The sequence below is a fragment of the Mustelus asterias genome, chromosome 2 (assembly GCF_964213995.1).
Source record: "Mustelus asterias chromosome 2, sMusAst1.hap1.1, whole genome shotgun sequence".
NCBI classification, from domain to species: Eukaryota; Metazoa; Chordata; class Chondrichthyes; order Carcharhiniformes; family Triakidae; genus Mustelus; species Mustelus asterias.
The window spans coordinates 132,625,327-132,913,684 of NC_135802.1; the positions used below are offsets into that span (position 1 = coordinate 132,625,327).

Below are 288,358 nucleotides of genomic sequence, written 5' to 3' on the forward strand. Positions count from 1 at the left end.
CTTTTATATTTTGAAAAAAACTCTTCCTATCTTCTTTTATATTACTAGCTAGCTTACACTCATATTTCATCTTCTCCCCCCTTATTGTTTTTTTTAGTTGTCCTCTGCTCGCATTTAAAGGCTTCCCAATCCTCTGGCTTCCCACTAATCCTCGCCACTTTGTATGTTTTTTCTTTTGCTTTTATGCTGTCTTTGACTTCCCTCGTCAGCCATGGATGCCTCGTCCTTCCCTTAGCATGTTTCCTCCTCCTTGGGATGAATTTCTGTTGTGCCTCCTGAATAACCCTGAAAAATTCCTGCCATTGCTGTTCCACTGTCTTCCCTGCTAGGCTCCCTTTCCAATCAACTCTGGTCAGCTTCTCCATGTCTTTGTAGTTATCTTTATTTAAATGTAATACCATTACATCTGATTCCAGCTCCTCCCTCTCAAACTGCAGGGTAAATTCTATCGTATTATGGTCACTGCTCCCTAAGGGTTCCTTCACCTTAAGTTCCCTAATCAGGTCTACCTCATTACACATCACCAAATCCAGAATTGTCTGTTCCCTAGTAGGATCTGTCACAAGCTGCTCCAAAAAAACCATCTCTTAGACTTTCCACAAATTCCTTTTCTTGGGATCCACGACCTACCAGCTTTTCCCAGTCCACCTGCATATTGAAGTCCCCATGATTATTGTAATATTACCTCCTTTATCTGTCTTTTCTATCGCCTGATTTATTTTCTGCCCCACATCCTGACTACTGCTAGGGGGCCTGTACATAACTCCCATCAGGGTCTTTTTACCTTTGCGATTCCTCAACTCTACCCACAGAGATTCTATGCCTTCTGATCCTATACCGCTTCTTGCCATCGATTTAACTTCATTCCTTACTAACAATGCAACCCCACCCCCTCTGCCTGTTCTTTCGATAGGATACATATCCTTGGATATTTAGATCCCAGCCCTGATCACGTCTGTGATGCCCACATCATACTAGCCAATTTCAATGTGCGCAAGAAGCTCATTTACCTTGTTCCGTATACTGCGCGCATTTAGGTACAACAGCCTCCGTCCTGCATTGACCACTCCCTTCTCATACTTGTCACCTTTTTTGCTCTGCCTGAGGTTAGATTCCTGCCACCTTCTATACTCTGTGTTTTATTACGTGGTCTTGAAACTTTACTAACCTCTCCTGAGCCCTCGGCTCCTTGAACTAGTCAAAAGTCCTCATCATTAACCTGCACTTCTACCCTCTCCTTTAACTTTGATTTTCTAATTCTCCGTACAACTGACCCCCCCCCCCCTTTCAGAAAAATCACATGTGAAAGCTGAAGCAAAATCTTTAGCAGAGAAGTTTGAAAGTTACGATATTGCTGCTTTTACTGTTTGTAGAACCATTTATTTCAAATAATTAATGTTGTCAGCAAAATGATGAGACAACTTTATTGAATACTGCACAATTGTTAGCCTCAGTTAAAGTTTTATCATGGATGTTCAAAATGAATAGCTTGGTAGAAGCAAAGGCATTAACATTAACAAAAAACACAAGTCCCTCTGATGATGAGAAGCATACAAGACACAGGAAGTTATTTTTGATGAAACTAGAGACAACAAAATCACAGAAAAGGTAAAGAGATGATCATCATTGAGACAGTCAATGTTATTTGTGACACAACGATGGTGCGATTGCAGAGTGGAAGTGAATTTCTGAAGAAAACTGTTGATTTATGTTGTGTACTTTTCAACAGAAGTTTGGATGTGAATGCTAAAAGTCACTGCAGTAAGAAATTAAATTAATTCTACCAGGCAGACATAGGGGCGATTTTATGAGAAAAACTCTAAGTGCCTCGATAGTGAAAAAACAGGAGAGTTTCAGATACGTTTTTTGGGAGGGTCCAAATTGCATATCTTAGGCACTCAGAGTAGGAAAAAATAGACCAGACTGTTTCTAGCCACTAAAGGGCAAGGCTTAACTCGCCAGGAAGATTGCTGCAGTGGCAGAGGCAGACATTGCACATGTGCAATATCTATGTGGCTGCACATGTGGAATGGCATCCAGCAGAGAGCTGATAGTTCTGAGAAATCTGTCTGCTGCAGCCGGTATTGACAAAACACCCCCCCCCCCCCCCAAGCTACCTGGGGCCCGTGGCTGATTGTGAGTGCCCCCTGCCTAGAAATATTGCCCCCCCCACCGCCCAGACCGATTGCCACCCCGCCCCCACCAATCATGTGCCGAGTGGCAGCCTACCCTCCCTCCCTACCCAGTGGCCCCGCCTCCGTCAGGCCCTGCCCCTCTGGCCCTACCACTGGCACTGCCTAGTGGGCAGTGCCAGAGTGCCCAGTGCCACTCTGGCACTGCCCAAGGGGCACCCCCCTTACCCTCGACTTCCCAGGCAGGCCTCAATGGCCTCCAGTTCTTCTGGTGAGGCCATCACAAATGGTCCCTGTTCATGAGGACCAGGTGTTTACCTCACCAGACAGAACCCCTCTCGACAAGGCCACAAAGGCAAGTGAGCCCAGACAATTGTGGCCCGGCTCTCTAATTTCATTTAATCAGGTTTACCATGTATTTAAATAATTTAGTCAGCCTCTCGCCGGAAATGGGCGAGAGGCTAAATGCACCAGATATCCGGTGCTGGTAAGATCATGAGGGGCAAAAAACGGGCATGAACCTGATTTTTCGGCTCTCTCGCGATTTTACCAATCTCCCACCCATCGATTGGGGCGGGGGGGAGGAGAGTGGTAAAATCGCCCCATAGACACAAATATTTTTGAAGATGAAATAATTCATTAATTTCATTGATAAAGATGAGCTCTGTCCTTTGAGATTACTAGTTTGATTTGTACAGTATCGTACATGATGGTTTGCAGCAACCTTTCCAAATGTGGAAACCATTCTGAAAATATTTTTAACAATACCTGTCACAAATGCTTCCAGTATTGTTTTCTCTGTATTGAAGAGTGAAAAATTATTTGCGAAGTATGGTGGACTGGGAACATTTGGCATGTTCAGCAATATTGACGAGTGAAAATGCATATTTACAAGATTTTACCAATAATGGTGTCAATGATGATTTCGTGAAGAAAAAGTACAATAGAAAAGCTATCTAAATTGTCATACCAACAAAGAAAATCTTAAAAATCTTTTTCATATTCTCTTGTTTAAATTCTGTTTTTCAAAAGGTACAACTTGCTGGTCTGATATAATGGCTGCTGGTCACATGCAGATAGTTCTGACCACCATCCCCCATCGCTCTCAAGACTGACATTCAGAAAGTATTTTCTAGGACAAAAAACAGAATCCTACCAGGTATTGGACTTGGACTCATTGGACATTCCACTCATGTCGATTTACAGCGAAACTGAGAGTCTGAAATATATAGAATGACAGCATATGCGTCTTGTTGATTGGAGTATTTGCCCTGAATTGTACTGGCTCAATCTGTCCTCCACTGGCTGCAGTCATGTAATCAGCTAATTTTTCCAACTCATTGCTCATTGAGAATTCCATGTTTGCTCACCCCACAGACTGTAATATTGACCATCTTTACTGTCATTCTGACAAGAGGTAAACTTGGGACTTCAATTACAAATTACAGGCACGTTTTTACAAGTTAGAAAGCACTAAAACAGTTAAGAACATAGAACATAGAACAGTACAGCACAGAACAGGCCCTTCGGCCCACGATGTTGTGCCGAGCTTTATCTGAAACCAAGATCAAGCTATCCCACTCCCTATCATCCTGGTGTGCTCCATGTGCCTATCTGCTAGTTAAGCAGTGATTAATTTGTATATTTTTGTGACTTGCGTCTTTGCGTTCTATAAAGCGAGGGTGGTCAGGGTCAGGAGGGCTGCGACTTCATGGTAGGGCATGACGCCATTGGGGGAGGGGCGCTATGACATTGGGGCAGTGCGTCATGTCATTATGTTGGGGTGTTGACTTTGCGGCAGGGCGTCATGTCATTGGGGCTGGGGCATGATGTCACGGGGGAGGTCTGGAAATGAAGGTGAGCACGGAGACCCAGTAGTCCGCCATTGCCCAAAGCCAATGAAGTACTTATGAAAGCCAGTCAGTGTTGTACACAGCAACCACTTTGCACGCAGCAAGGTCCCACAACCAGTCAAGAAATTATGAATGGGTAACCTGTTTTGGTGCTGTTGATTGAGGGATCAATATTGGCCAGGACACCAGGTATAACATCTCCTACTCTGCTTCCAAATAGTGCTGTTGGATTCTTTTACATGAGAAGACCAAAGTTTAATGTTTCAATCGAAAAACAGCACCTCTGACAGCAGAGCCCTCTTAGCAATGCACTAGGGTGAAAAGAAAAGACCTGCATTTATAATCACACACAACAAATACAGAAAATGCTGGAAAAACTCAGCAGGTCTGACAGCATCTGTGGGGAGAGAAAATAGAGTTAATATTTTGAGTCCATATGATTCTTCTTCAAAGTGCTTCTCATAACCACTGGATGTCTCAAAGCAATTTACAGCAAATGAAGTACTTTTCGCAGTGAAGTCACTGCTATAATATAGGAAACATAGCAGCTAATATGTACACAGCACACTCTCAGAAACAGCAGTGTGATAACAACCAGATAATCTGTTTTTATTATGTTGATTAAGGGATAAATATAGGCCAGGATAACGAGGATAGCTCTAGAGTGGGACTTGAATCCAGAATTTTATGACTAAGAGCACGAGTGCTACCAACTGACACTCTGCCTAAAGCATGATGAGTAATAGATCTGAAAATATAAATGCTTACCAAAAATGCATTGAGGTCTGAGAAAAGCAGAGAACATTCAGCAATTGAATGATTGATGAATATTAATATAACAGTGACACACTCAATATTTTATACTTGTAACAGAATTTTAGCAACAGCAGTAACAACTTGAATTTACTTAGTGCCTTTCACATACAAAGTGCTTGAATGGAAATTAACACTAATGATATGCAACACTGAGTTGGGGAGAGAGTATAGGAGGGATGACTGAAGATGAGGCAAAAATATGACTTTGAGATGGTTTAATAAGGAAGGAGGGTATGGAAATGGAGTTTCAGAGCAAATAGCCTATGTAGATTTCTGAAGTTGAAATGTAAAGGCTTTGAAACCATGCAAGTGTTAAAGTGAAGAGAACTGAATTTCAAAATGTTTACATGCAAAGAGTTCAAATTTAAACTTTGAGAAGAGTTCGGCAAGTGTAGCTATTGCTTATATTCAACAGCTCATTTACCTGACACAAAGGGAAGAGTTTTACAACTAAATAGACGATGAATAATCCTGTCCAATATGTTCAAATTGTTCTTATTTTTGGCATTCATCTGTTGTAGTGTCGCCTATTATAACTCTTTCCACTCCTCCCCTCATTGGTAATCAGGATAATGAACTTGGTGAAAACCTCCTCTCAACCTTCTCTTAGCAGAATAGTCCCAGTTTATCAAATCCATCCTTGGAACCATTCTCATTACTTTTTTCTGAACCTTCTCTAAAACCTTCACATCCTTCCTACATTCAGTGGCCAAAATGGGACACAACAGCCTGAATTCTCCGACTTAGCCTGCAGCTGGGATTCTCCGCTCTTGCTGCAGTGAATGGAGATTTGGCTGAACCCCAGATTCTCTGTTCTTGCTGGCAGGGATGGTGGAATGTGCAAGACTGGAGAATCCCAGCCAATGTTGCAGTTGAGGTCAAACTAGTGTTATAAACCTTCATCATAACCACTTTGAGTTTGTATTCCAGGGTCTGGATTTTCACCAAGTTGGATCAACTCAGGAGCCCTTTACTGTGTGTCCTGATTGTGGGATTCCCAAACCCATTCCCAGGCTGTGATTTTTGGGAATGATTTGATTTGATTTATTATTGTCACATGTATTGGGATACAGTGAAAGTATTGTTTCTTGCATGCTATACAAACAAAACAGACATTTCATCGAGTACATAGTGGAGAAGAAAAGGAGAGGGTGCAGAATATAGTGTTGCAGTCACAGATAGGGTGTAGAGAAATATCAGTTTAACATATGGTAGGTCCATGAAAGGATGCAGGCTGCTTCTTGTCAGAAGCAATCACAATCACCTTCCTTTGTGCTGAGTATGACTCCAACCAGTGGAGAGGGTTAGAGTTAGGATTTTCTCCCTGATTCCCATTGACTCCAGTTTTGTTCCTTGATGTTACACTCAGTCAAATGCTGCCTTGATGTCAAGGGCAGTCACTTTCATCTCACCTCTTCAGTTTTAGCTCTTTTTTCACATGTGAATCAAGGCTTAATATGGTCAGGAGTTGAATGTGCCTGGCGGATCCCAGACCAAGCATCGGTGAGCAGGTTATTGTTTTGTAAACACCACTTGATAAAACTGTCAATGACATCTTCCATCACTTTGTAGATGATTGAGAGTAGACTGATGGGGCAGTACTTGTCCAGATTAGATTTGTCCTGCATTTTTGGACAGGAAATACCTGGGCAACTTTGCATATTGTCAGGTACATACCAGTGCTGTAACTGTTCTAAAACAGCTTGGCCAGGGGGTGCAGCTGGTTCTGGAGCACAAGTCTTACAGCTGGAATGTTGTCAGGGCTCATAGCTTTTCTGTATCCAGTGCCTTCAGTCAATTCTTGATATCCCATGCAAAGCAATATTTGAGCTGGTGGCTATGAGTAGGAGGTTGAATGACAGTATTTCTTCATCATCCGTGTTGTTCTCTTGCACTTTAACTCCAGAACCTGTGCTTGACCTGGTGACAGTTCTTTCGTTTTTTAAAGAAAAAATACATAAGGGTATGCTTGTGCTGAAGGAAAGGAGGATAGCAAGAGGTGCGTGGTGGCATCCTGTGTAGCTTTCATATTAGAAGGCATTGTAGGATGAGGGGTTAGTTTGATTTGAGAAGGACATTCTTTAGGAATATATCGTCATCTTCTATGATTTCAGAGCTCTCACGAAGGGTCATCTAGACTTGAAATATTGGCTCTATTCTCTCCCCACAGATGCTGTCAGACCTGCTGGGATTTTCTAGCATTTTCTGTTTTTTCTTTCAGATTCCAGCATCTGCTGTATTTTGCTTTTATCTTAGTGTTGAGTGGATGACTGGCAACTCAGCATTCTGGGGTATAGGATCTAGAGGCGAGACATAGATGGGTGTAAAAGGTTTGGTGTAGCACTATTAATTAAGGTGTCAATTACTAGAATAAGGAGAGAAGGGTCTTCAAACAAACCTTGTGGGTAGAACTCAGGAATGTTAAGGGGGCAGCCATATTACTGGGAGTGTATTATAGGCCCCCAAGGAGTCAGCGGGAAATAGAGGAACAAATATGTACACAATGCATAGAGGTGTTTAAGAGTAATAATCGGGTAATTATACTCGGGGATTTCAACTTTCCAACATAAATTGGGATAGTCATGGTGTTAACGGTTTAGAGGGGGTAGATTTCTTGAAATGTATCCAGGGGAGCTTTTTGTATCAATATTTGGAAGGCCCAAAGGATGACACAGTGCTGGATCTGGTTCTGGGGAGTGAAGCTGGACAAGTGTTCAATGTGGCAGTGGGGGAGCATTTTAATAATGGTGACTACAACACGGCACAATTCAAATTTATTATGGACAAGGAGAAAGATGGCTTTCAAAAGACAGCTTTGGATTGGGAGAAGGCAGATTTTATTAAAATAAAGCAGGATCTGGCGGGGGCGGGCGGCATTCAAAAAGGAGCTGGGAGAGTACAGGTCCAATATATATCCTTTAGGGGGAAATGCAGGATCAATAGGTTCATGGAATCTTGGATGTCTGCAACAATTCAGGACTGCATGAGGAAGGAGAGAAAGGCTTTTAGCAAGTGCAAAGGGAGCAATTCAGCTGCAGCCCTAGAGGAACATAGCAAGTGTAAGAGGGAACTTAAGAAAGCAATTAAAAAGCAAAACGGGGGCATGAAAAAGGACTTATACATTTTAAATAAATGTCCGAAATCGGACAATACATTCATTTACTGTGTATCAGCCATTCACAGGAAATTGACTGCCATTTGTGGCAGATTTCTCACTTAAGATGCACCTTTGGATTGTGGAGCTCACCAGATCAATGTGTTGCTTTTAGATGGAAACTTAATAGGGCAGTCGCCAATTATCTCTATCTCTTCCCATCCCATCAATAAACTGTGATGATAATGTGCTATGGCTATTAAAAAAATTATGTTGAAGGGAAATGTTTTTAAAATTCTGTTTTTTTCTACAGTCAGTATGTCTGGTGGGAATGTAACTCAGATGCTGGGAAAGCAGAATAATTACTCATTTCTGCAATGTAGTATTTACTAAGATAGAGTTAATGGACTTGTTTACAAAAAGAAAAGGTCCTCTAGGGTTTTTGATTCAAGGAACAGAAGGTGGGTTTTGGTATGCAGGATCACGCGATGATGTGGTTAATGGAAGGATTTGGTCTGTAGGAGAGAAAGCAGCTTTTGAGTTCTGACTGGGATTTGTTTAAATTCAGAGGTCTGGAAGCTGTTCTCTCCACAGAATCTCTCTGGATGCTTCAAGGCTGTGTACATATTCATGGATGCTAACTGTATTTAAAGTAGTTTTTAAATATGTGAGAAGAAAGTTGCTTATTTGGAACTGAAACAGTGATAAGTTAGAAATTAGAGTTATTACTTTTCATTTTAAAAATATTGTTCAACAGGTAATAGTTAAGCTGCTTCATTTTTTAGATTTATAGTTAATTTGTGTTATTGAATAAAGTTTGTTTTACTATAAAAGATCCCTAGTTTGTTAGTGGAATTACAAAGCATCCTATCCTCATGTTTATGCCAAAATAGAAAACATGTTGGAGTTTAGTATGGCTTCATAATGTACCTTGGGGTTTCAGCCAGGACACTAACAAAACCTCTCTGGTAGGAGGGATTATGTCACATCAATAACCACATTTGTCCGCATCAATTGAAGTTTGTGGTTAATGAGTTGATTATCATTTCTCACAGACAGCCATACTTTTTAAAGAAATATAAAACATCTCAATGGTTTTCGTTTTTCATACGTCACCTCATTTTGAAATTAATTCAATGCAAAATGTTTCTATGCACACAGGGGAAAAATAATGAGTTGGATTGTGAGATAATGACTATACTTGTCAAACTCTGAAGTTATAGCCTGCCTTTTCACAGCGGGAAATTCGAGACCCAGGCAGTCCACTGACCAGGCAATCTGCAGTACTGCTGCTCCAGTCGCAATCTAAACAGGATTTACTAAACATTTAAAAATACATCTCTCTCCCAATTCTTACCTTTTCTTTTAATAAAATGCAGGTAAGTTGAATTATATCAAGCAATACTAAGCTTTTCCTCCACATTAAAAGTCCTTATGCTGGCTATGTCATCGTCTGAGAAGTCCTTATTGTCAAATTCCTTCTACAAAATGTGCAATATAAACATTTGACATTTTTTAAACAGGATCACAGAAATCCAGCATTTTAAAAAAATAGGATTATAGAATATTCCGCATTTTTGAACAGGATCACCGAACATCTTTTTGCACAGGATCAGTTTATAGGGCAGCGAGAATTTACTCAGTGATCCATTTTAACATCCCACATCCCACCTGTGGGATTGCAACCCCCCCCACTTTGAAAAAGTCTAATTTACAAGATGCACTGCAACAACTTACCAAGGTTCATTTGACAGCAGCTTCCAAACTCATGACCACTACCACTTAGATGGACAGCAGATGTCTGGGAACACCATCGCCTGAAAGTTCCCCTCCAAGCCACTCACTATCTTGACTTCAAAATATATCACCATTTCTTCACTGTCACTGGTCAAGCTCCTGGAACTCCATTTCTAACAGCATTAAGGGTGTACCAATAGCACATGGAGTACAGTAGTTCAAGAAGGCAGTTTACTACAACCTTCTCAAGGGCAATTAGGAATGGGCAATAAACATTGGCCCAACCAGAGGCACCCACATCCTGTGAACAAATGAAACAAAATTTAGCATAATTTCATTTCTTTTGTACTTCATACATTTGTTTATAAAACTCAGAATTCGGTATGCTTTTTTAACAGCCTTCTCAACTTGTCCTGCCATCTTCATGGATTGGTGCATATAGACATCTCTTCCTGAAATCCTCTTAAAATGGTACCATTTTGTCTATAGTATCTCTCCTCATTCTTGCCAACAAAATGCAAAATCTTACAGTTCTCAATGTTTGAACGTCATTCGCCAATTTTAGCAATCTATTTATGTCCTACCGAAATCTGTAACTCTCCTCCTTATTGTTTTATACTATGGTGCAAAATCTTGCCAAAAAATGGCATTGTTTCCAGCCAGAAAAATGGTGTTTCTCTACAGAGAATTTGGGGTTTTCTCTCCAGATCTAACGACACTCTGCCAAAACAAATCAAGGAGGCATGTTTCACCCCATCATACAGAGGGGCAGGGCCTCAACATGCTGGCAAAACCCGGCTGCAATAATATCAGGGTGCCATGTTTAAAGGGCTCCTTGATTAGAAAAGCAATAAACTTCCCCCCCAGCCCACCATGGAGGTTCCATGGGCTCCCCCACTCCCTCCCAATTGGAACCAACATCCAACTCCAATTCCCCCACCGCAATCATTGGCCCATTTGCCCCCCCTCCCCCCCACTACCACCACACAGTTAGAGCTGGTAGCCATCTCCCCATTGCCGACATCCCCTGCTGCTCCCCCATCCGCTTTGACCCACCACCACATACAAATGAATCCCCCCCAATGAGGCTCCCACTTGGGCCCACCCCTGGGACTGACCCTGGTACAGGTTAGCACTGCTGGGGTGGCATGGACATGGTGCCAACCTGGCAGTGACCAGTGCCAAGGGGCAGTGCCAGGGGGCATTGCCAGGGCTCTGCCTAGTCATGTCCCTCTCCCCCAGGGACTATACCCACCTTTACACCCCGGAGGGGGGGAATCCCCATGGCCAGTTCATGTCTGGGTGAACCTGATGTAAATTGCACCGACATGACGTGGGGGTCAATATCTAGCGTTAATAATATGGAAATATAATTAAATGAATGATGACATTGCCAGTGAAGGGCTGGTGAGATCTGCGACTTCTGGATCTTGAGCCCCTGCTGGGATTCACACGGATGGCGGGAGTGTGCTCAAGATCTACATTTCTGCGTTTTGTGTAACTTCCAAAATCAACCCTTGGGGAACACCACGATATATTTTCCTACGATCTGAAAAACAACAGTTCACAACTGCTCCCTGCTTCTGCACCTTAGCCAATATGCATGCAGCCTCTTCTCCTTTAATCCCATAGGTTTCAATTTTGCTAGCAAGTATAGCAAACACTTTTTGAAAGTCCATTTAAACAACATCAACCTCATGACTGTCGTCACTCCTGCCTGTTATTTCATCAACTCAATCAAGTTAGTCAAATGCAATTTGCCTTTAAAATGTTCTTGCTAGCTTTCATTTAATAACTGATATTTTTCTTGGTGCCAATTCTTTCGGCTTCAGTTTTGCTAACAAGATATATAGATATATAGGTAGACACCAGGTTCAGCCAGCATAGTAGGTGACTGAGGAATTAATAAATTATCTGTTTTAGCATAGCAACTCATAATAACAATGCTATAACCTGAATTAAAACATTACTTTTTCCAATAAATAAAAGTGGTTTAGAGAGCATAGGCACTTTCAGGGTACATCCAATGCCAGATAATATTTAGAAACACAGAAACATTATATCACATAAACAGGTAAGCTCCATGTTGATGCTTACTCTTCATGGAAGCAAATAGTTCTAATCACATTTAAACATGTTGGAATCAACAACAAAAGAGCAGCTATCATCAAATGAGCGCAATAAAATATCGATAAACAAGACTTCAGCTTATTTTTGTATTTTAATTTAATAGTCAAATCAACATCAGTATGAATTTTACATTACACAGGGGATACAAGAAAGTTAGATCTTGCTTTTGCCAAGGTTACCTACTTGTAATCCATGACGAGTGTCATGTCGACTGTGAGCTCATACGTAGGCTAAGTCCAATATGTCCAAAGAGCTCATGATATGGGTGAATGTATACAGCAGGAATTCAGATTCAATAAGTAGAACAGATTAGAAGAGACATGTTCTGCTTGTAAATAGAGGTCCTTCTACCTTACTGCTGATGCTTTGTATCATTTGGATAAAAGAATCTCCAAGAAAGGAGATAGCTAGGGGAGAGCAGGAGTGGATGGAACAAGGCTATATGGTTCTCGATGCCTTTGTGCATTGACCTCTCAGCTTACCCATTTAAATCAGGGACAGTGAACAACTTGATACAAGACCCAAGTCAAGCACAGAGACTGGAAATAGAGCAGAAGACTTGCTCATGGCCCCCAAAGAAAGGGAAGTCTGTGTGCAGGAGAATTGTTCAGAATATTGAAAAATGTGGCTGAGATGTTTGTTTTTGCTAGTTTCACAATTGTATCACAATTGTTGGATATTTTGTGTTAATCATATTGTAATATTAGAGTTGAATTTCCATCAGCGAGAAGGTGAAACTTGTTGAAATATCACCTCTTTAATTTAAAAAAATGGAACACTTATTACAACATTAAAGTACTAGATGTTCCAGTTTCTTTTATCCAAATGATACAAAGCATCAGCAGTAAGGTAGAAGGACCTCTATTTACAAGCAGAACATGTCTCTTCTAATCTGTTCTACTTCTGAATTCCTGCTGTATACATTCACCCATCTTCTTTCATCACACCACCTCCTTCCCAAGTCCCTTCAACCTCTACATTCACCCATCCGACTCAACTGAATATTGACATAGATTTCAGAAAAAATGCCCATTCATTAAAATGCAACCAATAAAAAGATAGCAACGACCACAATTTTAATCAATCAAATCCTCAAAATAATTTTTCCCAAAACAGCCATATTGATTCCCCACCCTCCTATACAATCCTAAAAATAAATGCTTAGAATTTCTGCAGAGATTCTCCTGCAATTGGTTATGAGAAATGTATCACCAAACACCTCTCCACCCGATGGAAATTCAACTCTAATATTACAATATGATTAACACAACAATTGTGATACAATTGTGAAATTAGCAAAAACAAACATCTCAGCCACATTTTTCAATATTCTGAACAATTCTCCTGCACACAGACTTCCCTTTCTTTGGGGGCCATGAGCAAGTCTTCTGCTCTATTTCCAGTCTCTGTGCTTGACTTGGGTCTTGTATCAAGTTGTTCACTGTCCCTGATTTAAATGGGTAAGCTGAGAGGTCAATGCACAAAGGCATCGAGAACCATATAGCCTTGTTCCATCCACTCCTGCTCTCCTCTCGCTATCTCCTTTCTTGGCCCTACCCTCAGCTAATCCTGCTTCGCAGATGAGTGCCCCATTAGATCTCAAATCAGTCCCCTGTTGTTTTCTCCCCAAGTCCTCTTTCCTAAATTCCCTCTTATAACTGCTTGTTGTGTCAGGACTTGTTACCATGGTTCCACATTTAAAAGAGCATTGATAGGAGTGCCATCTACTCTGGAGTAGAAATATATCCGACCTCGCCATGCATGGTGCAGATCCCGGAAAACAGTGTGTGAGCCTAAAGATTGGCTTCGCGTCTGGAGCCAAACAGTTTGCAATTGTCCCTGTCCCTTTCTGATGGCACAAACCGTATTGCGCTCTTTTTGGGAACAAGGCTGATTTGTGTATTTAAAGTAGTATTTAAATATGCATAGCCTCTTTAACACCAGATTCTCCCAGCTCCCAACGCCATGGCGCGAGAATGGTAAGAAGCACTACTGTCTCCACTCGCAGAACACTCAGAGGCTAGTGAAGCCCCTGGGTGATCGTGGGCATGGCCGGGCAATGCCCATCAGGCAGTGCCCAGCAGCAGTACCCAATGGACACTCTGGCATTGCCAGTTGGGAATTTCTAGTGTGGCAGGGGCAATGCAAAGGGGGTGGGGCCCGAGTGGGGGAGGAGCCTGAGTAGGGGCTATGACAGGAAGCCCTAATTGGGACTATGATGAGGGGGCCTGAGTGAGGCTATGCTGGGGGGGGTTACATAAGGGAGATATGTTAGGAGGGGCTATGGAGGGGGTGCAATGTTGGGGCATCATGCAAGGGTGGACCATGAAGGGGACATGTCAGAGGTCATGATGGGGGGGCTTCATGTCGGCAGTCAGGCGGGGGACCCATCAGGAGAACCCTGATGTCGGCGACCCATGAAGGGTAGGGGGCACATTTTGTCAATGAGTGGTGGTCCTGATGACCATGGGGGAGGGAAGGGCTCTCCCAGTGCATTTTGAGATTGGGGTACCCTTGCAAAACAGTGACCAATGCCCAGTAGCTGGGTTCACTGGTGTATTTAGGCCCCATTCCTCCCAGAAGCAGCGCGCAACTCACCGTTCTCCAGAAAAATGACTGATTGTGGGACAATTGCAGTCTGGACCATACTGCTCCGATATTCCCGCAGTTATGACACTCAGCTTGTTTGGGAAAATTCTGTCCTCTGTTTCCAGAATCCAATCCCTCCCAATGCTAGGTGCAATCCTCTTTCTCAAAAAATGCAGATGGTCACAATGAAGCACGTTGGTGAAACATAAATAAACCTTTATAGCTGAGAATTGTACAGCAATACAAACTGGCACAAGGAAATATGCTTGTGAAATGTGTCATGAGAAAGGTGTAATAAATGATTAAATACTGAACTTGTCAGTGTGGATCACCATTTACAAAGAAATCTGAAACAGATTTGTCATATGAAGAGAGATTGAACAGTTAAGGCCTATACTCTCTGGAATTTAGAAGAATAAGGGGAGTTCAAATTGAGGTATACAAGATGATAAAAGGTATGGATAAAGTAGACATGGAGCAGATGCTTCCGCTGATGGGGCATTCTAGGACGAGAAGTCATTGTTTTAAATTTGCTACCCCTTATCCTAAGACTGAGTTGAGGAGAAACTACTTCTCCCAAAGGGTTGTGAATCTGTGGAATTTGCTACCCCAAAGTGTGGTGGATGCTGGGACAGTGAGTAAAGTTAAGCAGGGTTTAGACAGATTTTTAATTGGTAATGGGTTGAAGATTATGGGGAGAAGGCAGGAAAATGGGGATTAGGAGCATATCAGCCATGGTCAAATGACGGAGCAGACTCGATGGGGCAAATGGCCTAATTTTGCTCCAATATCTTATTCTATATGAATACAAATGGCAATGACACTTTATAAAATAGCAATGAGATTAATTGAAAGGTATGAACGTAATGCAAAGAATTCAGGAGGTGATCAAGATGGTTTGAAAGTTAGCTCACTGAGTTATGTACAAAGCTATTACTATTATGTATTTAAGTGATTGTACGATTGCTTTAAGAGCCGATCCATGATTTGATAGTGATGCCATTGGGGTTTTGCACAAAATCCTACTTTAGTTTCATTTCCTACTCTATAGGGGCAACAGCTTCTACAATAAAACTATTCTTGTTATTTTGAATCTATAGGCCTGATTTTGCCATCGGGCGCGAAAACTTGATAAAATCGGGCATGGGGCGAGTAGGGCGATCTGCACCTGCCTCCACGCCCGTTCCCCCTTTACTAAGGCCTGAAAATGGATGCGATCGGGACTGCGCCCGAAACGGGCGCAACAGCCATTTAAATGCATTTGCATCCATTTAAATTGACTTAATAGGCTGCACGTCCAATCTTATCGGCACTTTCCCCTTTACCATCACATTTGCCCATCCAAATTCAGTGCGAAACAGACATGTTCTACAAAAGTCCAATTCGGACACTCCAGCTAGTGAGGAGGTAAGTGCCGACGGCTCTCTGCTTGAGATCAGTGGGGGAAGGGGGGTCCGCTGCCACTCTGCCTATGATCAGTGAGGTGAAGGGTGGGGTCCGCTGCCATTCTGCCTATGATCAGTGAGGGGGAGGGGGGCTGCAATCAGTCTGAGTGGCAGGGGATAAGGGGGTCAGTAATACTGTGGGGAGGGGATGGGGCAATGTCTGTGGGGGCCAGGGGGAGGCATTATCCGGCCCGGGAGCGATGTGGCAGGGGAGCCGCATTTTATCTTTTTTTTTCTGTGCATGCTCAGTTAGAGGCGCCGATCGGGGCTGCAGGATTTCAGGCACATTAAGCCCCGCTGACAGGCTTGAGCAGTGCAATTCAGAATCGCTGATATTTTGCAGGCAGAGTGTGTATGGGGGCGCCCGAGAAGGGGTCTAAAAGTCGGATCTGAAACACGCCCAGTTTCAAGTCTGCCCAGCAATTAGAATCAAAATGGTAAAATAGGGCCCTATGTGTGCAAACCATTTCTTTTCCTTTTTGTTAAAATACAAAACCTCTTTAGGACTTTACAAAAGGAAAATTGGTGACGAATCAGGACTTTGTTTCATCGAGAACATCAAAAAAAGATCCTGGCTGGGATTTTCCATCCGCGCTCGCTCAAGACCAGAAATTCCTGCCCGAGTTCGACGGACCTTTGCATGGAGAGGAGAATTCTGCCTCTAAGTCAAAAGAAACATTATGAGTCCTCATACTTTGAATATTAGGAGGCTGGGGAAAATCAACAACTCATTTAAAGACTGAAGTACCAGTGAAGGAATACCAAGTAAGAAAAAAGGGAAGAAATATTGCATTTCCTAGGGAAAAAAAATTGGGTAGACCACTCTCAGCTACTCTATTTTAGACAGTTACATGGGTAAGATGGGTATAGAGGGATATGGGCCAAATGCGGGCAATTGGGATTGGCTATGGGGGTTTTAAAAAAAGGGCGGCATGGACAAGTTGGGCCGAAAGGCCTGTTTCCATGCTCTATGCAGGATACATGCATGCTGTGCAATGTGTAGCAGCAGAGCAGGATTCACAATGCAGTTGAATTAGACCCCATGGATCCTTTCACTGAAGAAAACTAATCTTGGAGTTCCTATGCAGAGCCGTTTCAGTACTTTTTACAAGCGAATAAAATTGTAAGAGTTGCTCTATCAGTTTTTCTCAGTGCAATAGGAAGTAAAACCTTCAATTTGCTCTGGAGCTTGATTCATCCAGCAAAGCCAGAAACCTAAACTTACAATGACTTGACAAAGATCCTTGAAGAGCAATACTCTCCAAGGCCACTGATCTTCACAGAACGGTCCAGGTTCCACCAGAGGAATCAAGTGGAAGGTGAAAGCATTGCCCAGTCTGTGGCAACCTTAAAAAGGCTGGCAAAACACAGAGTTTGATGAGTCATTAGAAGATACTCTTCAAGATCATCTAGTTTGTGGACTCCAAAATGAGGCTATCCAAAGAAGATTGCTTACCGAACATGCTTTACTTTAAAGATAGCATAGAAGTGGCAATGTCAATGGAACTGGCTTCTAAACAAGCTTCACAATTTGGTGCAGGAATGAAGATCCACAAGTTGGGAATTCCTCATAAGAAGTCACAGATGTGCCAAAATGGGCCAGTGAGTGAATGCTAAAGCCAGGATAGTCAATGCAAGAATTGTGCTAAAATGGGTCACACTGCAAAAACCTGTTGCGCTAAACCAACTTCCCATGGGAAGAACATTCAGAAGAAGAATTTGTGTAACTTCAAGAAGAAAAACAAGTTGCATACTATAAAAATAATTTACAACATGGAAGAAAAGAATTATGACTGTGAAGAAGGGAAAGTCCAAAGATGTGATGAAGAGCTCCAACTGAATGTCATATCCATACAGGGTGAATCACATAGATTCTGGGTGATTCCAAAGTTAAGTGGAAGTTGGATGGAAGTTGATACTGGTCCTGCTGTATTTTTAATTCTTCAGACTACATTCCAACAAAAGCAGAAGCATCTTCTTTTAAAACCAGCTGATGTGATTTTAAAGACATACACGAAAGAGCTGTTGTCATTAAAGGTCACATCATGGTCAAGATAAAGTTGAGTGGACAAACAGCGGAGTTGCCTCTCTATGTGGTCCGTGGTAATTTTCCAGCTCTACTTGGGAGATCATGGTTGAAGGTAAAAGCTTAACTGGAGTGCTGTCAACATACTGGTCAATGTCAAAACAGGCTTACTGCATCTTCTGGATAAATACAAGGAGTGTATTCAAAGAGGCAACTGGCTCAATGAAGGGAGTTCAAGTGAAACTCAACATAAAGCCTAACAGTCACCCAAAAAGTCTCAAAGCAATCTCAAGTGAGACCATTTAAAATATGATCCATCGATCTTTGGAATAAAGCTGGTGTAAATGTTATTCCAAAAGACAATCCTTCATAATGAAAAACAACTTGATGAGTAACAATGGTAAGCAATGGTTGCGATTCAGCGGCTACATTCATCTGTAAATATGCTTGTGAAAAATCAATTTTGCTGAATTTTTGCCCCCCACCTTATAACCCCGGAAACAAATCTCCAATTAAAGGAAATAGATATTGATCAGCTTACAACACTAGATTCATGGTTGCTTTAAAATCATCACAAATACGAACTAAACCATCTGGTTTCATAACAGGTATGCTGGGGGTAGCCTAGTCACTCGTTGTAATTGGCTCTAGCACAACAGTATTAACAAGTCATACAAATTCTTCTTGGATCTTGGGATGAATTGCATATGGCATTGATTTGATTTACCTCCAAAAACTTCAGAGATAGTAGAGCGTCAACAACAATCTCAAGTTGCTAGACGAGAGATGAAGGCTAAACAACACTTATTTCTATAAGGAGATCAAGTGTTAGTGAGAAAGGGGTACCAAAAACAGGTCCAATTTCTTGCATGGTTCAAACCAGAGGTTACCTAGTTTGGCGATGCCATATTGGCCAATCTTGAAACGATTTCTCAGAATCCTCTGCAGAAATAACAACTTCTTTAGTCCTTAGTGTTGTGAATACTACTACGGAAGACTTAGTTGTATCTGAATTGTCTGATTGTGTCTATGCTACTATACCATGTGAGAATGATGCAGAATTAGTTCCATCAAAAGTTCCAAATCATATTTCCAGGGTCAAAGACAACCAAATTCTAGAATGTCATATACAACTAAAAAGGAATAGACATCCTCCTGATTGATTTGCTTATTGACTGTGTATAATGATCTTAGATTAATGAAGTGACTCACTGAAGTTGATAAGGGATTTTATGCACAATTGTCATGAATGCGCTTATGAGGTGAACCTGACTACAAGCCAATAGCTTCTTTACATTCAGAGTTAACCTGGGGAATGGTCCAAAATCAAGTACAAGAGTCATCCAGACTTGAAATGTTACCTCTGTTCTCTCTCCACAGATGTTGATAGACTTGCTGAGATTTTCAAGCATTTTCTCTGTTTGTGTTGTTGTAGATGGTACATACTGCTATTACTGTGGTTTGGTGGTGGAGAGTGTGAATGTTTGTGGATGGGGTGCTAATCAAGTGGGCAGCTGTGTCCTGGATAGTGTCAAGCTTCTTGGGTGTTGTTGGAGTTGCACGCATCCAGGCAAATGGACAGTATTCCATCACACTCCTGACTTCTGCCTTGTAGATGGTGGACACCATGCACGGTGGTTAGCACTGCTGCCTCACAGCGCCAGGGACCCAGGTTCGATTCCTGGCTTGGGTCACTATCTGTGTGGAGTTTGCACGTTCTCAGTGTCTGCTCGAGTTTCCTCCAAGTGCTCCAGTTTCCTCCCACAGTCCGAAAAACGTGTTGGTTAGGTGCATTGGGCATGCTAAATTCTCCTTCAGTGTTTCTGAACAGGAATGTGGCAACTAGGGGATTTTCACAGTAACTTCATTGCAGTGAAGCCTACTTGTGACACTAATACTTAAACTTAAAAAGGCTCTGGAGAGTTAGAAGGTCAGTTACTCTCCAAAGGATTCTTACCCTCTTACTTGCCCTTGTACCCAAAGTATTTACATGGTTAATTCAGTTCAGTTTCTGGTCAATAATGAGCTCCAGGATATTTATAGTGATGGTAATTCTACTGAATGTCAAGAGTGATGGTTAGATTCTCTCTTGTGGGAAATGGTCATTGCCTGGTATTTGTGAGGCGTGAACATTACTTGACACTTGTCAGCTCAAATCTGAATATTGTCCCAGTCTTGCTGTATTTGGATATGGACTGCTTCAGCATCTGAGGAGTCACAAATGATGCTGAACATCCTCACTTCTGACCTTATGGTGGGAAGGAAGGAATTGATGTAGCAGCTGAAGATGCGACCCTGAGAAACTCCTGCAGTGATGTCCTGAGCTGAGGTGATTGATCTCCAACAACCACCTTCCTTTGTGCTATGTATAACTCCAACCAATGGAAAGTTTTCCCCGATTCTCTTTGACTCCAGTTTTGCTAGGGTACCTTGATGCCACACTTGGTTAAAAGCTGTCTTGATGTCAAGGGAAGTCACTTTCATTTCATCTCTGGAGTTTGGCTCTTCTGTCCATGTTTGAACTAAGGCTGGAATCAGGTCAGGAGCTGAGTGACTTTGGCAGAACCCAAACTGAGCGTAGGTGAACAGGTTCTTGCTAAGAAGTGGTGCTTGATAGCACTGTTGATGACCCCTTCCATCGGATTTCAAACAATGATGAGATAGAGTACAGGAATGAGATAGAGAATCTGGTGAACTGGTGTGGCGACAATAATTTCTCCCTCAATGTCAACAAAACGAAGGAGATCATCAACGACTTCAGGAAGCATAAAGGAGAACATGTTCCTGTCTACATCAATGGGGATGAAGTAGAAAAGGTCAAGAGCTTCAAGCTTTTAAGTGTCCAGATCACCAACAACCTGTCCTGGTCCCCCCATGCCGCCTCTACAGTTAAGAAAGCCCACCAATGCATCTACTTTCGCAGAAGACTAAGGAAATTTGGCATGTCAGCTACGACTCTTACCAACTTTTACAGATGCACCATAGAAAGCATTCTTTCTGGTTGTATCAAAGCTTGGTATGGCTTCTACTCTGCCCAAGACCGCAAGAAACTACAAAAGGTCATGAATGTAGCCCAATCTATCACGCAAGCCAGCCTCCCATTCATTGACTCTGTCTACATTTCCCGCTGCCTCGGCAAAGCAGCCAGCATAATTAAGGACCCCACCCACTCCAGACATTCTTCCACCTTCTTCCGTCAGGAAAAAGATACAAAAGTCTGAGGTCACGTACCAACCGACTCAAGAACAGTTTCTTCCTTGCTGCCGTCAGACTTTTGAATGGACCTACCTTGCTCCAAGCTGATCTTTCTCTACACCCTAGCTATGACTATAACACTACATTCTGTACTCTCTCGTTTCCTTCTCTATGAATGGTATGCTTTGTCTGTATAGTATGCAAGAAACAATACTTTTCATGCTATACATGTGACAAATTCAAATCAAATTCAAATAATTGAGAGTAGACCAGTAATTGGATGAGTTGGATTTGTCCTGCTTTTTGTGCACAGGACATAGTTGGGCAATTTTCCACATTGCTGGGGAGATGCCAATGATGCAGCTGTATTGGAAGTTGTCTTTAAGCCACAACTCTTCAGTACTATTGCCGGAATATTGTCAGGGTCCAAAACATTTGTAGTATCCAATGCCTTTGTGGAGTGAATCGAATGCAGGGCTCCCCCATCATAATGATGGTTGGGTGCGTCATGGGATGTGTTTGTGGGTGATGGTAATCAACAGGAGCTTACCTTCCCAAGCTTGATCCGATGTTATGAGAATTCAGGGGTTCTGGAGTCAATGATGAGGACTCCCAAGCCAACTCCCTGCCATTGGAACACATCCAGGGATGGTGATGGTGGTGTCTGGTACATTGGTTGTAAGGTGTAATTTAATGAGTATAACTGTGTTAGGTTGTTGCTTGGCTAGTCTGTTGGCTAATTCTCCCAATTTTGGCACAAGTCCCCAGATGTTAGTAAAGAGGACAGGGCTGAGTTTGCCAATGTTGCCTAGATCAATGCCAGATGGTCTGTCCAGTTCCATTCCTGAACCAATGTTCTGTAGCATCCTCCCTAACAGCTCTGTGGATGTACCTACACCTCAGGGACTACAGTGGTTCAAAAAGGCAGCTCACCACCACCTTCTCAAAGGTAACCAGGGATGGCAATAAAATGCTGGTCAAGCCAGCAACGTCCACATCCTGTAAAATGAATTTTAAAAATGTCTTAATGAAAAGTAAAAAGAAACAATTATCTTCTATTACGCTGCACAATTCTGTATTGATGGAAGAGTTTAAATTTGGGATTATGCAAATTAATTTCCAGCACAATTTCCTGTTTGCACCCAAAGTGTAAATTCGACCCCAGGATTCTTTAATTTAGAATCCTAGGTCTAACCATGGCATTAAAGTTATCCTATAGCAATGCTAATAGATATGGATATTAAATCTACAACATCAACTCTATATTACTTCTTGCCATGATTTCAGTAGCCTGTAAAGATAATGGGCAGCCTAAGTAGCTTACTAAGACTGATGGAACTTTGTTTGCTTAAAGCAGCTGTCAGGGAAAGACTAATCTTTCATCTTAAGTGTAGTTGAGATGCAATATCTAGTGATGAAGCAGTGATTGAGATGACTCATTTCTTGTTCTATGCTTGCTACACCATCAGGATGGAAATGTAATTATGAGGATCTAAATATATTTTCGAGGAGAACGCAGAGCTCCTGCTGTATCATGCCCCCACCCCCGCTGGGACAGAACCACTGATCTTCTCTATTTGCCTAAGCGATTCATCCAATTCAGTATTGTATCTATGTTGGTGTCTGTTCCCTAATGCAATGAATTTAAAATCCTTGTCATCGCCTTCAAATCCCTCCATGACCTTTCCCAAACCTTGTTTGCAAGCTCCTCCTCCAGTGTTGCATCCTTGTCTTCAACTCTGACTCATTTTTAAACATTCCCCTTCCACCATTGCTGGCATTGCCCTCCGTTCCCTTTCACCCTATTTTTGGAACTCTTTCTTTCAATCATTCTGTCCAGCATTTTTCTATCCTTTATACAAAAACTTCCAACCGTAAATTGTGACCGTGATTTTAGTCACCTCTCCATGTTTTTCCATCATGCCTCCCTGTCTACTTCACTTATTTTCTCTCCTCCTTCTCTGGTAAAATGTCTCTAAAGCGAAAGGGAGAAGGGGATGGATGGCTTGGATCATTGCGAGTAATTATTAATCAGTATGGGTGGGGTAATGAGCGAGTGGGACAGGATACATACAGCAAACATTTGGAGATCAACAATTTGACAGTCAACATGCACTTTATACCTGAGGTCAACTCTTCCAAGCTGTGGACTTCACAATCACTTATGTGGCAAGGCTAGGTCCATTGAATTTGACAGGTCTGTTTTAGTATTGGATTCTGCCTTAATTGGCACTCAGATTATCCACTTGCTGGCACTGGAGGCCTCAAAAATACATTAGATTAGACATGTAAGCATAATTATAATATTTAGTCAAAATCAGAGCATTGTTTTAGAAGTCATTAAGCAAAGTATTGGACATATAACTGAATTGGTAACATATTTCAAGACAAACATTACTTTTAAACTATGTTTAATACAGGATAGGCAGCGGCACAGTGGTTTGCACTGCTGCCTCAGTGCTAGGGACCCAGGTTCAATTCTTGGCTTGGATCACTGTCTATGTGGAGTTTGCACGTTCTCCCTGTGACTCCATGGGTTTCCTCTGGTGCTTAGGTTTCCTCCCCCAGTCCAAAGATGTGCAAGTTAGGTTGATTGGCTATGCTAAATTGCCCCTTAGTTCAGGGGGACTACAGGGTAAATATGTGGGGTTACAGGGATAGGCCCTGGGTGGGTTGTTGTCGGTGCAGACTCAATGGGCCAAATGGCCTCCTTCAGTACCGTGGGATGATTCGGTGTTGGATTTTTAACATGCGCAGCTCTATAGAGGGCCTAAGCGTACTGGATCTTATTTCGCTGTTGGGGAATTGGTTCAGCAACCTTTTGGGCTCCTGGAGCAAATCAAAATTTCATTTGGAGCCAAAATTGTCGCCATGGTACAGGGATGACTCACGGGAAGTTCACAGCTCGCTGAGCTCAATTCAGTGAGTAAACCGTTCTCTCATATCCATTACAACGCCTTCTGCGTTGGAAGGTTTGGACCGTACGGTTTTTTTTCCCAAGAAAATAAAGGTAAATGCGACGTGTTTGAAGTACACAACCCGCTGCTCCACAGTAGGCAGCAGCAGCTCGGTTCGCTCTGCCTTGTCCTTATTTGGGGAATGCGCGCGCGGCGGCGGTTGATGGAGGGTGAGGGGCCGGGTCGGGGGGGGGGGGGGGGGGGCGCCTCCCTGCGGCAGGGTGCGCGCGCGCGCGCTGGGTAGCAAATAGAGCGCGTGACTTTATTTGGAATGGAGAGGAGGTGTGCGGCGCGCGCAACCGGACTGTCAATCAGCCGGGCACGAGCCGGGAGCGCGAGCGGGGCTGCGGCGCACAGAAGCTGAGGGAAAGCAGAGTGGCACTTGGTTCCCCCCCTCCTCCTCCTCTTCACACACCCCCTCCCTTCCCGCCCCCCAAACCTCCTTTTATACATCTACAGCACCGCAGACAACACACAGCAGGTAATTATATTTTTTTATTCCCGCACCCATTGGAAACGTTTCGCATTAACTTTTTTTTGTTTTGTAAAGTGATCGGTAATACTGCCCAAAAAAATACATCTGAAGGGAGATTTAATGTGTGCGTTCTGATTGTGTGTCAAGAGCTTTGCTTGTTGATGCCGTGCTGGTTCCTTCCTTCCTATTCAGCCTTCTGCATTTATTAAGGTTTGTCTCGACCCGTTCCCAAAAGAAGGATAACCGGGAGGCGACTGTGGGCGTTGATACCGTAATTGTAAAATATTGAAGGATTTGTATTATGCAACGGATTAAAATAGCAGTTTCCTACAACATGGTATTTTCTGATGGAGCTGTCACATGCTTCCTACAATTTTTAATCAAATCTCGGCTCTCCTGTAATTATAACGCAATAAATAATACATGCACCATACTAAGACGATTCTAAGCAGGTAGCTTCTCTGTGTCTATAGGCCTTGTCTACAGTTAACTGATGCTTGGAACCTTGAGGAGAAAATGCAAAGTTGTTGCAAATCTGGCATCTTCTGTCAACGTTACTCATTTTTAATCCCTCATCTCCCCCCTCTCCAAGCTATTCAACTATGCAGAAACACAAGAACGCTTTTAAGATGATGAGATCGAATCGGAAGGAACGACCTTTTGAATCTCAATGCCTGAGTTGGGGGCTTGTAAGAGGCGGTCTCTGCTGCTCACAAGCTTTTAAGAGTCTCAGAGATGACTATCTCGATGTATTTCTTTATGACAGTTTACACTTAGGGGGAGTAGTCTCTTGGGAAGCTTAAGTGGGCCATTGCATGTTTCAAGAGAGTAATTAGCCTGAACGTGACAAGCTGGTCGGTTTTCATCTAACTTATTGCTGATGCAGCTTGTCTCAGTTGTGTTTTCTAATAATTTCCCCCATTATTTTTAATATTTGAAGTAATAGTGAATGTATTATTGTCTTTGTGAGAAATTGTAGCACATGCAATATCCTGAAAACTGGAATAAGCAACAAACAAGCCTTTCTATGGAATGAAAAGGCAGACATTTGCCAAATTCCTTCTGTTGTTGACAATCTTTATTAAATGTAGGAATTTTTAAAAGTTTACACCTTTTGAATTGGCCAGTAATATCTTAATTTGCTTAAAGATATTGTGCAGTTTGTTGGATGGTTTAGCAGTTGCATTAATGCTACCATTTCAGGGGCATGATACATAATATATCTGATCAATTCTTGTCAATGTGCATATTCTATGTAAACAAAATTGTCTTCCTAATTACCAGGGTTAATTTACAGGAAGGCCAAATGAAGTTCACCTTGCTAGTTTGTTACTGTGTTATATAGGTAGGTAGGTAAGCAAACCTTGAGATTCTGGACCAAGATGAAAATAGAGTCTGACAGTGAATGATTTGTTATGAGAAACTGAAATCTCTCTGTTGTTTGAGGAAACAGCAGACAAGAAAAGAAGTATTATTCAAGAATAAAAGTAAGTTGTATTGAAGAACTGATATAGGGAGAAAAATGCAATTGATTGCTATATTTGAAGATGTTAATTTGTCATTGAATCTTTAAGTTTTTTAATGCATTGAGTTATTACAATCTGGAATGCAATGCCTTATGATGGCGGTGAGAGGGAGTTGTGGAAACAGATTCATAATAACTTTCTAAAGGAAATTAGATGTATACTTGATGAGAATAATATGTAGAATCATGGGGGAAGAGCAAGTGAATGGATCTAATGGGGCGGCACGGTAGCACAGTAGTTAGCACTGCTGCTTCGCAGCTCCAGGGACTTGGGTTCGAATCCCGGCTCGAGTCGCTGTCTGTGTGGAATTTGCGCATTCTCCCTGTGTCTGCGTGGGTTTCCTCTGGGTGCTCCGGTTTCCTCCCACAGTTCAAAGATGTGCGGGCTAGGTTGATTGGCCATTCTAAATTGCTCCTTAGTGTCCCGGGATGCATAGGTTAGAGGGGTTAGTGGGTAAATATGTAGGGATATGTGGATAGGGCCTGGGTGGGATTGTGGTTGGTGCAGACTCGATGGGCCGAATGGCCTCTTTCTGCACTGTAGGATTCTATGATTCTAATTGGAAAGATCTTTCAAGAAACTTTACCCGGATAAATGTATGTGTATATTTTTCTCATGTCATCCCACCTTTTCTGTCGAGTGACATCCTGATGGTATACTGAGGTTGACTGGTTGCATTTCCTCCCTTGGAACTGTAGGCTGGCCTCTGCATTGTATCATGTAGAGTGAGGCACATTCACATTAGTCCTGAGTTTTAACTGGTGCAAAGATTTTTTTTAAAAATTCTTTTGCTTAAAATGTATGTTAAAGGTGATTATTTGGCTAACTTATGCTTTCTGGAATGCAACATAGAAATTTTCAGTGTAAAGGAGGTCATTTGCCTCATGGTATCTGTGACACTCTTTGAAAGAGCTATCCAATTAGTCACGTTCCTCTGCCCTTGTCCCATACTCTTTAAAATATTTATTTTTGAAATATGTATTTACTTCCTTTTGAAACACAGTATTATGGATTTTCTCCCCCATTGTTTCTGGCAAGATATTCAAAGTTCTGACAATCTTCTTAGTGAGGATTCTGATCTCCTATTTCATTATGTTGATGAAGATAAATCTTTGGCCTTAATTTATAGACTCACTAACCAATGGAAATAGATTGTCTTTTGAACTTCAGTGTTCTGATGAAGAGAGACACTAATCTCTAGAAAGCAAAATACCGCAGATGCTGCAGATCTGGAATAAAAACAGGATATGCTGGAAATATGCAGCAAGTCTAGAGAAACAGGATGAATGTTTCGACTTGATGACCTTTCTTTAGGACTATTCATCAGTCACCAAACTCTAGTCTCTCTCATAACTGTCTTCTGTACCCTTCCCATGACCGTGACATTCTTCCTAAAGTTGTAGGCATAGCAGGGTTCACTGCAATGAATTCACCATTTTGGGGGGAGTAAGTTGAGTGAGGGGTAGGAGGTAGAAAGGGGAAACAGTGTGGAGAGAGAACCCTATACTTGGCACATGCTGGCATTAGAAAATGGAATTCCCAATAGTTTTGCACTAAAGTTACTAAATACCTCAGGGAAGAACATTTGTTCCATTGTATTTCTTTCCTTGTGAAATTCTAGATGAACTGTGCTTTGTTAAGGACAATTTATTCACTTATATTTTCACTGGGTTCCACTGGCCTCCTGTGCGGTATACCTTAAACTTTAACTTAAGATCAGTTTCTCCACCAAATAGTTGTTAGGGAAGACTACATTTTAACCATGGTGAATCTCTTGCTGGCCTTTCCCATTCTTGGCTAAGCAATGTGTCCTCTTGACCTTTAAGCACTTTACTAAGATCAGGAAAGTACTTCCTGAGGTGAAATTCAATCAGGCTAGGTTCCTCAGTAAGTGCTGTAGTGCACAATATTGTGTCATCAGGTCATCTAGAGCAGGGCATCCAAGCTTTTTGTCTTTGTGGGCCACATAGATGTATGCCATGAAGCCTCAAGGGTCACATGTAAAGGTTTAATCAATATATCCACATTAATTTTAATCCATCTCTAGCTGATGTTATGCGGGTTCTCTGGTTTTGAATTTATCTGAAGCATAGTGCTAAGAATAGACTTTCAGGAAATAAGCACAAACAGGACCAAGTTGCCAGGAATTAAGGGCCACAAGTAATCAGTGTGATTCAGGTTCTCTTTTTCTTAAAGAAACTGATTAGAATGTGATTTGTTGCGATATGATGGAGAAATTGTTATGATCAGATCGCACATTTGGGGCTGCTCAAAGACGTGTTGTGGCATATATGCATGTACAAATCAGACTAACTTTGAACTTTCAAGGCATACACCTGAATTTTCCCTTCATAATTCTCATTGTTGGGGCGAAGGGTAGGTAGTATAAGCATTTCCAAACAGCCATGGTCACTAAAATGTATAAAAGAAGTTAGATTATGTATGCTTCATTTTAATGCATCATAGTTTCCTTCTCTCCTTTTTTTGGGTCACTTGGAGTGACGGATGTGGTTGTGAGCTTACTGCATTCTCGCTGTACCACTGTATGCATTTGGCTGCAGGCTGCTCATCCTCTTCACATCTAAATTAATGGCCCTGGTGGATTGTCAGGAGTGCTGATTTGCTTGATATTAACCTGTTTTAAGCAAATATGATTAGAATACAATATTTTACTCTCAGCAGCATCAAATTAAGGGCTCTGTTTTAATTTTGAACACATTAGTTTGTTCGCTTTCTTTTCGAGAAATGTGGCAATTGCACGAATATCTTTTATCTGTATGTTATATTTTAGATAATATTGCTATTCAGGAGAAATGTTAATAGTCAATTTATCCGACTGGCTGCATAATTAAGTGAATGTTTTCATTAAATTTTCCTTCTAAAATGGCAGCAATAACCCTAAATTTGATATTTTTGATTTTTGGATTTGTAATGAAAGGAATGCTATTTATTAATGGAAAATTGTAGTAAAGTATCTGAATTGTCTTCTACTTAGTTTGTGCAGTCCACTGCTAGGTTTGGGTCGGGTGAGAAGTTGTGGTTTGAAGTGCAGGTTAATGGAGCTGAGGGCTCAGGAGAGGTTAGTAAAGTTTCCAGACTGTGGAATAGAACAGAAAGTATAGAAGGCGGCTGGAATCTAACCCCAAGAAGAGCAAAAAAAGTGACAAGTATGAGAAGGGAGGTAGTCAATGCAGGGCTGAGGGTGTTGTACCTAAATGCGTGCAGTATACGGAACAAGGTAAATGAGCTTGTTGCACGCATTGAAATTGGCCGGTGCGATGTTGTGGGCATCACAGAGACATGGCTGCAAGGGGATCAGGGCTGGGATCTAAATATCCAAGGATATGTGTCCTATCGGGAGGACAGGCAGATGGGCAAAGGAGGCAGGGTTGCATTGTTAGTAAGGAATGAAGTTAAATCGATAGCAAGTGATATAGGATCAGAAGGCATAGAATCTCTGTGGGTAGAGTTGAGGAATCGCAAAGGTAAAAAGATCCTGATGAGAGTTATGTACGGGCCCCCTAGCAGTAGTCAGGATGTGGGGCAGATAATAAATCAGGAAATGGAAAAGGCATATAAAAAAGGCAATATTACAATAATCATGGGGGACTTCAATATGCAGGTGGACTGGGAAAATCAGGTAGGTAGTGGATCCCAAGAAAAGGAATTTATGAAATGTCTAAGAGATGGTTTTTTGGACCAGCTTGTGACAGAGCCTACTGGGGAACAGGCAATTCTGGATTTGGTGATGAGTAATGAGGCAGACTTGATTAGAGAACTTAAGGTGAAGGAACCATTAGGGAGCAGTGACCACAATATGATAGAATTTACTCTGCAGTTTGAGAGGGAGAAGCTGGAGTCAGATGTAACAGTATTACAATTAAAAGTAACTACAAAGACATGAGGGAGGAGCTGTCCAGAGTTGATTGGAAAGGGAGCCTAGCAGGGAAGATAGTGGAGTTTTTCAGAGTTATTTGGGAGGCACAACAGAAATTCATCCCAAGGAGAAGGAAACATGCTAAGGGGAGGACGAGGCATCCATGGCTGATGAGAGAAGTCAAGGACAGCATAAAAGCAAAAGAAAAAGCACACAAGTGGCAAGGATTAGTGGGAAGCCAGAGGATTGGGAAGCCTTTAAATGCGAGCAGAGGACAACTAAAAAAGCAATAAGGGGGGAGAAGATGAAATATGAGTGTAAGCTAGCTAGTAATATAAAAGAAGATAGGAAGAGATTTTTTTCAAAATATAAAAGGTAAGAGAGAGGTAAAAATAGCCATTGGACCACTGGAAAACGAGGCTGGCGAAGTAATAATAGGAAACAAAGAATGGCAGAGGAACTGAATAGTTACTTTGGAAGACACCAATGGGATGCCAGAGCTCCAGGAGAGTCAGGAGGCACAGGTGAGCGTAGTGGCCACCTTAAGGAGAAGGTCCTGGGGAAACTGAAAAGTCTGAAGGTGGATAAATCACCTGGACCAGATGGACTACACTCCAGGGTTCTAAAAGAGATAGCTGAGGAAATTGTGGAAGCATTGGTGGTGATCTTTCAGGAATCACTGGAGACAGGGAAGGGACCAGAGGACTGGACTGAATGTAACACCGCTGTTTAAGAAGGGAGGGAGGCAGCAGACAGGAAATTATAGGCCGGTTAACCTGACTTCGGTCATTGGCAAGATTTTAGAGTCCATGGTTAAAGATGAGATCGCAGGGTACTTGGAAGTGCATGATAAAGTAGGACTGAGTCAGCACGGCTTTGTCAAGGGGAGGTCATGTCTGACAAATCTGTTAGAGTTCTTTGAGGAGGTAACAAGGAAGTTAGATAAAGGAGAACCAGTGGATGTGATTTATTTAGATTTCCAGAAGGCCTTTGACAAGGTGCTGCATAGGAGACTGTTAAATAAGTTGAGTGCCCCTGGTGTTAAGGGTAAGATCCTGGCATGGATAGAGGATTGGTTGACTGGCAGAAGGCAGAGAGTGGGGATAACGGGGTCTTTTTCAGGATGGCAGCCGGTGACTAGTGGTGTGCCTCAGGGGTCAGTGCTGGGACCACATCTTTTCACAATATACGATTTGGAGGAAGGAACTGAAGGATCTGTTGCTAAGTTTGCAGGTAATACAAAAATATGTAGAGGGACAGGTAGTATTGAGGAAGCAGGGGGGCTGCAGAAGGACCTGGGCAGGTTAGGAGAGTGGGCAAAGAAGTGGCTGATGGAATATAATGTGGAAAGGTGTGAGGTTATGCACTTTGGAAGGAGGAATGGAGGCATAGACTATTTTCTAAATGGGAAAATGCTTAGAAAATCAGAAACACAAAGGGATTTGGGAGTCAGTGTTCAAGATTCTCTTGAGGTTAATGTGCAGGTTCAGTCAGCAGTTAGGAAGGCAAATGCAATGTTAGCATTCATGCCGAGAGGGCTAGAATACAAGAGCAGGGATGTACTTTTGAGGCTGTATAAGGCTTTGGTCAGACCGCATTTGGAGTGTTGTAAGCTGTTTTGGGCCCAAATCTAAGGAAGGATGTGCTGGCCTTGGAAAGGGTCCAGAGGAGGTTCACAAGAATGATCCCTGGAATGAAGAGCTTGTCGTATGAGGAACGATTGATGACTCTGGATCTGTACTCGTTGGAGCTTAGAAGGATGAGGGGGGATCTTATTGAAATTTACCGGATACTGCGAGGCCTAGATAGAGTGGATGTGGAAAGAATGTTTCCACTAGTTGGAAGAACCAGAGGGCACAACCTCAGGCTAAAGGGAGGATCCTTTAAAACAGAGATGAGGTGGAATTTCTTCAGCCAGAGAGTGGTGAATCTGTGGAAATGTTTGCCACAGAAGGCTGTGGAGGCCAGGTCATTGAGTGTCTTTAAGACAGAGATAGATAGGTTCTTGATTAATAAGGGGGTCAGGGGTTATGGGGAAAAGGCAGGAGAATGGGGATGAGAAAAATATCAGCCATGATTGAGTGGCTGAATGGCTTAATTCTGCTCCTATGTCTTATGGTCTAAGTTGTGGCGGGTCACATTCAGTATCTGGTGCAGTCACAGGCCAGTTGCCATAGGAATGGGATTGGTGAGGAAAGAGGTCAGTGGTTTGGCTCATATAGGCTACCATTTTGCAATTTTATCCCCCACTCTAGTGTGAGTGTAGAACTGGCAGAGCTGCTTAAAGATAGAATGTTACAAAGACACAAATAAAACAGCATTACAGCCATTGGAAATCTTTAGTGATGATGCACTGTTCCTCTTTGGGGAGTTACTGGGAAAAGATCTTGAATTCGTGTTTTCATGTAAAATGGATGATTTCAAGTCAGTCCTTTTTTAAAATCGCTCCTGTTTTTTATTTCCATTGAAGTCAATTTTTGATGCACTGCATTATTTCTGCTGTTAATACTTTCATGATGCAATTGCCTATTTCACTGCTCTGAATGTTTCACAAACATTGGGCAGGATTCTCTGATCTCATCTGTGTCCGCCATGCTGCAAGTGAGAATGAAAAATTTGGCATTCCAGTCAAAACTCCATTCACTTTCGGTGGCACTGGAGAATCCCAGCAGCGAATGAAGTTAGAGGTTTTCAATGTCTGTGCTTTGCTAAAGATGATGCCTTTTTAAAACCGTGAACAAATATCTTTCTTTGCAGACTAGCAAGGGTGTCTCACAAGAATTGTGCTCCAGAACTAGCCAAACCTCTCCGTTCCAGTGCAATTACAACACTGTCCTTACCCAACATTGCAAAAATTGCCCTGGTATGTCCTGCTTACAAAAAATCAGGACAAATTTAATCCAGCCATCTTTTTACTTTCAATCATTATCCAAGTGATGAAAGGTGTCATCAATCATGCTATTAAGCAGAACTTACTCACTAATAACTTACTCACCAATGTTTGGTTTGGGTTCCGTCAGGGCCACTCTGTTCCTGACCTCATTACAACCTTGGTCCAAACATGGACAAAAGAGCTGCATTCCAGAGGTATGACTGCCCATCACCAAGGCAGGATTTAACTGAATATGTCATCAAGGGATCCTGGTAAAATTGGGGTCAATGGTTATGGAAGGGGCGGGGGAACTGTCTATTAAATGTATTCATACTGAGCGGAAGGGAAGATTATTGTGATATTTGGAAATTATTCATTATTGTGATTTTTGGAAATTGGGCGGCACGGTAGCACAGTGGTTAGCACTGCTGCTTCACAGCTCCAGGGACCTGGGTTCGATTCCCGGCTTGGGTCATTGTCTGTGTGGAGTTTGCACATTCTCCTTGTGTCTGCGTGGGTTTCCACCGGGTGCTCCGGTTTCCTCCCACAGTCCAAAGATGTGCGGGTGAGGTTGATTGGCCACGCTAAATTGCCCCTTAGTGTCCTGAGATGCGTAGGTTAGAGGGATTAGTGGGTAAAATATGTAGGGATATGGAGGTAGGGCCTGGGTGGGATTGTGATCGGTGCAGACTCGATGGGCCGAATGGCCTCTTTCTGTACTGTAGGGATTCTATACTTAAGCATCTCAGCCCCAGGACATCGCAGCAAGAGCTCCATCGGGCAGTGGCCAAGGCCCAAACATCATCTTGAGTTGCTTTATCAATAATGACCTTTCCTCCATCGTGAGGTCAATAGGGAGAGATGTTCACTAATGATTTGACAGTGTTGTGTTTCATTTATAATTCTGTATATAATGCAACAGTCAATGCCCACATGCAACAGGGCTCGAACAACATTTAGGGGGTGATTCTCCAGCCCTGTGGCCCCCCCCCGTGACAACGAAGTCTGGTTGATGCCCAGTAGGCATGTGAACCTGATTAGTGTATTTAAATCAGAATTTAAAAATGCAAACAATGTCCTAAGTATGTTGGGGATTGAGAGTTATAAACAAAAAAGAAAAAGATGTGGTTTCACAAGTAGATTCAAAATAACAACAAATTTATTGCAGGACTGTTGAAAATTAAACTAAACTGGAGCCTGTGAAACACTGCAATGACATCATTATCAAATCATGTGACTGGCTCTTAAAGCAATCATGCAACCACTTAAATATATAACATCCTTCCCCCTTTGCTTATGACAACAAATTACTATGATGTTATACATCAGATCAGTAATAGTCCAGACATAGTATTATGCACGATTAATCATTATACACGGTCAATGGGAAAGTCGATCAGGAGGACGTCTGTTTCTCTTGGGTTGTATATGATATTCTGGAATTTGGCTGTCTTTGACCCTACAAGTATGATTTTGAATTTCAGTCGACACTTCTTCTCTTGGAATTAATTCTGCATCGTTCTCATGTGGTATAGTAGCTAAGACACAATCATCAGGAAACTCAGATTCAACTAAGTCTTTCCATAGTAGTATTCACCACACTTGGGACTAAAGAAGTTGGTGTTCTGGGGATGATTCGGAGAAATCATTTTGAGATGACAACAATTGGTCAGCATGGCGTCACCAAACTATTTCATCTCCAGTTTGAACCTGTTTGCTTGAAGTATGGCTGGTACCCATTTCTCACTTGTGGCATAATTATATTCTAATGCTTGATTTTCTTGTTGCCCTCACACGTTGTCCAGCAACTTGAGGCTGTTGACATCCTACTATCTCTGAAGTTTTTGGAGGTAATAACAAATCAAATGTAGTTCTCAACTTTCTCTTTAAGAGTAGTAATGTAGGTGAACTTTGAGTAGTCGCATGAAAGTGTTTCTATAAGATGGCGAAAAGCTTTTCACACAATATAGTAATGAACCTTCCTCTTTTGAAGCTTTTAAAGAAAGATTCATACAACCCTTGAAACAATCAGCTAGTTCATTGATTGGATGATACGATGTGAATTTTATACGCTGAATACCATTTACTTTGCGATAATCTTCAAATGCTTGGGAAGTAAACTGTGAACTATTATGAACAATTTGTTCCGGTTTACCAAATCTTGCAAAAATTTAATCAAGTTTTTCAATGGTTTGTTCAGATGTAGTAGATCTCATGATAACAGCTTCTGGCCACTGAATGTGCATCAATGATGACTAAGAACATGTAAGCCTCAAATGGAGCAGCAAAATCTACATGAAATTGTTGTCATGGAATTTAAGGTGTAAAGAAGACAGCTGTGGTGTATTTCTTGTTTGACACTGTTGCACATTTTCTTCAATCTGAGCATCCAGACCCGGCCACCAAAAATAACTACGTGTTATATCCTTCATGTGGACTATACCAGGATGCCCTTCATGTAGCTGTTCAAGAACTCTTCCACGCAGACTAGGAGGAACGATCACTCGGATTCACCACAATAAGCACCCACCTTGGATGGTCAACACAAGTTTTCTTGACACATATGGTTTCAAGTCAGGATGTGGATGGTAATTTCCAGCTATCATTCCTTGCAATACCATTCCCATCACCTTCCTGATCATGGGATCATCTCTGGTATGTCTTTTAACTTGAGAAGCTGTCACAGGTAAATGATGTACAAACAGAAAATAAAGAATATTAGCAAAACTAGTTAGTGGTATCTGCTCAATAGGTAATGATAAGCATGATAATGCATCAGGGGTGTACAGATAAGATCAATGACCATCTTTGCAATTGGCTAGCAGTTAACAATAGTATGCCTTTATATGGCCCAAAAATAGTAGTTAAGAGTCGACAATCTTTCAATAATATGAAATTATGACCATATAAATAATGATGAAACTTTTGTATGTCAAAAATTATACTCAATTCAAAGCATAGTTAGATTCAGCACTAGTCAGAGTGCGCAAAGCAAAAGCTGTTGGTTGTTCTTCTCCTAAGGCATAATATGTGAAACTACTGCTCCGATACTCCATAAAGTGAAGTGTTGCAAGCAAGCAGTAATGGTAACTTCAGATTAAAATGAACCAATACTTCTGACTTCTGCAAAGCATCTTTCACATCCTTGTATGCTTTCTCACATTATGTTGCCCTATCTAGTGACTGTTTCACGCATAGTAAATTATGCAATGGCTAAGTTGGAACAAATTTTCTATAATAACTTACTAATCCTGGAAAGGACCTCAGTTGTGTCACATTCGTTGGACATGGTGCTGCTAAAACAGTTTCCATTTTTTAGGTGCTTTTTGTGGGCCTTTACTATCAATAATGTGACCTAAATACTGGATTGACATCTGGAAAAAGTCACACTTTTCTTTATTGGTGCACAGTCCATGTGCTTGAAGACATTCCAATATTGCTTCTAAATTATTCAAGTGCTCTTGTTCACTGGACCCTGTAATTAGGATATCATCCAGGCAACATTGTACACCAGAGATCTTTGGAATAGGGTTGGTGCGGATGTTATTCCAAATGTAATCTTTTATAATGAGAAAGACTTTATATGAGTAACGATGGTAAGCCATGGTTCAGCGGCTACATTCATCTGTAAATATGTTTTTGAAAGATCAGTCTTGCTGAATTTCTGCCCCCTGATAATCCAGCAAACAAATTTTTCATTAAAGGAAGCGGATATTGATCATCTCACAACACTGGATTTTACGGTAGTTTTAAAATCACAACAAGTACAAACTGAGCCATCTGGTTTCATGACGGGTAGAATGGGGGTCGCCCAGTCACTTCTTGTAACAGGCTCGCACACGCCAGTGTTAATAAGCCATGCAAATTATTCTTTGATCTTGGGATAAATTGCATATAGTACTGCTTTTGCTTTCAGATTTTTTTGGTTGACTGTTAGGCTTTATACTGAGTTTCACTTAAGCTTCCTTTATTGAACTCAGTGTCTCTTCACATACACTCTTGTATTTATCCAGGAGGTGCTGAAGGTCTGTTTTGGCATCAATCAATCTGTTGACAGCACTCCAGTTAAGCTTTATCTTCTCCAACCACGATCTCCCAAATAGAGCTAAAAAATTATTACATGGAGGGCAACTCCTCTGTTTGTTTACTCAACTCTACGTTCACCAAGATGTAACCTTTTAACAAGATGTAACCTTTTAATGGCACAACCTCTTGCGTGTATGTCTTTTAAATCACATCAGCTTTTGTTGGTATGTAGTCTCAGGAATTAAGGATACTGCATTCTAATAGGTTGTCCCCTTGGCTTCTGGGTGATTCCAAAATTATGTGATTCACCCTTTAAAGATAAGACATTCTGTTGGAGCTCTCCATCATATTTCTGGACATTCTTTTCTTCACGGTCATAATTCTTTTCTTCCATGTTGTAAATTCTTTTTATAGAATGCAATTTTTTCTTCGTCTTGAAGGCACCCAGATTCTTCTGAATATTCATCTCAAGGGGAGCTGGTCTAGCCCAACAAGCTTTTGCAATGTGACCCATTTCGCCACAATTCGTGCACTGGCTATCCTTGCTCTAGCATTCACTCACTGGTTCATTTTGACACGTGTGACATGCTTGTTGCTGTTTTGACTTCTTATGGGCAGTTCCCAACTTGTGGATCTTCACTCCTGGACAAAATTGTGAAGGCTCTTTTAGCAGGCATTCCATCAAGACTGCGATTTCTATTGCTGCCTTTAAAGTCAAAGCATGTTCAATAAGCAATCTTCTTTGGATAGCCTCATTTTGGAGTCCATAAACTAGATGATCTCCAAGATCTTCTTATGGCTCTCCAAACTCACAATATTGTGCCAGCCTTTTTAAGGTTGTTACAAACTGAGCAATGTTTTTTGCCTTCCACTTGGTTCAGGTTCCACCGAAGGAACCGTTTCAAGATGATCAATGGCTTTGGGGAGTTATGCTCTTTAAGGATCTTTGTCAAGTCATCATAAGTTTTGGTTCCTGGCTTTGCTGGATGAACCAAGCTCCAGAGCAAATTGAAAATTTTGCTTCCTATTGTACTGAGGAAACACTGGCATGAGCAGCTTGCCTGCAGTTTGATTCGCTTGTGCAAAGCACTGAAACCCCTCTGCAAAGGAACTCCATGGTTCACTTTCTTAATTGAAAGGATTCATGGTACCTAATTGACCCACCATTCTCTTGCAGGCACTAGCAACTTGAGACTGCTCAGCATTTTGTTTTTACTGTCTTCCCAGTGCTTTCCTTTTTACCCTGGAGACTGTTGACATTTTGTATTTGTTTTTCAAACGACATCAGCCACACGGCAGAGCTTTTCTTTTTAAATATGCCAGATACTGCCTGGAATCACACCCTTCCCTGATCAGAAAAACAAACACACCTTTAAAACCACACGAGGGCTTTCATGCTTTTTCACTTGTGCAGTGAGTCTCCTTCTCTGCTGCTATACACTGCACTGGAGTAGGGGAGAGCTAGACATTTGGTGATGGAGGCTAGGTTGTCCCGCCGGTGTCAAGAGATAGGGGTGTTCCTGTAGGGTGGTGGTGGGGGGGGGGGGGTGGTGGTGGTTCAAGATGTCCGTGGGGAGGAGAATCTTCATAACTTTGAGATCTTTTGGTCCCGCACATCTCTTTGCTGGCGTTAATCTCCCCAAGCTTCAAAAAATGATTAGGTGTGAGTGAGTTGCAATCTGAATCGCGCCAGCCCACCCAGCTGCATTCTCACCACTTTTCCACTGGAGATGACAGGAGAATTTGCCCTAATTGGATTGACGTCTGTTGGAAATGGTAAATTGCCACATTAGGGCCGGGCAGTGACCCTATTTCCAGCAAGAGAATCTAACCACCTCCCCATGACATTTAACGGCATTTCTGTCACACAAACCCTGCCCCCTCACCTACCATCAACATGCTAGGCAATTGCTATTGATCAGAAATGTAACTGAACCAGCTACATAAATACTGTGGCCACAAGAGTAGGTCAAATGCTGGGAATTCTGTACTGAATGACTCATCTCCTGACTCCCAAAGACTGTCCACCATCTACAAGGCACAAGTTGGGAGTGTGATGGAATACTCTCCAGTTGCCTCAGAGTGTGCAGCTCCAACAGCACTCAAGAAGCTAAATAACATGCAGGAGAAAGCTTGATTGGCACCCCCAACGTAAGCCTTTCTCCCCAAGCAATGCTGTTAATGTTCTAAATTAAAGGTTGAATTCTGCATTAGTTTTCAGCTTGTTGTTTTCAGGACTGACGTCTGCCACTAGTACGAATGCTGTCTTTTCTAAGTAACTGCACCAGACACTCTACTACAGCAGAATTACGAGGAATACTGTGATATGATGGAACATTCGCTTGCTGTGTGTATTTTTTTTATTTTGAAATTGTCCCTCTGATTCTCATCAAAAAGCTACTCATTTCTAACTGCTGTGAGACCTGCAGGGATTTGCAGAGACAAGTGTTGAAACCCTACTGCTTCTTGTACAACTTTGTTCATTCTTCATCTGATGAAACAAATTTTGCAAATGTGTATGTGTATTCTTTTGTTTCCCAAGCCTGGAGTTGTGTATTTTAGCCTACTGCTGAGTCTAATCAAACAATTTATGGCTTGATATCTCAGGCAGAAAAAGAATCTGCAGCAAGTACTGCAGCGCTAGCTGCTTTCTACACCACCTCTCCTGGGCGTGCAGATTCCTGTATACCATTTAAAATACTTCCTGACATGGTTTATCCATTTTAATATGATGGCACTTTAGAAGAAATATCGTCTTTACAAAAGAGGTAGGGGATGATGTGGGAAGGGGGCTCTTGAGGGAGATGCCCAATTCTCTCTCTCTGACCTGAGGCCTGGATAGGGGTCATGATGAGCTCCTCCTCCCCATCCCCCACCCCAACTCTACCCACCAACCTCAAAATTGACCAAGGGTCTCAATTGTGGCACATGTAGCGCTGCCCTTGGTCTTGCCCATCCCACGTAAAATTGCAAACAGGTCTGGGGTGGGCAAATGAGGATGATGGGAAGATCACCCAGGGAATGTTCTGGGAGCTGCAAACTCGCCAGAGCCATAAAATTCTGCCCTGGAAACCAAAGCTGCTGCAAAAATCTAACTGGATTGCTGGTGTCCTTTCTGGAAGGAAAGTTAGTCTGGCTAGTGTGTGGCTCCAGTGGCTGGTTCTTAACTGCCCTCTGAAGTAGCCTAGAAATCTATTTCATTGTACACAACAACTAGGGATAGCCAATAAATGGTTGCCTTTCCAGCCATGCCCGCATCCTGAGAATGAGGGTTTCTGGTTCAATTACTAACCTGTGCTGGGTTTATTGATCCTGTCAGGTAAGCAAGATATTGAACAGAGTAAATAACAGCAGTTTTGGAGGACTGTTTCAAGGTGTGTCACAGTCCTAGAATGGGGAGGAATTGACTTCCAGAAATCAGTGAAATGCAAGTTTGTGTCTTTAAACAAGTGAGTAATTTGGTTAGGTGGTGTGATGGACATTGTCTGGACAAACCAACATGAGCTGAAAATACACAATCACGTTCCTAAGACATCATTCTCATTTCCCTTGATGCAGTCAGTAGAAACCCCTGATGTGTGGAACAACAACTTTTGTGTATTTTTATATATACAAATATTTTTGTTCACAGGATATTGGTTCAAATTCCATGAGCAGAGCTTGGTTGGGGAAAGCCTTGTCTGATGCAATGTGGAGTCTTACAGACCAGGAAACTTCTCAGTTTGCTCTATGTGGAGTGAACAATTCATTCTTTTATGAAATTTAGCAGTGAGGTACCATCATTGGCCTCCATGTTATGGGCCAGTGAGAGAAAATCAGTGGCTTTGTCTATAGTGTGCATGTTGAATGAAGAAACTGAGCTAGGCTTTGATACTTTGCGTGGTGACTAGATTGCTGATGCTCACTTTGGAGAGCGGATGGTCACTTGGTGAAATGCTGGCAGTACTCTTAAAACACAGACCCCAGTGTAAGTCATGGAATCAAACAACACAGAAGGAGACTATCCATCGAGCTCACTGTGTACATGTAACCTCTTGTAAAAGTTAAATAAATAAGCTAACTAAGAACTTTGTTAGTCCTTGTCTTTCAGAAGTTGAAGAAATTGGATTATGAGAATGATCGATTTTCTTTCAAAAAGAGATGGCCGTGGTTCTCTGATCTCGTTTACCCTGTCACCACTTCCAGCGAGAATGGAGAATTTGGCGCTCAACCAAAACTCCATTCACTGCAGCGGGACCAGAGAATCCCATGTGGGCAGGGTCGGAGAATTCTGGGCATGAACTACTTTATGAAATGAATGTAATTTTGAACTTTACATCTAACCTATGAAAGGTGGCTCTAAAATCAGCACTTTGGATCTTCGTAAACACAGAGATGTCATCATCCAATACTTGAAAACATATCCATTGCTGTCAGTGAATCTGCAGGTGGTAATTGTGTAACATTGGTTTCTCACGAGGAACAATCAGTTCTGTGATAGAGGAAAGGATGTTAGATCAAATTTAGAAACTTAGAAACCATCATAAGACCATGTGTACCCTGTAGAAGTTGTTTGGAGGTTAAAACTTGGTTCTGGGGGAAACTGGAAAACAATCTATTGGAGGATGTAGCTCATTTGCCCAATTGGTTTTACTCAAACTAGAGTTGGAAAATAGTGGAATTTTTCATTGCTGTCCGCATCAGAAAATTAATTCTCTTGGCTGATCCGGCAGATCAGGTTAATCATCTGTTCTGTCAACAGAACCGCTGTGCAGTGCTATTGGCATTCGCTGTAGAGTTCAGAGGTGTGTGAGTTTGGTCAGGTGGGTTAAGTAGAAGATTTACTTGTGCAGGCAGAAACCTTTCCACTTTTAAGACTTTTGAGATAATTGGCATGACACTTCCTTTGTCCCATCATTGAGAGTGTTTTCACCAACCAGATCCTAAACCTCTCTACCTCCTCCTTTCTTTAAGAACATCTTGAAACCTCTTTGGTTAAGATTTTGGGTGCCTGTCCTAATAGCTTCTAGTATGGTTCTGCCAATTTTTTGTTTGACAATGCTCTTGTGAAGTACCTTGGAATGTTTTACTTTTACTGTGCTAAAGCTGCGGCATGGACATAATTTGTTGGTGTCCTGTATGAAGTAGTTGTGGCCCCACAGCATGGGGCTGCTCAATGTCTGCTACTAAAAGTCACTCAAGCCCTTCCTAATAAAGGGGAAACAGGTGGGAGTCCAAGTAGATTAAGCTCTTCTTCTCAACTTGTGTCCTCTTCTGTCTTTGATTTAGGAGTGATGGCAGTATTGTCCATTCCACAGCACTTTGCTTGATTATTGGAGAAGGGAGTCACATTGACCAATTCATTTCCATTTTTGATTATTATTAAGACGGTGAACTTCAAGGGGACAATTGCCCGACAAGTTTCAGCACTTGCCTGGTTATCCTATGTGGTATTGTTGGAGTAGGTTTTATATATTTTTTATATATTTATATATTTTTTAATACTCTTTCCTAGGGTAGAAAAGTCAAGTTCTAGGGGATATAGCTTTAAGGTGCGTGGGGGAAAAGTTTAGAGGAGATGTGCGAGGCAAGCTTTTTACACAGAGGGTGGTGAATGTCTGGAATGCGCTGCCTGGGACATGGTGGGAGCAGGTACGATAGCGGCATTTAAGGGGCATCTGGACAAATACGTGAATAGGATGGGAATGAAAGGATATGGACTCCGTAAGTGCATACGGTTTTAGTTTAAGCAGGCATCATGATTGGTGCAGGCTTTGAGGGCCGAAGGGCCTGTTCCTGTGCTGTACTGTTCTTTGTTCTTTTGTTCTTTCTAGGTTGACTTCTCGGGGGTAATTTATGTCATGTCACATCATTCTTTCTGTACTTGCTGAAAGACTCGAGGTAGTCAGCCCAAAGGACCGATATGAATACAGAAGTGATCTGTACTTAATTATGTTAGACATTTATTGCCTGAGCCAGGAGACTGTGGGTTCAATTCCCACTCCAGGGAGCACAACATCTAGGGTGATGCTCCAGTGAAGTGCTAAGAGGGTAGCCCTCTTTTGGATTGGAGGTTAAACAGAAGGCCCCATCCAATGTATCCTTTATTTTGTTTTGGGTGTGGGCCCTTTAATTTCTTTTGTGTGGCTATGCCTATTGGATAACTTAAAGGGACCAACTTATGCACAGCCTGTGTGAGAACATTTGGGTTGCTGTGCAACCACAAAACTCTGAGGGAACTCTGAGGGTCTTATCTGCTAAATTGATGGGCGTAAGAGATTCCATTGCACTATTTTAAAGAAGAACAGGGGAGTTCTTTCCAGTTTTCTGGCCAATATTTATCCTTCAACCAACATAGTTATAACAGTATTTCATTTCTGTTTGTGGGGCCTTGCTGTATGGAAATTAGCTGCCAGGTTCTCCACACTTCAAAAGTGATTCATTAGCTGTAAAGTGCTTTGGGACATCCTTGATAAGTTATTGTTTTATTTCTATTGGGGCTTTGAGTATGATGTGTTTATTAGTATTTTTTAGCTGTGCAGTATTGAGATTTATTTATGTTACATAAATGTGGAGTAATAAATTATTGCTGCTGCATCTTTTCAATAATTGTAATATTGTGCAGGTTGTAATTTGCATTTCAGGCCTGAGATCCCTTAACTCCATCATTTTATGCCCTGTTTTATTGCTACATGTTATTGCTGCTTTTTAAGCATCATGTTTTGTCCAATTTGCACAATGTATTTCTGGAAGAATTGGTAGATGTATAATGAGTGTACAATAAAATGTATATGTTATACAGATTGTTTATTTCCTGTATTCCCTTGAATGACAGGACAAATTGTGTTGGTTTCTTTTTATTTTTAGAAACCTAAATCACACATTGCTTCAGCATATGACCTGTTATACCGATCCCTTGTGCGTTAGGGAACGAGCTGACAGAACGCAGTATAATTACAGCTCCGCTATGTTAAGCTATTGTTAGTTCTGCATGCCACCATCAATTTTTGAGCATTTTATTCAGTGGTGGGAATGTGGGTGGCACAGGCAAGCTCACCATCTATTACTCTGGAGAAATGGCAGTGTCTGCCTTCATGACGCTGCAGAGTTGTGCTGTTGGTGGTACATAGTGTTATTAGGAGCTCCAGGATTTTGACCCAGCGATGTACCAACCTTTCCTTGGGCATTGTGTTATTAGGAGTTCTAGGATTTTGGCCGAGGGATGATCAAGGAAAGGTGATGTAGATCCAGGTCAAGATGGTGCATAACTTTGATGGGAATTTGCATGTGTGTGTTCCCATGTACCTGCTGTCCTTGTCATATAGGTGGTAGAGATTATGGGTGTGGAAATCGCTGTCAAAAGAGCCTTGAATATTGTTGATACCACACATGCAACCACTGTGGTTTGGTGGTGGAAAAAGTGAAATTTCAAGCTGGTGGAAGGGGTGCCAATCAAGCAGGCCATTTTGTTTTGGATGGCATTAAGCTTCTTGACTGTTGTTGAATACACTCCAATCATGCTCCTGATTTATCCCTTGTAGTTGTTGGATAGGCTATGGAGAGTCAGGAGGTGAATTACTTGCAACAAAATTCCCAATCTCTGACCTGTTTTTCTGATCCTCAGGATGTTGTTATGCGATTCACCAATGGTAATGCCATTGAATATCAAGGGGAGAAGGTTAGATTCTCTCATATTGGATATGGTCATCACCAGTCATACAAATATTACTTGTCACTTATCAGCCCAAATCTGAATATTATTCAAGTCTTACTTCAACAAAAATTGCTTCAGTTTCTCAGGAGTTGCAAATGAAACTGAACAGTGTGCAATCATCAGTGAACAACATCCCACAATTTTAAGGACTTAAACCAGATCCCAATGAAACACTAATGGCAAAGTGGTACAGTATTCAGGTAGACCTTATTATTTGTTTTCTTGATTTATTATTTTCTTAAATACAAGCATTGCATTTAAGTGCAAGTATGTTGATCTGAAGGCCAGACTGAATTTACATTGTTACCAAAACAGTTCTAACCTATGTGGTAAAATATTAAGCAAAACCAACTCTTCAAAACAATTCCATAAGCTGAAATTCCTCAGTGTTCAAATTACATTGGACATTTATGTGTAATACCTTTTCACATTTGAGCCAATGCCGAATTGATGCATTAAAGGTAAAGTCGCCATAGTCTCAGAGTACCACACATTGCTCTTCCCCTTTTTGATTTAACCTGAGAATCACCACACCTCAGGTGAGAGGCAAAGTGGAGAAAGCGGACTTTCATGAATAACCTCAGTCAGTACGGGAATTGAACCTGTGCTGTTAGCTTCACGCCACATCACAAACCAGCTGTCCAGCCAACTGAGCTAAAACCAACTAACCCTTGAAGGATGTTCTCCATAACTCTTTTTAGAAGCTGGCTTACGAGACCCCAAAGGGCAAACAGGTATACTCGTAGAGTCACTTGTGTGTCGATTGTCACCTATTTCCAAGAGAACTCGTCCAGATCCAGCTGAAGATAGGTGTGGTTCATTACCAATTTGGAGAATGTTTTGTCGCTTGTTAACTTGGCGTACAAATTATTTGTGAATCATAAGAAATTATTCCCTGATACAGCTTTTGATGCAAACCTTTTGCTGTACTCAAGTTAGAGACAACAAGGAAACTCTATTTGTATTGGAAGAGCTGAATATTGAATCCACAGAGGAAGAGCTTATTCTCTTTGAAGAAGCTGTCAATCAGGCATAGAGTCTACGTAAACATTGCAGTTAGGACCAATGGAGTACCTGAGATGTATTCAAGCCTGAAGGGAAATGTAAATAAACACAGCTGACTGGAGGCTGTGTAGGAATCCATTAAGCTGTCAATAGAAGCTCCTTTCAAAACACTGCGTTTTGAAATTGACAGAGATCAAAGGTTTTCAGAGCAATAGAGTGTTTCAAAGGTTTCCCCTTGCTAGGAAGACTCAGACTTCAAATCATAGCTGTGTGAATTCATTGGGGCTGAGTGCACAGCTGTGGGGAATAGCCCCACCCCTCCCCCAGTGAAATTGACATCCCTCTGTTAGAGGATTTCAAAGGGGTCACCTCACACACCTGCAACTTCTGACAGAGAGAAAGGGAAATCCCTGCTGCAGAATGGAGTGCTGCAGTGATGTAAAAGTCTGCCAGTTGACCAGGGGGCATAGACTGACCAGGCCTCACGCGCACACACACACAGGGCCCAAGGTGCCAAGCTTGGTTGTCTGTGCCAGGGTGGCAGGGGGCAGTGCACTTTTGGCACTGCCAACTTGTGTGGCCTGAAGGTGGGCCTGAGGAGGATCATGCTCATGCCTGCATAGTGAGGAGATGGTGTGACCCATTATTTGAGGGGTGTGGGGGGAGGATGCCCTTTGCTGAGGGGTTGGTAATGTTCCCCTGGTCAGCTTGGTGCGCATGGGGTAGGGGGTCAGCATTTCATTTTTTTGGAGGGGGAGGGGGGCTTGTCTCCGACTGCAGAGATTGGGTGCCCGCGATCTCTGTACAGGCTGGCAGGTTTTGCGAGATGGCCTCATTTGCATCTTTGAGGTAGGTGAATCCCTTTAGCGGAAAACACTCCCATTTTCCTGCTGGCATGGGCATTTAGTCCCAATTTGGGTAAATTATGGTCTGAGTCTTAACAAGTTGCGCTCCTCTAGTGTAGTTATACCTGGACTACATATACTATGATGTGGAGATGCCGGCGTTGGACTAAGCAGGAGAAAAAACTGAGCAATTTCCACCTTGCTGTCTCAGACCTATTTTTTGCATTTCTTGATGGGATAAGATCACCAATTCAGAGATCCTGGAGCATGGCGATTTAATTAGCTGACACTCATTACTTAGACAATGATATTCACAATGGCTTGGTCAGGTTCATTGGCTGGATGATGGTCATATGCCCAAAGACCGTCTGCGTAGTTAATTAGCCACTTGGTTACAACCTGTTAGGTGTCCATGCCTTCGCTATAAGGACACCTTTATGCGATACAAAGTTGGCAGGCATTGACACAGGCAACTTGAAATCAGTTGCCAACAGCTGTGGGTTCTGGAGGGCTATTGGTAAGAAGATACAGAAAACTCGCCTGGCTGAGAAGGTCCAGAGAAACAGAAGCCATCAAATCCTGCACTTCTCAGCCCACTGTCGTCCTGTACTGCAAATGTGGCAGAAGACTGCTCTGCCAGAGTGTGTCTCCTGAGCCACACCAAGTGACACTGAACACTGTTGCCGAAGATGCAGACTATCATTTCTCGAGAAGGAAGGCTGCCAAAGACAACATTTATTTGTCTTAAACAGGATAGTATCCTATTTTGCTCTATCTATCGGAGCCTGCAAGCAAGCTGTTGTTACTTTATCTCATCTTCCATTTGGAGCAGTTTTTTTAGGGTTGCAGCTGCATTAGTGGAATATATGCTTTAAGTTAGGCAGCACTGTTGTACGTGGTTGAACTACTGTTCCCCTGTTGTTTGAATCCCATGTCATGGAAATTGCACATTTACTGACCATATTAAAAAAAAGTTTAATTGGAAAAACAACCTCTCACTTTATAAACATTTTGTGTGGCGCATTGGACTGTCTGATAATTGCATATTGTAGTGATGCTTCGATTCTGTTTCCCACAAAGTTGGATTTGGGGGTGGGGTGATGGCGGTGGTTGGGGTTGGAAGAAGATAGAATTCACCTGACAGATTCAAAAAGTTGTAGCTTATATGAGGAAATCCCTGCATATGTTTACTATTTTCCATCTTGCCTTGAAAGAGGAAAATATTTATGGTGGGATTTAGTGGGTGTTTTCTACCTGTAATTTTCCTGTGGGTGTTAAATGTCTTGCCTTTTTGGTTATTACTGTAGAGAGAGATGACACCACTGTATACAAATGACATGAATCAGCAGCTAAATGGGAATGAAGATGTGCCCCTTTTTGATTCCTGCAATGACTACCATATCTAGATTGGTTGCATGATATTTGTAAGCTGTGAAGCGTGAGATAGATATACTGTGTGTACATAAATATGTGAGGAACTTGTTACCATGGCTGTTTGAGGCAATTAGCATTGATGTAGTTCAGGGGAAGATAGATTTTTTAATATTTGTTCTTGTGATTATTTATTGCCTGTCTCTAACTGTTCTTGAGAAGGTGGCAGTGAGCCATCTTGTTGAACTGCTGCAGTCCGTGTGGAATAGGTACACCTGCAGTGCTATTAGGAAGAAAGTTCCAAGATTTTGGCCGAGTGACAGTGAAGGAATGGTGATGTAGTTTTAAGTCAGGATGGTGGAGCACTTCGAGGGCAACTTGCCAGTGGTGATATTCTGATGCATCTGTTGCCCTTGTCTTTATCGGTGTTATGAACTACAGGCCAGTGAGCCTCACATCTGTGGTGGGTAAATTGTTGGAAGGTATTTTGAGAGACAGGATCTACAGGCATTTAGAGACGCAAGGACTGATTAGGGACAGTCAGCATGGCTTTGTGAGTGGAAAATCATGTCTCTCAAATTTAATAGAGTTTTTTGAAGGGGTAACCAGAAGGTAGATGAGGGCAGTGCTGTTGATGTTATCTACATGGACTTTAGCAAGGCCTTTGACGAGGTACCGCATGGTAGGTTGTTGCATAAGGTTAAATCTCACGGGATCCAGGGTGAGGTATCTAAATGGATACAAAATTGGCTCCTTGACAGAAGCCAGAGGGTGGTTGTAGAGAGTTGTTTTTCAAACTGGAGGCCTGTGACCAGTGGTGTGCTTCAGGGATCAGTGCTGGGTCCACTGTTATTTGTCATTTATATTAATGATTTGGATGGGAATATAGGGGGCATGGTTAGTAAGTTTGCAGATGACACCAAGATTGGTGGCATAGTGGACAGTGAAGAAAGTTACCTCCAATTGCAATGGGATCTTGATCAATTGGGCCAGTGGGCTGATGAATGGCAGATGGAGTTTAATTTAGACAAGTGCGAGGTGATGCATTTTGGTAGATTGAACCAGGGCAGGACTTACTCAGTTAATGATAGGGCGTTGGGGAGAGCTACAGAACAAAGAGATCTAGGGGTACATGTTCATAGCTCCTTGAAAGTGGAGTCACAGGTGGACAGAGTGGTGAAGAAGGCATTCGGCATGCTTGGTTTCATCGGTCAGAACATTGAATACAGGAGTTGGAATGTCTTGTTGAAGTTGTACAAGACATTGGTAAGGCCACAATTGGAATACTGTGTGCAATTCTGATCACCCTATAATAGAAAGGATATTCTAAACTAGAAAGAGTGCAGAAAAGATTTACTAGGATGCTACTGGGACTTGATGGATTGAGTTATAAGGAGAGGCTGAATAGACTGGGACTTTTTTCTCTGGAGCGTAGGAGGATGAGGGGTGATCTTATAGAGGTCTATAAAATAATAAGGGGCACAGATCAGCTAGATAGTCAATATATTTTCCCAAAGATAGGGGAGTCTAAAACTAGAGGGCATAGGTTTAAGGTGAGAGGGGAGAGATACAAAAATGTCCAGAGGGGCAATTTTTTCACACACAGGGTGGTGAATGTCTGGAACAAACTGCCAGAGGTAGTAGTAGAGGCGGGTACAATTTTGTCTTTTAAAAAGCATTTAGACAGTTACATGGGTATGATGGGTATAGAGGGATATGGGCCAAATGCGGGCAATTGGGATTAGTTTAGGGGATTTTTTTTTTAAAAAGGGCGGCATGGACAAGTTGGACCAAAGGGCCTGTTTCCATGCTGTAAATCTCTATGACTCAGAGTGCAGGGGTTTGGAAGGTGCTGTTGAAGGAACCTTGGTTCCTGAGAGAGAAAAGAATAGAAGGACGTGCTGGCCAGAATGAATAAAATATGGTGAGAGGTGGAGCCTAAGCACTACAGAATGGCCTGTTTCTATAAATACCGAGCAATTCTATGTTTATGTGTGTATGTGTAATATATATTAACATTTGGGGGCAATATGTGATGCAATCAATAGTGTCGAATAAAGTGTGCTAGTTTAAGCTAACCTTTTTTTAATAAGGTGTTGAATTTAAATTTTTCAATGGTTTCCCAAACCAAATACAGTAGTACTAGCAGTACTATCTGACAATGATCAGTAACTTTTAAAATTCTTTCATGGTGTCATGGTGATCACGGGAGATCGTCAATAGATCTCCTTGTGGGCCTCGTAGAGTATGAGCTCCCCTATTAGGCGAGTGGAAATTTGGCCAATAGGGAAGCAGTCGGGAGGGGGGGTTGGGGTTTAAAACCAGCTGGCTCCACTCAGCCTGTAATCCAAAGAGTTTGGGACTGACCTGTATACTGTAGCCACTGAGTGGTACTTTAAGCACTTGTAAATAAGGGGTGATGGTGGCAAGACTGGCCTCAATAAGATTATTACATTGGCGACAAGGAGTAAAACGAGTTTTTTTTTCTTCCCTCCAGACCATGTTTACTGTTGAGATAAGTAATCCTCTGATAAGAAAAATGCCCCTTTTTGGTAAACTTGAAGCCTCTGTTCCTCGATTATATCAAATATTTATCCACCTCCACTTTAAACATGTGTAATGATCCAGCCTCCACCACCCTTTGGGGCAGAGAATTCCAGAGATTCACCACCCTATGCAAGAAGAAATTTCGACACACCTCTGTTTTAAATGAATGGCCCTTTGTCTTGTAGCTATGTCCCCCTGTTTGGGGCCAAAAGAGAAAATGCCGGAAAATCTCAGCAGGTCTGGCAGCACCTATAAGGAGAGAAAAGAGCTGACGTTTCAAGTCCAGATGACCCTTTGTCAAGGTGCATGTTTTATTTGTTTGCGATGCTGACTAAGTAACTACTTTCAATATTATCTGCTTGGAATTATAAATATCTAGAATATCTTGAAATACGACTTTGAGGAGTTTTCATGAATGAGACCCAAAGAAGTTAGCATTATAAATGTACTTTTGCATGTGGGCATGAGGCAATCAAATGCACAAATTCCCACTGAACTGCTGACCACCTCCTGGTCCCCATTTTAGTTGATATTGTTAACTGTTCTTTCTTCTTCAAATGCTGTGTTTCTCTCTAAACATACCATCATCACCCTTCTCCTCAAAGAAATAGCCCTTGTTCCTATTGTTCTCGATCTCACCGCACATCTCCAACCTCCCTTTTCTTTCCAAAATTCTTAAATCTAATGCTGCCTTCTGAATCCGTACCCATTTTTCCCAGAACTCTATTTTTTAATCTCTCCAATTAGATTTCTACTCTGTCACAGTATCGAAACAGCTCTTATCAAAGTTGCAAATGACAAACTATCCTTCCTTGGCCTTTTGACCTGCCTGTAGCCTTTGACACTGTTGACCACACCATCCTCCTTCAATGCCTCTCCAGCTCATTGGACTGCTTTCACCTGTTTCATTCTCATCTATTGAATTGTAGCCAGATTATCACTTGTAATGGCTTCTCTTCCTGCTCCTGCCCAGTTATCTTGGGTTGCCTCCAAGGATCTTGACCTTCTCCTGTTAAAGGTTGGTGCAAGAATATTAGGTGTTCTCGGTGAACCTTCAGACCCTCTCCACAATAAACTTTAAAAAATGAATATTGCGCATTAGAATTGCCATGGTCTGCGTTGCTCATTTCCTTGCGTAAATATTTCCTGGTCAGCATAAGAACTCCTCACATTGTGACACCCTCTCTACTGGCTCCACCAGAAACATCAGTCCCGCTCAGTGGCATGAAAAACCTTCTTGTCAAGCATCATTGTTAGCTCAATATTTGTTTAATGGTTTGAACAGTATACAGTACTAAAATATTTTTATTTTTGCTGCCACTTGTCTTTCATAGCTTTTCACCATAATCCTATGGAAGTTATTGTCACAATTTCTGATTCCTTGTCTGTGCACCCAAAGGCTTCCATTTACATCGATGGAACGGAGTTCATCTTTGGTGTGCATTTGAAAGATTGTTAGGCAACCTCCAAAGTTTGTTCTCAGGTTAAAATATGCTGCAAGGTAGCTTGATCACTTTACCCTCTTATTCCATGTGGCTGTTTACCTTCAAAATATTCGTAGAATTCATAGAATCCCTACAGCATGGAAAGAGGCCATTCAGCCCATCGAGTCTGCACCGACCACAATACCACCCAGGCCCTACCCCCACATTCCTACACATTTACCCACCAATCCCTCTAACCTACGCATCTCAGGACACTAAGGGCAATTTTAGCATGGCCAATCAAGCTAACCCGCACATCTTTGGACTGTGGGAGGAAACCGGAGCACCCGGAGGAAACCCACGCAGACACAAGGAGAATGTGCAAACTCCACACAGACACTGACCCAAGCCGGGAATCGAACCCAGGTCCCTGGAGCTGTGAAGCAGCAGTGCCCACTGTGCTACCATGCCGCCCTATATTCCAAAATATATTCCAAATTGTAACAAGTGCCATAGTATGTGTTAAATGTTTCAGGTTTATTCATGGCTCCGGATTAAAACTTAAAATGACATTCTACAACAAGCTTTCTTTTCCTAGAGCTTTATGTTTGGTGCTTTGGGTGGAGCAGGCTATCCAAAAGTTTGTTGGCTACATATTATATCAGCAAGTCCTGGCTGTTGAGGGAATGGGTGTAACTTGTATACTCAAACGGATATGAGAAACATGATACTTACTGGGAATGACTGTAGATACTTCTTTCTTTCCAAACAAACTATTGTGCTCTTATTTTTGATTGGATAGTTCTGTTGCTGCTTCTCATCTCAAGTGCGCACATTCTTACTGATCCTGCACTACAATAAATCTCTGCTTTTTACAACCATGCTTAAGATATTGCTCAAGACTTTTTATCCTTTTAACATCTCTCCCAAGACTTTTTGAATATTTAATGTCATTATACAGTTTTATTCCAGGAAGTTAATTTGATGATGGAATGAGTCCATTTGTCTTAAGAATGAATGACATTCCTAAATCATGGAGGGCAAGACTTAATCAAGAAGGATAATGCTACTTATCTTTATTCAAGCACACTGGGTAGGGAGAGCTAGGTGATTAATAACAAATATTATGTTGCCCATTGGTAGTCAGTGAATCAATAACTAAAGAAAGAAATGCTCAATTTATTCCACGACATCGGGTATTTCAAAACGACCTCAGTGAATTTATTCTGCCTCTTTCTTAGATGTTGAGAAGAGTGGAATGCACGTGCTTGAGAAGTATTTTAGTGATTACAGAGTTTAGGGATGCCTTTACCTGCTGAAAAATGTGACATTAAATTGTTAGGGCCAGTATCATTGGATCAAGATCCAGGAACCCGAAGAGTCTTAACCTCAGAATCCAACAGCAAAAATACTATTCTTGATTAGTTCTGCTAACTTGACCATGCCAGTGTCTTGTTCGTCCTTAAAGGTGAAGGTGACCATATTTATCATCTGGGGCATTTATAGTACGGTTTCAATGGGTACATAGCTGCATGTTCTGGACTTTCAGGTGAATGTAAAGGGTTCCATGACATTTTTCAAAGAACAGTAAGGAGTTTTCCTGATATGCTGGGCAATAATAAAGGACCCGGTTTTAATGCGGGTGCAAAAACCGAGATCTGGGTTAAGTGGTCTACTCCGAGCTGTTAGAGAGAAATTATTCCAATTGGAGAACCAGAGGACACAGATTTAATCTGATTGATAAAGGAATCCGAGACAACCTCAGCAAGAACTTATTTTTAAATCTATTGAGCGATTTCAATCTCTAATGCACTTACTGAGAGGATAGTGGAGGCAGATTCAGTTATGGCTTTCAAAAGGGAGTTGGATAAGGACTTGAAGGGAAAACATTTGCGGAGCTATGGGGAAAGGACAAGGGAGGATTGGGACAAGCTAAATTGCTTTTAAGGAGAGCAGGCGCAGACGTGACAAGCTGGACGGTCTCCTGTTCTAGGATCATAGAATGGTTACAATCCTTCCTTGACCAACATCACCAAAATAGATTACCTGGTTGGATATCTTGTTTTCAGTTAGTGGGACGTGTGTAAATTGGCAGCTTGATTTACTTGCATGCAATGAATTACTTTTTGAGATGCTTGTATGATTTACTGTGGGGCATTGAAAGGTATGACGGTATGTAACTACAAGCCCATGTTTTCTTTCTGGTCATGCTCATGAGTTGTCTTAAATGTTTTGAAACAAATCATTTTGAAGACTTTGTGATCTTTTTATAGGTTAAGGATAAGCAGAAACTGGGTAGAACTAGGAGATCCATCAGATAAAACCTTCTTCAAACAACATGACCTGTTATACGATACGCAATTTGGCAAAGGACCAGTTCTGTAAAAGAATCATACTGTATTTAACACAAAATGTTAACTCTGTTTCTAGCACTTTCCATTTTTATTTCAGATTTGCAACCTCCACAGTATTTTGCTTTTAATTTACTCCAAAAAGGACCAACAATGATCATCTAATGCAATTGCGGAATAGAATGTCAAGAAGTGGCTAGATTTTACTGGAGGAGCACCTTGTCATAAATTAAAACCCTTCTGATGGAAATAACTTTAAATAAGTTGGATACCATAACAGTGCCAAATGGGTTCTTGTCATTTTTAGGTATCCAAACGTTTGGGTGACAATAGTGTTGGTAATTTCATGGAAAAAAATTAGGAGCTGAAGAACCAATTTAGATGATTTGTCTGTCTTTTTGTTTGTCTGTTTGCCCTTTAGTAAATCAACAGAGGAATCATCAGTGCTTGGAGCCTTGTTAGCCCAGAACATATTTCTAACTTGGAATACCTCAACCACCATTGTGTATTTTTGAAACTGTCCAGTTTAATTTATCTAGGTGTGATGAAGAGAGAGCCCAAGTAGTTCCAAACAGCATTTAGAATGCCTTCTGATTTAACACATTAACACAAATTAAACTCCCTATTAACAGTCTCAAGACTAGTTATAGCTTTGGGAAGTTAGAACCTTTTCATAGACTCGCTGTAATGCAGAAGAGGCCATTCAGCCCATCGATTCGACACAGACTCTCGAAAGAGCCTCTTATCCAGGCTCACCCTGTACATTTACCATGGCTAATCCACCTAACCTACACATCTTTGCACACTTGCAGGCAATTTAGCATAGCCAATTCACTTAGTCTACACTGGCACGGTGGCACAGTGGTTAGCACTGCTACCTCACGGCAACTGGAACCCAGATTCAATTCTGGCCTCGGGTAAATGTGTGGAGTTTGCATGTTCTCCCCGCATCTGCGTGGGTTTCCGCCGGGTGCTCCGGTTTCCTCCCACAGTCCGAAAGATGTGTTAGTTAGGTGCATTGGCCATGCTAAATTCTCCCTCAGTGTACCCCAACAGGCACCAGAGTGTGGCTACTAGGGGCTTTTCACAGTGACTTCATTGCAGTGTTAATGTAAGCCTACTTGTGACACTAATAAATAAACTAAAAAAAACACTAAAACTAAACTTGACCTTCTGCAGGCCCAGTATCACTGGAGCGAGATCCAGGAATCCAAAAAGAGCCTTAACCTCAGTTGGCGGCGCGGTAGCACAGTGGTTAGCACTGCTGCTTCACAGCTCCAGGGACCTGGGTTCGATTCCCGGCTTGGGTCACTGTCTGTGTGGAGTTTGCACATTCTCCTCGTGTCTGCGTGGGTTTCCTCCGGGTGCTCCGGTTTCCTCCCACAGTCCAAAGATGTGCGGGTTAGGATGATTGACCATGCTAAAATTGCCCCTTAGTGTCCTGAGATGCGTAGGTCAGAGAGATTAGCGGGTAAAATATGTAGGGATATGGGGGTAGGGCCTGGGTGGGATTGTGGTTGGTGCAGACTTGATGGGCCAAATGGCCTCTTTCTACATTGTAGGGATTCTATGATTCTAATCCAACAGCAAAAAGACTATTCTTGATCAGTTCTGCTAACTTGACCATGCCAGTCTCTTGTTTGTCCTTAAAGGTGAAGGTGACTGTGTTTATCATCTGGGGCATTTATAGTAGAATTTCAATGGCTAAATTGGTGCTAAGGCTGATCTACACCTAGAACGTTCTGCTACAAATAGGATAGGATACTGTAGATGATTGAGTTTTGTTCAAATTGCTGGCTTGGGATATCTTCCTCTGATGGTGTTTGATTTCAAAGGAGGTTGCACCATTGATTTGTCCAGCGATCCTGGACAAATTTCTCCGAGGACTCAAAGCCGATATCGGAGCTCCTAAACAAAAGCCTCAGTGTGTCATTAGTAAGAACGTATAAATTAGGAGGAGGAATTGGACCCCTCAGCCCCTCAAGTCAGCTTCGCCATTCAGTGCAATCTATTTAATTGTTTAATTATTTACTGCCATTCATGGCTGGATGTGGTAAGACTGCAGAGCTTAGATCTAATCCATTGGTTATGGGACTGCTTAGCTCTGTCTATCTTATCCTGTTTCTGCTGTTTGGCATACTGTGTTGATGCTTCACCAGGTTGACTCCTCATTTTTAGACACCCCTGGTGCTACTTTTAGCATGCCCTCCTGCACTTTTCGTTGAACCAGTTTTGATTCCCTGGCTTGATCAGAAGGTAGAGTGGGGGAATATGCTGGGCCATGAGGTTACAGATTGTGGTTGAATACAATTCTGCTGCTGCTGATGGTCCATGGATGCTTAGTTTTAAGATGCTATATCTGTTTGAAATCTAATCTATTTAGCATTGTGGTAGTGCCACACAACGTGATAGACGATATCCTCGGTGTGAAGATTGGACTTTGTTTCCACAAGGACTGTGTGATGGTCACTAGTTAGCCTGATATCAATAGTAGGGAAATGCTAGAATCTATTAGGAATGTGGGAAAGGTATGTGGTGCCTAATCAAATTATGATTTTCCAAAGAGTTTTCTAGATAGATCAGGAGAAATCAGTGGATGTCGTGTATTTGGATTTTCAAAAAGTACACCACACAAGAGGTTATTGCATAAAATTAGGATTTTGGGAATGGATGTAACATGTTAGGATGGATTGAGGATTTGTTAACAGGACAGAAAACTGTAAGAATAAACATGCAGACTATACCACAAGATCCGTGCTTGACCCTCAGCTATTTACAATCTATGTCATTGACTTTGGTAGAACAAAGAAAAGTACAGCACAGGAACTGACCCTCCAAGCCTGTGCCTATCATGATGCCCTAACTAAACTAAAAAAAAACCTTCTGCTCTTATTTGGTCCATATCCCTCAGTGGTTAGCGCTGCTGCCTCACAGCGCCAGGGCCCAGGTTCAACTCCAGCCTTGGGTCACTGTCTGTGTGGAGTTTGCACATTCTTCCCGTGTCTGTGTGGGTTTCCTCCCACAGTCCAAAGTTGTGCGGGTTAGGTTGGTTGGCCATGCTAAATTAACCCTAGTGCCGGGGGATTAGCAGGGTAAATATGAAGGGTTACGGGAATAGGGCCTGGGTGGGATTGTGGTCGGTGCAGACTCGATGGGCCGAATGGCCTCTTTCTGCATTGTAGGGATTCTATTCTCTCCCTAATCATGCACCCATGCAGGTGCCTCTTAAGTGCTGCGAATGTGCCTACTTCCACCACCTCCTCTGGCAGCGTGTTCCAGGCACTCGCCACTCTCTACGTGAAAAACTTCCCCCGCATATCTCCCTTAAACTTTCCCCCTCTCATCTCGAACCTGTGCCCCCTAGTAATTGACGCTTTCACCCGGGAAAATAGCCTCTGACTATCCACTCTGTCTATGCCTCTCATAATTTTGTAGACCTCTATCAGGTCTCCCCCCAGTCTCCATCTTTCCAATGAAAACAACCCCGGTTTATTCAACCTCTCCTCATAGTCAACACCATCGATAACAGGCAATATCCTGGTGAACGTTCTTTGCACTCTCTCCAAAGCTTCCATGTCCTTCTGGTAGTCCCTTCTGATGAGGGAACCAAAGTTGTGATGATTCAAGTTAGATGGGAAAGTAAGCTGTAAGGAAAATGAAAATAGATATAAGCAGGTTGAATGCCCAATACATGGTAGATAGAATATAATATGGGGAATTGTGGAGATATCCACATTGGTAGGAAAAATAAAAATGTTGAGTGAGTGGAAAATGTTTGCATTTATAGAAACCTGACTGGCCTTGTACATGAATCACAAAGTTAACATGCAGGTACAACTAATAATTAGGAAGGAAAATGAATGTTGGCCTTTGTTACAAAGGGAGTGAAGTATATGAGTGAAGCAGTTTTACAACAATTATACAGGGCCTTGATGAGATCAGACCGGGAATACTGTTTGGTCTCCTTACCTCAGGCCGATATGCTTGCTTTAGACGGCATGCAACAAAAGTTCACCAGACTGATTGGCAAGGTGAGAGGTCAGAGAACATTCTCTTATGAAGATGGATTGAGTTGGCTTGGCTTAAATTCCCTAAAGAACGAGAGGTAATGTATTTGAAACAGGTAAAATTGCTAAGTGACTCGACAGAGATGATGCTGAGAGGATGTTGCCCTGACTGAAGAGATTAGGGCTGGGGGTCGTAATCTCAAAATAAAAAGATCTCAAAAAGTTATGAATGTTTGGAATTCTCTATCCTAAGAGTTGCAGATACTCGACCCTGAGTATATTCAAAGCAGATCTGTAGATTTAAGATTGAGTATTAAGGGACGTAAGGGGAGATGGTAGTTTGATGGTATTGTTGCTGGATTAGTAATCCAGGGATAATAGCAAAATGATCGTAATATCCTTACTCATGCTGGAAAGTTACTCTGGTTGTAAAAAAAAATGTCATATATCCTTAAGCTTTGTTTGCGGGCTGCATTTTTAAATTTTTTTAAAAATTAGCCAGTGCACCAAAATAGTGACAAATGAAGGTGAAATAGTTAACTGTTTCATCATTATAGTACTGATGTCCATAAATAGCAAAGTGTTTTGTTTGCTTTAGGAAGGTGTAACATGCATTGATTGTAACACAAACACTCAGATTATTACATAACTGGTCTAAGAGAACCTTGGTGTGTGTATAACACAGCTCAAAGATTCATCAAAAATTTCTTTACAGTGTGGAATCTTTCATTGCCATTAAAACAAAGGTAGAGAGAGTGAGCCCAAAAATGGGAGACCTTCATTGTTTACCCATTTGGGCAAAATATCGCTCAAGAGTTACGTCTTTTGAACCATGTTGTCTGCACTCATGCAAACGATGTCCTTTTGCTACTTACTCAGGCCTGTTTTTATCTCTTTGGAATGATTAGCTGTTCAAGATATCTGTTTGATTCTCTTTGGCTGATTTCTTTCAGTATATCTATGATGGCAGAGTTGCAAGATTTAGTGGAACGTTTGGAGAAGTCTGTTGAACGACTGGAGTTGGCTTCGTTGAAAATACCAGGAGCTCTGACCCCAGTTTCTGATGCAGTGAATGGAGACAATGGAGGTACTGGAATTTTTACACTTGTTCTTGTGAGTGTTGGTAACCAGAAAACACAGATTTAAGATGATCAGCAAAAGAAACAGAGGGGCGATGAGGTTTTTAAACAACTATGATTTTTCTGATCTGGAACACAGAAGTAATAATAACATTCAAAAATGAATTAGATAAATACATGAAAAGGAAACATTTGCAGGGAAAGAGTAGGACTTATTGGATAGTTTTTTTAAATGATCTAGAACAGACAAGATGGGCCAAATGGCTGCACCTATGCTGTATGATTCAAAGATGCATCTAAATATGGCACTAAATTTTAAATCAGACACAAAATATTTCTCACTATTCCTCTCGCTCTTTCTACCTCAACCCTCTTTGAATCATTTGGACTCTTTAGGTTAAAAGCTATTGCCAGTGATATTGTATAAACTTAGCACAAACTGTTGAAGTCATAGCTAACACAAGGGAAGATGGTTATGGTTGTTTTGAGGTCGACCATCTCAGTCTTGGGACATTGCTGCAGCAGTTCCTCAGTGTGGTTCCTAGACCCAACTCTCCATTCTGCCTCTCCATCAACGACCTTTCCTCCATCATAAGGTCATAAGTGGGGATGAATGCACAGGGTTCAAGATTATTTGTAACTCCTCAGATACTGAAGCAGTCCATGTCTATATGTAGCAAGACCTGGACAATATTCAAACTTGGGCTGACAAATGGCAAATAACACTCATGCCAAAAACCTACGAGGTAATAATCATCAACAAGAGAGAATCTGTAACGCTTCCCTTGATTCCACAGAGCCAGTCCACCATCTACAAAGATTGTGATGGAAAACTTTTCACTTACCTAAATGAGTGCAGTTTCAACAACACTCAAGAAGCTCGACACAATCTGGCATAAAGCAACTTTGATGTTCAGCATTCCATCCACCACAGCAAACATATATACATAGAATTACTTTGGTATTTATAGCACAGAAAAAGCCATTCTGTCCAGCGTTTAGGCTCCACACAAGTCATCTTTCACCAGCATATTTTCTCAAGAGCCAAGTTTCTTTTGACAACATCCTCCAAACTCCTGAACTGTACCACCTAGAAAGACAAATGCATGTTCCCCTCCAAGTCACACACCCACCTTACTTGGAACTATATCCTTCACTGTCGGTGTGTCAAAATCCTGGAACTCCCTTCCTAACGGCACAGTGGATGTACCCACGCTAGATGAACTGCAGTGGTTCAAGAAGGCAGCTCATTAGCAATTAGGGATGAGCAACAAATGTTGCCCTAGTTAGTGAGCTCCCACCCTATAAAAGAATAAAAAAACAAGCACTTGAAATGGATGACTTAGATCCCTAGTCTTTGTTGAATTGTTTGTGCTCATACAGTTTAATGGGCTCCATGAGGTGGTGATCTCTACAGCGGGCTATATGTAGATCTACAGGAAGATTTGTTGCTTCTCACTTGCATAAAAGTAATTGACTTTAGGTTCTGACTCCAAAAACCTTGAATCTTCAACAAACGAGATCCAGGCACTAATGCGGGTTACTCATAGATAAGTTATCGGCCCTCCTATAGTCCAAACGTTTGATGGGTGGCTACTACACTCTCAGCATTTGCGAATGGATACGTGCACAAGAAGTAAGCATAAATTAACCAATGTCAAGAGATAAACATAGCATGACAACACTTACACCATATGCATGCAAGCAGATTTAAAAATATTTCACCTTTTGTATATTTCAGTTTATTGTGTAGAAAAGAAAATGTCAGACTAATATACACAGCAAGAACTGAATAAGAAAAGCAGCTAGCAAGTTTAGTAAAAATAATAGTGGCCTATTTTGTTTCTTGCTGGAAAAAAACAGACAGTATGACCCTGGTTTGTGGGCCAGATCATCCCATTACTTTCTCTGTGGCAAATGATTCCATGCTCTACCCACTCCATTGGGTTGATTTTGTGGAGGAAGAACGGATCATTCATAACCTCCTCTGAAAAGCCAGCTGTCACCACGCTGACTGGAAGCACATCTGTGCCACGGCGATAATTTACTGGGGACAGTCTTAATTGGACTTTGGCCTCCATCCTGCCATTAGTTGGCTGGAAGCTCTGTAGTCTCAGCAGCACCAGAAGTAAGGAGTAGCCACCGCTGGGACTGCAAGCAGTCCGTGGAGATGAAGAAGTGACTTCTTGTAAGTCAGGGTCTGGCAGACCCCAATGAAGGTATGGGGACTGCAGTTGGAGTATGTAAAGGGAGTTTGCGTGCGTGCCTCTGCTTCCCCCAATTTCTCCTTCTAACTATAATCTCTAATCCTTGATTCTAATCCTGGTGAAGCCGCACTATATATTCTCTATGGCCTTAATGTTCTTCTTATAAAAACAAAAACTTGAGCATTGTCTTGTCCAAATTTATTTTGACCTGGTTCGCTTTTTTACTTTATGCACCATTATCATGAATTGTTATTGCCACATATCTTCCAGTCCTTATAGTGGCGTCTGCCCGTGACATTATTGTGAAGTGATTTTTGTGTGTTGCAAGACCACAATTGATTGGTTAAGATATCTGAAGCATTATTTTAGCACTCCCACTATCTCATTGAAAGTCCTGGATTCCCCCCTATGACTTGTAATCTGGTTGGAGTCAGAGGTAAGAGCTGGTTGTAAAATGTAACAGCAGGGATCCAGCAGTCTCTCTCCTTCAAAGTTGTGTGATGCAGTTGAATCAGATTGAATGCATCAGATATATCCAATGGGAAGCATTGGTATAGATTAACTTTTGTTGAGAATCATGTAAGATTTAGTAAAGACTACAATGAATTTTTTTTATTCGTTTGTGGGACATGGGCATTGCTCTCTGGCCGGCATTTATTGCCTATGGGCAGCATGGTCAAGCACTGTTGCCTCACAGCACCAGGGACCCGGGTTCAATTCCTGGCTTGGGTCACTGTCTGTGTGGAGTCTGCACGTTCTCCCCGAGTCTGCGTGGTTTTCCTCGAGGTGCTCTGGTTTCCTCCCACAGTCCGTAAGACATGCTGGTTAGGTGCATTGGCCATGCTAAATTCTCCTTCGGTGTACCCGAACAGGCGCACAGGGGATTTTCACAGTAAGCCTACTTGTGACAATAAATAAACTATCCTTGGAGGGTAGTTGCTGTGGCTCCAGAGTCACATGTAGGCCAGACGAGCTAGATTTCCTTCCCTAAAGGACAAGAGTGAACCAGATGGCGTTTTGCCAACAATCGACAATGGTTTCATGGTCATCAGTAGATTCTTAATTCCAGATATTTTTTCTTGAATTCAAAATCTGACACGTGCAATGGCGGGATCCAAACCCAGGTCCCCAGAACATTAACTGAGTTTCTGGATTAATAGCCTAGGCCATCACCTCCCCGTAGAAATGTGTGCATTTTGATGACCTGTGCTTTGAGGTAGCCAGCAATTTGGAAAGCTTATCTGCTTTTGATCGCTGTACTGTACAGATAGGATACCAGGTATGTTCTCAAATGGCATGTGAAAAAGTGCTTTTATGAACACTGGACTATATAAGATAGTAATGTTTTAACTAGTCTTTTTTAATTCAATGTGAAGTGTGGAGAGGGGAATGTGACCACTTACAAAATCTGCCTAGAGACAGGTGTCCGGGCCAAAACTTACTGGAAGAAAGATGCAACACCTATACACAAACCTGGCTGGGGTAAAACCATGATTAGGCAGGGGATGAGGTTTGCCCATTTTTCTTGGGGGTGTGCTGATGCCTGCAATCATGATATGCCTAAGCGAGAGTAGAATAAAGGATCAGGGTAGCCGATGCGGTTATCCCGAAGATTTACTTGATGCAATTTTTCAAAGCCATCTCGACTTTTTGACTATGATGACGCAGTAGATCAAGCTCGGGAGAGGGTGCAATGCCTCATCCTGTCAGCTTGGATCTTATTTGATTGAGTCCAAGATGGGATGCAAAGTCTTGTCTTGTCAGCTTGGATCTTGCTTGTTCCACATGTGGGGATCATGATTGGACTTAATTTGAATTGGCTTTTTTGATTAGAAATAAAGTTCCAAGAGGTACCAAAAAGGAGGCAACTGATCTTATTGTGCAGACTCTCAGAATCAGTCACACAGATTTAGGGAAGAAGAAATTTACAAGAGGTGTTTCTCTGCCAGGCAGAAGAAAAGGATAGTTTGTGAGTTAGCCACCAAGCTGAGTGCTGGTAAGGATTTCTGATTTGAAAAAACAAAAATTGTGGTGAGTTAAAGGCTAAGGGGTCATCTTAGGGTGCCTTTCTAGTGAAAGTTCATTTGAAGTCCAGAAAGTTGGATGAAGGGACCTTGTTTGAAAGAACACTGGTAGATTCATCTTGGTGGGACAGGGAGAAGAAATCCTGTTAAAGCCTATAGGAGCTTGGGACTTTAAACATAAGACTGAATTGCTGCTGAAACTGTGATGTAATATAGAAACGTGGCATAGGGTTTTAGGTTGTGTTCCGTTCATAGGGAATACCTTTTCTGTAGTTTAATGTATTAATTGTCTAATAGGTTGCCAACTCTGGACATATTCCGGGAGAAGTTGGCAGAAATTATATCATAGGAAGCCAGTGGAAGTGACGTTACAGCACAGACTAGTTGAGACGAATGACCTCTTTCACTACTGTGTATTTTATACAGTTCAATATAATGCTTGTGAAATAGAGAGGAAAGCAGCTGCAGGACTCTGCTCCATCAAGCTTTTCCGTCAAGCTGCTCACCTGGGGTCGATCAACTGTTTCTATCGACTGTGAACACTCATTCAATGTGACACTGAGCGAGAAAGAATAAACTTGTCTCCACTAAATTCCACTACTGAGTCTGAACAATACATTCCCCTGCCCATTGCTCCCAGAATGGAAATCTGTAGTGCACCTGGTCACCACCAGTTCAAACCGACACTAATTAATAACACTAATTAATCGCTATCAGCATCTGGCCAGCCTCAGCTGAACCTAACCTTGGCTGATCATTAGCGTCCAGCTTGAGTGAGCATCACTTTGACTGATTGGAGCATTGATCATGTCACCAGTAGGCTGTTCAGACATTTCTGTCAAGTGGTTTCTGCAGACACCGAGTTGGGCTTTTCCATGTGTGTGGGGAAAATCAGCTGTTAGCTGAATGCGGGAAGTGATTGACTGACAGCTAGTCCTTAAAGTAGGAGAAGGCAGGTGGTACCCAAGCACGGGCTGTCATTGGCAGATGGCTGGACCTGGCAGCTATTGCCAGGAGCAGACATGCTCCTGGAATGCCTTGTTTGCCTACCAGGAGATTGAGGCTGATTCTGGGGGACTCATGGCCATTTCAGGAATGTTGGCAACCTTATTGCCTGATAAGTAATGTACAGTCAATAGTTTGTTTGTTACAATGAAAGTTTTAACATTTGATATCTTGCTGTGTGCTCCTGCTTCGATCACTGCAAAATTCATATCTCTGTTTAAAAGTTATCACTCTGTACGGAGATCTTGAGTAGTGGAATCTTGTGATAGATGTTGTACCATGAATGTCAAGGCCAGTGCTGATCTACACTGCCATCAAGGGTGCAGTGTAGAAGATTGAATGTCCCTCATGGATCTTGGTGACCAGTCACAGCCTGCCTGCCTCTTCCTTCATTATTACAGAAAATGCACTTACTGAGGCAGTTAATTCTACTTGATATGCACTTTTTGTATCTTTTGTGTTCCAGGGCCCCCATTTCATCCTGCTGCATGTTAGATGTCCAATGCACAATGCTAATTGTAACTAAGTGTGACAAAAAATGCAATATTCAAATGTTTTAGTTTTTCTTTTGTATTCCTTTCCCATCTTGGCCATATCAACATTTTCTGTAAAACACAATGTAAGAAAAGGCTGTGCCTTAACCTCAAGCTGGGAAGAGGTCTCTTATCTTTCTGGACATGCACAGCCTCTTCCAATTTGGATGCTAACCACCATTATGGCCTCTGAAGGAGATTTGTGCTAAATTCTGGGCAAGATCTTTTACAGTGGATTGTCCAAACTCATTTCGTATATAATTCAGGAAAAGATCAGATCAAAACCAGAGAAGGTTTAACTTATTAGTCAAGTTGCCTAATTAACAGCATAGTATTCACATTTAGCTGTTTGATTATAAAATTGAGCATCTATTGAATTGAAACAGGTTTTTGCAATCATCCTGCCTGTTTTTGTTGAACATTGTAAAAAAAAATGTTTCCTCTATGTTGTCTAAGATGATCAACTTGTTGTGAAATGAGCTCAAAGAATTTGGCATTTTGGCTGCAAAGTATTCTAGAGTGAAGGATTACTGTTTTGAATAGTGTCTTGTAAGAATATGGATTGTCATGTTAATAGATGGAACATATCGCTAGAGATGAGTGTGTTTTGATTTATTATCAGTCGAACTGTCAGAGGAAGGAGGTGTATCATTTATTTTAGAATAAAGCAATGGGACATGTGGATTACATGTTAGCTGTTTATCAGTTGGTAAAATTTTTTTGAGTCAGAAGGCCAGTGTTTTAGGGGTTGCTACCAAGAACTGAGCACACGATCTAGGCTGACTTTTGACAGTGCAGTACTGAGGGAGTGCTGCATGTTTCAGAGTTGCAGCCTTTCAGATGAGAGATTTAATGGAGGCTCCATCTGTCCTTTGAGGTGGATGTAAAGGATCCCATGGAACTATTTGAAGAACAGGATCAATTTTCTCAACATGTTGGCAAGTGCTTATTCATCAACTGAAAGCGTTAAAATTGTTTTTTTATCATAATCACATTATTGTCTGTAAGACCTTGTATGTAAATTCCATGCTGTGTTTTCTGCATTACAACAGTGATACTTCATAAGCACTTTGTTTGGAAAGGCAGCCTTGGGGTCATGAAAGGCATGATATGTTTGCAAGTTTATTTTTCTTCTTTCCTTATTTTTTCTATGTTTCCCTTCTTTATGTTTTCCTCCTTTTTTTCTTTTAGTGATTATTGGACTGAATATAACATCATGGGACAAAAATGGCAGTTCATTTCAGGATATCTGAATTGGAATAGAACCAAGGTTCATAGTATGACTAGCAGCATAGATCAATAATGAAAAAGAAAGGAGGTTGGGGAAGGAAATAGAGAAGTGATTGAAATGATAAACTAAGCTCTACTTAACCTTGTGGATCTTGTAGTACTTAACCTTGTGGGGTCTTGTGGTATGCTTTTCATTAAATACCTTATTGGCTGTGAAACACTTTGGAATGTCCCATGGCTGTGAAAGGCACCTTGTGAATGCAAGTTTGTTTTCTCTCTCTCAATTTAAACCCACTCTCTTTTTTTAATCCTGCTATAAAGACCCAAATCTTGTGTTTAGAGTCAGAACCGTTGTTTCTGACTCTAAACAGACAAAGAAAATGCACACTTGCCTTCCTCTGAATTTTTAGGGCAGTCTTCCGATGGAGGATCCTGTGGAGTTCACTTAGAGCTCCGAAAGCTTGTGTGGCTTTTGCTACCAAATAAACCTGTTGGACTTTAACCTGGTGTTGTTAAACTTCTTACTGAGTTCAGTTAGCACAGGAATCCTCAGAGGTAGCAGCAGAGAGACACCACACAGTAATGTCCCCCTTTTTATGGTAGTGTCATATTCTGTAATTAATGTTTAAATGACCCAAAGCTTCTTTGAAAAGCCATGGGGAAAATAAGCGGCAAGAATGGGTCAGCTGAGTGGGGTGGGGGAGGGGGCAGGGTGAGTAAGGCAGAGAGCACGTAGCTAGCTGGGCAGTGGATCGAAGGGAAATTTGGGGGTCGAGGAGTGGGAGGCTCAAAGGTGCAATTGGGGAGGTCAGAGTGAGTAATTAGGGGTCAGTTCTATAGTCACCCAATTATTAGACTATATTTTAATCTGACTAATATGTTTTTGGTAACTATCCAGGTAAGTAAGTCTGAACAGTTGATAGTCTCTGATTCAACCAGATGGAGACTTTTTTTGGAGTGGAATTGCCCATTGGAGGCTCCTGGCTAATTCCCACAAGTACTTGTGGTGGGACTTCATAGGGATCCCATAGCACATCTTCCGGAGGCCCGTAACACTTCTTCTAGAGATCGGAAGATCTGGGCCATAATCTACTGATGATTAACTCCACAGTCTTGCCATGGCACTGCCTTGTGTTGAACTTTTCAAATGTCTGTGTAGTCTTTGACCTTGTGTTGAACTCCCGGCATCATATTCTGTCTGTCACATGATGATTGATTTCCACATTTATGACGTAGCCTTTCTTCACTCCTACCCCAAACTATTTCCTCCTCATTCCTTGTAGTAAACAATTGCAATGTTCTCTTTGCTCTGTGGACTTCAGATCATCTAATACTCAGCTCCCCGTATCCAATCCATCTCACCTTCCTCAATGACTTTCATTGGCTTCCAGTCCTCCAATGTCTCCCACTTCCAGTCCTCAATGTCTCCCACTTAAAATTCTCATTTACGACTTTGTCTTTCCTTATCTAACCCTACAACCCAGCTATATTGTTGTGCCTTCAGCAACCTAGGCCCTAAATTCTGGGACTCCTCTCAAACCTTTCAACCTTGCTACTATTTCCTTCTCTACCATTTAAAACCCACTTTTTGATTAAAATTTTGGTGATTCTTTCCAATATCTTCCTTCCTGGCTTAACCACCATTATTTTGATTACACCTTTGATTTTCCTGGGAACTTATATATTAAAGCTCTCTCATTGTCTCTGCTTTTTGAACTACTTCTTGATAATTTTCTTGTCAAAATATACTTCTCAAGTTTGTGCTTAATTTGTTTTCAGGAAAAATATACTCTCTTCATGTGGACAGATTTGTTTTTAATGTTATGTGACATGATCTCACCTTTCCCGTATTGTTGGCGTTTGAGCTGCTGTTCTGTTGTGTGTGGGTGTTATGTTCTAATTGTCCCTAACTAATATTATTAGAAAGGATTTAGAGAAAGGAATGAAAGGAAAGTGCTGAGAAGGAAGGAAGGATAAGGAGATATGAATCAAATTATAGATAAAGGTACAAATGAAAAGTGAAGCTCATTGGTAGTTAGTTCTACAACATCCAAGCCCCCAAGCTTAATTTGAATATTTCAAATAGTTTTATTTTTCTTCTGTAGGAAGCGTTTAAGACTGAATTTTATTATTTTGTTTCCTTTTGTAGTTCAAGATCTGGCACCGTATGTGGAAGCTTTTGATATTGTGCTGACGGGTGCTGTTGCAGACTTTGTGAAGCACAGCAAGATCCTTGGGGAAGATGTAGAGGAACATGTAAGTAGACAAACCTGTGCCTCTCCAGGAAGCTGACCTTGAGTTGACGAAATACTTGATATATTAATAGAAAACATTTGTTCCATTTGTATTGATCATCGGTAAGATGAGATTCTACTATATATTTTGTTTAGTCCAAGGTCACTTTCTGTTTATTCATAGAATCGTTGCAAATGTGTAATATTGCAGTAATTTGTCCTGTTTATTGATGTGTATTATTCCATTTCCTTATAAAGATTTTGTTAGTTTATCCACTTTCATTCTTCACTGACTTAATTACGCATTGAATGAACTGATGTGAGCCTTTGGAGCATTTAACCCACTTACATAGAATCTTCAGAATGGGCTATTTGGCTCAACTGGTCTAAGCTAGTGTTTATCCTCAACACAAACCTGCTTCCATTCTAATTTGCTCTTCCCAACTTGACTCAGTATTCTTTTGTTAAAATAACAGAGATCTTGCAGGAGCATTCATGCATTAGTGTTAACAACATTAATATCTTGCTGATGATGTATTCCATGAACAAGACTAATCTAAGTGACTTGTGGACTGAATTGGTTTGAGCTGTGCACTAATAATTTTGTTAACTGATTGCATGGGGGAAGATTGACATGATCTTTTGGAGAATAAATGAATGGCACTGAAAGAAAAACTACAGCTAGAAAGTTTCGTAGTTGCAAGGGAGACATTAAAACAGCTGGGTGAAGGGCAGTTGTGAGTTCAGGAATTAATTAAATGATAGTAGGTGAACTTGGAGGTAAAACAAGTGGTTTAAACCTAGGAACTTTGGTCCCTGGATATCAATCTTAGCAGAAAGCTAGTGTGTACTCTGATATGTAATTGCTGTGCTGAAAAGCTTTTATGTGATAACTAGTGAGTTCTGTTATATCACAGGGAAAAACCAAAGGCTACTTGTGTGACAAGAGAACCTCCAGTAACTTTGCTCATATTATTCTAAAGCCTTGAGCACGGCTGTGATACTTAGCTACTGTAACTTCCTCAAGGAATCCAATTAAGGGCAGTTACTTAGAAATTCTTCAAGTCAATTGAAGTTCAGTACATGAAATGTAAATTTCAGCCTCTAGGGCAAAATGTCTGACTGTTTTTGGACAGATACATCATGTTTCAGCTCTCACTGGAGTTGGGAATCTCCTGGCATGTTGGACTTATTCTTGCACCTATCAATTTAAAATCCTGTCAGCACCGTGACTTTTGGAACTTTAATGAGCCAACAATGTATCTCCTTAACCAGTGAGATTTAAAGATGGAGCAAGAATCAGTGGAATGACAGAGGTGGAGGATAAATTATAGAGAAATCAAGCCTAGCAAGAGAAGTTAAGCGATTGGATTGAGAGAAAAAGAGACAGAATTGTATCACTTCGCACTTCTCTACTTATAAGTTTCATCTAGCACCTAGAAGTTTTGTGTCATCAGCAAATTTTGTAAGTGGGCTCCTCGGAAACACCACTGTATAACTTGTTTTCTTCATTCTTTTGTGGGGATGTGGGCATCGCTTCTAGGCCTAGCATTGGTTGCCCATCTCTAATTGCCCTTGAATTGAGTGATTTTATAGGCCATTTTAGAGGGCAGTTAAGAGTCAACCATATATCTGTGGGTCTGAGGTCACATATAGGCCAGACCAGGTGAACCAGATGGGTTTTTACTAGAATCGACAATGGTTTCGTGGTCAACATTAGATTTTTTTTTTGTAGACTGAGTGGTTACGTGATGACATGGCTACAAAAAGGGTCACTTGTTGGGAGCATGGGAGTTCTTCCTGGAGTGTGGGCAGAGCACAAGCATGGAGTAGCTGCTCAGCTAGTGAAATATTGTTACAAGACCTTGTTGTCAGTATTTGGGAACCCAGCACTTCTACATGGTGTCAGGAGTTGACAGTATGGCACAAGAACTTTGCCACATCAAGTTACACGTCTTTGACGAAAACATTGGACATTTGAAAACATTTGAGAAGGAGTGGCATATTTACTGCAGTGCTACATTATCTGACAAATCAAAATACGTGCACGCTTTCACCTTACTGAACTTAGCAGGTCATGAGGTCTATGAAAAGTTTGAGTCGTTTGTTTTCCAAATGGAGGAAGAGAAAGAGGACCCTGAAATAATTCTAAAAAAGTTTGAGAACATTTGTCTTCTGCTTAAAAAAAAATGTAATCTTTGACAGGCACGTATTTAATTCAACAAATCAAAGAGCAGATGAATCAATGCAAACTTATATAGCAACCGTGAAAACCTTAGTGAAGAAATATGCATTTGGCACCTTTACTGATGAGTTAGTTAGGGATTGAATAGTCCGTGGGGTCCACAGCGATTTTGTCCATAAGCAACTGCTGCAAGAGAAAGATTTAACACTAACAGCCATTAACATCTGCATTTTGAACGAACAGTCAGCAAAAACATCAGAGATTTTAGGTGGGAAAGCCCCAACTACTGCGGCCATTGCTCTTAGAACAGAACAACATGTTTCGTGTATGGTAAATGCAATAAATGTGGCAAGTGGCATCATTTTGCAAAATGCTGCAAATCAAAACCACAGCGGCCTTTGCCATCAGCCACACAGCAGCTAGTCAGTCCTCCAAAGCTAGGAGTGTCAGCAAGGAGCTCAACCAGAACAGCAAAAACAGTAAGCCTCCAACAACACACTGCTGTGAGAATGTCGACATCGTCACAAAAAAGGGTGAGATCTTCACCATCCTCAACATGATTTGCAGCAGCATGAGACTGAAAATAATGATTAACACCGGAGTAAGTTGAAACGTATTGCCCAACCGAATGCTATGGGAACTAGACCCATATGCAGCACTGGACCCCAATACCCAGGTGAACCTCATAGCTTATGGCGGACAAACCATCCACACTGAAGGTATGGCCACTCTCCACTGCACACAAGGAAGTTTCCAGTTTCATATAGTTCACCAGAATGCAATTCAGGACGGCATTACACTGAGGCTCATCCAACTTGGTCCAGTGGTGCATGCTTTGCAACACCAGGCCCCAGAAATGAGTACAAGGACCTCTTCAACTGTGATGTTATTGGTGAGCTGCTAGTCTCATGTATACCACATGAGACTAGATGACTTGGTATCGCCAACAGTTTGTGTGCCAAGAAGAGTACCCAATAGTCATGAAGGAGAAAGTAGTCAATGAGCTGCATTGGATGACAACACTAGGTTTCATATAGATGAGGCTACATAATGAGTTTCAGCAATGGTGGCTGCAATAAAGAAAGATGACAGAGTCAGGATATGTATTGATCCTGTACACATGAAGAAGTTGCTGCTCAGACCTCATCCTGTGAAGACAGTGGAACAGGTGATGGTAGACATGTCAACTGCTGACATTTTCAGCATCCTGGAAGCAAACTGCATGTTCTGACAAGTCCTGCTAGATGAAGAATCCTCACAACTTCCAAGTCTCCTGTAGGCAGATATCGTTTTCATTGCATGCACAATGGAATCTCCACTGTCAGCGAAGACTTCAAGTGGTACATGAAGCAGCACTTTGCAGGCCAACCCTGTGAGATCATGGTCAATGACATCCTGATTTGGGGGCCACAGTATGTCCCAACTTAAATGGGGAAGATTTGGCCAAGTTGTCACGTGATGATGTGGCTACAGAAAGGTCATGTGTCGAGATCACATGCGTTCTCCCCAAAGCACAAACAGAGCATAAGCATGGAATAGCTGCTCAGCTAGTGAATAAAGTATTGTTTGCTACAAGACCTTTGTCTGTGTTTGGGAACCCTACATGTTCAATTCCAAATTTTTATTGGATTCTAATTCCACCTTCTGCCGTAGTGGGACTCAAACCCGGGACCCCAGAACGTCACCACGGGTTTTTAGATTACTAGGTCCTTAATTAGCCCCACCATTTCTTGACTTCTCTTATGCTATTCATCTGCCCATATATAGTTTATACTTGCTGGCTCATAGAAGTGTTTACTCCTTGCAATAATATGCAGTCCTGTTCTCTGAACAAGCTTTCTGTTTGAATGCACATAAAACAATTGGACTTTTCAACTTTGATTTTGTCACAAATGGTTTCAGTATTTGCAATGTCTTTTTAGCTGCTGGCACTTGCTCATTTTTTAAAATGGAAGACCTCGTATGGAAATAAAAATATTTTTGTTTTTTTTAAAAAGTGGTTTGGAATTTTAATGTATTTATTTTTAGAACTTGGTAATAATTCTTCCACCAGTGATTCAGCTGTGGCTCTGTTGGTAGCACTCCTGCCTTTGAGTCAAAAAATTGTGGGTTCAAGTCTCACTCCTGAATCACCCACAAGGGGGGTGATTCTCCCAAAAAATTCTAAGTGTCAAATTTGTATAAAAACTGCAGTAACTCCTGCTGGTTTTTTTGCGGGATTTTCAAAATGAATCTCCCATACTGCAGAGTGCCCTAGTGTGAATCACACTAAAAATCAGTGGGCAGGGCCTATTCCCGCTGGAGAGGCTGGCAGCATAGCGCTGAGCGGGCCACTGCGCATGTGCAGATCTGTCAGCGCCGAGATCAGGGCAAGTGCAGTGGTCCTGCACTGCCGGCCTCCTGAACACTGGCCAGCCCCTCCTTCCCTCTGCCACCGATCCCAAATGCAAAATTGCAGCAGGGCTCCGCCCACCCCTTGGCACTGTTCGATGCCCAGTGGGCAGTTCCAGGATGCCCCTTGGGCAGTGCCAGGGGGCCCGACCTCCTTTGGGGCCTCCGTGACCTCCCTTCACTCTGGGAGATGAATATCCAGGGGTATCAGGCATTTAGGAAGAATAGACAGGAAGGAAAAGGTGGTGGGGTAGCTCTGTTAATAAATGATAATATCAGGGTAGTAGTGAGGGATGACATAGGCTCTAAGGAACAAAACGTGGAATCGTTATGGGTAGAGATAAGGAATAGTAGGGGGAGAAAGACACTAGTAGGCATGGTCTATAGGCCCCCAAATAATAATGTTGAGGTGGGGAGGGCTATAAACAAGCAAATAATGGATGCTTGCAAAAACAGAACGGCAATAATCGTGGGGGACTTCAACCTGCATATTGATTGGCTGACTCAAGTTGGAAGGGGTGGGATGGAGAAAGAGTTCTTAGAATGCTGTCGGGATAGTTACCTTGAACAGTATGTTACAGAACCGACGAGGGAACGAGTTATCTTAGATCTGGTAATGTGTAACGAGGTAGGTAGAATTAAGGATGTTCTTGTGAAGGACCCTCTTGGGTCAAGTGATCACAATATGGTCGAATTTCTGATACAAATGGAAGAGGAGAAAGTAGGGTCCCATACCACTGTCCTCTGCTTGAACAGAGGGAAGTACGATAGGATGAGGGCTGAATTGGCTAAGGTGGACTGGGAGAGCAGACTGGTAGGTAGGACAGCTGAGGAACAGTGGAGGATTTTTAAGGAAATCCTTTTCAGTACTCAGCAACAATATATTCCGGTGATAAAGAAGGGCTGTAAGAAAAGGGATAACCAGCCGTGGATAACGAAGGAAATTAAGGAGATTCCCGGCTTGGGTCACTGTCTGTGTGGAGTTTGCACATTCTCCTCGTGTCTGCGTGGGTTTCCTCCCACAGTCCAAAGATGGACGTGTTAGGTTGATTGGCCGTGCTAAAATTGCTCCTTAGTGTCCTGAGATGCGTAGGTTAGAGGGATTAGTGGGTAAATATGTAGGAATATGGGGTTAGGGCCTGGGTGGGATTGTGGTCAATGCAGACTCGATGGGCCGAATGGCCTCTTTCTGTACTATAGGGATTCTATGAGAGTATTAAATTAAAGACCGATGCGTACAGAGTGGCCAAAAATAGTGGAAAATCGGAAGATTGGGAAAACTTTAAGAAACAACAAAGAACGACTAAGAAAGCGATAAAGAAAGGAAAGATAGGTTATGAAGCTAGGCTCGCTCTAAATATAAAAAATGATAGTAAAAGCTTTTACAAATATATAAAAAGGAATAGAGTGGCAAGAGTGAATGTTGGACCCTTGGAGGACGAGAGGGGGGATTTAAGAGTGGGAAATGAGGAAATGGCTGAAACTTTAAATAAGTTTTTTGTGTTGGTCTTCACGGTGGAAGACACAAATAGTTTACCGAATATTAATGATAGAGGGTTGGGAGGAGGAGAGGTACTCAATACAATTAATGTTACCAGGGAGGCAGTGCTTGGTAGACTAACGGGACTGAAGGTGGACAAGTCCCCGGGCCTGGATGGAATGCATCCCAGGGTACTGAAAGAAATGTCAGAGGTAATAGCGGATGTGTTAGTGGTTATTTATCAAAATTCGTTGGATTCTGGGGTAGTGCCGGCGGATTGGAAAACGGCTAATGTTACGCCGCTGTTTAAAAAAGGAAATAGACAAAAGGCGGGTAACTACAGGTCGGTTAGCTTAACGTCTGTAGTTGGGAAAATGCTGGAATCCATCATTAAAGAAGAAATAGCAGGCCATCTGGATAAGAATGGTTCAATTAAGCAGACGCAGCATGGATTCATGAGGGGAAAGTCGTGCTTGACGAACTTGTTGGATTTTTATGAAGATGTGACTAGTGCGGTTGACGGAGGGGAACCGGTGGATGCGGTGTTTTTAGATTTCCAAAAGGTGTTTGATAAGGTGCCTCACAAAAGGTTGCTGAAGAAGATTGGGTCACACAGAGTTGGGGTAGGGTGTTAGCGTGGATTGGGGATTGGCTATCCGACAGGAAGCAGAGAGTCGGAATAAATGGGTGCTTTTCTGGTTGACGGATGGTAACTAGTGGTGTGCCGCAGGGATCGGTACTGGGGCCTCAACTATTTACCATTTATATAGACGCTCTGGAGGAGGGGACTGAGTGTAGGGTAACAAAGTTTGCAGACGACACAAAGATAAGTGGAAAAGTGAATCGCGTAGAAGGTCTGCAGAGAGATTTGGACAGGCTGAGTGAGTGGGCGAGGATCTGGCAGATGGAGTATAACGTTAACAAATCGAGGTTATTCACTTTGGAAGAAATAATAGCGAATTGGATTATTATCTAAATGGAAAGAAATTACAACATGCTGCTGTGCAGAGGGACCTGGGGGTCATAAGAACATAAGAACATAAGAAATAGGAGCAGGAGTAGGCCATCTAGCCCCTCGAGCCTGCCCCGCCATTCAATAAGATCATGGCTGATCTGAAGTGGATCAGTTCCACTTACCCGCCTGATCCCCATAACCCCTAATTCCCTTACCGATCAGGAATCTATCTATCCGTGATTTAAACATATTCAACGAGGTAGCCTCCACCACTTCAGTGGGCAGAGGATTCCAGAGATTCACCACCCTCTGAGAGAAGTTCCTCCTCAACTCTGTCGTAAACTGACCCCCCCTTTATTTTGAGGCTGTGCCTTCTAGTTCTAGTTTCCTTTCTAAGTGAAAAGAATCTCTCCACCTCTACCCTATCCAGCCCCTTCATTATCTTATAGGTCTCTATAAGATCCCCCCTCAGCCTTCTAAATTCCAACGAATACAAACCCAATCTGCTCAGTCTCTCCTCATAATCAACACCCCTCATCTCTGGTATCAACCTGGTGAACCTTCTCTGCACTCCCTCCAAGGCCAATATATCCTTCTGCAAATAAGGGGACCAATACTGCACACAGTATTCCAGCTGCGGCCTCACCAATGCCCTGTACAGATCCTTGTGCATGTGACGCAAAAACCCAGTCTGCAGGTGCAACAGGTGATCAAGAAGGCAAATGGGATGTTGGTCTATATCGCAAGGGGGATAGAATATAAAAGCAGAGATGTCTTGCTGCATCTGTACAGGGCATTGGTGAGGCCGCAGCTGGAATACTGTGTGCAGTATTGCTCCCCTTATTTGCGGAAGGATATATTGGCCTTGGAGGGAGTGCAGAGAAGGTTCACCAGGTTGATACCAGAGATGAGGGGTGTTGACTATGAGGAGAGACTGAGCAGATTAGGTTTGTATTCGTTGGAATTTAGAAGGCTGAGGGGGGATCTTATAGAGACCTATAAGATAATGAAGGGGCTGGATAGGGTAGAGATGGAGAGATTCTTTCCACTTAGAAAGGAAACTAGAACTGGAGGGCACAGCCTCAAAATAAAGGGGGGTCAGTTTAGGACAGAGTTGAGGAGGAACTTCTTCTCTGAGGGTGGTGAATCTCTGGAATTCTCTGCCCACTAAAGTGGTGGAGGCTACCTTGTTGAATATGTTTAAATCACGGATAGATGGATTCCTGATTGGTAAGGGAATTAGGGGTTATAGGGATCAGGCGGGTAAGTGGAACTGATCCACTTCAGATCAGCCATGATCTTATTGAATGGCGGGGCAGGCTCGAGGGGCTAGATGGCCTACTCCTGCTCCTATTTCTTATGTTCTTATGTTCACACCAGCGGGGTCCCCATTAGTGGGGAGCTATTGTAAACCCTCTGGAGTGAGCCATTCCTGGTTGGGGTGGGGGGTGCACATTAGCCGGTCTGGAGACTTCGGTCCCGGGCCCGTTAATGGGATTTAAATTTTTATTTTCATGTTCAAATCAGCTCCGTGCTGATTTCTGGCTCGGAGCTGATGACTTCAGAAGACTTGGAGTCGGAGACCCCTGGCGATTGCGGTGCCCAGCAGGAAGCCTGCTAAACGGCTTCCGCCAATGTCTCCAGGCCCGCTGTGCTGCTATAGAAGAATCGATCCACAGATTTTTGCTGGTGTCCAGTGCAGCACTCAGGAAATGCCATCTTTTGGATGAGATGTTAAACCATAACCTTGATTGTTCTCATAGCTCTACCCTAAGAAGAGCAGGAGCATTCTTCCTGTTACTCTCGTCAATATTTATCCATCAACCAAATGACACCTTAAAATCAATTTATCTGGTCAAAGGCATATTATTTTTAGCATTATCTTAGTGTGTGTGCAAATTTCCTGCTGTATTCACTAGATTACAACAGTGGCTACTCAAAAGCATTGTGGATGCTGGAAATCTGACATTTAAAATAAAAATGGAAAATGTTGTAAATATTCAGCAGGTCAAGTGGTATCTGTGCAGAATTAATGGGCAGAATTTGATATTGGCAACTGGGCCTCTTCCTCTAGCTGGGGAACTGGCAAGAACCCTGCATTGCTTCCACTGGGGAAGGCCTGCCAGAATTAAGTGCCTGTCAGGTACTTAATTGGTCAGCGTAATGCCTTCACTGTGATTAGAGACCCCGGGGATTTACATCTTGGCCCCTGAGAGGTTCCAGCTAATCAGAGGATGACAGATCTCCATTGCTTGTCAGTGCCACTGGGAATGGTGGTTGCTGCTGGTAATGCACCTTATGAAGTCTCACAACACCAGGTTAAAGTCCAACAGGTTTATTTGGCACCAGCTTTCGGAGTCTCGGGCTCCTTCATCAGGTGAGTGAGGACTTGTGTTCACAAACAGGGCATATACAAACTCAATTTACAAGATAATGGTTGGAATGCAAGTCTTTACAGGTAATCAAGTCTTAAAGATACAGACAATGTGAGTGGAGAGAGGGCCAAGCACAGGTTAAAGAGGTGTGTATTCTCTCCAGCCAGGACAGTTATGCACCCATCAGAGAGTGGAATGGGAGTCATTGGGAGGGGTTGCTCATTGAAGGTGGAGACAGTGTAGAAGAAAATGGGTTAGCTCTCAGCGGGCCCCCACCCCCCTTCCTGATGCTGGGTCCCTCAATCAGGCATTGAATGGATCCCTCTTTCTCTCTCTCTCTTTCCACCCCACCCCCAACCCCACTTGGGCACTTCATGTGACAACTCCCCTAGTTGCCAATGATTGAATCTCACTTCGGGATTTTGATTATTGTCTGGGCGGGAAAGCATCCATGAGCCTTCCTGCCTATTACTCAATCAGGTGGCAGCAGGAAGGCAGTAGGGTCCCCACCCTATGCCTTCCCGCCCATTTAAATGCTTCCTTGTCTTCAAGGTTGTCACCCCCTTGCCTAATTGAATGCTCCCTTAATTTCTGACTCTCTGCAGGTGGGGAGGGGAGGTGCTTTAAATTCTGCTCAATGTTTCAGGCTGATGACCTTTCCTAATGATAACCGTTTTTGGAGTGATTAGCTGACAATTCAAATAAAGATCAAATAAATTCGTAATCTCAGAATAAGTGGTGTTTAGCCATTTTCTTCAAACGCTAACAATTTTCAAGTTTAATTCTGATGATTTTTAAAAAAATACTCTTTATAGAATTCTATATATTGAATATCTGCCTTCGTTCATTTCAGAAACTTGCTTGGCTCACAGATGAGTCAGTTTCTCAGCCAGTAGCCGTTAGGATGTCGAGGGGACAGGCCCTTAACACTTCGCCAATTTATATTATTCAAAAGCATCAATACACAATCCTTTCTCATGCCAGTTCTATTCACAAGCAATATTTGAATTTTCCAATTCAGAATTTGAGTTCTTGTATAAATTCTCTACCTTGAAAAGAAGCAAATACAGGAGGCCTGACCTGAATGGGGCTTACATTATCATGTGATTGTTCTGGCCCTGTTCTTAAGAGCACCTTTATTGTTCATATTTTGTGTATCTAAAAAATTAATTGTCTGGTTATGCAGCTTACAAATTTAGGATAAAGTAGTGGTTCGCATTTGAGTTGGTGAATGTCTTGGATTAAGTGATTTTAAATTAAAGGAGGAGACTGAATACAAATCTTGAATACAATATAATGCAAGCTTATGTACCAAAAACATGGCTGTCCACTTCAAAATGTGACTTACTGCAATAAACACTAATATGATGATATATACCATGTAGTCACAATACATTGGATATTGAACGTGCTAAGTTGAAATGGGAGTGGAAAGCTACATGCCCTGAAAAAAGTATAAAGGATTCCACTTTATTTTACAATACACAGAATTTGGTGCATAGAGCTAGAAATTGAATGTACCAAATAAATGTTCCATGGGATATCTTATTTGAGAATTAATATAGATTCCAAACATGTCAAAGTGTCTATTTAATTTGAGGTTTGTTATTTACACTCAAAAATATAGAACTGGTATTCCATAGAACTGATGTTCCAAAGTGAATGTGTTCTTTGACTTAACCATGAACCCATAGTGTATGAAAGAGAAAAAGTCATTTGGGACTATTTGAGTCTGTTCCTTCCAGAACTAAGGTCATAGTTTGATGATAAGGGATACATTTTTTAGAACTGAGGTGAGGAGAAATTTCTTCACCCAGAGGTTGGTGAATGTGTGGAATTCACTACCACAGAGTGTAGTTGAGGCCAAAAGTTGTATGATTTCAAGAAAAAAATAGATATAGGTTTAGGGGCTAAAGTGATCAAGGGATATGGGGGAAAGGGGGGAAATCAGGATATTGAATTTGATGATCAGCCATGATTAAAATGAATGGCGGAGCAGCCACGAAGGCCGAATGGCCTACTTCTGGTTCTAGTTTCTATGTTTCCACAGTTATACACAAAGATTCCCTCTAATTGTGTTCAAGTTCCAAATTTGCATTTTACATATTCACCTCAGACCAGTTGCTCTCATTGGTGCATTCCTGCGGTCCCAGAAGGGCTACTCTGCGGTTTGACCAACTCTGTAAGGAGTAATGGTCCTCATAATCTCAATGATCTCCCAGCCTAATTTTGATCATCTAAGCACATTGGAGAGGAAAGTTATTTTAGATGTCGTTACTGCTATGGCTGGGATTCTCTTTCAGATCTTCACAACTTTTCAGAAACATAGCTCCTTCTAATCCCCTAGGTTTGCTTAAATCTGCAGATTTTCAGCCATCAATCAAAATGCAGACTCTGTACTTTCCGTACTTTCTTCCAAGTTCTGAACCAAGCAAGAAATGAAGCGTGCAGCTCGCAGCCGGCTTTTCTCACCATATTGTCCAGCACTTAGAAGAAAAAAGGCATGTCCCTTGACATTATGCTGGCAGGGTAGGCCTGAAAGAGTTGACAACGTTAGGTTTCCAGAGATTGGGGCACATTTTTTAAAGGGTGACCTGATCTCTGGTAAAAAAGAAGCAAAGATCCCCTGTCTTTCTACACATGGACGTGGGGAGCATCTTAGCCACAAAAAACTGCCTCATTTACTAAGAAAAATCATACCTACGTTGTTACGATCTGGTTAGGTAGGAGTAGTTTGTTTAAGGCAGACAAAATTTGAAATACGGATATTAAGATAATAATGTCAGAAGATTCCATAGATTTGAATGAATGGAATAACTTTTACTATACAGAACCAACAAAGCAAATAATAAATATTATCTATCCTGTAATGTTAACATCCAGAATTAACTTGAGGTAAACCTGGATTACTAGGCAACTTACAGTTGAACATAAACCACAAACTGCACACCACTTGGCAGACACAAATGTCCTCAGTAGTCCACCCAGACAGCATGGATCATTGAGAATCTCAAATCCTTCAAAGATGTCCTCAAGGAATTGTAGCTCATCTCTTGCTAGGAGCTAGACTGATCCCCAATTGAGCTCAATGGGTATAAGTCTCACCTAAAATGAACACAATCTCTCAGTTCTGCTCCCATATCTAGCCTTTGTGGTCCTCTCTACCAGCTGCGCCAATCTTCTACTTCGCTGTTTGGCCATGCTACATTCCAGCCGCTAAATATAGGTATATTGCCAGCTCCCAACTGTGCTGCTGCCAGAGAAGTCTTCTACCCTTCTTCTAAAACTGCTGCTCATGTGCTTTCTCCATGCCCCTAAACCTCAGTTGCGTCCAGCAGACAACGGCTGCGCACGGACTTTTCTGTGCCCAAGCTCCACAGCTGTGCTGAGCAGATAACCATGGCTGTTCACTCAAACTTCTTCATGTGGGCTAGTTTTCATGTTTCAAGCACTACATGTTTGTGTTTTCATGCTGCACACCATACAAACGAACTATGATCAATCCATTCACATCCCTCAACCAGGGCAGGGTTGGCCTCAAAACCTAGAAACCTGATTTTAAAAATACAATTTTGTCCCATCTTTGTAGGTTTGCATGCAAGCATTTTGTATTCATATGCTCCAATGTAGGCTAAGATGCGTCATATGGGGTGGCTGTCTTATAGTTCATATTGCTTCTCCCTATGTTTACTGTCCCTTTATTAATAGACAGATGTCTAATTGCCCGAGGGGATCTGAAATCAGGCTCTGCAGACAGAACTACATAAGCTTCATACACCACCAAGGCACATGTTGCAGACAGATGGGGAAGATTATCTGGTTCATATCAAATGTATCTGTGAAGTGGCATTGGCTGCTATTTTAGTGAATGAATGTAATGATCAAAATAATATTTAAATGCACACACGTGCGCTTCACTACAAAAAATATCCATTAAATTCACATAGGAAACAATTTGAACCAGAGAAAAGCATGTGGGAAAGATTGGACTTTTTCGCATTTCCATTTTCTTTATCTAGGTTCTTCCTTTTCTCTGCAGGCCATCAGTTTAGGAACTCTTAGTATCACCGTGTTGATTAGCTGACCTCACTTGTCCCTATGTTCTTCTTTCTTACTAACCTAAACTTCTGTTAGCTTTCCTGTCCTCTGCAGTGTGTGCACGTGACCAGTCTTTAGTGCTGTGTGATGCACATTATTCTAGATCCTAACTTAAGTATTTAGCAAAGTAAGAATATAGACACACTCATGAATAAATGGGGAGATCAGGAGTTAAAGCCCTAAGGGGAGAGGGCAAAGAAGTGGAGAGATGCAAAAATTCTGATCCCTGACTCCATCCTGCCCCCCCTGTTGCAAGTAGTTGTTGGCCAAGTGAGCCCTTTATAGGCCTATTAAAGCCTATTGTCAGAGGCCAACTGGAATTTTCCAGTCTGTTTCCATGTCCTCAGAGATGTCGGGAGAACAGTGTAGTTGCCTGGAGGTGGCTTCCTAATGGGAAACTAGGAGGCCAGTGCTCAAGACAGATTTCCCAGCCTGCCTGGCTTTGACAGTGCCCACAGCCACATGCTGCAATCTAGAGGGGTTCTCCCTCTAAACTCTTATCACCTCACCCCATGAACGATAGTGGCCTGTCTGCTGAGGCCATTTGTTTTGTTGTTTTATATTTTTAAAAGTTGGAGAGTGGATGCCCACATCTTGAAATATTCTCTGCCTCACTTATAATGATGTGGAGATGCCGACGTTGGACTGGGGTGAACACAGTAAGAGTTTTCTTTAACCTGGTGTTGTTAAAACTCTTACTGTGTTCACTTAGAATGATCAGCTTCTGCTCTTGAAGAGCTGGTGGGCCTCTTGTAGGATTTTTCTGGAGAGGGAAGATTTATCCCTGATTTGCAATAGTTAACTAAGGCTCAGTTAATCATGTTAGCATTAAAGTTGAAGTTAGAGTTAAAAGCAGGAACTGAGAAAGTAGACATAATTGAGGTAATAGCATAGCATTTGGAATTATAAGAAGAAAAGCCTGAGACCGGTATATCACAGCTTGAGTTGGCTTAATTCAGTTGCAGATGCACAAGTTTCAGATAGAAAGAGTTAGAAACACTTGAACTTGAAAAATAAATGGAAATGTGAAAGCTTGAGCTTGAGTTTTAAAGAGAGAAAGAAATCAGACAGCACGAACTGGCGAGAGAACAGCCAAGGTTATGGGACAAAGGGAGTTTAGTTCGGATGAGGAATCGAGTCCCTCTCTGAGCTTTGATATAACAAAGAGTCTTCACATCGTGCCTAAATTCATTGAACACTGCGTTAATAGATGTTTTAGCTTGTTTGCAAAGATGTCTACAAATTTCAAGTGGCCTCTTATTTTGCAAAGTGTTTTGGTCTGGATTTGTTTAGGAAGAACAATCCACAGATTATAAACGTCCATAGAGAATATCAGTTGAAATTTTGAACTTTAAAGAAAGGACTGAGTGAAATGTTTGTAGAATTTGTTAGGGGGGAATAAATGTTGTTTGAGAGGTGGTTTTGATCACTGAAATTAGAACAACTTTTGAGAATGAGAAAGCTCAGAACACTGGAGGAATTTCAAAATCCAATAACTGAGGTTACACGTGGAAGACAGTTGGGTTTCTAAGATTCAGGAAGCAGTGGTTCTTGAAGGAGGGTATGATATATCACTGCTAGGGGGCAGTGGATCTCCATTTGTAAACCCAGCTGGAGGAATGGGAAAAACATCTAGTTTTAGGGAGAAGGCAGAAGCTGTTCCAGTTAATAAAAATGATAGTATAGAGATAAGTGATGTAAATAAACCACTATGCTTTTATCACCTTGAGACAAGGCATGCCAATTGTTGGAAGCTGAATAGTAAACCAGTGGCAGTAATAGGAATGCTCAAGGAGTCTTCAGAAAAGGAGAAATATTGGGGTGGATCAGTCATTGATGGTGGCTGATAACACAATTTGTACTCCAGAAGGTGGAATCTGTGGCAAGAGAAGCAGAGTTAATGTTTTAAGTCCGCATGGCTCTTCTTCAGAGCAGAAGAAAAAGAGCCATATGTTTTCTCTCCACATACAGTGCCAGACCTTGCTGAGTCTTTCCAGCATTTTCTATTTTTAATTCCATTTGGTTCTGAAACAAAGACATCAGAACTCACCAGAGCAGTTGCTGAGTTGAATGCAAAAGTTAACAAACTTGGAAAATTAGAGGGTAAACAAATATTTTGATCAAGTTGAGAAAAAAGTGGAGATGAAAGTTCAATTTTTCAGTCAACAACGAGAAGAATGTGACCGTGTGCAGAAGACTGTCAAACATCTTGTGCATAAACTAAAACATTACTTGAGAGGAAAATTTCCATGCTGCAGTTTTATTCATTTAGTTTTGATCAAAACAATAAAACAACAGAGCCTGTCATGGAGGTGACAAGGAAGACAATTTCTTCAACTTAAAGGACCATTGAAGGCATGTTTCCATTAACAGAACAGTAAGAAAAACGTACATTCTTCTGTATTAAAGTTGAGAAACCTATGCAAAAGCCATTTCTTGCATCATGTAGTGTGACAAACATGCATCCATATGTGAAGAGGGGAAGACCGTCAGAGTATTGGTTTGCAGTTACACCAGAAGATTTGAAAACCCAATGGCATAACACAGAAATACAAGCTGGTCAAGATGTTTCTGAAGAAAACTTTCACTATCACTGGTTGACCATGGGAAAAACCATGTAATTGTTGGTGTTCTGTCTAGAGTTTAAAGAAAGGGTGCAGGAGAAAAGGCAGGTTCTGAGTAATAATTCTATGATGTTTAAATCCTGCTAATCCTACTTGTTATATATACTTTTTTTGTTGTGGTTAAGCCTTTTGTAACTTTCTAATACTGTGTAATTGAGGAACAGAGAGATGTCTCAAAAGGGAATATCCGACCGGGAATGGGGAGAGGCCCCAGTTAAGCAGCAAGAGGAGCATGAAAAGATGCTCCAATCAGGAAAAGGACTGCAGTTGACATGTTAAGTGAAGAGGACTCAGGAGAAACTCTGGCAATCTAAAGGGCTCAGGGGAATCCAAAAGCAGCAGAAAGTTGATGGTTCCGTGCTGCATGCCATTGGGACAAAGGTAACCTCCCTCATGTACTCTCGCTCTCTCCCCCACCCCACCCATCAACTCCCCAGGCCAGGTTTGCTGGCTGGTAGGCCCCAGCAAGATCTCAGACTTGCCTGAGTTCCAGAGCATTCACGGTTGTTCTTTCTCCCAGATCCCCACTAGCATGGATAGTTGCTACTGCTCCTGGTGGCACTGCCAGTCCTGCAGAGCTGCCAGGATCCACTTGTCCAGCAGCTCTGGAGAGTGGGATTTCCTCCTGGAAGGAATAAAAATCTTACCTCATAATAATTAAAAATCCATCAGGCAGAATATTAAAGCTGGGCGAACCGACCAGCTAGAGGCAGACTTGCCCCGACAATTTAAGCTGGGGTATAGGAAACGAGCCGTCGGTATATAATCCAGTCCAAGGAGCTATTCATTCTGGTGATCAGAAGCTTGGTCAAAAGTGGTGAGTTTTATGGAGTGTCTTAAAGAAGGAAAAGGAAGTTCAAAGGCAACAAGGTGCAGGGAGGATATTCTGGGGCTCGGGGTCTAGGCAACTGAAGGTTCAGCCACAAATGGTGAAGGAAGTAAAATTGGGAATGAACAAGAAGCAAGAATTAGAGGAGCACAGATATCTAGTAGGGTGGTGGAGCTAGAAGAGATTAGAGACCTTGGGGGATTTGAAACCTCTCCTTCTTTGAAACACTGCTTAAAACCTACTTTGATCGAGCTTTCGGTCCTCTGTCCTAACATCTCCATATGTGACTCAGTGTCAAATTTTGTTTGCTAAGGTTCTTATGAAGCACCTATTTTACTGCTTTAAAGGTGCTAGATCAAGTTGCCGCTAGGAGAAATTCCGGGGGATAATTGCCAGAGGTATTTCATGGGGTGCTAAATATCACAGTTTCTATTGCTGTGGAATCACTGAGCATTGAGCACTGATCCTTTAACATAAGAAATCCATATGTTATAATTCTGAATTAAAGGCTTATTCTTAAGAATGTTTATACAATGTTGTTGGAAAAATACATTTTCTCAGTGAGGTCGCCTGTGGCAGGAGACAGGTGCTTGATTTGGAATAAATGGGATGCAGCTTGAATGACTGAGTGGGACACTATTGCCTGTGTTTTCATCATATGTATTTGTTATTTTTAATTGGATTCAGTCCAGGTCAACCCACTCATCTCATTTGGCTCCACCTTGCTAAAGTTCTGTCAACTTATTTCACAGATTATCTTCAGGAGCTCCTATTGTTAAGGACATGGCTGATGGTAAATGTTCAAATATCAGAAGGGAAACTTGAATCAACTGCATTTTTGCAATTTGATGTAGTATGAGGAAAGGTTTGAAATCCAGAGAATGGTGTCCCAGATGTCTTGTGATGATACAGTAAATATTTATTAAGAAATAAAGTAAACTAGGAAGTACACTTAATTAAGACAATGGCTACGTACAGTAATTCTGACTTAAACCGTTCCAAACAATCTAAATTTAACTGCCTTCGGAACTAACTCTCTTCAAACTGTTTCACAACTTCTAGATATTAAAATCTAAATAACTGTTAACACAAATGCTGTTGTCTCGCTTTTAGGTTGCTTTGATTGATGGGAGGTAAATAACTCTTCCTACCATTGGCTAAGATCTACAGAACAGCTCTCTGTATTGATTCAATCATCTCCTTAAATACAGTTTTCCATTTTGATCTTCCCTTATCTGACCTAGCTTATTTAGAACTCAGACTTGATTACCTTTATTTCTTGGTTTTAACTTTCAGAATTTCAAAGCAAAGTAAACTCATTTTATGAACCTATGATGCCTCTGCTTCACACCTTTTATTCCTCCTTTTGAATTCTTAACTTATTCAAATCTATTCATGTTCTGTCCCCCATTGTTACTAACTTGCCTTGGGTAAACATCTGTTTGCAGTGTTGCTAGGTTCATTAACATATCAAATGCACTAGTTTCATTTACACAGTCACTCTGCCCCTCCCCCTCCTTAGTTATTTCACACCATTACCAGCAGAAAATATTCTCATTTATTGTACTTCTCTGATAAATTCATGACACAAATATTTTCCTGACTTTAGGCCGCCTTGTCCTGCTCATAACATTCCTTGTCCTGTATTAACTGGAACAGTGGCAGCTGTCTACAGTCCGACAGTCTTTGTCCCTGTCATGCTCGCCTTGTCAATCCTATCCACAGTTGGCAACCACAGTAAGAAAACAACAGCTAAGAGAGAAGCAGTGGGTTGGGGTGAGTGGCAAGAGTGACTCCAGATATTTGTGGAGGGCAGGGCTGCAAAGGAGTCTGCGTGAGCTGTGAACGTTGTCAGTGCATCAGCCTAACTCCTTCTGAGTTATTCTCCTCTCCCACCCACATGCTTCTTGGCCCAACTGCCCAAGGTGTTTGTGAGCTTGCTTAGCGTGAATGGGTTCATTGCACTCATGAAGTGACTGATTATCACTTTTCCTGTCCACCAGTACTGACTTCATTAGTAAGTGTGCCAAAGAAGCAAATCTACGTGTTTCCCAACCGAAAAACATGGATATCCACTGCTTGCTGAAGTCTAGGTCTGAGGCGTTGAAGCCTCAGACCTATACAAGAAAGCCAGATATGTTCTAAGGAGACCCATCAAAGGTGCCAAAAGACTGTACCAGACTAAGCTAGAGTCCCAGGCTAGCCACACAGACCCCCGCCGACTACGGAAAGGTCTGCAAGACACAACAGGCTACAAAATGAAGGCATGAAAAATCGCCGGCATCTCTCTCTCCCGGCTCCAATGCCTCTCTCTCTCTCTCTCTCTCCCCCCCTCTCTCTCTCTCTCTCTCTCTCTCCCTGATGAGCTCATTGCATTTTATGCCTGTTTTGAGCAAGAGGTCAGCGAGAGCACGCACTCCACCCTGGAAGCCTCGGATGAACCTGTATCTGAGGTCACCATTGCAGATGTCAGAGCAACCTTCTCGAAGGTCAACCCACAGAAAGCGACTGGCCTGGATGGGGTACCCAGACGAGCACTCAGATCCTGTGCGGATCAGCTGGCAGGGGTATTCGCAAACATTTTCAGCCTCTCTTTACAACAATGAGGTTCCTATCTACTTCAAGAAGACAATCATCATCCCGGTACCAAAGAAAAGCCAAGCAGCGTGTCTAAATGATATCGACCAGTGGTTCTGACATCCATGATTCATAGTGCTTCGAAAGGTTAGTCATGGCACGAATCAGTTCCAGCCTCCCAGATTGCCTGCATCCACCACGGTTCGCCTACCGCCGCAACAGGTCCATAGCAGACGTAATCTCCCTGGCTCTGCACTCAACCCTGGAACACCTAGATAACAAACACACCTCTCTCAGACTTCTATTAATTGACTCAGCTGAGCCTTCAACACCATTATTCATACGAAACCCATCTCTAAACTCCATGGCCTGGGCCTTGGTTTCTCCCTCTGCGATTGGATTTTGAACTTCCTCACCCACAGAACACAATCAGTAAGGATAGTCAACAACACCACCTCCATGATCATCCTCAACACCGGTGCCCCACAAGGCTGTGTCTTCAGCCCCCTACTATACTCATACACCTATCACTGTGTGGCTAAATTCCTCTCCAACTCGATTTTCAAGTTTGCTGATGACATTACCATCGTGGGTCAGATCTCAAACAATGATGAGACAGAGTACAAGAATGAGAAAAAGAATCTAGTGAACTGGTGCGACGACAATAATCTCTCCCTCAATGTCAACACAACGAAGGGGATTGTCATTGACTTCAGGAAGCGTAGTGGAGAACATGCCCCTGCCTACATCAATGGGGACGAAGTAGAAATGGTCGAGAGCTTCAAGTTTTTAGGTGTCCAGATCACCAACAACCTGTCCTGGTTCCCCCATGCCGACACTATAGTTAAGAAAGCTCACCAACACCTCCACTTTCTCAGAAGGCTAAGAAAATTTGGCATGTCAGTTACGACTCTCGCTAGCTTTTACAGATGCACCACAGAAAGCATTCTGGTTGTATCACAGCTTTGAATGGCTCCTGCTCTGCCCAAGATCTCAACAAGCTACAAAAGGTTGTGAATGTAGCCCAATCCATCACGCAAACCAGCCTCCCATCCATTGACTCTGTCAGACTCTGCTCACTTCCCACTGCCTCAGCAAAGCAGCGAGCATAATTAAGGACCCCATGCACCCTTGACATACTCTTCCACCTTCTTCCGTCAGCAAAAGGATACAAAAGTCTGAGGTCATGTACCAACCGACTCAAGAACAACTTCTTCCCTGCTGCCATCAGACTTTTGAATGGACTTACCTTGCATTAAGTTGATCTTTCTCTACACCCTAGTATGACTGTAACACTACAATCTGCACTATCTCGTTTCCTTCTCTATGAACGGTATGCTTTGTCTGTATAGCATTAGTGAAACAATACTTTTCACTGTATACCAATACATGTGACAATAAATCAAATCAGTTAATCCAAATGCTTCGCAGTCTGACACCCTAGCTGAGATACTGGGCCAGGAAGTCTGCCTAGGTGCTTCATGATATGTCAGAGACATGAAGGAACAAGGGTATGAAAAAAATCACAAAAGAGGAAAGAAGAAACAAATAATAAATATTTTACCGGCCAATGGGGAAAGAATGGGAAAGTTGGCCTTTCAGTAAACCAGCATGGGCATGATGGACTGTATGGCTTCCATCTGCCCTGTAAGATGCTATGGGGTTGGCAATTCCACTTTTTTGCCAGTATGTTGCTTCCCTAAATTTTTATAAGTCATGTTTAAAGTTTGTAAAATATCTACATGATCATGCCTTTGAACTTTTTTTGCATAGCCCAATTAAAACTACACTAATACTAGACAAACTGCAACAGTCAGGACAGAGAGGTGGTACGATTGAGTGAGTTGATTAACTCTTTAGTGCCACATAATAGGCTTGTCAGCATAGTAGAAGCTCATGGTATTAAAGGGAAAGTGAAAGTGGCACCATGGATACAAACGTTGATGAGTAGCAGCAAACAGAGTAGTGGTGAATGTTTTTTTCAGAATGGTAGATTATAGATGGTGAATAAAAGCAAATTACTGCGGATGCTGGAATCTGAAACCAATAGAGAAAATGCTGGAAAATCTCAGCAGGTCTGGCAGCATCTATAAGGAGAGAAAAGAGCTGACGTTTCAAGTCCAGATGACCCTTTGTCAAAGCTTTGACAAAGGGTCATCTGGACTTGAAACATCAGCTCTTTTCTCTCCTTACAGATGCTGCCAGACCTGCTGAGATTTTCCAGCATTTTCTCTATTGGTTATAGATAGTGAAGTTCCCCAACAGTTCGTAATGGACCACTGCTTTTCATGAGCTATACTAATGATCTAGATTTGGTTTTTAAAGGGCACAGCTTCAAAATTTGTGGACAATACTTGGAAACATTAAGAACTGCAAGGAGGATAGTGGTAGACTTCAGGAATTCATAGATTAGTGGAATGGACTGACATAACGCAAATGAAATTTAATGCAGAAAATGTGAAGTAACGGATTTCGGAAAGAAGAATGAGAAGAGGCAATACAAACTAAAGGGTACAATTCTAAATGTGGTGCAGGAACATAGACACCAGGGGTTATATTGCCGAAATCGCTGAAGGTGATGGCAGATTGAAAAAGTAATTAAATGGGCAAATGGGATCTTGGGCTTTATAAATAGAGACATAGAATACAGAAGGAAGCAAGTTATGATGAATCCTAATAAAATATTGGTTTTGCTTCAACTGGAGCTTTGTATATAATTCTGGGAACTGCTCTTTCAAAAAAGATGTGAATGCTTTAAAGTGGATGCAGAAAGATTTAAAATGGTTCCATGGATGAGGGCTTTCAGTTATGTGGATAAATTAGAGAAACTGGGGTTGCTCTCCTTGGAGAAGAGGAGATTGAGAGGGGATTTAACAGAGGTATTCAAAATCATGAGTTATCAAGACAAGACTAAGTAGAGATAGTTCCTATTGCTGGAAGGGTTGCGAACCAGAAGACACCAATATAAGGTCAACGACAGATGAAACAATGGCAATAATGAGAAAAATCCTTTTAATACAACAAGTGGTTGGAATCAAGAATGCGGTGTGTATGTGTATTTCAAGAAGTTCCTGACGAGAGAACATGTGTAGGGCTATGGGGAAAGGTTTTGTGGGCTGGATCATAACAGCCTCTTTCTGTGTTGTAACCATTCTCTGATATCAATCCTGAAGTTCCTTTTAGAATTTTGAACCTCTATTCCCTTGCCTTCCTTTCACATCCTCACTTAAAATAATTTCCATATTATTCAAGTTCCTTGTAACTCGCACCAAACTCACCACTGACACTAGGGGTCAGCCTTGGGTCTCTTCCCAGCATCATTTCCAACGTCTGACTGTCTTCCTCATGGCTCAGTGTAGCACTCTCGCTCTGAATTAGAAGCTTATGGATCCAAATTCCACTGAAAAGTACCTATAAATACATTGGAGAAAAATAAACACATTGGAGAAGAATAAATATAAATAAAATAAAAGCCAAGGAGCGATGAAAGTATTGCTGGTATTGCTTCTAAGAGTCTAGTAAAACTGGAATCAGTAAGCATCAGACATGTGACAAATTGAGATAGTTGTCAGAAACTAGTTTTTGCAAAACCAGAACATCATTGCATATGATCCTCAGGGAAGTGTACTTCGACCAAACACCTTATGACCATCCCTGTATATGTGGTCAGGATGGAGCTGTGCTGAGCTCCATTCTTATCTTTGCCAGTAATGCTACGTAAGTGCTGGGGAATAATCCTTTTTGAGAAGAGAGGCCTATTCATTTAACCTTTGATTTCAACCGCACTGATATCAGAATGACATCTTCAGGGCACAGTAGCCTTGTAATTATATTGGACTAGCAACACAAATTACACCATGGTAAATTTTGAAATTCAGTTCAATAAATGTGCTCACTTGTGTGCTAGCATCAGAAAAAAATACACTGGAATGGGTCCATTAATGTTATTCATTGACAGCAACCTGCTCATTCTGGCCTTGATGTAACAAAAATCCTTAACTGCGTGGGAAACTCTTGATGTTGAGTGGGGTCTTGCTTGCTACCTAAAAAAGCAACAAGACATCCAAGCTGACTCTTGAGGAGGAAGGCCTGCCGTATCTCCTGCCCATCTGGCAGCTAAGTAGACAGCAGTGGGACTTGTTCCAGACTGAGGACCCCAAAGGTGACTTCCGACCTCCAGGATTGGCCAGCAGCTCTTGTACTTGGCAGTGCCATAGAGGTTGTTCCTGGAAAAAACAGCCCCTGGCATGCCAGCATTGCATAGCAACCCTGGAGAAAGGGAAGTGTTGATGAGAAGGGGGTCTCAAAAGATGGGAGTTGGGGGCTGAGGTATGAGGGAAGAAAGAGAGGAGGGGAAACTACAGGGGTCAGCAGCAAGAAGAAGGGTATGGTTGTCAGTGACAACCCCTTTGCCTCATGTCCTCGATCATACGTTGATTAGTGCAGATCAGTAGACACTCCCCTCCAGCCGACATGCAGCCAATACATTTTAACCAGGTGTGCAGGCTGCATATTGGCAGGCCCCTCTGGAGCTGGGTAACTTGCAGTGGAGGCAGCAAGAGACGCTTAAGTGGTCATTAATTAGCCACTTACATGCCTCAATTGTCAGCAGAGCGGAAAGGTTGACAATGGGCCTTCCTGTCAATTTACTTCCAGTGGATGTGGGAACATGTCAGATATCAATCCTGATGCCAACCCACCAAATTCTCAAGTCTGTCCGCTTTTTTCCTCGCCTCCTGCAGGGGTAGAACATTCTGGCATTTCTCTGGACAATTAGCAATGGACAATAAATGGTTAACATCACCCAAATGCCAGGAACATATAAAAAAGATGATTCTTTGGCTGTTTCAGAATATTAAAACATCATTGTTATATTTGTGTCACGAATGGTGTTGATTTCTTCCGAAGAATTATTCCCAGACGTTGCAGCTTTCGAAACCATGTGTTCTCACGTTGAATTTAAATTCCAGTGAAACACTGGCTTTCTCTGTGGCATTATACTAAGAAAAATAAGACTGAGTGAGTCTGGAGAAATTGAACGTGGGAGGAGTTACTAATCTGAATTAAAATCTGTCGAGGTGCTCGTTAATCCAGTCTTATTCTGTTCATGGCTGAAATGGCACAATTGTTAAACTGTCAGGCTCACTTATCTTTCCCAAGCCAGTTCCCATGATGCTGTCAACTCTACAATTTAACTAAACAATTCATAGTAACTCAATAGGCAAGAAAGGATATTGACCTTAATCCAATACTTCCACACATATACAGGTATAAATGAGGAAGATTGACCTGCCTCTGATGACTTTTAGGGAAGGCTGTGTCAGACTGCTGTTATTTATTCTGTATCTCCTTGGTGTGTTAGTAGTGTAGTTTGGCTTTTAGCTGACTTTTGATTGTTGTTACTCAATTGGTGCAAAAATTTGCTTTCTCTGCAGGTAGAGAGTAAGGAATATCAGGGAGAAAGTGGTGGGCACAGTCCAGGAACTTTGCACAGAGAGGGCTGTTCCTGCCAACTCTTTGTATTCCCGAACAATGCAGCTTTCAAACCATGGGGGCGATTCTCCCATCCAGCTGCACTGATCTAGTAGCGAGCTGGAGACATCAGCTGCGGCCGTTTCACAGGATTCCTGCTGGGGCGTCCGGTCCTTTGCACGTCTCCCAGCCGATGTTTTTCAGTGTCAACCGATTCGCACTGAAAATCAGTGTGGCGGCGATATGCATTACCATAGCTTACCATATCATTAGCGGGTCTGTGGGTAAAATACCCCTCCCACCTCTCTGGCATGACATCACGCAGGCGGGGTTTACAACTGCTCCATAAAAGTTGGGACCTGGTGTGGCAGCATTGAACAGAAGTTAGGAGGTAAGTGTTATGGGGCTGCAGCCCCCCGGACTGCAGGGGAGGTTGGAGGCAGGGGCTAGAAAATTTCTGCTTGGTGTGGGAAAGTTTCTTTGGAGCTGGAAGTGCTGTCCCCAGGCCCAGGGATGTTCCATGTTGTCTCTGTGGAGTGGGGTGGTCCACACTGTGCCGGCACCACTTCCTGCAATAGCACTCTGTTTGATTTCTCTAAACAGCCTTGCAGTTGCAGCATGGTTGCTGTCAGCCCATCTCCAACTCCCTGGTCCCCACGGGGGGATACAGATTGGGGGTTGCCACAAGCGTTGGAGGCAGTACTGTGGGGCGGGGGGGAGGGTCATTGGTGGCTGCCTTCGAGGTGTCTGGGGATGGTTTGACATTGTAAGCACAGCACATGTACAGGTTTCAGAATGGAATGCACACTCGCCTTTGCTGCCCAAAGAAGATCATTCATCTTCTTCCGGTACTGGTCTCCGAGGTGTCAGCGTCCAGGCATTCACAACTGCAGCCACTGCCTTCCATAACGCGCTTGTTGCGTGACCCCTTGGGCAATAGCCCTGAGGTACAGCAGCTGGTGCCTCTCCTCCACTGCGTCCAGCAGGTGGGCCTGCTCACTTTCGGAAAATCTGTGGCCACTTCTCTTGGGTGGCATCGTCCTGTGTGTCCATAATTGCAGCTTATATACAGCTCTGCCTTGTTAAGGGAGTCCAGATGCAGTCAGTTTGGGCCAGTCATGGGCCCATTAGTTAAATTTTATAATGAATAAGGTTATAATGAACCTGGTTTCAATAGAGGGTGAGCCATCTCCAAAGGTGCTGATTGGGTTAACTCAACAAGGTACTGTGTCCAGGGAGGTGGGGGGGGGGGGGGTGCAGTGCTCAAGGGTCTCACTCAACAAGGGAGAATGCTCGAAGGCAGGGGGTGTCATGGCAGCACAGCACTCTGTGTGTGATAGGCAGCAGTGAGGCCAGTGCTCTTTGTGTGAAGGGGATGGGGGGGCGGAATGGGAAGGCCAGCAATGTCCGGGTCAGTGGACAATGGGAAGGGCAGTGATGTCCAGATCAGTGGGAGATGGGGAGGCCAGAAGGCCAGTGATGTCTGGGTCAATGGGGGATGGGGAGGCCAGCGATGTCTGGGTTAGTGGGGGATGGGGAGGTCAATGATGTCTGGGATCAGTGGGGTATGGGGAGTGTTATGGTTCAGGTTAGAAACTCCAAAGTGTTTTATGAAGCCCGTCTGAATCATAAGTTTTGAATTTGGCTAGGATAAGCATGAGATGTTTCACTTCAGGTGTGATTCAAAAGATCCACTGGGAACTTTTATCAAACAAAGTTTATTTAAGAATATAGTTAACGTGTATGATAAGAAAATTAGCAAGAAATTTTATCAATTACAAACCAGAAACAAAACAACCACCATAATGTATAACCCTTAACCAATATATATCCGATGTTCCAATCAAAACCAATACCCAATAAACAAAACTCTTTAAACAGATTTATCACTGCACAGGCTAAAGCTCACATGATACTGGAATCCAGTTCCCTGGGTTGAATGCTGATTTTAAATGATCTTGAGAACTCTGAGCAGTTTGTAGTCAGACCAGCTCTCCAAAACACCAAAGCACAGATTCTTTACTGCAGCATGGCAGCAAGTCTTTCTTTCAGCTAACTGGTAAAATTTTCAAAGGAAAGCAGATGGAGAAAGAGATTCAGTGGGGCTGGTGGGGGAGGGGGTTGGTGCGGGGCGGGGGGGGAACGGTGGTGGCATTGTGAGAGAGGGCCAGCAATGTTCCTGTGAGGGGGGAGGGTGTGAGAAGCCAGCAATGTTCTTATGGGGTGGGGGGAGGTGGTGAGAGGCTAGTGATCAGGCTAGCAATGTCCATGTAGGAGTGAAAAGCCAGCGATCTCAATGCTGGGAGGACTTGCTTAGCAATCTCCCAGAGATCGGCACATGCGCAGTGCGGTGATTTCAGCCTTTCTAGCGGGAATAGGCCAGCCTTGTGATTTTTCACATGATTCACCCCAGTGCCCTCTGCAGTGCACAGAGTGTGGGAGATTCATTTTGAAAATCCTGCTGAAAAAACCAGTGGGATTTACTCAAGTTTTTACGCGAATTTGACACTTAGAATCTTTTTTGGGAGAATTGCCACCAATGTGTTCTCACATGGGCTGTAAATTCCAGTGAAACACTTGCTTTCTCTGTGGCATTATACTGAGGCCTAGTGAGTCTGGAGAAATTAGAGTGGTACTTGGAGGAAACTTGAGAGTGAGTTGTTAATCACTCGCCTGTCCTCTTGCCTGGAGATGCAGTCTGGCATGGAAGGGAGTAAAAGGTCGAAAGTTTTAAAAATAACTTGGTGTTATTTGCAGTGCTTAAGAGCTTTTTCGTGCCAAACATTTTATATAATGTATTTCAAGAGATACACATGTTACTATATTAGGTGGAAGAGGCTTGTGGTGACTTTCAGGAGAGATGACCAACATCACTTCTTTTCTGTGGCTGTGTCATTGTTATTTATTTAAACCTGGGAAAATCAGGCAGGTAGTGGGTGCCAAGAAAAGGTATTTGTGGAATGTCTAAGAGAGAGTTTTTTGGAGCAGCTTGTGACAGAGCCTACTAGGGAACAGGCAATTCTGGATTTGGTGCTGTGTAATGAGGCAGACTTCATTAGGGAACTTAAGGTGAAGGAACCCTTGGGGAGCAGTGACCACAATATGATAGCCCTATGGGAATATCAAAAGTAGGTGTGAATGTGCATAAAAAGGTACATAAACTCATTGGAACTGTCAAAAGTATCAAGACGAACTATCAACAGGAGCTGTAAAACTGTCAAGGTATTGAAAACCCTCCCCTTAACTCTTTTTAAAAAACTGGAGTGTTAAAAAAAATGATTGCTTGCTATTTTGCTCTGCCTGTTGACATGAGCTTTAGACTACAGTTATTGGATTAGTGCTGCATGACTGATTTCACAACTGTCCATAATCTCAATAGAATGCCTGCCAGCACAATTTGATTGAGTGTTCCAAGTGGTTATCGACTCCTTGAAGTGGGACTATGAATTCAAATATTTGTTTTTATAAGGGATTAAGCAATTGAATGAAATGTTGGTTAAATGGGATAATGTAGTTGAAGGAATGCTAATGTAGTAAATGGGTGTCTGGGATAGACACTTGGAACTTTAATCTTAGCAAGAGCCCTGAGGTAAGGTGGATATTAGGTGAGTTGGCATGGTAAGTGTAAGGGCAAAAGGTGGTTGGCATGAGTTGGCAATAAGTTGCTAGAGGGGCTATAAAGGGCTATTGAGATGGGCAGAAGGGCATTCATTGGCATGGAGGATATGAGGGACCATGAGGTGTGGGTAGGGTCATGCCAGCATTTGAACTGTCAAAAACAACTGTCAAAAGTATCGAGACAAACTATCAACAGGAGCTGTAAAACTGTCAAGGTATTAAAAACTCACCCCTTAACTCTTTCAAAAACTGGAGTGTTAAAGGTACAGGTTGCATGGTTGGGGCATGGGGGAGTATTACAGGATGTGAAGACAGGTGAGGGCTGGGGGGTTGTTTTACACTTTTCTGTTTTTTTAAAAATTAAACCAACATAGTGCCAGAGCAACAAGGCAGGCCTTTTGCCATCCCACCTCCTCACTCAGCATGCCCACATTAATTCTGGGGTTTCCCAGCCTGACTTCCAGGAAAACCCACCATCCCAGAATGAAAGTCCGACCTTCCGGGCCACCACCTCCTTGGTTGGGTGTACGGATCCAGGAAATGTCCTGACTTTGCTCGAAAATCCAAGCCTTAATTTCTACCATGCTCTTTTTAAATGGAGTGAAGTTCAAACTTTATTTTGTCTTTGTTGTTTTCTTTGTAGAAAGTTTAGAATTCTTTAAAACAATATTTGTTTGAATTAATTTTTTAATGTAAATTCATAAAAATGTAATTCAGAACTTGGATATTGCTGGAAAGAGAGACATGTTGTTGAAGCTTTTCATCTTGTGTTGATCAGGTCAAATGCCAAATTTCAAATGATCAAACCAATTTTGGATTACCCAGGAGCTTAGTTTCTCTGTTGCTTTTTCCATGGCAATACCTCAGCCAGAGTCGACTTGCTGACCAAACAGCACCCTTTTCTCCCGTAATAAAGTAGGCTCCCGAAACTCCACTTTAATCAAAATTGTGGTGGTGGACAGGCTTTGGGAGTAAGGATTCCTAGACTCTGACCCACTCTTGTAGCTACAATATTTATATGGTTAGTCTAGTTCAATTTCTGGTCAATGGTAACCCCCATGATGTTGATAGTGAGGGGATTCAGTAATAGTAATGCCAATGAAAGTCAAGGGGTGATTGTTCGATTCTCTCTTGTTGGAGCTGGTCAGGAATATTATTTGCTAGTTGTCAGCCTTTTGGCTAAGATCAAGTGTAGTATGGATTGGATGCTGCACTTGGTTGAGGTCATTGGGTTACATTGAAGCTTCATATGTTTCATATGAAGCAATTTTTAAAAGCTGCATCCCGGCCTTTTGGCTAAGATGCAAATGAGCTCAAGTCTTGGAGGAGGTGTTGCTTTGCTCCTCCAATCAACTTGGCTCATGTAGATCAGGCCCAGGACAGGGTGATTTGGTCGCTCGCCCTGTCTTGTCAGCCTGGATCTGAAATGTCTCAACTTGTTGAGACTCTGAATTGGATTTGATTTGATTGAATTGGAAAAGTATTTTAAAAATTTTTTTTTTAAATTTGCTAGTTGTCAGCCCAAGCCTGGATATTATCCGGGTTTTGCTGCATTTGGACCTGGACTGCTTCAGCGAACATCCCCACTTCTGGACTTAAGATGGGCGGCACTGTGGCACAGTGGTTAGCACTCCTGCCTCACAGCGCCAGGGACCCGTGTTCAATTCCAGCCTTGGGTCACTATCTGTGTGGAATTTGCACATTCTCCCCGTGTTTGCATGGGTTTCCTCTGGGTGCTCCGGTTTCCTCCCACACTCCAAAGACGTGCGGGTTAGGTTGATTGGCCATGCTAAATTGACCCTAATGTCAGGGGGATTAGCAGGGTAAATATGTGGGTTCATGGGAATAGGGACTAGGTGGGATTGTGGTCGATGCAGACTCTATGAGCCAAATGGCCTCCTCCTGCACTATAGGGATTCTACGATTCTATGGAACAAAAGTCATTGACGAGGCAGCTGAAGATGACTGAGCCTAGGACACTAACCTGAGGAACTCCTGGAGCTGAGATGATTGGCTTCCTTTGTGCTGGGTCCGATGGAGAATTTTCCCCCTTATTCCAGTTTTGCCATACCTCCTTGATGCCATACTCGGTCAAATGCTGGTTTGATGTTGAGGGCAGTCACTGACACCCCTCACCTCTGGAAATCAGCTCTTTTGTCCTTGTTTGAATCAAGGCTACATTGAAGTCAGGAACTGAGTGATCCTGGCAGAACCAAACTGAGCATCAATGAGCAGGTTATTGCTGAGCAAGTTATGCTTGATAGCAATTTTAATAATCTCTTTCACGGTGGTAATTGGCTGGGTTGGATTTGTCCTCCCTTTTATGTGCAGGATGTACATGGGCAATTATCTAGATTGCTGGGTAAATGCCAATGTTGTAGCAATGTTGTACTGGAACAGCTTGGCTACTGATGCAGAAAGCTTTGGAGTACATGTCATCAGTACTCTTGCCAAAATATTGTCAGGGTTTATAGCATTTGCAGTATCGAGCCTTCAGCCATTTCGTGATATCACGTAGAGTGAATCAAATTGGCTAGCTGAAGACTGGCATCTGTGATGCCGGGTACTTCCGGAGGAGGCCGAGATGGATCATCCATTCGGCACTTCTGGCTGAAGGTTGTTGCAAGACTTCAGCCTTATCTTTTGCGCTGATGTGCTGAGCCTCCCCCATTGTTGAGAATGGAGATATTTGAGGAGCCTCCTCTTCCAGTGAGCTGTTGATTGTCCACCACCATTCACAACTGGATGTGGCAGGATATCTTTCCTGCACAGAGTGATATACAGGTTCTGATGCACGCATTTGGCACTTGGGGTCTGTCTATCAGCACAGTTTAGTGCACTAGCAAGGCAGATGTTAAGTAATACAATTCACCTATCATAAATCAAGGTGCAAATCAAGCAAAGTATAATGTGTGTGCTATAGAAAAAGGAGCTGTGGCCTGCTAGCCAGCTAAGGATAGAAAACTAAATAGTAAAGGAGCTGCATCTTACTCTGCCTGGAATTTGTTAGCTATCAGTTATAAAGTCATAGAGTCATAAAGGTTTACAGCATGGAAACAGGCCCTTTGGCCCAACTTGTCCATGCCGCCCTTTTTTTTTTAAACCCCGAAGCTAGTCCCAATTGCCCGCATTTGGCCCATATCCCTCTATACCCAACTTACCCATGTAACTGTCTAAATGCTTTTTAAAAGACAAAATTGTACCCGCCTCTACTACTACCTCTGGCAGCTTGTTCCAGACACTCACCACCCTCTGTGTGAAAAAATTGCCCCCCTGGGCCCTTTTATATCTCTCCCCTCTCACCTTAAACCTATGCCCTCTAGTTTTAGACTCCCCTATCTTTGGGAAAAGGTATTGACTATCAAGTTTGTCAAGGGCCTGTCTGCCATGTCATATCCTTGCATGGGTCTCTGGGACATTGCTGGCCCACGTCATCCCTATCCCTTTCCCTATCCCATAGTTGAAAGAGACATCTCGGTCTTTTCATGTCTCCCTCAGCCAAGACATTGCCCTTTTGCTACATGAGCTTGCGCAGGACAAGGCAGACAACAATGATCTGGGACACTTTCTCTGGAGAGTATTAGAGTGCTCCACATGAGCAGTTCAAACATCTGAACCTAATAATTAGGAGACCTACCATCTGCTCAGTGGTGGCACTTGTGAAGGCATGTGCTGCATTGTAGCCACCCTCGGCGGCAGTCTGCAGACAGCAAGCTGGTCATCAACCAGGTCTTCAGGGGGTATCCTTTGTCCCCAAAGAGCCAGCCCTGCAATCACTGAGGTTCTTTGAAAAACTTGTAGTACCTGGGAGTGGTTCAGAATGTAGGTACCATGAGAGCTCCCTAGGACCCGATCGCAAGCATACAGGATTTGTCTTGTGTTACATATTAGCTGCATGTTCAAAGAGTGGAAACCCTATTGATGAATCTGACTGTGCAGTCAATAGCCCATTGCACCTGTGGGAAGCTGTAGACCGAATTATCATTTTTGTCGACATTTCTGCCCTCTCCCATGTTCCCATAATTGTTGACTTGCCCATGTCTTTCCTGACCCTGACTCCTCTCGCTCTTGAGGCCAGCTGTATCCTGACATTCCGTGAACCCCTCCCTCATGAGACCATACAATATCTGCCCATGCGCCTAGCACTTGCACCCTACCTGATCCAACTCCCTCCTCTGACATTGGCTGTACCCTCTGTTTCCCAGTACCCTCACTCAAACCCTTAGGATCAAATTCTTAAACTTATAGACCACCCCTTTTAGACCCATCTCTCTACGACACTGTGCCCAGAGAGGTCATCTACTGCCCTCCAACAGGACCAAGGCATGAATTCCACAGGAATCCCAAAGCACGGTTTATGCTGGCAGGATTTGCTGTAACCATTGTCCCCTAGCCCTACCCCTCCGCACCGCCAATGATGTCATGGGAATCCCAACATTGATCATCAGGATCCCTTTTTGAATACATTTAAAAGTCATTATCAGGCCTTTATGGGTGAAAATTCCCTCCCATTCGATTGTCACACCAATGTGAATCATGACAGATCTCCAAGGGCATGGGGGTGTGTTGCACATTGGGGAGGAGTTCTATTTTTAATTTCTAAAAAATGGCTCCCTGACCTTTTAAAACCATTGCTAGTGGGGCAGTGTGGGATCCCCTATTCATTGTTTTTAGGCTATGAGCCAAGCAATACAGTGGAGAAAGACATCTTTGGAGCTGATGGCTTCCTCACTGTTTTTCTTGCCATTACGCCACTCTGTTTATCTTTGGGAGAAGTCCAGCCTTAGACTTTGCAGTTCAGCAAGCTAATACTGGTTCCACATGCCAAAGGCCCAAGTAACATGATTCCAACCATTCCACACTGTTTTTGATAAGGGAAGTGTATCCCTTGTCTGGGACCCCGAGGTTGCTAAATGTCTTAACCATTAAGAATTGAAAGGATGGTTGTGGGCCCTTTGTCTTAGCAGACAAGCAGACTTCTTTGGCCAGCCTGGTTATGAAATGCAGATGGCCTTTGTTTTGCTGTCTTTGAATCTGATCTTTGCAGGCCACAGAGGGATTGTTCATGCATGGGAGGCTTAGGGGTGATCTTATAGAGGTCTATAAAATAATGAGGGACATAGATAATGTAGATAGACAACATCTTTTCCCAAAAGTAGGGGAGTCTAGGTTTAAGGTGAGAGGAGAGAGAAGCAAAAGGGTCCAGAGGGACGTTTTTTCACACAGAAGGTTGAGAATGTCTGGAATGAGTTGCCAGAGGTAGTAGTAGAGGCAGGTACAAGTTTGTCTTTTAAAAAGCATTTGGACAGTTACATGGGTAAGATTGGTATAGAGGGATATGGGCCAAACGTGAGGAATTGGGATTAGCTTAATGGTAAAAACTGGGTGGACAAGTTGGGCCGAAGGACATGTTTCTAACCTGTAAACCTCTATAACTCTACGATTACGAGATGAGAGTTTCTCCAAATGGGTAGGTAGCTTCCGTTGTTCAGGGTTACGGACAGGCATAGATTTAGCCATTTTAGGGCATTGTCCAGTTTGATTTATTTTAGAGATAACAATAAGCATATCTCTATATATTTTGTTTAAAAAAGATACAGAGAGGAGCCTTAGTCCCTCGCAGTATTTTGTACTTTTTTTTGAGTGAGATGTGAAACTGAGGCCAAGTCTGCACATTAAGGTGAACACCAAGGGTCTCACATTTCAATGTGAAGACTAGTATGGAGTACTGGTGACCTGGCTAAAATGCATTTATATAGCTCTTTTAGCATGGTCAAATAACCCAAAGAGCTTCACAGGAATGTTATCAAATAAAAAGCACTAGAAAAATAAAAAATGATTAACTTTTCTTTTATCTGGTTGTGGGACCTTGGTTTTGTACAAACTGAACTGTACATATGAAAGTAAGAACTAGGAGCAGGAGTAGGCCATCTGGCCCTTTGAGCCTAATCTGCCATTCATTAAGATCATGGCCAATCTTTTCTTGGACTCAGCTCCACTTACTCACCCACTCACCATAACCCTTAATTCCTTTACTGTTCAAAAATTTATCGATCCTTGCCTTAAAAACATTCAATGAGGTAGCCTCACCTGCTTCACGGGACAGGGGATTCCACAGATTCACAAGCTTTTGGGTGAAAAAGTTCCTCTTCAACTCTGTCCTAAACCTGCTTCCCCTTATTTTGAGGCCATGGCCCCTAGTTCTAGTTTCACCTTCCAGTGGAAACAACTTCCCTGCTTCTATCTTATCTATTCCCTTCATAATCTTACATGTTTCAATAAGATCTCCCCTCATTCTTCTGAATTCCAATGAGAATAGCCCCAGTCCACTCAGTCTCTCCTCATAAGCCATCCCCTTTCAACTCCGAAATCAACCTAGTGAATCTGCTCTGCACCCCCTCCAGTACCAGTATATCCTTTCTCAAGTAAGGAGACCAAAACTGTACACAGTTCCAGGTGTGGCCTCACCAGCACCTTATACAGCTGCAACATAACCTTACTGTTTTTAAACTCCACCCCTCTAGCAATGAAGGACAAAATTCCATTTGCCGCCTTAATTCCTGCTGCACCTGCAAACCAACTTTTTGTGATTCATGCACAAGGACACCCAGGTCCCTCTGCACAGCAGCATGCTGCAATTTTTTACCATTTAAATAATATAAATAAATAATACAAAAACAGATAGCCAGGCATCTGTTTCTCCCGATGGCATATTATGAATGCTTGGCTGCACCCCAAGACTCACCAGCGCATTAGTTTAGCACTGCTGGGTCTGCAGGCGGTCCCCAGTGAAGATTGTTGCTCGTGCTGGATGAAAAATTAAAGTGGGGTTATTCTTTCTTTGAACTGTTTCTTTCCATGTCTATGTTTATTCGGACCAGATTAAGTGGTATGAAGTGAGGTAAAGCTTATGATATTACTAATGGCTCTATTTGAATGACACTTTTATAGGGTTGTAAGAGCAGTTTTTTTCCAAAGACTGTTTCTAAATGTGTTTTTAAGTGCCTTTCAAGACTTGACAGTGTTATTATATGGCTCATTATTTCAATTGTGCACACTATTGTGGGGAGCACGGAGGGGCATTGATGGCATGGAGGTAGCTTGGGGACTGGATCGGAGGTAAGGTGCTGAGAGAGAGCTAGACGGTCCAACAGCCCTAAGTAACGACTGGGAATTGAGGCGGGCCTTCTAACCAGCCTGTCTCCGCGTTCACCCGCCTCTGTGGCCGAAACTGATCTGGGATCTTCAGGTCTGACAAGTCAGGGCATTTCCAGATGCAAGCTTCCCGCCTCGCTGTTTCTATTTGTGAAGCAAACTAAAATTAATGGTCATTAACATAAATTGTCACTAATAAATCTGCTAAAGAATTTGGGAGAAATTTCTTTACTGAGCAGTGGTTCAGAATATGGAACTTGCTACCATTGTTTAGGGGAATAGCATTGATGATTTCAAGTAGAGATTAGATAAACATATGGAGGAGAAAAGTTTAGAAAGATATGCTGATCAGAGTTTAGATGAAGAGTGATCAGTGGATGTTACCATGGAGTGTAAACACCAACATGAATTTCTTGGGCTGAATTGCCTGTTTTTGAGCTGTACTCCGAAGTTCTATTTAAGTGGGGGGAGGAGCAGAGACATATTTTGGAAGGGTATGGAAGTCTACAGACTGGTTTGAGAAGGGAGCCAGGCATATGGTACAGATAATATATAGTTTATGATCAACATAACTTTTTTACAGGGTGAATTTGGTAAATTTGGTATGTCTCCCAGAATTAACTTATTCAATGTATCACAAAGGAATCAGGTATACTGTGGTTGGGAGGGGAATCAATATGGCTGTACAGAAAACTGGCTTATTTTCAGTGACTTGACTGGTTGCTTTCATGGAAATTGCTGGTTGTTCATTGGTTGTGTTTTAATGTGGAGTGAATAAAGAACTAGACTTTATTAAAAGGTCGTTCCGATCTATGGATGCATCAAATTTTCCTTTGTGTGCCAGGCTTGAAACTTTTACATATATAGTCAGAGCTGCAGCTCAATCACCTGATTAGTGATGTCACATATCCGAGATGGAAACTTTTCCAAGGCAGATACCAATACTGGAAAATGATGGACAGAGTCGTTCTGGCCTGGGGGAGTAGTAATGCGATACCACGAGGTCCAAAGCATGTGCTTTATTTGTCCATTTAACTTTTAATGCTTTTATCTTTGTACCAAGTTCTCTGCTTAGCTGTTGCAGCCATTTAGGTTGGAGAATAGCTTGGGTATTTTGCAAAAACAAACAGTTAATTTGGTGCAGTCAGCAGAAATACTAACAATGAGGTCAGAAGCTGGCTATTCATTCGAGTTATCACAAATGCAGTTTCGACTAATCAGCTGAATTGTTGATAGAGGCAGCTGCTTTCAAAAGCAGTGTACAAGACTAGCATCTAAATCTGATAGAAGGGCCAGTTAATCCCAGCGCTCAGTCCCCCTTATAGCAATTGAAACACATTTTAGTTCCGAGTTACAAATTACGTGATGTTCGGTGCAGAATAGTGCTGATTTCGCACTTCTGACTAAAGCTTCTATTTAGCAGATCACTTTCATTCTTAGTTTTAAGGAAATTCTTCTTGTGCATTTAATCTATTACAAATCAAGGAGGGGCAATATTTCAATTGGAGTTGGATTCCCCCCCCAGCTCCTGGTCGTGTTGCCAGAAAGCCCTGAATTGAATTTAACAGCCATGCTCAAGTCAAGACTTCCATCCCAGCTGAGAGAAAATCCCACCTCTGAGACTGCCAACCAGTCAAATGGTCGCAGCTCAAGTCCCAGTAGCTCTATTGGGAGCTGTGGCTACTGCTGGGTCTGCAGGCAGTCCCCAGTGAAGATTGTCACTCGCACTGGATGAAAAGTTGAGTGGCGGCGTTTTCTTGGGCTCAGTCAGGCAGGTCCCAAAAACGGGAGTGGGGAGGAACACGCAGGGCCAGCGAGTGCGGTGGGGAAGTTTCTGTTGGGCACAAGGTGCCAGAAAGGAGGGATCCACCAGCTTGCAGCTAGGGCTTACCTGATCCCCAGTCATTGATAATATACCATTGAAGGCGGCAGGAGGCATTTAATTGGCCAATTAAGGGCCTCAATTGGTTCAAGGGAAGGTGGGCATGGTGCCCCCAACATGCCACCCTATTTTATGATCCCCTGACCTACCAATCCACTCCCAAGGTGGGTGTAAAAGTTACTTTATTTTCTGATTTTTTTTTTTTAAACTCTGCTTGTGAACATAGAAGACATCAGACCTAAGTTTTATTGAATAAAACCACTTCACTCCAGCGCAAAAAAGATGGGAACCACTCCCATTATTTATCTCTTTTTCCGATTTAGTCTTGGATGTACAAAATAATGCAAAGCTGCTTTGGTATTGCTCCCAGGCTACTTTTGTTCTTCCATCCGCTAAGTCACTTTGTGGAAGTTCTGTTCAAGTTGCACTTCATCTGAGGGAGTGAAGTTTCTCTTTCAAAAAGTCACCATGAACTCTAATTTAAGCTCAAATGCAGTTGTAACCATTGATCGTGGTGTATTGCTTGTGCAGTCAATTCTCGTCATCAGCGATTTAACAGATATCAGCGCAGAAAACATTACAATAAATTGTTTAACTTAAACGACACACAGAGGTGTAGGCACACCAACAACTCTTACTTTACTAGACATGTTGGAGAATTAGCAGAAGGAAGGTTAAACTCTTACCTTTCACAGATAGAAAGTGCACTTTGTGCAAACGGAAGTTCACCATTCGTGATTTCACCCTTTGTGAGATTTTGCAGGATTGGGAGTTGACTGTATTCCAATGGTTTGATTTTCTAAACAGATAATTCAGCTGATTTGCAAATTTGCTGTTCTTATTTCCTTAACTATTTTTAAAATTATATTTCATTTACTTCAGCCTTTCAGAGGTCTGACACACAGAATTTGGGAAGTTGTGTAGCTCTGTAACCACCAGCAGGAGCTAGGGATGAGATGTTTATGCTCTACATGAGCCTCCTCCACCTACTTCTTCAAACTTTATCAGCATAACATATTCCTTTCCCCCTTATGTACGTATTTAGCTTTCTCTTAGTTTTTTGCTAATGGCCTCAATTACAACTTGAGATTCTCACCCACTAACTGAATTTCTTATTGTATGTATTGTGACTATTATATATGTAGATCTAGTTTGGAACTCGTCTATGTCTATTACCTTTTTCTGAGTTGTTGGGGAATCTTCTGTGATTCAAGGTTACCTGTGCAGATGGATGTATGGAGAGTTAGTGGATGGAACAATGTGGGGTCTCGCACAGGCAACATGAACATTTTTCTGAAATTGGAGTTCTTGAATTGATCCCTTTCTTCCCTAATTGCAATTAATTATTAATATTGGGTATTATTCAGTTATTTATCATTATAAATATTTAACTATCTAGTCATGTTGTGCAACTAGCTGCTACTGATCAAAGGTGACTTGAAATTTTCACTCAGTCCATTGAATTACTGGAAATTAGACATGCTGCTTTCAACGGACTACTGCCCTGCAAGATGAATTGTTGAGACAGCATATACTCATTTGTTTGAATTAAATCAAATCAGAGACTGCAATTTTAAAATCCTTTTCATCTAGAAGTCTCTGTACAATTTAGCAATTTCCTGCAGGCCTATAACTCCCTATCCTGTTCCTCTGACATTGGATTCCTGTTTGTTCACCCATGTACCATTTCCACTGTCTCTGACAGAGGCTTTTGCTGCCTAGGTATACTTCCAGTAGTCTTTCCAAAACCTTGCTGCCTTTCCTCCTCAAATCTTCTGAAAGCTGCTGACCGGCTATAGCTCACCTCCATCTCTTGCAACTCCTCACTGTTGCTAAACCATTAGATTGCTTATCTGACATCCAGTACTGGATGATCAGAAATGAGTTAAATATTGGCGAGATCAAAACCAGTGTTTTCAGACTCCACTCCAAACTCCATTCCCTAGATACCGACTCCATCCCACTTCATGGCAGCTGCCCAGAATATTTGTAACTTTGGAGTTACATTTGATCCCGAGATGAGCTTCTGACTACTTGTTTACATCATTAGTAGATCGCCTATTTCCATCTCCATGACATTGCCCAACTTTGCCCTTGTCATCTGCTTCTAAAATCCTCCTTCATGCCTCAGTCTCCCACATTCTACCCATTGTAAACTTGAGGTCATCCAGATGTCCTAACTCGCATCAAGTTCCTTTAATCTGTCACCCCTGACTATGTTGACTACACACTGACTACATTGAGTCCCAGTCAAGCAATGTCTTAATTTTAAGGTTCCCATGCTTGTTTTCAAACCCATCCATTCCTACCTTGCTATCTCTGTAATCTCCTGCAGCCCCACAACTCTCCATGATATCTATGCACATCTAATTCTGGCCTCTTTAGCATCTCTAATTTTAATTGCCCCACCATTGGTGGTTGTGCCTTCGGTTGCCTACACCCTAAGCTCTGGAATTCCCTCCCTATACATTCCTCCTCTCTATCTCACTTTCCCCTTTTAAGACACTCCCTAAAACCTAAACTTTTGACCAAGCATTTTGGTCATCTAATCTAATATATCCTTATGTGGTTTGGTGTTTGCTACAGAGTGTCATTTTGAGTACCGAGTATTCTTATAAGCCTTTCTTCTATTCTTTGTCTTACTGGCATCTGTTGAGGGTCCTGAGCATGTGCAGGCTTTGGTGGGCTTCAAGAGGATGACCTGTAAGCAAGACTTGTTTTACTAGTGTTCTGTTTTCCTAGTGATTACTGTTCTGCTGAGTTACTGTTATTGTTAAACGTTGTTATTTATTTATATAAAGAAGTTCATTCTTTTAAACAATGCGTTTGACTACCTTATTTGTGGTCTCAAGTCACCACAGAGTTATATCTTGTTTTATGCTGCTCCTGTGAAGTGCCTTGGGATGTTTTACTTGGTTATGAGTGCCAAATAATTATATGAGTAGCATCTCTACCCCTGAAGCAGAAGCTCTAGGTTCTAATCCCATTCCATGATTTGATGACAATGGAAGGTATGTTCATAATGTGGCCAAACAGGTTAATTACCAATTTGCCTATATATAGTCCCTAGTGACAGGCTAGTGACCTGTTCCAAGAAAATCTAGCAATGGAAACAGGCATAAGCATCTATGTGTCATGTATAATTAGACACGGGAAAGCCTCTAAGTCTTAAATGTTGTTGAAAGCCCATCTCTTCCACCAATCTCTCGTTCTCCCTGGTTCAATGTATGTCCTTTACACCCATCGTATAACACCTAGGGCTGATGTGCCAATTTATTGTCTTTGTTGCATCATCATCCTGTGGCAATATTTTTGGAGGACATACAGTTGGAATAGAGGTTGGTTTAAAGAAGGCACTTCAACAGGGTATTGATCAGTTTGGAACTATTGTATTACCATAAAACAGCAGCCTTCAGTTCAGGAGGATATCTCTTAAATGGGCAAATGTCTCCAAGCATTTCATTTGAATTAGGAGGTGCTGTGGGAGAGAAACAGAAAGAAAAATGAACAACTGAACAGAAGGTCAAAAAAGAGGTTAGAACAGTGACGTAACTGGTTCAGAGGTAGGGAAGGTATTGTGAACCAACCTCAAAATTGTAGACCTTTACATCGTCAGTATAATTTTAAAAAGTCACTTAAGCTATTGTGTCTTTGGTCAAAGCTCATTGTTTCTGGGTTGGGTGACCAACACATGTAACTGGTTGCACAGTGGAGCCATGGTCATGACGTTTCTTGACCGGATGAATTTTCTATCTCTGTTAACGTCTCTGACCAGAAACTAATGCCAATAGCTTCTTGCTGGTTATGACCATCCATTTAAAATGTGTTTGGTTTAACCAACTGGAGAATAACTCAATTTAATTACTCTGACTAAATAATTAAAAGAAGATATTTGCAGTCACACCACATTACCATTTTAAAGTGTTTCCTCACAAGTGAGTTCAATGTTCCTTAAAAAAGTTGCCTGTAAAATTCAAAGGCATTTCTAATACCAGAGGATTCCCATGAAATTAAATCATAGCTCTGGTTCTTCGGTTTTCATTCTGCCTAGCAATCTGAACTTTATGGATTGAACATTTGTATAAAAATCCTATATAATTTTGCACCATGATGGTCTAGTAAAGACATATTTATCTGACAGCTGGGTATATGCCAGCATTTCAGTGAAGTGAGGAAAACATGATTAGTATGCCAGATAACTCAATGCAGCATATTTTACAATCTAATAGGGTTAAGGAAAACTCTGAACATATTGGCTGTAATTTTACTGGTTCACCCCACCCATCGATGGGCGGAGCGAGCCAGTAAAACCGCATGAGAGCCAAGTAGTCAGGATCGTGCCTGATTTCTCGGCTCTCACGATCTTAACAGAACAGGATATCCGGCGAGATCAGCCTCTCGCCCATTTCTGGCAATAGACGGAATAATTTATTCAAATTTATTTAAGTGCTGATTTACATGTATTTAGTGAGCGTGATGCTGAATTGCCCGGGCTCACTTGCCTTTATGGCCTCGCCGGGAGAGGTTCTCCCCATGAACGGGAAACAATTATGTTGCCCTTGCTGGTAGAATCGGAGGCCAGTGAAGCCCCCGGGGAGGCCGAGGGCAGGAGCGGTGTCCCTTGGGCAGTGATAGCCTGGCACCTTGACATTGCCAGCCTAGCACTTTGGCACTGCCCACCAGGCAGTGCCGGGACTGGGCCTGGAGGTGCGGGAACAGGCCAGGGCTGCCTAATCAGGGAAGGAGAGGGGCCCACTGCGCACTCTGCATCACGATCGGTTGGGGGAGAGGGGGAGCGTGATCGGTCTGGATGGTGGCAGGTAGCAGCAGGGGCTACATTTTCGGCTGGTGTGGGTCTCGCGATCAGTCGATTGGTGGGAGGGGGGAGGTTGAGACTGGTTGCAGCAGCAGAGGCCTGACAGCGCTCTCTCTCTCTCTTTCTCTCTCTCTCAGGCCTTTGCTGTTGCAATTACGCATGTGCAGCACAAATACCATTGACAAAGTCAAATGGCCATAAATGGAAATCAGGTTGGCATGTTAATCTTGGACAATAGTTGTAATAGCATAGAAACCTGCAAAGCATACAACATTCATCTGCAATGCGCAATAGCTCCCTCTGCTGCCTGAACAAGCTGGCTGGTAAGTTAAGCGCCGCCCACTGCCTCCACTAACTAGAAACAGTCTAGCTCTTTTTTTTCAAACAATATGTGCATAAGATTAGACTCGCCCAAAAAAAAGATCAAAGTGCTAGCTGGCACTGCCCAAAGGACACCACTCCTGTCCTCGGCCTCCCCGGGGACTTCACTGGCCTCCGATTCTACCAGCAAGGGCAAACCAACTGTTTGCTGTTCATGGGGAGAACCTCTCCCAGCGAGGCCATTAAGTTTTAGCCATTTTCCCATTTTCATGCTAGCTGGACACTTCGAATTTTTCTCATAAAATTCCGCCCATTGTTCCAATCAGAATGCAAGGGTTTAGGTCATGAACATGTACTTAGCTAGGACCTTAAACTAGAATTAAATTGGACACAATTGTTGAATACATTTTAATTCTTGCCTATTTGTTTCTCTTCACACCTATTGATTCCTCATTTATTTGTATTTCCATAGATCTTGGGTTGCCCTCTTGTTCAAGTGACCAGTAAGAGGCTTCTGTTGGGGGTGATCAGGGATGAGGGGAGAGTGGGCAGGGTGGGGGTGGGAGGGCAGGTGAATGGATATCCTGACTAGGGTTTATTTTCTTTTACCTCCGCATCATTGAGCTCCAGCTTAGTGACTCATTGCTGCCCCAGCTGAAATCTGCTAACTGGGACAGACTAGACTGTGAACCAGGGATCCTTTTGGTATGTGCAATTCAGCTACTTGATAAACTTGTTGATCCATCAGGGAGTATTAATTTTACAGCTTTAATTTCAAGCAATTTAACCTTGAAGGGTGGATGCACCCAGGCCAAAGTACAACTTCACTGAAGCTCCCTCTCATTATCCAAATGTTAGGATTGGAGTCTGTTTTTCTTCTGCTGATTTGAAATACAGTTTTAATTTGTAGAGAAGTTTGGACTGTGACTGTATTTTATTACCTCTTGTCCTTCAATAGTTATATGAATGTGTTGTATCTTTGCAATATTAGATGTGTGTATTTATGTGAAATAAAACACTTGCAATAGTTACGGGCAAAAAAATAAATTCCGAGGAGCACTTGTTTTCAGTTTTAGCCAATTAATGTAGTGCTAACCAAACTAAAATGGTTATAATATTGCATTTATACAACTATTTTGAGGAGGCATTGTGACGGAGTGGTGGTGTCCCTTCTGCTGGACCAGAAGCTCCAGGTTTGAGTCCAATGTCAGAACCCATTGGCCACGGAAGGAGCATTCAATCCAATTCAATGGCTGATCAAGTCAAAAATCCTTCCACCATTTACCCCTACTATTCCCCAAAGGGTAAAAATAAAGTGTGGGCATGAAGATACGTTAAAAGAATACAATTCTTTTTATGGTCTCAAGATGTCCCAAAGTGCTCACAGACAATTTAGTGCTTTAAAGTGCACTCACTGTTGTATGCTTTGCAGGTTTCTATGCTATTACAAGTATTGTCCAAGATTAACATGCCAACCTGCTTTCCATTTATGGCCATTTGACTTTGTCAATGGTATCTGTTGGGTATATGATCCTAACTGGTTAATACAGACCGAACAAGGGGAAATAAGTTACTGTTACTTAACAAACATTTTTGGAGAGTTTTTTTTATTTGTAATGGCATTATTAAACTCTCCACTCCTGAATTTTCATTTTTGTCTTTGTGTGCTTCCAGTTTGGCATTTAATCAGTGCTGTGACCCAGCTGTTTCTGAGACAGGTCTCTCTTGTTGACTGTATACATTTTTTGCTTATTTTTTACCCACCAATTTGCTCCTCTTCCCGAAGCATCACCTGATTACCTAAATTCTTTGTTCTGGATTAGACAGTCAACCACAGTGGGGCCATAGTTCATTCTGATCCCATATCACTTAAAGTCCTTACACTTGGGGCAGGACGGTGGCACAGTGGTTAGCACTGCTGTCTCACGGTACCAGGGACCTGGGTTCAATTCCTGACTTGGGTCACTGTCTGTATGGAGTCTGCACGTTCTCCCCATGTCTGTGGGTTTCCTCCAGGTGCTCCAGTTTCCTCCCACAGTCCAAAAGACGTGCTGGTTAGGTGCGTTGATCATGCTAAATTCCCCCTCAGTGTACCCAAACAGGTGCCGGAGTAGAATCCCTACAGTGCAGAAGGAGGCCATTCGGCCCATCGAGCCTGCACTGACAACAATCCCACCCTATCCCTGTAACACCATGTATTTACCCTGCTAGCCCCTTTAGCATGGTCAATCCACCTAACCTGCACATCTTTGGACTGCGGGAGGAAACTGGAGCACCCAGTGGAAACCCACGCAGACACGGAGAAAACGTGCAAACTCCATACGGTGACCCAAGCCAGGAACCGAACCCAGGTCCCTGGCGCTGTGAGTCAGCAGTGCTAACCACTGTGCTACCGTGCCACCTATTGTGGTGACTTGGAGATTTTTACAGTACGTTTATTGCAGTGTTAATGTAAGACTACTTGGGACATTAAACTTCCAACAAGGATCACTACATAGCAACAAGCAGTAGCTACTTTTTTGTTGTCTCTAGCTCATAGATATTGGAGTCCATTTCAAAGTCTCTGCAGCCACCCTACAATCTCATGGACTGAAATTTTAACCTGGGACCTTGCTGCTCTATATATCGTATAGCGACGATTAATGACACAAAACATCAGGGAGCTGGTGTATAGTTGGGTATGACAGAATGAGACCCATTTTTATGATTGTAATTTGTCTTGGCTTATTTGTATGAAAAACATTGTGTGTTTTTAAATATTCATGGGAGATATCTGTGTAGTTTCCTATTCCAGTCTACCGAATAAAATTTTCATTAACATTAGTAATAGGAAAATCAATCAAAGTAAACACCTCCAAAAGTGTTCTATGTTAACTTGTAGAATTTTCTGCTTTTTATTTTTCTTTCCAAGATTTCAACAGAATTTATCAAAGCAAAACAAAGTCACCATAATCCCAGATGACCATAGGCTGCTCTCCCCTTTGAGGGGAAGAGTTGGCTAGTGGTGATTTAACCTGAGGATCATGACACCTCAGGCAAGGGGCAAGGCTGAGAAGGCAGGCCTTCATGAATAACCTCAGCCGGTATAGGAATTGAACTCGTGGCTGTTGGCGTCACTCTGCATCATGAACTAGCCGTCCAGCCAACTGGGCTAACTGACTATATAGTACCTTTAAGTGTGCCTTAAGGTGGCTCAGTGTCTGTCCGTCTTGCCTCCAACTCAGAAAGTTGTGGGCTCCAATCATGATCATGAAAGACACTATATAAATAAAAACTGTTCTCTTTGTAGAATATGTTCTCATTTTCTTCGTAATATTCATGCCACACAAGTACCAGGCAATGACCATCTCCAACAAGAGAGAATCCACCATTTCTCCCATGCCATTCAATGGGATTACCATTGCTGAAACCTCCACTACCAACATCCTGGGGCTAACCATTGTCCAGAAACTGAATTGGACCAGCTATATAAATACTGTGTCTACAAGAGCAATTCAGAGACTGGGAATTGTAGATGATGGACCTCCTGACTTCCCAAAGTCTGTCTGCCGTCTACAAGGTACATGCCAGAGGTGTGATGGAACACTCTCCACTTGCATGGCTGAGTATACTTCCAAAAACACATGAGAAGCTTGACACTATCCAGGACAAAGCAGCCACTGGATTGATACCTCATTCACTACCTTCAATGTTCACCACCGACGCACAGTGGCAGCAATGTGTACCATCTACAAGATGCACTGTAGCAACTCACCAAGGTTCCTTTGACAGTACCTCCCAAACCTGCAACCTCGACCACCCAGAAGTTTAAGGGCAGCAAATGTATGGGAACACCACCAGCTGCAGGTTTCCCCTCCAAGCCACCAATCCTCCTGACTTTGACATATATCGCTGTTCCTTCAGTGTCATTGGATCAAAATACTTGAACACCCTTCCTAACAGCAATGTGTGTGTACCTACACTATATGGACTGCAGTGGTTCAAGAAGGCACCACTTTCTCGAGGGCAATTGGGGCAGTGATAGCCACATCCTGTGAAAGAGTTTTTTTTTAGTTCTGCTGGAAGCATGACACAGCAGCCAGAGAAGATAATCAGTTATTTCTACAAGATAGAGCACCCTTGTTGGAAGAGACTGTCAATTAAATGCTACAGTGAGTTAACACTGACCTTTCACACCAGGAAGACTCTCTGGCTATTCTTTGAAATAATGCCACAGGATCTTTTATGTTCATCTGAGAGGCTCAATCCAAAAAAACAGCACTTCCAACAGCACAGCATTCCCTCATTACTGCACTGGAGTGGCAGCCTGATCTTTGTGGTTAAGTTTCTGGAATGGGACTTGAACCCATAACCTTCTGATTCAACTAAGCTCTTGCTGTGTATACAAGAAGTTATAACCATACAGCATAGGATGTTTTGAGGTTGGGTGTTGAGATACAGTTGAATTTTACTCTACATAATCATGCTGTACCTGGAGAATTTTAATCCACTTCATAGAATCATAGAATGTTACAACACATAGGAATCCAATAGGCTCATCATGCCTCTGCCAGATCTTTGGTGGAGATCTTTTCCCTTAGCTCTTTAAATTTTTCTCTTCAGATATATCTTTTGCATGTTACCACTGAATCTGCTTCCACCACCCTTCCAGATATCCATCCCAGATCACAATTTGTGCTATAAAAATATGTTTCCGCATGTTGCATTTGGTTCTTTTGCAAATCCTCTTAAATCTAAATCCTCTGGTTGCTGATCCCTCTTCTGGTAGAAACAGTTTCTCCTTATTTACTTGATGCTCATAAAGCACAGATGACCCGTCAAAAGCACTGAACTGTTGCTGATTTCTGTATCTAGAGGGGAAATGAGAATTCGGTTGCTTCAATGGAAAGCACTAGTGCTGTGGGAATTGGGAAACTGGCAATGATTTTGTGATTAGTAGTAATGTATAATTCTGTATTCCTGATGATCAGATCAGTTAATTTCTATATCAGCATCTGGTTAAGAGGTGATTTGTGCAAGCTTCTCTGGTAAGCCATTCTCAATGGGTTTCTATTTCCCAGTGACAGGAATTGGAAGCCCTACTTTTTCTTTCACAAAATGCACTAACATGAAGTAAGAGTTTAGAAAAGGCCTATTATTCCACTAAGCCAACTGTACCCAAAACCTAGCATAATCAGCTTAGAAATTAATAACCGGATCAATCTGTGAGGTAATAGAACTCTTAAGAGACCATAACCTCTTCCAACATATCAATGAATGAGAAGCCTTGCCTGTGAGGAGAGACTAGAAAAGCTAGACTTTTTTTCATTAGGTTACTTGGAAGGGCATAAATTCAAGATCGTTGAAGGGCGAGGCTAGAATTTTTTGGATGCTGGATTTTATTGGAAACAGTGGCATTTTAATGACCTTTTAAAAGAAGGTGGATAAATACTTGAAAAGAAATGAGAAAGAGACAGGCATTGGAACTAAGCTTTTTGAATGAGGTAGAGCAGGGATGAGATAGTTTTCTTCTGTACTATGAAACACTGGTTTTCAAACTGGGGGCTGCAGACCCCTTAGGATTAGCAGAGACTCAAAGCGAGTCCGTGAAGCAAGGCTAGCACCCTCCCCCCTCCCACCCCCCACGCCCTCCTCCACCACGCTCCTGCTCTTCCCTTGCTCCTCTCAAGCTCTCTTTCCAGGCCACTGTTCTCCCCTGCTCCCCGAGTGCTCTTTCTGTTTTTCTGGCAAGGATATAGTCTCTGCAGTGAGAAACATTTTCGCCCGCCTCACTGATACCTGTAAGTAAATACCTGTTTTCTTAAAAACATTATTAAAACTCTCTACATGCAGCACTTTCATATTATGAAGATTTTATAGTATAACTTAGGTGGAAGTCTAATCCATTTTAAATGGGGTGCTTCAAACAAAGAAGTTAGAGAACTACTGCTATAAAACTGTAATTACAAATGACCATATTTATGCTTGACCAGCTGCATGCTACTCATGGCCCCAGCAGAACTGAAGCCAAGAGTAAGTGATCATCTTTCTATACATTCTTGTAAACTGAAATCCTGCTGTTAACTAGGTGTTTATTCCAGCTCCTTTTTACAGGAGGTCATGTAGCCTTGACTATTAATGGCAGTCGATTCTTCATTCTCCAAATTCTTTCCACTGCATCAATATCCTATTGAACTGGGCACAAATGAGTATTCTAAATGTGGCCTCAACAATGAGATAAAGGTTAAAACAGCATGTTTTGATTTATAAACAAATACTCTTGAGTGTCTTGGTGCTTGATCAGCTTTGCTGGTAGCTCATTAGCTGTTTTTCGTGGCTAGTTGACAGTCATGTACCTGTGCCAGTGGACGTCCATTACATGAATATTTTCTGTTTCACCACATTACTTTACATTTGGGTAAATTAAATGCACTGAAGGTGGCGAGGACGCAGAATGTACCCTGGGTGGGGGACTGCAATATCCATCACCAGAGTGGCTCAGTAGTTCCACCACAGAACGAGCTGGCCGGGTCCTAAAGGACATAGCTGCTAGACTGGAACTGTAGCAGGTGGTGAAAGAACTAACAAGAGGGAACAACATACTTGATTCCATCCTCACCAACCTGCCTGCTGGAGATGCATCTGTCCATGACAATACTGATAGGAGTAATCACTGCACAGTCCTTGTGCAGACAAAGTCCCATCTTCATGTGAGGTAATGCATTTTGGAAGGCCTAATACAGATAGGAAATATACAGTAAATGGCAGAACCCTTAGGAGTATTGATAGGCAAAGGGACCTGGGTGTACAGGTACACAGGTTTCTGAAAGTGGCAATGCAGGTGGAGATGGTAGTCAAGAATGCATACAGCATGCTTGCCTTCATCAGCCGGGGTATTGAGTTTAAAAATTGGCAAGTCATGTTGCCGTTTTATAGAATCTTAGTTAGGCCGCACTTGGAAAATAGTGTTCAATTCTGGTCGCCACACTACCAGAAGAATGTGGAGGCTTTGGAGAGGGTACAGAAAAGATTTACCAGGATGTTGCCTGGTATGGACGGCATTAGCTATGAGGAGAGGTTGGAGAAACTTGGTTTGTTCTCACTGGAGCGACGGAGGTTGAGGGGAGACCTGATAGAAGTCTACAAGATTATGAGAGGCATGGACAGAGTGGATAGTCAGAAGCTTTTTCCCAGGGTGGAAGAGTCAATTACAAGGGGGCATAGGTTTAAGGTGCAAGGGGCAAGTTTTAAAAGAGATGTACGAGGCAGATTTTTTACACAGAGAGTGGTGGGTGCCTGGAACTCGTTGCCGGGGGAGGTAGTGGAAGCGGATATGGTAGTGACTTTTAAGGGGCGTCTTGACAAGTACATGAATGAGTTGGGAATAGAGGGATATGGTCCCCGGAAGTGTAGGGGGTTTTAGTTAAGATGGGCAGCATGGTCGGTGCAGGCTTGGATGGTCGGTGCAGGCTTGGAGGGCCAAAGGGCCTGTTCCTGTGCTGTAATTTTCTTTGTTCTTTGGTTCATATTGGGAATACCCTCCAACGTGTTGTGTGTCATTTACACTGTGCGAAATGACTTCGAACAGATCTAACAACTCAAGACTGGGCATCCATGAAGCACAGTGGGCCATCAGCAGCAGCAGCCAGGGACCCTGGTTCAATTGCGGCCTTGGGTGACTGTGTGTGGAGTTTGCATGTGTTTGCGTGGGTTTTCTCTCTCAGTCCAAAGATGTGCAGGTTAAGTGGATTGGCCATGCTAGATTGTTCATTAGTGTTCCAAGATGTGTATGTTAGTGGAGTTGTTAAAGTTTATTTATTAGTGTCACAAGTAGGCTTACATTAACACTGCAATGAAGTTACTGTGAAAATCCCCTAGTCGTCACACTCCGGCGCCTGACAGGACCAATATACAGAACAAGAACAAAGAACAATACAGCACAGGAACAGGCCCTTCGGCCCTCCAAGCCTGCGCCACTCATGCGCCCAACTAGACCATTCGTTTGTATCCCTCTATTCCCAGTCTGTTCATGTGGCTATCTAGATAAGTCTTAAACGATCCCAGCGTGTCCGCCTCAATCACCTTGCTTGGGAGTGCATTCCAGGCCCCCACCACCCTCTGTGTAAAATACGTCCCCCTGACATCTGTGTTGAACCTTGCCCCCTCACCTTGAACCTGTGACCCCTTGTATTCGTCACCTCCGACCTGGGAAAAAGCTTCCCACTGTTCACCCTTTCTATGCCCTTCATAATTTTATACACCTCTATTAGGTCGCCCCTCATCCTCCGTCTTTCCAAGGAGAACATCCCCAGTTTACCCAATCTCTCCTCATAGCTAAGACCCTCCATACCAGGCAATATCCTGGTAAACCTTTTCTGTACTCTCTCCAAAGCCTCCACATCCTTCTGGATCTGTGGTGAAGCTACAACACAGTGCTACAACTTGCCAAACAGCAAAATCAGCAAGTGATCGAGCTAAGCGATCGCACAACCAACAGATTAGATCTAAGCTGTGCTAACCGGCCGTGAATGGTGGTGGACAATTAAACAACTTACTGAGGGAGAAGGCTAATACTCCCATCCTCAATAATGGAGGAGCCCAGCACATTTGTGCAAAAGATAAAGCTGAAGCGTTTGCAACAATCTTCAGCCAGAAGTGCTGAGTGGATGGTCCATCTCAGCCTCCTCCGGAAGTCCCCAGCACCACAGACGTCAGTCTTCAGCTAATTCAATTCACTCCATATGATATTAAGAAATAGCTAAAGGCACCTGATACTGCAAAGTTTATAGGTCCTGACAATATTCTGGTAATAATCGTGAGGACTTATGCTCCAGAACTTGCCACTCCCCTAGCCAAGCAGTTCCACTACAGCTACAATACGGGCATCAACCCGGCACTATGGAAAATCGTCCTGTACATAAGAAAGCGGACAAATCCATCTCATCAGTCTATTCTCAATCATCAGCAAAGTGATGGAAAGGATTATCAACAGTGCTATCAAGCGGATCTTACTGAGCAATTATCTGCTTGAAGATGTTCAGTTTGGGTTCCACCAGGGTCATTCAGCTCCTGACCTCATTACAGCCTTCATTCAAAAATGGACAAAAGAACTGAACTTCAGAGGTGAGGTGAGAGTGACTGCCCTTGACATCATGGACTTAACCAAATATGGCTTCAAAGAGCCCTAGCAAAACTGGAGTCAGTGGGAATCAGGGGAAATCTCTCCACTGGTTGGAGTCATACTTGGTACAAAGGAAGATAGTTATGGTGGTTGAAGGTCAATTATTTCTGCTCCAGGACGTCACTGCGAGAGTTCCTCGGGATAGAATCCTAGGCCCAACCATCTTCAATTGTTTCATCAATGACCTTCCTCTCATAATAGATCAGAAGTGGGGATGTTTGCAGATGACTGCACAATGTTCACCACCATTCATAACTCCTCAAATACTGAAATAGCCCATATCCAAATGTAGCAATATCTGGATAATATCCAGGCTTGGGCTGACAAGTGGCAAGTAACATTCGCAGCACACAAATGCCAAGCAATGATCATCTCCAACAAGAGAGGGTCTAACCATCACCACTTGAAATTCAATGGCATTACTATTGCTGAATCCCCCTTGAACACAAGATGCACTGCTGGAACTCACCAAGGTCCCTTAGGCAGCATCTTCCAAACCCAAGACCATTAACATCGAGAAGGACAAGAGCAGCAGATACCTGGGAACACCACCACCTGGAGGTTCGCTATCCCAAGTCACTCACCATCCTGACTTGGAAATATTCTTTCACTGTTGCTGGGTCAAAATCTTGGAATTCCATCCCTAACAGCACTCAGGAACTGCAGCTGTTCAAGAAAGCAGCTCACCACCACCTTCTGTAGGGCAACTAGACATAGACAATACATGCTAGCCTAATCAGCAACATCCACATCATGTAAATGAACTTTAAAAAAGCGCTTGAAGGAAATATAAGTGGCCGTGGGTAGGTGGGCACAGGTTGGCTTGGAGGACATGAGGGACCATGGGAGGTAGATTGGGGGCATGAGGTGACATGAATTGTCAGGGATGGGGCATGGGAGTGTGTGAGAGCTAAATAGCTATTTTAGGTTCTTTTTTTTAAAATTGCAACTGGGACCAATTTCCGGAGCACTGAGACGATCCTTTTAACCAGTTCCCAGCAGTCTATGTGGATGCCTCCAAATTCTTTCTGGCATTAGCGCAAACCTACGTTCTCCCCAGAATGAAAATCCGAAGATTTGAGACACCTTCTCTTGAGCTGGGTTCACGGAGTTGGGACTTGTTCAGACTCTGCACTCCTGACACGGGAATGAAAATTCAGCCCTAAGCTCATAATGTAGATGGGAGTAGAAAGTTTTTAATGGGATATTAATAAATTGAGTGGGTGAAACTGTGACAAATGGAGTTCAATGTTGGGAAGTGCTAGCTCATTCACTTTGGACTGAAGAAAAATAAAGTAAAAGTGAAATTTTTTAAAAGTAAGAGAATGGTAGGGTATTGTCTGAATAATTGTAATCAATTCCCCTTGCATTAAACAATAACATTATATTATTAGCTTTCCTAAATACTTGCTGTACCTGCATACAAGCCTTTTGTGATTCATGCTCTAGGACACCCAGATCCCTATATCTCTCAGAGCTCTGCAGTCTCTCACCAATTAGAGAATATACTTCAGTTTTATTCTTCTTACCAATATGGACAATTTCAGATTTGCCCACATTATGCTCCATTTGTCAGCTCTTTGTACACTCACTTAACCTATCTGTGTCCCTTTTGTATCCTCCTTGCATCCTTTTCACATCCCTTAACCATCTTTTTTTATTCAGCAGATTTAGCAACCATACTTTTGGTCCCATCAGGACCGGGGATTTGTCAGCCCATACTCTTAACAATTTGTTCAATAACACTTCCCTAGTGATTGTAATTTTCCGGAGTTCCTTCCTCCCTTCCATCTCCTGATTTACAGATATTTCTGGGATATTGCTTGTATTCTCTTATAGTGAAGACCGATACAAAATATCTCTTCAATTCATCTGTCATCTTCTTATTTTCTATTATTAATTCTCCAAACTCACATTTCTATAGGCCCAACTCTCACTTTGTTAATTATTTTCTTATTTAAGTATCTATAGAACTTATTATATTTCCACCCATCTTCTCTTGTGCTCTAATTTTAACTCCTTAATCTTTTTGTCATTCTTTGCTGTTCTTTATATTTTGTCCAATCTTTGCAATTTTATAAATTTTATTGAAATGAATTTATAAAACCAACCAATATAATTTTTTAAAACTGTGTAATTTCAACACTTCCAAAGCAGAGCAAATACCAAAATTTAAATTTCTGTCAGTCACACGGTTCATTTAACATCGACTAAAACAAAATTGGAAATAGTATTTAATGCTCTAAGTTTTGGAGCTGCTAGTATACTTTCTAGAAACACTTCTAAATCTACAGACCAGTTCAAAGTAAGTTCTAGTGCACTTTGGTAACACAACTTTAATTGAATATTTCAGATAAATTTATATGTGAAGCCTTCTTTCTCCTAGGGAGAAGTTGCATAAAAACTTTTGTGGAAAATTCCCATCTTTCTGGATCTTTTAAATCAGCAACCATTTTTTTTCCCTAAAGCCAAGTAGGAAAATATTCAATAGAATGACAGTTATATTTGACTCCTGCTGCAAAGAAGCGGCCTCATGTCAACTGAAAGAACTTTACTATTTTAAAGGATAAGAGAGAAAATGCTTGGAAATATGTGGCTAAAAATTGATCACAAAGATCTGGGCAAGTCTTACGTTTTCACACACACGAACAAATTGTGTGCTTCCCTTTCCATTCACCCTTTCCCTTTTGGTTATATTTCCAGCAAATGCTGTGTATGTCAATTCTGTCACAGTCTGACTTTTACACCGAGAGGGAGATTGGTACATGCAGGGTCCATTCATTCCTTAGAATAGACGAAGACAGCACTGATGCGATGAATTTCTTTTACTGAACAGAACTTAAAATTAGATCATTACAAAAGCGAATAGAAAGAGAAAAACTGGAGAGAGAGAGAGAGAGAGAGGACTGCCTTTTTCTGCCAGTCCTGTACTGATCAAGGCAGAACTCAAAAGAGACTGAACAGGTCTAGAAAACAGACTGCTAGCTGAACACACAGTTCCACAATATATCCATCCTCACAAATGTTGTTGTTTATGAAAACCTTTGTTTGGCTTATAAAAAGGCCTGTTTTTGCTTCCATTGTACCTTCAAAAAATGCAGTCAATTTTCCAGCTAACTCAGCATGCCTTCAGAGTTTTAAAGCGTGGTCAAGTTAGCTTTAAAATGTAGTCAAGTTAAGTTATTTAAGTTGAGCATTTAAATGTAATTGCATAGGCAGAAATATCTTAAAATGAAGTCTTTGCATAAATGAAGCAAGCCATACACAGGCTCAACAATACGTAACACAGGATTTCTACCTTCACCATGCAAAATTTGTGCCAGTTAATAGAAGACAGCTTACCACTAGAATTGGGCACAGGTGCTTTGCCCAGGATGTGTAGGTCATTGCTGGAAATGCAAATCTGAAGCAGATATGATTATTTGTTGGCAAAATTGTAAGATGAGAAACAGTGTGGAAGTGTCTCTTTAATGTTTGGCCACGTTGCTTTCTTGATTACAGCTTATTGATTATTTGCTAAAATGAGACAAAACACAGACTTCATGGAAACACCAGAAGCATTGCATTGAGAGGGGAACTGTCACCATGGTCAGCTTGACTGTTTGGAATTACCACTCCAGGATACCCATTGAAAGCTTCCAGCCAATAAAAAACAGCTTCAATAATGCAAGTCCTGGCAAAGGGCAAATAGAATCCAACTGTGTTCTGGAAGGGAGAGCAGAAGCAGGGCTGGAGAGGTAGCAAGGGTGTATATTTGTGGGAAGCAGGAGGGGTGGGTAGTAGTCCTGAAAGGAGAGGGGCAAAACTTGGCAGGGGGTGTGAAGGAAAAGTCTGAAAGAGTTGCTGAGATGGATCTGGCACATTTGGTTCCAAGTTAACATTCTCAGTAATCACCCTGATGAAGTCGCTTACAGCTGCCGGATATAAACTTAGAAGCTGTCCTGAGATATGGTGCGCCTGATAAATTGATGTCAGAATTCCAAATTTGAATGCAAGAGACATTCTTCAAAGTTTCATATTGATTGCTGGTAGCAATTTAAGTAAATATACATAAACAGCACATTTACCTGTATTGTGTGGGGTAAGATGTTTTCTATTGTGACGCCATGGGTAACCCGTAATTTCTATTGGATAACATTTTGCTAAATTGCTAAATTTGCCACTATATTTTCTCATCCTTGGCATGAATTTCAGTTTCTAAAGGATTGTTGGATCTGGACCTTCCTGTTTTCACTCTACCTTTTCAAGAGAGTATAAAAGTGATGATCAATAAAGTTTTCAATCATTGCAATTTTAGTTACATAATCTTCCACATCTTAAGTAGGAAGTATGCAGGTATAGCTTGTTTGGAACACTTGCCAGGGTAACCACACTGAAAGGTCTGAATGTTGCACACCCTTACACTGGTTTGCAGGTCTGTGTCCCAGCCCTGCCAACTGCTGTCATGCAAATAAAGTCTCAGCATAGTTTCTCAAAATCGAACACTAACTCACTGATTAAAGGCAAATGATTGCAGCCTTGAACTTCTGTGAAAGTGGCTTATTATTTCAGAGTATTGGCGCTGATAGCTTTAAGTAGAGAAGATGAGCTTTCACATTCCCAGCTGTTTGTGCAGGTTTCTTTAATCTCACTGCAGTATGTGGTGTCTGGTACATTTATGCCCATCTGTGTCTCGTCAAGATTAATGTACAAGGGACAGATGCACAATGAATGTGTTTTATAATTCTGAAGTGAACTTGTGGAAAATTTGCATTGGTTTATGTTAATGGCTAAAGAACCCAATCCTCCTTGTTTTCCTTTGCATTGCACGCTGGTTTTATGCTTCATTATTTCCTTTGTTTGAAATGTGCTTTTTTTCCCCCCCAAACAGGCAAAGATGTTTAACGCAGCTTTTGAAGCCCAGAGGGATTTCCTGGTGATGGCCTGTAAACGCCAGCAGCCTCTGGAGGTGAGTAACTGTATCTGTAACACAAAGGCCCAAATCCTTTTGCAGGAAAGGGGAGAAATGAGCCCAGTTAGTGGAAAACCACGTGACATGTGCACTTAAACATGTTGAATGTTTCTATATAACAATGAGAATTCTATACAATTGCAGGCTGTTGAAAAGTCTAACAGTTGATGAAAGCAAGTAGGAAGTAGATTTCTCTTGAAATTGAAGACATCTGAACCTTTCCAGTTGGCTGCCATCTCCACATAGGTGTCCAGAAAAATAACTTGCATTTATATAGCGCCTTTCATGACCTCAAACTGTTCCAAAGTTTTTTATAGCTGATTAAGTATTTTTGAAGTCACTGCTGTAATGTCAAAAACATTTCAAACCATGCAGATATTATAGAATCGGCCAATTTTAATACTGCAACACCCCACAAATGACAATGACCAAGTCATCTGTTTTGTTGCTGTTGACTAAATACTGACCAAGGCAGTGGGGGAACCCGCACCCCCCTTAGTGCCTTACATCCTTGTCAGGGAGACTAAAAGCTACTCAATAGAACTGATTATATCATTAAGAAACGTGCTGCGGTCATATTCTATATTTTAAAAATACTAAAATACCTCATTGGCTATTGTAAATTTATGTCCATCTGAGAGGATGGATAGGGCCTTGATTTAACATCTCATCCAAAAGAGAGCAGTACCCCTTCAATGGTGCACTGGGCTCTCGGGCCGCCTGCCATGGGAATCGGAGCGGGCAAGAGGCAAACAACGGGAAGATCCGTTGACCTTGGGCAGGATTTTATGGTTTTGGAACGAGCAAGGCCAGAAAATCCCGCCCTCAGTCTAGGCTCTGAGGTCTGCCCTTGAGTCTCTGGAGTGTGATTTGAATCTACAACCTCCTGTCTCTGAGTCAAGAACACTAACGTTGATCCACAGCTGAGACTTAAATCATATTAAGTACTGAATTGCTATTTGTATAGTTAATGTAACACTTGGAAATGTTAACTGAAACACTTGTTCCTTTTTTCACCTACATGTTTGTTAAAATTAGTGAACTTCCATCTCTTAAACAGTAAAGTGACTGCTGGCTTTGACCTTCTGAATTCTATCCACTTGACCCTGCACTTTTTTGGCACCTGCTGAAGCATATGATGAGCAGCAACAAATGACTTTGGGATCATATGGCATTGAATAGATCTCTTGGGCAGCTGAGTTTGGATACAGGATGGTGCCATTTCAGTTGTTGGTTGAAAGTTCTTGTGTTAGAGCATAATACTGCCCATACTTCTGGAAATGTCTCATGTTATTTTCCTTGATCACCGGGATAAGGGAAAGTTACGTCGAACATTTTGTAGTATCCAGGATAGCAGTCTTTATACTTTATAGATCCTTTTATTCCTGGGAGGGAGACTAAAACCTACACAGCACCAGTGATGCAATACTGAAGTGTACAATCGTCTTGTCTTACATTATAAAAATACTTCATTGGCTGTAGCACACTTTTGTGATGTCCTGAGGTCATTCATGAAAGACATTACATGAATGCAATGTTTTTTAATTTATTCTTCTGTCAGTGACCTGGTACATAGTGTTGCTGTGTAATTCATACATGTTTACCTCAATGCCTACTAACAGATTCTCCATGACAGTTTAATGTCACAATGTATAATCCTGTCAGGTTAATACAAAGCTGCGTGTCACCCAGCATGGTAGGATAGGTGACTTTTTTAAATTTTGGGGACAAAACTAAAATAGGGATAAATTGGGCTACAGGGTTTGAAATTTATTGCCCCCTTCACTTTAGTTGCAGTTAAATGGGACCTCATTTACTGGGTTGCCATTGGTTACTGGTGGTTTGTGTACTTTTCCCCTGATCAGATTTTTCCACATTATTCACCATATTCTAGAACATGTGTAACTTGATTCCTATACTCTCTTTTGCCTGAGGAAGCTTAATGTTTGTTTGGCTTTCTTCCCTTCCACCTTACAGCGCATCGCATGGGGAGCTATGTGTTTGAGCAAGCTTCCCACCATTCTGTTGTAAAATAGCTTGGGTTATTTATGCAGTGTAGCACCATGATTATCTTGGCTGTTCAACCCTTTATGGACATTCGTGAAAGGTCTCTTCTTTATCCTTGAAGTATTGTGGCCTAGTTTTATGTTGTTTCTGTGAAAGGATAATGCAAGCACAGCATGATGGAAAGACAAGCCAGAACTGTAGCAGAAATGTGATTAGCCACATGATGTGAAGAAATTCTTGGTACAGATTTGGAATTCTGTTTCCAGCTTCAGCATGCATTAAAGGACCCAAAATTCAATCTACAGATTACATTTCATTTTTGGTTTGTCTTTGGGGTGAAATTCAGAATGCCTGAAGTTTGTACTGCGAGACTTGATGGAAAGCTTGAATACTTATCCCTCCTAACTAGTCAAAAGGATAGAGTAAAATCTTAATAAACTGTAATAGGATAAGTGGAGATTATTTGCTTTCTCTCTGATGATGTATCATTACTGTGACATGTGATAATTTACTTTAATCACGATGATAATCATCGTGCGGTGACATGTCTCTCGAAGCTGCAGGAGTTAGCTAGTTAAGCAAACAGATCGAAGTTGCATTAATGGAAAGAGACAGCCCCTTAATAAATAAGCAGCAGGACAATGAAGTGGGAAATTGTGCAGTTCACATTTAAAGGCTTACTGCTTTTGTGACTGTGGTAGAAAATTTGCTGCTGTAAAATTTGGCTCTTTTATAGGTATTAACTTACCAGCACATAACTGATAACCAGACTGTAGAGAACCAAGCTAAATACAAAAAGTAGAGGGATAAAGAGAACACAAGAATAGATTAGTGGCTGCCATTAAAGGGAACTGTAGTCTGTTTTTATAAACACATAAATAACAAAAAGAAAGCCAAAGAAAGGATGGAACTGAGTAGGGTCCAAAAAAAGGTATTGTTGTTATGGAGACAGAGGGCATGGCTGAAGTAATGAATGAGTACTGTGTATCCACCTTCAGTAGAGCAGAGGATGTTGCCAATGTAGCGGTAAAGGAAATATTGGATAGGATGAATCTAAAGGGATACTTGGTTGGCCATCCTCAAAGTAGTCTGGATGGTTTACATTCCTAGGTTCTGGAGGAAATTAAGAGTTGAAATTGCAGAGGCCCCCCAGCCGCAACCGTTCAGTCTTCCTTAGAGATGGGGAAGTGAAGTCTAGTTGTTGGGGAAGCAAATTGGCCAGAACCCCTGGAGTACCTGTCACTCAGACTGGCAAAACGGGTTTTCGTTAAGGGGCACCTGGGGAATTGGGTTGGTGAAAACACCTGTCACGTAACCACCAAATTCTTACTGAGAAGGAGAGTGTTTGATCAGAGATCTTGGGCAACATGAGCTAAAAGTTTTGAAAACAATGAAGGAATACCTTTGGGAAGTTCAAGCGAACTTAAATTTTATCATGAGAATGTTTCAATATCGAAGCAGCAAATGGAGTAAAAAGATTGGCTGATATTCCTGAAATAGAGGGATTATAATTGCAGATGCATTTAGTTAAAGTTCACATAATCCTAAAATAACTAATGATACGTGCTGAATAATTCAAAACTGATTTAAACTGATTGTTTTGTCTGTTCTGCGGTGACTCTCTCATTGTCAGTGAACTAGCCCTCGCTCATGTCTGCAGAATTCTGCAGCTTAAAAAACAATAAAAACCATGATCTGTTTAACATGGTTAAACACCCAAAGGTGCTTTAAGGTTCAAAGCCTTTCAAACAATATTTGGCACTGAGATACTAGTATAGGTAACAAAAGGGCGGCACGGTAGCACAGTGGTTAGCACTGCTGCTTCACAGCTCCAGGATCCCGGGTTCGATTCCCGGCTCGCGTCACTGTCTGTGTGGAGTTTGCACATTCTCCTCGTGTCTGCGTGGGTTTCCTCCGGGTGCTCCGGTTTCCTCCCACAGTCCAAAGATGTGCGGGTTAGGTTGATTGGCCAGGTTAAAAATTGTCCCTTAGAGTCCTGGGATGCGTAGGTTAGAGGGATTAGTGGGTAAAATATGTGGGGGGAGGGCCTGGGTGGGATTGTGGTCGGTGCAGACTCGATGGGCCGAATGGCCTCCTTCTGCACTGTAGGATTTCTATGTTTCTATGTTTCTAAAACATTAATTCAAGAGGTGGGTTTGGAGGCGTGTTTTAAAGGAGCAGGTTTAGGGAGGGAATTTAAGAGTTTTGGGACTAGCCATCTGAAGACACCAATGATGGAGCAAATAAAATCTAGGATCTGAAAGACCTGAGAAGTGGAGGAGTGCAGAGATCTCAGATGGTTGTAGGGGCTGGAGGGGGTTATGGATACAGAGAGGACTGAAACCAGGACCGATTTGTAAACAAAAATTGGCAACAAATTTAACGTTCTGTAAGTCAAACAAAAATAATAAATGCCCATTTGTGTAACCAATTTTTATACAGATTTTATTTGTCTTCTTATAACATGGGGGCCTCACAGTCTTTTAAAAAAGTTGAAAACCCCTGCCTCACATTTGCACTTTTCAGGGCACCCAAAGTATTTTACAGCCCAGTCTAGTCTCTAGTAGACAATGTAAATCATAGAAATCATAGAAACCCTACAGTGCAGAAGGAGGCCATTCGGCCCATCGAGTCCGCACCGACCACAATCCCACCCAGGCCCTACCCCCACATATTTACCTGCTAATCCCTCTAACCGACGCATCTCAGGACTCTAAGGGACAATTTTTAACCTAGCCAATCAACCTAACCCGCACATCTTTGGACAGTGGGAGGAAACCGGAGCACCCGGAGGAAACCCACGCAGACACGAGGAGAATGTGCAAACTCCACACAGACAGTGACCCGAGCCGGGAATCGAACCCGGGACCCTGGAGCTGTGAAGCAGCAGTGCTAACCACTGTGCTACCGTGTAGAGAAAATATTGTGCACAGCCACGTCTTTCAAACAGCAGATGACCAGGTGATTGTTTTATTAATCTTGATGATGGATGAATGCTGACCAGGACACTAGGAAATAATCCAATCTACCCTTCCTTAAAATAATAGCCTGGATTTTGTCGTATTAGTGACGTCGAAGCTTGGTATAAGCCATCATTGTGGCTGTTAAGAGGCCCAGAAACCTTTCTGATTTCAGATAAAGCTCGGCACAACATCGTGGGCTGAAGGGCCTGTTCTGTGCTGTACTGTTCTATGTTCTAAACCTCTGGTGTGCAAAAATCTGGACGTTGGAGTGGGACATTGTGCAGTGCCCCAGAGGCTTCAGTTATTACACTTGCTGACCTCAAGATTAAAAGAGAAGAAATGTCCCTGGTGAGAATTTGGGCCAGTTGCCCAGTAATAACGCAGTATTTTTGCCACAACATTTTAGAACTGGTCTTTCCAGGCAGAAAAAGTCCTTGGCGTCACTTCGTGAATATTTTAAAAATCTGGACCAATGAGGACACCGGTACTGGAAGGCATTTCAATTTTCAAAACAGCTGTGGGAGGGGGTAATTTAAAGATGTTTTAACATTATCTTGATACCATTCATCTGACTTATTAAAAACATGTAAATTTATGATTTTTTTTACAATGGCTGATAGTATTTTTGCAACTCTGTAAAATGTACACCTTTGATACTTTAAAATGGCAATCATGACTTAAAAATATGTATGCATGTATGATTTTTAAAAATGTTCACCATTTCTGACTTTATAAAAATATGTATAAATTTATGATCTTTTATAAAAATTATTCTGCTTAAGTTTTTGATGACTTAATCTTTTGTTCCAATGACTTTTTAGCATGAATCTATTAGGACAGAAACTGTAGCACCTTAGTTTTGACAGATTCTGTGGGCGAGTGCTCTGTCCTCTGCTGCATGTGAGCTGTTCTTTTTGCTCACATTAGCGAATGCTGCAGAGCCTGACTTGAGGTCCAGGCCGGGAGGGCATCCTCCCTCCTTGCAAGTGAAATTTTCACCATCATCATAGCTTTGGGAAAGTTTGCAGTTTACTTTGAGATTAACAGTGGAACTCCGTCGCTTTGCCACTGACCACAAAATCCAGGGCATTGGCATGAGATCTTTGACATGCTCCTGAGAGGGCAGAAGGGGCCTCAGCTTAACATATCATCCAAAAGGTGGGACCTCTGATAGTAAAAAAACTCCCTCAGTACCTTACTGAAGAGTGAGATGAGGTTACCTACCCAAATCTCTGGAATGGAACTTGACTCTTCTGACTCAAAGGCGAGGGTGGTACCAACTGAGTCAAAGCAACGCCTTTTTTTTAAAAAGTGAAAATATTTGTTCACATGCACATGGCATAATGTGATTGTAATGATATGATGATGCATTTTAAAACAATGAACATAGTTCATTTTGACTCTCCTCCCTCAAATGAAACAAATTTCCCATGACATTTATTTTGCTTCTGAGGGAGACAATGGGATATGTTCTTGACTTCAGCACTGCTAATGCAAAGCATTGTGTATCAACTAAATTTAGCCCCCACCTTTAGCTACAAGGTCAGGGTAGCAGAAGGGTGACCTGCTATGGGGAGCACTGGTTGCCCCCATTCCATTGACCATTAACAGACTGAAGGCAGGACTTCTACCCCTCGAGGCAGAACCTCCAGCTCAGAGAGCTGTTGGACAATCAGAGGCTGGCAGAGCTCCAGCACTTTAGGCTTGTGGCGCTGAATCATTGAGCTTTGTTTGGGCATCTCATCGGGGATCAGGCACCATCCTTTCCCAGAAGCCCTCAAGTAAACCTGACAGAGTTTGCTATTCAGGCTTCCTCCATGGCAAATTCCCCGGTGCAGCAGGAAATGAGGCTCTTTAGTAGGCATTAATTGCTCACTTAACTGGCCTCAATTGGCTAGTGGTCTGGGAAGGCCATCTGTGGTCCAATGGCAGTGGGTTATCAGTGATATTTGCTATTTGCTTTGTGTGGGCTCTAGTCATTAGACTTTTCTGTACTACATTGCAAAGACTTTCATAACTCAGCTCTCTTTTTACTGTCATCCTTTCTATTCTTTCTTTTCCTTCCACGTGCTTTCTCTCTTTATCGTCTCTCTTTCGTCCAGGAACAATTGAGGATCTTTTCACTTGATGCTTAAGCTAGATCCACAAGCAACCACCTCCTCTGGAGTTGAATTGAGTGCCCCTTTGCCTGTGAGGTGAAGCGGTGTTGAGCCCTTTTTCTTGTGAAAAAGGTTGGCATGACCAGCATTTATTGCCTCTTCTAACTGCCCTTGAGCAGATGGTGGAGAACATTCTTCATGAACTGCTGTAGTCCATGTGGGGTAGATGCACCCACAGTACTGTTAAAAAGTGAATGCCAGGATTTTGATCCAGCAACGGTGAAGGAACCACAATATATTTCTAAGTCAATTTGCTGTTGAGAAGAGGTAGTGGTGTTTCCATGCACTTGATTGCTCTGGGCAATTTTTTCCACTGTTGGGTAGATAGCAGTGTTGTAGCTGCACCTGAATGGATGGTGGCATCACTAGTTCTGGAGTAATGCAGCCAGGATGTTATTGAGCCCATAGCCTTTGATGCATCCAGTGGCCTCAGCTGGTTATTGAACTTATATGGAGTTAATAAAATTGGCAGAAGTCTAGCTTTAAGAGGCCGAGGTGGATCATACGCTTCTGGCTGGAGATCATTGAGAATGTTTCAACTTTGCCTGGAAGGATGGAAATGTTCGAGGAGCCGCCTCCTCCCTTTGGCTGTTTATTTGTCTGCCATATTCATTACTACTCGTGACAGGACAGCAGAGCTTTAACTCAATCTGTTGTGGGATTGCTTAGTTCTGTTTCTAGCGTGCTACAGCTCATAGAATGCAGAAGAGGCCATTCGGCCCATTACAACTGCACTTGCAGAGTATCCCTGACAGAGTATCTTACCCAGGCCCTCTCCCTTACCCTATCCCTGTAACCCCACACATTTACCATGGCTAATCCATCTAACCTACACATCTTTGGACACTAAGGGGCAATTTAGCATGGCCAATCCACCTAAGCTGCGCATGTGTGGGAGGAAACCAGAGCACCTAGAGGAAACCCACACAGACACAGGGAGAACATGCAAACTCCACACGGACAGTCACCCAAGGCCAGAATTGAACCCGAATCCCTGGAGCTGAGAGGCAGCAGTGCTAACCACTGTGCCACCATTGCTTTACCATGTATCTAGTCCTGTATAGTAGCTCTACAAGATTGACCCCTCAGTTTTATTTATGCCTGATGCTGCCATTGGCATGCAATTTTCAGTGAACGAAGTTTGGTCACCTGATTTGATAGAATGAGGGATATGTCTGACCATGAAGTTACAGAATACAGTGGAATACAATTCTAATGGCTCAACCCTTCTTTCCTGTCCAGTTTTCTGTTGCTGGATCTGTTCTGAATATATCCCTTTTAGCACACTGGCACTGCTACACAAACATGATGAAGTGTGTCCTCACTATGAAGACAGGACTTCCTTGTTGTTTTATCCCCATCTGCTGGGACTAAGCTCTGCCAATTCAGAATAGATGAGGGACTGAATCTGATACCTTTCTGGTCCGTATGAATTGGTTTTGCAATATTTTACTTGTACTAGTAGGATGCTCAAAGTAAGAATTTGGAAGATCTTGGACTTTTGGATTTTCATTTTGAGCTTGAGCACCTTTGGTTTGAAATTTGGAAAAATGTGATTTGAAATTAAACAGAGAAAAGACAAAAATGTTTTGAGGGATTTTCTTTGGCGATTAATCTCTAACGAGTATGATTGTCCACCTAAGAAACTCCGTGTCACTGGTCATGTGTTCAGTGGCTCCTTGTGAGGCTGATGAGCCCAATCCTAGAGCTGCATCTCCGACTGCAAACTTTGCAGGTGTTTCCAGGAAGTGGAATTTGTGCTTGGACTCAAGATCACTGGCATTCCTTTCTTAGGCTTATTTTCTGGACCTCCTTTTGCCATTGGGTGTTCTCAAAGAATTGTGTCCCTTCAGTCAGGAGATTCCTCCAAGTAGGTCACTTCCCTAGCCAGGGTCTCCAGGTATTGACATCTGTTTTGCATTTTTTTGAGATAAGTCTTCAGGGTGCCTTTGAAACACTTACTTTGTCGTCCTCTTGTTCAGATGCCTTCCTTGAGGTGAGCAAGTAAGATTTGCATTGGCAGGCCCAGCAGAATTGGTTTCAGATGATCGTAGCCTCGGTGCTGGTGCTCTTGGTCCTTCAAGGAATTAATGTTAGTACGCCAGTCCTCCCAGCTGATGCAGAGAAGTTGTGTCAGACAGCCTTGATATTACCTCTCCAGGGACTTGAGGTGGCATCTGTACATAGTCCAGCTTTCTGAGCCATATAGAAAAGTTGGAAGGATGATTGCCTTGCACACAAGGATCTTAGTATCAGCACAGATGTCACGGTCATCAAGGATTCTCATCCTTAGGAGTCTGAATGCAACATCCATGGATTGAATACAATGTTGAATCTCTGCATTGATACCATCCTTAGATTTGGGATGATTTCTAAATTGATCTTGATATAGGGAGAGACCAGATCTTGCCCTGGGGTAGATTGGTAAAGGACTTGAATCCTCTTGAGGTTAAGGCTGAGACTGATTCTTTGGTATGCTTTCGCAAAAGCATCAAGCATGGCTTGGAGATTCACTTCTGAGAGAGCAGAGATGACATTGTCATCTGTGAACTGAAGTTCCACGAGTGATGTCAGTGTCATTTCTTGGATTTCAACTGGATGAAGTTGAAAAGTTTTCTATCCAGCCTGTAGGCAATGCGCACCCCACTGGAAAGCTTGTTCTTGACAGGTGAAGAATGGTGGTGATGAAGATGGAGAAAAGAACAGGGGCAACAACATATCGCTGTTTGACTTCAGTCTCGACCTTGAAGGTTTCTGTCATATTTCCATCGGTGAGGACTGTCACCGACATCTTGTCATGGAGGTGTCAGAGAATGTAAATGAATTCCTCTGGACAGCTGTCTTTTAACAAGGCCTTCCATTGTGCTTCTCAATTGACTGAGTCAAAAACCTTGGTCAGATTGATGAAGGCCATGCAGAGTGGTTGATGTCGCTCCCGGCATTTTTCTTGAAGTTGTCGAGCAGTGTAAATCATGTTCATTGTTCCACGATTAGGTTGGAAGCCACACTGGGAAAGGGCGACTAGCAAGGATTCAAGCAATGAGCTTCCCAGCAATGGAGAGTAGTGGTTCCCACAGTCTGCTTTCTGTGTTTTCTTGAAGATGGTAGCAATGACGGCATCCCTGAGGTCAGCAGAGATTTCATCTCTGCTCCAGATTTTCAGGAACAGCTGATGGAGATGATGGGTGATCTCTTCTCCTCCAAGTTTGAAATTCTCCACTGGAATCCTGTCCACTCCACTTCCTATGTTTAATGGTGGCTTCTACTTTACCCACGCTTGGTGGGAGTCCAACTTTGGTCAGTTGGGGATTTCCTTGAACACGACCTCATCTCTGATTGTATCACGGTTTAGGAGTTTGTTCTCTCCGTTGAAGGCTGAAGTTTTCTCCGTCTCTCAAAAAGGTTCCACCCTTTGAGGCCAATGGTATTGGGTCCATATATCACCTTGGGAGCACTGAAGAAGCCCTGGGTGTTGTGCTTGTTGGTAAAGAGCAGGTGATGTTGTTTTGCCAGGCCCTCCTTGTCAATGAGGTCTTGGATGATGGAACCAGTTTCTATTAGAAAGAGCACTTTGGAGATTTTGGTGAAGACATTTTTAGAAGTTCACTTGCCTGCATGGTTCTAACCGCGCAATGTTGATCTGAGCTGTTTCTTTAACTTACACTGCTTCGGGTGAAAATTGACGGACAAAGCCGAAAACCCCGATAGAGTAGCAGTCATCGCTTTGTGATGAGGGCATTCTTTTAGTCTTGTGATTGGAAGATGACATAGTCAATCATGTGCCCGTGCTTTGATCGTGGATGTCTCTGGGAAGTCTTGAACTAGTCTTTTTGGTGAAACAGTGTGTTAGTGATGACAAGCTGGTGTTCCATACATTTGGTGAGCAGGAAAACCCCGATAGAGTAGCAGTTCCCAACACTTCCTTTCTGATGGTTCTTTTCCACAGTTTGGAGTCCTTTCCAACCCTGGCATTGAAGTACCCCATCTTATCTCCAGATAATCTTATCTTCTTTAGGAATGTTGGAGAACATGGTGTCCAGGGTTGAGTAGAATCCTTCGTTGGATTCATCATCAGCATCAAGGATTGGGGCGTAAACACTCATGACCGTTTTCTGCTGGTTTATGGCAAGTTGTAGATGTAAAATCATGAGGCATTCATTGATGCTAACAATGAGCTCCGAGAGTCCATTGACGAGTTTGTCCTTGATGGTGAATCGAATCCCATGTGTCCTGGGCTGATCATTAGGTTTTCCTCTCCAAAAGCAGGTGCAATCACAGCCTTTTATCCTCAGCTGCTCTTCGCCTGCTCTTAGTGTCTTGGGCGGTAATGTCAGTGTTGAAGCACCTGAATTCACGGGCAACAAGGGCAATTCTCTGTTCCGGTCGATTGTTCTGCACTTTATCCATGAAGGTTTGTGCATTCCAGATTCCAAGATTGAGTTTAACTTGATTTTCTGACCACAAGTAGATGAGCCCGCTGGGTGCAGTTTTCCAGGCATGTTGTAGATGGAACACAATATATTAAGGGCACTTCAGGGTGAGCAGAGTGGATCCTGAAGAGGGCTGCTCAGTCATGAAGACATCTGCCAAAACGCTCTCCTGTTCCTATTCCAAGAGCAAAACAACTGAATCAAACGCCACCACATCCATGCCGGTCCAAAGCTAAGGACTTCCAGATCTCATAGTCCTGTCCCCGTCACCTCTTGCTGATTGCTGCAGGGCTCATGTGTGTGGGGGATATATTGGTTTCCTCTAGGTGTCCTTGTGCGGGACATCTTTTAACATGGGAATGCTGTTGCATATCAACAGACGCATGGTCCTTGACAGAAAGTAGGCCTAGTGGCAAGGGAACCTCAACGACTGAGGATCACAAGTACAACAGCCTCCATAGAATCATAGAATCCCTATAGTGCAGAAGGAGGCCATTCGGCCCATCAACAACAATCCCACCCAGGCTCATACTTCTGAACCCCACATACCTGGCCAGTCCCCCCAACACTAAGAGGCAATTTAGCATGGCCAATCAATATAACCTGCACATTTTTGGAATGCGGGAGGAAACCGGAGCACCCGGAGGAAACCCATGCAGACATGGGAAGAATGTGCAAACTCCACACAGACAGTAACCCGAGGCCAGAATTGAACCCGGGTCCCTGGCACTGTGAGGCAGCAGTGCTAGCCACTGTGCCGCCATCGCAGCCATTGATATTGCATGAGTATCTTCTGCCAGATCTGCTGTTGAGGACTTGGATTGCGCTTTGTCTAGTTCCTCCCCCTAACCTTACGATAATTGTGACCCTGTCAGGGGTTTAAGACTCAGGAAGGCATTGCTCTCGGGATGAATGGAAAATTCAAGCCTCTCCACCACGGTAAGGTGGCAATCCACAGAAAGGTTATAAGGGATAACATATCAGAGTACAACAATTGAAATTCAAAGGTTACAGCGTCAGTGCAAGGCCTCTCTAGATAGGAGCTCTGGATGTGGACCCTGGGATAGAGTGCTACAGCCCATCTTCATCCCTCACTTGTGTTTAGAGAGAGTCAGTGTTGGCACCAGTGCCTCCCTCAAGATTTGGATTTGAAATTGATACCAAATACTCTACAAGTTGAACTTCCTTTTCACAATAACCTGAGGTCACATTTAGCCTAATTCTAACAATTCAAATTTCAACTTACTGGGGATCCTTTTATTAGTTCACTCTCTGGATGTGGGTCTTGGCAAGTCTGCCATTCATTGCCCATCCTTTGTGGCCCCTGAATGACTTGCTAGGCTACCTCAGAGTATCGAGAGTCCTGTGTTGGTGTGGAACTGGAGTCATGTAAGATTGGTTAGGGGCAGCAGGTTTCTTTCCTGAAAGGCATTTATGAACTGCTGGGCCTTTTACAATCCAACAGCTTTGTAGTCACTCTTACTAGTATCAGCTTTTTATTCTAGATTTTATTTAGACTGAATTTATATTCTCCTCACCCATAGTGGGATGTGATCTTGAATTCTCTGGGTTGAAGTATTAGGCCTATGGTTTGCCAGTCCAGTAGCACAGCCATTACATTACCATGCCCTGTTTAAACAGGAAATAAATGATTACCAGTTGTTTGCGATATTCCATACTAAGTTCAAAAAGAATATGAAAGAGTCAGATGCTGCATGAATGAATGAGGAAAGAGAGTGTGTTGCTCCCTTCCTACAGTCCAGACTGTTTGCTTTGCTCATACAATGTTAGAAGTGAATGGGTTTGTTGCTGTTAACACAGGAGTGGCTTTGCAGACATTCAGAAAAGTCAGTCTGGAGTCTGATAGGATTTGGATATTTCCTGCTACATTGTGACAGCAATAACCAAGACAATGTCCAGTTCCTTTGTCATAATACTGAAGGCAAATGGCAGTTTTGTGTGTCTCTTCAATACATTTTTTTTTAAAAAGCTTTTTCTTTTATGTTTCGTTGGTGCCAGATTTTGAAACTCCACATGGTGCAGAATCATCAAAAATGGGCTGTGATGTGGAAGTAGTTCAGGCTGATAGAGTTGAAATTGGGTCATCAGAGGGCGAAAGAGGTCATAAAATGTTTGAAAACAACATTTAAAAGTGTTGAGACCTGGTCAGATGAACAGCTGGAGCTGTTTTTGTAAAATTGCTGTTGTACTTTTGAACCTACTGTTTTAATGATGTTTGTTTAATGAGAGCAGTCAGAGAACAATCAAAAATCAACTTTATTTTCATCAGCTGGGTATTTGCCAGATTTTCTGTTGTCCCAATTTGGAATATCCATTTGTTTTTATTTCCCCATATGACTGACCCCACTTGGCCGAGTTCAAAAAGAACCCGGTGTGGGTTAGAGCCAAGAGACCCAGATTGTGTGATTTATCTGCAGGATTAATGTTGTTTATTGGGAGATTCTCTCATTTATTTAAGTCCGTAACTGGATGAGTCATGCACATTAACTGCTGTCACACAGTCATTCTGAATTGTATTGCCACATGTGCCAACTAAGGACCTGCATTTGGTTGTCAGCGTGGTCGAGTTGCGTTTAGCTTTTAGGAGTATTTCAGTTTTTATCTAATGCATTCGAAGAAAAACCAACCTGTTTGAATGCAAACTTTGGATGCTTGTTATTTAATGTGATGGGAAGCTGACTGCATTCTCAGCTTTGCCATCTGAACTGCTGAGTGACCCCGCCTCCCCACCCCAAAGATGGCTATAGAAAGAGAGGTATCCCTCTATCAATACTGACGATCCACTTTTTACTACAAGCAATTCTGCTATTACTCTGAATGCTGGAAAAACAATACCTCTGTTGCAGTTCCTCAATCACTTGTGACAGAAAGCTTGAGAAATAGATGAATTCTGAAATGAAGTTTCAAACCTATAAGAAATTATCATTAACTGCCAGGTGAGTTTGTAAATTGGCTACAAAAGTTTAATGCCACATGACAGAGCCAGTACCCAGACTGCTGGTAATAGCCTCCCATACTCGACCAAGGAGTACATACAACCATCTACTCCAAAGATGTGCGGGTTAGGTGGATTGGCCATGCTAAATTGACCCTTAGTGTCAGGGGGACTAGTAGGGTATATACGTGTAGTTAAGGGGATAGAGACTGGGTGGGATTGTGGTCAGTGAAGGCTTGGTGAGCCGAATAGCCCCCTTCTGCACTGTAGGGATTCTATGAATGCTGAACCATAACATAGTATACCATGAAAACAAACACCTATGTGTAACGCTTTGTGGATTATGGTGTCCCCAGCACTCCCGTACAAATAAACCTCATATTAAAGTTAGGCAACAAGACTTTGATAGAGCAGTGGTTCGCCTGCTAACATAAGTGTTGATTACTGTGTTCAGAAAGAAGGGCTGGACTATTCTGAGTAATATCGGCGACAGTCCAATAGATACAAGATTCCAGGAGGAATAATGCGTTAACCAAGATCCTCACAACTTTTTCTTGCCTTTGCTGCCTGGAAGGCCCCAGCACCTTTTTGCTCACAAATTATTTCTCTCAAATGTTCCATACTTTCTTTGAGATTAAGGAAACATGAGTACTCACCATCTGCCCTGATGTTAGGTTGATCATTTGAATGCGCTACAGTTAAATGCATAGCCTTGGTAATAGATTACCTCTGTAGAACTGCACATTATTCCCTTCTCCCAATACCTAAGGTGACTTTAAATGGAACAGCAATTTCATCCATGTCCTCACCAAGTCCGTGTGCATGGCAGCTTATCAGCAATTGGAACACGTATTTAGCCAGGAATGCATTCCTGTCATCCTCATGCCTGCTCTCAAAGAGGGGCTGACCAGTATCACTCTTTCAGGCATAAAAAGATGGATAGCTGAACAGGGAGCAGCAGCCTGAGAGCATCATGCATCCCTTTGCCATCGCTTCTCAATGCCTATTAATGAAACAGTCTTGCTACTGCCCCCTGATAGCCATTTGCACATCATATACACAGAAATCTTGACATTTCGATCATCTAGTTAACTTTTGGGGTTTATCTGTAGTGTCCTCACTGACAGTGCCTCACCTGGACTATGGGTTGCTGAAGTGCAACCACTCTGGATCCTGGAATCGTCGGAAGCCTTAAAAGTCTCAGTCCTAGATTGTCTTTGCATTAGGGCGAGACTGTGAGCTGTTATTTTGGAAGCAACAGCCAAGGTTGAATTCTTTCCCAAATGGACCCTGCAGAAACCTCAGAGAGCTAGCTATGCATCAGATTGATTGCATCACAGTCCTTGTGGTGGGATAACACACAAGCCCATTCTTGTCTCTCTCTCCTAAATCACTAAAGGCCCTCTCGTGCAATGATTTCCAAATTGAGTTTGAGTGCTATCCCTTTATGCAAGGACTGCTGACACCCTCGATAAGGAGACGAGCAGATCCGACAAATCTCCATCTGAGCTCTGGCAATGGCTTCAGCCAAATGAACACATTTCTTAAATCATACACTCTTAACTCCTCTTGCAGTCAAGGCTAATGTGCCCATAGTATCTTTACTTGCCTTGTTCAATTATGTGGTTGCTAAAAATGATAAATCCCCAAGTAAGGACATTCAGTATTGAACATGCCCATCTTCCACCAGACAATTAGAGTAACCTTTGGGTTTTGATTGTTATGATTACAGTGTCCAACTACAGTTTCTCACAACTGAAAATTAATTCACAATGAATCTTGGCACACAAGTCTCTGATTTAAGTCATCACGCGTAATTGTGCCATTCACATCCAACTGATGTTAATACAACATCAGCAGTAAATACATTGACCACGATGAGCACATCTCCTGAGGCCACAGCATGGTTAACAGCAAAAATTGGCTGACAGGTACATTGGCCAGACTGCACACTGACAAATTATACCATTACCTAATGTTGCACATGTATTATAGACTACTCAGTTTGGTTACAATGTGGGAGAACTGAATCAATCGAAGTCTCTGATCATACTCAACTGGGGACCAATATGCTGGAGCTTTGAAGGAACTAACAGAAAAATGGAATCCTTGAGACTACAAAGGTGAGGACTATATACAATGAGTGCACACCATGCCACCGTGTATTCATTACTTCTTCATTTTTCTAACTCTACCACTGCGTCTAGGTGTAGCCCTGACATCCACAGTTGCGGTGATGACAGCCTGCTAATCTCTATGGCCCCTGCTGACTGAGATGACTTTGGTGGGCGTCCTCTGGTGGCCCGGGACCTTAATGTCCCTGACCTGTTAAGGATCTCCAGCTTGGGTGTAGCCTCCTCAGCCTGACCTGCTAGAACTAATGGGATCAGTGGCAGAGAGTAGCTTGAGTGACAGACCACTCTTGGAGTCTCCTGGAATAATTTCTCTGGGTGTCTGGTTGGCACTGCTCCTACCCGTGGGTCCCTGATGGCACCTCCCTGACTCTTTGGGGAGGAGGTTGGTTGAGATGGCCAGCCCCCACTCATCCAGCCACTGTTGCAATGCAACCATGGCAAGAGCAATGGAGTGCAGGTGCAAGTGCATATCCAGCAAATACTTGAGTCTCCAAGGCACCACTACCCTTCCCATGGAGACATCCATGCACTTGAATGCTTGAGCCATGACAGCAAACAGAACATGGACAGACTCCTCCAGCCATCGGTCCAGTCTGCAGACTGCCTCCAGCAACTTTGCCTAATGTTCCCTTGCTTGTCTCTGCATCTCCTATGGTGTCTCTTAGGGGTGAATCCAGAGGCCTGTATCTGATTGACACTCAGCTGAAGCCTGCTCTCCAGTAGTACTCTGACTGTCAAAAATCTTGGCTGTTGCTACCTCTGCCATGATGTGGACATGCCGGCGTTGGTCTGGGGTGAACACAGTAAGAAGTCTCACAACACCAGGTTAAAGTCCAACAGGTTTATTTGGTAGCAAATACCATAAGCTTTCGGAGTGCTGCTCCTTCGTCAGATGGAGTGGGAAAATGAACACATTTCCACTCCATCTGACGAAGGAGCAGCGCTCCGAAAGCTTATGGTATTTGCTACCAAATAAACCTGTTGGACTTTAACCTGGTGTTGTGAGACTTCTTGCTACCTCTGCCAGCAGTGGTCCTGAGTCTATGAGGCATTCACCAGATTGTGAACCTGAGCCTGCTCTAGAACTAGGACCCACCAAGATGTGTGTATCTGTGCTGGTGGAGGGTGTCAGTGAATGCTTTCTCTGAAGATTCCTTTTCAGAAGTAATCTGGGGTTGGGGCTCTGGATGTCATGTTTGCTCTCCTCCGCTGTTTCATGCTGGTACCTGGAATGGATGAAAAAATGATTTAGTAATTGACTAAGCAGGCTCATACATTAAAGATCACTCACAGTCAATGTCTGCATATCGGAGGTGGAGACTGGATACTGGGTTGTTGTGTGGAACTCACTTTCCACATAGGCATGGTCATGCTCCTGTCTTGTCAGCTCTATGCTCCTACTCCTTAAAACTACTGAGGGGACAAAATCCAAGTTATCATCTCCAATCTTGGCTCAATTGCGTTTGTTACGCACTATCTTATCCTACAGAAAGACAGTGATTAATTGTGATTCCAATGGGTGAATGAGCAGTTCAGAAATATGCATGATTATTGTCCCTGCTGAGCCCACCTCAGTAAATGATTAAGAAGCCTTTCGTCTTGAAACTAGTACGAGATGGCGAGCTTAATGTGGCTGGCACATATGCAGCGCTGATGTCCGGTTTCACAGTTGTGTGTGATCCCTGTGCACTTTAACCCGTAAACTACCTAATGCTGTGAATAGGAGATGCACTTAACCTGGTGGAGCGCGGCAGATCATTCATTCTTTCCATATACTGCAAGCCAGTCCTTTTTGGATCCCATAGATGCCTTGGCGCTCTCCTTCCAGGCCACCATGGTTAGATGGGGAGGGCCTCCAGCTTCCATGCCTTGGAAACAGCATTTCCTAAATGGCCTGAAGGAGGATCTCCAGGAAGTGTCCACTGAACCACGTGATCTTCTCCTCTTGGAAATGTTTGCTCTCGCAAGTTTGGAGCACATTACTTCTCCTTCAACTTCCTGCCACTCCGCCACAAGATTTACCGATCTCCTCACGGATGCATAATTAATGAGCTGAACAGCAGAAGATTGTACGTGTTCCACTATCCTGCCACCCAGTGGGAATGACTCTAATTTCCTCGCCCCACCAAACTTAGACTTCTGCCCACATGTGTTTTTTCTTTATTCTTTCATGGAATGTGCTAGGCCAGTATTTATTGTCCATCCCTAATTGCCCTTGAACCGAACTGCTCACCAGGCCATTTCAGAGGGCATTGCTGTGGGTCTGGATTCACATGTAGACCAGACCACCTTCATAAAAGGCATTAGTGAACCAGATGGATTTTTATGACAATTGACGACAGTTTCAAGGCTATGGCCACCATCACTTAGATTAGTAATTCCAGATTTTTATCAATTGAATTTGAATTCCACCAGTTGCCACGGTGAGATTTGAGCCCTTACCGCTGTAATATTAGCCTCGGCTTCTGGATTACTAACCAGTGACATTGCTCCTCCCCCACCATCACGCCCCGTGGTGAGATTTTACCTGAAATGATCACAGCTATTTCCATTTGTACAGTACATTTCAGGTGAAATAATTTCTTAAACTGCTTTATGGGGAGAGAGGTGGACATTTAGCAGCAAGGAGGAGGAAGGAATCGAAGTGATGGTTTGAAGAGAAACGCTTGTGAGGAGAATATTGAAAATGGGGAGAAGGATACATCCATACCTCAGGGCAGGAAATTTCAGAGTTGACTATTGATAAGAATTTTTAAAAATATAATTTTTGGGATGTGGATGTTGCTGTCAATGCTACATCCCTAGTGTCCTTGAGAAGGTGGTGATGGGCTGCCTTCTTAAACTACTGCAGCCCATGCAGTGAAGGTGCTCCTACCCAGCTGCAACTCAGAGAGTTCCGACATAAGTACGGAGTAGGGAATAAAACTAGAGAAATCGAACCTTGAGGTGGTAAAGATTCTGGGGATATTGTTGGGTGATGTCAAGGAAGTGGGAGTAAGCAGTCCTGTCTGTGGGCTAATTTTAACATTTGTAGCCCGGCTTGGAGTAACTCATATTGCTGGTATTATGCATCTTAGCAGACAGCTGTGGAGTAGAGAAGAAATCAAAACAAGTGTAATATTAGCACTGTATCAGACCCGACAAAGATGACTGTCAATAAACAATCCTGCATCCTTGTGTAGTTTAATCACTATTGGTAAGCTTTGGGCTAATCATAGAATTGCTACAGTACAGAAGGAGGCCATTTGGCCCATCGAACCTGCACTGACAACAGTCCCATGCTATCCCCTAACCCCACATATTTACCCTGCTAATCCCCCTGAAATTAGGGTAAATTTAGCATGGCTAATCGACCTAACCCGCACATCTTTGGACTGTGGGAGGAAACCGGAGCACCCGGAAGAAACCCATCTTAATCTTTTAAACTTAAAAACATTACGAAATACACCTAAATATATGCAAAATCCATGAGATGCAAGGACTGGAAAGTATCGAGCTGGATTGTACATTTAACTAAGATGAATACTGCTTAAAATGGTAAAAAGAGATCATTTAGGATCATATGTGCTGTATGTAGCCAAGTTTCATATTTTTGGCAGCAACTGTTGTAAGTCTTTCCAAAGCAATTTAATTCTGATCACTGCAAAATCTATTGTCTGTCTAAGAATTTTAAATGGATTGAGTATAAGGATAGCAAAAGATCGCAAACCTATCGTTTAGCAATATTATGCAAAGTTCTGTAAGGACTGGTATCCTGTTAAATTCTGTTGTATTGCAGCATTTAAATGAGTTTGATTTTAAATTCCGTGAATTTGTCATCTAACTAATCAAGATTCAAAGGAGCCAGGCAGTTACATATATTTGCAAATGGTAGAACATTTGGCGAACCTATAATGTGAAAAGTTTTGATCAAAAAGGTTCATTTAAAGGCAAATCATATGAGCCATTAATTGTTTGTTGTCCTTTAACCAAAAGGAAAGTGCAATGTGCCTTTTAGTCACTGACTATATAAAAGATTTTCTGTAATAATTTGTTTATCCTCATGATCCAGCTGCTGCTTTATATACTGGCAGCAATAGCAAATTGTTTCAGTCATGTGATCTTTTCTCCCACCTTCAACTATCTAGTATTTATATATAGAACATCTCCATAAAAAGCAACAGACGGCGCTGCCTGTGGAAAGCTGTAATTCATTGCAGTTACGAAAGGACTGACCAAGGGCCGAGAATAACTGTTTATACCTTTTCTTCAACTGTTGCTTGCACATTCTGTGCTGCATTCTATTTACAGTCAATTCTTACACAACCAACCTTGTCCCAAAAAAACTAAAATGCACCGACAAGAGAAACAAGTAAACTGGTCACAAAATCTTGTGCTTTCTGAACTGCTTTTTACATTTAACTGCAGTTGAAAAGGTTAGGTTTGTAGCATTAGTACTGAATGCCACTCAGTTGTAATCAACCCCAGGAGACACGAGTTCACCAAAACAATTTGTTTTGTATATGAGCAATTTGTATGGTATTGTTCTCAGACTATTTAAGGCATAGCTTTAGAAGAACCTATTTAGGGTGATTGGCCATGCTAAATTGCCCCTTAGTGTTCCAATTTATGTAAATTAGGGGGATTAGCAGGGTAAATATGTGGGGTTGCAGGAATAGGGTTGGGGGGGTGATCCTGGGTAAGATGCTCTGTCGGAGAGTTAGTGCAGACTGGGTCAGTGGGTCGAATGGCCTTCTTCTGCACTGTAGGAATTAGATGATTTACAACGGACATGTCTCAACATTCCATGCAATAGTACAGCAGGCTGTGACGAGTCCTGGGAATTGGTTCTGCCTAGTAATACTTTTGTGCCCTGTTGTGGCCAGCCTTATTAATTCAACCAGAGGTGGTGACCATTTCCCATGATTTGCAGTTTGTTGGACTTCCTCCATTTCTGAAGCTTTCTGTCATTGAGTGAGGATCTGCTTTGGAGGGGTTGCATTCTTAACATTCTAACAGTAAAAGTTCTAGCACTGAAACGATAAAGCCTATAATTTTTAATGCAGGGCTTTCATTGTCAGTATAGATCATGGTGCAACGCACTCCCTCCAAAGCTATTCAACTTTCTCTTATTGTCTAGTATCACAGGAAAATTAATATTTAAAAAGAGCAGACAGCCAATCGACTATCCTATGACAGATGTAGTTTTTGCACTTTTAGCTACGATTAACCAAACCTTTTTTCAGTAAAACAGGATACTTCAATTACAAAACTCAGGACTAAAATGTTTGCACCCAGAATTTGCGCCTATTATCATAAAATCATAGAATAATAGCCCACTCCAAAAGAATGGTCCAATGAGTCCCATTCCTCTGCTGTTTCCCATAGACCAGAAAATATTCCCCTTTCAAGCGTTTCCAACTTCCTTTTGAGTGTCACTATTAAACCTGCTTTCATCACCCTTTCTGGCAGTACGATCCAGATCATAACCTGCTTGGGTCGCTTGATCAGATAATAGTGCCTTTGAAAGAGAGCCATCCTGCGAGCCTGCAAGCAACCTTGACAGAGATTGCTTGTCATTCTCCCTGCATGGCGAGACCCCACCATTCCTGGGTGAATACTGGCTGTGGCAGGATGAAGCACAGGAACATAGGAGGAGCAGAAGTGGGCCAATCAGTCCTTCAAGCCTGCTCTGTCTCCACCATTCAATAGGATTATGGCCGATCTGGTTGCATCTCAACTCCTCTTTGCTGTCTGCCCCCATGATCCTCCACTCCCTTGTCTATCAAAAATCTATCTAACTCTGCATTAAATAAATTCAATGACCCAGCCTCCACTACTTTCTGGGGAAGAGAATTCCACAGACTAACAACCTGTTGAGAGAAAAAAAAATCTCCTCATCTCTGTCTTAAACAGTAGATCTCCTCTTAAACTGTGTCCCTTAGTTCTTGTCACTCCCAGAAGGAGAACATCCTCCCAGTATGTACACCATCAAACTTCCTCAGGATCTGACTTTGAAGAAGTATCAGATGTACTCGAAATGTTAACTGTTTCTTTCTTCACAGATGCTGCCAGATCTGCTGAGTTTTTCCAACAGTTTCTGTTTTTATATCCAGACTTGTATGTTTGAATAAGATCACCTCTCATTCTTCTAAACTCCAATGGGTATAGGTCCAACCTGTCCAACCTTTCTTCATAAGATAAGCCCTTCATCCCAAGAATGAGTTGAGTAAACCTTATTAATTGCCCACTTAAGGGCCTCAATTGTCAGCAGGGTGGGAAGGCCATCGATGGGTCCTCCTGCTGTGGACTTGATCAGGGCGGAAGTATATAGGTGCAGGGTCCCCACCTATTAAAGGTCCCCGCCACCAAATTCCCCACGGGGGAGGGCACAAGCTTTTTCCCTCTGTTTTTAACGGCCTTTGATGTTGATGCACTTTAGAGTGAAAATAATACTGTAATTTGAAGGTGGTGTGTGTCATGTTACATCTTGGGTTGAGAATCGGCTTCTACTTGTGTGCCCAGAGCATCCACTGATAATTGTTTGACCGTGCATCCAATAACTGTGTCACCATCTTGGAGATCATTTATTACCATTGTCAGAGCAATGTTGACCTCTCATGCTCCAACCCTATTTCACCTCAAGAATTAATTTCCTTCATGGTCTCAATGCCAGACTTCACCCTTCACAGATTCCACATCATTTAGAACTCCATACCTCCATGTTTTCTCTTGCACATAGATCACCATTCCTGTCCTTCCCAAGCTCCACAGACTCCTTTGCCCTGTGAATTGAATTTAAGATTGTTAATCTAGTTTTCAAATCTCTCTAACAGCCTTGCCCTACTTTATCTGAGTGAACTTAGTTTTTAATTCATCTACTGGTTGTGGAGGCCAGTGGCAGGACTAGCATTTATTGTCGTTTTTGGTGGTAGTGAGCTACCTTCTTAAACTGCTAAAATCCATATGGAGCCAGGTATTCCCACAGTGCTGTTAGGTAGAGAGTTTTGGGATTTTGACCCAGCAGTGATGAAAGAACAGTGATCTATTTCATTGGTGACTCACAGCCACCTATAAGAGTCAAGCCAGGAGTATGATGAAATGCCATTCACCTGGATGGGTACAGGTGCGACAATACTTCAGCTTAACACCATTCAGGACAAGCTCCTGACACTGGACTCAATATACAACCTTTGACCACCCTTTGCAATGTGAAATCGCCAAGATGCACTATAACAGATTATTAAGGCTACTTCAACAGCACCTCTTCCCCTTGTGGCATGCACAATCAAGAACCAAAGCAACATCACCTCCAGATTTCCCTATCATGGACACATGTTGTTTCTTCTTTATTGTGCCAGTATCCTGGAATTCCTTACTGATAGGAGTACTATCAGTATGAGGATTGGAATGTTTCAAGGAGCAGACCAGCCATTTCAGGGCAACCAGATATGTGCATAAGGGCAACCTTACCAGTATTGCTCAAATCCCAAGTAAAAACTAAAAAAAGTAATATTCTCCTTAGCCTTTAATATAATGAAGATATTGCTAAATTTTGACAGAGGATGTTAGAGCACTCTGCCTGTAGCTTGGTTTCGTAAAGTTCCATAGTACAGGAATACTTGCACAACTCCACAGTAGCAACCTGCGTTATCTTCTATAAATTGTATGTGATCTTTAGAGACGAGTCTCAAGGAAGAGACTTAATCCAAGGGTCTTCATGTAGATAATTAAATTGATGACGCTAGAAATTTTCTGTGGTTGTAGTTTTTGTCATAAAATGGGGGATTTTGAATAAAATCTACAAACCCCCTTTCCCAGTACTGATCATCCTTTAACCATTTTGTACTGTTAGCTGTATCTAAAAATTAACACCCTGAAAGAGTAAGTGGAACATAAACTCACTCTTAAGATACTGTTTGCATTGTTAGCAGTTGTCATGGTAACCAGCAGTTTACATGGGCTCCTTGTGCAGTAGCTAGCTGTTTTGTTTTACAGAAACAAAGGCTTGTGTCCTAATCTGCTGAGCAATTTATAAACCTTACAGTGAGATAGCACTACCTATGGCAAGACACAAACATTTGTTCAGGGTGATTTAAGATGTCTCCAGTAAGTACTGCAGATGCTCCAACCCATTGGAACAGTGCAGTTATTTCAGTTGCAGCAAGTCATTCTGAAAGCTCCAAATAGCATCATCAATCTCTGCTGTAGCCAGCTGCGAGCCTTAACCCTGTGACTTTCCCTCATCGTTAAATATGGGAGGCTGTTACCAGGCAAATTTGGGGCACAACAGAAAAACTGTCCTTTGACATCCAGCATTTTGTGCTGAGCACAAATTGTTCCCTTTCACATCAAATTCTTTTGACAATTTCTCCAACTGTAACTGGGATTTCAGCCCGAAAGTAGGACAAACATGTTGACAGTTGAGTATGTATCTGGGTTACATCAGAGCACAGTCAGAAGCTTGAGCTGTCGGTAGAGATACAGGATTGGTTTATTTTTATATTTACAAAGTGTTGCCTCTGTACAACCAGACTTTTAAAGCAAAAGGTTTTGCCAGCTGGAAGTGGGAGATATTCTAATTTTACTGAAGTGACAAAAATTATTTTATTATCAGTGAAGTCAGAACAAATCACTTTGAATTGATATGTTTGCTCACCATAGTCACCAGTATAATCTCTAGACCAGAGATTGGAAACTTGGGGCTCCCTAGGGGATGTGCGGAAGGTTTCAAGGCACCCACCAAAAATAACCAGAGAATGTGCAGAATGCAGGCCTTGCACAATCCACCTACGCCTCTCTCATGAATTTTAAAATCTGTCCATGTGCAACACAGACACTCCATTCAGCCAACAGTCAGTAACTGAGCTTCACTGTTTGTGTAGGGTGGAATCTTCTGCTCTCGCTTGTGGTGAGCTTGGAGACATGAAGGGCATGCAATTAGGTGGAGTGGTGGCACACCAGAACCCTGCCATTTCCAGAATTAAGTTCAGGGCAGGAAGTGGGGTGGATTTACAATGAAACACATTGTGCCATGGCATGGGGCTCCCAAACGGCTAGTGCACCTCAAAATGATGAGTGAACTCTCAAGCAGGGAATTGCTGTAAGTATGCAATGAAGGCTGGTATTGGATCTACTCGGCTTCACCAAAGAATATCACCATAAACACAGTTGCTGGATACGGGGTGTTAAAAGCCTTGAGTGTCACACAGCTCCCAGTGTGTAAAACAGATCTGAGTGTGTTACGTCTTCCTGGATTAGAATAATCAGCTCTTAATCTCTCCATTTCAATGAAAAACAATAACCCTTGCAAAAGCTCCTTTCAAAGCCCAGAACTAGAAACAGCAGGGGATTTTATCCTACAAAAACAAAACAGCTCACTTCCCCAACTCTAACTTCAATAAATAATAGAAGAACAATTTCTTTAAAAGAAAAATAACATCTCCGAGTAACAGTCTGAAAATAATGATACCCTCAAAATTCTCAGCAGGATTTTGTTTGAAACAAAGATCTGAATCTCAGAACTGAGCCTGTACTTCACTGAGCAAAGGATCTCTCTGTATAGCTCTCTCTGTATCCTCATCAACTGTCTGTGCAAGTCTGAGCACAGGGTGGTGAAGATGGATTGCTGCATTTTGCCTTTTGCATTGACAAGTTAGGCTGACTCATTCTCCCTTCTGACTCTGCACTTACTAGCTCCTTAACGCCACTTTGGATAGAAGAGGATTAGCTTTGCTGCCTAGCTCGGAGTAGCCCCAGCTTGGAGTGGTCCTGTGTCCCCACAGACATTGCCCCACTCCCACAACATAACTGTCCCCCTTATCCACGCCCCCCCCCCCCCCCTACCCAGACTGATTGCGAGCTCCTGGCCCCCCCCCCCCCCCCCCAACCGACCGCCTGCAGAGTGGCTGCGGTCCCCCCCACCACCACCAACTGGAGATCCATCTGGGCTCTTCCTCCCACTCCCCTCCCCCACCAGAGAGCAATCGGGTTGTCCCACCCCCAACACCACCACCAGAGAATGATCGGGCCTCCCACCCCCCAACCAGAGATCTGACCCGCCTCCCTCCCTCCCACCAGAGAGCAATCTGGCCTCCTTCCCCCCCCCCCCCCCCCCCCCCCCCCACACGCTAGAGAATTATCTGACCCCCCTCCTCCTTTCCCACCCCCCCCCCCCTCACCAAGAATAATCGGGCCTCCCTCCGCCCACCACCACCACCAGAGATACACCTGACCCGCCTCCCCCCCCCCCCCCCCCCCCCCCCCCTCACCAGAGAATGATCTGGTAAAGTTGGGCGGGCAGCCCATTAATTCAATTTAAACGCATGCAAATGCATTTAAATTGCCGTTGCGCCTGTTTCGGGTGCAGTTCGGATTGCGGCCATTTTCAGGCCTTGGTAAAGTGGGCATCTGTGCGGACATGGGCGCGGATCACGCTAATTGTCTCACACCCAACTTTACCAAGTTTTCCCGAAAACGGGCGCGACGCAATGGTAAAATTGGGCCCTCAGTGTTAAATTCGCGGGAAAACTGGAGTAAATGACGCTGGCTTTTTCAGTGGGAGTTCACACTAGAATCTCCCACACTCTGAACTGCAGAGGCCACCAGCGTGATTATCATTAGATTACAGGGGGCAGGGCATATTCCTACCCAGGTGGCTGACAGTTCAGGGCTTCTGCGCATGCGCAGTGGCCCTGAACTGTCATCCGCCCACTTTGCTGGGCAGCTTGGGACCCCTGCAGTGGTGCCCCCCCCCCCCCTCCCCCCCCGGCCCGATTGGGCCTCCCCCCCTCGTCCATTCGCAGGCCAGCCCCAAATCTCCCGCCCCACACCTGGGCTGACCACCCCACCTGCTCTGATCGTTTGCCTCCCTCCAGCCCCCATCAATCACAGTGGCAGTGGGGCCTCGCCCCCAGCAGGCCCCACCCCAATAGGCCCCGTCCTTTGGCACTGCCCCATGCCTGATGGGCAATGCCAAGGTGCTCCCTGGGCATGAGCACTTTTTCCCTTGGGCAGTGTCAAGGGGCACAGACTGGCATTGCCAGGGTGCCCATGCCCAGGGGGCACCCCCACCATCTGACCCCCCATGGGGGGCCCAGATTTCCCCCTCCCCCCTTCATTCCAGTGGGGCCATCCCGCTGGTTCCCCAAAAGTGGGGAACTAGTCTGAACCTTGCTGGAGTGAAATACTCCTGGCGGGGTGGGAGATGCTAGCGGGCACAGAGAATTTAGTCCCGGGCCTGATAATCACATTTAAATTACAATTAAAATTCAATTAAAATAACTTACCTGGTGTTTTCACCGGTTTCCAGCGTGAATCAGATGGTGGCAGATTAGCGCGGTGGGATGGGAGAATTGCCCCCATGGTGTTGGGGATGTACAGCTGAAACTGAGTGGATTTTGAAAGATGCAAGCAAGAGAGCCAGCCACTATAAAACATAGCAAGGAATAATTAAAATTTCAGTCTGCAACTTTGTAGAGGACATTGACTGCTGGGTGAGCAGTATGGCTTTAAGTATTCCAGAACCTGCTCCTACAGAGGTGAAGGGAGATTTGAAAATGAATTGGAAATCCCTCCAAGCTCAATTGTGGAACTATGAAATTGTCATAGAATTAAACAAGAAATCTGAACAATAAGAGTAGGAACTCTGTTATCAATGCTTGAGAAAGAGTGCTGCAAGCTGTATTACCCTCTAGATCTCACTGAAGTGCAGAAAAGCCGGTCTTGTAAAATTTTGGAGTCCTTAAAGACCCACTTTGAAACTTCTACGAATGTTATTTATGAATGCTAGGTGTTCATCACCAGAGCTGAGGAAGAAGGGGAGAGTATTGATCAGTATGTGACTGCACTGAAACATTTAGCTGAATCTTGAGAATTTGGGCAACTGAATTAGAGATAGGAACCTGATTAGAGATAGGATTGTTTTAGGAACAAGAGAGACCACCATGACAGTACATCTGCTGAGAGAAGAGCAGCTCTCAAGAAAGCTATTGACTTGCAGAAGCTCTTGAGGTGGTTAATCATCAGCTGATGAGCATTACTGGGAGAACAGGCGAGGCTTTGCACTTTGCTTAGAGGCAGGTTAGGTCTTCCAAGCACAAGACAATGGAGAAACGGAAGAACTATTTACAGAAGATCCAGCAAAAAGAGCAAGACCAAAATACTGGGTGTAAATATTGTAGCGGGCACCGCCCAAAAGAAGAGGAAGCATGTCCAGTGCGGGGAAAGCAGTGCTGAGTCACTTTCCATGAATGTGTTTTGGTGGAGAGAAGAAAAGCAAACCTATAAAGATGGTTGCCGCAAAGATGTTGAACAATGATTCTGCCAAATCACTCTACATCCTGTAAAACATGTTGGCACTGTCAAGTCTAAAAGAAAAATGTTTTGTGACTATTGGAATGATGACTACAGAAGGAAAGCATCAAATGAATATGAAATGTTGGATAGACACTGGTGTTACGTGGAACAACATGGGTCTCGCAGACCTGTGTGAAGTTGCTCAAATGGTGACCAGACAATGAAGTTGTGGAAGGTAAAATTGAGGTTGTATGATGGAATGATATTCACCCCAAACCGAGAACCCAATACAATGGGGAGAAAGAAGATCTGCAGTTCCAGATGTAGACACTAAGCAAAATCCCCTCAAACCAACTGAAACAACTTGAAATCTTGGACCGGTAATCCTTCATGTACCAGAAGAGATTTTCAGTGTTTCACATGGCAACAAACCTTTAACTACTAAAGAAATCTTGACAAATTACAAATATGTTTTCACAGTCTTGGGTGTCTGCCTAGTCAATATAATTTTGAAGTAGATATATTTAGTATGTGCATGGTCGCAGAGCCAAGCCTCATCTGTGGCTGGATAGAGTTCTTTAATCCTACCTTCGAGATTAATCACTGACACTCCTCAATAGTTTAAATCTTTGTTTGGACTACACCACAGCTGTATCCTGGATGAAGTAGATGAGAATGTGAGACCAACTCAGCATCTTCCAAGAAGAGCTGCCCTCAAGTCCAGCTTGAAAGACAAGAAGAGAAGCTTGAAAAGATGAGAGGGGAATAATTATGAAAGTGCCAACTCCTACCAACTGGATTAGCAGCATGGTGACAGTGAAGAAATCTGGAAAAACTGAGAATGTGCATAGATCCAAAAGACCTCAATAAAGCTTTGAAGAGATTTCAGTACCCCGTGCCAACCATTAAAGAAATCTTACCGCATTCTGACTACATTCTGGATGCGATTTGGGAAGTACAGATGGTTGCGCATACTATTTGGCATTTCTACTGCTCCAGGAGAGCATCAACGCAACAACATGAGAGTCGATGATTTTCCCTGACTGAAGACATCCAGTGGAGTATGATGGAAGAAACCATTGCAAACAAAGATCAGAATATAATGGGACTGCTAGAGAGAGCTTGCCAGATGAACCTGAAGCTGAACAAGAAAAAATTGCAACTGAAGATGACTGAATCAAGTGTATGTACTGACAGTGGAAGAACTTTGCCCTGATTCTGATGAGGTACGAGCTGTAGCAGAAATCCAGCAACCAACAGATGTGAAGTGGTTCAATTATTTATTGGATTTGTGAGCTACCTAGTAAAGTTCTTGCCCAAATTATGAGTATGAACCTCTACACAAGCTCATAGCAAAAGATGTTCAGTGGTATTGGGCACAGAATAAGAAGCATCTTTCACTTGCATCAAACAACCAGTGATGACAGCACCTGTGTTAAGGTACTATGATGTCAGTGACAAAGTCATTCCCCCATGTGATGCCGCGAAATAGGACTTGGAGCAACCCTTATGCAGCAAAGACAGCCAGTTGCATTTGTATCAAGAGCATTAACACAAACTGAACAACACTATGCAGAGATTGAGAAAGAGTGTTTAGGAACATTTTATTCGGTACTTGTTTAAGAAAGGATACACTGGCAGTGGAGGGTGCAGAAAAGATTCACTAGGTTGATTCCAGAGTTGAGAGGGTTGGCTTATGAGGAGAGACTGAGTAGACTGGGGCTATATTCATTGGAATTCAGAAGAATGAGGGGAGATCTTATAGAAACATGTAAGCTTATGAAGGGAATAGACAAGATAGAAGCAGGGAAGTTGTTTCCACTGGCAGATGAAACTAAACTAGGAGGCATGGCCTCAAAATAAGGGGAAGCAGATTTAGGACTGAGTTGAGGAGGAACTTCTTCACACAAAGGGTTGTGAATCCGTGGAATTCCCTGCCCAGTGAAGCAGTTGAGGCTACCTCATTGAATGTTTTTGAGGCAAGGATAGATAAATTTTTGAACAGTAAAGGAATTAAGGGTTATGGTAAGCGGGCGGGTAAATGGAGCTGAGTCCATGAAAAGATCAGCCATGATCTTATTGAATGGCGGAACAGGCTCGAGGGGCCAGATGGCCTACTCCTGCTCCTAGTTCTTATATTCTTATGTTTGGGAGGGAGAAAGTGATGGTAGAATCTGTCTACAAGCCACTTCAAAGCAATTTCTTAAACAACTTCTATCTGTTCCAAAGCATCTGCAAAGGATATTACTTCATTTGCCAAGGCATCATTCAAAAGTAAAGTGTGAGCAAGGGGAAAGGATATACATCGTCAACATGTTGTCAAGAGCCACACTCCTTTTGATGAAGAATGTTGTTGATGCTAGTACAGGGTGTGAAATCTTCAAGATTCAACAAGAAGCAACAGCACTTCATGCTCTGGAAATCACAACTGAGAAGAGACATTGAATCGTGCTCAGATCAAGCAAACTACGGAATGAGATGCAACTCTCCAAGTGCTATAGGAAGGAGTGATGCAAGGATGGCCTGAAAGCATCAAGGATACACCTATTGTTATAAGACAGTATTTGGGCACACAGATGAAGTGATTGTCCAAGATTTTATCTTGTGCAAAGGATCTTGAATCATTATCATGAAATAAATGAGAAAAGCAATGTTGAAACACATCCATGCAAGAAATTATGTCAAGTCTGAGAAGGGCAAGAGGAGTGCTTTACTGACCAAACTTGAGCAGTGAGATAAAGGACATTATCAGTTAGTTCAGTGCTTATAATGGACATAATGCTAAAAAGTCATTCACATCCCAGACACAGCATGGATAAAGCTTGGAGTAGATCTCTTATCTTCTCTTTGAAACAGACTATCGCACCACTGTCAACTACTATTCAGATCACTGGGAGTTAGAAAGATTGATGTCAATGATTACCAGTGAGATTGTAGAATACTAAAACGTACGCTTCAGTAGTTATGGCATTCCTGACATAGTGATGAGCAAGATGAGCAACAGTGGCCCTCAGTTCACGAGTGAAGGATTCAGGTGCTTCATGAATGATTGGAAAATCCAGCACTACATATCATCTCCATACTACCCCAGTCAAATGGAAAGGCTGAAGAAGCAGTGAAAATTCCCAAAGGGATCATCAAAAATTGAGTAGATCCAACGCAGATGTGTACAAGGCAATCTTAGAGTGGAGAAACATACCTACTAAAGACATTTAGTAGTCCGGTCAAGTGACTAATATCATGCCACATCCAAACTACTCTTCTAACAGTTTTTTAAAAACCTATCGAATCCAGAAGTGGTAACAGGAGTGAGTGATAAAAGCAAAGTGAAACAACAAGGAATGAAATTTCACTTTGGCAATTTGTCAAATCATTGCCAGAGAGTAGGTGAGCCAGTTAGTGCAAACATTTAATATACTCAACAACAGTCAGCCCACTTGGCAACTTGGAAGCTGTGTATAGAAGTTGTCATGTCGATTGCATATGATAAAAGTGAATGACCAGATATATCGTTGCAACCACAGACACATGGGTGCAATTGGAGAAGCTACTCTTCACAGCAGACAGCTGATGAGGAAGAGTTAATTTTGCCAACTGAACAAAGAACAAAATGACCAACAGCCCAGAGGTAAATTGTTCCCCAGTAAATGCGGTGGAGCAGCAGCAACACTTGCCAACGACATTCCTGGAGTGGCAGCATCATCCCAGGAACCAGCAGACGCAAGATGATCAACCAACAGCAAACCGCACATGTACCATTAGAAGACCTAAATGTTTGAAAGATTGAGTGTAATGCCTGTGTAGACAGACTAGAATGAACAGCTTTTTGTTCACGTACGATGACTTTCTTTATAGACCATGTAACGTACAACTGCAAATCATAGTGTATGCAGTGTGCTTTTTCTTTGTGAAAAGGGGGATGTTTGGAAAAATGTCTTTGTGCGTGCACTGCTGCCTTTTGTGTTACTGCAGCCTTTTGTGTTACTGCCGCTTGCCATTGTCATTTGACCTCTGAGGTCATTTTGAATAAAACAAAGGCTTTGGGAGAACCCATTTTTACACACCATATGGAATAGATTTAATGTTTCTTCTGAAAGGTGGCAAGTCTAAAAGTGTAATGTTCCTTCAGTAATGTACTGAATTGTCAGCCTAGATTTTGGGCGACAGTCTCTTGAGTGGGACCTCAACTATTGGAAGCAGCTCAGAGAAGATTTACTAGGCTGGTTTCGGGGATGAAGTTTCAGAATAAGAGGTCTGCCATTTAAGAGGGAGATGAAGAGGAATTTCTTCTCAAGAGTGTCAATTAGTTTTTGCAATTCTTTTCCACAGAGCGCAGTAGAGGCTGGCTCATTGAATATGTTCAAGACTGAGTTACACAGATTTTTGATCAATAAGCACGTTAAGGGTAATGGGGAGTTATGGCCACAATCAGTTCAGCTGTGATCTTATTGAATGGCAGAGCAACTCAATGGACCAAATAACCTACTTCTGCTGCTATTTCTTACGATCTTATGAACCCACAGCCTTGTGACTCAGGTGAGTACGCTACCAACTGTGTCACAGCTGACAACTTGCATGGAAATTGCCCAAATAATTATAGTTTGTAAAAATACTAGATTTTGGTTTAGAAAGGAAAACTTGAGACCTCATGATTGTGCCTCTCTTGGTACAGTTGGCACCCTATTTTTGCACCTGATGTTAGAACAGATTGTGCCATTTTTCACAATTTCAAAGGAAATGATGAATTAATTTATTGTCTAATGTGAGAACTTCTCTGGAGCCTTGCTCCTGAATACTCTATTGCTATATCTTGCTGTGAACGTCTCCAAGATGTTTGACAGGGTCTGATATCATGTACTTTTAAACAATTTTCCATCATATATGTCCTTGTATCAAAGCTATGCTAATGGCTATCTAGTTCCTTCTCAAAGTAATCCACCTGTGTTTGGTTAATAATTCATTCATTGACTCTTTTTCCATTAACTCAGGGTCCCAGTCCTGCCTCCAAATCAGTTTCTTCTTCACATAAAAAATCTTTCTCTTATCTTATTTTTCCATTCTTTAGCTGATCATTTTTACTTCCATCAATTTCCTTCGTATTATATATATTAACTTCACAACCTTCATTCCCATCTATTTGCGGTAGCTGAATCACTGATCTTGCTCTTTGAAACCATTAAACCTTTTTTTCAGTTCTCTAACAACACAAGCATGATTTTAATTCCAGGATGGTTTTGGGCAGTGGATGGAACAGTCACTTGGAAATATGCATGCTGCTACAGAAATGTGACCCTGGTTGTTTTAACTCCTTAAGCTTCATTAACATGCTGCCCAATTCTCTTCCTGACTGGAATCTCTCTGCTCCTTCTGGCCCCATAAAGAAAACAAAAAACTGAACTCTCTTTACCACTACGGTCTGAAACTCTTCCAACCTGGTTCAGTCTGCTGAGAATGTCACATCACTCAGTCTAGAGTTAAAATTGAGACTTAATGAATATAAAGGAAGATAGGTCAGGAAAAGAATGTTACTGGTGTCCTTGCTGTCTTTTCAGGAGAGCTTAAAATCACAAGCAGTGAGATCCTAGTAGTTTTCCAAATAGATAAGTAATCCAGTTGATTTCAGCTACCTACGTGCCCCCACAATTTCTTCATGTGACAAGTCTAAAGAAAAACTACCACCCCTTTAGTTCTATTCCATGCAAAAAATACCTCTGAAAAATATTATTTTCCTATTTTTATTGCCCGTCATCTATCTAGCCTTCTTAAAATTACATGACCTGGGGAGTTGCAACAATAATCTCGCAAGTACATGTCCCGATTTTTGAAAAGGCAGAAGGATTCACTCTAGTGAAATGAGGCTGGGTACAAATCAATGTTGGTTTACTCTACTGTTGTTAAAGTAGTGCTCAAACTGACATTTATAGTAAATCTTGCCTTATTTTGGCTTAATTACGTAAACCTCCTTGTAGAAAATAACAAAACATGGCTCACTCTTCTGTTTAATGGGCTAAATATACTGACCCACGTATCTTCCTTATTTCTCCTGCAGCATTCTTAGATGTTGTGGAACTGACTTCTGACTGTGTGTCCTACCCTTTGTTCTGGGCTGGTCAGAAAGCCAGAGCTTGACACCTGGCCACCACTCGTGCCCATCAAGGCACTGAGTGATCAGCAAGTGAGATCCATCAACAGGAAGGGCTTCCACTTCCTCAATGTCCAACTGGTCTGTGATGATAATGAACATTTCCCCCATATGTGCAGTCATTTTCCTGGCAGCTACCATGATTCCTTCATCCTCTGCAAGTCCAGGCTATCTCAGATTTTCAGTCCAAGTCCTCAAAGTTCCTGGATTTTTCCTAGGTGGCAATGGATATCCTTTGGAGACATGGCTGTTGACCCCTCTACAGGAGCCCCAGGCAGAGACCCAGCGGGGATACAGTCAGTGCCAGATGCTCAGTAGAAGAACCATGGAGGAGTCAGTTGGGCATCTGACAATGTACTTCCTGCACCTGTCGGGTAGTGCCGTTCGACACACTTTTGCAAGGGTTTTGGTCATTGTGATGGTCGGTTGCATTCTCTGTAACATGGCCATCCAGAGAGGTGTGGACCTTGAGGACAACTGAGGACCAGGAATGAGACATCTCGTCAGGAGAACAGCAGGAAAAGGAAGTGTGAGAGAGAGAGAAGAGAAGCTGGAGGCAGAGCGAGATGACGCTGAATGAAGAGGTGTCCCAGCAGCGCAATGGGATAGATGAGCATAGCTCGAGGCATGAAGGGCTTGTGAGGATGCCAGGAATGTTAGGCATCCCTGATCCAGGTATATTTCAACTTAGCCCATCTGACCCAGGCTGAGGGGCATGCATAGAAGGGAGTTGAGATACCTGTGCTCGCGCGTGCATGGAAGAAGCTGCCTGGAATACCTAATCACTTACCGTCAATGAAGTAAGCCTTGCTTCAACGTAAAGATTCCTATTTTCTCTCTCACCACCTCACACCACTTTCCCTGTCACGGAAGCAATAAAAGGAGTCATGGATGTCTAGTTTAAACTGTCATAATTTATACCGTCCAAAAAGAAGGCAACTATAGACAGAGGGCAACTATAGTCCTCCTTGCAACACAGTGGTCTCCTTCCGCCATCCTCCAGTAAAGGATGCCCCCACCCTTCCGTCATGATCTCTAAACCCCTTGACAATTTGAACTTTAATAATGTTTCCCACTGGAGGCAGGTTTCTGACCTGAAAATAAACCTGGCTCCTGTTTTCTGCTTCTGTGGCGAAAGTTCAGCTCTTTAACTCTGTTTTTCACTCCACAGATAACTGCCTGAACTGCTCAACATTTCCAGCATTTTCTATTTTTATTTCAGGTTTCTAGCACCCGAAGTATTTTGTTTTTGTGTTAATAGCCATGTGATACCAAGTTCAGGGTTTTAAAAACTGTGGATTGTTGGAGGAAGTGAAGTTGTGGGAGATGAGTGTGATATATTTTTGTACAAGAACTGGATTAGGAGATACTGTAATGAGTTTTCAGTTTTACAGGGAGGATGGCACTTTTGGTGCATAGAAATCACACTGAAAAAATGTACTTTCTATTAATACATCAGCTTTCACGTTCTCACCATGTGACAAAAGTTAATCACAGCTGACAACTAGGTGGATAGCCACTGTCTTGTAAAACCTGACAACCATTGAGGTCCCATGCACACGGTGAGATTGTCAGTTAATTTGTTTTGGTCATGATAATTGAGGATAATTGTTGGTCTGGACATTGGAGTAGTCTTATGCTTCAAATGGTGCCATGTGATCTTTTAAATAAGCCTGAACAGGCAGATGGGACTAAGCACTGTGCCTATGTTCTGTGCCATGGCGTAGCAGGATGCACATCAATCTCCAGCCTCCGCTCTTTAACACATTCGAAATAATTTTCAATCTATGCCACTTGGTTGCCTGCCTATTAAAGAACTTTCCTCAATTTTCAGTGATTTACAGGGACCCCACTATAATACAGTACACTACAGTGAAGTACTCAGTATAAATGAAGATCGTCTTGGACACCAAAGTTACATTGAAAGGTGACTAACTGCACCTTTTTTCTCATTAAAAGGTAGAATCTGTTCACTAAATATCAAGATGAATTTTAAATCTATGAATTGGATTATATTTATAGCTGAATTGTGGAAGGTGGGTAATTTATAGTTGGAGGAATTTAAGAAAAATCTATGCACTTGACAGTTTGTTTAATGGCACTGGAGATACATTTTCTTAAGGATATGAAGGAAAAACTGCAGTTGCTAAACTATTAACTGTTAAATGTCTGCCATCTTGTTTAAGTTGTGGCAATTAAGTTTTTTTATTGATTAATTCCTACACGATATACCTCGTGTTTCTCTTTTATAAAGGTTGTAGCCCTATGTGATAATGAGACTGCTGGGAACTTGATTATTGGAAGCATTCCACAAAGCATTTCCCACCAATTTCTGTTACATGCACTGCAGGTCAGGAATAGAGGAAGAATAACACTTACAGTAATGGGAAATGCTTCAACTGAAACATATGAACATACAAAATAGGAGCAGAAGTAGGCCATTTGGCCCTTGAGCCTGCTCCACCATTCAATAAGGTAATGGCTGATTTGTTTTTGTTTTGAATTCTACATTCCCATCTACCCCTGATAACCTTTGATTCCCTTGCCTAACAAGAATTTATCTACCTCCACCTTAAAAATAATCAGTGACCTTGCTTCAGAGAATTCCAACAACTCTCTGAGAGAATTTATTTTTTTTCTCATCTTTGTCCTAAAAGAGCAACCCTAATTTTAAAAGCCTGCTAGTTCTGGACTCGCTCACAAGAGGAAACATCCTTTCCATGTCCAACTTCTCAAGACCATTCAGGATCTTGTATACTCCCATCAAGTCACCCCTCACTCTAGTAAACTTCAGTGAAAACAAACTCAACCTGTTCAGCCAATCCTCACAAGACAACCTCCTCATTCCAGGTTCTAAAGAAATTCATTTTGTGACAGCTACCTTATTTGCATTTTTAAAAAAGATGTTGTACTCCTTATACCCCTTTTGAACATTCTAAAAGAGCAGGATTAGGTTTATAAAGCAATTAATGGGCCCTTAAAACAAAATACTGCAGATGCTGGAAATCCAAAATAAAAACAGAAAATGCTGGATAAACTCAGCAGGTCTGGCAGCATCGGTGGAAAGAGAAACAGAGTTAACCATCTCCCACATCTCAGCCCTCGTCCCTTCCCCTCCCTCCCAGAAACATGACAGGGGGTCTCTCGTCTTCACCCACCAGCCCCCACATTCAAAGGATCATCCTCTGTCATTTCCACCAACTCCAGCATGATGCCATCAAAACATAGGAAATGGGAGCAGGAGTAGGCCCCCCCCCCCCCAAACCACTTGACCCCTTTAGCCCCGGGAGTTATATCTAACTCTTTGTTGAAAATGCACATGTTTTGGCCTTCCACAGGCTTACCACACTCTGGGTGAAGAAATTTCTCCTCATCTCAGTCTTAAATGATTTATCTCATATTCTTAAACTGTGAACCCTGGTTTTGAACTCCCCTGCCACTGGGAACATCCAACACCCTGGTCTACTCTTCCATTACACCATCCTTCATCCCACCTTTCCGTGAAAGTACCAAAGGTATAACAACTGCCCTTTACCCCCTCCCTACTCACTGTCCAAGGGCCCAAACACACCTTTCATGTGAAGCAGCATTTCACTTGCACCTCCTTCAATTTGGTCTGCTGTATTCGCTGTTCCCAATGTGGTCTCCTCTACACTGGGGAGACTACACGCTGACCGGGTGACAGCTTTATGGAACACCTTTGTTCCATCCACAAGCATGACCCCAACTTTCTATTGCTTGCCATTTTAACTCAGTATCTTGCTCTTATGCCCACATGTCTGCCCTCAGCCTGCTGTAATGCTCCAGTGATGCCCAATGGAAACTGGAAGAACAAAACCTCATCTTTCAATTAGGCACATTACAAACTTCTGGATTCAACCTTGAGTTCAACAACTTTAGATTGCAAACTTTTCCATCCGCCTTGAGCTCCCTTTTTATTGATTTTTGGTTCCCTTAGCTTGCCCCAACACAACCCCCCCTTCCCCACAGGGTCATATGTCACTTGTTCTTCAGTTTTGCTTTCACTGAGCGCTGACATTTTTTTCCTATTAACACATCCTGCTATCTTGCTTTTATGCTATTATTAGCACTTCTTCAGTCCTTAATGGCACCATCAACACTTCCTTATTTTATGCCCATGACATATTTATCAATCTCTCCTTAACTCTGATTTATCCCTGACCTTCCATTCTGCCCCACCTCCTCTCCAACTACACAATTCATTATATTTCTATTCCCTTCAGTTTTGGAAAAGGATCATATGGACTAGAAATGTTGGAGGCAATTTTGCGACCTCACCCCACCTGGTGTAGGTCACGTCGATCCCGGAAAATAGCGTGTGGGCCTAAAAATTGGTTTCGCGCCCGCAATCAAACGGTTTGCAAATGTCCCAGACCCTTTCTAATAGCGCAAACCGGACCGCACCCAGAAAGGGCTCAAGGCCAATTAGCATATTTAAAGTAGCATTTAAATATGGATAGCCCATCCAATGCTGAATTCTCCCAGCTCCTGAGACCTTCTGACATTTGGGCGTGGCATGAGACTAGCATGAATCACTACTGGTCTCCACTAGCAGAGACCAAGCATGATGGCCATGCTGGGGAGCGTGGAGGGCTTTAAAGTCCCCGGGTGGTCGGGGACATGGCTGGGCAGTGCCCACCTGGTGGTGTCCACCTGGCACCCTGGAATTGCCATCCTGGCAGTACCAGTTGGGCACTGCCGATGTGTGGGGCAGTGTCAAGGGGGTGGGGCCTGGTGGTCGTGCAGGGGTGGATCTTGAAGGGAGGATCATGAAGGGATGGGCATGAAGGTAGGGTATGTCGAGGGTCATTCGGAGGGCCCCAATACCCCAGTGATCCTTGTCAGGGAGAGGGTGGGGAAACATGCTGTTATTAAGGGGAGGGAAGGAGGAGGTCCCTGGTGCACTGTGAGATCAGATCGCCTTTGCAAAACAGTGTCTGATTGCTTTGCAGCTAGACTCACTTGCATGTTTAGACCCTGTTCCCCCTCCTTCCCTCTCAGAAATGGCATGCAACTCACCAGTCCAAAAAAATGAGCGTGGGACGAATTCAGTCCAGCACGCGGGTCACTCAGTTTCTCTCATTGTTATGACACTTTGTCCTTTTTTGGAAAATCGTAGCCGTTAACTTGAACCCACACTCTCTGTCTGCGGGAATGGCGGCGCATGCTCAAAATCGTGAGGGAATGATCCGCGCCAATGTGTTTCCGAGTTCCGATCTTCCCGGCCCGTTGCCAGTGGAGTAGCCTGAAACATACCACCGAACCGCAGAATGCGCACTTAGCATGTCATTAGCAAGCACTCTTGCCGGGACTTACCCTCTCATTCGGATATCAGGTCGACACTATTTACAACAGGTCTACAGAAGGGTGAACCTGGTGCCTTTGCCACCGAGGGGGGCTTCAGAGGTGAGCACTCAGGGACCTCTGCAGCTTGTACTGCTAAGGGGGCACTGGAGAAGGCTCTGAGACACAGATAGGTTCAATTCAGGGGTTGGGGTCCCAGAATCACCATTTCAGGAGAGGGGTTGTGTGTAGGTCCCTTGCTTTGAAGGGGTTGTGAAGGCTGCCATGCAGGCAGCGCTTCCCATCTCCTCCTTTCTGAGTTTGTACCGTATCGCAGCTGAGGGAGTGCCCTTCCTTAGTGGGGGCTGGCATGAGGGTGGGAGGAACATAGTACTACTAAACTCGCACTCCACAGGGATGCGGCACTGGGTAAGTGTGGTGGTTCTCCCAAGCTTTATGGTGTGAACAGACAGGGCGGAGGCTAACCAAGTGAAATTTATTGACAAATATTCAGAACAAAATGGTGACCTTACTGCAATAGTGCCTATATTCACCCGTGCCCCCTAAGTGCCTAAGGTTTCTTAATATTCCTCATTCTCCCACTACATCTAGGTGTCTTCCCAGGATCCACAGCTGAAGTTGAGGAGGCCTGCTGACTTCCAAGCCCTTCTGCCTGAGATGATTTTGGCAGGCGTCCCCAGGGGGCCGGGACATTGAGGCTCCAGGCCGGCAGTCAAAGCCCTGCACCATGGTGCTGACATCTCCTGCCATGTAGTGCATGTCCTACCAAGGTCTCCACTGTAGAAGCCACCCAATGTTGAAATATTAAAGATTTTTTTAAATCTTGCGCTTATAGAGAGTTTTTCATCTTCTCGGGGCGTCTGGAATATGTTACAGCCAAGGAACTATTTTTACAGTGCAGCTACTATAAGGTAGGCAAAAGTAGTGGCCAGTTTGTGTACAGTTAAGTACCACCAAGATCAGTGGAAAGAATGACCATTTAATCTGTCTTGGTGGTATTGATTAATGAACGTCGGCCAAGACCCAGTGAGAATTGCTGCTCTTTAGAGAAAGTACAACAGGATCTCTTTCCAGGACAGGCAGACAGAGATTGTCATTAGTTATATGAGGGGACCTGATTATTGGCTTGCTTCTATATGTGTATGGGGATGAAGAAGGAGTTTTCAGTTTGCATGTACGCCTGCAATTTATCTCCTGCACTCCATTATTCTCTCCGCTCATCTCGTAAGTGTGAGTCAAAACAATTATACAGAACTTAGTGACTAAATAAATAATACAAATTTGACAGCTGCATTCATTTATCATGCAAACACTTCGAAGCGTAATACCATCAATATTTTGCAGAAAATGTTAAGTATTTGTTACCCTATCCTGTGTGTCAGGCCCAGGTCAGTGCCAAGGGTTGCCTGTCCAACCTTCCGTTAGCTGTTTGTATTTAACTGTATCATGTTTTAGAGCCAACAAGTTCATTACTTTAATGGCAGTGTATTGCCTTCTGGTGGTGAAAGGTCAAATGTGACATTAAATTGAGATGTTTGAAGTACTTTTGGCCATCAATAAGATGTTACTAAACTGATTAAAACATATTTCCATCTCAGTGTTTAGAACTAAAAAAAAAATTCAGTATTGATTTGTTATATTTCTCACAAGAAATTGCTTGGCTTTTCTATTGATTGCTGCTTATACATTCAGAACTTCTCGAACAGTAAACATTTGGAATATGTCCTAAGTGAAAATAACTAAATCTTAAAAATCCCAGATTTATTGCAGAGCTTTTTCTTGATATATTGTTTTATAAAGGACCATCCATTTTCTTTCAATTTAAAGTTGCTTCATTTGAATTGCTTGTTAATTTTAGCTTAATGAATGTTTATGCTCTTTAAATTACGTTTTTACATTTGCAATAGGTCATGATTTGAATTAGTTCCCTGCAAAAACAAAACAAGCTTTGGAATTTACAGATGTAGACTAATATTTTTTGAGCCTTCCCAGCCCCATTCAACCCAGCTTATATGAGAGAAGTAGTCATTTTAACGGTTGCATTTTTTAGGTTCCATTCTCCAAAATGGCCAAAATCTAAACTGCCAAAATGTTAACAGTTGGCATTGAATATGTGCATACAAGGATTTGTAAGACACAGGTACTCTAAACTGCAGGTCTGAGGCATGTTATATCAGCCCCATTGTATCTTACAATTTATTAACCTTTTATGTTGTTTGCTATTCCAGAATGAGATGAATGCACTTCTCAAACCCATATCTGACAGAATTCAGGAGATCCAGGACTTTCGAGAGAAGAACCGTGGCAGCAAGTTGTTTAACCACCTGTCAGCTGTTAGCGAGAGCATTGCAGCACTGGGGTGGGTTGCAGTGGTAAGTGGAAAGATTTACCATTGAATTAATACAGTAGTTTGATTGGGATGTTCAGAGGCTCCAAGCTCCAGCATGGTAGATAGTAGCTATCTCCCTCTCGAGTACGTCAGTGCCTGGTCTGCCTGATCAGCCTGTGTTCAGTTATGCATGTGTTTTTTTTTTAATGCTTTTAGTCAATTTAAGAAACCCTATGAGTGCTTTAAAATAGAGAACCAAATCTCAGTAACTTTCCACACTACAGAAGCAAATCTCAAGTTGTCCACAACCCTGAGATCAGATTGTAGACTTAAGGCTAATGTATGGATTCTGTTTATATTGCAAATATTATCCAAAATGAAGTTCTGGGCATTGAAGAAAGGAGTAGACCATTCAGCTCCTCAAGGTGTTTCATCATTCAGTTAGATTTATATTTCAACTCCATTTTCCCACTTGCTTCCATATCCTTTAATAACATATATCTATCAATTTCAGCTTTGAAATTTTACCCAGCCTCTGAGGGAAGAGAGTCGCAGATTTCCACTACTGCAGCCACGTGTTCCAGCTTTGCAAACTGATCCTTAGGCGTAGTCAGTTTGTTTTTATTTTCACTCGGAATTCCTACATGCAGTTTTGTCCTGTTTTTAAATAAATTTATAGAATACCTACAGTGCTGAAGGAGTCCATTCAAGTCTGCACCAACTCTTCCGACAGGACAGCTTACCCAGGCCATATCCCTGTAACCCTACGCATTCACCTCGCTCATCCCCCTAATCATCTTTGAACTGTAGGAGGAAACTGGAAACCCCACCCAGACATGGAGAGAATGTGCAAACTCCACACAGATAGTCACCCGTGGCTGGAATTGAACCTGGGTCCCTGGTGCTGTGAGGCAGCAGTGCTAACCACTGTGCCACAATGTCATTTCAATATTGTGGAGCTGGATTTCTGGAATGGTTTTTTTTTACTATAATTGCCTCACTGGTGGACAAATCCTAAATCAGAACAAGACCTGTTGGCGTGAACAACTTGAAAATTAATGGAAATTCAGGGCCACTGAGGCTCCCATGGTGCATACTTATACAGCCCCTGAAAGCACAAAATTTGGCTCCAGTATTGTATGTGACAATTTGTTTTTGCTTTTATTCATGAAGGGTGTCAGAGCTACTAAACAGAACTGTGTTTTGGTCACATACTTTAAGTGCTTAAATTTTGGGCCAGTCCAGAATGTGTGGTAATCAGTGGCTCAACAGCAACCACCCTGAACCTGCCCTTCAACCCCAAGCTCAGATGAATCTTATTCCCAACCAGAAGATGGCCATTTCACCAAGGTGAAATTTTCCCATTTCCTATAGCACACACTTTGTGGCTTATTGGCCAACTTTCTCACTAGTGCTGAGTTCAAGACAGTTTGTGCTGTAGGAACTGCTCGGAAGGATAACGTTTTAGGGTCCCCCGGCAACAGGTTTTCTCGTGGGGTGGGGCCCATAAAATTCTGTGGGTATCCCTCTCATTGCCTGCCTGCTCCTGACTTGGCAGTGATTTTATGGGGGAACTAAGCAAGGCATAATGTGGCCCAACAGCCTTGGTGCCAGTTGAAACCCTTAAGCATCCATTTGAAGGCCATTTCCTGCCCAACAGCAATTGGGGCACCTCCATCTTTCCTGATTGGGCCCTCCACCAAAGGGCTGCCCTGGCAATCCCTCGCCCCAGGTGTCCCCTCAGTCCCTGGCTCTTTGAAACAGGCCCCACAACCCTCAAAAGTCCCCCTGAGCCTTCCTCACCTGACCTTGTGGAGTGACATCCAGACATTCCTGGCACTTTGTTTTGTGGGACTCTGTGTAGTCTCAGCAGTGGCCGCCACTCCCAGTCAGCTTGGCTGGCAGATCGTCAAGATGAGACTTGCTCTCCGGATGGGGCGGAATACTCACCCTGTGCTACTTAATGTCTCTTGAGTGTTAAGTGGCTGCAGGGCAGCTGTCAGGAGTGGGGGTGCATTCTCTGCTGACTTTTCTTTGTGGCAGGGGAGGAAACATTGCTATCCAAAACATTCTGCCCAAGATTTCTAAAACACACTGTGAAGGATCCTTAGAGCCACCAGACAGAGGAGATTATCCTCCTGTCACTCTGGATTGAAATTGAGTCCATATTTCAGAGGTGGAAGGCCAGAGTCCACTCTTTGTAGCATTGTGTCCCCTTCTAATGTACATATATGGTATTATATACATATAATGCAGCAAAAGAAGAAAGACGATTTTAGTCTAACATATTCTTGATGTGAGGGGTCATTTGGGGTAGACAGTGGTAGATGTATGGCATTACAAGACAGCTGTCAAAGAAAAGAATTGTCATTGGTGTGGGCTGATTGTAAATGACAGCTATGGAATTTGAGAGACTGGGTAAGCAATTCTCTGAGAATGATATACCTATGCTGTTTTATAATGGCAAATTAAGGAATTAATTACCTTCAACTAAATGATAACATGCAAACTTTAAAAATGTAGTTACCTTTAGTGTCCTGCTTATCAGAATAGAAATCTTTATAGAACAGTTTAAGAACTCCATGATGATGTTAGCATATAAAAGTATTTATTGGCTTTATCTATAAATCCTGGCATTTCAGTTTTCCAATAGCCTGGGATACATTTCATCCAGCCCTGGAGATTTATCTACTTTTAAACCTGCCAGACCACACAGAACCTCCTCTCTGTCTATGTTAATCTCCCTGATTTTTATACTCACGTTGTCTCTTGAGAATTAGATAACTTTTTCAAGGAGCCGGAGTAAGCATGATGCACCTGCGCTGTATGATTCTAGGAAAACATCAGGGCTTTAAGAGGCATCTGATGATGATAGTTAACCAGTTAATAAGCAACTTTTTGTTGAATCTAATGTGTCCTTTTCCTTCCCAATTTTCTCCTCTTTGTGCATCCTTCTCCTGATGTTCCGTCGTTAACAAAGGCCCCAAAGCCAGGTCCTTATGTCAAGGAGATGAATGATGCAGCCACCTTCTATACTAACAGGGTGTTAAAGGAGTACAAGGACATGTAAGTTTGCCATTCTTGTCCTCCAAGCTATACGGTGTGTTCTGTTTAAAACTGTTGCCTGTATATTCTATATGATATAAAATTGAGAATAAATTCCAAATAGTCATACTGCAAAATGGTTTGAAAACAAATTGAAAGGACTGTAGTAATATCTTAACATTCAATGTTACATCCATGCAAGATTGGATTCAGTAGTGAAGCTGTAAAGATAACATATATAGATAACATACAACCTCCTATAGGTTATAGCTGTACGTTCCAGCATCCTGCCTCTTAAACATCCACACACACACACACACATCTACACAGCTAAGGCCACCTGCAGTTAACCATCAATTTATTTTGAGGCTAACAATTTTCCTCCTCACCGCCTTTGCAGGCAAGAGCCACTGGTCAAAGAACAAGTCAACTATTGAGGCAGTACATTGCTCGTTAGGACTTTCACAAGGATACAGGTTTTTTTATCAAATGGTACTCATCTTCCCCTTTTATTTTTCACTGTAGTAGATTGAAGGTTACATAACAAATAAATTTATTTATTTGAAGATGCTGCCATTCTGAAATAAAAAGAGAAAGCAGTGGTCCTTCCATGGCTAAGCAAGGAAATTAAGGATAACATAAAAAGACAAAAACTAAGACATACCGTATTGCAAAGGTCAGTGGCACACGAAGATTGGGAAGCTTTTATAAATCAACAAAGGGTCACTAAAAAAGTAATAAAAAGAGCAACGGTAAGTTATGAAAGAAAACTAGCGCAAAATATAAAAATGGACAGCAAAAGGTTCTCTAAGTATATAAAGAGGAAGAGAGTAGCTAAAGTGAATGTTGGTTCCTGGGAAGATGAGGCTGGGAAGTTAATAGTTGTGATTGCAGAAACGACTGAGGCATTAAATCAATATTTTGCCTCAGTTTTCACGGTGGAGGTCACAAGTGTTTTCCCAATAGTAACAGAAAATGCAGAGGTTGTAGAATGGGAGGAACTTAGAACTATCATCATCACTAGGGAAAAAGTACTGAGCAAACTATTGGGATTGGAGGCAGGCAAGTCCTTGGTTTGATAGCCTACATCCTACGGTTATAGGAATTTGCGTTGGAAATAGTGAATCCATTGGTTACAACATTCCAAAGTTCTCTGGATGCAGGAATGATTTCAGTTGATTGGAGAAGTGTTAATATAGCATCCTTATTCAAAAAGGGAGGGAGGCAAAATGTGGGAAACTCTAGACCAATTAGTTTAACATCTGTTGTTGGGAAATTGTTATAATCCATTATACAGGAAGTAATAACAGGACATTTAAAAAGTCAAAAAGCAATCCATCAGAGTAATCATTGTTTTATGAAGGGTAAGTCATGTTTGACAAATTTGCTCGAGTTCTTCAAAGATGTAACAGGCAAAATTGATAATGGTGATCCTGTAGATATAGTGCATCTGGACTTTCAGAAGGCACTTGATAAGGTGCCACACAAAAGGTTAATGCACAAGGTTAGTTCACATGGGATTAGGGGTAATTTATTAGTTTGGATAGAGGATTGGTTAACCAACAGAAAGCAGAGAGCCAAGATAAATGCGTCTTTCTCGGGTTGGCAAGATGTAACTAGTGGCGTGCCACAGGGTTCAGTCCTCAGGCCCCAACTATTTGCAATCCATGTTAATGACTTGGATGCAGGGAAAGGTACCATAGCCAAATTTGCAGATTACACTAAAATAGTTGGGGTGGTAAGTTGCGACAATGAAATAAGAAATTTACAAATGGATATAGATAGGTTAAGTGCATGGAGTAAAATGTGGCAGATAGAGTTTAACATGGATAAGTGTGAGGTTATCCATTTTGGTACAAAAATACAGAGGTAAATTATTATCTAAATGGAGGGAAACTTCATAATGCTTCAGTGCAGAGGGATCTGAATGTTCTCGTGCATGAATCGCAGAAAACTAGTATGTAAGTTTTTTTTATTCGTGGGACATGGGCGTCGCTGGCTGGCCAGCATTTATTGCCCATCCCTTGTTACCCAAGGGCAGTTAAGAGTCAACTACATTGCTGTGGCTCTGGGGTTACATGTAGGCCAGACCGGTTAAGGATGGCAGATTTCCTTCCCTAAAGGACATTAGTGAACCAGATGGGTTTTTCCAACAATCGACAATGGCCATCAGCAGATTCTTAATTTCAGACTTTTATTTTATTGAATTCAAATTCCACCATCTGCTGTGGCGGGATTCGAACCCAGGTCCCCAGAACATTAGTTGAGCTTCTGAATTAATAGTCTAGCAATAATATCACTAGGCCATTGCCTCCTCGTACAGCAGGTAATAAGGAAGACAAATGGAATCTTGTCATTTATTGCCAAAGGAATAAAATGTAAAAGTAATGAAGTGTCGCTGTTATTGTACAAAGCATTAGTGAGACCTCACTTAGACCATTGTGTACAGTTTCAGTACCCTTGAGGATGGAGGCGGTGCAGAGGAGGGTCACTGGATTGATTCCAAAGCTGAGGGTGGTGATTCTCCCAAAAAAGTTCTAAGTGCTGAATTTGTGGGAAAACTGGTGTAAATCACGATTGTTTTTTCAGTGAGAGTTCAGACTCAAATCTCCCACACTCTGTGCAATGCAGAGGTCACAATCGTGAATCTCATGGGGCAGCACGGTGGCACAGTGGTTAGCACTGCTGACTCTCGGCGCCTGGGACCCGAGTTCGATTCCTGGCTTAGGTCACTGTTTGTGTGGTGTTTGCACTTTCTCCCTGTGTCTGCATGGTTTTCCTCTGGGTGCTCTGGTTTCCTCCCACAGTCCAAAGATTTGCTGGTTAGGTGTATTCGCCATGCTAAGTACCACTCAGTGTAACCGAACAGGCGCCGGAGTGTGGCGACTAGGGGATTTTCACAGTAACTTCATTACAGTGTGAATGTAAGCCTACTTGTGACTAATAAATAAACTTAAAAAGCTCGGGGGGCGGGGCATATTCACGCCAGAGTCTGACAGTTCCGGGCCTCTGCGTATGTCAGCCTGCATTTTGCTGGCCATCCTGACCGCTGGCCAGCCCACTGCTGGCCCTCCAACCCCCTGCCCCATAGCCCAATCGTGGCCGCACACACACACACACACACCCCCCCCCCCCCCCCCCCCCCCCCACCGGGGATTCAGTCCCAGTCCCGATAATGACATTTAAATTACATTCAAATAAGATTAAAATTAATTACCTGCTGTTCCCGCCGATTTCCAGCATGGCGCTGGATATCCGTCACAGGGAGATGTGCGCGAATTCCTGATTCTCGGGTGATTCTCCCAGCCCGACCTGCCAAGAAATTAGCGGGTCGGGCTGGGAAAATCAGGGCCAAGGGGTTTGGCTTATGAAGTGAGATTGAGCAGTTTAGACCTATACTCCCCGGAGTTTAGAAGGATGAGAGGAGATCTAATTGTGATGTACAAGAGAGGGGGATTGACTAAATAGATGTAGAGAGGATGTTTCCTCTTGTAGGGCAATCTAGAACAAGAGGTCATTGTTTTAGGATAAGGGGTAGCAGATTTAAAACAGATGAGGAGAAATTACTCCTCTCGAAGGGCCGTGAGTCTGTGGAATTCACTACCCCAGAGCGTGGTGGATGCTGGGACTTTGAGTAAATTTAAGGAAGGGGTGGACAGATCTTTAATTAGTAAGGGTTTGAAGGGCTATGGTGAATGGGTAGGTAAGTGGAGTTGAGGCCAAGATGAGATCAGCCATGATCATGTTAAATGGCAGAGCAGGATCGAAGGGCTGAATGGCCTACTCCTAGTTCTTATGATTCTTGTGAAACACTCAGCAGGCCAAGCAGCACCTACGGAGAGAAGAGCAGAGCTAATGTTTCAATGTGGTGGCCTTTCATAGTCAACGACCTGAGATGTTAACCACACAGTTCTCCCTTTACAGATTCTGTCCAGCCAGTGGAGTGTTTCCAGGATTTTTTGTTTTTAATACAAATAATGTCTTTGGCCACATTATTTCTGAATGGGTTAACTCGAGGTTAGTTTATCAGTGTTTCCCTGGCACCACAGGAGCATTTTGTAGGCAATAGATATTTTTAATGTTCCTTGATACTATACTGTTAATGAGTATCAGATTCCATGAACTGTTAATTTAGCCGATAGAATCATAATTCTGCTTACAGGCACTCAGTCATTAAAGACCAAATTTCTTGATACAAGAGGGCTTTTGATTTGAATTTTTTATGCATGCAGCCGCGGGTGAAATTACAGTTTTCATTTGTACTTCCGACAAAGGGAATGCTGTACATGGTACTGCACTGTGTGCCATATGACACGGATTTAAGGACTTTGCTGTCTGAATCATTCTGAACAAATCCCTTCAGAGCATGATCCACCATCTCCCCCGCCCACCCAACCCCCAACACTCTGCACAACAGGTGCATTCGGCTAACCAATGACAACCATCCAACAGAAGCTGTCTTGATTCCTAATTGCAGTAATTTGAGACAGACTTTTTATTCTTTAATCTCTTCCTTCATTTGCTGCTAACTGTGTGTGTGTGTGTGCATGCATGTGTGTGTTTTCTGTAGCCTGTGCAGATCAAAGGTTCCCTGAATACTCAATATATTAAGCACATTAAATAGTGCACTCCTGAGCTATGCATTAGATTTCATCTCTAATCAGGGTGAATTTGTTGAGCTGAGACAACTCGGGCCAAATTTAAATCCTCCCCCGGGGCAAGTTTAGAAGTGGCGGAGAATTAATTTTGCGAGTAGGTGCGAGGTAAGGACCCTGCCTGCTATATTGATGTAACAGCCACATGGAGAGCAGTAAAAAATACACTTAATGAAGCGCCAGCATTTTGACTCTAAAGTGTGATCATTTCTAATTTAAGGGAATCAGAAAACATAACATGGTGGCAGTGATTGTCTGCAAGTAAAAACCCGATAATTTTTAACATATTTAAAGCTGAATTAGATTGAAAAATCAACCTGAGTTAATGCCAAAGTGGAAAAGAAACGCTGAGTAAATTGTGCAAAAGTGAAATAGCTGCCCCAGCAATAAGCACACAGCTCCAACCCATAATGAATTGGGAAACTGGTGATGTTGAGGCACTTGAGCAGTTTAAACAAAAGACATCCACATCAACAGCAGCACCAACAAGTGGTGCAACATCACTAGCAAGTGACACAACATCAAGCAAAATTTCTACAACATGTGGATGCACAGCATCACCCGTGCTGCATGCCAAATCACCACAGGTAATTCCAAGTCTACAAGGTGAAGGTGCAACATCCTATCACCGAAACAATATTGTACATAATGTTGTGAGAAAAGAAAGCTGTAAGTTATGACAAACTCTAAGGTGTTCAGTTTATTTATAAAAGTCTATTGTTAGTCTTCTGCAGTTTAGAAGAACAAGTTAATGATTGGAACATTATATTGACATAAAGCAGGTTTGTCCAAACACCAGCATCGGTGAGTGTGCTGAGAGCTGCTAGGCCAAGAGAAGGGAAACAACAGCGGGCCTAGAGCCCGGGGAGCCAGGTGCGAAAGGCCTGGGGACAGCAAGGTCAAATCAGCTCCTGGCATGGCGATATTTTGATGGGCCTGCGGAAGAGACGGTGCTGTGGTGAATATGTGGGAGTGAGAGAATGTGTGTATGTATGGGGGGAGGGAGGAGTGAGCGAGTGTGACAGTGTGTGTGGGGGGTTGAGTGAGTGTGAATGACTGAGTGAATGGGAGGGAGTGCTAGATACTGAGTGAGTGAATGAATGGATGGGAGTGAGTGTGAGAGACTGAATGAGCAAGTGAGGAGGAGTGCATGTGAGAGACTGTGGGTGGAGATGAGTACATACACTGAGTGAGTAGGTGGTGAGTGCAGGAGACTGTGAGTGGAGTTGAGTGTGAGTCTGCCTTGCACCCAATCTCAGCTTTGTCACTCGCTCTCACCGTCACACATCAACATATACACATGCAGCCACTCATATCACCCACTCACATACACTGACCCTCTGTGACATTGCTGTACTTTTGCTTAGCAGTTGTTTCTTTCCTTAAAACCTCAACTTTCTTTTGGAATTCAGTTTATTTTTAATGCCGAAACTCATCTTTCTGAAATTTGCCCTTGATCCCTTGAGTGAGAAAAATGTACAAATATGGCCCTCAAGCAAAAAGTTCTGACAAGCCAGGTACACAGGAATTATGTACAATTTTCTTTACAAAAATAGGGATTTTTTGTTACATTATTTGTAAAGAGCCAGGAACTATTTGTTATATGGATACATATCCCAGGGTGCGACATTCACTGTTGAACTGCAGTCATGTGCCAAGTAACAATGTATTAGTCTCCCAGCCACATGCCATCAGGAAATACACTTGCTGTAGCTCTAGCATTTTGAGTCTAAAGTGTGATTATTTCTAACTTCTGGAACAGGAAGACAGCTTTCCTGCCTTGACACCTCCTTGCACTTTCTTCTTCTGATGCCTGCCCACTCTGTAACGCCAAGCCAGTAGTCCTCTTACTGCAGTCCTCATACCGCCCTCACTCACCAGTGGTCCCTTGTTGATCCTAAATGGGCTCATTGCCAGCAGCTCCTACCACTTCTGATGAGGGCAGGTGTAATGAAGGACTGCCAGCCTCTGACTGGCTGGCAGCTCTTAGGGGGGAAAATTTCTGATTAGTTATTCAGTGCCAGATTCCAGACAGTCCAAAGGATAGTTTGTACTGGAGGAATGTTTTTTGGTTATCCACAGATAGCTGCTATCCTCTGTTTTAGATAGGATCACAACAAAGGGGCAAGTTCCATAGAATCAATAACTGCAGCAGTCTGTGTGGTCCCTTTAACCAGCTTCTCACATGAGTATAGTGATGGGTCAACACTTTAATTTTCCTCTCTTCTCTCCTTATTTCTTTATTTTGATCCGTTTAATCTCCTTGTACCTCTTTTGCCCTCTGCCACCTTACTTTGTTAGGAAGAGGTTAATAGTGAAAATGACAGAATGCTTTTTTCTTGGGAATGGAGGTGTACCAACACTTTCCCCGCATTTCATTCTTCCCTGCCTCACTAGCACTATTTTTCATTTGCCAGTTGTTTGGTCTACAAAGATAGCAATCCCATGATAAAGAGTCCCGTATTCCACAACCTAGAGTCCCATCGAAAAGACTCCATCAGTACGAATGTCTTGTTGGAAAAGTCTGTTCTGCCTTTAGACCATAAGACATAGGAGCAGAATTAGGCCCCTCGGCTCATTGAGTCTGCTCCGCCATTCAATTGTGGCTGATTTTTTTTCTCATCCCCATTCTCCTGCCTTTTCCCCATAACCTCTGATCGCCTTATCAATCAAGAACCCATCTATCTTTGTCTTAAAGACACTCAATGACTTGGCCTCCACAGCCTTCTGCAGCAAACACTTCCACAGATTCACCACTCTCTGGCTGAAGAAATTCCTCCTCACCTCTGTTTTGAAGGATCATCCCTTTAGCCTGAGGTTGTGCCCTCTGGTTCTAGTTTTTGCTACTGGTGGAAACATCCTCTCCACGTCCACTGTATCCAGGCCTTGCAGTATCCGGTAAGTTTCAATAAGATCCCCCTTCTGAACTCCAACGAGTGCAGACCCAGAGTCCTCAACCGTTCCTCATACGACATTTGCTTGTATAAACACCCATCACCACATGTAGCTTATCCTGAAGAAAAGTGGCATTTCTTCCCCCCCCGCCCCCCAATTTGAACTATCTCCAACATAATTGTACGTTGAAACATCTTCGCGTGCCAGAAATATGAAATTAGTCTCCATATCTGGGATAGTTTTGATGTTTTGTTTAGTGTGAAACTGAAACCAACTGCTGCAGCTTCGCGGTAAATAGCTTTGCACCAAGTTGATCTCAATATTGTTTGGTGTTGATATTCTCTTAAATCTTTATTCACCTGCAGAGACAAGAGACATGTAGAATGGGTCAAATCGTTCCTCAGTATCTGGATAGAGCTTCAGGCCTACATCAAGGAGTACCACACTACGGGGCTATTGTGGAATAAGGTTGTAAGTATCCATTCAGCTTCATGCAGCATTTACATAACCTAATGGGTTCACTGTCTTTCTCCACATGAGACATGTAGTCTAATTCTACTCTTCGACACACCCTTTTTGTATGGCTGTTCCTTTTTAAGCAACAATCTATTTGAATTTCCATGTTTCAATTACATCCTTTGGTAAAGAATTCCATGTTCTACATTCCGTATGTATTCAGATATTAGAATACAAACGGAGAAAAAAACAGTCCACACGTATTCCTTACAACACTTTTCACAACCACAAGACATCCCAAAGCGCTTCACAGCCAGTGAAGTATTTTTGAACTGTGATCATTGCTATAATGTTGGAAATGTGGCAGCCATTTTTGCACACAGCAAGGTTTATTTATTAGTCACAAGTAGGCTTACATTAACACTGCAATGAAGTTACTGTGAAAATCCCCTAGTTGTCACATTCCGGTGCCTGTTCAGGTACACTGAGGGAGAATTTAGAATGTCAAATGCACCTAACCAGCACATCTTTTAGACTGTGGGAGGAAATCGGAGCACCTGGAGGAAACCGGACCACCTGGAGGAAGCCCATGCAGACACGGGGAGAATGTGCAGACTCTGCACAGTCAGTAACCCAAGCCAGGAATCGAACCCGGGTCACTGGCGCTGTGAGGCAGCAGTGCTAATCACTGTGCCACTGACACCAGAAAGAACCTCCTTGCTCTTCTTTGAAATAGTGCCATGCATCCTTTCTCAGCCACCTGAAAGAACCCTGGTTAACACCTCGTCCAAAAGACTGAACTTCCTGCACTGTGGCATAAGTACTGTGCAACAATGCCAGCCTCTATTTTTGTGCTCACTTTTTTGGAATGGGATCAAATTCAATTGACAACCTTTTGACCTGACGATGAAGTGCTACTAACTGAGCCATTTGAATTACCTCTTGTAGATCAGTCAAGGAATTGGTGAATTCCAAAATCCAATTTCCAACCAACACTCAAAGCCTGTGGATTAATGAATCTGCTCTTTGAAACACGACTCCATTTAATTAAAAATATAAAGCTCTGGGGAGTGAACGACTACAAACAAGAGAAGATCTTAACTTAAATGATAGATTAATGTAGTTCTGCAGTAGATGGAGCTAGTTATTTAACTAATGTTTTTACAACATTGGAGTGAGAGTGACATCTCATGCAGAGTAGGAGTGAAAAGTAACTATTGTTGCAAAAAAAAAGTCTTGCTTTTCATTTTAATCATGTTAGTGCAAGTACTGCACATTGACGCACATTATTTCCAAAGATGTGCAGGTTAGGTGGATTGGCTATGCTAAATTGCCTCTTGGTGTCTAGAGATGTGTAGGTTAGATGGATTAACCATGATGATGCCTGGGATTGCAGGGATGGGGGTGAAACCTGGGTAAGACGCTCTTTCAAAGAGTCGGTGCAGACTTGATGGGCCAAATGGCCTCCTGCACTGTAGGGATTCTATGGACAAAGCCTAAATCTTTATTTCTTTTGGCCCCTCCTCCCAAAAAATGAGCTATAATTTTAAATTGAAAGCTGTATGATAGCACCAGGTGAAATGTCAGAGATGAGTGTCATTGTGAGCAGAAAAAATTAACTACTCCCAAAAGGAATTAGCCAAATTGGGATTGTTGGCAGCCCTTATTTGCAACGACCACTTTTCCTTAGCTTAGTATAACAAGGGAAGAAACCTACTTTTATTCACCACCTTTCACAACCTTGGAACATCCCAAAATGCCTTACAACCAATTAAGTACACTTGAAGTTGTACTGTAGGAAATGCCACAGCCAATTTGTGTACAGCAATGTCCAGCAAACAGCAATGTGGTAATGATTAAATAAGCTGTGGGTTGAGGGATGAACATTAGCCAGGACATTGGATCAAGCCCCCCTGCTGTTATTCAGAATAGCGTCACAGGATCTCTAACATTTGCCTGTGAGGGTTTAATGTCACGTCCAAAAAACAGCATCTCTGACAGTACCAGAATTTTATTGTGAATTATTCAGCTTGCAGAAAAATCATTGGGATATCAAATATATGTTTGTCACTTTCTTTGAACATTTCTCTTTACCAATTATAGACCATAAAACATAGGAGCAGAAGTAGGCCATTTGGCCTTTTGAGTCTGCTCTGCCATTCAATGAGATCATGACTGATCTGATAATCCTTATCCCCATAACCCTTGATTTCCTTACTGATTCACAATCTATCTCAGCCTTGAACATACCCAGTCTCTACAGCCCTCAGCAGTAAAGAATTCCACAGATTCACTCCCCTCTGAGAGAAGAAATTCCTCCTCACCTCTGCCTTAAATAGGTGACCCCTAACCCTGAGATTATGCCCTCTGGTTTTAGACTCTCCCACAAGGGAAAACAACTTCTCAGCACCTACCCTCTGAGCTGCAGTTTTCTATAGTCTTTCGCCATTTAAATAATATTCAGCTCCTTTATTCTTCCTACCAAAGTGCATAACTTCACATTTTCCTACATTATATTCCATCTGTCAAGTTTTTGTCCACACGCTTAACCTGTCTATATCTTTGTGTCATCCAGTATAAAAATATTGAAAATGGAGGGGAGTAAAATGGCTGTTTAGCTGATAGTCAAGCATCATCCAAATGTGTAATGAATCTTTTTGCTTTCCAATTGGCATAGAAAGGCAATGCTTCACAAGCATGGATGTGTTGCCCTACTATTATTAAGAGCATAATGGCAAGTTTTGTGATGAAACCCCCAGGAATACAATGAGATTTGATCCTACAATTGTGGAAACTTTCTTGATCATTGACCAGGATACAATTTACAAAAAGGGAATTGCGGCTACAGATGTCACAATTGTGTCAGTTTGTCTGTCCCCCTCTCTCCCAAGTTAGCAGTCTAGTTATAATAGTGGGCCAAGTAATGTCAGACATTTCATGCGCTTGTGCGCTGGAATATCACACACTGCAGTTTCTAAACCTCACATTCAAATATTTATCTCTGCAACAGTGCTTTCTTCTTCTGCATCGGCTATCGTGCATTAGCCCAATTCTCGGCCTTTGGGGGATCAGTGGGAGGTTAGTTGACTGACTTCCCCAAAGATGCTATTCTGTCTAGAGGACGAAATTCATTGTGGAAACTATCCACGATTCTGGCTGAAGGAGAAAGTGGAGGATCAGGGTGAGGGAAGGAGTTAAATAAGTCATCTCGTTGATAGCAAATGCACTGGAGTCCTTTGAGTGTCAAAGTCCTCATCCTACTGCAGTGCCCCAGTGATGCTCAATACAAATTGGAGGAACAACATCTCATCTTCTGATTAAGCCTCTGTATTGAACTCCGTCCCCCATTTTGATTCTGTTTTTTTTCCCATGTGCCAGTGAATCTTGTTTTTCATGTGTTTGCTTTTGGACAGAGCTGTTCATTATTCTGCCATTCACACTTACTCTGGACAAATGCTTTGTTTCTTTCCTACAACCGTTACCACTCCCTTTGCTTTCCATAACATAACTGTCATTTAATCTCTCCTCCCGTCCATCCTATCCCTGATCTTCCCTTTTGTACTTCCTTACGCTATAAAATCCATCACATTTCTACCTTCGTTCAGTTCTGAAGAACTTGTATTCGACACAGATGCTGCCGGCCCTGCTGAGTATTTCCAGCGCATCCTGTTTTTATTTCAGATTTCCAGCATCTGCAGCATTTTGCTTTTTTAAAACCTTCTTGAGACTCAATTGGGTTTGTTCAGAATTGACATATTTTGTAGATTATGGCCCTGATTTTACCAGCACACCCACTCCGATTTCACCCCGCCCTGGCTCGCAGAACGGCACTCTCTGTTGGCCTTGTGATCTTATGAGGCTTGGGCGGGCATGCCGGTAAAATTCCAGCCTATATATCCTTGCTTAACTCATTCCCTGCCAGGTTATACTAGGAGAAATATTTTGATCAAATTATGTAGAAGTAAAATGAAGTGTACATGAATATTCACTCTTTCCAAAAGTACTCCTGTGAGTGCTCTTTAAGGTTGAGCTAGAGAGAAGGGAGAACATTCACAGCCATGAAGTTAAGCTTATTAAGTTCCAGTTACATATGCCACATCCCTGCCAAATCCCAAGCTTAGCAGCATGAGTTGGCCTGCTCATTTTCAGAATTGAGAATTGTTTACTTGGAACATGATCCACAAGTGAGAAATCATTGACTCACGCTGTGGGTGATAAATGTCAGCATGTCGACATCAAGTTGAAGTACTGACCCTCGATTGCGTTTTAAAAGCAGTGTGTTTGTGTGTTAAAATGCAATAACCTATGGATTCGAGGGCTAATATTTGGAAGGTTTCACCTGCTGTCCTAGTACGTGCTGCAGTTCTCCTTCCACCGGCATCGGAGTTGGCAGTATTTCAGTGGAACAACAGAGCATAACGATAGACAGTCATGGCTCCCCTCAATCAGAAGGTTGTGGATTTAACCCCACTCCAGAGATTGCAACACCAAGATCTAGGCTGGCATTCCAATGCAGTACCGTGATGGCACTGTTTTGAAGACACGGGACTTCCCTGAATCTTGGCAAATATTTATCCCTCAGTCAAGTTCACAAAACAGATTATATGGTCATTATGACATGGCTGTTTGTGGGAACTTGATGCACATAAATTGACTCCCATGTTTCCTATAATAGCACTTCAGATTTATTCCATTGGTTGTAAAGCAATTTGGGACACCTGAGATTATGAAAGACACTATATAATAGATTTTTTTTTCACCACTTAAGTGATCATGGGTCAGACAGCCTAGCTTGCTCTTAGGGGATTGGATTGGGTGCTGGGGAGGGAGGAATGTCTGTTCCCACAGGGAGATTTATCAGGGAAATTGACATCATGCTCAGAATGACATTCCTTCCCTTTGATAAATTTAAGGGATACTGACTAAGCTTATGATTTCCTGATGCATGCTCCTGACAGGCAAGGTTCCGTATTGGGGTAGAGTTGGACATATTCCAGAACCTGAATTTTAAAGATGGCGGGGGCTGATCCCCTCCAGCAGTCCTCATGCCATTTCACACTCTAACAAGCATTGATTAGCATAAGGAGGGACCTTCTGCCTTCACTCAGGCAGAAGTTCCACTTTGTAGAGTTGCCAGCCAGCCCCTCCAGGCACAGCGAAGCACTGTTTTTTTATTCATTCGTGGGACATGGGTGTCGCTGGCGGGCCAGCATTTATTGCCCTTCCCTAGTTGCCCTTGGAGGGCAGTTGAGAGTCAACCACACTGGTGTGGGTTTGGAGTCACATGTAGGCCAGACCAGGTAAGAACAGCAGATTTCCTTCCCTAAAGGACATTAGTGAACCAGATGGGTTTTTAAAACAATTGACAATGGTTTCATGGTCATCAGTAAATTCTTAATTCCAGATTTTTTTTAAAATTGAATTCAAATTCTACCATCTGCCGCGGTGGATTCGAACTCGGGTCCCCAGAACATTAGCTGAGTTTCTGGATTAATAGTCTAGCGATAATACCACTAGGCCATCACCTCCACCTCTGAGTGTCAGGACCAGAGGGCAGGCACATGGCAGGGGTCCCAGGGTGGGGAGGATAGGGAATGCCTGAAGGGTCCAGGGATGATCAGGGTCTCAGGGGGATAGGCTGGTGGAGAGGAAGGTCCGGAGGTCACCATCCTTAAGAGGAGAGCAGCCCCGGACAGAATGGGGCTCCTGATGGAGGCGCCCCAACCCTTCCCGCCCAAGATTCAACTCTGTCTAATTTTGCCCTCCTCCACCCCTCCGAACTGTCATCCACCCACCAGGCTGAAAATTAAGGCTGGGCAGGAAATGCTATCAAAGGACATTAACTGGGGCAAGGGTAGACTTCCCATCCCAGACCCTGCCGGTCCCATCATAAAATCACTACCCGGTCAGGGGCAGGCAGGAACCCAGAGGGAATCCTCTCCATTCAATTTCATGCACCATCCCACGCCCAATCCCCCAGAACCTGCGTGAAATTCTGGCCCAGGAGTTATTGATGGAATTGGCATCACAGAAAGCTATTAGCTTGGCACGAGCGGGTGGATTTCTTCACTGCCACAATTTCTCATCCAGCCCTGCCACCTCACCCCACTCCCCTTGGCTGTTCACTCAGATTCAGTTTTTTGACCTTTATTTCTCTTTTTTACTTTATCCTTTCTCTCCTCCATAACAATAACCTTGGGGAGTTTTAACTGTTTAATTCTGGCTTCCAACAGAAGTTGTATTCAATATCCCAAGATTAGAAATTTAGATTTGAAATGGCGACCGGGATTATTAAGAATTTTTGTCAAATGCAAAATGCACAACTGGCTGTTTTGTGCTGTGAAGCGCAGCTTTCTATCGAAGATTGGACACCCATGAGCTGGCACATTTGGCCACTGCAATGACCCTGAGGGTTGAATTTTTAAACAGCCACAGAGGTGAGACCAGAGCCAGACAGGCCCAGTATTCCGACACCCACTCACGTATTTCTTGCAAGTGGCAAGTAGCCATTTTAAGGCCCTAAAAGGGCATATTACGAACACAATAAGGAATTTTCCAGTCATCAGTCATTCCGGTAGGCTCTCAGTGGCAGACCATATAACATTTTTAATCCACCCCATGGCTACAACTGCGAGATGGCCACAGTAGCAGTCTGGCAGCAGCGACCAATATAAATTTAGTTAAAAACTCTTCAGAGAGCGTTTCCATTCTGAGACACCCTCTCTACATATGCTGGGAGCACCTAACTCTCAACTGTGGGGCTGGTGATCTGTGAGTACAGTGAGGCATCCTGATGACCCTCTAGCTTCAGTGCATACTTGTCATCCTTAGCTGGACACTGAGTACATACCCTGACCACTAATCTGCTGGTCAAAAAAAATCACGTTGTGTGTCAACACAATGGTGTATTGGTCAGGACCTGGAAATACGCCCAACATCAGTCAGAAATCCAATTGACAACAGACAGACCAAAGGATCCCACCACCAGCGAACAGCACATCGCTTCCTGCCGCCAAGAAAAATGCTGAGGGGAGGCCAGAGAATCTTGCCCAAAGTTTGACAGAACATTAAACCAACGTTGTGGTATTAAGAAAAGAAACAACTTGTTGAGCAATGTCAAAGCAATAAATTTTGTTAGAAAATGTAATTAATAAAAATTACCAGTGTTTGAGAGGCTCACTCCCAATCTCAGGATGCTCACTCACTCAGTCTCAGCCACTGCGTCAGTGAGTGTGAGTATGTGTTGGTTGTGGTGGTTAGAATGAGTGCAAAACCTGAGACTGGAAGAAAAGCAGAGACAAACACATGTTCTCTCGCACTTACGCTCGCTCTCTTCTCGCTCCCCTGCTGTCACACAGGCTGCAATTTTATTGGTTCGATGGGTAGAGCGAGCCGATAAAATTGCGCAAGAGCCGAGAAATCAGGATCGCGCCAAATTTCCCGGCTCTTGCGATCTTTCCAGAGTCGGATTTCCGGCGCGGTCAGCCTCTCGCCCATTTCCAGTGAGAGGCTGAATAAATTATTTAAATTTATTCTAATCTTCATTTCCATGTGATTAGCAAGCCCAGTGCTCAATCATCCGTGCTCACTTGCCTTTATCACCTTGCTGGGAGAGGTTCTCTCTGGCGAAGAAAACACCTGCTCCCCATGAACGGGGAATATTGCCTCGCCGATAGAACTGGAGGACATTGAGGCCCTCCCTCAGGGAACTCGAGGGCATGGGAGACTGCCCCTTAGGGTTGAGGCTAGCTGCAGCAGCAGAGACCTGACGGCTCTCTGGACACTTAGAATTTTTCTCATGAAATCCACCCACAATCTGTCACACAAACTCGCACTCGAACACTCATATATATACACACACACACAGTCTCACACATGCACTCTCACAAACGTACTCTCTCACACACGCACCTGTGCTTGGAGGAACAGTTCCTTGCAGAATCTTCCACTCCTATATCTGTTTGACCAGTATTTGGAAAACCGGTTCTAGGGCCGCATAGAAGGTCTTCAGGAGCCGGATGTCCAGGTTGGACAAACCTGACTTAGATGTTCTTCTAAGGACTCTGGAGTTCGATTTGAAACCCCACCTTCTGAATCAGATTTGGAAGTGCTTGCAATGAACAAGGCTGCAGCTTCATGCTTACAGCACAGAAGGAAGTAATTCGACCAATTGTCCTTGTACTGAATCAAACCCCTTAACTGGAACTGTCTGTTTTCAACATATTTCCCTTTCCTGTTCTGTATTGTTTCATTGTAACTCATTTGAAATACTTAACTACTTTTTGAATTATTTTATAGTCTGCTTTCATAACTACTTATAGTAAAACACTCCCTAGTCCAATAACCCTGTGTGTGAGGGGGCAAAATCTAATTCTTGAAAGCAGGAGGAATAGTCTTAATAATGTGGGATCTAGCGGTAGCCCTTTCTTCACTCATCCTTCCCCACATATTAGCTGTATCTCAGTGGTAGCTCTCTTACTTCTGAGTCAGAGAGTTGCGCATTCAAGTACCTACTCCAGAGATGTTAGCACAAAATCTAGGCTGACACACCAGTGTAAAACTGAGAGAGTGTTGCGTGTCAAGGTGCTTTTGGATGACTACCCTCTCAGGTGGCCATAAAAGATCCCATGGAACTAATTCAAAGAGCAGGGGAGTTCCTCCCCAATGTTTTGGCCAAAGTTTATCCCTCAACCAGCGTCACCAAATACAAATTATCTGACAATTATCACAATGGGATCTTGCTCTGTGCAAATTATCTGCTGCATTACAATAGTGACAAAACTACTTCATTGACTGTAAAGTGTTTTGAAATGTCTTGAGGTTTTGAAAGTTGCTGCATGAATTCAGGATCTTTCTTATTATTTATATCCATTTCAGACAAAATACAATCTTTCAGTAAAAGGAAAAGAAAGGATATACACAGGCAAGCTTCCCTGTCTGTGCCTTGATCAGCTGCCATTGCCAGGTTTGGGGGGGGGGGGGGGATGGGGGGTGGAATTGGGGAAAGAAAAAAATGCAGAGAATTACTTTGTGTAGCCCTTCTTCCAGCCTGCCTATCTCCACCCACTGCTGTGTTGTTTAACCTTGTTAGGCACGTCTTCCACAGTAAAATCGGAGAATTATTTTAGCTGGTTTTTTCAGCTGTTTGAGTCTTTTCTTTCTGAAATGGGGAGATTGTACATGCATATCTTGAGGATTTGTGAACAGCTGTATCAGCACTTGACGTTGGCATTCCCTCTTAGCTGAGGCACGGCACAGGAGAAGCACCCCAGGTGTTTTATTGTGATTCCAACAAATTCTGTTCTGTTTAATTATGATCCATAAAGCCCAATTAGAAGTGAAATCGTGAATTTCAGATCAGATATTGCACTATCGCAGTACACTAAGGAATCCATAGCTGTTGAGTGGGATGGGGGAACAGGGTGGCGGTGGGTGGAATTGTAATATTAATAGAACATTTTTGAATATCCAAAAACCCTACTTCAGGAAAATGCAGTGATTTTAAGTTTGTCCACGGTTTTGTGCATTTTTCAAATTGCATTTTTGTATTTTAAATCATTTGTAGCATATGTCATCTCATCACATCACAATCCAAAGGACAATCCTATGTCCTTTGTGATGAAAATCTGTGGTTCAGAGGGAGGCCAATTGGCCCATCGAGTCTGCACCAACCATAATTCCACCCAGGCCCTATCCCCATAACCCCATGCATTTACCCTAGCTAGTTCCCCTGACACTAAGGGGCAATTTAGCCTGTCCAATCCACCTAACCCGCACATCTTTGGACTGTGGGAAGAAACCGGAGCACCCGGAGAAAGCCCACGCAGACATGGGGAGAACATGCACACTCCACACAGACAGTGACCCAGGCCACGAATCAAACCCGGGTCCCTGGCGCTGTGAGGCAGCAGTGCTAGCCACTGTGCCACCCAATGGTTTGAAATTTTTGGAACGTGCTTTCCACTCTCCCTCAAAGTAGAACCATCCATAGCAATCCATTATCTAAAGGAGAGTTTAGATAATGCACGTATCTTTGGATGAGAGAAAAGGTTCCATTACATTGCCATTACTATGTGGTTTGGATTCAAGGAGACCAAAGTCAGCACACTTGGGTCCCTCACGAATCCATTGCTCAAACCTTTCTCTCATCCTGATTTTCAGGTCTGCCAGTGGAGTGAGGGAGCCCATTCTAATAGCTTAATGGTGGCTGTCACTACCCCTGCCATCTGGACCGCAGAAGCCCAAAGAAAGTGATGGATACATGCAAGTGATGAGCCTCCAATCTAATATGGACAGGTTCAAATTATATCATTTAAAATCTCCACCTCAATTCTGAGTGATCAGGCCAGCCTTTTTGAGCACAGCACCAGGTTAACTTTGGGCGACAATTTAAAGCAAATGATATTGGATCAAGCACTTCCTGCATTCATATCTCCCAATTATCCTCCTCATTGATTTCAGCCAAATTGGCTGCTTTCAGAAAAACTTGGTCCAGATGCAGTTCAACTATGATCCTTAAAGGGAACACTGCAGGCTACAACCAGGATTGTGGAGCTAGAGAGGAGCAGGAGTGGTTCTCTCCCCCTCCATTGTAGTCCCACAGACTGTTATTGGCCCTTACTGGCTGCCTAATCTTCCTTGGAAATCACTCGCAGTGGAACAGCAATGGAAAATTCCAAGCTACTAGTCAGCGAGCTGAGGGGTGGCCCAGCAAGGGTTCACAGCTCACTGGTCTGTGTTAATCAAATCCCAGGCATGGTTAACAACCCTCCAGGATCGTTCTAGAGTTTTCATGAATTAAATATTAATCTCCAGGACGTTACCACAAGCAACCGCAGGAGATCAATCAAACAGACTTGAAAAAAATCATCCAGTTGAGTGCAATGAAATTTGTTTGGTTACCAGTTGGCTCAGGAAAGTATCGCATCCCGAAGATGGATGTGACCCACGGTGGAAGCATGGTGCGGTTGGAAATGAGAGGTCATGTACTGAAATCTTCAGAAGAGTGTACACCTTAGGCCTGGGGCCAAATATCAGGTGCATCTCAGTCCTAAAATTCCTAACTGGTTCACATGGACCTGTGATTTTCTAGGTGACACAGGTTCCTGGGAATCCTAGGGAAGCTTCCCCAAAGGAGGAATATTCCACTATTGCAATGTGTTGCACATGATACCAAAAACGGAACTAGTAACTGTATCAATCTATAATGTATTGAAAGTCCTGCACTCACTTCCTGTAAATATTACATTTCCTCCTTGCTGCCCTTCTCATATTTTAATATATTCTCTGACCCAAAGTCGGCCCTGACTATTGGGGCAGCAGATGTACAAATCTAAACAAAATTTCAGATTTTCCCTTTTCATTCACACTATTTATGGATTTTCTTATGGATCTATCCCCAAAGGTTTATCCAGGCAGCATGCTGGCACAGTGGTTAGTACTTATGCCTCACAGCACCAGGGACCTTGGGTGACTGTGTGGAGTTTGCATGTTCTCCCCGTGCCTGCGTGGGTTTCCTCTGGGTGCTCCGGTTTCCTCCCACAGTCCAAAGATGTGCAAGTTAAGTGCATTGACCATGCTAAATTGCCACAGAATGTCCAAAGATTAGGTGGATTACCCACGGTAAATATGCAGGGTTACAGGCAGTGAGATGAGCTGGATAAGATGCTCTTTCAGAGATTCGATGCAGACTTGATGGGCCAAATGGCCCCCTTCTGCACTGTAGGAATTCTATGCATTTAATATGCAATTTCTTGATTCACTTTATAGACAGTGAAAGGTTGAGTTTTGTAGCACTTGTTGGGAGCTGCGAGACTTCCTAAAGTTTGAAAATGGCACCTGTGATTCACATGTAATGTGAAGCACACTGGATACCATATTATGAAGGGGTTTGTGCATATTTACCTAACAACCGTAAGAACCATGGAAAGAAGCAAGATCATTCACCAATCAGTGTGCAACACTGATTTGATACTAGTGTTTTACAGAGCTGTACATGACTCTGAGTGGAAGCTTCTTCTGATATAATGGAAATTGAGACATTGACCTTCAGACATTACATCATGATTGGCTCCAGGTGGAGGTGGAGTGCCCATTCCACACTGGAAAGGATTGGATCCAAGCTCTATGCAAAGCCCTTTGCCAAGTTGATGGCTTTTCCATGCTTTATGATATTAATTACATACTTCCTGGCAGGATTTCCAGTGCATCAAGAATTTGGGTGTCTACAGAATCTTCTGTAGTCTGGCCATTTAAAAACCTCATTGGAGTCCTTTGAAGTAGAGTGTGACCAAACCCTCTGGTGAGTTGGCACCTGTCCTACCCTTTTCCCTGGCTCTTGCGCACTTGTGCCTGGTTTCTCATCACATGCAGATCCCACCTCTTAAAATACGTGCAGTATTAATACCAAATTGGTAGCTGCATTGGTGAGAATGACGGTGTCTCTTCATGTTGACAGTCTCCTGCTGTTTCTCCACTTGCAGAATGAGTGATGGGATTGCGGTGGATGAGTCAATGTGGTGAATTAGTAGGATATGGTATTGAAGATAAAATCACTGACCTTACTGGTATAGTCCTGGCATTGACCTACGCAGCTTTCTCTTTCCACTACCTGCTGAACATGAGTCTGGAGGGCCTTCTGTCCCCGTGAGTATAGAGGACATACTCCCTCTGTTGCAACTCTTCCATCAAAACCTCGAGCACAGTAACAGAGAACTTGGTGCATGCTGTCCACCTTGGTCAGCTGTTGTTGACAGGGTCAGCCATGACTCATTTGGTAGCACTCTCACCGCTGAGTCATAAAATTGTGGGTTCAGGGACCATTCCAGGTCATGATAAAACAGTCCAGTGCAGTTCTGAGGGAATGCTGAACTGTTAGCGGTGCCATCTTTCAGATCAAACGTTAAACAGAGGCTCATCTACTTAGTGAATGTAAAAGATCACATGGCTCTATTTTGAAGAAGAGCAGGGGAGTTATTCTAGGTGTCCTGGAAAATATCCTTCAATCAACATCACAAGAAATAGATTATCTCATATTTATCCCATTTCTTCTTCTGGGAGCTTATTGAGTGTTTTCAATGTGCTCTGGGACATCCTGAGGTTGTGAAAGGCACTATACAAATGCAACTGTCCTTTTTTCACTTTCAAAACTCTCCCAGCTTCTATTCCAGATGCAATGCACCTTCACTTTCAGAGCTGCACACTGGCTTTAAGAAGCTGTAAGCACTCATGACATCAGGACCCCTGTATGTAGCCAGTGAACAGCATGCAGAGTGCTGGCTGCATGCAGTAATCATTTAAAACATCTCCGAGCCTGAATTTAACATCTTGCCTGCATTGTAGTGAATTAGTACAAATTATTCACACATTGCAATCCCTGTTCCTGCTTTCTGAGGTTATCCAGTTTAATCCCACAACTGATCATATTGTACTTTTCATTTAGATTTCTAGTATTTTCAGGATTTTACTCTTATTTGAATTAACATCAATTTTTTCATGTGCACAGTTTCGGGCTTCAGCCTTAACATAGGGCCAGAATTCTCCGACCTCGATGCCCCCGCTACCACTGCCAATAAGAACGGAGAATTTGGTGCTCAGCCAAATCTCCATTCACAGCAGCGAGACCGGATAATGCCAGCCACGGGCAGAGTTGGAGAGAATTCCGGACAAGGTCTTAATAATTCTGACTGAAAAGTGTGGGAATAGCAGCAATTAAGGGCTTGCTTTATTTCCCTGAATTTTGGAAGGGAGTATTTGAAAGGTGCATTAAACCCAGGGATTTAAATTTTGGTCAGAAGTCATGACGGAACTCAAAATGATCTGGAAAATCATGGCCTGTAATTACAAAAAGATGTATGAAGGGTTGCAATTTTCAGAACCTCATGGAAAATGTCTTTGAACCATGATACTGTATAAAGTTTTATATGTTTGTGTGTGTACGTATATAATTCTTGAATTAGTATATTGAATTGAACTGACCTGAGCCGAACCGTTCTGAATTGTTCTTGTTGCTCGATCCATGGGACTAAAGAAAGCTCTTTATGTAAGTGACAGACAATGCAAACTGGTGTCGGAGCGGCTGTTCCCTGAGGGTAATGCACAGGGTTTTATAATTTGGAATTTCCTGAATTGCCTCAGTAAAGCAAACAGTTGATGTAATAAAATCCCATTAACAATAGAACTCGAAAAATAAGCAAATTAGTGTAACTTCCCTCCCCAATTTCACTCATTGATACAAAGTGTGCATCGGCTTGTCAAAGAATGCAAAACAGCTCTCTTTGGGATTGGGATCCTCAAAACAACTGGTACAAAAAGAAAAGATGTGCAAAAATTGAAGTAAGAACAGAAACAGGAAATGCACTGTGTCATGTCCGGCAGCTGACTAATCTATCTTTTATTACCAATATTTTCTGTTTTTATTAGTTGTGTCCTGCCTGATACTGTCTGAGGTGCAGTTGAAAAGAAAGTCAGTGAAAAAATACCACGAAGGAGCCTGTTATTTTAGGCAGTTGCCCATCTTGCTTGTTCGCTTGACTTAGTAGCACCGCATTTCGGAGTCAGAAAATGGGAGGTTCATACCCCAGTCCAGCACTTGAGCCACATACTCTATGCTGACATTTCTATGTGAAACTGAGGGAGTGATGTATTGTTGTTTGGGTGAAACATTAAAGGAGCCTGTTTTGGTGGCAATTCTTCAAATAAGGACATTAAAATCTCTTGGTGCCTTGGCCAATATCCATCCCAGCTCACTCCACCAGAACAGATTAACCTGCCTTTCATTTCCATGCTGTTTGTGGAATCTGCCTCTCAACAAAATTGGCTACGGTGTTTATCGACATTTACTGTTTCATAAGCGGTTTGTTGCTGACAAAGAGCTTTGGGATATACTGAGAATGTGAAAGGTGCTACATAAATGTACATTTGTCTCTTGTTTAAGATTGCTATGCCAGCTATTTAATTTCAAACTGACCTTCTCCCTTCATTGAGTTCTAGCACTGGAAAATGTAACAAATTATCCGTTTACTTTATCATTGTTGAAACAACTCTTATAGGGTGATGTAAAATATCCCTTCCTATGTTCTAATCTACTGCCATCCAAAACATTTACAAAGAATGGCACTGAAATAGCAGAATATTAGGCGTTGAGAACGTGTAGTGAGGAGAACCTTTAGAAAACATGAGAAGTGGTGATATATAAATCCAAATCTTCATTACTTCCCCTTTTCTTTGTCTCCTCTTCTATCATTCATTTTTAATTTTTATTTTTTAATTGTCAATATTTCCTGGTATTGCAATTCCTGATTCTGTTGTATTTTAGTGAACATTCACCCTGTGCAAGTGGATTTGAATAAAACAGTACAGCACTATTAAAAATACAGCCAAACAGAAGCCTGTGTCAAGGAGGTTCATGTGACTGGTTGGATATTGTTAATTGTGTAGAGTTAATGTAGTGGTTATGGGCACCTGGGGACCTGACAATACACAACAGACGCTGATGAAATGTTTATGTTCTTAGTAAATAATTCCTACTGAGCAATTCTTTGTTCACTCTCCAAAGACCATTTACAGCCCCAAAAAAGTAGTCGGCTGCTGTTCAGCTGTTAACTTGCAAGGGTTGTATGTCACTGGCTGCTGTGTTCAATTGAAACAGGTGGTCTTATAATGGGACAGTGAGTGGGTACTCACTTCATTTTGTTTTCAGTGAAGAAATGCCTTAACAAAAGGCTTGTGTTTAATGTAGCTGTACACCTGCTCAGTGAGTCTGTTGGGTAAAGAGCTGAGTCCCTGGCCAGAATTTTCCAGCCCCTCCCGCCAGTAGGATCTTCCGATCCCTCCGAAGTCAGTGGACTTTTGGAATGACTTGTCGGTGCTGGAGCCAGATAATCCTAGCCTCTGATTCTCCTGAAAGATCATATTTTCCAAGAGGGTCAAAGAATCAGGTTTACAAAAACCTACATGGATCATTCGTCAAAGAGACAGCTTTTGGTAAACGAACACCCTTGCTGGTTATGTTGTACAGATTATGGTATTAAATCAGTGATTTCCTATTGGATATCTCCTTATACAAGTGGTAGTTCCCAATGACTGGCATTCTGCATTCAACAAATATCCCCCAGTGTTTAATCATACAATCCTTATCACATTTTCTAATTATTTTTGTATGTTCTGAAATTGTTTCAGTAAAATTTCAATATCAAGCGTTTAAATTGTAATTGTACAGGATGTCAGTCTTGGCAATGTGGTACCACACTACTTCAAGAGGTCATGTGTTCAAGTCCCAGTCCACACACCTGAACACATTGTGCAAGTCAACACTCCAGTGCAGTAATGAGGTAGAAGATGCTGCCATTTGGATCTGACATTAAACTAAGGCCCCATCTGCTCTCTTAGGTGGATGTGTAAGATCCCATGGCATTCTTTCAAAGAAGAACGGGAAAGTTGGCCAATAATTATCCCACAGCTAGCATTATTAAAACAGATTAAACTAATCTTATTACTGTTTATTGGGGCTTGCTGTGCAAATTGGTTGACCCGTTTCCTACATTACAACAATGATTACTTCAGAAATATTTATTTGGCTATAAAATGCTTTGGAATATCCAAAGATTGTGAAAGGTGATATATTATTGCCAATGTTATCTTTCTTACTTTCCTTCATCTTACTATTTTATTACAAAGTTGTTTGAGCTGAGGTACATTTCCACAGGCTCTAGTGCGATTGCACTGCACCAGTGCAGTCTTCGGATGCCTGAGGAACAGGGTGTTCGAAGACCGAGGCCTCAAATCCAGCACCAAGCTCAAGGTCTGCAGAGCAGCTGTGGTTCACGCCCTTCTATATGCATCAGAAACATGGACAATTTGCATTGGACACCTCAAATCCCTGGAGAGATATCACCAACGTTGCCTCCACAAAATCCTGCAAATCCATTGGCAGGATAGGCGTACCAATGTGAGTGTCCTCTCCCAGGCCAGTATCTAAGTGTTGAGGCATTAGTCACACTCGGCCAGCTGCAATGGGTGAGCCACATTGTCCACATGCCTGACACAAGACTCCCGAAACAAGTGCTCTACTCTGAACTCCACAATGCCAAGCTAACACTACAAGTGCACTCTGAAAGCCTCCCTAAATAAATGCAACAACTCCTTCAACACATGAGAATCACTTGTCTTACAGCGTACAGACCCGAGAAGAAGCATCCGTAAAGGTGCCAATCACCTTGAGCGCCACCAAATGGAGCACGCAGAGGTCAAGCATTATCAGCAGAAAGACAATTCAGAGCATCCCAAACCTGTGGCAGAGTCTACAACTCGAGGATTGGACCATTCAGCCACCGCAGAACCCATCTCCTTTGAGTGGAAACAAGTCATCCTCAACCCTGATTGGCTGCCAAAGAAGGAAAGCCTTCATTAATCCCTCCCCCATGCCTACACGTAGTCCTCCTTAATCCTGAGCCTGGATGGGGAAATTACAGTAGATAGAGCCATACAATTGAGTTTGTGCATATCTATCCATTCTAATAGGGTCTCCGTGTTGGAATGTTGATTGGTGCCCTATTGTCCTGGACTGGCTTGAGGCATTGAACCCAGTTATAGTACACTTACCTAGGACATGATCAGCTTATTCAATACAGTCCAGAGATGGTACTTATGGCTTAGCAAACTAATAGTTGTTCCTGTTCACTGTGCTATTGGGGGGTGGGGGTAGGAATTCAGGGACAAGAGGGAAACCTGGCAGGTCCCTTGCTCAGGCCTCGGATGGAAGAGGTGTGTTGGGCACTCATTGGCTTCCTCCACCCGAATGTCCCCTTCTCGCCTGGCTTTGCCATCAAGACCCTTACACACCTAGTCATCCACCCATCAAGTCTTCAATCCCCTCTCTTCTGCTCCCTAGTGGGAAATCCCAGGCTTACCTGATCCTGTGGGCTTCTGCACTCAGTTTGTTGGGACTGCTTGCAATCCCAGCAGTGACCACGACTCCTGATGGCACTGCTGGGACTACATATCTGTCAGCCAGTAGATTTGCTGACAGCTCTCTGAGGCAGGTCTCTTTTCCATGTGAGAGGCGGAAGGCCCACCTCCAGCCAATTAACAGTCCCCAGAGCATCAAATGGCTGCAGAGCAGTCTCTTCAGGTGGGAAGTGTAAAAACAAAACGCAAATGGAGTTTGTGTGAATTGTTCCACTCTGCTCCTATTGCACACTGTAGGTTATAACAGTTTCAACATTGTAATCTAGCCAAACTACAGCTGCTGAATCAGTTCACCAAACCTGTCTTTGATGTTGATGTGAATCAAACTGCTGAGGGCACCCAGTGTATTGGAATGGAATCCTGGGTTTAACTAATGTACAGGAGAACAGTGCTGAGGAAATCCAGTGTATTGGCGACCATGTGAGAGAGAGGTTTATATATTGTAGTCAGGTTATGGCTCTATGGGCCCAATTTTAGGCGCAAAAACTTGGTAAAGTCAGGCGTGAGGCGAGTAACACAATACGCGCCCGCCTCCACACCGGTTCCCCCTTTACCAAGGCCTGAAAATGGCACGATCGAGACTGCGCCTTAAACGGGCGCAACGGCCATTTAAATGCATTTTAATTTACTTAATGGGCTGCCTGCCCAACCTTACCGGCACTTCCCCCTTTACCATCATGTTCGCCCATCTAGAATCGGCGCGAAAGAGACGTGCTCCACAAAAGTCCGATTTGGGCTCTCCAGTTAGTAAGGAGGTAAGTGCCAAGCGTCTGACGGCTCTCTGCTTGAGATCGGTTGGCGTTGCGGGGGGTGGGGGGAGTGGAACTAACGGCTCTCTGCTTGAGATCGATTGGGGGCCGGGAAGGGGGGGGTCTGCTGCCACTCTGCCTGAGATCAGCGAGGGGGAAGGGGGGGTCCGCTGCCCCTCTGTGATCAGTGAGGGAGAAGGAGGGGTCCACTGCCACTCTGCCTATTATCAGTGAGGGGGAAGGGGGGGTCCGCTGCCATTCTACCTGAGATCAGTGAGAGGGAAGGGGGGTTCCGCTGCCATTCTGCCTGTGATCAGTGAGGGGGAAGGGGCGGTCCGCTGCCATTCTGCCTGAGATCAGTGGAGGGGGGAAGGGGCCCTCGATCGGTCTGGGTGGCGGAGGGGGTGGGGGTGATAAGAGAGTCAGTAATGTTATGGGGATGGGGCAATGTTTGTGGGGGCCAGGAGAAGGCATTGTCCGGCCCAGGAGCAATGTGGCAGGGGAGCCGCATTCTATCAGTTTTTTTCTGCGCATGTGCAGTTGGAGGCGCCGATCAGAGCTGCAGGATTTTGAGCGCGTTAACCCCCACTCGCAGGCTTCTGCAGCGCGATTCAGAACTGCTGATATTTTTTCAGGCAGAGTGCGTATGGGGGTGCCTGAGAATGGGTCTAAAAGTCAGATCTGAATCACTCCCAGTTTCAAGTCCACCCAGCACTTAGAATCATACCTCATGGGTTTGGAGATTTGCTCCCCCAGCAACTGAAGTGGCTCGGTGATCCACCTCGTAAGAGTTTCCTGATGGAGTTTCTAGTGATATAACCAAGGTTGTGGTAAGAGGTGGTGGAAATGCTTTCTATGTGCGTGCCTCCCCTGACAATGAAGGAGACACAACCCAAATCTTTCCAATTATCCACAGAAGAGGAGAGATTGCAGAGGGACATGGGAAGGAAATGTAAATGTCAGATGAAAATAAATAACTGCAGTATATATATTTGGAACCTAACGTGGCGTGAAACAAATTAGCAGTTGTAAGTTTTATATTTGGCAACTTTTCAATATACGATTCTAAAGAAATGGCTTTAATTTACATTCAAATGTATCAGATGCAGTACATATCCTTGACTATATTATGTAAGAAGAGCATATCAGGTCCAGTCCACCCCTCTGGGGGCCTCCTAAAATTCTTACAAATAACAAATTAAATGACAGCTACTGTGAGCACAGAGATCAGTCTGGTGAACTATGGGTAACAGCTGTTGCAAACACAAACAGCTGAGGTAATCCTGTAAAGCTATGGCTTTTGCAGATGACGGTACACAGTCGCCTGATAAGCCCTAACTATTCTTTCTATCAGGGCCTTCAATTGTTACTCAGCCTCAGGCACAAAGCTCTGATTTCTACGCATCAGGGGCTTTTAGTGAGCCAATGAGAGACATTGATGACTGCTGCCTACATGGTAACTCCCAGCAAGTTCCTGACTGGGCACTTGCAGCTGACTGGCTGATAGTTACTTCACCTGACACCCAGCACACGTCTGTTTTAAATTAGTTTTGACACCGAGAGGAAACAAAGCCTTTGGTAGAAGCAAAAGGGGATCTGGAGGCGGAAGGGTTGACACGTAGCAAAAGCTGGATTAAGAATTCTTGGGGCTTTGAACATCAAGAACCTGCAGGAGTCCTTACACCCTCACCAGCACACCCTTCCCACACATTATAGCACAAACATTTAAGTAAAATGTAACAAGATATGGGTTTATAGAATATCTATGCACTGTATATAGAAAATGGTATCAAAATGCTGTTTACTACAGTTACATTAAGTAAATTTGTAGGGACCCCTCATTTCTCGGCCTTTTGGCTAAGATCAAGCGTAGAATCAAGTGTGCGATGAGAAGTAATGCCTGTTCTTCTCAGCTTAAATCTAGTATATCCCTTTTATGGTACCATGAATTGGATTCAATTTGAATTTGAGTTTGTTTTTTGGAGGAGACAAGGAGATGGATTAGGGGCTTGCCCAGTTCACTCTGCACACTGGCTTTGTAACTGAGATAGGAATAAAATTTTAAAATATATACACATATATATGTAGGGACCCCATACTAAGTCTTCTAACCACAAGCCCAATTAGCCACTGCATTAATTCACCTTGCACAAAGTTTCATTACAAACAGTTTGCATTTATATAGTGCCTTTAAAGTAGTAAAAATATTCCTAAGTGCTGTACAAACAGATAATGTGACGAAGTTTGACTTTAAACTATGCAAAGTAATGTTAAAATATGTGATCAAAAGCTTGTTTTAAAGAGCAGCTGAAGGAAGAGAGAGAGGTGGAATTCCAAAGCTGATGGCCTTGGCAGCTGAAGGTACAACCACCAATGGTATAATGATTAAAGTTAAGGAATCACAAGAGGCTAGAACTGGAGTAGTACAGAGAACTGGAGATTTTGGGACTGGAGGAGGTTGCAAAAAAAGGGAAGGGATGAGGCCAGGGGGTACTTTGAACACACCAATGAGGACTTTAAAATCAAGATGTAGCTTAACCAGGAATCAGTGTGTTATATGGGTGGCACGGTAGCACAGTGGTTAGCACTGCTGCTTCACAACTCCAGGGACCTGGGTTTGATTCCTGGCTTGGGTCACTGTCTGTGTGGAGTTTGCACATTCTCCTTGTGTCTGCGTGGGTTTCCTCCGGGTGCTCCGGTTTCCTCCCACAGTCCAAAGATGTGCGGGTTAGGTTGATTGGCCATGCTAAAATTGCCTCTTAGTCCTGAGATGAGTAGGTTAGAGGGATTAGCGGGTAAATGTGTAGGGATATGGGGGTAGGGCCTGGGTGGGATTGTGGTTGGTGCAGACTCGATGGGCCAGATGGCCTCTTTCTGCACTGTAGGGTTTCTATGATTCTATGATATCAGCGAGATCAGGGATAATGGTGAACAGTACTTGATGGGAGTTGGGATACGGGCAGCATAGTTTTAGATGAGCTCAAGTTTAAGTATTGAAATAGCTGAGTACGGATGTGACTATGGTTCAGTAGCAGATGTGCTGAGATAGGAATGGAGACAGGCTATCAAAAATTGTTGGCTGCTTCAGAATTTTTGTATTCATAGGGCCCTGTCTTGCTCAATTATTTAAAATTCACTCCTGTAAAGACTCTTTTGTTTTAATTGTACAGTCAGATTGTTATCTTTTGTTTATACATGGAACTATTTATGCATTAGATATAGGATTTGTCTACATACACAATAATTCAACTTGAACTGTTTCATTGTGAGCCATAGGAAACTGAAAAATAAATTAACAAGGAGAATCTCCGGACACACCATCCTCACTTGGAATTACATCGCTGTTCTTTCACTGTCACTGGGTCAAAATCCTGGAACTGCCTCCCTAACAGCCATGTGGGTGTACCTACCTCACACAGACTGCAGCGGTTCAAGAAGGTGACCAACCGCCACCTTCTCAAGCGCAGTTAGGGATAGACAATGAAAATGCTAGCCTAGCCCGTGATGCCTACATCCAATGAAATATTTTTTTAATAAATGCTAGTTACGAGAGCACTCATGTTAACTTGCACTTAATAACTGACCCATTAACCTAGGTCTTGTGTTGCACCAAAACAAAGTACCTTCATACGGCTAAGGCTCCATGAGGAATGACTAATTTGATAATCAGTTTTAACAAGTAATGTATATTACTTGTATAAATGTAATGCAAGAATGTGGTGTACTTATTAAACCCAATTTGTCTACAACAATTACACCGCAACAATTTGCTAAGACTTCTTGACAGTACCTCCTAAACCTGCAACAACCGCCACCTGGAAGGACAAGGGCAGCTGGTGCATTGAAATAGCATCACCTCCCAAGGTTTCTACTAAGTCGCAAACCATTCCAGTTTGAACATATGTTGCCATTCCTTCAGCGTCTTTGGGTCAAAATCCTGGAACTCCCTAGTTAACAGCACTGTTAGAGTATCTGCACCTCCTGAATTGCAGTGATCAAGAAGAAAGCTACAACGACTTTTTCATGGGTAATAAAATGCTGTCCCATGTCAGTGTCTATCAAAGCCTGAGAATTAATATATTAATAGAGGAAAGTTCCTTTGTGGGGAGGGGGGTGTGCAGGGGGAATCATATGCTTAGTAATCATATTCACCAATAACTAGTCCTTAATACATGAGTTTGTTACTTGGTTTTTTTGTGCTTTTACTTCAGATTCTTTGCTTTATAACCAGCTCATGAGGATGCTTGCTCAATCTCATTTACTCCTGATAGTTCTATTCATTACCAAAACACTTGATTGGCCAAATGCTCACTCTACCTATGTCACAAGCATTTCCACAAAATTGTGCCACAGGCCTTCACGGACATCAGTTTCACTCATGCATTGTGTTTTATTTTAAATTGATGAGGGCTAGACAGTGATGAAGTAGTTGATGGCTGGTGCCTGCGAGGTAACTAGGCATCACCACTAGATTGGTTGCATATAAGAAATAGCAAGCTTGAGGTCATTTGGGCCTCCAACCTGCTCCGATTCAGTAATATCATGGTTGCTATGATATTGGCCTTAGTGCCACTTTCTTGCCTGCTACTGCCCCCCTGCCCATAACTCGTAACTGCCTTGTAGATCAAAATTCTGTCTAACAAATTTAATTGACAGATACCTCCTCAACCATTTGCTTAAAAATGGGAGTGATTTCAGCCTGGAATAGCAGCTGGAAGACATTATAAACAAATTTTAATTGACACACGAGGGGAACAGGGCATTTATAAAAGGAAACTGTGCCATGATTTCTTTTGCATCTGCACAAGAGGACAGATGAAGCTTCAGTATAATGGGTGGGATTTTCCAGGCGTGCTCGCCTTGAAACCAGAAAATCCCGCCTGAGGTCAATGGATGGGCAGAACGGAAAAATTCGCCCCAATGTCTCATTCTTCAGACAGTGCAGCACTCCCTCAGTACCACACTGGAGTGTCAGCCTAGATTTTGTGCGCAAGTCTCTGGAATGGGATTTGAACACACGAATGACTCAGAGGTGAGAGTGCTACCTTTAGGTGAAAGTAGTGATTAGGGCAGTTTCTTTCAGGTGTATTCTCTGCAAATTGTATCATAAAGTAAGATACAAAGCGTAGTCTTGTGCATGGCGGTTCATTCAAGATTCAGCCTGTGCACTATGGTGATAAGTCACTGGCCAAGATTTTCTCCAAAATCGGCAGAGATGGATGTTGGGTGGGAAGAGCAGCATTGAAGCCACGGACGGCGAAGGCAGCTTTCTCTGCCATATAGCGCAGGACTTAGAAAAAAGAAACTTGAAGTCAAGGTTCCGTGACGTATAGCTGGCAGGGCAGACTCTGATTCGCCCACACGGCCAGCAACTCAGATGATCCAGGGTACCATTTTTAAAGGCTGCCCCAGCGCACAGCAAACAAACCAGTTCACCCAGGTGTACCCTTGGCAGCCCCTGACACTACCCTGGCATCAGGCTGGCAGTACCATGGCAAAACCCCCTGGGCACTCACTTGAGTTCTCCTGGGAGTAATGCTCGCCTGGTGCACATCTTCAAAGATCCATCGGGCTGCATGCCTTCATGGATGGATTTTTTTCATGTGGGCTGATGATTCTGGCGTATGGGTCCGATAATATGTAAATTTATTATAATGACGTTCCTGTCGTTGAACATCGGAATACGCAGTATGTCACTGATGAGAGGGAGGGGACAATCGTGTCATGCTTTCACGCCAACGTAAAACGTGACTTTGCACTTCTTGCAATATTTTCCACTCCCATCGCCGAACCCGTCCAACAGGAGTGGAATGTCCTAGTCACTGTTACTGCAGACTCTGGCAGAAAGACTGGGGAAATGGGAAGCGAAAGAGGAGAGGGCACAGAAAGTAGTCATGAAAATTGAGAAACCTGTTAGGAGAAAGTAAAGAATTACAAATCACCAAACAATTACAAGTCCAAATCACTGATTCAGTACTGACTAAGCATTCCTTGACTGGAGTACATTTACTGTCTAAATTCACTTTTCTTTAGTGGGGTGGTGACAATACATTATTTTGCAGAACAGCAGGCCTGCAGTTTGCTGAAGTGAAAATGAGATGAAGATGCCGTGCAGTCATTTTAGGATGAATAATGAACTGTCGAGTGCCAAATCTCATGCTGTTACAATAGCAGCTGAAAGTTTGTCTTTCCTATGTTTTCAGGGCCTTGCCACTTCTACACCGTCTTGTGGACCTTGTCCCCCGCCTCCACCTCCTCCCCCTCCTGGGCCCCCTCCAGTTCTACTGTCGGAAACATCAAAAGATGAGGCATCTGAGGCACGTTCCCAACTCTTCGCTCAGCTTAATCAAGGAGAGGGAATCACTAAAGGTGGGAATATCAGCATAATTATCATTATCTTCACATGACTGGGGAGCAGGATTGCCAGATGTTATCAGCAATATTTTGTTATTAACTTGGCCACTGCATATTTACAAACAAGTGTTTTAAGCACAGTCTCGTTCAAAAATAGATCATTTGTAGCTGTATTACTCCATTCTGTTGTTTTAAATGGCAGCTTGCAGAACTATGGGTATATCGACAAGCCACTCAATCTAATAAGATGTCTGTAATAAAAGCAGAATCCTGCAAATGCTGGAGATCTGAAATAAAAGCAGAAAGTGCTAGAAAACCTCAGCCGGTCTAGCAGCATCTGTGGAGAGAGAAACAAGAGTTCAGGGCCAGGTCTCGAACACCCCACCACCAATGCCAGCAGAACTGGAGAATCCCAGCCACAGCCAAGATTGGAGAATTCCAGTCCACGTTTCGAGTCCAGTATGATTCTTCTTCAGGACTCCTGAACTATCAGTTGGACTAGTGATCTGGTAACGTGAGCTCAAATCTCAACATAGCAGTTGGAGAATTTAAATACCATTGATTAAATAAATTGGGAGTGTGATTTTAAAGAAAAGCTGGTATCAGTAATTGTGACCATGAAATTCCTGCATTGTTGTAAAAACCCAATTTGGTTCACTAATGTACTTTAGGGAAAGAAATCTACGATCCTTAACTGGTTTATCCTACATGTGACTCTACATGCACAGAAATGTGGTTAATCTTAAACTGTTCTTTGAAATAGCCTAGCAAACTATTAAGTTGTATTGAGGTGAGCAATAAATGCTGGTCTTGTGAGGGACTCTATTTCACCTTTGTTGTTTTTATATACGGTTACTGCTTAAAAGCATCTGCGCATGAGCAGTCATTTCTAAGTTGCACATTGAAACCTATTTGCAACTGATGGACCTTCTTCACAAGCTGTGAGGGATAGCTACAGACAAATGGATTGAAGAAAACCACATCAGTGACCTATATGGGCAGGATTATCTACCAAAGACCATTGCTGTGATTTTGCACCCGCGTTCGCCACAAGCGCAAACAGCTCAGGAAATGAGAATCTTGTCAGCGAGATCTTACTTTCCAATTCACCCCACTCCCACCCCAGTCCTTGAGGCCCTGTAAAATCCCAGCCGTAACTCTCTTTGTCTCTCCACAGGTGCTGCCAGAGCTGTTAAGTATTTCCAGCATTTTCTGCTTATTTTACACACTCCTAGCATCTGCAGTACATTGACTTTGTATGGGATCTTATTGTTGGTCTTGCTCAAAGATTTCCAAATGCTAAGTGGTATATTTTAAAGAAATTAAAACACACGTCTATTAGAATAACTATCTCAAAAATGCCTCCTGGTGCTTCACAGAGAATTAATTACATTGTGCAGTTGCTGTTGTCATGCTGGTCAATGCAGCCCCTGCATTGTGCACAATAACAATGTGTTTTGATGGCTTTGGTTGGGAAAAATATTTGCTCCAATACTGCAAGAACCCCCAGCGTTTCAAAGAATGCTGCAAGATCCTTATGGTCCTTCGCAACTAATGATGGCGCCTCAGCTTATTGTCTCAACAAAAAGAACAATACACCTCTAATAGGGGCAACACGGTGGCACAGTGGTTAGCACTGCTGCATCACAGTGCCAAGGACCTGAGTTTGATTCCCAGCTTGGGTCATTGTGCGGAGTTTGCATGTTCTCCTCGTGTCTGTGTGGGTTTCCTCCAGGTGCTCTAGTTTCCTCTCTCAGTTCGAAAGACGTGCTGGTTCGTTGCATTGGCCATGCTAAATTCTCCCTCAGTGTACCTGAACAAGCACCAGAATGTAGCGACCAGGGGGTTTTCACAGTAACGTCATTGCAGTGTTAATGTAAGCCTACTTGTGACATTACTAAATAAACTTTTTTTTAAAATTTAAAACTTTAATAATGGAGCGCTCCTACAGTAGTGCACCAAAGTTAAATGTTTTACAGGCAGTGATAAAAGCTGTGCAACCTTCTGAGACAAAAGTTCCATCCATCCAACTTGATCATTTTGAAGTTTGTAATTTATTAATTAAAAGATTAAATAATTAAAAGTGGATGAAACAGGTGTACCCGCTAATATTTTAGAAAGTTTTGTGGGTATCATTAAATAAAGAGAAATTTGGGACAGTATGGAAAGGCTAGTCTTTCCTGATGTATAACTTAAAATGAGAACTTTTGAAATTAGAACTATCACTCCATGTAAATTTATCAACTTTAACACAAGTGACACAAGGTTGTGCTAAATTAAGATAAAAGATCAGCTGTAAAAGATTTCAAATAAAGAGAAGCTTCTTTACACAGGGAGTTGTGAGGCTGTGAAATCCACTTTCAATTTTAACGATTGAGGCAAAAATTGTATCAATTCATTATTAAATTCTTTGAAGTAAAAGTGAATGAAAGGATATAGAACCAGGATGGATATAATGATTCAGACTATTTGTGTGGAGGAATAAATGTTGACAGGGACTGGTTGAGAAAAAGGCTGTTTCCATGTCGTACCTTTATGTGTAACTCATAGAAAATCATGAAAATCCTTGCCTGTTCTCTTTAGGGAGCAGCTTGTTAAATCTGTCTCCTGGCAGTCGGGAATATAAGATGTGTGCACCCTCTAGAGGCAAGAGTGGAAATTCTTAGGTTGTTAACTCTCTCGCATGAACAATTTTTAAAAAATGAATCAAGACTATGCCACTTAGTGTTATCTATAAACACTAGATACTGTTTATCTAGTATTGAAATACTCGATAAACAGCTTCAGGGCCTTAATAGAGAAATTAATGTAAGAACATAAGAAATAAAAGCAGGAGTAGACCAAATGTCCCATTGAACCTGCCCCTTTCAATGAAATCATGGATGATCTTCTGTCTCGACTCCCTTTTCCCACCCACGTCCCATAATCCCTGATTCCCTGAGGGCCCAAACATCTGTCTATCTCAGCCTTACATATGTTCAAGCATGGAGCATCTACAACCCTCTGGGGTAGAGAATTCCAAAGATTCATAATCCTCTGAGTGAAGAAATTTCTCCTCATTTCAAACCAAATGATCGCTCCCTTATTCAGATCCTGTGCCCCAGCCCGGAATTGGTAATATCTCACCAAGAATATCCAGTGAGTGACTGAGTCAATTTGAAGGCTCTGGCCTCAATCCCTGATTTACTAGCAGTAAAGTTTCCACAACTGACCTCAGTATCCCTGGACCAGCAAAGGCAGATAAATATCAACTCAACATATCATTACCCAACAACTCCTACTTTCAGAGTATGAGTCCGTTTGAGTGTAGACATGTGCACATGTTTGTAACAGTTGGTAACTTCAGGCTCAGTCATGATGCTTCCTGGAGCTGAATAAGCTACTAACATTGTTGAAACTCTAACCTGAATTCAAGTTGCCTTTTGACCCATTCCACAGCAAAGAGAGGAGACTCCAATCCATTGAACAATGATGATTCTGGATACTAATAAAATAAAACTGAACATGAGGAATTGAGAAGCAAAAATCATTCTCAGAATAACTAAATAACAAATTTACTTAGTACCTTTCATGTCCTCTGGATGCTACAAATGGCCTCCTATGAATTACTTTTTAAGTTTAGCCATTTGCTTTATAAGCAATCATGGCAACTATTTGCACACAACAGCTTTGAAATAATGACTAAATAGTCAGTTTTGGTGGTGGCAATTAAAGAAGAAATGTTGACCAGAACACTGGAGAGAACGGCCCTGTTTTTTTTTTAAATAAACAGACCCATAAGATTTGTCAGAAAGACAGGGGACTGAATTTTCAATCCATGGTCCCAATGCCAGGATGAATTTCAGGACAGAAACCTGGAAATGCTGGTCACGGGATGCGAAAAGTGATTTTGGAGGACACTACCAATTAAGTGGAATAATGGGAGACTTTCCGACAATGAAAGATCAGCTTCTCCAGTGTCAGAGGTGGGAGCTGCCGATGTAGAGAGATGATGGAGACACCCTCTGAAAGCATTTTACAAAACTCTCATGTCCTTGCAAGATGGAGTGCTAGCCCCAGGCCTAGTGCCTCCACCCCTCAGCTGTGTTTTGGCCTCAGCTGGGTCCCACATGCCAAGAGGTAAATTCTGGTTGGTATCCAAGTGGCCTTAACAGGGCTTTAAAGCCCTTTAATTGGTTGCAAGAGCATGTTGACAAACCAGCACACCAACCAATTATGAGAAATTGCTATGCTGCCAGTCCATCTTGGATCTCAATTTGACATCGTATCTGAAAGACGGAGGTAGGGCAGCACTAGATTGAATATTCAAGTGCCTTGAGTGGCCTTTGAATGCAAGACCTTTTGACTAGGGGCTGCATCTAGTGGCCCAACTCACCATGGGTGCAAAATTCCGTTCTGCCCACTAAATCTTGCAAGAGGGCCAAAATGGGATTTGTGCCGGCGAGATCTCATTTTGAAATCTTTCCCCTTCCGGTGGGTGACGTGATCAGGTTTACCCCAGGGGTTGCGAGACAAGGTTGGGCATTGCCCCTTCGCACTGCCAAGTGAACACATGAAGGGGCAGTGCCAAGAGGGCTCTGGCAGGAGGGATAATCTTCTTCCATTGAGCGGAGGGTTCCCCTTATGTACGGTGAGGGAGTGACAAGGGAGAGCCTCAATGTTAGATGGAGAGTGGATCCCGATCTCTGTGGAAGGTTGTGGGGTTCCGTTTTATGTAATTTTGGAATTGGAGCGACCTTTAAAAACAGTGCCCCGATCTCAGGATCCCAGCCTTGCCAGCGTATTTGCTTCCCCCCCCCCGTGTGATCCTCGCCAGCACCTTGAAATTGCTTTAGAATGCTATTTAATCAGTCAAGAAACATTGTCTGTGAAACCGGTGAGTTTTACACAGCCTTTCTTGCCTGATTAAGCACTCTGTGCAATTTTTGGAAAATACCGCCCTCAGAGTGAGATTGCTACCAGCAAGACAAGGCTGAAACTTATTTTAAAAAAATTGTAGCCCCTGTGTATCCAGAAATATCGGTCGTGTGTGTGTGTCCCATTTTGCCATATGTGTTTCTCTTAATCCTGTGCAAGACTTCTGACTTCTGAATGATTTTTCTACAAAGTTCAGATTACTTCAGCTCTAAGGAAACTTGTGTCCATATTAGCTGAATAAACAGGCCACCAATTCCAGCAATAAACCAGCTGTGTTAAACTATAGAAAATGAACATTCGTTTCAAGCATGTTCAGTTATTAGTTTGACTAGGAATAAGGGACTTCAGTAATGTGGAGACTAGAGAAGCTGAGATTGTGCTCCTTAGTGCAAAGAAGATTAAGTGGAGATTTAGTAGAGGTGTTCAAAGTTATGAAAGGATATTGATAGAGTAAATGAGGAAAAGCCTCTTCCACTGCTGCGTGGTTTGGTAACTAGAGGACATAAATTTAAGTTAATTGACAGATGAACCAGAGGTGAGATTAGATTCCATTTTACGCAGTAAGTAGTTATGATCTGGAAAGTATTACCTGAAGGTATATGGAAGCAGATTCAAAAGAAACTTTGAAAAGGAAATTGGATAAATACTTGAATTGGAAAAAATGTAGGACAGTGGAGAAAGAGTAGGGAAGTGGAACTAACTGGATAGTTACAAAAATTCAGCACAGGTGTGATGGGCCGAATGGCTTCCTTCTGTGCTGTATATTCTATTTGATTTGATTTATTATTGTCACATGTATTAGATACAGTGAAAAATATTGTTTCTTGCACGCTATACAGACAGAGCATACCATTCATAGAGGGAAACGAGAGAGTGCAGAATGTAGTGTTACAGTCATAGTTAGGGTGTAGAGAAAGATCAACTTAATGCAAGGTAGGTCCATTCAAAAGTCCGACAGCAGCAGGGAAGAACCTGTTCTTGAGTCGGTTGGTACGTGACCTCAGACTTTTGTATCTTTTTCCCGACGGAAGAAGGTGGAAGAGAGAATGTCTGGGGTGCGTGGGGTCCTTAATTACACTGGCTGCTTTGCCAAGGCAGCGGCAAAGCTGTACATTTTGTGTTGTGTTATAATGTCCTGATTTTTGTAATTATTGAGACTGATGTAGTTTCATATTGAACTTCAACTCCTTAAGATAATGAGATGAATATAAATGTTGGATACTTTACTTTTTGGTTTGGTTGCTGATTCAATAAACTGAACAGTTTTCTTTGCAACTACTTGATATTTCTCTCTGTCTTACTCCTGAGGTCTCCGCCATGTCCCCGATGACCAGAAGAGCCACAAGAATCCAAATCTCCGTCAACGGAGTGGAATTACCAATTCCCCATCAAAGAGTCCCTTGATCAGTCCTACATCTCCCATGTCCCCTCCACAACAGCTGAGAACGCCTGTGCTGGAGCTGGAAGGAAAGAAGTGGAAAGTGGTAAATATAACAAAGTTATTGATCTGGATATCTATGGTATTAATGCCAAGACTTAAATTACAATGTCTTACAACCAAGTACTGATAGATGGTATTCCATTTGTGGAAAGAAAGAACTTGCATTTATAATTAACCATCATGGCTGATCTGTTGGTGGTATCAACTTTACCTTCTTGTCTGCCCCCTATAACCCTCGACTCCCTTGTCTGACAAAAATCTTCAATAGATTCAATGACCCAGCATCTACTTCTATCTCGAGAAGAAAATTCCACATTCAAATGGTCCTCTTGCGTCTCTTGCCAAATTCAATGAGTTTTGGGAGCTAGGCAATATGGTTATTGCTACTGGGGTCTCAAACACTGTTGGCAGATAATTATCATTGAGACACAAGTTTCCATTGGAAATCTCTGTCCCCAAATTTAGACCACACAAATTAATTAAAGGCAGAACTGGGTGATGTATCACAAGACTGATGTACTTTAGAAATCTTATTTGTTTCAGTTGACCATTTTGATAAAATAGAAACCACAAAAAATTGACTCAAATGTCAAGAGAGTTCACTTCACTTGGACACATTTTCAAGGCGATTACCTGAAACCATGGTATAATGCTTAATGATTGCGTTTTGAGAAGGGAACATTTATTGATTCACTTACTGCAACAAACATCCCCACTCAGCTTGGTGTAGGATGCTCTCTAATACACCAATTTGTTTGTTTCCAATAATGAAATGGACAGTAGTGTTCATGGACATAAAGTACAATTAAAACCAGCACAACCTATTCCAAGTTACAACTACTTGACATGAAGCTATTTAGATAAATTGTGAGGGTATAGTTACCACTCTTCTGTTGCTTTCCAACTGAGCTTTTGGGTATTGATTCATGCATGCAGCCTCTGAAAAGACTGTGCACTGTTGAATGATTAATAACATCCCATATTTTACAGTAAAATACCAGTCAATGCTCCCTTACTTGTTTCTGTTTATCTGAACATTAGAAATTCTTCCATTGACTATCTTCCACTTAAATCAATTATAAGCTCTCTTTTTTAGCATTCTGAAAATAATCCAGATGGAACGTGGTGTAAAAAAGCAATGGGGATGTGGATTTAATTAAGTTTTTGTTCCTTAAATAAGCATTAGAATAGGAGAGTGTACTTAAGATGCTTAAGATTTCCCATCTCTCATAGAAAGAACCTTTGCAAAAAAAATATTGTTTTTAAAACATAGTAGCCTTTGACTTTAACTTTTTTGGCTAACTTTAGTGAAATTGAGAGTAATTGTTTCTGACTGTCATTTACTTTATGATCACCAATACAGTGTACAGTGTTGTACAAAGCACAATAGTGACATCTAGTGTCAGTGAGCCATCTCAGTAGTACAACATTGTTTTGTTGATCCATTTTGGATAAAACTATCCCAAAACAGCTTGTTTCTTTTTGAAAGACATTTTTGAAAGACATTTTGACACTATTTGTTAGCCTGCGCATAATTCATTACATGCCATCAGTGAGTGTGGCTTAAATGAGGATTGTTTTTGAACTTAGTTTTGATTCTACGAGATGTAAACTTGATACCTTTATCATTCCCTCTCACTACACTCTTTGCCAGGATCAAACTCTCCTCGATAAAACACTTCCCCACCCTGAAGTATATACTGGGCGTTCAGATTTGTGAATATTGCTATTTGGCACGACTTAAGGGTGACCTGTTGAATGAGGAGATTAGTTGGCATGATGAAAAGGAAGAAGTACCTGTATGACAGATGTCAGGTAGAAAATACAATGGAGAATCATGGTGAATATAGAAAGAAAGACCAGAGGGGAAGTGAAACTAATCTGAAAAGCAAAGAGGAAGCATGAAAAGAGACTAATAGCTAACATAAAAAGGCATCTTTGTGTGATAATCTCACCAAGGCCAGTCTTCCGTCACCACTCACCCTTTATTTTCAATGTGCATAAAGCACCACTTCTGCAGCTACAATGTACAGATCAAGCCCCAGAGTCCTTTGAGCCAGCTGGTTTTAAACCCCCTGCTGCCCCTTCTCTATTGGGCAAGCCACCACGTGTTTAATAGGGGAGCTTGTTTAATAGGGTTCACGGAAAGATCTGTTGGCGATCCCCTGTGGCCATTATAAGATCCCTCCCCCTCCAATCCATTTCTTCCAGTACACAGCCACAAAATGGCCTTTTCAGCATTTGGCGATCAGCCTGTGATCAATTGGAGGCAGTACTGGATCTGTGGTTGTGGAGCGGATCAGAAACCTTCACTTCCGAAGGGATCGTTGTAAAGCCACTGACGCCAATTATTCCTGATGTTTTACTCCTGCTGCATCGCCAGTATCTTCTGCTTCTACTTCGGAATCCGTGTCTTCATTACCCGGAGGTACAAGTGTAAGGTTGTCTTCTACTTCTGGCTGGCAGTAGTCATCCCCATGAGGCCTGCACTGGCACAGGCTCCCTACTCTTGAGATGATCCAGATGCTTCCTCACAACTTTGCCCAGCACTTAGTCTTCATAAGACGCGGGCCCGGGGGTTTTTTCCATTATGATCCGGGGGGCCAACTGAGACCATCCTGGAAGTTCCTTATGTGGACTGAGTCACCGGTCTTGAACATTTTTTCAAAATTCTTTTCAAAAAGTGTCAAATTTGGGTAAAAACAAGTAATTCAAGCTGGTTTTTTCAGTGGGAGTTCAGAGAAGAATCTCCCACACTGTGCACTGCAGAGGTCACTAGCGTGCATATCATTATAAAGCTGTGGGCGGGGCCTATGCCCACTGGAGAGGCCGGCAGCATAGCACTGAGCGGACCACTGCGCACATGCACCGATCTGTCAGCACCGAGATCGGTGCATGCGCAGTGGCCCCGCACTGCCGGCCTCCCGCCATGGCCTGATTGCTGACCCATTCCTGTGCCAACCACTGCCCCCCCCCAACAGCGCCAATCCCCCCCCCCCCCCCCTCTGTAGCCCCAACCCCCTCTGTAGCCCCGACCCCCCAGCAGGCTACACCCCTTCCAGACCACTCTGATCGCTGGCCTCCCTTTTTCCCCACTGATGCCGACTGTAGAGTGGCAGCGGGACTGCCCAGCCCCACCAATTACCCCCCAAGGGACCCGCCTCTATAGGCCCTGCCCCTGGCCCGATGGACAGTGTCAAGGTGCCCCCTGGGCATTGGCACTTTCCCCTTGGGTAGTGCTGGGGGCACAGACTGGCACTGCCAGGGCACCAATGCCCAGGATGCACCCGCTGCCCGACCTCTGCGGGGGGGGGGGGGGGGGGGGCGGGGGCAATTGCCCTCCCCTTCACTCCAGCGGGGTCAGGCCACTAGTTCCCTGAGCTATTGTAATCCCCGCTGAAGTGGACCACTTTGGCAGGGGGAGGGGGGAGATATTAAAATGATTTCCGCATCTCCCAGCCGATTTCCAGCGCAGAGCTGACACTGCCGGAAATCCGACGCTGGGAGACGGTATCAGGGTGGGAACGCACGCGCGAACTTCGTGAATCGGCCAATGCGAGAATCACCCGGACCACTGCACTAAAAATTAGAGCAGCGGGATGAGAGAATCGCGGCCCATGTCTATAGTCTTCACAGTGATGTTTGCTTCTAGGAGCAAAAAAGCAACTAGCTCTGTGCGTAAAATATTAATGTAACCTGAGCCATCCAAAAGAGAATCAGAAAATTAATGGGGAAGGATACCATTCAGCCCACCATGTTTGCACAGAACAAAAAGTGCTTTCTAGCCCAATCGCACTTTACAGTTTTGGGCCATAGCCTTGAATATTATGTCATTTCAAGTGCATATCCAAGTACTTTTTAAATATGGTGAGAGTTTTTGCCTCTAACACTCTTTTAGGCAGCAAATTCCAGCTCCCTTACCCCGTTCCCCTCATCACCACCACCACCTTCTGGTTGAAAACATTTCTCCTCAACTCCCCTCTATCCTTGTGCCTGTTACTTTATATCTATGCTCCGTGAGGGATTATTGACCGCTCTGCTAATTGTGAGGGAATCAGACACTGCTGCCTGCCTCTCTGCTGTGGAAGGACTACAAATCCTAGCAATGGCCAAGAGTTCTAGTGCAAGTTCAGAGAGTGGAAAGGGAGAATAGGCTGTCCTTGAACAAGGACACCATACTCAGAGAGGACACAAAAATCTGATCACAGGACCGTGGTTTTGGGGCACGAAAAGGGGCCCACATTATGAGATGGTCCGAAGCTGAAAAGGCAGCAGGAGGTTGTCACCTCCATGCAGCTGATTAGTTCCCTGTAGCTTGGGCTCAGAGAGGCCCAGGAGCAGAAGTTGCTCGGTGCAACTGGGGAGATTGCGGCTTGGGAAAGAACAGAAGCAGCTGTTGGCATCAGTGTGACCTGGGAGTCAGGACTGTGCCTGTGTTTAGATGCTGGAGTATAGCCTGGCCAACACAGAAGGATGCAGTCTCAGCAGAAGTTTAACTTGGCTGGAAAAGAAACCAAGAAGGCGGGACTTGGGAGCAGGTTTGAGAGAGGTCTGGAATAGTGTGTCTTTTCAGTGAGGATTGTACCCATGAAACTCAGGTGGATCAGAGTATCCCTTTGTAAAAGGCAGGAATTTAAATTCCTCATGAGGAAGACAGAGTTTTAAAAATTTCTTATGACTCAGTAATGACTGACGCCAGGTCAGTTGCTGAGAAATTCGAGGGATCTGTCTTGGTTGTGTCTGCCGTTTTACTGTGCGGTTTGTGGTGCGTTCAACCACAGTTTGCCTGTTAATTCATGATTAATCATGTTGATTCTGGATGTTGAGTATAAGATAGATAGTATTGACTATTTGCTGTGTTGACTCTTGTATAGTAAAATCTCTTCTGTTGGTTTAAAATCATGGAATCTTGTGGCTTTATTCTCTTAATAAGTAACTGAGAATTCAAATTTCATCTACTCTAAACAAAATGTTACTGGTCCCTAAACAGATTGTAACATCATGGGAATAGGCCCTTCCTATCCACTCTACCTGGTCCCCTTATTTTATACACTTCAATTGAATCTCCCCTCAGGCTCCTCTAGTTTCACAGAAGCCAACCCCAGCCTCTCCAATCTTTCCTCATAGCTAAAATTCTCCATTCCCGCAGACTTGTAAATCTCTTCTGTACCCTTTCTAATGAGATCACATCCTTCCTGTAATGTGGCGACAGAACTTTATGTGGTACTTAAGCTGTGGCCTAACTGGTATTTTATGCAGTCCTAGCACAACCACCCTGCTCTTTTATTACCATGGCTGGAATAATAAAGGGAAGTATCCCATATGCCTTCTTAACAACTGTATCTACCTGACATTTCCCTGAAACTTGGCATTAACTTATGTCATGCTGAAAATCTGGGATCTTCACTATTTGCACCAAGCCTGAAGGAGCTTCTTACATTGTGATGCAAGCAACACCAAGACTCAAAATGCAGATAATACCTGGTGAAAAAGAGGAGTAACCTTTGAATTTGCATACTTAAGCTATGTGCTGATGTCGCACTGAACTCACAAAATTGACTCATTGAAGAAAACCATGATTCATTAAATCCAAAATCCTGCTCAAACCTTTGCTTTTATGCACAACATTCCTGACAGATTGTTAAAGGTATCTAAGAAAGAGTGTCTGTAACCCAGTTCATCTCAAAGGATTCCAGATTTGTGTTTTGAAAGTCAATAGATTGTAGGAAAATGGAAGATTTAGGAGTGTTGAAGTCCTGGGAAAGAATGGGCTGAACTATGAACGGACATAACAAATCTTAATCTCAACAGATGAGATGTACAGACATGTACAGGCTGGTGATTTGGAACGTAGGAAGAGCTAGACTTGAGTCTATGGAGTAGAAATTGGTCCTCACCATGCTCAATTTCTAGGCAAAAATAAGGGCTGAAGTGGAAAACTTTTAGGAAGCATTAACCGCATACCAGATCTGCACTTCCATTGTGAGAGCTGCCACACACAAGCAGATTTCCAGAAGGCTGCCAGAAACAGATGTTAAGTCACATTTTGTTGTAAATGAGGGGCAGGATTTAGCAGCCCTGCCTGCCACTGGGATCATCCAATCCTGCTGAAAGTCAATGGACTTTTGGCTGGACCACCGAATAGAATCATAGAATAGAATCCCAGCAGTGTAGAAGGAGGCCATTCAGCCCATCAAGTCTGCACTGACCACAATACCACCCGGGCCCTATTCCTGTAACCGCACATATTTACCCTGCTAATCCCCCTGACACTAGGGTCAATTTAGCATGGCCAATCTAGCTAACCTGCACATCTTTGGACTGTGGGAGGAAACCAGAGCATCCAGAGGAAACCCACGCAGACACAGGGAGAATGTGCAAACTCCGCACAGACAGTGACCCGAGGCCGGAATTGAACCCGGGTCCCTGGCGCTGTGAGGCACCAGTGCTAACCACTGCAGAATATTCTGCAGCGATTCCCACCATGTCGGGACCGGAAAATCCAGCCAAGGTGCCAGGAATGCCAGTTTCAGACTGTCGTACAGAAATTGGTTTTGACAGTTCAGAGCAAGTGCCCAGTCCTTGTTTGCTTGGGAATCTTAATAAGTTGTTGCAACCTAAGCAACAACCAATCCCAAAAGGCAAAGATGTATTTCTAAATTTTAAACATTTTAACGTTCTTCTGGAACCAGGAGGTGGAGGAATGCTTCCCTTGGACTCCGCAGACCATGTGATCACCCCTTACCCCTGCCCATTGCTGCTTCAACAACCCCTTCCAAGAACTTGATCTTTGGGCCACTGCAAGCAAGACAAATATCTCAATATTCTCTTAGTGAAATGTGTGACTTTCCCATGGAGTGCAACAGGTAGAACATTAATTAGGTTGGGACACACAATGTTGTTATGCCATTGCTTATGGACCCAAAAATAGGTCACAACCAAATTCTGCCCCTATATCTTTGTGGGGTTTATTTATATTTGAATTTGCAGGTAACTAGTTTTATTACTTTGTTCTAGGAATACCAGGAAAATAATAACAATCTCATCATTTCTGAGACTGAACTGAAGCATGTTGCTTATGTCTATAAGTGCAACAAATCCACGCTGAAAGTCCAAGGCAAAGTCAATTCCATTATAGTCGGTAAGTATGTGGGTCAATACCAAAAGGGTTAAATACCTGATAGGAATGGCTCATCTTGCACATGGTAGGGGCACCGCTTTGTTACCTTCAATTGTCTAGTTCCATTACTTTTTGCTCATAACACTGTGGTTGGTCCCTCAAGTATATTTTATTATGTTTCAGATTCTTGTAAAAAGCTTGGCCTTGTGTTTGACAACGTGGTGGGAATAGTTGAAATCATCAATTCCAGAGATGTGCAAATTCAGGTAACAATTAATTTGCAGAAACATCAGCAAATACCCAGTATTTAATAGTACTAAATAATAGAACTTGTACAAATATTTCCCATTTTGTGAAAATTTGCAGCATAATAAATGATTACATAATTCACATCGTTATTAACCACAGATTTGAGTCGATGCATCCACTTTGTCCATTATTGGAATAAAACACATCAGTTTATTATGAATAGTGAGCTGTAATATTGTAGTCATTTCTCCCGAGTTAATCCAATCTGTTGGGATCAATGAAATAGCTAGCAGAAACTCCCTGATGATTCCCTCATTTTTTCTTGCATTGATAGTTCAAACCCCTTTATAGATCAAGATTGCAATAGTTACCTATTTCTCTAAGCCATTTGCCAATAAATATTGTCCTTTGAAAATACTTTCAGGTTTGCAGCAGTTATCCACTTTTTGAAGCTGATTGCTGATAAATAGCTTTAAATCCTTGGGCTTAGTGGCCTTATTTCCATTTTAATGCTGATGCAAGTCTGCCAATAATATTCAGTCAGTTATCATCTTCTTTATACGGTGAATCGTCATGCATTTGGTCCCGGTATTTTGTTTGTGTCATCGGTGCATTGGAGGGGGGAAGCCTGCTGAAGTAGGAGGTGAATTCTATCTATCACATACACAACTCCAGGATATAATTTGTTCAATAATCATAAATTATTATGGGGAGGCAATGGCCTAGTGGTATTATCGCTAGACTATTAATCCAGAAACTCAGCTAATGTTCTGGGGACCCAGGTTCGAATCCCACCACGGCAGATGGTGGAATTTGAATTCAATAAAGAAAATCTGGAATTAAAAATCTACTAAATCGCCAACATCACAGATGTCAGTCTTCCGCCAATTTGATCCACCCCACATGATATCAAGAAACAACTGAAGATGCTGGACACTGCAAATGCGAGGGGCCCTGCCAAAATTCTGGCAATAATCCTGAAGAATTGTGCTCCAGAACATGCTGCATCCCTAGCCAACCTGTTCCAGTACAGCTACTATGGTAGCATCTACCCAGCAATTTGGAAAATAGCCAGGTATGTCCTGTACACAAGAAACAGGACAGACCCAAGCCAGCCAAATATCACCCCATCAGTCTACTCTCGATCATCAGCAAAGTGATGGAAGAGGTCATCAATAGTGCTATCGAGCAGCATTTACTTAGCAATAACCTGCTTATGGATTCTGCAAGGGTCACTCAGCTCCTGATCTCATTATTGCCTTGGTTCAAATATGGACAAAAAAGCTGAATGCAAGAATTGAGAGTGACTGCCCTTGACATCAAGGCAGCATTTAACCAAATATGCCATCAAGGAGCCCTAGCAAAACCTGGAGTCAATGGGAATCAGGGGGAAACTCTCAATTGATTGGAGTCATACCTGGCACAAAGGAGGATGGTTATGGTGGTTGGAGATCAACCATCTCGGCTCCAGGCCATCACTGCCTAACCATCTTCAGCTGCTTCATCAATGACCTCCCTTCCATCGTAAGGTCAGAATTGGGAATGTTCACCGATGATTGAACAATGTTCAGCACCATTTGTATCTTTTCAAATACTAAAACAGTTCATGTCCAAATGAAGCAAGATCTGGACAATATCCAGGCTTGGGCTGACAAGTGGCAAGTAACATTTGTGCCACACAAGTGCCAGGCAATGACCATCTCTAAAAAGAGAGGAGCTAACCATTACCCCTTGACATTCAATGGCATTACCATCTCTGAATCCCCCACTATCAACATCCTGGGGGTTACCATTGACCAGAAACTGAACTGGACTAGCCATATAAATACTGTGGCCACCAGAACAGGTGAAGGACTAGGAATCCTGAGATGAGTAACTCACCTCCTGATCCCCAAAGCCTGTCCACCATCTACACGGCACAAATCAGGAGTGTAATGGAATACTCTCCACTTGCCTGGATGAATGCAGCTCCAACAACATTCACGAAACTCAAACACCATCCAAGACAAAGCAGCCGACTTGATTGCTACCCCTTCGACAAACATTAATTCCCTCCACCACCGACGAACAGTGGCAGCCGTGTGTACCTCTACAAGATGCAGTGCAGGAACTCAGCCTGCCAAGGTGCCTCCAGGGAATTGCCAGCCTGGCCCCCGACACTGCCCAAGGGATAAAATGGCAAAGCCTAGGGGCAACTTGGCACTACCCACCAGGCATCGGGCAATGTCAAGGGGGTGGGACTATAGGGGAGGTGGGGTCTAATGGTGGGAGAGGGGGGCAATCAGTGAGGATATGGAGTCCTTCTGCCACTTTGCACTGGGATCAGTGACAGAGGGAGGGAGGCCCACGATCGGAATTGGCCATCGGGATGCGGGGGGTGGGGGTGTTCGGCTGCTGGGGGAGTTGGGATTGCAGGGGGAGGAGAGGGGTGGGTGTTACATAAGAACATAAGAACATAAGAAATAGGAGCAGGAGTAGGCCATCTAGCCCCTCGAGCCTGCCCCGCCATTCAATAAGATCATGGCTGATCTGACGTGGATCAGTACCACTTACCCGCCTGATCCCCATAACCCTTAATTCCCTTACCGATCAGGAATCCATCCATCCGCGCTTTAAACATATTCAGCGAGGTAGCCTCCACCACCTCAGTGGGCAGAGAATTCCAGAGATTCACCACCCTCTGGGAGAAGAAGTTCCTCCTCAACTCTGTCTTAAACCGACCCCCCTTTATTTTGAGGCTGTGTCCTCTAGTTTTAACTTCCTTACTAAGTGGAAAGAATCTCTCCACCTCCACCCTATCCAGCCCCCGCATTATCTTATAAGTCTCCATAAGATCCCCCCTCATCCTTCTAAACTCCAACGAGTACAAACCCAATCTCCTCAGCCTCTCCTCATAATCCAAACCCCTCATCTCCGGTATCAACCTGGTGAACCTTCTCTGCACTCCCTCCAATGCCAATATATCCCTCCTCATATAAGGGGACCAATACTGCACACAGTATTCCAGCTGCGGCCTCACCAATGCCCTGTACAGGTGCATCAAGACATCCCTGCTTTTATATTCTATCCCCCTCGCGATATAGGCCAACATCCCATTTGCCTTCTTGATCACCTGTTGTACCTGCAGACTGGGCTTTTGTGTCTCGTGCACAAGGACCCCCAGGTCCCTTTGCACGGTAGCATGTTTTAATTTGTTTCCATTGAGATAGTAATCCCATTTGTTATTATTTCCTCCAAAGTGTATAACCTCGCATTTATCAACGTTATACTCCATTTGCCATATCCTCGCCCACTCACTCAGCCTGTCCAAATCTCTCTGCAGATCTTCTCCGTCCTCCACACGATTCACTTTTCCACTTATCTTTGTGTCGTCTGCAAACTTCGTTACCCTACACTCCGTCCCCTCCTCCAGATCATCTATATAAATGGTAAACAGTTGCGGCCCGAGTACCGATCCCTGCGGCACGCCACTAGTTACCTTCCTCCAACCGGAAAAACACCCATTTATTCCGACTCTTTGCTTCCTGTCGGATAGCCAGTCCCCAATCCACTTTAACACACTACCCCCAACTCCGTGTGCCCTAATCTTCTTCAGCAGCCTTTTATGGGGCACCTTATCAAACGCCTTTTGGAAATCCAAAAACACCGCATCCACCGGTTCTCCTCCATCAACCGCCCTAGTCACATCTTCATAAAAATCCAACATGTTCGTCAAGCACGACTTTCCCCTCATGAATCCATGCTGCGTCTGATTGATCGAACCATTTCTATCCAGATGCCCTGCTATCTCCTCTTTAATAATGGATTCCAGCATTTTCCCTACTACAGACGTTAAGCTGACCGGCCTATAGTTACCTGCCTTTTGTCTCCTTCCTTTTTTAAACAGCGGCGTAACATTAGCCGTTTTCCAATCAACCGGCACTACCCCAGAATGCAACGAGTTTTGATAAATAATCACTAACGCATCCACTATTACCTCTGACATTTATTTCAATACCCTGGGATGCATTCCATCCGGGTGTTGGCCCGGACATGTCTGGGAGGCCAGCAATCGGGCCTTGGGGGGGATCGGTGGGACAAAGAAGAGGGGTTGCGGGGCTGGCCAGTGATCAGGAGGCCAGCAGTGCAGGGTTCCTGTGCATGCGCCAATCTCGGTGCTGACAGATCAGCACATGCACGGTGGCCTGCTCAGAGCTGTGCTGCCGGCCTCTCCAACAGGAGTAGGCCCCATCCACAGCTTTTCAGTGTGATTCACACTAGGGCTCCCTGTGATGCACAGAGTGTTGGAGATTCACTTTGTTTTTTTTCAAGCAGGATTTTCAAAGGATTTACTCCAGTTTTTACGTGAATTCGGCACTTAGAACTTTTTTTGGGAGAATCCCACCCAACATTCTTCTTATAGACTTAAACTTCACTTCACAATCAGTTAACAAACAACACAGGCTTACATGCTTGTACTTATTAACAGTCCTAAAGCCTTTGAACACCTTTAGAAAGAGAGAGAGACGGAGAGCCGCCTGTCTTTTGTCGGCCTCAAACATAAGCCTCCAGAGAGAGAGACAGAAAGACACCTTTTGCTGCTTTCAAGACCAGACAGAAACTGGCTGTTTTAGAACCAAAGAGAACCGTGTTTTCTCTCTGCAAACATAGCTCCACCCATTCACATGACTCTGCCTCTGTCAATCAACCTAATCAAAACCCAACTCTGAAACCCCAGGGAAAAAACCAAAATAAACAAAAATGCGTTAACTCAGATTAAAACAAACGCATTCTGAGCTAAAATCAATCACTAACCTGCCTTCTCAGCAGGTGAGCTGCCTGGTGCAGACAAATTGGCATGGTGTAAAATAGTGCTGAATTTTAGGCATACCCCTTACAAAAAACATGATATAAATACATTTCTTAAAGGCACAGTATCACCACACCAGGTTTCATTGAACAGATAAGGGTGCAGGGGCCTCCCCACTCCACCCACCGAATGAAAGTTAGCTAGCAGCTGACACACCTGGAAGAAGCCTGCTCGGCAGTCATAACATGCTGCTGACGGCCTGTTCACAGTGTGACATCCGCCCTTCAGTGGACAGCCAATCTGACTGACAAGAAGCTCTAGCAGTCCCAACAGTACCAGACCTCAGTAATAGATGCTGCTGGGACTGCAGGGAGCAGCAGGAAGAAGAGATGTGGCTGCCAGAGACAGATGAGTCTTTTAGGGCAGGGAGGATCTGAGAGCTGAGGGGAAGAGGAGGTAGGGGGCTGGGCTTTGAAGGGCAGGCAGCGAGGCACAAAGGAGGGGCTGACTTCTGGGGTGGGTGGTGTCCAAGATGTGCATAGGACACCCCCGAAGTTCTGTGATCTGCCTTCCTTCCAACCCTTTTCAACTTGACCTCAAGCTAGCCATCTCCCAGCCTTTTGCCCCCACCAACCATGTTAAGACGTGGGCAGCATAATATCCCTGGTAACAAGCTCAATTGATCCGTATTTATTTAAATATGGTGGGTGGGTTGCCAATTTTGGAGCAGGCCCATCCACTGTAATGTGGGGGACAGCCCATGGGTGGGTGGGAATGGTGGTGGGCTGGACACCCCTCGTATTTTAGCCCCCCCTCCCCATCGAAAACATACTCAGCAGGGGCACAGTAAAGTTCAACCCTCTAAGTAGATTATTTTCAAAAAGAATGAAAGGGAAGACCCAAAAATGTTAAATGAATATATTAAAAGTAAAATATGAAACTGGCCATTTACCTGTGCCTAGCACCTACTTTGTATAATACTGGGTTGGAGTCAATCTGTGACAGGCATGGTATAATAAATTAACTTTGGAAACTCTTACAACAGGCATCTCTACTGCTTGCATGATATGAGAGTTTCCGATGTAACATATATCCCAAGTACCAAACTTAACATATAACATATTTACATTGTAATAAAAAGTAGCAGTTAATTTTTGAATGTTAGCTATATAATGAGCTTTGACCTTGCTGCCAATCTACAGCATACAGCTCACTATCGGTCAGTACCAAACAGGCTCTAAAGGGCTAACATTACATGTTTGTGCTCCTGTCACAGAGCATTCCTCAATAAGAGTGCCAATCAGGAACTTGAGCATGGAAAATCAGGTGACTGATAGTGATTCACTTTGCAATCTTTCAGCGCTTGGGAAAATCATTCCGGTTGCAAATCAGAGATGTTACCTTCCACACCCAAATCCATGTGATGGGGACAAAAATTAGTACTCAAGAGTAAATGGGGGCTCAAATGGAGTAAGTGTCTCACTGCAGCAGTGTCTGTTATTCTGAAAAGAATTTTCCAGTCCCTTAAGTTAGCGTCATTCACCTTGCCACAATATCTTACTCATGTACATATCAAAGTATGGCATCAATAATCTCTACCGTTTACACAGTTTCTCTTTTTGAAGAATGTTATATTTGTTGTGGAATCTTCAGCGATCCCTCTTCAACTGTCACAGCATCTTTTAAAAGTCGGCATTGTTCAGCTGGAATACAAACAATTTTGTGTATTGTTTTACAGGTCATGGGCAAAGTACCCACTATATCTATAAATAAGACAGAGGGATGTCACATATACCTCAGTGAAGAGTCTTTAGGATGTGAGATTATCAGTGCCAAGTCTTCTGAAATGAATGTCCTAATTCCTCAGGATGATGATTATGTAAGTTTTACACAGCCATAAACATTTGTTTTGCAATTTTTTGACATCTTTCAGAATCTGATGCGATTACAAAAGGGTTCCGATTGGACTCCCTCAGGATAAATCTTTGGTTTCTGCCCCCCTAGTGGAGAATGTAATTGGAAGCATACAGCCGATTTCCTGATATGCAAAGCTCTGAACAGAAAGCTGAAGACAAACATTTGTTCCTTTTCCCAAAAACACTTGGGGGAGCTCGTCCTACACATGCAGTTGTGTCAGCTGCCCAAGTTAAAACAAACAAGTTGGCTTAACACAGATTAACAATAACATTCAAGTTACCCATTTTAAGACCGTGCAGTCTAACCAGTTGCAAGTTGTATCTAATTAAGCTGTCATTTATCAACAGTTCCCTCTGTAAAACATGCTTGTGACAATTCAGATATATAATCAGGACAGTTCAGTAAATGAGATTCCGAACTTTCGATGAACTCAGGCTGGAGAATTTATTGTAATATTTAATCTAAGGACACATGTGTGGAGTTTGCACATTCTCCTCGTGTCTGCGTGGGTTTCCTCCGGGTGCTCCGGTTTCCTCCCACAGTCCAAAGATGTGCGGGTTAGGTTGATTGGCTATGCTAAAAAATTGCCCCTTAGTGTACTGGGATACGTAGATTAGAGGGATTAGCGGGTAAAATATGTAGGGATATGGGGGTAGGGCCTGGGTGGGATTGTGGTCGGTGCAGACGCGATGGGCCGAATGGCCTCTTTCTGTACTGTAGGGTTTCTATTTCTATTTCTATTCTACATTTTAGTTAAAAAATTGATAAAACAGTATGTTGAATAAAATATTTTTTAAATAATTTAATTACCCAATGTGGGACTCAAAACCTGGGATTAAAAGTCCCATTATCTACCAATTGAGATACACAGGCTGTGTAGGAAGTCCCTGCACAAAGCCTTAACATACTGGGGGTGGAATTTAATGCCCTCCTCCCAAGGCTGGTTTGGAGGCATTTAATCAGGTGAATGGGGACCTTCTCTACTCTGCCCTGATTAAATCTGGGATAGAAAGGCTCGTGGATGGCCATTCCACTCCATAAATTGAGGCCATTAACTGGGCAATAAATGCTCACTTAAGGGCCTAATGCCATGAGGGAAGTCTGAAAAGCAAACCCTTTTGTTTGCAGGCTTCTGTGGTGGGGTGGGGGCTGGACAGTCCCTCGTTCAAAGGCACTCAATGCCTGATTGAGGAACCCAGGATCAGGAATGGATGGCTCGCTGAGAGCCAAAGCCTGTACTTGCTGCAAACCTCCTCCCCTCGACCCTCATCCCTCCCTCACTCACCTGTGGCCTGGGTCCTTCAGCAATCCTAGGCCTTTGGGGAATGCATTTCTGGCAGCTACCAGCGCTCCCCCAATGGCGCTGCCTGAAATGCATGGCTGCCAACCTTTGATTGGCAAGCAGCTCTTGAGAACAGAGTGAATTTCCATCCCTGCGGTCGTTAATCCTGGGGAAGGCCCATGCTGGCCAATTTAGCAGGCCTTCTCCAAAGGAGGCGATACAGGACTCATGCCAGCTCTCCATCTGACAGGTGAGGCCGCTGTTGCTTACATTAAATACCACTTTAGCCTACCTCCAACTGACCCCACTTAATAGGTAGCAGTCACGTAAAATCTCATTGAGAATGAAATCTCATTACAGGTTGGGAACTGGGATGCATAATCAGGCTACAGAGGGTGAGATTTTATAATTAATACTGGCAAATTATGTTTGTTTTAAACATTATTTGCTACCATGAAATAAGTGCTGATTGGACATATTCCAAACTCCTGCTACCGATTGGAAAGGGGTCAGGAACAGTTGTCATGCACCAGCAGCCGCAGTGTTGGCTGAGTGCAACATGTACAACTGTCCCTGATGCCTTTCTAGTCACTGACAGGAGTTACAGTGTTGCCGAAAAGACAGCAATGCTTGTGCACTTAAAAACTTGAAGCAGCAGCAATCAAAAATGCTCATGGAATGTTGGCCTTTATCTCAATGGGGCTGTATCGCAAAGGGAATGAAGTTATGCTTCTGCTGTATATAGCTTTGGTCAGACCTTATCAGGAATGCTGCATTCCGGTTTGGGCATTGGACTTGAGGAAGAATATATAAGATTGGTGCGTATTCACCAGAATGATACTGGGGCTTCAAGAATTAAATTTTAGAGGCATTAATTGCATTCTTGACAGATATTGGACAGTATGGGGTAGTCTTTATGAATTAGCACTTCCAGAACTAGACATTCACAAGATGAATACATTTTGGGAATTTGGGCACAGAGTTTGGTTGCACCCCATCAATTTTCTGCCCATTAAATATTATTGGATAGAAATTCTGCACTGACCTGTACTCATGTACATTTCTAGACATAGAGTTCTATACCAGGAGCTTGAGTTGCTAAAATCCCATGGTGCACAAAATGCCAGTCTGTTTTCCTTGTAAAGATTGACCAATGTTCCTTTATATTTTTCAATCATATTAACTTGTGGTTTGGATAATGATTATAAAGGTAGAAATTATGGTTGGATATGCTTTAGGAAATCTTAGGTGGCTCCCCCCAAGGGTGTCATCCTGTTTAAAATAAATGGATAATGCTCCCACATAAACTGCAAGGAGTAGAAGCACTTAAGCATTGATAAGGTAACTAAAGGGTAATCTTTACCTGTGCCATAAGTGTCCAAATACTGGCCCAGCTAATCTGACATGTGAAGCTCAGAAAACTCAGTCCTATTTACATTTAATTTTAAATTCATTTTGTAAAGTTGCTGTACCGTATAGTTGCAAAGAGAGGAAAATAAAAGTTGTTGGCACAGTTGAGGTTAAGTTGGAAAGCACACACTTTGGAGGTCAGTCCTGTTTGGAATTTGTGGAACTGGAAGTTTAAGAAGGTTGCCTCTTTGGTGGAAAATCCCAAATCAGAGCACCAAGATCTGGAGATGTACTGTGTGGGAACACAACTTTAAACACTGAATGCACTCCACCACTGAGGCCCACCAAGGTAAAAAGTTTGGACAACTTGAATATATAGTTGAAAAAGGAGATATCTCCAGGGCTTTGAGAAAAGGGCAGGAACTAATTCGATAGCTCTTTGCAAGAGCTGACACAGAAGCAAAGGCCAAATCATAGAATCATAGAATCATAGAAACCCTACAGTGCAGAAGGAGGCCATTCGGCCCATCGAGTCTGCACCGACCACAATCCCACCCAGGCCCTACCCCCACATATTTACCCGCTAATCCCTCTAACCTACACATCTCAGGGGCAATTTTTTTAACCTGGCCAATCAACCTAACCCGCACATCTTTGGACTGTGGGAGGAAACCGGAGCACCCGGAGGAAACCCACGCAAACACGAGGAGAATGTGCAAACTCCACACAGACAGTGACCCGAGCCGGGAATCGAACCCGGGACCCTGGAGCTGTGAAGCAGCAGTGCTAACCACTGTGCTACCGTGCCGCCCTAAATGGACTATGTGATTCTATGCTCCCTCCCTCAGCTGCTGAGAATTATTAATAATCTGTTGTCATTGTAGGTGCTAGCTAGACAGTATTATTTCAAGAATGAAATTGTATTTACTAACAGGCATTTTGTTTCCCTTGTAGAAAGAATATCCAGTCCCTGAACAGTTCAAGACTACGTGGAATGGTTCAAAGCTGCTTACCGAAGCAGCAGAGAATGTTGGCTAACTGCCGAAGTTACAGGTTGTTCTGTAATTCATGTGTTGTATTCCAGAGTTATAGTTCATCATAATGCAGTTTTACACCTTGTGTAGCCATAGCATATAATACCACAGTAGTCAGACACCTTGCAGTAGCTGCATTACAAGTAGTGCAATGATTGATGGTCTTACTGACACTCTATGTTTTAGCAACTGTGGGTTACATGACGCTTGTACATATTTTGAGTGTCATCGACATCTTTGTACTATTTGAGCTTTGTATGACAAAATCTCACTCCGTTCTTTCATCAGTTTAGAGAGCCCAGGATTTCAGTTCATTCAAAATTAATCATTGCACCTGTTGGTTCAAATCAGTGTTATAATTGTGCATCTCACCACAGTGTCCTTTTCTTGCCTCTTTTTTAAAAATTTGCCATTTAAGTTTATCCCAAGGACATCAATTAATCTCTAATACATAGTTGCTTTGAAACGGTTTCAGTTAATGTTCCATGCGCCCTTGTGTTGCCGATAAGTTCCACTGTTGCATAATATCTTGTCACGTTTTCTTGGTCAGGATGGATGTTGCCCTTTCAGAGAAAAACTGGACAACAAATTGTAGTTTTAACAATTTTCTTTTTGTTTCGCTGCATTTATTATTGCATTTTTGTTTTTCTTAATTTTGTTTTGTGCACTAATTTGCCCGTCAATATTGAGTCTAAATTTGTAACTGGGGAGAAGGACTCAAATTACACGAGAAGTTAACACCTGCCTTTTCTTAAGGTGTTGGAATAATGTGGTAGTAGGTAGAAGCAGCCACTTGGATAAAAGTAGCTTTTATTCCCTTCCCCTTCTCCAAGCTTTTACTAAAATGGCCAGGCCATTTCAAAGTAATCAGGAGCATAGATCAAAGGCTCAGATCTGTATTGTCCAGTATCTTGTAAATGCAGCAGTCAGATCCTGGCAGAGACATTACAATGTAATGGCTTGCATAACCTCTTGTTATTCAGGTACCAAGATGTCCTTGTACACTGCACCGGCAAGATTAATGTAGACTTCTGCTGTTCTAAGTTTCAAAGTTTGTCCTTGACAATATCTTAGTGTAGAAAATGGATACAGTTTGTTGCAATGTAGTATTGCAGTTGTTCCTGTTAATGAACTTATTTCTGAGGGATTAGTTACTGTAATTTGTAATATCACTAGACAATTTGAAGACTATTGTCATGTGTCACAAGGAAGGCGTTCTGCAAATAAAAATCAAACTGTTGCAAACTATAATGATCAGCGTGATGCTTTATCATTTCAATTTCGGGGATTGTGGTGCATGTTACTAATAAATTTAACTAAATTCCATGCCCCACTATATGCCTTTTATGTTTTACACAATGTGGTTTGTTTGCTACACCAGACTAATATTTTTTTGAAAGAAATAATATTTATAACCTGCAAGCTCCACAAGACACATAAATGAGATTGTGAATCTTAAATAAAAATAGAAAATGTTGTAAGATACAGAGCAGATCATGCTGTATCTAGAGAGAGAGAAACCAAGTTAGCATTTCAGGTAGAATATTCATCGGAGCTAGATGAAATTCATATCAGTTTATGAATTCTAACATTGTATTCAAGTTTCTCCGGGGAGCTCCTTCCATAACTTCTAAGTGTGTAAGTACATTGCTTGGTGTGGTACTTAACCCTTTCACAATCTCATGATATCCCAGAGTACCTTTGAAGTGTAGTCACTGTTGTCATGCAGGTAACATGACAGCCAATTTGCACACAGGAAGCTCCCACAGGCAACAGTGTGACAATGATCGGTTAATCTGTTTTAGTGATGTTGGTTAGCTGTTGGTTACAGACCATGTGGTTCCAGGCTCAATCCTTGGCTTAATCCCAGCCAGTGTATTTTTGGCACACTAAATTAAACTTATTGTTCCTGGGTTAGGGAAAGGAAAGAAATTCAGCAAAGGACATTGTTTCTGACTGTTATCCAGTGCCTGCTGGTGGAAAATGTACAAGCCTGGACGCCTGGTAAAACATGGATAGGGCTCCGTTCTAGTGCCCTATGCCACAGCTCATCAACACTTTGGTGCACAGATTCAGGCCTGAAGAACATGCAGTCCATGGCTGTGGAACTCAACATGGATCAGCACCATCAAAAGAAAGGGGAATAAAACCAAATGGGAAAATAAATTTATGAGCTGTGCAGGAGGTGGTTACAGTTTCTAGATTATAGGAGTAGAATCTAATTTCTTACTGGGAGGGATTACATCGTATCTCACTCCTCCTACACCACCTACACACACACACGCGCACACACACCAATCCTGTGTTAATGGCGAGAGAACAGGCTAATAGGGGAGGCAGCGGCCAACTGATATTGTCACTGGACTAGTACTCCAGAGACCCAGAATAATACTTTGGGGACCATGGCAGATGGTGAACTTTGCATTCAACAAAAATCGGGAATTAAAGGCCAATGATGACCATTAAGATGTTGATTATCGGAGATTCACTAATATCCTTTAGGAAATGAAATCTGCCATCTTTACCTAGTCTGGCCTACATGTGACTCCAGAACACAGCAATGTGGTTGGCTCAGAAATGGCCTAGCAAGCCACTCAGTTCAAGGTCAATAAGGGATAAGCAATAAATGCTGGCTTTGCCAGTGACACCCACATCCCATGAATGATTTTTTTTAAATTAAGCTTCAGCCATTTTGTGTCATCAATAACAGAGTGAGCACTAATTTATCTACAACCCTAAAATTGTTCACCTTGAGCTGCGAAATGTGCAGTCCATGTTTGATACTGTAGCAGGGAAAGATCCAAGTGGTGCTGTGGTTGAAGGAAGGGAAGAAAAACTTAAAAGAGCCCTAGGGCCTTGAAGATGTATTGCGATGAAGGCTCTATCCAAGACAGGGGCCTTCAACTGCAGGGATTTTTTTAAAAAAGTTTATAAAAGTATCAATTGTGATCCACCTTATGCGCTTTATAGTATAGATATGCTGCGCGCGCGCAGTAGGACACTTGGGATTTTGGCGCAAGCAAGGAGTTGGGTTCAAGGCTTGTCCTGTCCACTTTGTGCATAGGCTTTGTCCGGCTGAGAAAGGAATTACAAAAAATTAAAAAAGAAAAAAAAAAAGAAAAAGCAGGTAAACTCCTGGGGTGAAATGTGCCCTCGTTCCCATTACCTCATTTACAACACCTGTTGCCATTGTCACTACTATTTCTGAGGATGTAATGGATGTTTTCCTGTACACATGAGTGCAGGCAATTGTAGACTTGATCTAAACTGACACAAATACAATTTATACTTTAAAATGGGAGGCACAAGAAAACAGACCCGTGAATGAACTTAATGACATGAACACATTTAGCTTTTTTATAGCGAGGTACAATTAGAAAGTATTCCTTTGCTCTTAAATGTTTCCATCTATTTTTCATCATTGACTTATGTAATTGCTGTATGTAGAGTTTTATCATGTAGTGCTTAGAGAAGCTGGATTCTTTTATGAAGCACAATTTGGAATGGTATGAAGTGAACTCAGAGACAATGACCTGGATTTTCATTCTCGACACAGGAATCGTGAGTTGGGTCATTTCCTGATCTCACGATCCCACCTCCTGTTCAGCAGTGCCTGTCCATGATATTTTCATTGTGCAGTGACGGGAACGGGCTGGGGTCAAGATTGTTGCATCTGGAAACAAGAGGGAATGGAGGCAGATGGATGCTGGAGTGGGCAGGTTAGAAGGTCCACTTCAGTTCACTGGGATACCAGCCCAGATCTGTCAACAAATACTAGGCACTTAAACATCAGCCCCACCCTTCCCAACTTTATGCAATTCATTTCTTACATGTTCCAACCCCTCATGCCCACATACGTTCTCCATGTGTCCCATGCATCCTCCATACCCACTCACCTGGTATCCACTGTAGGCAGAACTCATGAGCCCCATAAAAACATTCAGCAGAAGGCTGACTTCTTTGATTGCTAAGTCAGTCATTAGTTTGGTTTACTGCAAAGGTTTCACTGTTTTCAGTTTTAGAGCATTTATGATACAATTGAGATATTGAATGTCATTAGGAATCCTTGGCTGAGCTCCAAGCCTCACTAATGGAGTTAGATTTTACACTCCCCTGTGGGTATGTCTGAAGGGAGGTGGCTCACTAAATCTGGCAGGTTGTCTGCCTGCCACATACCTGCCTGCCCCCATTGCTATTATACTAGTGGTGGACATAACATGGGTAGCATACCCACCAATGGGCCAATTGAAACCCTTAAATGTGCAATTAGTTCCAATTTAAGGTCCATCTCCTCCTGCTGCTTGGATTTAACGGGTGGCGAGAGGGACCCATATCAAGCATTGATGTTTCCCTTTGTGGGCAGCTGGCAAGCAGGGGTGGCTCTCTGTAACAGAGCCCCTAGGCCCAGGTTGCTTGGTTGGCACCAGCAAGATTCCTATATACTTTCCCAAATCCCAATCGAATGGTGCACATCTCTGTCCCAAAGTGCTGAAAAGCTGTCAGACTCTTGATTGGCCAGCAGCTCTCTGAGGTGGGACCTCTTTTTCCTGATGGGCAGAAATCCAACCTGGAGGCTATTACTGGCCATTTGGGCATGAAATGGCTGCAGCACAGCCATTGTTCTCCTCAATGGGCTGCCTGCCCCGACTTGGGGAATCTGTCTCCTAATATAATTCAATTTTGTGGGAGTTTTTTACACAGCTGTGAAGGAGGCTTTAGGTTTTGTCTCATTGACAGTTTATGAGCTGCTTAGGGAACAATGTTTCTTTGAAGTGGTTGTTAAATGCCAACTTGTATATTTTGATAGATTTATGCAAATTTAATAGGATTAAGGGACATTTGAATGGATTTTTTGGATGGTTTCATGAACTTTTCAAAAACCTGCGAGTATAATTACAGAGCTCAAGAGTTCTGCCCGTAGTGGGTACTGGAAGAGCGCTTCAAAGGGTCCCAGCAGATATCTGGACTTCAAATCAATGAAAAGGTGAAAGCACGATGTCCAGATGACACATTACAATCAGATTCTCAATACTGTTGAACGCAGTATTCACTTTAAATATGGTGCTAGCACCTACCATGGCATGACCTGATGCCGGCTCCAATGCCTCTATATCTGCTTCTGCTCCCTCAGTGTTTGGTCCCTGCACCTGCTGACTCTTAATTGACCAGCTGCTGGTAGATCACGTTCGGCTTGTTGCTCAGATTTCAAGTGGTGGGACCTGTTGCCTAGCCACAATATTCAAACTGTAGTTCCACCTAGATGACAATTCCCTAATTTTACAGTTGAATTTGAATAGGATTTTGTTTATTCAAAGAGACAAAGTTACTGCATTACATAAATGAGAAACACTACCTACAAGGTGACACCATACATCTGGACTGGTGGTTAACATTTTAACCTGCACCAATCCAAATGTCTGAAGTGGGGTTAGGATATTGGTGCTTGTTAGGGTCCACAATTAAGCATTACCCTCCAGTCAAAAGTCTTACAGGTGATTGTAAATGTTAGCCACAAAAGAATTATGTATACTTAAGTGCTTAATTCAGAAAGTAAAGAAGCAAGCAGATCAGTTTGAACGATCATAGGTTGATTTCTTTACACTCAAAATGGAGAATTGTAAGAACACATTCTTATGTACTTACAATCATGAGGTTTATAAGATTGTTATGTTTTGGATTGTGTCTTTATGGTAAAATCGAAGAGATCAGGTGATCTGTGCCAAAGTCTGCCTGACAACAGGCCTGGTTGATGGGGCTGTTAAAGATTAAAGGAAGGTCTAGGTTGTTTTGCTGGGAAGAAGGTGTGTGTGGGGGGAGGGGGGGATTCTCCAACATTGCCACGCCATTATTAGATCACACCGATGCTGGAGAATAGTGAGGCTAAAAATCTGTTTTGCGCCCAGCACAAAACAGTTTGCGATTCTCCCAGGCCGCCTCTTTCTTAATGGTGTGAACCGTTTCACAGCGGGGGTCTTCCATGGGCTGGGGCGGGCGGGGGGGGCGGGGGGGGCGATGCTTGGGCTGGGCCAGGTATCCTCAGGTCAGGAGTCACCGCTGGTTTGGGGTCAAGTGCTAACACAGCTTTGCACACTGCATGAACTCTGTGGTGCTCCTTGTAATGGCCATCCGTTGCATAGAAGTTAAGAGGGTGCTTCCCTATCGTCTGTCTGACCTGGACGCCATGCTTGGAAGCCACTTTGCATCAAATGTCCAGGTGGGTACATGCAGGTTTATACTTCAGGTGTTCCTCAATGAGCACGTTCCCACAGCCACCCTTATGCTCAACGTGAGCACCAGAGCACTGAGTCCAATCTCCTCACGCTGCTGCCACTGGCTTGTGCTAACAGGGGTCTGTATCCTGGGAAGTCCAGCCATCCGGGGGCAGCTCTGCGCTGAACACCAGCGAGCACGCAACTGCACTGATCTGGCCTCACTCCCCAAGAGAATGATCTGGCCTCATTCCCCTCCAACCCAGAAAATGATCTGGCCTCACTCTGCCCCCGCCACCAGAGAATGATCTGGCCTCACTCCCCCTTCCCCCCCCCCCCCCCCCCCAGAGGTACATCTGACCCACCACCCCCCCCCAAACAGACAACGATCTGCCCTCCTCCCCCCCCACCAGACAACGATCTGCCCTCCTCCTGCCCCCCCCCCCACCAGACAACGATCTGCCCTCCTCCTGCCCCCCCCAACCCGACAACAATCAGCCCTCCCTCCTCCCTCCCCCCCCCTCGCCAGAGAATGATCTGACCCTCCCCCTCCTCCCCCCCACCACCAATCTGAGTCAGAGAGCCGTTGGAAACTCTGAACTCGCCTCTTCAGCAGTTGGAGCACCCGATTCAGACTTTTATTCAGCATTTCCATTTCCGCATGATTCCGGATCGGCGAACGCGGTGGTGAAGGTGGAAATGCTGATAAAGTTGGGCGGGTAGTTCATTAATTCAGGTTAAATACACGCAAATGCATTTAAATCGCCGTTACGCCCGTTTCGGGCGCGAATCGGATCGCGGCCATTCCCGGGTCTCGGTAAAGTGGCCATCTGCGTGGACACGGGCGCAGATCGCATTAATGGCCTCACACCCAACTTTACCACATTTTCACGCCCAAAAACTGGCAATGGTAAAATCAGGCCCTTAGTCATTTTATGGGAGAGGGGTGAGTTTTGCCAGGTTCCAAGAGGGCCGGGGCTTAAACACGCCGGTAAACCCGGCTCTACAGAGATCAGGCACCATTTTTAAAGGGCGCTTTGGCCTCAAACTGAAATTGTGGAACCCCCCTTCCCCCATAGATATTGAGGATCCTCCCCTCATTGAGGGGATGTTTACCCACACCCCTCCCCAACAAAGATCACTGGCATTGGGGTCTTCCCAATCGGTCTCCCTTCATGACCCTCTTTATGACCCCTCCCTTCATGACCCCTTACGACTCCCCCTCCATGAACCTCCTTCGTATTCCTTTTTGACTCCCCTTCACGACCCCACTCATGCCGTAGCCCCCTCAGGCTCCATCTCCCCCTTGCTGGGCGGGAACCAGATTATGTCTGAGAGCAATGGGTGGGAAGATACAGACGAGGATTCGTGCTGGCGCAGAACAAGCTAAACCACTCACCTCTCTCTGCTCTAACGCATTCTGCACCAGGCACAACGTGGCCACAAAATTGCAAGTGTGGTCTTGTTACTACCATTGTATTGATCGCAGATAAGACCCTCTCTGAGCACTTTCTTGTATCACTCTCAACCAACATCCTACATTCATTCTCCAACACAGCATCTTTTTGTATCTGTCCTAGAAAAATATCACATCCCAATTCACTTTCAACAACACTTTTAAAATCCTAACTGTCGATGCGCTAGTCCCCAGTAAAATCATTACTGTCTCTCACTCTGGCCATCGTTCATTGTACAACCCTCTGGATTGAGATCGGGTGCTGGTAGGCCCGTCGCGCGAAGGCTGGGCGGGGGAAGGGAGGCCCAGTGGGGAAGGGTGGAGCTGAGGATGGACAAGGGAGGCAGACTAACTGGGAAGGGTGGGAGACTATCTAGGAAAGGGCACAATGGCACAGTGGTTAACACTATTACCTCACAGCGCCAGGGAACCGTGTTCGATTCTGACCTTGGGTGATTATCCGTGTGGAGTTTGCACATTCTCCCTGTGTTTGTGTGGGTTTCCTCTGGGAGCTCTGGTTTCCTTCCACAGTCCAAAGATGTGCAGGTTAGGTGGATAGACCATGCTAAATTGCCCCTTAGTGTCTAAAGATTTTTAGGTTTGGTGAATTAGTGGGATAAATGTGTGGGGTTACAGGCATAGGGCGGCAGGTGGGCCTTGGTAAGATGCTCTGTCGGAGAGTTGGTGCAGACTCAACGGGCCGAATGGCCTCCTTCTGCACTGTAGGTATTCTATGAAACCCCTGTCTCCGTTCCCTTAAGTCCAAGGGACACAGACTTGAAAGAATATGATGGACAACTGCTATTTGCCACCAGATCTGGCAGGACCACATAAAGCACTATCAGGTCCTGTTCTCATCTGCTAAAATTGCTCCGATTTCAGGATTTTCCTGGAATACAAAGATATTCCCACCTTCTTTACTGCACATAATCTTCTTAAAATATTTCCCCCATCTCCTCTACCCTTCCCTGCAACAATAAGTGCAAGGAACTCATGGATGTTGTCACTAAGGTCACCAGCTAATCACCTGCCTCTGCCACTTCCATCCCTTCTACTAGCCCACTGCAACAAACTTCCTCGAAAGTTCACCATGCGCTAATCCTGAACTCACATCTTTCTCTATTTTTTCTCTTATCTCCCTTCATTCATCAAAGATGCCAAAAGACAGTACCGGACCAAGCTAGAGTCCCAGGCTAGCCACATCGACCCCTGCTGATTATGGCAAGGTCTGCAAGACATAACAGGCTACAAGATGTAATGATGTGAAATCACCGGCTCCAACACACCCATCCCTGATGAGTTCAATGCATTCTACGCCCGTTTTGAGCAAGAGGTCAGCGAGAGGATGCCCACCACCCCTGGAAGCCTCGGATGAACCTGTATCTGGGGTCACCATTGCAGATGTCCGAGCAGCTTTCTTGAAGGTCAACCCACGGAAAGCAACTGGCCCGGATGGGGTACCCAGACATGCATTCAGATCCTGCGCGGATCAGCTGGCGGGGGTATTTACAGACATCTTCAACCTCTCTTTACAACAATCTGAGGTCCCTATCTGCTTCAAGAAGATGACCATTGTCCTGGTACCTAAGAAAAACCAAGCAGCGTGCTTTAATGACTATCGGCCGGTGGCTCTGACATCCATCATTATGAAGTGCTTCGAAAGGTTTGTCATGGCACGAATCAATTCCAGCCTCCCGGATGACCTGGATCTACTTCAGTTTGCCTACTGCCACAATAGGTCCACAGCAGATGCCATTTCCCTGGCCTTGCACTCAACCCTGGAACACCTAGATAACAAGGACACCTATGTCAGGATCCTATTTATTGACTACAGATCAGCCTTCAACACCATTATTCCCATGAAACTCATCTCCAAACTCCGTGGCCTGGGCCTCGGCACCTCCCTCTGCAACTGGATCCTGAACTTCCTAACTCACAGACCACAATCAGTAAGGATAGGCAACAACACCTCCTCCACAATCATCCTCAACACCAGTGCCCCACAAGGCTGTGTTCTCAGCCCCCTACTATACTCCTTATGTATTACTGTGGACTGTGTGGCCAAATTCCTCTCCAATTCGATTTTCAAGTTTACTGATGACACCACCATAGTGGACCGAATCTCAAACAATGATGAGATAGAGTACAGGAATGAGATAGAAAATCTGGTGAACTTGTGCGGCTACAATAATCTCTCCCTCAATGGCAACAAAACAAAGGAAATTGTCATTGACTTCAGGAAGCGTACAGGAGAACATGCCCCTGTCTACATCAACGGGGATGAAATAGAAAGGATCGAGAACTTCAAATTTTTAGATGTCCAGATCACCAACAACCTGTCCTGGTCCCCCCATGCCAACACTATAGTTAAGAAAGCTCACCAACTCCTTTACTTTCTTAGAAGACTAAGGAAATTTGGCATGTCAGCTACAACTCTCACCAACTTTTACAGATGCACCAAAGAAAGCATTCTTTCTGGTTGTATCACAGCTTGGTTTGGCTCCTGCTCTGCTCAAGACTGCAAGGAACTACAAAAGGTCATGAATGTAACCCAATCCATCATGCAAGCCAGCCTCCCATCCATTGACTCTGTCTACACTTCCCGCTGCCTCGGCAAAGCAGCCAGCATAATTAAGGACCCCACATACCCGGACATTCTCTCTTCCACCTTTTCCTTCGGGAAAAAGATACAAAAGTCTGCGGTCACGTACCAAACGACTCAAGAGCAGTTTCTTCCCTGCTGCTGTCAGACTTTTGAATGGACTTACCTTGCATTAAGTTGATCTTTCTCTTCACCCTAGCTATGACTGTAACACTACATTCTGCACTCTCTCGTTTCCTTCTCTATGAACGGTATGTTTTGTCTGTATAGCACACAAGTAACAATACTTTGCACTGTATGTTAATACATGTGACAATAATAAGTCAAATCAAATCAAATCAAATCATTCCCTCTCTCAGCTTATCCTGTCCATGATACCTACCCCTGCTTCCTCGACCCTATTCCCAGTAAACCACTGACCACTTAGCTAGTGTTGTTAATAGTTCTTTCTCTTCAGGTAATGTCTCTCTCTCCTTGAAGTTTGCTATCATTACCCCTCTCAAAAAGATTTGATCCCATTGACCTTGCAAGTTACCGCAAACTTGCCAATTCTGACTTGGCTGTTTTTTCTTCCACAGGTTTTAAGAAGTGACTCCATGTAACTATTACAGAGGAATAGGTGGTGAGTCCATGGAGAGATTTGAAAACAAAAATAAGAACTTTAAAATCAAGACTATGGGCGGGATTCTCCAGCCGTTCATGCCAGCAGGATTGTCCCATCCCACTGCAGCGCATGGAGATTTGGCTGAGCACCAAATTCTCCATCCTCTCTGGCAGCGGAGCATTCTGGCCATTGTTTGACCACAAGCCAACGTAGGTCATTGAGCTCAGGGGTGGTGGGTGAATGGGTCTTGCAAACAGTGGCACAGTGGTTAGCACTACTGTCTCACAGCGCCAGGGACCTGGGTTCGATTCCAGGCTTGGGTCACTGTGCGGAGTCTGCATGTTCTCCCTGTGTCTGCGTGGGTTTCCTCCGGGTGATCCGGTTTCCTCCCACAGTCTGAAAGACATGCTGGTTAGGTGCACTAGCCATGCTGAATTCTCCCTCAGTGTACCCGAACAGGTGCTGGAGTGTGGCGACTAGGAGATTTTCACAGTGACTTAATTGCATTGTTAATGTAAGCCTACTTGTGACACTAATAAATAAACTTAAACTTAAGGAAATGGGCAGCAAGTTTTGCTAGACTCTAGTTTACAGAGAGTTTACAGGCTGGTCAGGGATGGGTTGGAATAGTTTGAATAGATTCAAGGAAGTACATCATATAAAGTTTTCAAAACTCACACCAAGATATGATATTGCAAGTAGCCATTCTGTGACTAAAACTGCAAGGCCCTGGATCCATTACTGTTATAAAGGTTATTAGAATCATCAATGGTTTATTAACCTAGGAATTAATACTGAATAAATTAAAGTCACAAAAAATATTAGTTGTCGGCAGCAATAGGCAGATTCTAATCTTAGTTTTAAAATTATCCATATTGACCCAACCCAGTCTCATTAATAAAAACAGGTCCTGATTTTTAAATGAGTGTGCAACCTACCTCATTCATGAAATGTCACTCTTAATATCTTATTAGCTCTGCAAAGACATAACATTTATATATATATGTATAGAAAGAGAGAGAGAGATGTGTTTTTTTTATATTCTGACAAATGTTAATTTATTTGGAGGTGTAATTAAGAGGACCTGTGCTTTATTATGGGTGACATGGTGGCACAGTGGTTAACACTGCTGCCTCACAGCACCAGGGAACCAGGTTCAATTCCGTCATTGTCTATATGGAGTTTGTACATTCTCCCAGTGTCTGCATGGGTGTTCCGATTTCCTCCCATAGTCCAAAGATGTGCAAATTAGGTGTTTTGGCCATGCTAAATTGCCCCGTATTGTTCCAAGATGTGTAGGTTAGGGAGATTAGTGGGGTAAATATGTGGGGCTACAGGGATAGGGCTTGGGTAAGATGCTCTCTCAGAGAGTTGGTGCAGACTCAATGGGCTGAATAGCCTCGTCCTGCACTGCAAGGGGGTTTATGGGATCTGTTTCAAACCCTGCAGCAATGCCCCAGAAGAGTTGCTGCTGCGGTTGATTGACAGCAGGAATCCAGGCCCCGCCCACACGCTCTGACATGAGCACTTCCCCAACCTCCCGAAATGTCAACACGTCATCCAGAAGAGGGCGCGTTCATTCCGGGGCGGGGGAGGGAGTGACATTCTCAACTGTTCCAACTTTCCATCAGATCTCCTCAGCTGTAAAAACACCGCGACGTCTAAACAATGTTAAATTTGTGTATAATTATAACAGGAAGAGCTATGGGCTGATATGTTGCTTTTCTTGTAAAGATACATTGTTGTGCCTCTCGGTGTCCCCCCCCCTTGTGTGTGAGTGCAGTTGCAGTGAGCGGTTCCTTCCCCCTCCCCTCCCCCCAGCCGGGCTCCGCTCGTTAACAATGGCGGAGAGCGGCTCAGGCTCAGCTGTGGGCCCTGGCCCGGGCCGGGATGGATGCTGCTCCTCCTCCTCTAGCCGCAGCCCGGCTGGGAAAAGCCAGGCAGCCCCCGGGACCGCGGGCGCTGGGGAATATTGTCGGAAGGTGCAGGAGTGGCTGTGGCAGTATTACAGCTACGTGCAGTGGCAGAGCTGGATGATGATGATGGCCCCGCTGCCTCCCTATTGCCCCTTCCCCGGCGGCGGTGGGGGGGCCCGGCCGGGCGAGGAGGCCGCCACCACCACCCTGCCCGGCGCCTACAACCCTTTCCCGCTGTACCCTCCTCCCTACTTTACCTTGGGGGTGGCCGCAGCGGTGCCGCCGACTCCGGGTGAACACCCTCAGCAGCAGCAGCAGGAGGTGGCGACCGCTTCGGGGAACGGTGTCAGGCTGCCGGCCACCAATGCACAGCAGCAGCCGCCGGCGGCAGGGAATGTGCACCCCAGAGGTAAGAGACAGCTACTGAGGTGGAAAAGGGGCTAAAAGTCCCAAATTACCGGGGCCAAGCTTCACAAACAAGGTCTCCAGTGAAGCCAGCTGCTGAAATAGGGACACGCACTTCTTTTTCCATCACAACACTTAGCAGTGACTCCTGTTAATGCACCATAAAAATGTGTGGTTGTTACTTTGAGCGCAGCTCCTGGTAATGTGCTCAGGGATTTGGAGCTGTTGGACTTTGCAACCCTAAAGCTGTTCTAGTTAAGGCTCACTTAAAATTCACTTTTAGCTTTAATCATTGATTCCTGTGCTCAATAACAACCTCTATTTATTTTGAGTGTTGTGTGTGGTATGGTGGAAATGTCGGTGAATGTTATCTATAAACCTTGAGGTGCGTCACACAGTTCTGCAAATTGAAGATGGTGAAATTCTGAATGCCACCCAAGGGTTGTCAGTGCAAGGGTAGGCCGTTCGGCCCCTCGAGCCTGCTGCAGAGAAGATCTGGCTGATCGGATTGTGGCCTCAACTCCACTCTTGCCTGCCCCGCCCCCTCTCCCTTGACCCTAGTCTCCCATTTAAAGCTGTCAAACTCAGCCTTGCATAAATTAAATGGCCCAGCCTCCACTATTAAAGTAAAGTTGAAGTTTATTTATTGGTCACAAGTAGGCTTATATTAACACTGCAATGGAGTTACTGTGAAAATCCCTTAGTCGCCAAGATCTGCCTGTGCGGGTACACTGCAGGAGAATTTAGCATGGCCAGTGCACCTAACCAGCACGTCTTTCGGACTGTGGGAGGAAACTGGAGCACCAGGAGGAAACCTACGGAGAGAATGTGCAGACTCCGCACAGATAGTGACCAAGCCGGGAATTGAACCGGGTCTCTGGCGCTGTGATACAGAAGTGTTAACCACTGTGCTGCTCTCTGTGATACAGAATTCCTCTCTTGAGAGGAAACAAAATCCTCTTCATCTCCGTCTTCCCAGGATGAGAGTTTTGTCTTCTGAGGAAAGTTTGGGCCTATACTCAGAGTTCAGGAGAATAAGAGGTGGTCTTATTGAAGCATACAAGATTCTGTGGGGATATTAGGGTAGATGCTGAGAGGATGTTCCTTCTCAAAGAGGAATCTACAACTAGGGGGACATAGCTTCAAAATAAGGAATTTCATATTTAAGATGGGAATAAGGAGGAATTTCATCTGATGTTTATTTGTTTGTGGAATTCCCTTCCCCAGAGACCAGTGAAGGCTGGGTTATTGAATATATTCAGGGCTGGGTTAGAGACTTTTATTGTGCAGGATTATGGCAGGAAAATGGACTTAAAGCCACAGTCAGATCAGTCTTATTGACCGATGGAGCAAGCTCCTACTTCTCCCATATCTTGTGTTTTTATGACCCCTTATGAAAGCCGTTCCAGATTACCGCATGATCATTTCCGTATCCTACTCAATCCCCTTGCAATAGAACCAATGTTCTGATTGCCTGCCTAATTACCTGCTGTACCTGCATGCTAACTTTGTGATTCATGTACAAGGATACCCAGATTCCTCTATACCGTGGCATTCTGCAGTTTCTCCATTTAAACAATACTCTGCTTTTCTGATTTTCCTGCCAAAGTGGACAGCCTCACTTTTCCCACATTATACTCCATCTGCCAATTTTTTGTCCACTCGGTTAACCTATCTATATTCCTTTGCACACTCCTTGTCTCCTTTTCACAATTTGCTTTGCTATCTGCCTGTATCGTCAGCAAATTTGGACACTCCAAATCATTAACACAAATTGTAAATACCAATAGTTGAGGCTTCAACACTGATCCTTGACACTCCGCTAGTTGCATCTTTTAGTGGCATTCCTGAAAAATGTAACTTTAATTGAAACCGTGTTAAGTGACTCAGATTTTTCATCATGACCAATGTAAAAGCTTTAGTTAGGTTCTGTAGGACCTTTCCAGTCAGAAGAAAAACATGATGCCCTGTAAGTTTGAATGCTAAAAATTGCTAAATGAATATATTCGTAGAGGAATAACTTTTAAATTTAAAAATATAAAGATAAATGTTGCTCCTCTCACTCTTTGACTTGCAGCTCATCATGCTCCCTGGTCTTCCCACTGGCTGCCTTTCCCAGTCACCAACCATCCTGGTATTACCCCATCCTGCTCACTGCTTTCCTTTTCCTGAACCCTTACTATTTCTTAATTGCCCTGCCAACATTCCTCACTATTTTGAACACCTCTATTAAATTACCCCTTAACCTTCTGTGCTCAGGAAAATCAGTCCCAACTTCTCCAGTGTCCTCACTTATCAAATGTCCCTCGTCCCTGGTGATCTTGATGAGCTCTGCTGCACTCTTTTCAAAGCCTTTGCATCCTTCCTAAAGTGTGGTGTTCAAAATTGGATACAGTACTCTCGCTGAGGCCTATCCAGAAAATTATAAAGGTTCAGCACAGCTTCCTTTTTTGTATTCTCCGTCTCTATAAAGCTAAAGATTTTATAAGTTTTTTAATGGATGTATCAACTTATGCCCACACCTTCAAAGATTTCTATATGTACGTCCATACTACTTTCTATTTCTACATCCCCTATAAAATTGTACGATTTAGTTTCTAATGCCTCTCATTCTTCCAACCAAAATAGCATCATATTGCTAGAGTGTTCTGTGAACCAAAAAGCAACCTAGCTATAAGAAGTTCTAAGTTTCTCCACATAGTTCTGATCTGGACTGAATCTTGTTGGAGCTACCGTTTTGATTTTTCATGCCTAGTTGTGCAGTTCAGGTTGATCATGCTGCAGCCCATTTGGCACATCTGTGCACTTGAACGTGTTGCAGTTGTATTCAGTTAGCTCATCTATTACATTCATAAGACAGCAGCAAATCAGAACTGAATAGGATCGGGAACCTACCAAGGAAAGACTAGCCAATTCAAACAGGATTATTTAAAACAATTGAAATAAACTTATTCACTTCCCAGCTTGTTTCTCCTGACCTTCATCATCTGGATTTAACAGCTAGCAATCTACACTTATCAGAGCAACAGCAATTAGCCACTATCTTGCCTCAGGATATCCCTATTTACTGTGGTTAAACTTTGCAGTCTTCAAGGGCAGGCTGGCTTAAACTCTGCTCCATCTTAATCACAGACTGCTTTCCCTGGGCAGCTGGAGGGCTATAAACTAATTTGGGGAGGGGGGAAGAGGCGAGTTCAGATGTAGGGAGATTTAGAAATTCAAAACACAAGTTGAGACAGTAGAAAGTGTAGCAAAATGGGTAAAGACGAGCAGAGTGGGAGAGGAAAGGACAGAGTTTACAGTAATAGTGCATCAGTGAGTAAGATTCATGCAGATAATACAAAAATGAAATTAAAGTTTCTTTATTTGAATGTGGATAGTGTCTGCAGTAGGCGAGATGAGCTAGTGGCGCAAGTTGAGATAAATGCTTTAGATCTAATAATTATTACTGAGACATGGTTATGGTAAACAGGATTAGGAAATAAATATTCCAGGTTGCAATATTTCAAAAGGCAGCTTGAATGGAAAGGGAGGAGGAGTAACCCTGATTGTAAAAGATCTCATGAGGATGTTAGTGAGAAAATATCTTGGCTTAGATCAAAATGTAGAATCAGTATCGGTGAAGTTTAAGAATAGTGAGAATCAGAAAATGCTGGAAAATCTCAGCAGGTCTGACAGTATCTGTGGAGAGAGAATAGAGCCAATATTTCAAATCTAGATGACTCTTCGTCATCTAGACTCGAAACGTTGGCTCTATTCTCTCCCCACAGATACTGTCAGACCTGCTGAGATTTTCCAGTATTTTCTGTTTTTGTTTCCGATTCCAGCATCCGCAGTATTTTACTTTCATCTAAGGATCAGAAAGCGCTGGTGGGAGTAGATGATAGGAATGGTAGTTATCCCATTGAATCGATTGGAGCATATAACAAAAGCAATATAATGAATTGTGGGGGCTTTAAACTTGATATAAACTGGACAGGTCAAATTGGCAAAGATGGTTTGGAAGTTGCTTTTGCAACAATTTCTTCGAGCAATGTGTTTTGGAACCGACTAGGGATGAAGTTATTTTAGATCTAGTAATGTCCAATGAGGTTGAATTAATCAGCAATCACATAGTAAAAGTTCTGCTGAGAAATAAGTGATCGGTTGAATCCCACAATGTGTTTGTGTGACATACTTCAACCACTAACAGGAAACTTAAACTTAAACACATCAATTGCATAGGAATGAGGTGCAAGTTATTTGAGATTGATTGGGTAAATAGTCTAAAAGATGTGGAGGAAAATAGTCGGTCGGAAGCATTTAAAGAAACAATTCAAATTGTTAAACAAAAATACTTTCCATTGAAAAACAAAAGCTCAGCGAGAAAGATCCATCTGTGGCTCACTAAGATTAAGGATAGTATTAGATTAAGAGTATTGGGAATTATATATAGTACAGGTAGTGCGTCTCAAAATCAGCAAGCTGGGGACTGAACCCATGCTGGATTTCAGATCTTGCTGGTTTAAGGCAAAAATCTGAGGCATTTCAGTGTCTCTGATGCGATTAGATAAAGATCGAAGTGATCAAGTCTAAGGATGAAACTGGATAGTGTTTTGGGAAGGCCACACTTTTAAAACTGCATTTGCTTTGGGTTGCTGGAGCATGAGAGAAGCACTCGAGATGGAAACTGTGCAGTGACGTGCAGCTCCATGTACTTTTTTAAGCTGGGTTGGGTGGGGCAATAGTCACTCAGACCACTAAGTGGGAAAAGACAGGTGCACACATTAGATAACTGTTCATGCCACCATACCAATGCAACAACTGCACACCAAACTGGTGATGTTTTTTCACTCATTTAATAACACAAAATGTTTGCATTGTCCACTTGAAATATTCAATTTTCAGACATCACCAGTTTTTGAATAACTGGATTTGAGATTCTGTATTTGTAGTTAGTTTGACATTAGTCATTGGGGAGGTGCTAGAATCTATTAAGGGAGTCTTGCCATGATTTCAAAGTGAATTGATTGTTATGTTCAGCCAAAGTCAACATGGTTCTACTGAATTGAAATCTTATTTTACAAATTTATTGAGTTTTTTTGAGGATGTAGTATACCTGGATTTTCAAAACTGAAGCTGCCGCTCAAGTGGTTGATGAGTTAATGGCTCGGAATTGGGAAGTAATATATTAGCTTGGTAACTGATCACAGGAATGAAAGAGTCGGGCTAAGCAAGCTGTGATGCAAGGATCAATGACTTGGATCTAGAACTCAGTCTAAGGCTGTAGGGCCAGTCATTTAGGACTGAGTTGAGGAGGAATTTCTGCACTCACGGTTGTGAATCTTTGGAATTCTCTATCCCATTGGGCTGTGGAAGTATCTAAGTTTGTTAACAATACAATGCTTGGGGAGATGCAAGCTGTGAGGAAGACACAGGCAGAAAAGAGAGACGGTTAGGAAGTGGCTACAAGATGGAGTGTGATGTATGTAAGTGTGAAGTTATTCACTTTGGTTGTAATAATAGAAAAGAAAAATATTTTAAAACTGAAACTTTTAAACGTTGGTGTTTAGCAGAGCTTGGATGTACCTGTACAAGGAATGCAGGAACTTAGCATGCAGGTTTGCAATCAATTAGGATGGCAAATTACATGTAGGCCTGTTTTGCAAGGGGATTGGGGTACAAGAAGTCTTGTTTAGGTGAAATCACACCTGGGGTACTGTGCAAAGTTTTGGTCTCCACGTAGAAGGAAGAATATACCTACCTTTCAGATGGTGCAGTAATTTGAATCCTGAGATGAGAGGGTTGTCCTATGATGAGAGGGTGCATGATTTGGTTCTATATTATCTGGAGTTTAGAAGAAATGAGAGATGATTTCATTGAAATATAAAAGATTCTGAAGAGGCTTGACAGAGTAGACATGGAGAGGTTATTTCCCCAGGTTGGGTAATCTAGAACTCTCGGGTGCAGTCTCAGGATGTGGAGCCAGTCATTTAGGACTGAGATGAGGAGGAATTTCTTCACTCAGGGTTATGAATCTTTGGAATTCTCTATCCCAGTGTGTTGTGGATGCTCCATGATTGAATATGTTTAAAGCTGAGATGGGCAAATTGTTGTTGTCTCAGGAAATCAAGGGATATAGGGAATGGGTGGGAAAGTGGAGCTGAAGCCTGAGATCAGCCATATCATCATTGAATGGCAGAGCAGGCTCAATGGGCCATATGCTCTGCTGCTGTTTGTGTCTCTCATGTTCTTGTATTCATTTATATCTATTAGAAAATGTTTGAGACATAAACATTGCTGTGGTTATACAACAATATACCATGAATTACTTGATCTAAGGTACCAGTTTTTTAAAACAGCATAACTTATGATTTACCATGAGGAATCCCATAGAGTGATCACGTGATTAAGCTACCACCTTTTGTACAAGTGCCTGTTTTATTGTCTACATATGTGTCCGAAAGATGTGCTGGTTTGGTGCATTGGTCATGCTAAATTCTCCCTCAGTGTACCTGAACAGGCGCCGGAGTGTGGCAACTAGGGGGTTTTCACAGTAATTTCATTGCAGTATTAATGTAAGCCTACCTGTGACACTAAACTTTTTTAAAAAAACATGCCGTACAGTTCCTCTCTTTTATCAGTGGGTTCTTGAATGTGATTGGTATTCTTTGGTTATCAGTAATGATTGTTTTGCTGTGCAATTGTACAGTGGACGGACAAATGGTGTGTTATCTGCAATACTGAAATGATTCATGTTTATAATTTGCTGGGAATGTAAGTAGTATCGCCTATCTCCAGCCTAAAGAGTTGCAACACTTCATTGCTTAATAACTCCTTTTGTCCACTAGAGTTATACTATAACTGTAGCATAGATGCAAAAGTAAATTTTGCTGCACTGATAAAATTAGTTAATTGCTGCATTGTGATAATTGTAGATTTAAGAAGCTCATAGAAGATTGGGAATCCAATATGAAAGCTCAGCTTATATATCGATATTCAGCCTGAACCTATTCTATAGACACTATGATGGCAAGGGAGACTTCTTGACATATCAGTTGTTGCATCATTGGATTCTGCAAAGCCTTTATTGGTCTTTTATTCAAATACATGGTCCCCAAAATAGGCCAAAGGAGATGTTGGGGAAATTTTATTTAGAACAGACATTAGGTGCATAGGAGGACCATCACCTGCAAGTTCCCCTCCAAGTCAGAAACTATCCCAACTTGAACGTATGTTGCTGTCCCTTCATCTTGGAGATCCCTACTGAATAGAATAGCACTGTGAAGGCACCTTCACCGTGGACTGCCACAGTTCAGTAAAAATGCTCACCACCTTGTGGGCAATAATTCTGGCCTTACCAGCAACATCCAAGTACTGAGAATGAATTGAAAAATGTTTTTATGCTCAAATGAGCAATAATTGTTTGGAATAAACAACTATAGTTGAATGCTCTGGGGAGACCAATGTTTTGAATCTATAGTTTGCATATATCCGTGTTCATATACAATAGTGTACTTAACAAACTAGCTCATGCTTTGCACTATCGACAAAACACAGCCTAAATATTTGTGATTGCAACAGTGCCATGAGAGCTGTTGGTCCTGAACACACACTTCTGTTTCTGTAGCAAGAAAAAGTGAGCTGGCACAACTATACCTAAACATACCTAAATGTCCATTTGTAAGACTGAGCAGTAAATGTTATGTACTCCATTACCTGCAGATTGTATTCAGACAGCATTATCACAAACTGCTCTTTCTCATTGTAATCGAGCTAAGGTGGGGAACCAGTAATCACTTGCTATATTAGGGTTGCTGGAACATTTAATACACGATGTGAAACTTGGTGTCCAGCTCTATTCCTTCAAGGCCTTTGTGTCTCCAGAGGTCATCAGAGTTCATATTCACGTGTACCTGTTTCTTTTTAGCAGACCACAATTTGATTTTTTTGATTTGATTTATTACTGTCACATGTATTAGTATACAGTGAAAAGTATTGTTTCTTGCACGCTATACAGACAAAGCATACTATTATGGAGAAGGAAACGAGAGAGTGCAGAATGGAGTGTTACAGTCATAGCTAGGGTGTAGAGAAAGATCAACTTAATGCGAGGTAGGTCCATTCATGTGTCTGATGGCAGCAGGAAAGAAGCTGTTCTTGAAGTCAGTTGGTATGTGACCTCAGACATTTGTATCTTTTTCCCGACGGAAGAAGGTGGAAGAAAGAATGAGGTCCTTAATTATGCTGGCTGCTTTTCCAAGACCGTGGGAAATATAGACAAAATCAATGGATGGGAGGCTGATTAGTAGAGTAAAGGAAGATGGAGACCGTAATTTCCTAAATGCAGTATTTGGTTGCAATTAATTATTCTAAACATTCATTTCTGCTTTGAGTAAGGAAGTTTCTCTTTTAAATTTTTAATTTTAACATCTCTGGTCCTAATTTCAGAGCTAATTGTGAAGTAATAAACTGGAGTATACCTTAGATAATTTATCTGAGGTCGTCCCTTTATCCACTTTCTTTCCTGAGAATATCAAATTATAACATTTTTCTAGGTTTACTCTCGGCATCAGTTTTTCCCCCTCAGTTAAAGTATCGCTGTTTATTTAGTCTTCATGGAGTTTGTCATTGAAGAGTATCATTGTCTTTCCATTGGCATATGCTCATCACATTCTACATGTCAAGTTTCGAGTACAGGAGCAGGGATGTGTTGTTGCAATTATACAGGGCCTTGGTTAGGCCACACCTAGAGTATTGTGTACAGTTTTGGTCTCCTTTTCTGAGGAAGGATGCTCTTGCTCTCGAGGGAGTGCAGTGAACGTTTACCAGGCTGATTCCGGGGATGGCAGGATTGATGTATGAGGAGAGATTGACTGAGCTAGAATTGTTTTCGCTGGAGTTCAGACGAATGAGGGAGGACCTCATTGAGACTTATAAAATTTTGATAGGACTAGACAGGGTAGATGCAGGGAGGATATTCCCGATGGTGGGGGGAGTCAGAACCAGGGGTCACAGTCTGAGGATTCAGGGTAGACCATTTAGGGCGGAAGTGAGGAGACTTTTCTTCACCCAAAGAGTGGTGAGCCTGTGGAATTCATTACCACAGGAAATAGTTGATGCCAAAACATTAAATGTATTCAAGAGGCGGTTAGGCACAGAACTTGGGGCGAATGGGATCAAAGATTATGGGGAAAAAGAAGGATTAGGCTATTGAGTTGGATAATTGTAATGAATGGCGGAGCCGGCTCGAAGGGCCAAATGGCTGCCTCCTGCTCCTATCTTCTATGTTTCAATGTTTCGAGTGTTGTACTTCATCAGAGGTACAAACATCCTTTCCAAAAATAAGAGGGAATGTGTACATTTTGTGCTAGGTTATTCTGACCTCGAGCCAGAAATGCACCATAGAAAGCACCCTTTCTGGATGTAACACAGCTTGATATAGCTCCTGCTCTGAGCAAGATCGCAAAAAACTACAAAGGATTGTCAACATAGCACAGTCCATCACACAAACCAGCCTCCCATCCATGAACCCTTGCCTATACTCCCCACTGCCTCAGAAAAGTAGCCAACATAATCAAGGACCCCACACACCATGGACATGCACTCTTCCACCTTCTTCAGTCGGGGAAAAGATACAAAAGTCTGAGGTCATGTACCAACCGATTTAAGAACAGCTTCTTCCCTGCTGCCATCAGACATTTGAATGGACTTACCTTATATTAAGTTGATCTCTCTATACCCTAGCTGTGACTGTAACACTATATTCTGCACCCTCTCCTTTCCTTCTCCCCTATGTACTCTGTGAACAGTATGCTATGTCTGTATAGCGTGCAAGAAACAATACTTTTCACTGTGTACTAATACATCTGACAAATCAAAGCAATTTACAAGCAACTATAATTGAACTCTGGTGTTATCACAGAGTTATAATGACCTCGATTGCCCAGATCGAGCACTTCCCCATGGGAAGTACATGAGCAGGGACTTCAAAGGGAAAGTCCATGTTAAACATAACATAATTATCTAAATAGTGACACAAACTTGTACACAGCAGGGGAAATGTATTTATTTTGAGGGTGACATTTTCCTGTTATAAAATTAGCAGTATATCTTTTCATTGTCTATGTAGGTGCTCCATTAATGTGGGGTGATGGTGGAGAAGGAGTCACAAAGCTATAAGCCAACATTTTTGCTGGTTTGGAGGCAGTTTCTGTGTTCCAGTAGACGCTGCATACAAAATACCTTTCTCTTGTGTATTTATTAAATGCGTGGCATGAATTTCGTTTTCAAATCAGAATTACATTTGTTTCTAAAGGACGTGAATACACTATTCCAACCCTGATGCATCGATTCCTTGCAGAGATGGTGGATTTTCTAATTCTGTTCCTGCTAAAAGCTGTCGTAGTGCTGACTGTGATGCACATCTGTGGGATCAAGTAAGTAATAGAACTCTTATTTGTAACTGTGCAGCTTTTGTTCATAAATAATGTTGTAACACTGGTAATCATGAAGGGGAGCATATCTAACATTTGAGTTGACCATGACTGAATCTAAACTGACAGCACATAAAATTGTCAGTTGCTAATTTAATTTATATTGGAGTTGCTGCAATTTTTGATGAGCACCGTAAGGTGATGTTTTGGTGTCCAAGTTCTGATTCCATACAAGGAAACAGTGTGAGTGTGCGCGCGTGAGCTCAGGGTTAATTTGTCCAAGTGATGTGTAATACTTTTCTTGCAATTTTGCTCCTACTTTCAGCTGGGGTAACACGTGCCCAATGAAAACAGTGTGAGGAGACATTTTACGCATCCTACGCTCAGGCTTTTAAACAAAATTCAGCTTTTTGTACATGTATTTTGTTTTTGTGAATATTCCTAATTTATTTTGGGGGCTGGGCGATGCTGTCTAGGTAGATGGATTGCAGATTGGGAGTGTGTTAGAGAACTGCAGCCTTTTTGAGGAAGTCATAAATTCACAAAAGCTGGAAATGAAATTGGAATAGGTGACACCACCAGTGAAATCCTGTGACTTGCAGTTTGGTTTGTGACAAACTGGTGACCCAGAAACATTCTAAACAGAAATATTTTCACAGCAGATTAATGATGTCTTTGACCAGACCTGTAAGAATGAGTTTTGTTTGAAAAAGCAAAAACTCTTAAAAGCATTTGAAGGTCTGCCTAATGTACTGTTGCTGTAGTTTGTGATGATCTATAGGACTTTGCCTGGTGTAGCATGTTGTAATCTATATGGCCCTATACAGTGCTGAAGAAGGCAGTGATCTATAGGACTCTGTGTGGTACCATGTCATGTGATCTCTAGGACTTTACTCGGTTATATAGAATGTGGTTAAGTAGCCGGGGTTTTTAAGGGCTTTGTCAGATCAGTATCTTCCAAGAATATGATTTTTTAAAATCCCTTTCAGCGAGCAGGAAACTGGTCACTACAGTAAGAAGGAGACTAGGAGCCTTTTTTAATATTCACCTCCAAAAAAATAGGGGTTCATTTAGTCCACCATTGCAAGTTTGGGACAATGGGTCACTGCTGATGTTTGAGGGGAAGAGATCCCATGTAGAATTACAGAATTATTACAGTGCAGAAGGAGGCTATCATGTCCACACCTGCTTTCCAAATAAACAATTCACGTAGTGCCATTCTCCCACCTTCTCAACCTAGCGGATTCTTCCTTTTCACTTGAGCTTAATTCCCTTTTGAATATTTAACTTGAACCTGCTTCCACCACACTCATGGGTGTGGATTCCAGATTTTAACCACTCGCAACATGAAAAAGTTTTTCCTCGTTTCACTTTTGCTTTCTTTACTGCTTTAAATCTGTGCCCTCTCTTGATCCTTTCATGAGTGAGAATTATTTCTTCCTACATTCTGTGTCCAAATCCCTCCATGATTTTAAATATCTCGATCAGATCTCCTCTCGGCCTTATCTTTTCCAAGTCAAACAGTCTCAACTTCTCCAGTCCATCTTCCCATAACTGAAGTTCCAGGGATAGTTCCACATCCTTGGAACCATTCTTGTGAATCTTTACTGCACTCTCTCCAATGCCTTCACATCCTTCCTTGAGTGTGGGGCCCAGCACTGGATGCAATTCTCCAACTGACGTCATCATAACTTTATAAAGTTCATTTATAGTATGGGCATCGCTGGCTTAGGCCAGCATTTATTGCCCATCCTTAATTGCCCTTAAGAAGATGATGAGCTGCTGCCTTGAACTGCTGCAGTCCCTGTGGTGTAGGTACACTTACAATGCTGTTACATGCGAGTGTTCCAGGATTTTGACCTAGTGACAGTGAAGGAATGGCGATATATTTCTAGATCAGGATGATGTGTGGCTTGGTGGGGAACCTCCAGTGATGGTGTTCCTATGTGCCTAATGCCCTTGTCTTTCTAGATGGTAGCAGTCGTGGGTTTGGAAGGTGCTGCCAAGGAACCTTGGTAATTTCCTACAATGCATCTTGAAGGTGTTGAACACTGTTGCCACTGTTTGTTGGTGGTGGAGGAAGTGAATGTTTGTGGAAGGGGTGCCAATTAAGTTGGCCACTTTGTCCTGGATGGTATCAAGCTTCTTGTGTTGTTGGAGCTGTACTGAACAAGGCTAGGGGAATTTCGCAGTAACTTCATTGCAATGTTAATGTAAGCCTTACTTGTGACTAATGAATAAACTTTTTAAAAACTTATAAAAAGTGGAGACCATTCCATCATATTGCTGACTTATGCCTTGTAGATGGTGGGTTGGCTTTGGGAGTCAGGAGGTGAGTTACTCTCTACATAATTCCTAGCCTCTGACCTGTTTTTGTAGCCACAGTATTTATATGGTTGGTCCGGTTCAGTTTCTGGTCAATGATAACCCCCCAGCATGTTGATAGTGGATGATTCAGCAATGGTAATGCCATTGAATATCAAATGGCAATGGTTAGATTCTCTCTTGTTGGAGATGGTCATTGCCTGGTAAATGTTACTTGCCACTTATTAGTCCAAGCCTGGATATTGTCCAGGTCTTGCTGCAATTGGACATGGATTGCTTCAGTATCTGAGGAGTCGCAAATGGTGCTGAATGTTGTGCAATCGTCAGCAAACATCCCCACTTCTGTCCTTTATGATGGCAGGAAGGTCATTGATGAAGCAGCTGAAGATGGTTGGACCTAAGACAGTACTCTGGGGAACTCCTGCCCTGGAACTGAGATGACTGACTTCTAACTACCCCAATCATCTGCCTTTGTTCTAGGTATGACAGCAGAGAGCTGATTCCCATTGACACTGTTTTGTTAGGGCTCCTTGATGCCCACTCTTTCAAGGGCAGTCGCTCTCACCTCACCTCTGGAATTCAGCTCCTGTTCATGTTGTAGCAAGGCTTAATAAGGTCAGGAGTTGAATGATTCTGGAGGAATCCAAACTAGGCATCAATGAGCAGATTGTTGCGAACAAAGTGCCGCTTGATGGCACTGTCGATGACTCCTATTGTTTTACTGGTGCTTGAGAGTAGACTGGTAAATGGATGGGTTGGATTTGTCCTGCTTTTTGTGTATAAGACATTTGTGGCCAATTTTCCATATTGCCAGGTAGATGCCAATGTTGTAGCTGTACTGGAACAGTGTGACTAGGGGCTTTGCTCTTGTATTCCATGTCCTCAATAAAGCCGGTCTATACTATCTATAAAATAATGAGGGACAAAGATCAGCTAGATAGTCAATATCTTTTCCCAAAGGTAGGGGAGTCTGAAACTAGAGGGCATAGATTTAAGGTGTGAGGGGAAAGATACAAAAGGGTCCAGAGGAGCAATTGTTTTCACATAGAGGGTGGTGTCTGGAACAAGCTGCCAGAGGTAGTAGTAGACGTGGGTATAATTTTGTCTTAAAAAGCACTTAGACAGTTACATGAGTAAGATGGCTATTGAGGGATATGGGCCAAAAGTGGGCAATTGGGACCAGCTTAGTCACTTTTTTTTTAAAAGCGCGGCATGGGCCAAAGTTGGGTCAAAGGGCCTGTTTCCATTCTGTAAACCTCTATGATGCTATGACTGTGCTTTATTTACCACTCTCTCAATCTGTCTTACCACTGTCAATGACTTATGAATATGTACACCCCCAGGTCCCTCTGCTACTGCACCCACTTTAGAATTGTGTTCTTTATACTGTCTCTACGTTTATACTGTCTCACTATGAAAATAAATACTTAACATTTCTCCACATTGAACTTCATCTGTCACCTGTCTGCTTATTTCACCGACTTGTTCCTGTTGTTTTGAAATTCTACACTACCCTCCTCACAGTTCATATCATCTGCAAACTTTGAAATTGTATCCTGTGAGTCCCTTGGGATTGAGGATGACTTGCCTCCACATTCTGTTCTCGGGTAACTGAAGAGTCCAATGCACAACCTACAGTCTCTCTCACAGTTGGGGCAGACGGTGGTTGGAGGAATGGGTAGATGGAGTCCCTGGGTTGCCATGTGCTTCTTTTGCTTAGCTTCAGCTTGCTTCTGGTGATGAAATGCAAGGTGTTCAGCTCCTTCCTGGATGCTTTTTCTCCACTTCAGGTGGCCTTGGGTCAGAGTTTCCCATGTGTAGGTGCAGATGTTGCACTTTTTCAAGGAGGCTTTGAGTGTATCTTTAAAATGTTTCTTCTGCTGTCTTGGGGCTTGCTTGTTGTGTTGAAGGTCTGAGTAGCACACTTGTTTTGGGACTCTTGTGTCAGGCATGTGGATGATGTGACCCGCCCAGCGGAGCTTATAGTGAGGTCAGTGCTGGGGATGTAGGCCTCAGCAACAACATTGACGTTGGTGTGCCTATCCTGCCAATGAATTTGAATTTGCAAGATCTTGCAGAGGCAGTGCTGATGGTACTTCTCCAGAGCTTTGAGGTGACTGCTGTACATAATCCATGTCTCTAAGTGCATGAGAGCATGGGTCTTATACTAAACATAAGATAAAGATCTTCTACCAACCTGCCCCTGCCACACAGCACTGCACCTGCACCCACTGCTCCACACACACACCACCACACGCACAACAATTATTGAAATCCATGAGACCTTGGATACCATGGGTCACTTTCCATACCTTGGGAGCCTACTGTCAACAAGGGCAGACATCAACGATGAGGTTGAACACTGCCTTCAGTGTGCAAGTACAGCCTTTGATTGCTTCAGGGAGAGAGGAGGTTGAAGGCCAGGACCTCTGATCCAGCACCAAGCTCATGGTCTGCAGAGCAGTAGTAATCCCCTGTATACCAAGATCTAGATCATTAGTATATTTCAGGAAAAGCAATACTGACCCTGGGAATCTTTACCACAAACCTTCCTCCAGCCTGAAAGAAAATCCATAATCCCACCCAGCTCCTATCCTCATAGCCCCATGTATTTACCCCAGCTAGTCCCCCGACACTAAGTTGCAATTTAGCATGGCCAATCAACCTAACCCGCACATCTTTGGAATGTGGGAGGAAACCGGAGCATGTTTCCTGGCACTCAGCCAATTCTGCATCCATGTTGCTACTGTCCCTTTTATTCCAAGAGTTATGACTTTGCTTGCAAGTGTGTAGTGTGGCACTGCATCAAATGCTCCCTCTTTTCCCTCAGATCCCTTTACAGCATTTAGCAAGAGATTATTTTGTTGGCCAGTTGTACAGTGTCACTCCTATACCCCCATGTTTAAATCTGGTAAGTGGAGCAACAGTTCAAAGGGGTTTGATGTCCATTTTGTGGGGTAAGTGGACTGAGAATTAAATCATGAGTGACACTGATTGTTTGGCTGATTTCGCCTCTTTCATGATGAGAGATTAGAAAGAGAAAGAAATACTCTGCATATCTATTCCTCCCATCAAAGTGGGTAACCTTAGATTTTTCCACAATATATTCCATCTGCCATGTTCTCGTCCACACTAAGTCTGCCCAAATCCTCTTGAAGCCGTTTTGCGTCTTCCTCTCAACACACATTTCCACTTAGCTTTGTGTCATCTGCAAATTTAGAAATATTACATTTGGTCCCCACATCCAAATCATTATATATTGTGAGCAGCTGGGGCCCAAGTACTGATCCTTGCAGTACCGCACTAGCAACAGCTTGCCAATATGAGAATGACCCATTTGTTCCTACTGTTTTCTGTCTGCCATAATCCATGTAAGAAGTTTAACAACACCAGGTTAAAGTCCAACAGGTTTATTTGGTAGCAAAAGCCACAAGCTTTCGGAGCCTTAAGCTTTTGCTACCAAATAAACCTGTTGGACTTTAACCTGGTGTTGTTAAACTTCTTACTGTGTTTACCCCAGTCCAACGCCGGCATCTCCACATCATGCCATAATCCATGTCAGCAAGTTACCTCCTATCCCATTTGCTTTAACTTTGCTAACCATCTTCCTGCAGGGGACTATATTGAAAGCTTTCTGAAAATCCAAATCCACCAACGCCCTTCGTCAATTATAATAGTGACATCACATTCATAAACCCATGTTGACTATGCGCAGTCATTATTATTTAAGTGTCCATTTATCAAATCCTTTAACAGATTTCAGCATTTTCCCTGCTATTGATATATGGCTAACAGGTCTGTAATTCCTCATTTCCCCCCCTTTTTAAATAGTGGGGTGACATCTGCTACCTTGCAAACTGCAGGAACTGTTCCAGAATCTATAGAATTTTAGATGATTACCAATGCATCCACTATCTCCATATTTTCTCTTTCCCATTTTAAATTCCCCTGACTGCCAGTAATGGACCCACATTTGTCTTAGCTAAATGTTCCCGTTTTGTGTACCTAGAGAAGCTTTTTGTTATGTTTTTTGCTAGTTTAAAGTTCTGTTTCTTTCTTTTTCTTGGTCCTCCTTTGTTGTATTCTAAAATGTGCCCGATCCTCAGGTTTCCTAATATCTTTGGCAACATTTTGGACCTTTTAATGTTATACGATCTTGAAATTCCTTTGTTAGCCAGACTTTGTGTTTTGAGTTTTTGTGCCTTGAAAGAATGTATAATTGCTGTAAACTATGTAATAGTCTTTAAAAACTAGCCATTGTATAGGTACAGTCAAACCTTTATTAATGTATTTTCCCAATCTACCTGAGCCAATTTGTCCCTCATTTTTATGATTTCCTTTTTGAATTTAACACCCTGGCTTAATGTAAAATTCTAACATTTATGGCCACTCATCCCTAAAGGTTCACTTGCAGCAAGATTATTAACCAACCCTTTCTTATTACATAATACTAGATCTAAAATGGCCTGTTTTCTAATTGATTTCTCAAAATAACTGCTCTAGAAAACCATCCCTAACACACTTCAGGAACATGTCCTTTACAGCATTAGTGCTCAATAGATTTACCCAGTCCATATGTAGACTGAAGTCACCCATGTGTACTGTATTACTCATGCTACATCTTTAATTGCCTGAATACCCCATGCCCCACACCACCACTACTGCTGGCCTATAAACAACTCCCAATGTTTGCTGTCCCTTGTTGTTTCTTAACTCCATCCAAACAGATTCAATATTTTGTTCTTCTGATCTGAGATCCTCCCTTCCTAATGTACAGATCCCATCCCTTCTTATCAACACCACTTCCTTTTCTATTTTGTCCCTGAATATAAAATATCCTTGAATATTCACTTCCCAGCCCTGGTCACAATCTAGCCATGTTTACATGATGGAAATTATATCATTACCCATTTTATCTTTATTTGTGTCTTTAAATCATCTATTTTGTTGCATGCATTCAGGTAACATGCCCTAAACTTCGTCGTTTTGACATTCCACATTCTAAGCCTAGTTGATGCTCATCTTCGCCTGCCTTCAAACTTTACTTGCTACTTTGAACTTGAGCCTCTCAGGTTCCCATCCACCTGACAACCATAAGACAAGCTAGTTTAAACCCTCCCAACAGCAGTAGAAAGTCTCCCTGTGAGAACTTCTATCCCAGCCCTGTTAAAATGGAACCAATCCAACTTGTACAGGTCCCACCTGCCCAGAACCGGTCCCAATGCCTCAGGAATCTGATTCCCTCCCTCCTTGCTACACCAATTCTCCAGTCACATGTTCAAGTGCACAATCCTCCTGTTTCCATGCTCACCAGGGCATAGCACTGGGCGTAAGCCTGTGACTACTGCTTTTGAGGTTCTGCTTTTTAGTTTCCTTCCTAACTCCCTCGGTCTGCTTTCAGGATATCATCCACTTCCTGCCTTTGTCGTTGGTGCTACTGTGGACCACGACTTCTAGTTTTTCACCCTCCCCCAAGAAGGGTGTCCTGCAGCCACGCTGTGTGACATCCTGGGAAGAAGTTGTTAGCGCCTATAATCTGTTATAAAATAAAAAGTGCTGGGAACACTCAGCAGGTCTGGTAGCACATGTAGGGAGAGTACAGTTAATGTTTCAGGTTGTGACCTTTCAGTTCTGGTGAAAGGTCACAACTTGAAGTGTTAACTCTGTTTCTCTCTCCACAGGTTCTGCCAGACCTTGATGATTTTTTCCAACATTTTCTGTTTTATTTCAGATTTCCAGCAGCTGCAGTATTCTCCTTTTAACCTGTGAATCTATTACAAAGCAGTGTCAAACAGCTGAATCGTAAATTCCTATAGGTTACCAAAAACTACAGCAGCACATCATGTTGCTACTGTATACAGTGATAAGTGATCAGTACTTTATGCATGATTTTTAATTTCTTCAGATTGTATAAATGATTTAAAATGTTATGAATAAAGCTTTTGTGAAGATTGAAAATATGAATTTTTCACACATTATTGGAAATGGAAGCCCTCGTAGGATTAATATTTTCCCAGTGATTGAAAAAGCAAATGTATAGCACTTTTGAGTTTTTCTCTCGCACTTTGTTTTCTCATGGTGATCGATTATAACTAGTTATACACATGCATCCTGTCTGTGTTGTGATATGCAGGGATCTTTCCAAATTTGCCCTGAATTATATAATTGAAGAAATTGATGAAGACACCTCACTAGAAGATCTTCAGAAAATGATGGCTGTAGCACTGATGTACAGACTCTTGGTCTGTTTCTATGAGGTAAGAGATTCATAAAGATTATAATGAAATTGGGGTTTGAGAGCAATAAGCTGGTATTAATGTCATTGTATGTAACAGTGGGTTTAGATTGTCTGGTTGTATGTATAGCAGCACAAATAAAGATAAATAGTTTTGACCTAATTGCTATTGCAGAAACACGCTTACGAGGAAGTAAATATTCCTGGGGACAATAGTCAAAAAGACTGTCAAAAGGGAAGAGCAGGTGGCGTGATTCTGCTTAAGGATGACGTAAGGACAGCAGTGAGAAAGAATCTTGGCTCAAAAGATCCAAGAAGTAGAATCAGTATAGATTTGTGCCAGGCAATGACCATTCCAACAAGGGAGAAGCTAACCATCTCCCCTTGATGTCTAATGTCATTGCCATGGTTGAATCCCCCAATATCCACATTGAGAGGTTAACATTGACCAGAAACTGAACTGAATCAACCGTATGTGTTGCCGGGCAAGGTGGTGGAGGCGGACACACTGGGAACGTTTAAGACTTATCTAGACAGCTACATGAACGGAGTGGGAATGGAGTGATACAAAAGAGTGGTCTAGTTTGGACCAGGGAGCGGCGCGGGCTAATTGTTCCTTGTTTCTCGTTTCAAGGCTCCATTCTATGATCATCTTGCTGGTGCCAGTACAGAGCGAGACTGCGGATAGTTGGGAACCTGTCTCGGGGGCAGGGAATTCATATGGTGTTCGTGGAAGTGGAAATGACTAGGGTTGGGAAGCATTTTCCGATCAGGGCCAGTGTGATCTCCTGGACTCGTTTCGATCGCCTCAGGGGGTCGGAGAGGAATTTCCCAGATTTTTTTTCCCCATATTGGCCCTGGGGTTTTCACTCTGGGTTTTCGCCTCTCCCTGGAGATCACATGGTCTGGAATGGGGGGGGTGGGAGTGAGTTAATAGGTTGTGATGAACAAAGCATCGTAGCTGTGAGGGACAGCTCGGTGGATAGGATATTGGTATGTAGATAGGTTGGAAAATTGGGCGGGGATCCTGGATTCAGGATTCAATCCTGGACCGGGGAGCGGCGCGGGCTTGGAGGGCCGAAGGGCCTGTTCCTGTGCTGTATTGTTCTTTGTATAATTGCTTTGGCTGCAAGAGTAGATCAGGCGGTGGGAATTCTGTGGCGACTAACTTGTGTCCTGATTCCCCAAAGCCTGTTCACCATTGACAAGTCAGGCGTGTGATACTCTATTGCCTGGATGAGTGCACCTCCAACAACACAAGAGGCTCGACACCATCTAATACCTATTTGATTGGCATCCCATCCAGCACCTTCATCGTTTACTCCCTCCACATACTGCGGCAGCAGTATGTACCAAATACAAGATGCACTGCAGCAACTCCCCAAGCCTCCTTCAGCAGCACCTTCCAGGACAAGGCCTCTACCATGTAGAAGAACAAGGGCAGCAGATGCATGAGAGCACCACTACCTGGAAGTTCCCCTCCAAGCCACTCACTGTCCTGACTTGGGGGTATATCGCTGTCCCTTTACTGTTGCTGGGTCAACATTTTAGAGCGCTCTTCTGAACAGCACTGTGGGTGTACCTGCACCACACAGACTGCAGCAGCTAAGCAGGTAGCTCACCATCACTTCTCAAGTAATTGAGGATAAATAACAAAATTCACATTCTGTGAAAGAATAAAATAAAAAGAAAATTGGATGGGCGCTTACAGGGCTGCAGGGCAGAGTGGGTGAATGTGACTTACTAGAGCTGCTATACAGAGAGCTGCTATGGGCTGGATGGACCAAATGGCCGCCTATGCTTTAGTAGCACCATGTGATTTCAACTTTATCTTCATTTTCATCTCCAGATTGTCTGCCTTTGGGGAGTTGGAGGGGCCACACCTGGCAAGTTTCTGCTTGGGTTGCGAGTCGTCTCTTGCGACAGCTCAGTGCTTGTTGCTCCTAACCGGGTGTTGGTGATTCCGGCACAGAATGTCAGCATCTCATCGTAAGTGATATTAGTTCTGAAAAAAGATTCTGCATTTCTTTTCTTTAACAGCAGGTATGCTCTACTGCAAGGCTATGGAGTTACTGTGATTTCAGCTCCAGTTTCCCATCTGTACTCTATCTGGTAAAATGTCAATATTATCCAATATTGTACATGGCACTGCTCAAGGAAATTAGAAATGGAATGTTTCACCTCTTGTGGCCAGCATTCCCTCTAAGTTTGCAGCCACTTTAAATTTTTTTGCAGGATCTGTGCATCTAAGATATTTCAAAGGGACTGACTTGTGTGTGGACTTCCGGCCACTTTCAGATTTTGCCAGTACTGTAAAGAAATCACCCATTCATCAAAAAGAAATTCGCGAAGAGATTCCTTATCGCTAGTGGATAAAACTTATACCTGCCCCTACCGATGGATGAAGCCATTGTGCAGGTTAAATGTTAATTGCTTTGGCTGCAAGAGCAGACCAGGCGGTGGGAATTCTGTGGTGACTAACTTGTGTCCTGATTCCCCAAAGTCTGTTCACCATCAACAAGTCAGGCGTGTGACACTCTATTGCCTGGATTAGTTCTGAGAGTCAGTTATCACGAAGAAGAACATAAAGGAGAAAGGAATTGATAGCTTGCTAGGGCAGTTTGAAGTAATGTGGTAGGAGGCTCGTGTAGAACATGGGTATGTTGAGCAGAATGGCCTGTTTCTATGCTATTTATTTTGGACAAGTCTGACGAAGAATACTAAACAAAGTCTGTACATTGTTCCACTACCCTGCTGCTCCTACGTTTTAAATTTTAGGAGTTCCATTATTGCATGTTATAATAACCGAGTAACCTGAAGCGAAGTCCAGCTTTTTTTAAATTGCAAAATTAGTTATTTTCTGAGGGAGGCTCAGCTTTAAGTTTTGACAAGGCTGCATACCTGTGATATTTTTGCTATTTTATTTTTTAAACTGACTGACTGGGTCTGAATTTTGAGCTGTACGAGCTCTGAAGCCCAGGTAACTCGGCCCTATTAGTACACACTTTTATTTGTTTGAATTTCATGAGCCTGGAAGAGAAACCTGTTCTATCACTTGATTAGTGAATAAATCTTAAATCAAAGCACCAAGATTTGTTTGCATTAGTGACAGGATATAGTATAAATTAATGACAACAGGGATTTAAATTTTAGTCGACAAGTCCTCAAAGCTCCATAATACACAACCATGTAGCCCAGAAAGAGGAGCATTTTATTTATTAATGCATTAGAATTTGAATTAAACTTGTTGAGTTGGATTAACTCAGTCAGTATAATCAATGAAGGAATTGTGAATTTTATTTCATGCTGAGCTTCACATGAGGGGCTTCACATTGAGAATTTAACTGTGGGGGTCAACGTGACTCAAAGGAGCTCTATCCATTAAAGCTAATGGTGAAATTTCACCAGGCACACTGATGTTTGCAGCCTAATTCCTAATGTGGGCTCTGAGTTTAAATTGCAAGAACAAGAATATGTTCCCTATTGCTCATTGTTAAGAAGAAACTTCCAATTAGTTTTATATATTGGAATGTGTAAAATACTTCATTCTTTTGGATGAATCCAAAATTGGGTCATTTGGAGCAAGATTGTTACTAATAAATCCCAAAAGAGAATTCACAAGAAACCAGACAGTGGTTGGAATATGGAACTTACTGCCATAGGGGCATGGCAAATAGCAAAGATGCATTTTAGGTGAGGCTAGATAAGCACATGAGGGAAAATGGAATAGAGGGTAATGCTGATAAAGCAAGATGAAGTAGGTAGGAACCAGGCTGATATGGGGCATATGAACACTGGCCTGGGCCGCCTAACATGCTGTTTTGTTGTAAATTCTATGTAATTGATGTACTGATTGTTAAGAAATTCAAGAATAATGGAAATGGTAAACCAATTTTAAAACTGTTTTTTTAAAAAAAAGAATTGTGGGGGAAGGGAGAAATCTTTCAAAAGATAATCCATATTTATTGTCAGTTTTTTGTTGTTTGCAACAGGTCTTCAATACGAGCATTGATCAAGAACTTTTCAATTGCCTTCTTTTTTCCTGCCTTTGTTACATTGCTTTTCTTTCAACACAATCGCACAGCCTACGATATTGTAGCTGGAACTATTGTGGTAAAGAGAAATGGAGCAAGATGAGGACACTGCAAAAGACTTATCCATAATTTTTTCACATTGCTCCTTGATTTGCTGGAGTTCTGCATCATTCAGAAGGAGGAAGGGGAAGAAAATACCTGTTGCTGTTCTGGACTGCACAGTAATTGGTCGTCTGATGAACTGAGTTGAGAATGAACACATTTACAGTAATGTACCTGCCAGTCTAATACAGGAATTAACTTGGTCTTGGAAGTTAATCTGCTCCAATGCTTGACACTATAACTTTAAAATGTGGATCATGATTGACTCATAAGTTCCACGTCAGAAATTTGCACAACTTCAAAATTAACATCTCAAAATCTTCAAGAAAATAGCATGGTTTCATTTTATAAGTATCAACTGAAAATTGAAAAAGTGCAGAATTGACTTTGACAGTGGCTGTTTTATTTTAGTCCCTTCATCGTGACACTTCTAGTTTTGGTGGTGTGTCTGGCTGCTTTGGAAAGTTTTGCCAAGGAGGAAAACCATTTGCAGCCAATCGATCTTTGAAGCTATAACCAGTGTGTTGATAATAGTTATCAACTTCCCCCTGGAAACATGGTTGGACAGATTTGGCTAATGAAGAGAATTTATGTATTGAAACCCATTCAGCTAAGTATTTGGAGGGAAAACAAATTTGCAAAAAGGAGAGCTTTTAACTGATATCTTGTTTCTTTATATTTAAAGTATCAATTGTATTTAAAGCTGATGCCATTTCTGCAATAGTAAATCCATACGCTCAGTATTAAGAGTTAATTCAGTTTGGCTCCCTAGGATTTTCACGACTTTAAAGAAAAAATCACTTTCGGTTATATCTATGACATATGACTGTTCCATGCAAATAATTATTTTTTTAAATTGGTATTCTTGTATACTTGAGTGATTTGTTTTTTGCGTACACTTTTGGGACTTGATACCCTGGTCCCTGAACTTATCACCTCAATGTAACATGGCCTGCTTGGATAACTCTGTTTACACCACTTGCCATTTTATACAAGGGTTGGGCTGCTGTTTTGATTTTACTCTGGGATCTATCGATTGCAAATTCATGCTGAACATTTTCACACCCATGATACTGAGACTGGCCACCTGTAACATGTGGGTCGATTTTTAATCGGTGTGAAGTAGCTGTCAGCAATCAGAAACTCTTTAGGGGGTCAATTATTGTCATTTTAGTGCACTGTCCAAGTTGCCATTCATGCTTGCCAAATTCCAATAAATTCTCTTAGGTCCTAAATGCTGTGATTGAGACATCAAGTACTTTATAATACTCACTCATAACACTCACTTATCTACTCACTCATGTAAAAGGGTAGCTGGAGTGTTGATGTTCATGGATATGTATTTAAAGGGCCTTGCCTTCCACTTTATTGAAGCATTTTGATTTTTGAATTTTTTGTCTCATTTTTCTTTTTAGTTCTACTTAGCTGAGATGCTTCATTTCAATTGATTCAGTGCAACCATTTTTCTAAGAATACACCATATTTGATCAATGAGAATCCTATTTATGCTCTTTGGCAGAAAAAAAGGAGCAATGGAGCCATCTGACACTAAGTTCAGGCATTTCACTTTACCACAGCAAGTGTGTGTGACCACCTGTTCATATCCTCATACCTGTGACTATAGATGGAGGTGCCCCCTGTGGTAGTGACATTGTGGAACAGTACTGCCTGTAGCCACAGTCAGAACTGTACCACCTGCTTCATGTACACAGCTACCCTTGCCAGTGGTATTAATGGTGAGCTGTGTCCTCCAGTTGTCTTGCTTGGCTGTGAAGGCAGCTTTGATATGCTAAGCATAACCATGCTGCTCTCAAGCACCTTGTACAGTACTGCCTCCACTTTGACAGCCATTAAACAGCAGATTTAATTGCTGCTCTATTCCAGAGATTTGACTTCACAATTATTGTGACAGCCAATTTCCAGACGTCTTTTTCTTTTACCTAAAAGTTTTAGCAAAGTTTGAAATATATATCAAAAATATAAACTAGATTTTTAAAGGCTAACAGCTAATTTGTCCTCGTATACGACCATTTGGTATTAACTGGCCATGTCTCTTTAAATTTATCCATTATCTTACATTATCTTGCCAGGCCTACGTGTCGATGAAGCTGACTGCAGCATTGGGTGTGATCAGCACACAAAAGGCCCACCGGTCAGAGTCAGAAGCCTGATCTACCCCACTTTCTCTATCCTGTCCAAACTGAAAAGACTGACTGTGATAGGAAATGTTTGCAAATACTGAGTGGTGTAGACTTGTGTCTGGGGTGGTGGTGATCAACCTTTTGCAAAAATAATTTGTACACATTACAATATTAAACTCATTGGTTAATGCACATCCTCCTACCTCATATTTTATATAATTTTTTTCATTTTAAATGCCCCTCGTATGAATTATTTCCATGGCAAAACAGTAAAGCTGTTTCAGTAACGATCTGTCAAAACTGTTTTTGCAAGGAAATCAAATCATGAGGACTTGAATTTGGGATTTAGATTTCTTGGTTTGTTGCAATGACTATATTTTCGTAGTTATTTTTAAACTGCCACTTCAGTCAAATGTTAATCCTAGTGCTGATTTGACAATATAGTATGTGGTTTTATAAGATGTAAGACTTGCAGTGTAAATAATGAAATGCTGTGCCAAAAAAGCTATACATGTTGGTGGGACATTTCTGCTGGAGTTGTCCCATCCTTCAGTGCTAACTAGCATCAAATCATACCCATAATACTGATTTAAAGGGTTGTAATAGTATTGAAACTATCCTCCTCACCCAGAGCTGCAGGGAACGATGTGCACAATGCAAACCCCACCCCCCCCCCCCCCCCTCCGGCTAAGAGAAACACTCTTAAAGATTACGGATCACCTTTTGGTTTTGCAGTTCCTTTCGTGAAGTGGTAACAACAATCGACCTGTCCAGTGTAGTGTTTGAATTAAAATGTTGGTAGGTATGCAGTAGGTCAGCACATCTGTAGGTAACATTCTAATGCACAGCAAAGAGTAAAATTAATTTCAAAGTTGAAAGTGAATTTTTTCCCCAGATGTTTTTCTCAGCAAAGCTGGAAAATTGATCACAGAAATGGCACAGTTTTTGACTCTGAAGGAGCATGAATTTCCATTTATTATAGGGATTTTCTACAATGTAGTATTGCAGGATAATTTGCGATGACTTTAAAATGATCAGAACATAATAGAATCTGCACCCTCAATCTCTAGTTTGAGTCCGTGATTCAGATCGTTCAGAATAAAGATATTGTACTGTGACCCCCTGAGTTGTTAGTCTCAGTAGATTCAATCATCTTTTTTAAATTGGTTGAAATAAAATAAATGGCAACTGTTCATCATGTTTAAATTACTGGGTAACTTAGTTCTCCCATTAGCTGGCAACCATAAAGTCTTGCTATTCTAAACCAGATGAGCTATGGCTGAAAATCCTGTGGTGACTTGCATATGTCTAGAAAGACTAGATATTGACATCCAGATAAAGCACGAGAAAAGAAGAATTGGAAAGGATAGTAAATAAAATTTGCACCTACTTTTGGTGTGCCAACCAGATTAAAGTCTACCAGGTTAACTAAATTAATAACATTGGAACCACGTGCTGTGACTGCTGATCAGGTAATTAATGTGGATAATTTCTTCAGTCAATATTGGCACGGTGGCCTCCATGCTGTATGATTCAATATGAACACATTACAGTAGGAAATAGTGAAGGGATGCATTGAGATTTCTCTGACCTGTATTCCAATGGAGCACCTGGCTGACAAAGTGAACAAGTTAAATACTGGAAGGCTGAATTTTATACAAATATCATTCAAAAAAGTTCAGATGCTGCAATTTCAAAGTTGCTGTTTGCAAGTGCAAGCTGTGGAACTACATATGCATGCATTTATATAAGATATATTTGCTCCTAAAATGTTAACAGTGGTTAGATGGTTCAAACATGACAGTAGTAATTTGATTCTGCATTGGTATTACACTTAACCCATCAAATTTTGTTATCACATCCATTTATTCTCTTGTATTCTGCCAAATTATTCTGATCAAAGTGAATAAAAAACCCATTACAATTTAAATTTGATTGTAATGATGACCTTGCATACTGTCCCATTTTTAATGGTCAAATCAAGAATATCATGTTTAAGTATTTTGTGGAGATTGCAAAGTTGTCCCTTGAAAATGTCATTGGAAAGAATGTGTTGTCCTTGGAGGTTTACCAGAATTCAACCTGAACTCCAAAGGTTAAATTATGAGGAACGATTACACTAACTAGAGTTGAATTCCCTGGAATTTGGAAGTCTAAGGGATTACTTGATTAAAGTTTTCAAGATATTAAGGGTAACATAGAACAGTACAGCACAGAACAGTCCCTTCGGCCCACGATGTTGTGCCGAGCTTTATCTGAAACCAAGATCAAGCTATCCCACTCCCTATCATCTTGGTGTGCTCCATGTGCCTATCCAATAACCGCTTAAATGTTCCTAAAGTGTCTGACTCCACTATCACTGCAGGCAGTCCATTCCACACCCCAACCACTCTGCGTAAAGAACCTACCTCTGATATCCTTCCTATATCTCCCACCACGAACCCTATAGTTATGCCCCCTTGTAATAGCTCCATCCACCCGAGGAAATAGTCTTTGAACGTTCACTCTTTCTATCCCCTTCATCATTTTATAAACCTCTATTAAGTCTCCCCTCAGCCTCCTCCGCTCCAGAGAGAACAGCCCTAGCTCCCTCAACCTTTCCTCATAAGACCTACCCTCCAAACCAGGCAGCATCCTGGTAAATCTCCTCTGCACTCTTTCCAGCGCTTCCACATCCTTCTTATAGTGAGGTGACCAGAACTGCACACAATATTCCAAATGTGGTCTCACCAAGGTCCTGTACAGTTGCAGCATAACAACACAGCTATTAAACTCCAACCCCCTGTTAATAAAAGCTAACACACTATAGGCCGCCTTCACAGCTCTATCCACTTGAGTGGCAACCTTTAGAGATCTGTGGATATGGACCCCAAGATCTCTCTGTTCCTCCACAGTCTTCAGAACCCTACCTTTGACCCTGTAATCCACATTTAAATTAGTCCGACCAAAATGAATCACCTCACATTTATCAGGGTTAAACTCCATTTGCCATTTTTCAGCCCAGCTTTGCATCCTATCTATGTCTCTTTGCAGCCTACAACAGCCCTCCATCTCATCCACTACTCCACCAATCTTGGTGTCATCAGCAAATTTACTGATCCACCCTTCAGCCCCCTCCTTCCTCTAAGTCATTAATAAAAATCACAAAGAGCAGAGGACCAAGCACTGATCCCTGTGGCACTCCACTAGCAACCTGCCTCCAATCCGAAAATTTTCCATCCACCACCACCCACTGTCTTCGATCAGACAGCCAGTTACCTATCCAATCGGCCAACTTTCCCTCTATCCCACACCACCTCACTTTCATCATAAGCCGACCATGGGGGACCTTATCAAACGCCTTAGTAAAATCCATGTATATGACATCAACTGCCCTACCTTCATCAACACACTTAGTTACCACCTCAAAAAATTCTATCAAATTTGTGAGGCACGACTGGCCCTTCACGAATCCGTGCTGACTATCCTCAATTAATCCACACCTGTCAGGGAAAGGAACTAATGAAAAGTGGAACTTTTTTTGGAACAAATACTGGGTGTCCTTGATAGGTGTGTCCCTGTCAGGCAGGGAGGAAATGGCCAAGTGAGGGAACCATGGTTCACGAAAGAGGTGGAATGTCTTGTGGAAAAGGAGGGAAGCTTATGTAGGGATGAGGAAACAAGGTTCAGATGGCTCGATTGAGGGTTACAAGTTAGCAAGGAATGAGCTGAAAAAGGGGCTTAGGAGAGCTAGGAGGGGGTCATGAGAAGTCCTTGGTGGGTTGGATCAAGGAAAACCCCAAGGCTTTTTACTCTTATGTGAGGAATAAAAGAATGACCAGGGTGAGGTTAGGGCCAGTAAAGATAGGTGAGGTGATGAATGAATACTTTTCTTCAGTGTTCACCAAGGAGAGGGGCCATGTTTTTGAGAAAGAGGTGTTTAATAGGCTGGAGGAAATAGATGTTCGGAGGATGTCCTGGCAGTTTTGAATAAACTGAAGGTCGATAAGTCCCCTGGGCCTGATGAAATGTATCCTAGGATTCTTTGGGAGGCAAGGGATGAGATTGCAGAGCCTTTGGCTTTGATCTTTGGGTCCTCACTGTCCACGGGGATAGTGCCAGAGGACTGGAGAGTGGCGAATGTTGTTCCTCTGTTTAAGAAAGGGAATAGAAATGACCCTCGTAATTATAGACCGGTTAGTCTTACTTCGGTGGTTGGTAAATTGATGGAAAAGGTCCTTAGGGATGGGATTTACGACCCGGAAGATAGGATTGACAGAAACTAGAGGGTATTTTCACTTGCAAAGCCTAGGACCAGAGAATCAGACCTTTCGGGAGTGAAATTAGGAAACACTTCTACCCTTAATTCTCCTCTGTTAACAGCAGATAATGCACAATCAATTGTTAATTTTAAACCTGGGATGAATAGATATGTCTTACCTGTTTTTTCTCCATATCCCTTAATGTATGTAGAGTGAAGTAACCATAATCTTACTGTATGGCAAAAGAGGCTTGGGAGGTTAAATGGCCTGTTCTTGTCAGTCTTTGATTTATAATTTTAAAATTGTGATAGAACTTAACTTAATGTTGAGAATAGAGCAATTAATGATTCTGAGGATTGCCAAAGATGTCCCAAACCATAATACTCCAGCCTTGAAATCATACTTGAGCATTGTGAGTAGTTTTGAAAGAGTGGATAGGAAGAACCTGTCTTCAATGGTAGAGTGTTAGCAACTATTGGATACAGATTTATTCTTTGAGTGCTCTGCCCAAAGGCAAGTCCAATCCACAGATAGATGTTGCTAAAACTTGCATTTAATATAGAAAAACTGTAATTTTTAAATCACTTCCCCCGATATACTTTGATTCCACCTCCCCACACCCCTAGTGTCACAGCAATGATCACGTTAAACTGTGGGTCACAAGTGCTGTGATTGTTGGAGTTTTTTTAAAAGCAGAATTTGCAGATTTTGATTTCAAAACTAATTTTATTTTGGAAAATTCCTACTTGAGTAGTTTGTTCAAGGACAATCTTGATACTGCTCAAAGGCTTTGAACACAGTAACCTGGTGTTGTTAAAACTCAAAGTTCAACAGGTTTATTTGGTAGCAAATACCATCAGCTTTCAGAGCGCTGCTCCTTCGTCAGCGCTCTGAAAGCTGATGGTATTTGCTACCAAATAAACCTGTTGGACTTTAACCTGGTGTTGTTAAAACTCTTAGTGTTCACCCCAGTCCAATGCCGGCATCTCCACATCAAAGGCTTTGACACAGGTTATCCATTGGACAGGAGGTCACAGCACCACAGGGAAGAATTGCTGAGTAACAAACTTCTTCAATGTTATAACTTTAAAAGTGTTAATGGAGTCATACCATTTAAAGTTTGTTTTGAGTCAAAATTCTGGTATTGTTTACACTAAACATAGACTGATTGCAAGCATCTTAGGAGAAGTTATATAATTTATCAACCAACTTCCAATATTAATCACTTAGAATATTAAATTTGGTTTCACTATTTGAACTTTGTCAAATGAGTTTACTTTGGCAAACAAGCCAATGTTTCTGAAGGTAGATTGAACCACAGCTTATTTTTGCATGACTAATGAACATTTATATGAGGGTTCTTAGCCAACAATATATCCAGCTGCTGGGTTGAACTGAAAGTCTGGTGGGGCTAGCTCATGTTGAAGCTGATCCAAAATTAATTTGATGAATTGGTGGCAATGGTTTTAAAACCAGAACCACAGTCTGCAAACATCAAAAGTAGTGGCTTTAAATGTGCAGGACATATCACTGTGCATTTCCTGTCCGTCACAGGTGTCAACAATGATTCAGTGGTGTACTTGTCTCTGAGTCAGAAGTATTAAGGCCCACTCCAGAGACTTGAGTGCAAATCTAGGCTGACACCCTGATGTGGCACTGAATACAGTACTGCCAGAGATGCTGGCTTCTGCATGAAACAGTAAACCAAGATACCATCTGCCCACTTAAGTGGATGTAAAAGATCCCTAGCTCTATTTTGGAGAAAAGTAGAGGGCTTGCCTTTGTCTTAGAGAATATTTATCCCTTAACCAACATTTAAAAACATCAAAATGATCTGGTCATTTGTTTCTATGGGAGTTTGCAATGTGCAAATTGTCTAACTTTTTTTGCATTACAATCACTGGCTGTTTACATCTGTCCTTGACCTTTTGCAATGTTTCAGTAAAGCCCAGTGCAAACTGGAGGAACAGCGCCTCATTCAGTTGAAAAAGCATCTTAGCCAGGCCCTTCCCCATCCCCACGTGTTTAACCTGCTACATATCTTTGGATACTAAGGGGCAATTTAGCATGACCAATTCATCTAACTGGCACATCTTTGGACTGTGGGAGGAAACTGGAGCACCTGGAGAAAACCCATGCAAACATAGGGAGAACATTAAACTCCACTGGAATTGAACCTAGGTCTCTGGTATTGAGGTAGAAGTGCACACCACTGTGCTGCTGCTCTGCATTGATATCTTTATGGACTGCTATTAGCATCCTTAGCTTTCATCACCACCATTTATATTGCGTAGCCAGTACCCGATTGTGGCAAATAACACCAGGTTTGCGTGCCTCAATGGAACCAGACACAAGCTAATTGCAAAACAAAACCTCATGAACCAGTATATCTTTCTCACCTGAGCATGAACTTGAAGTTAGAAGACAATCTGATATTTTTCAGAAGAGCTGAGTGAAGCAATTTGTTCAGACCTGATGATTCATTTCAAATGCTAGTCCTTCCACATTTTCAATAGAAGTAAATTAGTAACACCCATCAAAGACCACAGATGCAATGAGTCTGTTATCAAACTAGATAACTCACCCTATTTATTCTGATCTCAGCCAAGAGATTTTGAATAGAGCTGTTGTCTTAGTGTCAGAATTCCAAATTAGAACATGGACATATTAACATATGAAAGTAAATCAAAGAATTGATCTAAATGGCCTGTGTCCCCTCCCCCATACATCTATATGACTCAAAGGAAAAAAAGTGCTTGGATGTCCTGGCTATAAGTATCCACCAAAGCTGGAACTGAAATGGCAATCTGGCTCACTTTAAGATGTCTTCAACACTGAACACCATAGGTACTAACTTGAATAGGAAATCGATTCTCCCTTTCCATCTTCCACAAGTTAAAAAGACCACTGGATCTTGCATTAGTTTCTAAAGAAGCAATTAATACATTTGGCAAAACAGACCCGCATTACCAAAGTGTGAAATTTTGAATTACCTATCCCATTTCTGGGCGAGACACCAAAACCAAGAGCACATCTGTCCTCGAGTGGGTATAAAATATGCTAATATAATATTTGAAGAGCAAGGGAGTTCTCCCAGTGCCCTGACAAGTTTATCCCTCAACTGATATTGGTGTAACAATTTCCTAATGAAATATTTTGTTGCTATTTGTGGGACCTCTGTGCAAAGTAGCTGGTGTTTCTCTACATCATCATAATTACATAAAAAACTTCAGCTATGAAACATCTTGGGACACCCTGAAGATTTTTTTCCTAATACAACTTGCATTAGACAATGCAAAAAAAATTACAGGGATGATACCAGAGGTTATAAGCATCAGGAAAGACTGAATTTGATAGAGAGCTTTAAAATCACAGAGGGGTAAGGTCTATGTAGAGATGCTTTCACTTAGAGTTCAAAGCTAGGGATTATTTTACAAGACAGTCACTAACCACGCCCAAGATAGAATTCAGGAGAAATGTTTTTACCCAGAAACTAGTTATAATGTGGAACATGATGATGTAAATTGCTTAAATGCCTCAAGAGGAAGTTAGTCAAGTACATGAGGAAGATCAGGAATACAAGTATATGCTGACAGGGTTAGATGGAGAGTGGGAGGAGTTTAGTTATTAGTGTCACAAGTAGGCTTACAATAACACTGCAATGAAGTTACTGTGAAAATCCCTTAGACACCACACTCCAGTGCCTGTTTGGGTACACGGAGGGAGAATTTAGCATAACCAATGCATCTAACAAGCGCATCTTTCAGACTGTGGGAGGAAACCCGCACAGACATGGGGAGAACATGCAGATTCTACAGACAAGTGACCCAAGCCAGGAATCAAACCTGGGTCCCTGGTGCTGAAGAGCAGCAGTGCTAACCACTGTGCCATCTATAGGTTAAACATGGAGTATAAATACCAGCATTAGCTGGGCGAAATAGCCAGTTTCTATAGTGTAAATTCTATGCATTTCAGAAGTGTTCTTCTGAAAGAGTCCACTAAGTTTAAATCTGCATGGTATATTAAGACTTGCAAGAATTAAAAGACTGATACAAAATCAAATAATTTTACTATTTCTTCATTTTTATTGATGGCATTTATCCCATGGTTTTGTTAATCATACAGTAATAAACATGGCTTTAATATTAAATTGTTCTCCTTATTATCCAAAGTCACCATAGTCCATTTAAACAAATATAAAAATATATAGTTAATACTTTGTACAACACTGTTTTGGTCCAAACAAAAGTGGATCACAAAAGCCAATACGCAAACTTTAAAGAGTTCCCAATTTTATTTAATCAGAAAGGATGTTAAATGGATTAGGCAACTTTGAATAATGAGATTTACATAATAAAATCTTCTAATAGACAATACTGAACGAAAAACATACCGCTATAACAAAAAATAATTCAAGTTCACAGATTTGGGTTTTTGTCCAAGAATGGCAAATTGACCGAAAATCATAAGATATGTACATAATAGTTTGTAATAAAATGAAATAAGTCAAAAAAGCATAAACAGAATTTAAAAAGCACATGTTCTATGAAATGAAGACAATTCATTTGAAGTCCTCCAAGTATGATTCTTCAATCATTCCGCAGTCAAAAACATCAGTGCACAACAGGCCATCCATTTAACATCTACACATTCACATACTCCAGACATACTGTGATGAAACCTTTGCAGAATTATCAGTCCCTATTCTCACTGACGCTCTACAGTCTGTACAAACCTTTCAGTACAATTGGGTGGGTTATGAACAATATCTAGTGGTGCAGATGAAGAGGTATCAATATACAAAGCCATTCACTTTGCAGGTTGTTTGTAGCCAGACCATGCCAAGTCTTTAACTAATGACACTGCTGGGATCTCACAAAAATATCTACAGTCCACCCATCACCAGGCAACTAAAAGCAGCGACCAATTATATGCAGGTTCAAATGGTCCTAGGTAGATCTGATAAAGCCCAGAAGGAGGTACAATTCAATTAATGCAGGGCACCAGCTCTTTATAGAAAATACATTTTCAATAATTAGCTGTTTTTTTTTAAAGAACAGTTGTGACAACTACTTCTTGCGTCTAACAGCAGTCTTTATCTTCCGACCAGTAACAGTTGAACGGCCACTAGATGTTGTAGAAAAAGGATTGGTGCTGCCAACCCTGTTCAAAAGAAAAACAAAAAACTCAGGTTATTTAGTGAATTATGCATCAATAAATTGGACATCAGCTCAACTTGTAGAAAGAAATTCTATATCTGTATGTGTGTTTATCCAAGTCACGCATTTAGTGATGCTTGTTGATATTCCAAAAATCTATCCATTGGTGCACTCGAACAGTAGACTCTAAAATAATCCAACAGTTGCTTAAAACAGCCAGGGGTTACAGCAGAACAGAACTGCATGTTTGCATCTTTTAGTTGATTCAAACTGCAAGCTTTTCAAGATTAAAAAAGATTAAAATTTAGATTTGCGCTTAGATAGGCTCAACAGCACAATCCCATCTTCTTTTGCTGAAGACAATAAATATCCATTGTTAGATGGTGCCTGAACCCAGTATAAATGTAATTCATCAAATGTAAAATGGGGTGTCAAAGATTATTCCTAGACATCTGCTAATGTCCCATGAGTTCACCGCTTAAAGATATGTGAACGTAATCAATGATTGTAACTTTCCCTCCGATTGCTCAACACCTTCCCTTGGAGTTCACTCGAAATGGAGTCGGTCAAAGACAGGACATATTTGATTATCCACTTATATTCCATAAACTAACTTCTATTTCCAGCCAAATGTTAGTTTATTTATAGATATCCAACAACTGCTTTGCAGTGCAGTCTGGGGGTGCGATCTTCCAAAAATTAAAAAAAACCGGGCAGAGTTTTCCCCTTCCCTTTCAAATCCACCACCCCTGTGGAGCTCCTCTCCCCTCTCCTCATACTGTCACAGCTCCACCCCTTTTCAGGTTCCAAACCCACTCAGGCCCCACCCCATCAGCACTGCCCTTGGCACAGTTATAGACATGCAAATTATGTCATTAATATTGAAATTGGCTTTGTGCCCTTCGCTGGCACGATTGGGGGAGGCAAGAAACCGGGTGCAAACCTGGTTTTTTGTCTCACCCGATTGTACCAGCTCACATCGTCAAACAATGGGCAGGACAAGGCCATAAGATGGCACCCTAGAACTTTCAATTAAGCTTAAATTAAAATAACTCTTTCCTGATTGCATCTGGTTTAGATGTCTTTCTCCAAAGCCAGAGGTTTTGTTTGACAAAATCTTCTTTCCAGTCGTTGAACATTTAATCTTAACAAAACAAATATTTCAGTGAGAAGCATCTTGGTATCACACATGAAGATTCTTACCCAACAGTGAATCCAGGGGCTGGGTTGAACTGGAAGCCACCAGGGGGGGCAGGCTGCTGCGATGCTCCCGTTGAAGATGATCCAAATTTAAATACCTCATTTGATGAATTGGTGGCATTGAAGTTAAAACCATGACCAGTGTTTCCAAACTGAAAACTGTTACCTGCAGAATACATGTTAATTTAGAAATAATCTCTGAACAGATGACACATTACAACAAGGTGTTTCTGGATTACTGGCGATGTCCCTGGAAGTGATATGCCTCTCCTTTTGACAAAGGCATTATACTTGGCTAGAACAATTCATTGTTCTACTCTGGTCACATGCCAAACTGCAGATTTGTTGTTGTGAAGTTGAGTAGAGTGGTCTTTGTAAAATGCGAGAGAGAAAGCATTGCATGGTCCCCTTAAAAGGTGGTGCTTTTTCTGTACTTAGAGTTTAAAAAATGCAAGTACGTATAGAGCCCCAGACTGAAACGTGTATCGAAAGGCCAAGCAGCAGTGTTACCAAGGCAACAGGCCTTTGAATGTTTTGAATTAGGCACTTAGATACCAAAAACCTATTAAATTTAAATCTGATGGTTTTGACAACCTAAGACCAATCCTATTGTGGGAAATATTGATATGTCATCACAGGTATGAAAGAAGGGGGGGCAGTGGGATAAAAGGAAGAGAGCAACTGCCCCATCTAGATAGCAAAGGTACCAAAGAAGAAGGAAGAATCAACAGAGAAGCCCCAGAATATTCGGAAAGTCACAAAACCTAGTTGCAATTTAGAGTAACTAAATTCTATTTTTTTTGTTAATAAGTGGGAATTGCATTTATTGGGACAGCATGCCATTAGAATCTTGGAGGTACCAGATTAGATAAATAAATTGTTATGTGTTGATTTTAGAGCGAGTGTCAGGGATTTATTTCGTATTTAACCAGTAGGAGATGCTGAAGAGCAGGTCACACCACTTCACACACTTTTTAGAGATTGAGGCGAGGTACTCCTCTTTGGGGGTTTTGGTGTTAGTTCTCGGGGGGGGGGGGGGGGGCGGGGGGAATCAACCTTCGCTTTATAACAACCGACCATCTTTTTTGCATTATCCTTACCTTCATAACAGTTACTACTTCAGTTCAATATGTCAGTTTACACACCTTGGTTTCTTTCCTTACACCTCTGATATCTTCTCTTGGGAGTATCACACTTTGCTGTATCTCTCTTGTAAGAGCTTTGACACATCTTCCTCAAACACCTACAACATATTCTTAGCATGATCCTGAGGATGGCCATCTCAGGTGACTACTGACTCAATCACACAAAAGGTCATTTCCAACCACTCACTTGTATTCCTCACCATCCTGCTGTTCTCCTGTCTGGCTTTCCATAGTTCACCCTCAGCCTTGCTTTCAACCTATAATATGGTTGTAACTTACAACAGCCCTTTAATTTACTCAAAGAACTCTCTATTGCAACAACCCTGACATCTGTCTAGAACAACTGTGCATTCAGCTACCCTGGTCACTCTCTCTGGAATTTCCTTTTCAAATACAAACTCTTCACTTCGCTCTTTTCATGGAATCATAGAATCCCTATAGTACAGAAGGAGACCATTTGGCCCATTGCGTCGACACCAACGCAACATCTTACCCAGGCCCTCCCCCCACCTCATCCCCACAACCCCACTAATCCCCCTAACATCTTTGGACATGAAGGGGCAATTTAGCTTGGCCAATCCACCTAACCTGCACATCTTTGCAATTATTCTTTAAATCCATCTTTTAACAGGATCTTTGACTGGCATTCAACTTTGCCTCATGAGGCTTTAGTGTTTTTGATGGTTACATTTTTTTATTCATCTGTGTGATGTGGACTTTGCTGGCTAAGGTAGCATTCATTGCCCACCCCTAATTGCCCTCAAGAAGGTGGAGATGAGCTGCCTTCTTGAACCAACGCAGGCCATGTGGTGTAGGTACACCAACACTGCTGTCAGGGAGGGAATCTCAAGATTTTGACTCAGCGAACTTGCAGGTGGTGTTCCCATCTATCTGCTGCCTTTGCCCTACTAGATGGTAGTGGTCAGGGATTTGGAAGGTGCTAAGGTGCCTTGGTGAGCTGCTGCAGTGCATCTTTTAGGAGCACACTGCTGCTACTGTACATTGGGGGGGGGGGGGGGGGGTGAATGTTCGTGGATCAGGTGCCAATCAAGCTTTGTCCCAGATGGTGTCAAGCTTGGAGTTTTGTTGGAGCTGCAGTCATCCAGGCAAGGGGAGAGTATTCGATAACACTCCTGACGAACAGTATCCTATAGGTCAGACAGTCCCATTTATTTTAAAGTTCCATGTCCATGCTTAGAAAGCATAACACTATATTGTCCAGCCTTAGTAGGCGTTGAGGTATTCTTGTGATAGAGCAGGCCCCTACCTGAGCCAGAGTTCCAGGTTCAATTCCCACTCCAGGATTTGATAACCAAGAAAGGTGGATTCATAACATGGCCAAACAGGTTGAGTATCAACTCATAAACCTTCCAAAAATCATCAATGGCAGGTGATAAGAATGGGAGATATTCCTGGTCAGCCATGTGATGGAAAGAAATTGGAGCCTCCACCATCACTCTCCATAGCTCCAGACTATGACAGATGTAAAAGTATCAGCTGTCAAAGCAACTTGGATTTCCTGCCAAGGTGGGGGAGGGACAGTTAGTTTAGTTGGCAGGAGGGCCAGTGTGGATCAGATTGGTGCCAGCAGCACAGGGTTCAATCCTCCTTCTGGGTGGGGTCAATTCAGGATTTGCCTCCTTGCCCTACCCATGGAGGGAGTGGTTTGGATCTGCTATCGGGCAGTGAACTCGAGGATAGGTCTGAGCAGAGGGGAATATACAGTAGTTATAAAATGTACGACTAATTCTCAATCTTGCTGGATCCAGCCTGACAGTACTATTCTTGCAGTCTAGATAAGCAGCCAGGCATCTGATAGCACAGTGCTTACTAAGTGGGTGGGAATTCATTTTCCCTCCTTCCTTCCTGGGAGCAGCATGGGTGTAGTTTTATAGTAAATCCTAGGTAACCATTTAAAAAATTAATTGTAATTTGCTAACAATTCTAGCATCAGAGGAGATTGCTTTTGCTGCAACAACTCTGTTATGACAACCAACTTCTGTACTGCACACAGCAGACCACCTGAAACCTATTTCTTTGGATACATAGAGAATTACAATTATAGAAGATATTTTAAGTGAGGTTTTGAAAGCTGCTTGCATACTGTCACATTACTCAATATACTTTCCCAAATTTGGGGGAAACTTCCCTTACCCATAGAACATAGAACAGTACAGCACAGAACAGGCCCTTCGGCCCACGATGTTGTGCCGAGCTTTATCTGAAACCAAGATCAAGCTATCCCACTCCCTATCATCCTGGTGTGCTCCATGTGCCGATCCAATAACCGCTTAAATGTTCCTAAAGTGTCTGACTCCACTATCACTGCAGGCAGTCCATTCCACACCCCAACCACTCTCTGCGTAAAGAACCTACCTCTGATATGCTTCCTGTATCTCCCACCACGAACCCTGTAGTTATGCCCCCTTGTAATAGCTCCATCCACCCGAGGAAATAGTCTTTGAACGTTCACTCTTTCTATCCCCTTCATCATTTTATAAACCTCTATTAAGTCTCCCCTCAGCCTCCTCCGCTCCAGAGAGAACAGTCCTAGCTCCCTCAACCTTTCCTCATAAGACCTACCCTCCAAACCAGGCAGCATCCTGGTAAATCTCCTCTGCACTCTTTCCAGCACTTCCACATCCTTCTTATAGTGAAGTGACCAGAACTGCACACAATATTCCAAATGTGGTCTCACCAAGGTCCTGTACAGTTGCAGCATAACCCCACGGCTCTTAAACTCCAACCCCCTGTTAATAAAAGCTAACACACTATAGGCCTTCTTCACAGCTCTATCCACTTGAGTGGCAACCTTTAGAGATCTGTGGATATGAACCCCAAGATCTCTCTGTTCCTCCACAGTCTTCAGAACCCTACCTTTGACCCTGTAATCCACATTTAAATTAGTCCTACCAAAATGAATCACCTCACATTTATCAGGGTTAAACTCCATTTGCCATTTTTCAGCCCAGCTTTGCATCCTACCTATGTCTCTTTGCAGCCTACAACAGCCCTCCACCTTATCCACTGCTCCACCAATCTTGGTGTCATCAGCAAATTTACTGATCCACCCTTCAGCCCCCTCCTCTAAGTCATTAATAAAAATCACAAAGAGCAGAGGACCAAGCACTGATCCCTGCGGCACTCCGCTAGCAACCTGCCTCCAATCCGAAAATTTTCCATCCACCACCACCCTCTGTCTTCGATCAGACAGCCTGTTACCTATCCAATCGGCCAACTTTCCCTCTATCCCACACCTCCTCACTTTCATCATAAGCCGACCATGGGGGACCTTATCAAACGCCTTAGTAAAATCCATGTATATGACATCAACTGCCCTACCTTCATCAACACACTTAGTTACCTCCTCAAAAAATTCTATCAAATTTGTGAGGCACGACTGGCCCTTCACGAATCCGTGCTGACTACCCAGTCTGGCCTACATGCGTCTCCAAACCCAAGCAATATGGTTGATCCTCAACTGCCATCTGAAATGACCTACAGTAAGAGTCCAAGGGCAATTAGGGATAGGCAACAAATGCTGGCCTTGCCAATGATACCCATATTCCATGGAAGAATACATTTAAAAAACTGGATATGGTCAAATTTACATGTTCACCTTATGGAAACAAGGATTTACTTACTCGAGGTAGATGAAGTTGAACCAAATGCAGATTGCGGATTGGGTAACTGTCCTCCAAAGAGAGATGGTTGACTATTAGTAGACTGTGAACCAAAGGCAGGTTGCTGACAACCAGTTGAGAATGCAAAGGTAGGAGCACCAGAGGAACCGAAGGCAGCAGATGGCTGACTGCTGCTTTGTCCAAACAGAGGGACAGGGGTGTGTGTGCTCCCAAAAGGTGGAGGCGGATTTGCTGTAGCTGTAGAACTGGATCCAAATGCAAAGATAGGGTTTGATGATCCACCTGAAAACAGACCAAATGGTGAGTAATAGTATTAAAAATCTTGTAGTTACTGACTTGAACACTAAACTTTTTTTTTCTTGCACCAGCCCAAAGTAGATAAATTTACTTTAGGACACAAGAAATAGCAGTAGACCGTATGGCCTGTCAAGCCTAAACTGCCATTCAACACAATCATGGCTGATCTTGGGCTTCATATCCCTAATTCCCCAAGGCCAAAAATCTCTATCCCAGCCCTAAAACTTTTTCAATGATGGAGCATCTACAACCCTCAAAAGGCAGAGAATTCTAAAGAGTCACCACTCTTTTAAGTAATTTCTCATCAGTCCTGAATGAGCTGCCCTTTGTGCCTCCATGTTTTAGATTGACAACCAGCAGAAATCATCTCAACACCTACCTTATCAAGCATTTTCATAATTTTGTAGGTTTCAATGAGGTTCCCTCTCCTTCTAAACTCGAGAACACAAGACAAATTTGTTCAGCCTATCATAGGGCAACCCTCTCATCCCAGACACCAATTTAGTGAACCTTCACTGTACCACCTCCAATGCAAGTACATCCTTTCTTAAATGTAGAGTCCAACACTGCACATACTACTCCAGATATGTTTTCACCAAAACCCCGAACAGTTGTAAGACGACTTTTTAATATATATATTTTTTTAACTCCAATCCCATTTGCCTCCCTAACTAGTTGCTTCAGCTGCATGCGAATTGTGTGCCTTCCACAAGCACATCCAGTCTCTTCTTTGAACATCAAAACTTGCAAGTTTCACATCTTTAAAAAAAAATTTTGTTTCTCTATTCTTACGACCGAAGTGAATTACTTCACATTTTCCAATATTAGGCTCCATCTTGTTGCTCACTTACTTAACCTGTCTAGATCCCTTTGCAGCCTCTGTGTCCTCCCCAAAGCTTACCTTCTCACCTAGCTTGGTGTTATAAGCAAACTTTGATACCCCACACTGTCTTCTCTCTCCCCCTTTTTCTGAAAAGTGATACAACATGGCCAACTTCCAAACTAATGGGAATGTTTCCGAATATAAGGAATTTTGGAAAGTCATAGCCAGCACATTCACCATCTCTGTAACTAACTCTTTTAGAACCTTGTAGGTCATCAGGTCTCAGGAATGTCAGATTTTAGTCACACAAGTTTCTCCAATACATTTACTCTACCAATATTATTTTCCTTTATTTTCTCACCCTGTTTAGCCCTTAGATTACCATCTATTTCAGGTATGCAACTTGTGTCTTCTATTGTGAAGACAGACACTAAATATCTGCCCATAATAATTTTGCTCTCTCTGCTTCTAAGGGACCAAAATTTACTTTAGTTACTCTCTTCCTTTTTCTATACTTATCAAAGTGCGCACAATCTACTTTTTCGTTTCTGGCTAATTTACTCATTTTATATTTTGCCGTTTGGGAGTGTTTAATGGTTTCTAAACATTCTTAATCTTGAGAATTGCTGTTTTGCAACATTGCAAGCCTCATCTTTTAATCTAATACTATCCTTAACTTACCGAGTGAGCCAGAGATAGGTCTTTCTTGCTTGAGTTTTTGTCATTCGATGGAATGCACTTTTGTCAATGATTTTGAATTGTTTCTTTAAATGTTTCCCACTGCCCATTTACCTTCATACTGTTTATTCTATTTACCCAATCAATCTTAGCCAGTTGCCCCCTCACACCTACGTAACTGGCTTTAAGTTTAAAATTCTTGTCTACGACTGGAGTTTGTCATTTTCAAACTTAACACTGACTTCAGTGGTATTTTGGTTGCTATTTCCCAGTGGATATTTTACTTTGAAATAATTAATTAACCCTTCTTCAATACAGAGTGCAAGATCTAGGATAGCTTTATTTCTAATAAATCTCCAGTTGGTTTCACGACATATTACTTCAAGAAATTGCCACAAAAACATTCTAGAAACACATCTTCTTGCCAATTTGATTAGCCTTCATATGGACTGGGACATCTTTCACAATTATTACATTTCCTTTGTTGCACGTTCCATTAATTTCTTGTTTAATGATCCGCCAAATGGCATAACTACTGCTAGAGGGTCTATAAATTACTACCATCAGTGTTTTCTGACTCTTCCTATTCTTAATTTCCACCATACTGATTCTACTTCACGATCTTCTAAAGCCAGAGCCTGTCGTCACCAATTTCCTGATATCATCCTTCACTATCGGGGTTACCTCTCTTCCACTGCCATTTTGTCTGCCTTGCCAAAATTGTGTACACCCTGGAATATTTATTTCTCAACCTGGATCAACTTGTAACCATATCTCTGTAATAGTGATTAGATCTAAATCATATACTTCTCTGTGTCACTAGATCATCTATCTCATTGCAGATGCCTTGTACATTCAGATAAAGATACTTTAATTTCATTTATTTTTTTATTTCTATTCCCTGGAAAACCTTGTTCCTTAATTTTTGTTTGATTTTTTTCCCCTCAATCTGTTTGTCTTTATTCCCATTTCTATGCTGCACTGCTGCATTGACCCTTCTCTTTGGATTTCTAAATCTCCCCTCATCTGAATTCTCCTGTTTAAAGCCCCTGCCCACTGCCCTAGGTATACGATTGCCAGGTCATTAGTCCCACCCTGGTTCAAGTAGAGCCTATCCCAAGGGACTAGCTCACTCTTTCCCAAGTACTAAGGTCAGTGTCCCACAAATTGCAACCTCTTCTTTTCACCATGCTTTGAGCCATATTATGTAACTAACAAATAGATTTCAATTTTCCAAAGTTTGGATACAAACCAGCTTTCCCTCTAGCTAGTGGGTACTCAACTACTGCCAGCTTTTGTGTTGGACACTCATGGAGACTGGCATGAAACATCTGCTTCAACAATTAGGATTGTTCCAGGTGCAAATAAATTCTATATAGCAGGTAGCTGAAAGATAATGCTACCTTGTCAATTTTTAATTCTTAGAAGGAACAGTGTGGCAATTCTGAATTACATTTGGAGTTTCGATTTTCTTTCTTTTAATAAATCTGGAATTGCAAACTAGTCTCAGTAATAGTGACCATGAAACCCTCGGCAATTGTCGTTATTGTCCCTTTAGGGAGGAAATCTGGTTTGGCCTACATGTGACTCCTGATCCACAGCAATGTGGCTGACTCTTAACTGCCCTCTGAAATAGCTGAACAAACCAAGGGCAATGAGAGACACGCAACCAATACTGGCCTTGCCAATGATACCCACATAGCATGAAATAACATGCACTTCAACCCTGCAAACCTACTCTATCATTCTATCTTAAAAGGGGAGCGGAGGAAGAGTGCGACATAAAAAAAATCCAGAGACACTATTTCTCTGTGAAAAAACAAAATAAAAAGGTAAACTGGCCTTGTAGGTATGCACAATATTGTGTAAATGTCCTTCAAAAAAAAAAGCAAACCTAGCATAATGCCTTTCAGTTTTTTAAAAATTGGATTGGCTTTATTGTTCAACTGCCTTTATATAAAACAAAAACAATCTTCATGTTGCCCACTACGTTCCTGCATTCTTACAAATCTCTTCATGATGGGAGGATTTACCTGTTGAACTGGATGTTGTGGTTGAAGCTCCAAATGTAAACACAGAAGATGTAGCAGTGTTATTGCTGGGTGCTGAGCCAAATGAGAATGGTACAACGGGGGCCCCTGCACTCAATGTACTGGCAGATGATTTAATGTCCTGTGTGCCAAACAAAAATGGCTTGGTTGCAGCAACAGTTGATTCAGAACTGCTTCCAAGATTTGCACTGCTCATAGTGGTGCTAGCCTGTCCAAATAAAAACGGTGGGTTTGTTGAGAGTGCAGAATTACCAAATATGGTGGAAGGTGTGGAACTCCCAGCATTTGCTGCAGCAGATGTGGAAGAACTGTTGCCAAATAAGCTGAAAGCTGGTTTTGTAGCTCCTTGTTCTACAGCATGAAGGGGAAAGAAGTAAAATTAAGATTAAATTTTTAAAACCATTGCAACTATTTCTACACAATTGCTGCTAAGCTGCTTATACTATTTGAATGCATCAAAATGCACATGATGCAGCGAGAGGTTATCAGAACAGAAACACCCTCAAAGTGTATACAGAAAGAACATTTTGTAAATGTACTTAAGCGCACCGAATGTTTAAACAGGAAACATGGTCACCTTGGGCTGTAAAAGATTGAAGTATTTTCTGCAGGATCTCAAGGTGCAAATACATATCAGTTACATTTACAAACCTTTAATGTTAAAGCCAGATAAACAAGGATTTAAAAAAAAATTAAAACGATGAAAAGAAATATGCTGTTAAATCCAGTTAAGAACTTAAGTCAAAAACTGAATGAAGAATTGACGAAGTTTAATTTGACTCAATAATACTCTGCCACCAGTCAGCAAAGGAAACTCTTCATGCTACAGACTACTGGAGAACCTACAGATTGGATGTGAAAAGAAACAGTACAGACACTTGGGAGTGATTTTTCGGCCTTGCTGCATCTGGTGCAAATCGCACCGATCCCAGAAAATTGCACGCGGGCCTAAAAACAGGTTTCACTCCTGGCAAACAGTTTTCAATCATCCTGGTCCCTTTCTACAGGCACAAACTGGATTGCACCCAGAAAGGGACCTGTGCCAGTCCTGGCACATTGGCAGTACCAGTTGGGCAGTGCCAGTGCAATTGCAACAAAGTGGGGCCTATCACTAGGGGCAGGGGGTGTCAGCGGCGATATGTCAGGGGTCATGAAGGGGGGACCCATTGCAAGGGCACCAATGCCAGTGATCCGTGTCGGGAGGGGGAGGAGAAACATCCTGCTGATATTCCCATATCCCCCAGTGCTCTGAAATTGGGGCGTCATCTCAAAACGGCACTCACTGGCAACTTTAGGCCCTGCCTGATCCTCCCAGGACGGGCACGCAACTCACTGCGTTCCCAAAAATGACCAAGTGTGGGATGATTGCAGTCTGGTCCATGCCAGACAGACCAGCGCGGATCGCTTCAGTTTTCTTACCGTTGTGGCACTTTGCCAGTCATTCTTTGGGGAAATTGCGACCACTATGTACTTTCTCATATACAAAAGATTTTAAGAAAGCCCTCAAGAAGAAACAAAGTTCATAACTGTTGCCTGTCAGATGGGCTAAGTAAAATGCTTAGAGCAAGAAAAATAAAAAGATACCACAAAAGGACAATAGACTAGACAAGTGAAGAGGGTGCCTAGTAGATTACTTCTCCTACATTATGTTAACTCAACATTATAATTACTCAGCTCTTTGGAGGCTTTGCCCTGCCTGTTTGATGCTGTAACTGCAAAGCTGAAAAAGAGAACTCTTTTTATGAAGAGTTTCCATCTCACTGATACAACTTCAGGCCATACCACATCTAACCTGCTCTGAAAACTCTACTCATATTTTGACAGCAACTAAGACAATCTATAACAAACTAAAACGAGCAAGAACATTCTAAATAAAACAACTCTCAACATTACAGCAAAATCTCAATTCGCCCCATGGTCTAATGTTAATGGATCCTTTAAAAAAATTCCAAGGTACCAATCTGCACCTTTGTCAAAATCTAACCAGCTCTTTCTTGGCCCATACCTTGAGTTCTAAGCTTTTTTGAAATTCATTATTTCTTGAGAAATAGAGTAAAACAGGGCCAAAAACATAGTGGCAGGGGTAATAAAAAGTAAACGGACACGGGGTTTAGTAAGTAGCTACAGGGTGGTATGGAGGTGAAACATGCACAAGGCCATAAGACATAGGAGCAGAAGCAGGCATTTGGTTCATAGAGTCTGCTCCGTCATTCAATGAGATCATGACTGATCAGGGATGTAAACTCCACTTTCCCACCTTATACCCATTACCCTTGATTCCGTTACTAATTAACAATCTATCTCAGCCTTGAACGTGCTTAATGACCCAGTCTCTACAGTAAAGAATTCCACAGATTCACGACAGAAGAAATTCCTCCTCATCTCAGTCTTAAATAATATGACATTATGCCCTCTGGTCCTAGACTCTCCCACAAGGAAAAATCATCTATCAGCATCTACCCTGTCAAGCTCCCTAAGAATCCTATGTGTCTCAGTAAGGTAGCCTCTCATCCTTCTAACCTCCAAAGAGTACAGGCTCA

At 42.6% G+C, this 288,358-nt stretch overlaps 3 protein-coding genes, 1 long non-coding RNA gene and 1 pseudogene across 8 annotated transcripts in view; 3 read left to right on the plus strand and 2 right to left on the minus strand.

Annotated features, from left to right (window-relative positions):
- Positions 1-9,911: 9,911 nt before the first annotated feature.
- Positions 9,912-24,045, minus strand: LOC144511465 (uncharacterized). Its single transcript, XR_013500828.1, has 3 exons — positions 23,909-24,045; positions 23,134-23,280; positions 9,912-9,933 (listed from the first exon to the last, which is right to left on the minus strand). It is a non-coding gene; the product is annotated as an uncharacterized LOC144511465 (long non-coding RNA).
- Positions 23,742-229,387, plus strand: cap2 (cyclase associated actin cytoskeleton regulatory protein 2). 3 transcript variants are annotated; one of them, XM_078241822.1, is made up of 13 exons: positions 23,742-23,939; positions 58,947-59,080; positions 68,221-68,327; positions 125,114-125,191; positions 167,816-167,959; positions 170,897-170,982; positions 178,877-178,982; positions 203,887-204,052; positions 210,263-210,438; positions 217,413-217,536; positions 217,699-217,781; positions 224,292-224,432; positions 228,057-229,387. In XM_078241822.1, the coding sequence occupies exons 1-13, from the start codon at positions 23,743-23,745 to the stop codon at positions 228,138-228,140; spliced, it is 1,626 nt and encodes a 541-aa protein (XP_078097948.1). In that variant the 5' UTR covers position 23,742; the 3' UTR covers positions 228,141-229,387. The 3 variants fall into 3 exon arrangements, with proteins under 3 accessions (XP_078097948.1, XP_078097955.1, XP_078097965.1); XM_078241829.1 differs by lacking the exon at positions 23,742-23,939 and adding an exon at positions 24,164-24,455; XM_078241839.1 differs by lacking the exon at positions 23,742-23,939 and adding an exon at positions 24,445-24,659.
- Positions 199,521-199,745, plus strand: LOC144481716 (U2 spliceosomal RNA; annotated as a pseudogene).
- An 11,203-nt stretch (positions 229,388-240,590) lies between the features above and the next one.
- Positions 240,591-268,532, plus strand: LOC144511492 (protein FAM8A1-like). The gene is made up of 5 exons (XM_078241882.1): positions 240,591-241,332; positions 251,626-251,746; positions 260,202-260,325; positions 262,153-262,292; positions 264,296-268,532. The coding sequence occupies exons 1-5, from the start codon at positions 240,849-240,851 to the stop codon at positions 264,438-264,440; spliced, it is 1,014 nt and encodes a 337-aa protein (XP_078098008.1). The 5' UTR covers positions 240,591-240,848; the 3' UTR covers positions 264,441-268,532.
- Positions 268,533-274,883: 6,351 nt separating this feature from the next.
- Positions 274,884-288,358, minus strand: part of nup153 (nucleoporin 153) — a 61,753-nt gene continuing 48,278 nt past the window's right edge. For 2 of the 3 annotated variants that reach the window (XM_078241860.1, XM_078241867.1), the window contains exons 19-22: positions 285,801-286,169; positions 281,970-282,251; positions 277,184-277,346; positions 274,884-275,984 (exon numbers count right to left, since the gene is read on the minus strand). In XM_078241860.1, the coding sequence (XP_078097986.1) occupies positions 275,891-275,984; positions 277,184-277,346; positions 281,970-282,251; positions 285,801-286,169 (908 nt within the window). In that variant the 3' untranslated portion in view covers positions 274,884-275,890. The remainder of the gene's footprint in view (positions 275,985-277,183; positions 277,347-281,969; positions 282,252-285,800; positions 286,170-288,358) is intronic. The other variant, XM_078241874.1, reaches the window with a different exon arrangement.

Coding starts and splice junctions, on each gene's coding strand:
- cap2 (XM_078241822.1), top strand. CDS start 23,743: ATGATTCGGTGTTGGATTTTTAACATGCGCAGCTCTATAGAGGGCCTA. Junction 210,439..217,412: donor AAGGAAAGAAGTGGAAAGTG/GTAAATATAACA, acceptor ACTTTGTTCTAG/GAATACCAGGAAAATAATAA. Junction 224,433..228,056: donor TTCCTCAGGATGATGATTAT/GTAAGTTTTACA, acceptor TTTCCCTTGTAG/AAAGAATATCCAGTCCCTGA.
- LOC144511492 (XM_078241882.1), top strand. CDS start 240,849: ATGGCGGAGAGCGGCTCAGGCTCAGCTGTGGGCCCTGGCCCGGGCCGG. Junction 260,326..262,152: donor TCTTGGTCTGTTTCTATGAG/GTAAGAGATTCA, acceptor TTTCATCTCCAG/ATTGTCTGCCTTTGGGGAGT. Junction 262,293..264,295: donor CAGAATGTCAGCATCTCATC/GTAAGTGATATT, acceptor TGTTTGCAACAG/GTCTTCAATACGAGCATTGA.